Here is a 255,445-nt window from a genome sequence, read left to right as displayed (position 1 = left end):
TTTTAGCAAAACATAAAACTCATATTTTGAAATAGTCAAAAACTCTGACTTAGCCTACTTTTTAAAAATCAAAGTTAGCCTACCATTTCATTTCTCCTTTTTGTGAGCTAGAAAATATAAAACATCGTGTATGTTTTCTTTTTGAAAACAAAAAACATCTTGTATGTTCAAGTTATTTTCTTTTACATTTTTAATTTAATTCTCTATATTTATCTTTGGATTTTATTTAGAATTTGATAAAACATGAAAGCTACTAATGTACTCACAAGCTTTTGTGAATTATCTAGTCTTTAAAAGATTTTCGAGATTTTTAATTTAATTTTTTAAAATAACTGTGAAAATTTTATAGAAATAAAATTATGAAAATAGTATTACAAAATTATACCAGTGAATAGTTTTTAAATGACTCTTTTTTTTTGTTAAAAACTATTTAAAGATTTTAAAAATCCAATCTTAACAAAAATATTTTAAGCTATAGGAAAATACTTTTTTTAAAACTTATTTTAACCATTTATGAATAACTATATATCCTTTTTTATCGGCAATTTTTTTATCCGTATCTTTTTAATATATATATGTTAATTACTGACCCCGGTACAAAAACATTCCGGCTCTGCCACTGGATACATAAGCTGTGCATTTGGTATTTCATGCCCTTTTGAAATGATATTCGAGGAGTTCCTACGTCCTAATATATGCATTGTTATTATCTACGTGATTTTTTTTCCTTGAAAAAAAACATATGTTCATTTGTTAGGAATGCATCCCCAAAATACCGTAAACTGTCAACAATGTATCAATTGCCATTTAACATTTTACCCAAAAAAAATGTATCAATTGCCAACTTCTCATAGTCATGGTTTTTGTTAGCCAGAGAGGTACCATTTTCTTAATTCAGTATACATTACATGGATAGTCTTATATATAGTCTGAATCTACTCCTATATTTTCCTAAACCAAATTAGTTATGAACCTTTGGACGGCCGTAACGTTAATTCCTGGTGCATAAGTATAATATATACAAATAGACGACAACGTTTTCGGTTCCCCTGGCTACTAATTTTGCTGCCTGGAAGCACATTCTTGCCTACATTCATAGGTGGATTCATACAAAATACAATTCATACAGTTTATGAGGGATGAATCTAATATCCAAAACTTATATAAGCAGCAAAATTAGTAGCCAGGGGAACTGAAAACGTTGTCGTCTATTTGATCGGTGATGGGTAGTGATTCGACCAACATGGCTGACCATTAAGACCATCGCGACTCGTGAAAACGTTGTCGTCTATTTGAAACAAGGTTCGTATTCGAATCAAACAGTCTTAAACATCATGTTTCTAACTGACTGATTTGATATAAGTTCAAACGATCTTATATATTGGAGAGTGTGTGGACTATCAATCTGAATAGTACATAAACTTTGAGTTTAATGCCCCCAAAATAGAGAAACGAGCTAATTAAGTGACAATATAAAAAGTAGTATAAATCATGTGATCATGTCATGTGGGAGCTCTAAGGACCACCATACATAAAACGTTTGACAAAGGTACAATTAATATACGAGACCGAAGGGTGTCGATGACGACGAGCATGTGCGTTCATAAATTCGATTTGTTATTTGATGAAAAGCCACCAATTCTACGATCTACGCATGTTTTCTTGGGACTTTGTTTACTTACGGTGTTATTTTTCTTTTATTCTCATTTTGATGAAAGACGGATGTAACCATATGGGGCAATGAAAACAAAAGTAAATTTCGGCTACATTGAATACATTTACAGAATTCAGATTGCATTCAATTATACTTTTATCTGTGTTATATACGTCGGTGATACAAAAATATACTCCCTCCGTTTCATATTAAGTGTCGTTTTAGAGAATTTTTTTCGTTGCAAAATAAGTGTCGTTTTAGAGTTTCAATGCAAAATTTATTAACTTTATTCTCCATTCTATTTTTCTATTGGTTGAATTGTATCGGTAATGATGTTTTTATATTGAAAATATGCAAAATTAAATGATTTCTTAATCCGTGTGCAAAAGTCTAAAATGACACTTATAATGAAACAGAGGGAGTATAAACATTGTATGTAATTGCTAATTTCTTAATCTTCATTTAGTTTTGATTGTTTCGTACTCAATCGTCACGCTAGAAGATTCAACGATTCATGCAGTTTCAAAATAACACCATAATTTTTTTTTTGACAACAAATAACACCATAATTTACATACAGATTATTGGGGGAAAAATTCAAAACCCATACCTCCGGTTAACACTTAACGTTCAACACTCGTCATTAATATTATCAAACAAAACTAAATTAATTAGATAGAGATTTACGAAAAAGATTAAGATAGAAATTGCATTGTATAACCATCAAAAAAAAACTATAGTTCATCCTATAAGCATATCAAAACTATAGCTAGACTAAGCTATATATGTTATGTAATATTACAATATATAATCCTAATCAATCACAACCATTCATCTACTATCTACTATTATCTTTCATTTTTCTTTAATTCTTTTGTTATTCATTTGTTCTTCCTCTTCTTATTTGTTTTGATTTATATTATTTTACAAATATGATTCAATCAAGTTATTATATCATAAAACATACATATTATTCTGCATATGCTATACTTTAAATCTTTTTAAGCGGATATATATTTCTCTTAAAGTATATAAACTATTTTAATAAGGATGTTCATGTCTATTATATATTAATTTTAAAAAGAATTAACATTATGTTTATTAATACCTCATATATAGTTGAAACATCATGCCAAATATTATTGTGTTGATTACATCATGCAATATGTCATTTTATTATTTCATTAGTGAGCTTATACGTTTGTGTTGTAAATTCTTTAAATTATAATATTTACAACTCATTTAGGCAGTGTATGAAACTTTGATAGAATTGTATGTCAATTGTTTCTTTAGTTGGAAAATTAATTGTATTATTGTCTATATATCATTATATAACCTTTTAAAATACATCAATACAATTAAAACCACATTTTATATATATTTAGTTTTTCAAAGTATTTACAGGAATGTAATTGTTATTTAATTTTAATTAACAAACTATAGATATTAGTTATAGCAACCAAATAACAACTGATATATAATAGGAAAATTACCAGCCCCACCACATTTACCATCGCAAAAATATGATAAGTCAAACTTATCGAATTCTTCGTGTTGTTATGTCAAATTCTTTTTTTTTCTTGGAAAATATGTGAAATTCTTGTGTTTAATATATTACATTATATCAAATATTCTAAGATAATTACATGAATACTGAGTATAGATTTCTATGAAATATATAATATCAATCGTATATTTATTTGATATAATATTTACGAAATATTTACAATATATATTTGATTTATTATTATGTTTTTAGTAAAAATATATTTCCGAGAACACAAAACCAAACAAAAGAAAATCAACACTGAAATGTTGGAGAATGCCAAAGCCTACTCAAAACTTAATTTTGAATATAAAAGTATAATCCCAATTCAATCAAATGCAAAATAACTTAATTACAAACAATTTTCTTATGACCAAACAAAAAATATGTATTGACTTTTACTATTATAACTCTTCCCGTAAAAATTTTTACAAATAAGTCTTCTTAGAAAATACTTCTTTGTAAGTCTTCTAGTTCATAAGATCTTTAAAATAATTTAAAAAATTTCTAAAAAATATTTTGATGGAAATTTTGAAATCACCTAATAATGAACATTTCTAAATGATTTAAATTTAGTTCTACTAAAATTGAATTATTTTAAACATAGATGAGTGAATGTCGATTGAGTCATGGTAGTTATTTTTTTAGAGTTTGTAACATATGTTATAGTATTGTTGTTATTTTTAGGGTTAGATTTTGAAATCTTATCTTATTTTTTTTTATAATTTGACATACATGTGCTTAGTGACTATTTAATAACTTGATTTAAGTACTTTTAAATATCTTTTAAGTTTAAAGAAGTGTTTTCTGCTTAGTTATTATAGGGTCTAGAAAACTCTCAGAAGAATTCTTGGGAAGTATTCTGACATATCTCGTCTAAATTTTAGTAGAATTTAGCGTTTCCGCCTAAATTCTAGAAGAATTTAGGTTTTCTACCTAAATCAAATTCTTCCAGAAGTCTTCCAAAAAATTTCTCACGTATTATATTTTAAAAATAATTAATAGTTCTTATAAAAAATATTTTGAAAGGAAAATCAAAATAATGTATTAATAAATATTTCTAAATGATGAAAATTTAGTTTTAACATATATGAGTGAATAAAGATTAAGTCATAATATCTTTTGGTTTAAGGTTGGTAACATATGTTATAGTACTGTTGGTATTTTTAATGTTAGATTTTGAAATCTTATCTTTTTAATATTTTTTTTTAATTTAACCTATATATATATATATATATATATATGTTTTTAACCTATATATGTTTAGATGACCTACAAAAGACATATCACAACCATCTTTTTTGCTTGAACTTTTTTGATGTTATTTACTTATTCATATCTTTTATGTGAATATTCTATACTATTTTTGATAGATCCTCATTATTCTATATAATATAAAATCTGTAGAATAAAAGAGAAGGTTAATTTGGACAATATCTTTACTGAACAGTAAAAAAAAACTGGTATTTGCTGTTATCTAATTCATATGGCTGTAGGCTGTATTCTTTATTTTTGTTTCTATTATGGTTATCAAGCAAATTAACCACCCATATTGTTATCACTACTACTTTTTTTTTTGATCATCTTGTTATCACCACTAATAATAACGACAATTAATGCTCAAAAAACTAGTTGGACCTATAAACGCGTTGAAATATGATCTTTTTGAGGAAACGATTGTTTTGTCAATGTCAGAAGGTCAACTCCGTTGGGACATCAAAACACCATGTAATTTTATTTTTCAATGGAACACCAAAATGATATCATCCCACTAAATTTGGTGCAGAATGAATAGTGTAATAGTACTATTCATCACACCAAATATTTATATACATTTGTTTTTATGTTTCATTGAAGAGTATAATTCAATTGTTATTATTAATCAGTTCAAATTTGTTTCAATTACTATAATTAATCGGTTCAAATTTGTAACTAAACATAAATATACTGTATCATTTATATTTTAATTATTTTTACATAATTAAAATATTTTATTTTATTTTCAAGTAAGAAATCACTAAATTATTATTATCATTTTTATATTTTATTTTATTTTGAAATAAGAAATCACTAAATAATTACTATCACTTATTTTATTTTAAAATACTGATTATAATTTTTATTTAAGTTATATTTAGTATTATTAAATTCACCGAACTTTAAAACAAGTTTTTATTTTTTATTTTATAGTATAGTTAAACTTTTATTACTAACTAATAAAAATTTATTAAGTAATACAAATTGTATTAAAACAAATATATTTTTGTTATGTGTTTTTCATAATTAGTGTTTTGTAATTTTTAATATATTATTTTATATAAAATAAATACATGTATAATATTGTTAAACCAAAAATATAAATGTAAATAAATTTTATAAACATATAATTAAAAAAATTAATAAACATAATATCAAAGTGTGATAAAATAATTATTTATCATTTTCAAATAATAAAATATAAAACATAAAACATCAAATAATATATAATATATAATATTATTTTTGATGTAATATTTGGTGTCATGGTTAGAGATACTAAAAAAATTTAAACTTAAAATATCAAATTTGCTGTAATTTCAATGCCAAATTTGGTGTCACCGTCGAAGATGCTTTTATATTTTTACAAAAATGGCAGACAGAAAAATCAAGAATTGCTATTCTCCACCACTCCTTTCTCTTAAACAGCTTCGGAACTCAAAAAGTACGCAAAATCAGTTTATCAATCTGAATCACTCACCATCTGAAATACTGCATCAGTACTATATGAAATTTGAGACGAAATGCTTACGAGAGAACATTCAAGAGAGAAGTTAGAGAGGAGAGAGAAATAGATCGGGTTTTCCTTTTTCTGGCCGACGACGGTGGCTCCGTTAATCACGTCGTCGGTCGGGATCTTTGTTGTTTGTTTCCCCTTTGTTCTCTCGGATTATCTTCCTTTGTTTCCGTCGGCGCATCGTTTTCCTGATGGCCGGTCGGCTCGAGCGACCGATGTGGCTTCTGTTCAGACAAAGGAGTACGGTTGGCTAAAGTCTCCGCGTCGCCATACTCTTCGGTCGACGGCAGCCTTAGTTTTCCTTGCGGCTCTTAATTTTAAGTTTTTTTTTTCCTCTTATCTCGTTTTCGTTTTTTTGCGGTTCGTTCTGGTTGTTTGGTTAAGCTCACGTCGTGGACGGTGGAGGTTTTCCGGTGTAAGGCTTGTCGAGAGTGGTGAAGTTTCATCTTGGGTCTGTAGTAATGGATTGAGGGTGAGATCTCGCTAGGGCGATTGATTTTCGCCGGTATTTGAGCCCCCGGTATCGTAAAATGATTGTGGTGGAGTTAGATGGAGATTTGGAACTCCGGTGTGGTCCGGCGATCCGTAGATCTGGTCGTCGGAGAAGACTAAAAGCGTTTGGTTGTGGTGCGTCGGCCTGACGACACGTGTTTCCTCGACGTCGAGGATGGCAACACGTGTTCGTGCTTCCTTTGTGTTGATCGACGAGGCGGCGGCGTCTCTATACGCGTAGTGATTAGGGTTTTTAAAGTGGGCCGGTTTAATTAAAGGCCTATTTGAGTTCCGAGGTTGGCCCGGGTGTATTTTTGGGCTTGTATGTTTATGTTGTTGTAATGGGCTCATTCCTTTTTTTAGTATCAAAACCATTGACGGAAAAGAAAAAAAGAATCACTCACCATCTACCTTCTCATGGTGGAGTATTGTGGCACCTGAAATAGAGAACAGTGTCGGGCCTGAGAATAATAAGTCCAGAAACAACTAAAAATATGTAAGGCCTATTAGTCAACATTTTTTTTTTTCTAAAAATGTGTGTTGAACGAAATGATGACCATATGATTACCACTTATACTAAGGTAATAATCTACTTCCTGTGTGGATGCTATATTTTTAAAAAAAACTTAGGTTTTTGTGCTAAACTCGAATTATTTGTCCAATACATTCTTTTGTGGTCAAAATTAAAATAATAATTCTTTGGTATAGTGCATTCGGTTCTCGGTTTCTGTTTGGTTATTTTGATTCTTTTGATTTTTCGGTTTTAGAGGTTTAGAATCCGTTCCAATATATAGAAAATTTGGTTCGGTTATTTTGGTTTACATTCAGTTCAGGTAACAAAGTTGAGAATCGGTTAATATCCTAAGTAATTTCGGATCACACTTAGTTTCGGTTTGGTTCCATTTTTTTGTTAATATCCGAAGTAATACTTTTTCAATGTAAATTTTGAAATTAATATATTTATATATTTTATGTGGAAATAGTTTAATTTAAACAATATATATATATACATATATATATATATATATATGAATATCTATTAAATGATACTTCATATTCATATGATTTTATGATAATTTTTATCTTTTTAACAAAAAAAATAAACCAATTGTTCACAAATTTTTTATTGTGAACCTTTTAACAGTTTTAGTATTTTATAGTCGTTTTACAAAATTCAAAATATAACATATAAGAAAATTTCTAAATTTTTATTATATAGTTAATATGATTGTGTAAAGTTTTTAACAATATAAATTAGAAAAAAATGCTGGAGGATACAAAAGTTAATACAAATATTTATTATTCAAAATCATTAATTGTTATATATATGTTAATCATATTAAGTAATTCCGTAACTTTTATTTAAGAAAAATGGAGAATATTTTTTTATGTATTATTATTCAATTTGATAGTTAATTTAATAAAAATGTAGTATATATGTAGATGGATCAACCTATTTTCTAAAGATTTTGAAAATCAACCTTGTGATAACGCTTGGTTACACTCAAAAGTTGAAATACTTCTCAGTTAATATAGAGAAGATTCTTTAAGGTGCAGAGGTACATTTACCACTAGACTATTTGCTGATTATGATATTTAGCAGCCGAAATACTTCTTACAGAAAATAAGGCCAGAAGTTCTGGTTTCTTTCACTTCTGCCCATGATCGCCTCTACAGAGATAAAACTTCGTATTTGAAGAGCACTAGTGAATCAGCTTTGCTCTCTTTTCCATGGGGAGAAACTCTCTCTTGCTCGAGATCCATGACAATGGCGGCGCTGGAAAGCACGCGAATCACAACAACGCAACACAACGTCTCCGTCCGAGATCAAGACTCGGCGGATGAACGCTAATGTTCATTGTGAGAAAGTACACTTTAGTAGATGTTTATATTTTTAAATATCTCGAGGTTGGAGGTCTAAACTCGTAATGCTCAAACCCGAAACATCATCATATTATTTGTTGCCATGTGTCGTTATAAAACCTTTCTTATCGTTTTTCATGTCCATATTTTAAGATGATATTTCTTTGCGGATGATTATCGGTTACTTTATTGAATATATTTTGTTTTCCACAGTTTACTCTGCCGTTATAATTCATGTCTGCAATAAGCTTGTGTTACCACTTCAGTTGTGCCAAAGTCTCTCTGCTTTGTATTTTGCCTAAGATCATACTATATGTTCAGATGTTGCATAGCGTTCTTGATGATGGGAACTTCGTTGTGATTCCGGAATCAGTAGTCGATGTTTGGGCTGCTGAAAGCTACAGTGAAACCCACACAAAGCAAACACTGAGGGAGAGTAGCGGTTTTGGCGAGGATGACCTGATCATCATGGTGCTTGGGAGCTCCTTCTTTTATGATGATTTTTCTTGGGATAATGCCGTGGCAATGCACATGTTGGGACCAGTGGTTCCTTTAAGTTTGTATTCCTATATGGCAATTCTACCGAAGGACAGAGCGATGCTGTACAGGTGAGATTTTTTTGGTAGGGTAGGCTTTATAATATCTTCTCCAACCTAGAAGATTAGGAACTATTAACAGAGGCTCGTTGGTCTTGTAATAAGACTTTTAAGTGGTACATACGTTAAAACTTCTTGTAAATGCCTCTTAATTCAAGTTCACATTGCTACTCAGTTAAACAGTAGTTTTGCATGAAAAGTGTGAATACTATATGATTCAGGTCTTGCTATCAAACACACATTATATTCTGCTGGAGAAAGTATATCCCCTGACAATCTGATTCGGCTGTGTGCGATTAGTGTTGGTTGATATTGTATACTGTAACATAATTGTGTGTTAATACATGGATGAAGGAGGTTGCATCGAGGTTTGGGATGACACAACACATTGTTCGGCATTTTGGTCTGAATGAGGATGTGAACAGAGTTCTACTGATGGCTGATTTCGGATGATGTTCTGGCCAATTTGTTAATAGAAAATTATATTTTGTACCTCCAGAACATGACAAACTCGAGGAAAGACGGAGGTGGCATCCCCCAGTTGTGGAAGAACTCTGTTCACATCCTCATTTATTGGATTGGGTTTCAGTCTTGGCGTGCTGCTGGTAGGAAGGTAGTTCTTTCGCACATACCCACATACTCGTCTTGCATCCGTTGTCTAACTTTGACACCGTTTAATGACGCTTTTTTTTTTCCGGAGACAGGTCTCGTTATCATCTAAAGCTGAAGGATCCCTGGAAAACATTATACAACAGGATACCAAGGGAGGGGCTGTTTACTTCTGGACAAGATTAGACATTGATGGTGACGCACTTGGAAGTAAAAATGCACTTCCGTTCTGGTCTATGTGTGATATCCTTAACAGAGGAAACTGCAGGTACTCCTCCAAAGGGTTACATATTTAAATGTTGATAATGGCGAGGAAATTATACAATTGCGTAGTATAGATTTTTTAAAAAAAAAATTAATAATATTTTGACATAAAATATGTCTTAGCCATATTAAATTGATGCAGGACTACTTTCAAAGAGGCATTCAGGCATATGTATGGGTTACCAGAACACATTGAAGAGCTTTCTCACACGCCTGAAGATGGTCAGCATTGGTCTTCTCTCCACAACTGGGTGATGCCAACTTCATCTTTCCTCGAGTTTGTCATGTTCTCGAGGTACAAAACTGAAAGTTGCTAGTGGTAGTTCACTGGCTTCATCGCAGCTCGAGGTAATTAAAAATTTTCTTTGACTTTGCTCTCCCATCCTCATAAATTAATGATATTGTTTTCAACAATAAGTAGAGAAAGCACTGTTACTGCCGGGTTCTGGAACTGTTGGTTAACGTGTGGGCCTATCACAGCGGGAGAAAGATGGTTTACATAAACCCAAAAAACGGTTCACTTGAGGAACAACATCCATTACCGCAACGAAAAGGTTTCATGTGGGCTAATTACTTTGACTTCACTTTACTGAAAAGCATGGACGAAGACTTGGCAGAAGCAGCAGATGATAACGACCATCCAAGGGAAAGGTGGTTATGGCCACTAACAGGAGAAGTGCATTGGAAAGGCGTTTACGAGAGAGAACGTGAAGAAAGATACGGATTGAAAATGGACAAGAAACGTAAAACTAAGGAGAAACTTTACGATAGGATCAAAAATGGTTACAAGCAGAAATCACTTGGAGGATGAAACAGACAGAGAGAATTCTACTTGGAACGGATTAACAACAACTCGGGCTTAGTTTCAAGAGGAAAAGGTAACACGTGAGATTCACATGGAGATGCCATCCAAAGCAAGAAATCACTTTTTTAAGCCACTGATTTAGATTTATATTTTCTTACATATCTTTCATGGTTTTTGTAAATACGTTACACAATTCATTGGTTCCAGAATGAAGCAATTTTGATATTGATAACTGCATCATTTCGTTCATCTTATTGACTATGATTACAATTGGACCAGCCTTGGTCACTCTAGTGGACCAAAGAACCTTGAGATCATACTCTAAATGAAATTTTCACCATAATTGATGATAATAAGGACTTTGAAAAGGGAAGTCCCCCGTACATATGTTGAAGATGACATGACTCAAGACCAACAATGCCAACAACCTCGTGTTTGATTTTCATAGTGGAACCCTCGACATAAGAAAAAGGAGGAAGAAGAAGAAGAAGAAAAATCATTACTAAAGCTTAGCTATCTCTAGAGTCTAGTACCCAATTTATGATTTATCTATATATATCAGTACCTTTAGACAAAAGCATTTGAAGACAGACCGATTCACATGCGAGTTTGGACTCAATCAACCCTTTAACAAACCCTTTTTCATCCATCTACTAAACAAAGAGGGACCATAAATAATTAAATCCTACACAAACTTTTGGAAAGCTAAACCGTGCAAAGCTTCCTTTTCTTCATGTCTGCATCAAAAACTGATCAAATGAGTTAATGCACTTATTTAAGTTATGAACTAGATATCAATCACAACAGTGAAGCAACGACTTCTCAAAATTAATTGGTATGGGACAATCGGAAAGAATCAAGAAAAGTTGATGGGGTTTGGTGTATATTTTATATGTATCTAAATGGTCCCAATACTTTCTAACTTTCCTCCAAACTAATTTTAGCTATATGGCGTATGGTTATATCTCGTCAAGCATAATTCTTTGTAAGAAAATCAGTTATTAAGTTTAACAAAAACTATATATCAGTATTCTGGTGCAATTTTTTGTCACATTTTATAAATGTAGATTTTTAATTACACTGACTTTATATAAATATTTTTTTTTGTTTTTTTCAACACTAGTAAGTACTGTTTTATTATTATTTTGCGTATATATATATATATATAGGTTTTGGTAGTTGATAATACATTTAGAAGAAGAAAAATACAATTGGATATGATTCATATGAAACATAACATCCAAGAGAGCACCATCGTGATCATTCTCCACTAAGTGAATAATAGTATTTGAATTAAAATTTTGGAAACTAGTTTGATAGTATTATACGAGGATAAATAAATTATTTGTGGACGCATGCACGTTACATTTTACTTGCTTCGCTTGTCTCCATACTTTACAACAAATAAAATGTTTTAAAAATGAATTCCTACTAACTTAACCACGTATGAATTGTATTCATATATGTCAAACTGTCAACCAAGTAAAAATAATATAGTATCATGTTGAGGATTTTATGCAGCGATTATCTTTACATCGAGTGGTTCTACCTAGCTAGCTTGGTTTCTGTTATTGGAGCTGCTCATTTCTCAGTTTATCAGTTACATGAATGTGTTTCTGTTGGTTAAATTTCTTAGACATCATTATATATAAGAATCATAAGATCATTAATTAATCTATTGATTTTAGATATGAGCTAGGTTAGTGATACAAAAATCCTCAACAACAAAAAGGGAATTAAAAGGCACGAACGTTCGAGTACCAACACAAGTTGTTTTTGTTGTCAACAACTAAAGTGGTTCAGAAAGAAAAGTAGTGGTACAAAAATTAACTCACAAAAAAAAGGAAAAAGAAAAGCGTCCAATGTGCATGAATGTCCACGACGTAAAAGTTAAAAGATAACTATTTTTATGTTAAAAATCAAAGTAGAAAATGGAAAGAACGAGAAAACAGTGAGGTTCAGGTATTTGGGAAATATGAGAGAGATCGTTTCTTCTTATGTACCTTTTTTGTTGGGCTTCGTCGTCTGATATTGCCAGTCACTTACACAGATCTACCCTACAGGCTATATCACACCACATGCCTCCTCTAAAGTAAACACATGGCATATATTTAGGTGTTAGATTCTCTGCACAATAATATGTAATTACCTTCTGTAACCAAGTATGTATACATTACCTTCTGTAAACTACGAAGATCCCGAGTTGCATATGTGTTTTTCTCTTCTACCTAGCTTTCTTGCTTTGGCTCTTAGGCTACTTCTTTTTCATCTGATATGTATTTCGAAACAATGTCCCTTTTGAAGGGAGAAGATGAATAAAATATAATTAAAAAAAGAAGATCTCGAGTTCAAGAGCTAATTTGGTGAAATCAAATATCAACATAAATCATAGCAGAGAACTAATTTTCGTTTCAGTAAGTATATAGTAATTTAAATTGAAACCATGATTAAATGTTTAAAACGAACATGTGGATCAAAAGTAATTACCTTAAGCAACAAGAATCATTAAAAGATACCAATGGAATCTTATTTAGTATATGAATAAGGCCAATGGATCATAATTGATCAGAACAAATAAAATAAAACCGATCGCAGTTGTATCCCATATCGTGATATAAATATTTCACCTAGTAAATATTTTTTGTAATCAGACGAAAATATAAGTTAAATAAAATATGCATGTGAATTATACATGATGCATGCACAAAAAGTCTTAAAGTCTATACACATGTGACATGTCTCAAGTTTCTTTAGCGGTACACGACATAAATTCTAACCAACCTCTACGTTTAGATCTGGATTATAAAATTTGATCTAAATTTTCAATCCTTGTTATATATAACCTAAATACCTAATATATATATTACAGAGTTTCTATAAATTAATTATTATAAAGTAATCAAAACTTGTACTAGTATGCATGTTACTGCTTGATTATTTTCCAAACGTTACTACTTTAACAAATATGCAGGTTAATCTATATTCGCATATTAGTAGAACTTCGATTTCTTTTTGTATTTTTTATATTTCCAAAAGTAAAATGATATGCATGTTTAATTAGTCTACATTGCATTGATAGAAGTTGATTTTTTTCTTTCGAAAAACTATTCTTTGTTAAAGTAAAGATTCTTATTATCAAATAGCTAGGCTCCATATTCTTGATTAGATTCTTCTTTTTAGTGGATGCAACTCTCAATCTAACAGTACGAATATATGCCCAATTTTTACGTTATAACTATTATCTTCCTTAACTTTGCAATTAGGACTTTTGTTATCTCGCTCTGTAAAGAGCTGCATGTATATACTGTGTAGCTGCTTTCTATTCCGTATAAACAATTGATATTTAGTTATTTACTGATAAAAATAGTTATCAAAATTTAGAGAGTTGAAAGATTGTGTATACTTTTACCAAGTTCAAAAAAAAAATTGACGAAGTTATATACTCCCAAAGTCTTGTAAATCTGTTTCTTTTCACGAATTTTATTTTAAAAAAAAAATTAATGTAAATCTGTTTCTTTTCACGAATTTTATTTAAAAAAAAAATTAACCCCATTTTGTTAGACCATTTTAGTCAAAAAGAATACTTATCTTAACGATCAGCCTTAAGTATAAAGTACAAATTTATTGCTTAATTAGGTATCAGAATTTTGTACTTGATTAGTAATATACTTAACTTGGAATGTGGTATAGTTTTACCTGTCAAAAGCTGTAAATAGAAGTAGTGTGGTCTCTTTTTCATCTCTTATTATCTTCTAATATTAAAATACTAAACATATACAAAAGAAAAGCATGTATGTAAAGACAAAAGCACATATATAAGAATCCCCACAAGTCCACTTCTCTAAGAAGATTTGTTCAGAGAACACACGCTAAACACACAAAAACAAAACCTTCAAGAACATATCATTTTATTATATATTAGTAGAAAATGGATCTTGATTTATTGCAAGATCTGTCCATGTTGAAATTCCCATCACCCATCAAGATCCGATCCAACAACAGAGATGAGGACGGCGGCGGTGGCTGCACCACTCCCACTTCCTCCGACCACAAGATTCCTCCCTCCACCGCCACTACTCCTCCTCCTCCACCTCAAAAACGACGTGCACCTCCGTCGTCTCTTGTCTACAGATCTTGCAAGAGGAAGCTTTTGACGTCATCAAAGTTTGAGATCATCGTCAACAAAGATGAGATAGATCGCTTCTTCTCCTCTGTTTACAACCAGACGATGACGTCATCTCCCACCACCACCACAACGACGTCCGTTCTCGCGGTGGCTAGGCGACGGAGAAGTTTCCGTTCTTGTTCCCGGAGATGATCAATAATTGGAATTAACCACAATCATGTTAAAAGGTTCCTTCATCTTGGTAGCTTTTTTTTTTTTTTGGTAGCTTTTTATTTTATTTATTTTATCATTTTATGTGATGATTCTCAACTTTATAAATATACATGTGCCTTTCCACCGATGAAATCTTTTTATTTTTCTCTTACTATTTTTTAATTTTTTTTTTTGTAATTTTTTTTTTTCTCTTACTAAGTTCATTAGAATTATGAAAATTTCAGTAACATAATTTTTCCTAGCTGTTTTGTAAACGAAAGATCACTCACTGACTCACATATCTAGAACTGAGTATGTTATCGACACATAATATTTTAGTAGAAAAAAACTATATCTCTCAATCATATATCGATCGAGAGATATATCGATTAAAAAAAACAATTCAGAAGAAAAAACCGAATATCTCGACTGAGGAAATGAACAGTGAAACCCCATTAGGTTTACTATTTGTTCAGTGGCCAAACAATACTTTCTCACAACAGCTGTTTGATGCACTTTCGTGAAATGGATATGAAATTCATAAATGAATGATAAAAATTATTTCAACTAATGTGACATATGTTATGATGGTAACTAATATATGAAAAGGAGTTGCCTTAGCAAGCAATTGCTTTTGTCGGCCACGATAGATTTATATAATGTATTACCATGGTGATGACTCCCGATGATCCGATCTAATAAACACCACATTTTAAATGGTAGTAAGATAAAAAGATTTAGATAACATCATCGTCAATATTATTTGAAATTCTAAAGGTAATATTTAAAAGTGAATACATAGTAGATAAAAGTAATTAATCGAATCAGAGTATTGATAATTAATCGAATCAGAGTATTGCAAATGATAAAGAATAATACAAAGTTTAGAGTTCTTTTATAATGCCGCTTTAGGTGTTGATTTGGTAGGGATGAGATCTGTAATGGTTGAGCATCTTGCGTGCTTGTGAAAGACGCCATGGAAAAAAGATAATGTTGCCTTGATCCAACTATCTTTAAATTAATATTTTGTAATACAGTATAAAAATAGATGGTTAATTGTTTTGCAAGGTAATTATGTAAACATTGTAATCGAGTAAAGTTGATCAGAAATTCATGTTGATCCTGACTGTTTTGAGGCGACAGGTAGACCGATCAAGACAGCTTTGGGATCTGTAAAAGTGTAAATTAATGTATTTAAGTGTTCTTTGATGTTGTTGTGGATGACGTCTCATAGATCATTAATCTAAAAATCATTAGGGGTGCTCATCCCCCCCCCCCCCCCCTCCCAATTACTCGGAACTTCGGATGTCAATATTTCTTACTAAATGCTTTACTTCATTAATCCAGTGTGATTAGAGTACTTACAGTGCAAATCTGGATTTAGCGAACATTTTATTTGATAATTTAGCGTCAGTCTGAACAAAATGATCAAAATTACTAGTACTAAGTTACACATATTGCTTTGAAATATATGCATAAGTATAATTCGATACTTTATTTGAAAAAGTATACCTCACATACTTAAATATTACAAACTCATACATTATGGAAGGTGTAATCAATTTAAAATTTAAAGTGATTTGTATTAAAATGATAAATTCAACATTACTAAAATATGAATTTTAAAAACTATTTCAAAATTTCAGTTGTTAAATTTGTCATAATTTGAAATCTACTGTTATTTAAAAAAAATAAGTTATATAGTTAAAATGTTTCTAATGTTTTTAAAGTGTCTGTATAAAATATCTTAGTTAAAATATATATAAATCCAAATCTTATTATTTTAGATGAGATTTCAGAATTATTTAATAAAAATCATATTAAAATGCAATTCACCTGAAATCTTATAAAAACACACTAAAAATCCAATCTTTCAAAATCACTTTAAACTCCTGTGTATATACTTAAAAGTTATAAACATTGAGGTTCTTATTAGTTTAGAGCACTTCCAATAGAGATTTTATTCATTGGAATTCTAAACTTATATATGTATATATTGTATACGCGTAAGTAATCTATTTATTAGAGTTCTAAACTTGTATATATGTATATATATATATATTAGACATTTAAGAATTTTTGGATGGGGTCTCTCCACAAAATAATGGACCCCATAATTATTTATGCATATACAATATATATATGCATATATACAAGTTTAGAATTCCAATGAATAGAATTTCATTGGAGATGTTTTTGGTTATAGATTTTCGTTGTCAATAAATAATACAGTTTACAATGTAGATTTACTTTTCACGGATATCTTGTAAATGCGATGTATATAAAGGTGGATAATCACGATAATGAAAGACAATATTGTATTAATTTCTTTGATCGCTGTTGATTGTGCTTGATCCGGTTTATTTTATTAGATCGTGCAAAAACACCTAGAATATAAAGTAATATTTTTATACACGCCGTAAAAATCAACACAATGATTAATCCAGCACATTGGATCAGTATTATTCAATATTAGTTTACAAACAACCAGTGTTTTGAAAACCGGATCGGACCGGCCGGTCGAATCGGTCCGACCGTGACTCGCTCAAGAAGCCGAGTTCGGTTCGGTTTAAAACCAGGCTTTGATAAAAAACCAGTAAAACCGGCTGAAACGGTAAAACCGGTGATCCGGTTAAATTTTAAAACCCGGTTTTTAAAAATAACATATAATTAAGTGTTTTTAATTATTACTAGCTAAAATTTAATATTTTATAATTAGAGTTCAACTATCACTATTTAATTGATTTTTTATTTTTCTATGAAAAATTGTGAAAAATACATGTTTGACTCTCATATACTATTTTTATTTTACCATATTCTTAAAATTTGAAATGTTAGTTGTAAAAATAAATAAATATGATTGTTGTAGCTGTAAATCATTTGTTTTTTTCTTTAATTTTTAGTTTACATAGTAATCAGATTTTTTTTCCGCCAATTGATTATATTAAATAAACGGGCCAAACCCAACAAACGGCTGAAGCCCAATTACACTAATATCCAATACTAAGCCCAAAAGCCAACGGGCTACACTAAGAAAAGGCCTACAAGCCCACAACCCTAGCAGCTCAAAGAGAAACTAAAACGGACCCACGGCCCAAACTTAAATAAACGGGCCAATCAGATTTATGTTTGTTGTTTATTTTGAGTTAATAAAAAAGAATAGAAAAAATATTATATGTAGAAGTAAAATTTATTTAGTATAAATATATAATTATATACATTTTTATATAAACAAAAAACACGGTCCAACTGGTTGAACCGGTCTAATCAGTCAACCAGTAGCTTCACCGAATCGGTGTCCGGTCCGATTTTCAAAACATTGCATACAACATGTTGGGGTACAATATAGCCGGGTCTGTAAACCGTCGTTTATTCTGAATAGGGGTGGGCGTTCGGGTACCTGTTCGGGTACGGATCTGGTATTTCGGATTTTCGGGTATTTCGGTATAGGAGTGTAATACCCGTTCGGGTATTTCTTTACTTCGGATCGGGTTCGGGTATTTTTAGTTCGGGTTCGGATATTTTGGGTCGGATTTTCGGATATTTAGATTTTGGAAAAAACTATTAAATTTTTCATTTCTCAAGTTTTTTGTATTTAAAAAATATAAATTTCACTTAACTAATTTTTTATTTTCTAATAATCGAATGATTAATAAATTTGAAGATAACATTTTACAAACAAAAGATAATAAATTGATTATTATTTTTAAATTTTGGATGTAATTTTTGTTAATGCATGAAATAAAAATCTTGACATGCATTTTAAGTGAGTAAAAGTTTACCTTTTTCCAATTATATGAAAATTATCTAATTTTGAACTATGTGCATAATAAAAATAAACATTTTGAATAAAATTAAAAAGTAAACTAGGAATATAGACCTAAGTATACATATGTTCGGTTATCTTCGGATATCCATTCGGATTCGGGTATTATCCGTTCGGGTTCGGATATCCAATCTCTCCTAATTCAACACCCGTTCGGGTATTTTGCTACTTCGGTTCGGTTTCGGTTCGGGTTTTTTCGGTCGGGTTCGGGTACGGGTTCGGGTATCGGGTAAAATGCCCACCCCTAATTCTGAATCTGTTTATCCAACAATAATCTTGGAAAAATATATAGATGGGGAGTGGAGTCTTTTGTATTAAAAAGGCTTTGTGAATATATACACAATAAATATGTAATTAAATAGCTTATAAAGTTAGGTTACATGTGATTACCAAAAAAAAAGGTTACATGGGTAGAGGTGGATTAAATGCTATGTTGCATGGAAACCGAAGCGGATTCGCGGAAGCGGAAATCGTATGGAAGCGTACAAGCGAGATTTTTCAAAAAGTTAGGAAGCGGAAACGTCTCAGAAGCATATATTTATAAATATATATATATATATTAAAATATAAAATACTACAAATATGACTAAAAATTATATAATTTAAATTTAAAATAACACATTTATTCATTTATAATAATTTTAAATGATTTTATGTTAGAACCGTGACAATATATATAAATCAAGTTCATAAGATATTATTATACTAATTACTTTAATATTTTGTAAATAATTAACACAGTATATTTGAATATATACAATATATTTTTACTAAACTTCCAATGCATAAATATAATTTATAGTATTAGTTTTAATATTTGTATATTTATATTTTACATTTCACTATTATATAAAAACAAAAACAAGATTTCTTATATTTTTATTTACGTATGACATTGTATCATTTTAAAACGGGAACGTGATTCCAAAATAGAATCGTAAGTTTCCAAGGTGTTTTTAAAGAACTATTTTTGGAAGCATAGTGGAAGCGAGATTCCGAAAGCTTCCACGAGCTTTCGATTCCGAAGTGGGAAGCGGATGTCCGACGAAGCTTCCATGCAACCTAGATTAAATGAATTAGATCAAACATGTAAATGGCATTGAAATAGAAAGGTATAGATGTACCAAAGAGAAGCCATGTCTAGACATTTAAATGAAACAATATTATTTTGTTGTTTTTAGTATACAAACAACAAACATTTTGTTTCCAACATCATCACGCTTGACTGAATTTGTTGGAAAAAAAAGAAACCGAAACATCAAACCGGTTAAGCCGGAAATTCAGATAGGTTGCTATGTTTTTTCTTGAATCAGCCCATGACGGACCCCATATATAGTTTGGGCTAAGTAAAATGCAGCCCATGTAAATATGATTTTAGACATTAAATTGTACGAGGGATGATGAATCAATGAAAGCCCAAGTTTCTTCCTTTTTACGTAATACAAAATTTTCTTGAGAATTTGCATCACATATACAAGAATTATGTCTAAATTTGCAATGTAGGTTTTCGTAGGGTCTAGGCATTGTTCACTTTTCTATAATACCGAAATACCCCTACTAGAAAAGCCCCTACGATATAGCATGCAGACCATGCTTCGGTCATTGAATTTCAATACAAGAGTGCAAATATTAGAAAAAAATCATATCTTTTGGGCCTCTGCATTACGAAACCCGAAGAATATATGATAGTATCGATTCCTCTCTCTTCCCGGTTACCGTGTATATCGTTTTCTCCGTCGTTTCAGAGTAGACCATTTTCAACTCAAACCCTACTTTGACAATTTGAAGAATAGTTATTCTCTCACTGCGATTTCTAATCTGATCCTTCTCCTCGCCAAACAATTGAATAATCAGGTATGATTAGTGACGAGTGTTACCAAATCTAAGAGATTAATTTTGTTGGGGCAGTTTGTTAGTTTTATAATCGATATCTTATCTTCGGTGTAGTGTCCATGGAATCAGACGAAGCAACAGAGGTAATGGACCTACCGAACAGAATGTTCGCTGCCGGTGAAGAGCCCGTCGGGATCAGGGTAAATCCTTATCACAAAGCCGGTGGGATCAGCATTATCCTTGATGCGTTGGAAGAAGATGAAATTGAGGTTATTAGGAAGTCATCATTCGGGAGGTTTATCGAGCTCGCGGATAAACCAAGTTACTCTGGTCGCCTAGGACGGTTTCTTATATCGAAGCAGCTTAAAGTGAAGAAGAAGTACGAAGCATGGTTCCTCTTTGCTGATGATCCAATCAGGTTTTCATTACGGGAGTTTGCGATAGTCACTGGTCTGCCCTGTGGGAAGTACCCAAAACCGTCAAAAAAGATAATGAAGGATCTTATATCGGAGAAGCCATATTGGCATTCACTGTTTGGGATGTTGAAAGAGGTCAGTGTATCTTCTGTCATTAAAATGTTGAAGAGTAAGACAGTCACTGACAAAGAGATACGGGTTAAATATGCGTGTCTTGCTCTACTCTCGTCGGTGATACTTCCTACAACTCACTACCCGAAAATCTCGCCCGTTCATGCGGAGAGGATAAAAGATCTTGATGAGTTTTTCGCATATCCTTGGGGTCGCCTATCATTTGAGATGCTTATAAGTAGCATAAAGGAGAAGGACGAGGTAGCGCTCTCACAGAACACAATTGCATTCCCTGGATTCGTTCAAGCATTGCAGTTAGTCATGATGGAAGCTATACCTGCTCTGACTGAAGTTGTTCACGAAGATTGCTCTCTCGACTCTGAAATTGATTTCGGTGAAGATGGCGAAGAGAACCGAAGTACTGGTATCAACACGGGACATGCCAGGAACCTTGACGCCTCCACAAATGTAAGTTTAGTTATAAGAATTAGATAGATATATAACTAACAACTTGTAAGGATATTTTCTAAGATAGTCGGCTTACTAACAACTTGTATGGATACTTTCGAAGATAGTCGGCTAACTAACAACTTGTATATATACTTTTTAGGATGGTCGGCTAACATTCTCTAGCATATTTTTAACCTAGGACATCCTTAATAACATGCTGATAAAATGTCTGATGGTGTACATGGATATGCAGGTCTGTATCACCAATATAATCCAGACCCCCGAGTGGTTTGAAAATGATGAACCTGAGGTGTGTTGGTCCGACGACGAAGGGGACACCAAAGTTGAAGGAATGATAAAGAATATTGGAGAAAGGAAACAATTCCGCAGAACGATGTTTCTTGGTGGTGCCACAAAGACAGACGTTGCTCTTATGCGGGAAAAGGCTGAGGCTGAGGCGCTAGCTCGCAAGAGGAAGAAGAGAAAAGCAAATACACAACAGGGTGGCATAGAAAGCGGAGAAGCAGAATTGGTACAATCATTTGTTTGGGAGAAGTTCACTTCCGAACTGAGCCGGGTTGAGAACAAGGTTGACGAGATCAAACGTACACTATCTGATTTTCAAGAAACCATGATGAGTCACATCACAAGTAACACTAAGGAGATTTTAGACTACGTCGCTAAGATCACTGCTCAGTCGTCCGGTCCTTCTCTGCATCATGCCGATGACAACTCTCCAGCGTTCAAAAGTCCGCATGTACCGGTTGTGGATACAAATGAAGCATTCAACAGGCCACCCATACCGGAACGATCAGATGACGCATCCAAAACCATCAACGATGTGATTGCCAGCGTTTCTCTGCTTAGTAACCAAAACAACAATGTAAGTATGTTTTAGGCTACCAGCTTCTACGGTTAAATTTAAATTTATCCCCCGTTTTGTGGCAACAGCTCAACAAAGACAATGGAGACCATTCGGTCGACCCTCTTTCCAATGCACCGAGTCTTCCCACCATTACAGTAGAGTCAACGGTTCCTACCTCGAACGATTGCATTACGGGTAACAGTGCCAATATGGACGTTGAGACGGAAGACACCGCAGACACATCAGATGTAAGTTTAAGTGTTGTTGTATAGTAAGGGTGAAATAATTTTCATATTCCATAATATCTGTTGCATCATTTCAGAATCTTGAGCCTTGGTTAGTATTCCCACTACCTTCCTTTTCACTTGGGCTTTCGCAGGAGGAAATGGTAACAGACCAGGAAACTGAAAAAGTTCAAGAACCAGATTCTATGGTTGTACTTGGTCCCCCGCCATCCCCTGTTAACGAACCTCTCCGGCCCGCAAGGAAAAGCAAGCGGCATGCTGTAGTATCTAGGACACTGGTTGGCGATTATCAGTGCGATAAGGGTATGCTCAACCGTGTCAGACAGCAGCAATTGTCATCCTGCAGTGGTGGAGGAGTCACAGACTTTGAAGCGAAGTTTGCAAGACTGGTCGAGAAGCTGAAGCCGCATAGGTATGTCAATATACATCTAATATTATATTTAGATTGTTTACAACATACGTAGAGTGTAAGAGATTTGTTAGCCCGTCTAACTTCCCTTTCGATATACTGCTTTCCTGCATCAGCATGGTCTGCCTAGGGAGTGTCAACGTTTCCGGCAAAGAACTCATTGATGTGTCTTCGAGACTTAAACCTCTTTCAACAAAGGTAAATTGGCGAAACACATTTAGACTCCTCTTCCAGAATGCATATACTATCATTCTTTGTTAGTACTCATGTGTTCATAATACTCACATGCAGATGTGTGACGCTCTTATGCACCACTCCTGGTTTGTGTATCAGTCCCAACAATTGGTAAAAACAACGAAGAGCTGTCTTTTCCTGGACACCAAGTTTGTGTCACAAATGTCGAAGACCTATCCCAAGTTCTCTAATTCTTCATCTCCTGAGGAGTACGTATTTTCCAAACAACTGATGGAGTTCCTTTCGAATCTTCAGACGTCCTTATCTGGAGTGGACCGCTTCTATTTCCCATTTAACCTCGATAAGAATCACTGGGTTGGAGTGTGCGTTGACTGCAGCGCATACACAATGCTAGTGTTAGATTGCAATGCATCTCTTCGAACCGACGCCGTGATGTCAAAGGAACTTGCTCCAATGTCTAAGATGTTTCCTTACCTCCTAAAGCAGGCGGGTAGGCTTTTGAGTGCTAGGGATTTGAAGCCTTTGCCAGTTGAACGATGTAAATCTATCCCACAGAATGGATGCCATCTTGACTCAGGAGTAACCTCCGTACTAATGATGCAGGCTCATGCTTTCGCAGGCATCGAGGTTTGCAAATGCATTACGCCGGATGCGCTTGCTTATGAAACCAAACGTCTTGCTGTAATGGTTTATGAAGAGCACTTGGGAGAGATATGAGGGAATTTGTGAGGGAAGGGATGTTCTGATGTTCGGGTGTTTATGTTTGTACGTGTTTGTCTATTAAGATTGCTTGTTAAAGACATTTGATCTCTATGTTATGTTTTTAGAGATTTGAACTTGTGTTAAACAGATATTCCATTCCGTTATAGTTAGTGTTTGAGTCAAACTTTGTTAGAATCGAGTAGAAACATTTCTGGGATAACATTCTTTTTAGACTGCTACGCCAACATTGACATTCTCAAAAGAATGAAAATACTTTACATAGAGATGGCCCATTGGGCCTCTGCCTTTATTTATGAGTCATTTATTGAGATTAGAGTCGATCATTTCTGTATTTTTCCAGATATAGAAAGATGGCTTCAAGTTCGAGTTCTTCACGGGGTAAGGGGATGGCGGTTGCGCCAAGGTGTTTATGTGGCCTGCCTGCGAAGATCGACCAAGCCTGGACGGACAAAAACCCTGGTAGACGATTTTACGGGTGTGTTCGCTTCAAGGTTCGTTGCTCGACTTAATATATTTGGTTTAGTTTGATAGAATTTTGAGACTCTAGAATTTTATATGAGGTTACTATAATAGGAGGGAAACGGATGCAACTTCTTTCGTTGGTTAGATGAAAGAGAAGTAGTTGGTTGGGCCAGGGAAGCCCTTATCGATGCCCGGGACGAGATCCGTCGGCAGAAGAAATTGATCGATGAGTTAACTCAGGAATTGGCTCAGTGTCGGTCAACTGCCCATGACAATCAGCTCGATGAATCAAGAAGTAATCCGACGGGAGAATCAAGCGAAATAGATGGTATAAGTGACAATGGCAATGGCATTGCTCGACTGTTATGGAATATGCATCGTTTAAGCGTGCTTGAAAATCGCAAGGGCAAATGACTTTTCTTTGTAGATCCAGAGACAGGACTGTTTAATATTGTAAGAAAATTTGGTTTATGTGTCTGCTTATTGCAAGTATTTCTATGTGTGGTCGCTTTTGTTCATGTCCAGAGGACATTGGATATGTTATATATTAACTCATTAATCAAGAACTTAGCGGCTATTTCTCGTTTTTCATATCCAAGTGACTTGTATTATACAATAACAAACAATTATTTCTGTTATGTATATGTATCAAATCCTAACCTATAAACCATCCAAAAGATTAATTAAAAACCATATCTTATATACTAAGCCCAAGGCTAATTGCATAAGCAATTTCGTTATGGGTTAATCAATAACTGGATAACATTTCATTTATTCTTGTTAAAGAATTTATTAACCGTCTATTAGGGATCACTGTTTATAATTAGTGATTTCTTTTATGATTAATGATTTCGGTTTGGGTATAGGGTTTAGAATTAATAATTTCGGTTTGGGTTTAGAATTTAAAATTAATGATTTTGGTTTGGGTTTAGGGTTTATGATTAATGATTTCGATTTGTCAAAAACTAACATATAAACCACCACAAAAGATAAATTAATCATTAATTCTAAACTCTAAACCCAAACAGAATTCATTAATTCTAAACCCTAAACCCAAACCGAAATCATTAATTCTCAACCCTAAATCCAAACCGAAATTACTAATCTTTAACCCAAAATTTCTAGCCCAAACACATGTCTTATAAACTAAAACCAAGTCTAACTGGATAACATTTTATCTAACCGGATAATTCTGTATTTATCCTATTTGAGGTATTCATTAACCGTCTAATTGTAGTCTGCAGAATATAAAATGTTATCGGTTAGACTTGGTTTTAGTATATAAGACATGTGTTTGGGTTTAGGGATTTTGGGTTTAGGATTAATGAATGATTCTAAACCCTAAATCCAAACCAAAATCACTAACTCTAAACCCTAAACCCAAACATTAATTATAAACCCTAAACCCAAACATTAACCCTAAACCCAAACCGAAATCATTAATTCTAAACCCTAAACCCAAACCAAAATCCCAAATTCTAAACCCTAAACCCAAACCGAAATCATTAATTCTAAACCCTAAACCCAAACCGAAATCACAAACCCTAAACCCTAAACCCAAACCAAATCATTAATTCTAAACCCTAAACCCAAACCGAAATCACTAATTCTAAACCATAAACCCAAACCGAAATCATTAATTCTAAACCCTAAACCCAAACCGAAATCACTAATCCTAAACCCAAAATCCCTAAACCCAAACACATGTCTTATATACTAAAACCAAGTCTAACGGGATAACATTTTTTCTAACCGGATAACTCTGTATATATCCTATTTGAAGTATTCATTAACCGCCTAATTGTAGTCTGCAGAATATAAAATGTTATCCGGTTAGACTTGGTTTTAGTATATAAGGCATGTGTTTGGGTTTAGGGATTTTGGGTTTAGGGTTAGTAATTTCGATTTGGGTTTAGGGTTCAGAATTAATGATTTCGGTTTGGGTTTAGGGTTTAGAATTTGTGATTTCGGTTTGGGTTTAGAATTAATGATTTTGGTTTGACTTTAGGATTTATAATTAACGTTTGGGTTTAGGATTCAGAATTAATAATTTCGGTTTGGGTTTAGGGTTTAGAATTAATAATTAATGATTTCGGTTTGGGTTTAGGGTTTAGAATTAATGATTTCGGTTTGGGATTAGGGTTTAGAATCATTCATTAATCCTAAACCCAAAATCTCTAAACCCAAACACATGTCTTATATACTAAAACCAAGTCTAACCAGATAACATTTTATATTCTGCAGACTACAATTAGACGGTTAATGAATACTTCAAATAGGATAAACACAGAGTTATCCGGTTAGATAAAATGTTATCCCGTTAGACTTGGTTTTAGTATATAAGACATGTGTTTGGGTTTAGGGATTTTGGGTTTAGGATTAGTGATCTCGGTTTGGGTTTATGGTTTAGAATTAATGATTTCGGTTTGGGTTTATGGTTTAGAATTAGTGATTTCGGTTTGGGTTTAGGGTTTAGAATTAATGATTTGGTTTGGGTTTAGGGTTTAGGGTTTGTTATTTCGGTTTGGGTTTAGGGTTTAGAATTAATGATTTGGTTTGGGTTTAGGGTTTAGGGTTTGTTATTTCGGTTTGGGTTTAGGGTTTAGAATTAATGATTTCGGTTTGGGTTTAGGGTTTATAATTAATGTTTGGGTTTAGGGTTTAGAATTAATGATGTGGGTTTGGGTTTAGGGTTTAGGAATAATGTTTGGGTTTAGGGTTTAGAGTCAGTGATTTTGGTTTGGGTTTAGGGTTTAAAATTAATGATTTCGGTTTGGGTTTAGGGTTTAGAGTTTAGGGTTTAGGGTTTAGGGTTTATGGTTAATGATTCATTTATATTTTGTGGTTGTTTATATGTTAGCATTTGACAAACCGAATTCACTAATTCTAAACCCTAAACCCAAACCGAAATCATTAATCATATCAACCCAAAATACCTAAACCCAAACACATGTCTTATATACTAAACCAAGTCTAACTGGATAACATTTTATCTAACCGGATAACTATACATTTATCCTATTTGAGGTATTCATTAACCGTATAATTGTTGTAATATATTAGTGAGTTGTTAAATATCTAGCTAACATGTCTGTAAAACTAAACACTTGTTAAATGTTCAACAAGTAGTGGTTTGGTTAGTTAAAATGATTCCTTACCTATTATAGCCGTCTAACGGGATCATATTACAGCTTTATATGAAATTAACCATATAACATATGGTTCTTGACCCTGCCAAAACCATGCAAGCAACCAACCATATAACATATAACATATGGTTCTTGTACACAATGGAAATTCTCTAAGAGTCAACATACATAAAAAAGAGGGGGAAGCTTTATTTAAGATAATAATACGGAGCACAACCAAATCCCCATACCCAAGCCTAGAACATGCATCACTTATATATTACATCTATTACACAAGTCAACATTTATTCGCATGCCATTAAACCACCTTCTTTGCGTACACCTCCGTTTGCTTTCAATCCCCTCTGTAGCTGCATTCATATCATATTGGTTGCTTGCATGTAGCACGGTTGTGACCTATCCCCTTGCACCGGCTACACACTGTCTTCCTTCGAGTTATCTTCATCTACAAAACAAGTGCATTTTCAAGCAAATCAGGTGCATGCATCAACAAAATTAAAAATATACACTGTTTTTATTCTTTAACTTACACGCACTTCACCGCGGGACAGGAATCTCTGCTTACGAGGCCTTCCTGGTGGGCGCCTAGTTGAAGGAGGTTGTAGGTAGAGAGCTTCCATTGCCGAAGAGAGTTCCGAGTGAATCTCGTATTCTTTTGGAGGCAATATATGTCCCTTGTACGCAGACTTCATGAATGCTACGCTGTACACGTCTGCAACCATTGATTCTACATTAACCCCTGCTTGTATTGCTGAAGCAATTGCATGTGAACATGGTATGCGAAGCATCTGGAACTGGTAGCAAGTGCAACTCTTTTCAGGCAGGTTTACGAGGAATGAGACACCACTCGTGTCGCGCACCTCGTACTCTCCGGTGTCCACCTTCTTGACCTCAAATGCACCTGTCAACTCAAAGCTGGCAGCAAGCAGTTCCAATACCTTAGGAGCCAAGGCAGCATTATTACCTTCGAGAGACTGACGTCTCTTTGAGAACCATGACATTAGCTTAGAACGTATGAACTCTATTAACGGAACCACAGGATACTCTCTGGCTTCACGCAATACTGCGTTCCATGACTCTGCCAGGTTACTAGTCATGATGTTGTAGCGTGCACCTGGGAAATGAGATCTTGCCCAATGACCTAATCCAAGATCAATTAAGTAGTCGGCACATCTCGGGTTGACTTTCTTGATCTCGTTGAAAGTGGAGTAGAACTCAGACATCCTAAATGCTCGTGCGGCCTTTGCAACCAAGTAACCAAGGTGTCTTTCTTTAAAGTTCGTTCTTATGTTTCTCTTCAAGTGGACAATACAAGCACAATGACCGGCACTTGGATACACCTACATTTGTTGGACAAAGATAACACAGATATTAGACGGTTAACTATTTTATTACAATATATTTGAAATGTTATACCTTCCTGAGTCCCTGGTATATTGATGCATGACGATCTGAAACAAACACCAAACCTTCCTCGTCTGGGACTATCGATGTTAGCCTCTGGAAGAACCATTCCCAAGACTTGTCGTTTTCTCCATCAACTATAGCAAACGCAAGCGGATATATCTGGTAGTTTCCATCTTGTGCTGAGGCTGTTAGCAGACACCCTGCATACTTCCCTTTCAGATGAGTTCCATCGACAACAACCACCTTACGCATGTAAGGATAACCCTTGATCGAAGCTCCCATGGCGAGAAACATATATTTGAAGCGGTGGCCAACTCCCTCCTGGTATTCTGTTGCTAAATCAGCAACTGTTCCTGGGTTGGCCTCTACAAGCTTATGCAAGTATGTGGGGAGTGCTTTGTAAGAAGCCACACACGAGCCTTTTGCTTGGTCGATTGCTGCTTCACGTGAACGCCAAGCCTTCCAGTAGGAAATATTAACTGCATGATCCCCTCGCATCATGTTTCTTATTTCCATTGGCCTTGGTCCGGAACCAGAACCAACAAACTTTGGCTTCATCATCTCACCGATGACAGTAGATGTTGCCTGTCTCTGATATCCAGCTCTCTCGTCAACTGAACAACTGTGCGAGCTCACTAACTTCCTAACCTCGTAAGCATTTGTGCCCTCGATGAGGACTGCATAGACTCGCCATTTACATGTGTTTCCGCAGCATGACAAGACCGTGACATACGGACCAGATTTTTCACACCGGAACTTGAACTTTTTGCTTATTGCGTAGCATGCCATATGTTGCCTGAAGGCATCTCTGCTCTTGAAGTACATACCAACGTATAGGTCAGTTGGAGAGTGATCTCCGTCCCCTACAAACGTATTCATAGTAAAAAAGTTTATTAGATTAATGAGAGTTGATAAAAAGGAAAGATAAGAGTCAAGCCATAAACACACATCATTATATTAAAAAGATAACATTCATTGGTATTTTACATAGACGTCAATATTTTACAAAGACGGTTTCCATTACAACATAGAGAACAACATATCCAAAAACACACACAAACAAAGTAGTTAGCCGCCGAGATAATAAAGCCGATCTTAGAGGGGAAAAAGAGACGATTACGGCTATAATGCCTTCCGATCTTAGCAAACAAAAAATTTTAGTTATTTTTGATTATATCTTGAAGACTTAGAACGAACCCCCACTGCCGCTGTCCTCCGGCGAAGAATCCTCCGGTGCACGGTCCTTCTTCGGTGGGCCTGCTTGGTTGGGACGGCCCAAGGTTAACTTAAGTGTTGGAGATCCAACACTCTTTGAGCCTGAAGCAAACGATGCAGAAGCTGCGGAAGCTGGAAGCCCAGGCCCAACAGGAGAGAGCATCGCCATTGTCGATCTTGCCTCTGTTGCAAATGAGTGGAGAAGTTAGTAATTGGGCCAAATTATTTAGGCCCAATAGAATTAAAAACTTGAGATTTTAGGACGAAGACCATACCAATGTACTTGTCAAACTCCGCAAGTAAAGCATTGCCACTGCTCATTAGTCCGACCGGCTGAGTTCCGACGCTAGAGATTGAACCGCAAGTGGTCCCAGTAACTGGGGTGAGGACGGTTTCAGGCACAAGTGATGTCACACCGACGGACGATCCAGTAGAAGAGTTTCCACCATCATGGGCTTCAGGCCCATTAAGCACACGGAGAACAGACTTGGGAGACTCCTGGTTGGGCTCGTTGGGCTCGTTGGGCTGTGCGGTGATATTACCTTGAACAGTTTGAAGCAATCCTTCTTCCAAGAGTCTTTCCCACATGAAGTTGTCATGGAACCCTTCACAGTCAATCTCGGGGTTTCCGTTTTGGGATGTAACCATGAGATCAAGACCGACGTCGCCAAAGGCTGTGGGTGGCTGGCTGAGAGGGAGTTCCAGCTGTTGTTCCGTAACAGGAACAATAGTCATTTCACCTAGAGATATAAAACATCACATGTTAGCAAGCTAATTAAACACATAACGGTTAACTCTAAAAATATCCTTTTTACTACTTATGAAACAAGATCTTTAATACAAGATGAACTACTAAAAAAAAACTAGAGAAACTAAACCCTTACCCGAGTTTGCAACGATTAGTCCACTGTGGCCTCCATTACTCACTTGTGTAGTAGCCATCACCTCGTCGTCATCATCCAGCAGTACAAGTTCCATTCGAGTAGAACCGCCGTTGGTAGTCGGAGATGGGGGAGGGGCACGACGACCACGAGTGTAACTGGGAGAGTTCAGCTCTAGAGCAACACGGTGCAAGATGACCATGTCCTCTTCGCTAAAGATCTCTTCCAAAACACTCACACTACAAACGATAATCCTTTCATTCATGAGACCTGAAACACAACAAAACACTTGACATAAGCATCCAATATACAGATCAAATAAACATGAAATGCAAACAAAAATATAGTAGGTTTGTAATGATTGAATAGCTTACCTTCGAACGCATTTCTCCCCTCTTCGTTAGAGCTTCCATCAACGACAAAGGTCCTGCCGCGGACAACAAAGTTGTCACGACGATGAAAATGATACATAGCGACGTTTTGTGGTCCGATGGTGACATTCACAGTTTGCTCCGCGTACCAATCACGGACAGTCAACATGACGCCAACGTCTGCGGTGGTAGATAGAGTTATCGGTGGCGACCTCCTCCCCGCTTGGACCAGCATATGGTCAGGAAGCTGGTAGCTTAAGACAACAGGGGTTGTGTTCGCCAGTTGGTATCGCATACGAACGATAGTCATCAGTGACTCAAAAGTTTCACCCTCGCCGATCAATGCACCGAAACCGAAGTCAGATGGGTCCTCAAAGAAAATCCAGTCTCCGTTGGGCTGCTTCTTCCAATCCCCACGCCATAGACGCACAAGCTGACTCATCTGCGGAAAAATAAAAATCAAAGATTAGTTAGGGCTAGACAAATCTATCACATGCAACCATAAAAGGAAATATATTCTCTTGAGCCAATCATTTATAAACGACAAAATAAATGTTGTACTAAGAAAACCCTAATAAATGTAACTGAAGACTCATAAATGGCCGTCTATCAAGACAAATATTCGGTGGTTGAGGACAGAGAAACGGCTAAATATGTACAAATCTAGGCTTTTGGACATACCTTTGTTTCTGCCTCGAATGGAAGTTTTCTCTCTCTTGATTTTTCTCTCTGTTAAAAGGTGGAAGACGATGATGTTTGTGAGCTCAGCAGCCGGTTAAGTGCTTCGGTTTTATAAACGGAGATAAGTACAAAAGACGACGATGTAGAGGTGTATGTATATGCCAAAATCTCTACAAGATCTTGCATTTAATGCTCGCCGAATTGGGCCGGATATGTTTCGTTTCTCGACGATATCAAGCACACAAAAACCTGCTATATCGATGTTTATATCTATCCCTAATCACATCAACTCTTGCGTTTCCCTACTCTACGATATAAACTTTTCTATAGGTTATCATTAGACTGAAAGGGCAGCTTCGTAATTCAGTTGGCCAGACCCAAGCAAGCCCGTTTCGCGTCCTAGGCTTCTCCTTCCTTGCAAATTTCCATATAGTTTTAGAATATACACCTAATTGACTCAATTTTCTTTACTTCAGAAACTACACATCAGATTCTGGATTTACAGAAAGAACAACTACATACAGAATCTGAAGAACGCACCACATTTCTTTTTAAGAATGAACTGTAACGACTTAATAACAAAAATGAGATAATGTTAGGTTATCTTAACTATCAATTGGAAGTTCTTTTGATCCAGTGGTTTAACCAAAAATTCGTTAATATTTTTATACTAGGAAGTCTGAGGTTGAATTCCGATAAAAGACGAAATTATGTGAATTAAGAGAAAATAAGGCGTAACAGGATGGTGAAAGGAGTACCGTCAAACGTGGATTGCATAGGGCGTCTCAAGTGATACAGTCAGACGTGAATCCTTATACGGTAGGTAGAATTGTCTGCTGTAAAATCGTTTGTAATATTTCTCATTGTTGCAATAGTATAATTATCCGGTGTTTAAAAAAACTATCGAAGTAAAAAAAAAAGTATCAAAAGTGTTCTAAAGAGCATTTCCAACTATTTTCTATATTTTCTATTTTTAAGATAAGGTAAAATTATTTTAATTTATATCTTTATAATATAATTATTTTAATTTAGAAGAAAATATAGATAAATTCTACTTTTAAATAGCATTTCGTATATATTTTTTAAAAATATATAATTATATTATAAATTATTTTATTTTTTCAAATAATATTAGTCAAATATGTGTAATTAATAACAACTTAAATACATTTCAATCATTTTCTTAATCTATGTGAAAAAATCAAATTGATACTTACTAATAAATGGAGAAAATATAGCTATATATTTTTATGAAAATATAAAACTGCATTATAAAGATTTACATTAAATCAAAATCCTTTTTACAATAGAGTTCTTTTATTAAGATAATTAGTCTACCAAAATAGGAAAAAAAACAATAATAATAGAATAGAATAAGCAAATCCTTCCTAGTGGATAGATAGAGCAGAGCCCCACCTTCATTCACTTCACAAATCCAACCAGAATCTCAAATCACACTGCGGCGGCGGACGACGGAAGGAAAGAGGAGGAAGATTCAAATCCCGGTAACTTCCGAATTCATCTCTCTCTATCTCTCGCCTTAGTTTGTAGTCGTAATGTTGATTCGATCCTTAAATCTCTGTCTCTAGCGAGCAATGGAGTCCACCGAGTCATACGCCCCCTCGGAAGAGCTGACCAACAACAGATCCCCAGAGCCTTCGGAATCTGGTATCTCCACGATCCGATCCACTCCTTAACTTCAAAATGTTTAGCTCTAACATCGTGAATCGGATTTGATTTGATTTAATTGCTATCTTCTTTTGACTTTGTTTTTTTTAAAGACTCTGCGGAGAAGCCAACGCACATTCGGTTTCTGGTATCGAATGCGGCGGCTGGCTCCGTCATCGGTAAAGGAGGCTCCACCATCACTGAGTTCCAGGCCAAGTCCGGGGCGAGGATCCAGCTCTCACGTAACCAGGAGTTTTTCCCTGGGACGACTGATAGGATTATTATGGTATCTGGCTCCGTCAAAGAAGTTGTCACTGGACTTGAACTTATCCTTGATAAATTGCACAGTGAGGTAGATAGATAGATAGTCGCATTTGTATTCCATGTATATATATTGTGAGAGCTGTTTTTGACTTTTTTTCTATTTGTTTGGTTTAGCTTCATGCTGAAGATGGTAGTGATGTTGAGCCTAGGAGAAGGCTAAGACTTGTGGTTCCTAACAGTTCTTGTGGAGGCATTATTGGTAAAGGAGGGGCCACCATCAAGTAAGATTGTATCTTTTTACTTTTAGTGCATGCATAAACAAGTCAAGACCTAATAACATGTGCAAAGAGTTTTTTCTTTTTTTGGATATTAGAGATGACTCAGTTTGAAGTATAAGAGTTGTTGTAGAATTTGACGTTGCATTTTTTGTTTTGTTTTTGGCGTTAGGAATATTACTTCAGTAGTACTGCTTTCACCAAATGACTTTTTTTAATTTTGGACACAGGTCATTTATTGAGGAATCTAAAGCTGGTATTAAGATATCCCCTCTGGATAATACTTACTACGGGTTGAGTGATAGGCTAGTCACATTATCTGGGACCTTCGAGGAGCAGATGCGGGCTATTGATTTGATTTTGACTAAGCTTAGCGAGGACGATCATTACTCCCAGAATGTGCATTCCCCATATTCATACGCAGGTATATAGAGTCGACTCAGTACTAGCTTACTTAGGTTTGTTAGAGTCATTTGGACAATCTAAGTGTGTGTTTGATTAGAGTAGGATTTTCTACAGAATTTAGATTGCCAGGTGTCAACTAAGGTAGTAATGGGTTTAATATCTTTCATCCACATGGAAAAATCTTTCTGTTTTGAGGACTTTGTATGATACTTGCCTGTTGTTGAGCCATTTTGTCTTGTAAGTTCTTTTTAACTCGGCATTTTAGGTCTTTTCCACTCTGGTTTTCATGGTCATCCATATGCGTATGTGGTTCCTTCTGTAGCAACAGCGGGATACAATTCAGTTAACTACGCACCCAACGGTCCTGGAGGCAAGTATCAAAACCACAAGGTCAGTCTCTTTGCACCATCTTCCACTCTTTTATGCCTATATATATATGAAAGATTCTCACTGTTACTGCTGTGGATAGTATGGTGATTCAATTTGCAGATATATGAATGAATAGTGTGGTGTATTAATTTTTACTTGCATGCATATATATGTATATTTATATCTTCCACCCTATTTATGTATATGTATATATAAGAAAATGCTCTATATTGATATTTCTTGCCATTCATTCGAACACCTAGTTTTAATCTCCAGTCAACCCGAGAATACAAGACATTGTTATAGCATATAAGATGGCCTTTTGGTGTTAAAACACTCAGAGATGGTTATTTCGGTTTTTACCACTTCTTAGGTTGTGTGTGTTTGGTATTATATTCCAGGAAGAAGCTAGTACCACGGTGACAATTGGTGTGTCGGATGAGCATATAGGATTGGTCCTTGGCCGTGGAGGAAGAAACATAATGGAAATCACTCAGATGACCGGTGCTCGAATAAAAATATCAGACCGAGGCGATTTCATTTCTGGAACCACTGATAGGTAAAAAAAGCTACCATTATTGGAGGAGTTATAAGCGAACCACTCATCTAAACCTTGTTGAATGGCAAAAAAAATTGACAGGAAAGTGAGTATCACAGGGTCACAGAGAGCAATCCAACAAGCTGAGACAATGATAAAACAGAAAGTCGATTCAGCATCAGAGAGAGCCACTGAATAGAGCCTATTCTTGGTTTCTATCTCTGGTTCTGTTTTATTTATTTTTGAGACTTGAGAGGCTTTAAGCTTTCGGATGAAGATCACAAATCATCTTTTGAGTGAGGCAGTGAGTGCTCTCTAGGAGCTTTGTTTTTTCTTTCGTTTTCTTATTTTGGGTCTTGTTGACATTATACAATGTTTGGAGTTAGAAATACTATTTTCATTTGTATTTTTTGATAACTTTATATCAATTTGTTGAAGTTTTGTCTCCAAGTTCTTTCTGTTGGTAACAACCATAACATTGCATTTGCTTCTTTCATATAGTTTTTGAGTTCTTTTGGATTCAAGTTTTGACGCTCAAGCTAGAGACTGTGAAGAGAGTTTAAACTATTGGGCAGCAAAGAACTGCCAGAGTGAAGTCTACATAATTAGAGAGGTACAAACACCTAGAAATGTTTTTTTCTCCATACGAACGAACTTTTGATGCTCTCACCGAGCAGAGACTATGGTTCCTATTTTGAAGCTAACAGAGAGTAAGAGAACCCAAAAACACATGAAGATCAATACAGCTCTTGTCGCTGTGATTCCTCCAGTCTTGCCTCTAGTTGAACTCATTGCATCATCCCGTTGGACCAAGCCGAAAGACAAGACCACTTTGAGGTTACCGTTCTTGTCATATGACCAGCCCATACTGCTATCCGCTGTCATGTTTGGTATTCTGATCATACCTGCAGTAACATGAACCGAACCTGATGATTGCGCTGCGTGTAGCCTGATTGCAGCGTCCTTTGTTTGGAACTGGGAAGTAAATGAAGGTGGAGCAGATATGACTCCACACATGTTTTTGAGGAAAGGGTACTTTGAAGCTGCATGGTTTAGTTTCAGAAATGAGTTAGAATCGGTCATAAAATGATTGTGTTTGAAGAAGGAATTGTAAGAACATCTGAGTGGTTACCTGAATCGAAGTCCGTCACATCTGCATCTTGTTTTGAGGAAGATCCTTCGCCACTTTCCTTTTTCTCCACCACCTCCTTCTCCAATTCTTCAGGTGAAGGCTGTTAATGTAAGAGCAAGTTAGAAAGGAGTCAACATATAGAAAAAAACAAGGAAGCAAGACTCTTACTTTCTGGTGGAGTCCTTGGTCAGGAAGAGTATCTTCAGATCCCAACAATTGAGAAACATCAAGAGACAAATCCTGAGCATCCTCATCCTCCAAGAAGTTAAGATAATCTTCAAAGTTAAAATCATCTTGTAGACCATCATCACTGATTGGAAGATTGTTGCTGTGACCGATGAATGGCTCGTCAGGGATATAGTTGGCATCATCAACACTGTAGCAAGTATCAGCCACAAACACATTATCATTGGAAGTTTCCAGATTCACCGCGTCCTCATCTTCCACACCACAGCCACTCTGTTCACCGGGAAACAGAGAACAAGGCTGAATGCTACCGTCCCGGATAATAGGCTTCTGATCCTCCTCAAAAGCCTCAAACGGTTGTTCAGAGTAACCACCAGAGTCAACAACACAGTTCCCTGGTTGAATGTAGTCTCCAGAGTTTTCACAGTTTCCTGATTCAACGTTATTGCTTGATTCTCCGTGACAATAATTAGTCTGAACAGGAATGGCATCATAGACCACCAGATTTTCAGGCTTCTGCAACGCAAAAAGAAATGCCATGAATGAATTTTAACCATAAGATAAATGTGTTATTAATCATCATCAATAAGCCAAAACCTATTCTGTTCCATATCTGTAACCACATCCTAATCTATAAGCTACAGCTTCATACTACAAACCTCGTCAATGTCGAGATAAACATCATCATCATCAGCACCCAAACCTTCACTGAGAAGAGCATCTTGTTGTGGTACAAACGTCATTGTATCCTCTTCCCACTCCTCCTCAAGATACGGAGCACCGTACTGCTCCCCATTCTTAGGCCCCGTACCACTCTTCTGGAATATCCTACACAGCACAAACGCATCCTACAACACAACAAAGTCAATAACTTTGATCCCATTTGGTCATTAAAAAGAAAAAAGAATAAAGAATAAAGACAAGATGTATCTTTTATACTTGTGGGGCGCCAGTTTTCTTCAACTCATCATCAGTGAGACGATACTCATGCATAACCCAATTACTCCTTTCACCACGAGGAGCCCGACCCTTGTGATAAACAAGAGTCTTCTTCATCCCCACACCTCTCGAGCCGTTACGAATCTCCCTGTCCTTCCCCGTAGTCTTCCAGTACCCTTTCTCAGTAGCACGATTCGTCTTGGAACCGTTGCTGTACTTCTTGTCGAGCATACTGAAGAAGTACCACTCCAAGTCTCTACTCTTCAGCTTCGACTTGTCTACACAAAACAAAAAGTCAACAAAACCAAAATCGAATTGAAGCTTAAATATTAAGAGAGGAGGAGAAGAAGTAAGAACCTGGTAGATCCCAAGGCTCGGACTTGTAGACATCGGTGACGGAGATGGCGTCGAAGTTGAAGGGTCTGTTGCAGACCTTGCGCTTGAGGTAGTAGCGGACGAGTTCTTCGTCTGTCGGGTGGAAACGGAACCCAGGAGCGAGTGACGTCACTGAGCCGCGACCCATTTTGATCGGTGAGCGAGAAAGGGCGAAGCTTTATGAAATCAAGGGAGGTGGGGGGGAGAGGGCCGATTTGGATAATTTAGATTGCCAAAATTAGGGTTTTCAGAAGGAAGGAAAATGAGAAAGAAAGAGAGAGAGAGATGGTCATTGGTATCATCAAGCAACCATGCTCTGTTATATGACGACATATTATTTTATATATTCACTTTTAGTTATTGGTTTCTATTATAGTTCGGCGATGGAATTTCCCTCCTATTATTAGCTCTTTTTATACAGTTCATATTATTTGAAAAGATTAATACGTTATTAGACAGAACATTATTAATTACCATACGAATTTTATACGAGAGCTACATAATGTATCAAATAGCTGATGAATTCAACAAATATACCCTTTTTTTTTAAAATACTCCAAAATATACAACTATACTTTCTATGTTTTGAAATGTATGATGTTTATAAGTATGTAAAATATTTGTATGTAAGTTTTATTTCATCAAAACTGTGTAATCGATAATATTTTATAAGTTTTTGTAATTTCTTTTTTATTTCTAAAGGATACATTTTAGAGTTAATTTGCTGAAAATACATAAAAAACTAAGAAATTAGTTATCTATCCTAAACAGTGAAACTAGGTAAATATATGTAGGTAAAATAACAATTATATCCTTTTGACAATTAATTTTGATATGCTCGGTGTGGAAGAGGAGCTCGGGACGGGAAACAACGTCGTGGTGGAGCTGGGCGTCGAGCCGGAGGCGGTGGAGGCGGAGGATCCGGAGCTGAGTCCGGCGGAAGAGAACAAGGTGGAGGAAAAGGAGCGGAGGCGTCGTGGTGGAGCTGGGCGTCGAGTCGGAGGCGGGGGATCCAGAGACGAGTACGGCGATGGAAGCAGAGATCCGGTGACGACTGCGGTGGTGGAGGCGGATTCATCCGAAGGTAAGTGCGGCGGAAGAGGAAACGGCGGAAAAAGAAGGGGAAGAGAAGGAAGAGAAGAGGGTGGGGCTGTGCGTTGAGGAGGCATAGAAGGTGGGGCTGTGCATCGAGGAGGAGAGGGTGGGACTGTAAGGTAGCCGGTATCTGAGAATAGGGAGGGATCGGAGGCGGAGTTCCGGCGGTGAAAGGCTGTGGAGAGGAGGAGCGGATAAGAGGAGGAGGTGTGGTGATTAGGTATTATCAAAGATAAAGGGCACAATAGTCTTTAAAATAAATGCACAGTTGCTAACAGCGTAAATTGGTATATAACTAAATACGAGATATGTTGTGTGTACCCACTGCAATTTCTCTACATTCTAGATATAACTAATTTTAATAGTTATATATTAACTTGAAACATTATACATTGTGGAAAAAAATGAAGTATTATTCAAAAGACTACATAATTGTTTATGTTTGAAAATAGGGAAATTGCTTGAATTTTTTTTTTTTTTTTGCGAGCACATAAATAAGCAATACAAGAACTTCAGTAAACAAATCATCCATTTTATCATCAATTCCAACTGGCTAAACATTAGACAACTTATTTATATCCAAGGATACATAAACTCAGGAGTCCTATGATTCCAGATCTGGTAGAGACCTCTTTCCACAGCTAACCATTGCACGTTTGCCTTGTTCCCGTTCCTCCATTTTGAACTATAAGGTACAAATTTTTGGTAATTCTTGAATTCATATCAATGCATTAACTCACATCTAAAGATTGTCGCATGTAAAAACGCATCGCTGAATCTCCAATGTTGTTCTTGACCATTCATTAAGTATTGAACCCCTAATTCGTCGTTTCCTGAAGAGCAATGGACACGGAGCTTGGTCCTCTTTTGGAACTTGTTTACGATCTCAAACAAGTTTTTCCCAAACGTGGTTTCAACACAAGCCCCTAAAATAATGAGAGCGATTATGCAATGTTTCATCTCAAACAATGTTTCATCTTTATTGTGATTCACGAATATCAAAACCACGAGCAAAGAAGTCTGCCATATAAATTCTTACTGTTTCAACTTAACATTCGTAAGTTTTCTATCGTTCAGTGAAAACTCAAAAGTATTGAAATTTCACGAATATCAAATTAACTATTATAAATAGAAAAGAGAACTTTTGGTACAACTGCAAAAACAAAGGAAGAAATAAAACAACAAGACTCGACCGACGCCATGCCCTTTTCATGAACTTTAGTTTTTTTTTAAGAATTTTTGATCCAAGTATAAATGAACGTTGATTGCAATTTTTATACAATCGAAACTAACAAGGTGAGATATTTTGTTTGAAAAAAGTGATTAAATTTTAGTATTCCTCTTAAAAAGACCAAACAAATTAAAAAGAATCTCACAAGTCTTTAACAAGCAAAGAATCGGTTATACAAACAAAAAACGTTTGATATACAGAAACCAATTTTTTTTTTTGAGATTATGGTTTATAATAGTAATAATAAATCAGTGATGGCAGTCCACCAAAGTAGGAGGAGACAAGACGAGACACTTTGGTTCATCTCTTTGCTTCGTTTGTTGATGTTCTTGTTCATGTTTTTGCTTCAAACTTAAGCTGAATCCGTTGATCCGATTCTCATCTTCCGGTGCGGGTAGATTCAGATCCAAATCCAGTGACACGACCGTCTTCTTAGCTATCTTTGTCGATTTTTGATCGAAGGACATCGAAGACAATGATAACTCCGTGTTGGCTACAGCTAAGGCCACCGTCACAGTGGGAGCAACAACAACCGCGCCTCTATGCCGTCTCATGTGGCCACCTAAGGCTTGTCCGGACGTAAACTCCGCTCCACAGATTCCACATTCATGAACCTTGTTGTTACCTGCCTTACCGTACACGACAAGCGATCTATTGTCTTTGTTGTTATTCTTGTTATTATTGTAAATAGTTGTGGTTGTAACGAGTGAATCATTTTCGTAAATGTTTTTCTTGATGTGGTCAAGGTTGGAGTTATGGGATGTGGCCTTAGGTTTCTTGTGGCTAGCTCTATGGCCACCTAAAGCCTGAAAAGAAGAGAAGGTCCGTTCACATGTTTTGCACTGATATACGTAGTAACCGGCTTTACCAGCACCGTTAGCTGAAGAAGTCTCTAGAAACCTCTTGCTGCTAATTCTATACGTATTGTTGTTGTTTGTTTCTTGGTTAGGTATCTTGAGCTGTGGAAGAGAGTGGCCTTGGGAAAGGAGGATCAAACAACTAGCTATGTCTAGATCTTCCTCGTCTTCTTCGGCCTTTAATGCTTGGTTGTTGTTAGAGGACCAAGAGGCTGAAGATGATGAAGACGTGACAACACCATCCTTCTTTTGGTTCTCCACATTATTTCCTAAGGCGTTTTCCTTGGAATCAAGATCAGTGTATTCCTCTTCAACGTCGCGTGTGTGGCAAGAAACTATAGGAGGAGAGATAGAGAAAGGAACAGGAGATTGTGGACGTTGTCGCTTTGTCCGCTTTCCTTTGAGGATCAGTGATTGCTCCTTTGAGGCTGCTATCTCCTCTTCGAACGCTTCCATCAAGATCAAGACATAAAGATTAACACAGAAGAGGATTTTTGTTAGTGTTGTTCATGAAGAGAAATATATAGTAACGTGTTAAGACTTAAGAAGAAGATGTGTGTGAGATGGAGAGAGATGTGTGGAGAGATGGATACATAAATAGTGAGTGATATAGGAAGAGAGGAGTCAAAGAGAGTCACCACACATATATAACAAATATATATGAGAAAAAAAAAACTTTTTAAGTGTGTGAATATGTTTGGACCTGTCTTTTTGTAGCCTCTTAAATTTTAGTACTTCTGTTATTGTCTCTTTCCACCATTTGCCCAACTTGGCTAACTGATCACAATACAATTAGATAGAGAGAGAAAGAGTGTATAACCATTTGAAACAACAAATGTGCAATTTTAGACAATTTGTATAGTAATATAAGTTTGTTCCACTTCATTATCCGTTTTCTTACTCCGTAGTCTGTATAACGGTTTATTTTTGGTGTGATCACATATCAAATAGCTTGGTTAGTTTTTCTTTTGTTTAAATTAGTTTTCACTTTGATGAGAGCATTTTACAAAATTTAGGCATCACTTCAAAATTAAATAGACATTGCAAGATAGATTATCACAAAGTTTCTAATGACTTAACTTATTATATATATATGTAGAATATTATAAATATCAAAACAGAAGAGAAAAATATAAACGTATATCATAAATAAACACATGTTGCCGTGTGTATGTGCAGATCGAAGGTATATACGGATTCCTTTAATGCATGGAGCACCTACTCCACGTCAAGAATATTACCAAATAAAAGCAATCAGCAAGTGCAGCTCATATCTTCAGTATTTTGTTTTTTTGGCAAAGGGCTTATCATATCTTCAGTAGTTATTATATTTATATTGTAAACTTTCTCAAAAGTTATTATATTTGTTTATAATACTACCCCTTAATCAAAATCTATAATTGTCCTCTCCGTGCTTGATATTTTTGCATATCATAAATTTTCCATGATTTTTTTCTTAATTGTGTAACAAACAAATAAAATTGAATAACTTCGTTGAAAATGTTATGTGATTTTTTTTGTCAAGATTCAAGAACAAGCTTCGTTGATTATATACAAAATATAATAATTAAATACATTAAATTGATATGGCATTGCAATGTCATCAAAAATAAATATATTGCATGTATGATTTCAAATTAAAAAAATCATTGTAAACCCCATAAATAATCATTATAGCAATAAATAAATCCAGAATATTATTTTTAGTTGATAAATTTGAATAATATTACATAATGCAGAGTCAGAACAACTAAAATCAACAATAAACTTGTATTTATTAAAAACAACATATATGGTTTTTTCAAATATACAACTTAATTAGATTATGAAACATATATACAATCATATATGCGAGGACATCTTTTTGGGTCTCGAATATTATATACACATCTTGTGAGTGCTGAAACTTATCAAGAATTTCCAACACAAAATGAACCAATCATCACTTGCAACAAGCTAAATATTAGACAATTGGTTTATAACCAATGATACATAAATTCAGGAGACCTATGTTCCCATATTTTGTAGAGACCTTTCTCTGCGGCTAACCATGTCGCGTTTGATCTATTCTTGAGGGAGCCATTCCATTTTGACGTATAAGCTTTGAACTTTTGGAAATGCATGAAGTGATACCCATGCTTTAACTCACATGTAAAGAGTGTCTCGTGAAAAAACGCATCGTCGAATCTCCAATGTTTTTCTTGCCCATTCATTAAGATTAGAGGCTCGAACTTGTCGTTTCCTGACCAGCATCTGACGCTGAGCTTTGTAGGCTTTCGAAACTTGTTTACGATCCCAAATGAGTTTTTCCCAAACGTATCTTCAACATAAACCCCTAAAATGATAAGAGCAATTATGAAAACTTTCATTTTTTTTTTTGTGAAAATGTTAAACTCTTCTTGTTTTTTCTTGTTCTTTAAGACATTGATGTATTTATACAAGTTTTAGTATATATTTTCTTGGAGGTTATGCGTTAAAATCTGTCTTCTCTTCTTTTATATGGATTTATGCTAAATGTAGAAAGCCAAATTTTTAAAAAGATTAAAATTAGAAAAGCTCGAGAATCTGAGATGGTCGTTGTCTATATGCAAAGCTTCCTTTGCCACCAAATGAATAGCCACTGTCTCTGCCATCCCTAGAGCCGTGACATTTCCCCATCATCTCGCCCCATTTTTGGTTCAGCTCTGTTCACTGAGATGACTCGGAGCACCAAAGTCCCTTCCATGCATCTCTCTGATGGACTCATCCATAGCCCGTCGATCAGCTAAGGTGATAAACCCAAACCCACGTGAACGACCTGTGTCTCTTTCCATCATGTCTATACACAACACACCACAAAAGCTGATTTCCCAAAGATATATGCTAGAAACTGAGCAGAAAGGGCAGTAGTAAAATCAATGGAACATATGCAAAATCTGAAAGATCATATCAAAGTCCATGTGACATCAAGAAACACCCATCTTTTTAAGGTTCACTGCATAAAACTGGCCCTCTCTTGTGTAGTAAATCTCGACTTCAGAAGCAAAACACACTAGAGATCACCAGAAACTGAAGCAGCACACACACTGCTAACAGCAGGGGCAGACCCACTTGAAAGGTTGTGGGGTCAACTGACACCACAAAAATACTATAACTTCAGTTTGTAAGCTGATGTTTATTAAGAAACTGTGGCTCAGTGGTTGGAATTGGCACTTTTGAACCCACAGATATTGGGTTCTAGTACACCAAATGAAACTTTAATAATTTTTTTTATATTATGAACCCACAAAAAAATTCTGCTGGGAGCTCCAACTGACTAACAGGATGGTAAAACAAGAAAGACCAACAGGAACTCTGTGATAACAAAAAGGAGAGGTGGTCCCAAATGATAGAAACCTTGAGATCTCTGCTTCAACTGAGTGTCATCTTCTGTTCTACAGTTCTTGCGATGGCACTGAGGCTCGAGGTGTGTCGGGAAGAGAAAAATAAATCTTGCAACAGGACAACTGGAGATGCGGACTGGGCTTTATCCAGAAATATGAGTATATGACTTCACAAACGTCATAACTGAAGCATAATCAGACAGTTTAGTCTGTCGAGTAACTGCAAGAGCAAACAAAATATCTTCATCCACCTGAAGGGCAACGGTGACACTGGGTAGAATCTTCAGTTCACCACTCAAAATCAAGCCAGACATCCGAGTCCAGCATACAAACACTAAAAGACACAATCTCAACTCAGACTATAAGGAACCGGTAACTCAGTACTTTTGCATACTTAGACAAGTCACTAGACGAACAAACTGAAGTGACTTGTCAGATGAGTGTTGGATATTATAAATTTATGTGTGAGTTTTGAGTTGAATTTTCTCAAGTCGGATGAGTTTAGTTCTGATATATAAGAATTTAAAATAATCTAAATAACCAATGGATCTGAAATGAGTTTAAATATAATTAATTATATACTGACACATCTAAAAAATATAGCACTAACCATAAAAAATAAATATCAATAAATTAAAATGTAAAAACTAATATCCACGTGGGTACAAAGATCAAACTTTAATATTTACTTATTAAATCTTTCAAAAGTGTGGGAGATTTCTCTGCGAATCTCTCCCACATTCTTGAAACATTTCAAATTAAATACATTTGATTGGATGGTTTTGATAGATGATTATTTCTTGTTACAAGAAAAAAAGGATAGACGATTGTTTCATCCACGCAAAGACGAATTGTTATTTTCTCAAACAAAAAGAAATTCAAAGTCTTAATTTTTGAACTTTAAATAAATATATATATATATATATATATATGTAATCAATTTGTACATTGTACTTAGCTGAGGTTTTTACTTTATCGTGATTAGACCATAATAAAATACGTGCGAATATTTTTAGTTGAGAAAATAAATAAAACAAAAGACAGGAAGCTATTTCAAGTGCGATCCAAGTCAGAACGTTTAGATGACCTGATCACGCATTAATTAATAGCTTTAACCAGCCCACAGTTTTGGAGCAAAACAAGTTAGAGGAACTGTATTCATTTCTTCATACTCTCTTAATATACTAGTACATACTACATATCCATATTATATTAATATAAATGTTTTTCTAGATTCGGCTAAAATTCTTAAGCTACCAAAAATGTTACAGTCTTCCTAGATCAATCGTAAGAAGGCTTTTGGTAAAGTTTTTAAAACTTCTAGTTAAAAATATTTTCGAAGAGTTCAATATTTAAGCTAGGGGTGGGCGTTCGGGTGACTTAGGTCTATATAGGTTTTAGGATCAAAACTTTCTCATTCAGATATTAGGAACCATTAGGCAGTTCGGATCTGGATATTCATTTAAATTTTGTAAAAGAATAAAAATTTTAAAATTCAAAACAAAATAATACATAACATACAAAAATTGAATAATATATGATCAGATACCAAAAATTAACATGAAATTGGGTTTATTTGAACAGAGAACAGTAGATATTTTGGCTTTTTATGTTTTAAGAACTTTTAGCTATTTGGGGATATTTACTTTAAGGTATTTTAGATAATTAGGAGTATTTTGGATATTTGGGTATTTTGTGGATAATAAATCTTAAACAACTAATATATTTAAGTATTATTATAGTTGTGATTCGGATTTTTTGGGTGTCCAAACTATCACAGTTAAGATAGAGTACAATTATGGTTCTTAGATATTTTTTTTTTGGATTTGTTTAAATATTCTACAAAATTTAGTTTGGATATGGTACTATTTATTTGAATCAGTTTGGTACGGTCTTTTGAATTTTTACTTTTTTGTCCAGACTAATATACGCATGAATGGAATTTTTGTATTCTAAGTTTTTCTTTGAAATGCCTAAAATACAAAGTTTGTTGTGCTTGTAAAAATATGTCAGGTAAATTTTTTATTGAATTAATTGAATGCTTAGATTAATATACACCTGATATATAACTTCACAAATGTTCTTTGTCAAAAAAGAAAGAATACTTCTCAAATGTGCAGAGGAGTGTAGGTGTAAAGCGTTCAATGGTATGATGGGAAGAAAGTGTTAAATATTCATCTTTTACATATTTTTTGACTAAACTTTACATAGTTTTTTTTATATTCAGTGAATCGGAACTCCAGATTTTATGGAGAAGTTTAGAAATACCATGAGTCCATGACGTATACGGTAAACAACATGATAAAATAAACATGACTTTGCTGGAAAAACGTATTACAAATTTAAGGTCTTGCATGAGTAGTAACAAATATATAAGGATGCCCTTTCGGAAAGAAAAAACGAAGTTAAAACAGTAATTAATCATGTGGACTAGCTATATACATCAATGTTACCATGTGAATACGTTTACTTACGAACATAATTAAATTAAGCAAAATGGGAAAAGAAACAAGGCGTGGTGGTACACAGAAATCTAATAAGAACTTAAATATTCGGATATAATCATCTAAATTAATACGAAAACGAATTTGAAATTGTTTATAAGAAGAGGTCGCTTTAGAACTTAAAAGTTCAGAGAATAGAACTGAAAAGAAATTGGAAAAATAATTATTATCCGACGATCTGCTGTGGCTATGTAGATATGATCGTTCGTAAATTTACTTTTTAGAATTGCTAAAATGGGCTGTCAAGAATCAAGAAAAGCTTTATAGAACATAAGTATAAAAGAGTCACGATAATTGTAAAGTAATACCTCAATACCACTTGGATTATTTTTTTTGCTAAACAATACCACTTGGATTATTATATTGAATGTTATTCCAATCGGTGGTGCTTAAATGTTTGTTTAACCTAACCCAAAAATATTTGTACATTCCGAGAGATTCCAACAAACTGAAACGATGGTATATCCGTATATGTAATACGACGTTCACACTGTGATTCCACTTGATCAGTCATGAGTCAAAATACTTGACCTAATAATATCTTAATGTAAAAAGTTATATCTAAAAATAAAATACTATTAAATCCGAGCTAAGCAAAATATTAAGGAAATAAAATACGGAGTCATGGAATATAAAACCAAATATGAGCTAAAGCTTCTCTCTCTTCCTTGTTCTCTCTCCCGTATCTTTCACAAGGAAGAGATATGACGAAGCTCTGTTTCCCGTCGCCGATTTCTTCTCGGTGACTTTTGGTCTCCGGTATACTGCGATCTGTTTTGACGAGTATAGCCGGCTTCAGTTTCCGGTGGCTTGCGTTTATCTTCGACGAAGCTACTCGGCTTTGACTCCGCGCCGGACTTCTATTCGAAGGAGGCGGCGGCTCTTCACCGGTTCTTTTCCCCACCGACGGTTCGGTAATATTCCGATGATCTGTTCGTTTCAGGGAGAGACATCGAAGGTTTTGATGGTTACTCTCCGATGAAGGAAGCGTAGGGGTGGTTGCGGATGTGGGTGAAGCTTCTTCTCTTTCGTTTGTTGAATTTTAGGGTGTCGGATGAGCTCCTGATTAGTCGATCGATGCTCTCTTATGCCCGGAAAAAGATGATGCAAGCGTTTGCCTTCAAGATGGAGGAATTGGGGTTTCCAGCGGTGTTTGCCGGCGGTTTTTCACCGACGGACTCACCGGAAAAGGTAGTGGAAGAGGTGGAGCGGCGTAGTCCCCTCGTCTGGCTGAAGGAGTTACACGTGTTCTCGTACGTGTCTAAACCGACGGTGTCGGTCGGTGGTTTGTTTTCGGGCTCGGGTTAGGTTTATGGGCTTTGATGTATTGGACAATGGATGCTTGTGTCTTTGTTGTTGTTGGGTTTCGTTGTAGGCTTTGTAACAAGTTGGACTTTTGTCCTGTTTGGATTTTTAATAAAATCAGATGGAAAAAAAAAAAAAAAAAAAACCAAATATGAGCTATGACAACGTGGACCGATGAAAGTACCAGGTTGTCTGCCATGATATGGGTAGCGATTAAGCGAACCCTTTTTCTCAAACAAAATAGCTGTCTGCAAAGTTTTTTCTATCGAAAACTATTTTTAATTCTTTTTAAAAAGAAAAAAAAAAAGAATTCCAAACAATTTTGAATATCTACGTAAGTGTTAAGAGTCTGAAAATGGATCCATGGTGCTGACTCAGCATTTACGATCAATATTGAAACACATCACCAAATCCATAAAAATTATTTCCCTTACTTATATATCAGATTTTGGAGAAAAGACATCACTTTCGTGGCAAAAAGAGAGCAACGAAATAGTGGGATTCATTTAATTTTTTTTTTCATAGTAACATCTAGTAAGAGTAATTCTTGGGTTCACTCCTTAGGGTGAACCTCTAGGTTCACCAACCAATAGAATTTAGTTATTTCAAATTTGACATCTTTTAAAAAAGAAAACAAAATATTGCCAAATTATATTACGTTTTAAAAATAAAAAATAAAGTAAAAATAAATAAAATAATACTAAATGCAAAAAAATAAGTATTTTTTTCAAAAAAAAAATAATACCACAAAAAAACACTAATCTCTAAATGTTAAACCCTAAATCCTTTAGTAAACCTTTGGATAAATTATAAATCTTTGATTTAAAAAAAACTATTTATAACACAATCAACAAAAAACTATACCCTAAATCATAATCCTAAACCTTAAACCTTTGGATAAATCCTAAACCCTTGGGTAAATCCGAAATTCTTGGATAAATCTTAAAATTTAAAATTTATCCAAAAGTCTAAGATTTAGTGTTTGTTGGGAGCGTTAAAAATATTTTTTGAAAATATTTGTTTTAGATTAAAAAGTTTTGTTTTTGTGATTAGTATAATTTTTATTTAATTTTTATTTTAAAAGTATAATATAATTCGATAATATTTTGTTTCCTTTTTTAAAAGATATTGAATCTTAAATGACACAATCCTATTGGTTGGTGAACCTAAGAGTTCACCCTAGGGGGTGAACCCAAGAATAAGTCATCTAGTAATGTTTACTAATATAAAAAAGGAAAGCCGGTTACAAAAAAGGTATATACATATAGTGGTTTTGGTTTCTAGGCTTGTGGCTTTTTGATTATCTTCAGGTGAAAGTGTGGGAGACAAAGAATCTCTCTTTGTTGATCTGCAGTGTACTATGTTCATGACCAACTTGCCCTGAGCACTTTACGTGTTTACACACCCGCTTCGAAGTCAATGGGTTTATTAATTAATATATCTAAACATTTTTTTCCTCTTTCTAATGCTTATGTTATCTAAGAACACCTTTATCATCGTGACAAAAAAAAAAGAACATCTTTATCAATGAGTATGTAAAATAGAGGTTCTATACAAATAATATTGATATTTAAATGTATCTGAATTGCTAAATTTTATTTTGATAATTGTTTAAAAATTAAGCCATTTACAAACAAACACATGACATAACAAATTGTTGTGAGGTTCTAAAACTATGTTGTTTTAGATACTATTGTGTTTATTGTTCAAAAAACAAGATACTATTATGTTTAAAACTGTCGCTTTCATAATTTTTTTATATTTTTTATTTTCTTCTATAGTTTAGATATCATATAAGAACATCTCCATAGAGGTTTTTAAGGAGATGTTCTTTAAAAAAAACCCAAAAATATATTAAAAAAATAAAAACGAAGATCATCATTAATCTCAGTCTCTTAACTGAAGTTCTTAACTTCGGATAAGAGACGGTTCTTAGTTTTTCTTAGATTTTAACTAAGAAAAATTAAAAACTATCTCTTAAATAAAAGATATAAAAGTGTTTTTAGCCGAAAAGTGTAAAAATACAAAAAAATGTCAAATCATGTGTTAAGAATCCCGGTTAAGAGACCGGAGTTAATAATTCTCGAACCAGGTTCTCAAAATAGAGTTTTTAGAATTGGTAAGAACCTCTAAGGTGTCTTTTTTATTAGCTATTTTGTGTATGTTTCTCTCTCTCTCTCTTCCTTGTGTTTTTCTTTTTGTTGTTTCTTTTTCTCTTAGGAATTTTAAAGAGTATTTGCACTCCCAACACAAACATTATAGCATATTTAGCTATATACACATTTTGATCTTTCCCCAGATATATTATAATTTACAAAGATCCTACTACCCTTATTATCTACATTATGTCCAAACACTCTATTATTTACTCTTTTTTATTTGATTTTTTTTAATCAACACTTTTTTGTTTGCTATCTTTCTCCTCTCTCCTCTCGTCTCCCAGGCTTGCTTTTATTTTTATAATCTTCATTTTTCTGCAAATCTGAAATCTTTACTATTTTCACCATCGGTTCATCATCTACATTCCTCTGTCCCACCTACTATCTCCATTTTCCTTCCCAACTGATTCAATTAATTTTTTATTCTTACAAGATTTTCTTTGGTGGCACCGGAGGACATACCTCCTTTCCCAAATGAATTATGCTTTCAATTTATTTTCATTTTTTTCATAACTTATGTCTTAATTCACAGATTCTTCATAGATGGTAATAAATTTCGGCGCAGATGTAACTTCACCTCTCCCCGTTTATGTTCGCTTGTCCAATGAACATAAATGTTCAGCGTTGAATTTTCTTATTCGAATACTCAAACTCTTTGTTCGAGCCCTTACGTAATGAAAACTAATCGTTGAACAGAGCCATTAAAACGTAGTTGCATAATTCAATGAAGTTCATATATTATATTAATGATTACAAGAGAGTTTGACGAGCCAAAATAATTCGACACCTCGCTAAACTCACTTGTAATCGTTTTATAAAAACATATTACATCTTTGAAATTGTTTATATATGGTTACAAGAAAGTTTAGCCACAAAACCTCCCAAAAATAAGCTAAACATTTATGTAACCGGCAAATTTGAAAAGTGATTACATAATTCATTGAAGGTTGTATACTGCATTAACAGTTACAAGAAAGTTTGACAAACCAAAATATTCGACACCTTGTTAAACTTTTCTATAACCATTTTCAGAAAACATCATACATCTTTGAAGGTGTTCATATACGGTTACAAGAAAGTTTAGCCACAAACTTCTCTACACAAGTTAACCGTTTTTGTAGCCGTCCCGTGTCTTCACCAAGGACAAAATGGTAATCATGTCTGTCCAACATAAATATATATACTCATGCTTTTACTGTTTTGAGTATTCTCCTAATTTTCATATTGTTCTTGGTTTTTCACCTAATTCACTCAATTTTAAAAGGGTTCTACTATTAGACATGACAAATTATAAGGGTTTTAAATTTCACAAATTACAAAATTTATAATTAAATTAATTATTAAAACTCATGATGGGTTATAATCATTGTAGATGGTCTAAGTATCTTATGTTGGAGTTACTCTAACTGATCGATGTAGTTAATTGTCTATACACTAATGCTCTAGATTAACTGAGAGTCTACGATAAGTTAAACCATGGATTATAGAACTTGTACTTTTACCCAAAAATGTTACAAATCGTCAAAAGTTGTCCTAAATTTATTCGTACATCCATATTAATAGAAAATAGACATAGCAGGTGATTATTCCTTTCAGTGAACGTATTGATATATGATCATTTCATCATTCAACAAGACCAGTACTTTTGCAGTGCTGGCACCACTCACGATGTTCTAACATGAATCTTTATGATCATTTAGCTGAATTTACTATCACTACAACAAATATAGGTATTGATAGCAGATTAAGATAGCACAATTTTCCTAACTGCTATGGAAAAGTATTTGTAAGTCTGGCTAGCAAAGTTATAGCATTTTACTAATGCTATGCCGAGAAAACAGTTAAAATAAAATAAAAAAACACTAATCACCCAAGTTTTTAGGATTAGCGCCAACATTTAGTGAAAAAAATGGATTTAGGCGGTATGTTTTAAGAACATAACCTTTTCATAGCATTAAAAAAAAAATAATAGAAAGGGATCAGATTTACCTCGTTCTCTCCGTCTTCCCTTTCTTCTCCACCTCCATCGAGCTCCACCATCTCCGACTCCTTTCACCGTCTTCCCTTCCTCTCCACATCCTCTCTCCACCATCTCCGACTACATCAGTCACCAACCCTTCCTCTCCACATCATCTCTCCACCATCTCCGCCGCGTTTTCTCCATCTTCCCTTCCTCTCCACATCCTCTCTCCTCCATCTACGACTCCATCGCTCACCAAACCTTCCTCTCCACAACCTCTCTCCACCATCTCCGCCTCGATATCTCATCGCTCACCAACCCTCCCTCTGCACAACATCTCTTCACCATCTCCGACTTGATTTCTCATCGCTCACCATCCGTAATCTCGTCGATCAAGAGGACATAGTCTACAATTGGATTCAGCCATCATCATCTCCAATTTCAAATCCGAGATTCTAATCTAAGAGTGAGGTCTTAACTTGGATTGATCGAAGTTGTGAAAGTATATAGGTCTTAGATTTTATTGAATGAAGTTGTGAAAGTAGATAGGTGTTAGATTGGATTGATTCAAGTTGTGATTAGTTAGATTCTCGGTTCATATTTGTTTCCATTAATCGATCAGTTCTTTTTTTTTTGTTTTGCAGGTGCGGGTTCGTGACTTCACAAGCTTGCGTCTTCTATATTCTGTCGAGGTTAGACACATCGATCACTTATTCACATTTTCTAATCGTTTGTATACTTTTGTAGACATTTGTCTTGTCGTTTGCGGTTTACACGTTGAAGCAAAATTTATATTCTCATTGTTGCTTGAACCATGTACACTTGTTTGAACTGTGGCAAGGGTCTTACTAATGTTGGACAAGTCGTGGGTGTATTTAAGTAGGTATGTACATTTGTTTAAGTGTTCAGCTTATAGATTTCACAAATTCTCGTTATAACTTTTTTTTTTCAAGAACTTAAGAGTTGATTCTGCATACGAGAGAGCTGCCCGAGCTTTTGTCAATGGTGTTACTGATAAGTTAGGAGTTAATGGGAAGATAGTATGTCCATGCGCCCGATGTCGTAATCTGTATCGCCATACAAGTGAGGAGGTTGTCTCTCATTTGGTTATAAATGGAATGGATGATGCTTACAAGGTACGGTCGGATTGGTTTCACCATGGAGATGGTAGCTCTGTTGATTTAGGGGATGTTAAAGATAGATGCTGGAATGCTGAGATTCTTAGTTTATATGAAGCTGCAAACTGTCTAGATGAGGATTTAGCTAACCGGGGGTCACAGTTACGTGAGTCAGTTGAGGGTGAGGACAGGAAAGAAGATGAGTTTTTAGCAAAACTTGCAGAGGCTGAAACCCCCTTGTATCCGACGTGTTCGAGTCATAGCAAGCTATCAGCTGTAGTTTCATTGTTTAGGATTAAGTCTCAGAATGGGTGGTCAGACAAGAGCTTTGATGACTTGCTGCAAACATTGCCAAATATGTTACCTGAAGACAATGTGCTGCACACATCAACTTATGATGTCAAGAAGTTCTTGAAAACTTTTGATATGGGATATCAAAAGATTCATGCTTGTGTTAACGACTGCTGCTTATTTAGAAAGAAGCTGAAGACGGCTGAGAGTTGTCCAACATGTAAAGCGTCTAGATGGAAGACGAACATGCATACTGGTGAAATCAAGAAGGGTGTTCCACAGAAGGTTTTGAGATATTTTCCAGTGATACCTCGTCTGAAAAGGATGTTCAGATCGGAGAAACTTGCAATGGATTTACGATGGCATTTCAATAACAAGAGCATAGATGGGAAGCTGCGCCATCCAGTAGACTCTGTTACTTGGCAGTCAATGAATGACAAGTATCCGTCGTTTGCAGCGGAGGAGAGGAATTTGCGACTTGGGCTTTCAACAGATGGGTTTAATCCCTTTAGTATGAAGAGCAGCCGATACAGTTGCTGGCCTGTGTTACTGGTGAATTACAACATGGCTCCTGACCTATGTATGAAGGAGGAGAACATAATGCTCAGTCTGCTGATTCCAGGACCATATCAACCGGGTAATAGTATAGATGTTTACTTAGAGCCCTTGATTGAAGATTTAAAACATTTGTGGTCAATAGGCGAGCCAACATACGATGCAGTTAGTAAGGCTACCTTTACCCTTAAGGCAATGCTACTTTGGACTATCAGTGATTTCCCGGCTTATGGGAATCTTGCTGGTTGTAAAGTGAAGGGTAAGATGGGTTGTCCTATATGCGGGAAGCACACAGATAGTTTGTGGCTGAAGAATAGTAGGAAGTTTGTATTTATGGGCCACCGCAAAAGTTTGCCTCCCTTGCATAGTTTTAGAGGAAAGAAGGCTTGGTTTGATGGGAAAACAGAACATGGGACGAAGGGAAGGCTACTCACAGGCAGGAATGTCTCATTTGTGTTGAGAAATTACAAGAATGTTTTTGGTAATAGAAAACAGGCTGGGAAAAAGAGGGCTACTCGAGTTGACATACCATCTGATAACGAGGAGGAACTAAGTGGATCTGATGAGGATGAAGATGTCGGAGATAAAGACGAAGAGGAATTGTCTAGATGGAAAAAACGTTCCATTTTTTTTTCATTGCCTTATTGGGAGGTATGTTTAAAATTATGATTTACTTAATGTTTAAGTCTGTAAGAGTTGTTCTGATATTTTTCTCTATTTACTTTGTCATGAGAATGAGCTCCCTGTTCGGCATAACCTAGACGTTATGCATGTGGAGAGGAATGTGGCTGCAAGCTTGATTGCGACATTGTTACATTGTGGCAATTCAAAGGATTGTCTAAAGGCTAGAAAGGATCTTGAAAGTCTTGGTATCAGGAAGGATTTGCATCCAAAAGCTCAGGGTAAAAGGACATTACTTCCACCAGCTCCCTGGTCTTTATCAAAGTCAGAGAAACACATCTTCTGTAAGCGGTTCTATGATTTTAAAGGTCCTGATGGCTACTGTGCTAATATATCTAGTTGTGTATCATTAGAGGAGTGTAAGGTGATGGGACTCAAATCTCATGATTACCACGTCCTAATGCAACAACAGCTGCCAGTAGCAATCAGGGGCTTACTACCTAAGGGTCCTAGGGTAGCCATTCTCCGCTTATGCGATTTCTTCAACCTTCTATGCCACCGAGTAATCGATATGGAACAACTCCAGCAAATGGAATCCGAAATCGTGGAGACTCTCTGCATTTTTGAAAGATTTTGGCCACCCAGTTTCTTCGACATCATGGTTCACTTGTGTGTGCATCTAGGCAGAGAAGCTCGACTTGGTGGTCCGGTCAATTTCCGATGGATGTACCCATTTGAAAGGTATGTTCTCCACTGAAAAGAAAAAAATTAATCGTCAAAATGGACTTACTAATTAAATTCTATGTTCTTTTAAATCAGGTATATGAAAGTCTTGAAAGACTATGTCAGAAACACAGCAAGACCAGAGGGGTGTATAGCTGAGTCTTATCTTGCAGATGAGTGCATGAAGTTCTGCTCGGCTTTCTTGACTACTTCAACAAATGTACAAGAAAAAGAGGACAGAAACACTGAGTATGAGAGTCAGTCCATCCTCGAAGGTCGTCCTATATCAGCCGCCCGCTCATTCCAGTTTTCGGATGCCGAGTTAAAAATAGCTCATCTTGCTGTAATACAGAACACGGCCATGGTGGATCCATATGTTGAGTAAGTTTCTCTTAGTACTTATAATAGGTTTGATTGTGACTTTTATAAGATTCCAGTTTTGAGGTTTGATTTTTCCATATGCAAGTGCTCATTTACAACATCTACAAGACTCAAATGGTAGATGTCAAAGGGATGCAACTTATTTATGGCGTATGCACACTGAAAAATTTGCAGTGTGGCTAAAGCAACAGGTCTGCTAGTACTATATATGTTTTTATTTGATTTTATACCATGTTGTGTAGCTGACATTTTTTTTATGGAATAAATTTTAGATATCTATTGATTCACCTGATGAGGAAGACACTCTGAAGTGGCTGGCTTATGGTCCTCGTAGTATAGCCAGATCTTACACAGGATACATTGTGAATGGGTTACGATTTCACACAAATGTGGTGCATAGGCTAAGTCAGAATAGTGGTGTTTACTATGAGGCAACAGCAATGTGTAGATCTAGTGCAAGGGACACAGCTCAGGTGGTCGACGTTGTATCCTACTATGGGAGAGTAGTTGATATTATATTACTAGACTACAATGCCTTCTACGTCCCAATATTCAAGTGTGAGTGGGCAGTTAAAGGTAACGGTGTGAAAGTGGAGGATGGCTTTACGCTGGTTAATTTTAATCACAGCCACATATCCTTTGCAAAGGATCCATTCATTTTAGCATCTCAAGCGAGACAAATATTTTACTCAAGGGACACAGATGAATCGAGTTGGTATGTAGTTATGAAGGGTCCATGTAGAAGATACAGTGATGAGAAACCTGAAGATGGACATGCAGATGTAGGACCACTGCCTTCGGATATAGATATGTGTCTTGAAGACATATCAGATGAGGCTGAGAATGTCAGAGATGATTGTGAAGGAATATACGTTTGATTTCATTGATTTTTTTTTGGGTTTTGCATTACATTTTAGTTGGTTACTTTCCAATGCATTACATTTTTTTTTGGGTTTTGCATTACATTTTATGTTTGTTTTCACTGATTACCTACTTTTTATTTGTGTTTGCATATAGTGTTGAGTTGGTTTTGAGTTTCCCTTGAGTTTGATTGTAGGAAAGCCATGGGTAAAGGAAAAAGGGGATCAAAGAAAAGGAAGATGATTGTACCAGATGAAGTGCCTGAATTTATCGGCACCATATACACTAAGGAAACGCAGCATGAGAAGCAGATGTCAGAATCACAGCCGGAAGACACACAGCAGGAAGTGCAGCCTCAGGACACACAGCAGGAAATGCAGAGTCGAGACACACATGAGGAATCAGATCCTCATGAAACACAGCAGGAATCGCAGCCTGAAGACACACAGATAGATGGTGGAGAAGCAGAACCAGAGAAAGAATCTGAAACTGCAAAGGCTCATGACGAGGGTGGTAAGTCTACTGATGAGGGTACTGATACTGTTCAGCCAAAGACAAAAAAACGACGAGGACCAACGAAGATGAAAGATATTGCGAGAGATTCTAATGCACGGATCATGGTGGATTTCACAGAATTTGGAGAACCCTGTGGAGAAGGATCAGTTAAGCTCTCTTCGTACTTAGGTCCCTTGGTTAGGGAACATGTTCCTGTGGTGATAGATGATTGGAGAAAAATAGGCGAGGACCGGAAAACCGTTCTATGGAAGTCTGTTCAGGTAATTTGATTCTGTTGACACTATAACTAATTTTTTGAAAACTGCCTTACAACTTTTATTGTTCTTGTAGTTACGTTTTGAACTGGATGGAGAGTACGAGAAAGCTGCTGTTATGAAACAGATGGGATGCATATGGAGGGCCTCTAAATCACGCTTGGTTAATCAGATTCTGAATGCTGAAAATCACACAGAGCGTTTGAAGTTGAGGCCAGATAATATTCAGCTTGCAGAGTGGAGGAAGTTTGTGAAAGAGAAGACTAGTAAAGAGTTCAAGGTATGACATTTTAATTAGTTATATTATCTTACATCTGTTTCTAACACTTTTATATAGGCTGTTAGGGAGTCGTACAAGGAAAGAAGGCGTAAGCAGATTCCTCACACATGTAGCCGTAAAGGAATGGTTAGATTGGCAGAAGATTTAGTAAGTATATATATTGTAACTATGGTCGAGCCTGATTTGTGTATTTGTTGCAATTTTTTTTGAAATTGTTTTTGTTCCTGAATCATTATGCAGAAAAAAGAGAGCTCTGTTCCTGCTGAAGTGACGAGACTGAATGTGTGGGTGAAGTCACGAACTAAAAAGGATGGCACTGCAGTGAACACAGATGCTGCTGATAAAATAGTAATTATTATGTTGTTCTCTTATTCGTTTGTCATGTTTAAAATTAGAGTTAAAAATCTCACTAAAAATTTTGAACATGTGACAGGAAAAGGCTAATGAGTTTATTCGGTCTGAGCATCATGGATCATCATCATCAAACCCAAAACAAGATACTCTTACTCAGATCTTGGGACCTGACAATCCTGGACGATTGAGGGCTATGGGTAGAGGAATGAGTGTGAGCAAACTGGCTTTTTCGAAGTGAAGAACAAGTATGTGACTGAAATGCAATAGACACAAAATCAGTTGAAGCAGCAGGTCCAAGAATTGCAAGAGGCTCTTGGTAAAATGAATAGTCGAGTAAGTGTTTCAGAGCAACTCTCATGTGATTCTTTTTTTCTTTAAAAATGGTAATCTTATTTTTTCCCTAATTACAGAGGCCAGACTCGGAAGAGGATGAGAATTCAGCACCAAGAGTAAGTACTAGTGCAAATATTATTCATGCTCAACTAGCTTGAACGGAATGTAACTGTTGTCTTGATTAATCTTTGTAGAGTGTGACGACTAATAGGACACCGCAGCCTAAGTGTATCCTATATGATTGGTGTGACAAGGAATGCAAAGTAGCCGAGGGTCGTTTTCTGTCTTCTGATGAAATGGAGTTTGTTAACAATGTGCCATTGGGCCCTAATTCAGTTAAGGTGGTAGTTGAGACGGCTATTGAAGTAGATGCATTTCTTTGGAGACCGGCGCCAAAAATTTACACTATTGGTCACGCTGTAGGAGAAACAGTTGCGTGGCCTCAAGATTCTCTTCTTGTTCTTGAGGAGGAGATCGATCCAGATGACATATCAGATAAAGTAAGGTTTTCAGTCCTCATCTCAGTTTGGTGTCTAATTAAGTTTCTGTTTTCTAAAATCTAGTAATGTATTTCCAATGTTGAATTTATTGGTTTGACAGAGCCCTGAGACAGTAGAGAACAACAAGTGCAAACTTCTACATTGGTTAACACAGGATGAAGAAGCAGTTGCTGAAGGTCGTTGGGAGAGTCGTGATCCCAAAGCCTTGGTGGATGGCTTTCCTCTTGGACCAAATGCTGTGAAAGTATATGTAGATGCGGTGACGTTACCTCAGACTTTTCTTTGGAGGCCAACAGAAAAACACTCAAACCTTGGTCATTGTTTGAAGTCGTATGTAGCCTGGCCTGTCAGCATAGTTTTATTCGACAATTTAAACACTGAGTCACCAGCTACAGCATCTCCTCTTAGGCACTCAGAACTACACACTCCTCCGGCTCCTGCTAAGATTTCAAAACCAGTGGCACAAATTCCTTCAAGCTCTCGGAAGGTAAGTAGTAGTCTCATTTGTGTTGATATATCTAATAAAGTTGGTAATGATTTCCTATGTCTTATACTAATGGACATTATTCTCATACACAGATTGTGAAAGAAGGTCAGAAGTGCAAACTCCTCGACATTACCGGTCAGAAAGTTGTTGTTGCAGAAGGACGCTGGTCCTCGAACAACCCAGAACAGTTAGTGCATTCTGTTCCTTTGGGAAAAAATGCTGTTCGTGTGTGGGTTGATGTAGTCAAGGTGGACGATGCCATGATTTGGAGGCCTACCTCTGCAATCGAGTGTATGGAGGATGCTATTGGTACCACTATAGCATGGCCTGAAGACAAGGTTGTCATCGTGTGAGGATGAATAAGAACGTATGGTCTTGTACTTTCATTGCTTTAAAACTTATGAACTTATGGTAGTTAGTGCAATGACACTTGTGTTCTTACTTTTGAACTTAATTATGACATGGTATTTCTATTATGGAGAATTTAAATTTCAGACTTTGTTTATTTCTTTTTGAGCATTTTGTGTATTTATAGTGAACCATTTATTGTATATGTAGATGCTATTTTATTGGGCGAAATAGCATATAAAATAAGTCATGATACATTCACTTGATATCACAAAAAAAAAGCTATAAATCATATATACGTAACTCAATACCACTGCTGCAACACATCATCAAGTAGCACCAATGTAAAGCTACTACAACGTAATTGATGGCTAAAAAATATAGCTATTTTTCAAAAATATATAGCAACATAAGAAAGTTATTACAAAATTTACAACAACACGAAATTATAGCTATTAATAGTTTTAATAAAGCACAAAAATACAGCTGTTATATAATTTCCTATAGCACAAATAGCGTGAAATAAATAACCGTAACACAGCGAGAGCTAAATGCTATTATAGGCTTGTCTACGATAGCGTCCTCCTAAAACGCTATCGTATATAGAGACTCTATTATAGCGGTCGTTTTTATAGCATTTATAAAACCGCTATGGATACCATATAATAGCGCTATCTGTATGCTATAAAAAGCCATATTTGTTGTAGTGTATATATATGTATTCAAAGATATTTTTGTTAGATTAGTTGATATATCATTCACTTACTCGGATCAAATGTGAACAAGGAAGTGTGAAAACTACGTACGTGACAATATGATGTTTTCCACTGTATGTAAAACATACAAATCACGGATTACAAAATTACCAACTGTACTAAATTATTATACCAGGGATAAACAATAGAAATTACTAACGTGGTACTTTTTCAAAAAAAAAAAAATTACAAACGTGGTGTTACTAATTTTTATTAAGAAAATGTATCTTCAAACTACTAATGTATATACACAAATTATGTATACAATGTGTATATATATTTTTTCAACTTTTTATTTTATTTTTATTTTTATATTTTTTCAACTTTTATTTTTATATTTTTTTTACATTTTTTAATATATTTTTTCAACTTGCTTATAGTTTGATATTTGGTAGTATCAAGGATCGGTAGGGCTCGGTTTAGAGACAATGAACCATACCAACAAAATACCATACAATGTAGTTCGGTTTGATTGATCTAGCTATTCTGTCTCTTTAAATACCTCACTACAAGCCTCTACTTTACTTGCCCCTCTCACTCCCTCTCTTTCTCATCTTAATTATGCTTATAGATTAGTTTACAAAAAAAAAAAATTATGCTTATAGACGCACCTGTGAATATATGTATATACGTACTCTTGTCTCATAAATAAATAATGTTAAAATTAGATAAGCATTTATGGTTAAAATTTACAAGATTAGTTCGTTGTGTCTGAGAGTTTGGATCCACAGATCAGAAAACTAACTAACCAGTCAGTATTGGTTACTAGTAGTTATTGTATCTTCGATCTAAATATGCTTTTTCTTTCTGGATCATCGCTTTTTTCACGCAATTACTTTTTTTTTTTTTTTTAACTCAACAACTACTTTCATTAACCAAATCATTAACCAAATCATGATACAAGAACATACTTGACCACAATAGACTTTCACCACAAATGCATTGACTTTTCACGCAATTACTTTTAGCTCCGTTGTTTCCCTATTTCTGTTTGGTTTGGCATCAAAAATTATTTTTAAAAATGTTTTACGGTCGAAAAACAGAATATTCCATATACTTTCTTATGATGAAACGAACCAATTACGCGTAGACACGTCAGCCCTTGGATGTATCCTCTCGCTGTATATCTATATCTATATCTATATTCCTCATCTCCGGCTGCTTTTCTTCATTTTTTAATTCTTTCTCGAATTGAAGAGATATCGAAAAATTAGTAGATCATTTTCAACTAGTTTGCGATTATTATTTTTGATTAGTCAATCAAATTCCTTTCGGTTCCATTAATTTAGACAATAATATATACTCGACCGATTTCTTTGAGTGTGTTTTGTGTGTGTGTGTGTGTGTAAATCTGATATAAGTTCTTGGCGGATCCGTTGAAGAAAGCTCATCAGCCGTCTTTTGTAGGCGCAGCACCATCAAGATTCACATGGAATTAAAAAGTCTCCTAGTTTTCAATTAGGGTTTTGATATGTATATGAGAATCTTGATGATGCTGCATCAACAACCGACGGCTACACAATACCTAAAGCTATAGAATGAAGTCTGGATCTTCGGTAAGAAACTCAAGAAACTAAATTTCTCTCTTGGTTTACTTATAAGAACTTTTGTTCTGTGTTTGAACATGTTTTACAGTTAAAAAGGTTTCAAAAAAAAAACATGTTTTACAGCTTTATTAATATTATGTGTGTGTGTTACCTATACATATATCACATTCATTTTGTGTGTTATCCATATTTTCTTTGACGGATTAGGGCCTTTTATAGTGAATTGATAACTATTTTATTTTTTGATCTTAGCTTGTGTATTGATGAATGGATGTATAGAGCTATGCAATATCTGAGCTGTATTTAACAGGATCATGTGGTTTTTTTTTTAGAATTAGGATCATGTGGTATTCTTTAGTCCCCATTCAAATCGGGTCCTTATAGGTAATGCGATGATCAAGAACAACAAGATATTGAACGCAAATCAAACACTTCGTGATTTTAAATGTTTTTACCATCAGTTATAAATAAGTTAGTCATACTCTTAGTTCAACGGTTATCTTTCTGGTCTATCTCACTTGTTCTTAATTCTGTTATTGTTCTATTTTTGTAATATTAGAAATATAGTTTTTATGCCAAATCAAATCAAACATTATGGTGTGTTGTACATTGTACCAGATCTTTGTTTTCAAGTGGCTCAACTTGAGAAAGATTTGTCTCTTTGCTTTTAGTTTATTTATTTTTTTCTAAGAATAGAACACGTGAATTCATTTTCTGTGGAAGAAGGTTAGGACCAAAAGAACTCGAGTGGTAAGTACATCAAAATTGGTAAAGTCATCAACACGAGAGGTAGTAAGAGGAAAAACATCTCTGCACCAGGAATTATATATATAATCTCTAATCTTTACTACCTACCTATACAAGGCGATCTTCAAGATTTGTTAACATTTATTTACACAACTAGATCTTAATCCGCGCTTTGGAAGCGCGGAATATTTTACGATGAAAAATTCACTAATAATTTAACAAATATTTTGATAACTTTTAAAGAGTATGTATTTAAAATATTTTTGCAATTAAATCAGTATTTTTAAATTCAACCCGATTGTGATTATACCGGTTAATCCAGAGATCCAACAATTCAATTTAAGTTTTTAAAATATTCATATTAAAAATCACTAAAATCCGAGACTAACCGATTGAACTGATGGATGACCGATATGTAATCTAATTTGATTTAAATTGTAATAGTTTCATAATTTGTAATCTTATAATCAAAATTTTAAAGTTCATTATTTTGTAATTTATGAAATTATGAGGTTTCTACAAAATTTTAAAGAGAAAATGATGGATATAAAATAACTAAGATTAATAATTGTATTGTTTGGAAACATTGATAATAGTATATAAAATATATTGTTTGAAAACATTGATAGTAGTATAAAAAATAAGTATATTGTTTGGAAATATGGATAGTAGTATAAAGAAAGAAATATTAGTGATTTAGTGTAGGTTTAACTATAAAGTATAAAGATGTATTTAATTTAAAAATTTACAAAATAAATGTTAGGTCCAACACAATGTTTCTGTTTTAATAAGATAGATAGATGATCAGAAACTCAAAACAAAATATAGTATTTTGCTAAGAACTCCTTTTATTCTTACACCTAACGATTTCATCTAGTTTCACTTGCGATTTCACAATACATACACACTTACTTGCATAGTCACTAGATGATAAGCCGCGCAGAATATTTATTTATATTAATGTTTATCCATTGAATGGTTTTAACATTTTGCAACATTACAATTTTTATCGATTGTAAAATGATAAATACAAATGTTGGTCTCTTAAATATATCATTGTTGTTGTTGAAGATTGGGAAATTTGGATGCATATACATAGTAGGATTTAAACCAAGTCTTTAACCATAAGAGCAATTAGGCTATGATATTTATGCATTATTTACCATATTACCCTTTCTCATTTTCACCTCTCTTTTTTAATTCACTTTACAAGTTTAAAATTTTATAATTTGAGTTTGTTATATACTTATTAAAAATATATTTTTTTTTGTATATGACATGTTTTAAATGTTGTAAAACTGACATATATTTGTAAACTGGTCTAATTTTCTTCATAATCCCTATCTCCAGATCATACGTCATATGTTCCATACTATTTTAAATTACAGTATAGTGTGATGAATTTCTTTTTCTCTTTTTTTGTAATTTATATCTCATTCTCTGCCTCTTGATTCTTCTTACTCACTAATTGACCAGTTACACTGTTTTATTCTCTAACACTGTTGCCATTCATCATCTCTCTCTCTAAAGAAATTTTTTTAAAAATTTATATATACAAATTTTGTGGGTGTTAGAGTATTCCATACTATAATATGTATAGTATAGTCACGTAATGGATAAAAATTTGGGTTTAGAGTTTATGATTAGGGTTTGGGTTTAGAGTATATGGTTTGGGTATATGGTTTGGGTTTAGGATTTGGGTTTAGGGTATATGGTTTGGGTTTATAGTTCATTGTTTGGGTTTAGGGTTTATGGTTTTAGGGTTTGGGTTTAGGGTATATGATTTGGGTTTAGGGTTTGGGTTTAGAGTTTATGATTAGGGTTTGGGTTTAGAGTATATGGTTTGGGTATATGGTTTGGGTTTAGGGTTTCGGTTTAGGGTATATGGTTTGGGTTTATGGTTCATAGTTTGGGTTTAAGGTTTATGGTTTAGGTTTGGGTTTAGGGTATATGATTTGGGTTTAGGGTTTGGGTTTAGAATTTTAGATTTGGGTTTAGGGTATATGGATTTGTGTTTGTTTATTTTTCTTTACCTATATTATATGATTTGAGTTTAGGGTTTCTCTCTCTCTCTTTCTCTCGAGCTCTCTCAATTTATCATACTATACTGTATTTTAAATTATAGTATAGTATGATACATTTCTTTTTCTTTTTTTTTTGCACTTTGTATCTCCATCTCTGCTTCCTAATTCTTCTTATTCACTACTTGATCAGTTACATTGTTTTGTTCTCCAACACCGTCGCCACTCATCAGCTATCTCTCTAAAGAAATTTTAGAGAATTTCCTATATACAAAGTTTGTGGGTGTGTCGAATTTTCCATACGATGATATGTATAACATAGTCACGTAATGGATAATGGTTTGGGTTTAGGGTTTATGATTAGGGTTTGGGTTTAGGGTATATGGTTTGAGTATATAGTTTGGATTTAGGGCTTGGGTTTAGAGTATATAATTTGGGTTTATGGTTCAGAATTTGGGTTTCGGGTTTATGGTTTAGGGTAAATGGTTTGGGTTTGGGTTTAAGGTATATGGTTTGGGATTAGGGTTTAAGTTTAGGTTTAGGGTTAAGGATTTGGATTTAAGGTTTACGGTTTGGGGTTTAGGGTTTACATTTATGGTTGGAATAATCTATTCTATATCTTTGTTATATATAGAATAGTATATAGTTTGGCGTTTGAAATACACACACTCACTCTTAGGCTCTCTCTCCATAAAGGATCATAATGTCTTATTATGGTACAAATTGACACATTTTTTCTTGCATGACTATATTCTTAATTGTCAGAGCCCATATGAATATTGAGCATATTGACCCTTGAAGATTTAACATATTACATCTAATTTTAATTATTTTAAAAAATTTATATGCACAAAACAAAATTATGTTTTGCGGCCGATACACTAAAATCAGATATGCAACACCGGTAGAATGACGAAAGGGAATTAGGTTTTCCGTTCTCGATTTGTTTAATTGACATTTCAAAAGTGATTTTATTTTCTTCCTCATATTGTCATATTCGTTTTCTGTTTCGCTATGAGTTTTTTTTTTAATTATTATGTGAATTCGGTGAGTTACATAAGTGTCAATTTAAAAAGATAGACATCTATAAAAATTAATTTCAATCCAGATACATATCTAAAAATCAATTTTTTTTGAAGAAAATCACTGGCAAATTGTATTCACATTTTAGTGTTCAAATCTAATATATAATATGTTATAGAATATAAGTACATACTCAAAATATAAATATATGTCTAGTATATATTCACCAGTTCGGTCTAAAAATCATCTAATTTTAGAACAACAAAACAAGTTACTTATTTTATTAACATAACTTTTGAGGTTTAGTTACTTAAGTTGTATAAACTAAGAATGTAACATTGACAATATATATATTGACATAACCACCTAAGTATGATTTTTATTAACATTTGTATATCTGCTGTAACAAAAAATTAAGTTGTTAATCAAAAAAAATTAATGTGAAATTTTCCAATACAAATTTCAAAATTAGAATATTAAGATCTCAATAGTTTTCAATGAAATTTTTGAAATTAACACACACACACATATATATTGTGGTTTTTTTTGGTATTTTGATTTATAACAATTATCTACCATATTATTTCCATATCTACTTTGATTTGGTTATATACTATTAGATAATTAATATGGATAGCTATTATTAATGAGACTTCATATTCATATGAGTTATGTTCATTTGTATCTTGCTTGAACAAAAAAAACATCCATCACAAAATTTTCAATGTGAGACTTTTTACTTTTTAGTAATTTATAGTTGTTTAAAAAATTCAAAATATAACATATAAAAAAATATAATTTTTATTATATCCTTAATGTTATTGTTTAATTCTTTTTAATAATATAAAATTAAACAAAAAGAGAGAATACAATTTTTTATCAAATATGTATGATTTAAAATCATCAATTGTCACATATATTAATACAAAGTATAATATATATTTATACGGATCAGCTTATTTTTCTAAGAATTCTAAAAATTATTTTAATGATAACATGTGGTTACGAAAACATGTTGTAATAATATTAATATATAGGAGATTATTATATTTTACATCAACTCAAGAAGTGATGTCTAGGTTTTTTTCTTTATTTTTTTATTACAAATGATAAAAATGCAAAATATATATGCTATTGCATACAGACTGATCATAGATAAGTGAAATATTAGCATATGGCTCCCAAAATTTAAGAAATAATTTACATAGGTATAGGTTTTCAAATTTGTAAAAAAAAAAAACAATTCTTATAAAACTTACTAAACTATCTATTAGTATAAACTAGGAAATAAATTTATAGAAATCTGTTGTTGATCCAAAAAAGAAAATTTATAGAAATCTGTAGTCGACTGATCGGTTAACTTGTTTCGGATGGATTTTTCTATTATAAATAGTCGGTTTATTATAAAATTTAACCATGCCAAAATGATGACCGTGAAGAATAAAACACGTAGAATCATATTGTACCGATAAACGCAAAGGACACAATCACATGGTGGAAAATAAACTTATGGTAGCCATCTAATCATAGTACAATCTTCATCAAGTTATTGTACTGTATGTCATAGTGTGATATATACAATGGCCCGATGGCGGATCTTTTTTTTTCTTTTTTATTTGACTTGGCTATAAAAAATTCGACAGAGTCCTCTTATCGAAGTTGTCGGCTGTAGTATTGTCATTGCGAGAGATATGCGAAAAATAAAGGTGGAAAATGACAAGTTATGGATATCCTGAAGAATTCCAAAAAAAATCTTTGAGTTGGTCTCGTCCATTGATAGCCCGGATTAGAACCCGAGCGTCTGATCTGAGTTCAATGTTGTTGTAGCTTTGTGCTGCTGCTTTAGAGAGGGCCTTCCTCTAGCTCACGCTTTTCTCCTTGGCCCGCACTTCGAGGCGCCGTCTCAAAGCGATGTTCTTTGATGTCGGCGGCGGCATAGCTCTCCGGTGTCACCGCTTCTCCTTCTCACGCGCGGCTCTTCTCATTTCCTGGCTCTTCGTTATGTTCGATTCTGGTGGCTCATCCCTGCTCCGTAGCTTCCTCCGCCGCGTCACTCAAGCTCAAGCTTTCCGTGCCGCTTCCTCTGCTCACCCTTTCTTGCCAAAACCTCTGTCTGCAACCACTTCCCACCGTCGTCACTCGCTAAGCATCACTAGATGTCTCACCGGTCTTCCTGCTTCCAATTTCCCATCCAACATTGAGACAGTCTTATCTTTTTGAGGTTTCAACGGAGTTAAGCTTCATAGACCAGATCCGTATCCTCCTCTAACGACTGAAATGGTCTCACCACCACAAGTCTCTCTCCTTCCTTACCTAGGAAGAGTTTCGGTCATTTGTGTGCTAACTCCTCCGCTGGTCTGTATCATCGCATCACCAAACCGGAAGAAGCTTTCGAGTACACATCTAGAACGAAGTCCCGACATAGTGTTTAAACCTCCACCACCTAATTCTCTCTGCCCTTCACCCATCATTGGCTCATGCTCTCTCAATTTGGTTGATTTTGTTGATTGGTTGCTCAGATGTTGTTCGGAAGTGCAGGACTAATTTAATGTCTGCTCTGTCGCCAAACTTCATTATTCTCAGAGTCTCCATGGAAGTGAAGCTGTCCCCTTCTTCAGATTGTTCACAATCTCGTCTGCATCCATCAGCTCCTTCCTCCGATGAGCTCATCCATATCAAGCCTGTCAGCGTCAAATTCATATATGGAACTGGAGCCAGCATCAAGTTCATTTTTTTAAAGTGTTCGTGTCAAATCCAGGCAATTAAGGCCTTTTGATACTACTGATACATATGCTTCACTGTCTGCCTCACCGTCTTTTGAGATTCACCTAGTCACTTCAGTGAGATTTGTTGAAGTTACTGCTGATATTGCGGTTGAGAGAGACTCTTCCGTACTTTCCCTCTCTGTGAGAGGTGAATCATTTTCCAGTGTTTAAGCTGGTGTTGAACTCCTCCAAATCCCTTTCACTAGGGTATTTCAACGTCGTTTTAAACTATTTAAAGCTTTTTCTAACTGTGGTTTCTAGGATTCAAGTGAAAATTATATGTTGTTCTCTTTACTTTGAACAAGTTTCTCCTTTTAACACTTCTATCCCAACATTGAGACAGTCTTACCTTTTTGAGGTTTCAACGGAGTTAAGCTTCATCGACCAGATCCGTATCCTCCTCTAACGACTGAAATGGTCTCACCACCGCAAGTCTCTCTCCTTCCTTACCTAGGAAGAGTTTTGGTCATTTGTGTGCTAACTCCTCCGCTGGTATGTATCATCGCATCACCAAACCGAAAGAACCTTTCGAGTACACATCTAGAACGAAGTCCCGACGTAGTGTTCAAACCTCCACCACCTAATTCTCTCTGCCCTTCACCCATCATTGGCTCATGCTCTCTCAATTTGGTTGATTTTGTTGATTGGTTGCTCAGATGTTGTTCGGAAGTGCATGACTAATTTAATGTCTTCTCTGTCGCCAAACTTCATTGTTCTCAGAGTCTCCATGGAAGTGAAGCTGTCCGCTTCGTCAGATTGTTCAAACAATCTCGTCTGCATCCATCAGCTCCTTCCTCCGATGAGCTCATCCATATCAAGTCAGCGTCAAATTCATATATGGAACTGGAGCCAGCATCAAGTTCATTTTTTAAAAGTGTTCGTGTCAAATCCAGGCAATTAAGGCCTTTTGATACTATTGATACCTATGCTTCACTGTCTGTCTCACCGTCGTTTGAGATTCACCTAGTCACTTCAGTGAGATTTGTTGAAGTTACTGCTGATATTGCGGTTGAGAGAGACTCTTCCGTACTTTCCCTCTCTGTGAGAGGTGAATCATTTTCCAGTGTTTAAGCTGGTGTTGAACTCCTCCAAATCCCTTTCACTAGGATATTTCAACGTCGTTTTAAACTATTTAAAACTCTTTCTAACTGTGGTTTCTAGGATTCAAGTGAAAATTATATGTTGTTCTCTTTACTTTGAACAAGTTTCTCCTTTTAACACTTCTATCCCATGTTTTATTGTACTACTGTTATTGTTGTTCATCATACCGTCGAGTATATCTCCGGTTGTAATCGTTGAAACATTTTAGATCTGAATTAATGATTTTTTTTTACAAAAAAAAGAGAGAGAGTCTTCCTATAGCTATCCCCTCTGCAGTAAGTGGTGAACTCACCCAATCCTCTATAGTGCTCCCTTGTCGAAGTTGCTTCTCGGTGTTGTCATAGAAGATCCATGTTAACCGTGCAGTTTTTGTATCCTAGCTGCATCTGTGTTGATGAAGATAGTTGCCGTACATTGCTGCTTTGGTGTCGTCTATAGTGTTGTTGGTACTGTGGTTGTGTCTCTTGCCATTCCTTATTCAATGGTGAATCCTGAAATTAGTTTTACATGTGTCAAATTATCAAATTTAAGAGGTTAAAAAGTTTTGGGGAATTTGAAACTGGATTTAGATATGTCACATGGATAACTTTACCAACAAAACTAGTGATGATTAATTGTTTTTTCATACAAATATATATGTATTTATTCAGTTTTAAAGGGTGTCATGTGACACCCAATCTTTCCACATAGATCTGAGATTGGTCCAGACGATGTTGTCTTCAATGGAAGGATTAACCGAAAATACCAACATATCAATTTTATCAATTCAAGAAACGGTGTTATTCGCATTGAGATCCGATGGACGACTAGTCAACATAACTGATAACAAATCTTATGTGTAAATGAATGGTAAAATTGTTATGATCTTAGAGTTCTTTATATAAATTAATATATAATTAACCAAGACTTTTAGTTCTGGTGGTAAATAACTCATACATATGAGTACCGCCATCTTGGTTCGAGTCCGACCATTTGAAACGTTTTAAATGGTAAAAAAACGTAGATTCTGCAGTTTTCGTGATAATTAGTCATGGGGTCTAAAAAATCTTTGGAATCATACCCCGATTATCAAAATTAATAATAGAATTACATGTTTTAAAAAAACTATCTACTGTCAGATAATTCTATGTTTTCACCTTTAAGATCTAGTTTTATGTCTTTAGAAAATATTATGTTTTAAATTCGTAGCAATTTATTCTTCCTTTTAATTATGGAACACACACACCTTTGAAAGAGTGAAAATACACATCAAACACGACAACACAAATAAAAGAAACACAACGACAACGCTTTTATTCATTAAATATAATCGAATCAAGGTTGAGACAGAAACGTTGCGTCCGCGTTCTGGTCGCTGCAGTAAAGACAAGGGTGTTGCTGAAACCCTAGTCTCTCAAGCACTTCTCTTGCCATTATCACTAGTTCCTTGTTCTTCAAGGCACCTCTGTTTTCCTTCAGCACCGTCTGAATCGCGTTGCTAAACGCTCCATACGCCTTCCCACCGCCACTTACAACGTCAGCAGACGTTTCATCGGCCTGACACCCACTCAACAGTATCCCTGAGTCAACGTGTCTTTCACGCGCCTTCATGTTCTCCAAAAGATCCATCAAATCCATAGCCGGTAGCCGGAACTTTAGACCAGCGTCGCCACCAAAGAGCTCGAGTAGGTGTGTACCAATGTCTGAAGTTGAGATTCCGGTACGAGAACTCAAGTGGTCGAGAACTTCCTTGTAGGGTAAGGCACGTGATGTTATTGTCGACGTTGTCTCCATGGCCGGAGATCTAACTCCAGAGAAGGGACCAATTTGTTCTTTCTCCTTGTCAATGAGGCCACCACTGTGGCAAGAATCTGAGATCATGGTAAAGCTCGTCCCCTTGGGAAGTTGATTAACAAGTTCTCTGAAATCAACATCTGTGATGAGATTGAAATCACAAGGGACTATAGCTTCGTCTTGTTTAAAAGGACGAGCAGGTTTAACCGAAGGAATCCGAGTTCCATGGCCACTATAGTGGAAGAACAAGACGTTTTCAGATCCGGTTTGAGCTTTATCCACCATCCTACGTAAAGCAGCCTTGATGTTGGCTCCAGTAGGCTTTAGCTTTGACTCAGGCTCGTCCGTTAGAACCTCCATGTTTTCTTGTTTGAATCCGAAACGGGTTAAAAGAGTTTCTTTCATGGCTAAAACATCGTTGACGCAGCCGTGAAGCTCGTTCTTTGTGTTAGGGTAGTTGCAGCCGACGAGAACGGCTAGTCTTCTCTTGACAACTTCTTGGTTATCCATTGAATCTCTAGCTAGATGTGATTCGTTAGGGTTTAGAGTGGAATTTAAACAACTTTATAGGCCACAAAATATGTTTTTTTTTTGTTTATTAGCTTTTCGGTTGAAGTGCTGCTCCGTTTGAGCTAATATGTGTGTATTTATGATTTGAGGTTTCTTGTAGTGTTGGTCAAGTTCGTATATTAATTTGTTGTTTGCTTTAAGGTGTGGAACACTTCATTTTAAAGGAGTATTGGGTGTATTATTAATGCTTTAAAGCAAGAATCTATACCATAAACCAAACTTTTGAGATGGTAAGTAATCTACTAGTGGTAGGAGTTTAAACATTGATTTTGTTAGTTAACTTGGAATTATATAGAACTTGTAAAAACAGAGGTCATTTTCTCAAAGATTTATACCTAAGCCATTTAGTTATCCAAGACAAGAAATATAAATTGACAATTGACCCACCTAACTTGGCTTAATCTTAAAGGATACCACATAATTGCGTCGTGCACGCAACGGCAAAGTCTTCTTGAGTCGAACACACTTATATATGACCAAACTCACTTGTCATATTTACGCATTGATTTTGTTTACTTCAAAAACATGAATACACATGTTTTAAATAAATCAGAGCAATTACACGAGAAGCAGCACACAAACAAAGATAATGGAGTCAAACCATTTCTAAATCATAAACGAAGATTTATTCAACGTTGCACGACTCGTCAAGCTTAGTTTAGAACTGTCATTGTTGCACAATACCTTTTGCTCGACATCATCCTTGAACCTAACGCTCTTAAGCGGCTGCAAACGCTGACCACCACTAACCATAACCACTATCTCACAATGACAGCCTAGTAAGCACGTCGTTCTTGCTGTGAACAAACGCTAATTAACTTAAAAGAAAGCAAAAGAGCAAAACAAATTAAGGCAAATACCTATTTAGAGTTTTTTTATTATTGTGTAAATGAATAGTCTTACAAATTCTTACACCCTGTATTTATAGTAGCCTCAAAACCTAATTTCCTTTTCCCTATAAGAATACATATTTATATGGAAAAGATACTTTTTCTAAACCGAAAAGGCATACCGTACAAAGATTTAAGACACACAGATGCAACATCTCTTATCGCAAATGCTAAAGGCCAGCGCCGACTGTGACAAACTGATTCTTGAGAAGTTAGTAGCCATTGTTGAGGCTGGCTCGGCGGTTGTCGCACTCCAAGTAACACTTGCTTCGCTCGGCTCGTAACCATACTCAGTGATGGTATCGTCTATCGAGTTCCTGACTAGATCAGCTGCGTGTGGGGGCAGACAGACGAGCCGCGTGTTGAGTAGAGAAGCTCTCTATCTCGAAGAGGTCGGAGCTAGCATCGCTCGCTGCTTCTTCTTCTTAACAGGATGCAGAGTCGGTTCGATTCGGTTAAGAACCGGACTCTTGTGTTTCCTATGGTTTGTGCTGGTTCGTTCAAAGTTGGGAAACTAAAACTGCTGAGTGAAGGGATCGACGAAGATATAGATTATGATGAGAGATTCGGTTAGACAAGGTTCGGTCAGAACGGGTTCTTGGTTCTGCGATTCTAGGTTTGGTTTCTTGGACCTGAACCGACTTGGAACTTGAACAGGGACAAGTCTTGTGTCTGAAGACCATCTTGATCCTTTCTTGCAGCTTCCACGTCCATCTCGGTCCGATCCTTGCCGGTTATTGTTGGAGAGCAAACCGGTTTGGCTGTTCCAGCTAGCTTCAGAGGATGCCGTGTGTCTTACGGTAAAAGAAGACACTTTTGCAGATGAAACTGAAGAGAACCTTGGATCACTATCGTTGCCTTTGCTTTCCCTAAAGTACCTTCGAGCTTCGAATATGCTTAGCTCAGTATCTTCTGGCTCCATTGGCAGTAGCTCTTTTTTTCTTCAGAGTTAGTTAAGTGCGCGCTCTGTTTAAGGTCGCTCTCGAACTCTCTACGTGTGGACTTGAGTGAAGTGTCGCGAGGTAGTTTCTTCTGTCCGATAAAGTTCTATCTTTCTCTTTTTAATTATTTCATAATGACACGACATTCTCACAGTTAGAATTTCTAGTCCTATACGAGTTTGTTTTCTTAATCCAACTAATAATTAAGATTTTATAGTCATAAACAGCAATAAAACAACGAGTGGATTTGACCTAGTGTTAAAAGGTTCACAACTGTGAATACCATTTTGGATTCGATTCCCTTTAACTTCCCAGAACACATCTTAAATAGTAAGAAAATACGGATCTTACAGATTTCGTGGTGATTAGTCTCTGAACTTAAAAAGCATTTGGAATCACATCATTGTTATAAAAAACTTCAATAAAACATTGTTTTTTTTAAAGAACATATTTTGAAATTTGAAACATGAAACATAAAGAAATATTAAAATGGTTTACGGTTAAATTTTCTAATTAAAAAGGTTTAGTTAATCCATCTAGTTATAAAGTTTGATCTTTCTCATTTTTTATAAACGAGCAAATAATAATATATTTTTGACTAATATGATTTAAGGCTTAAATTTCTTGTAGTAAGGAAAAGAAAATGTAACTAAACCATCTAGTTTTTTAGTTTGATGTTTGTCATTTTGTATAAAATAAGTCCGCACTGAATATAATACCTTACATCTATTAACTTTGTCTTTAATTTTTCTTCTACACACATGTCCTTTTGTGAATGGTTTATTTTATTTTATTAAAGTAAATTTTAATTATATAATTATTTTATTAATAAAATGTATTTAAGAGAACCTATTGTGGGTATACATCATTGAATATGCTTTTATATATGTTCTTTGTATATCATGCTTTTAAGGAACAAGACAAAGACAAAGATAAATCCTAAAGAAGGTGACAAGTCTCAAAAGTGAGAAAATGGTTAAATTCAGATCTATTAAAAACACATATCTAATTTTCGAGTAGAGATACAACCTAAAGATAAACTTCATCCTGGGCATTTAAATGAATCGAAAGTAATAGCCCATAACTGTGTGGCCGGTGGGGTTTGAATCTGAATTCGTCGTATTGAGTTTTTAATTACTTCAAGCGCCAGTAGGCCACCACCACCGATTAAATCTAGTTGATAGGACTTTAGCTTTATTGCGAGCCCAGAAGTCTCAAAAGTGATTACTTTCTGTATTCGTACCATGTGGCTTCTCCATTAATACGTTACTAGATTTTGACCCGCACGCCCGTGCGGGTATATTTTTTTTATATAATATGTTGTTATTTGTTTTTAATGTCAATATCAAAGTTGGTATTTAGAGAACTTAAACCGAATCCGATCCGAACCGAAAATATTTCGGATACCCTAATGTATTTGAAATAGATTTACATACTTATATATATTATTATTTTAGATTTAATGTATATAAAAACATCCAGAATATATATGTACTTTTAAATTGGTTTAAATAATTGAAAATATATATAAATAGTCAAATGTAAATATCTAAAATAGTTAAAGTATACTCAAAAGACTAAAAATACTTAAAATAATTATTTATTCTCTATCCAAATATTTAAATCAAGCCAATTTATATGTTAAGTTTAAGTATTCTTACATACGTTATTCAAATTTATATGTAATATATTATTTTATTTATCGATTTTTAAAAATTTAAAGTATATAATAAATTAAGAAAATAATTTAAATGGGTTATCCGAACCCGAACGAACCCGCAAAGATCCGAATCAAATCTGAACCAAAATTTAGAAATATCGTAATGAGACTAAAATCTTTGACTCTGAAAACCCAAAACCAAAACAGACACGAATCGAACCCGAATGGGTACCCGAACGCCCACCTCCAATTCACAATCTATTTTTTCCTTTAAAAACAGAGAAAACATATAACTAATAGTATTTTATACGTACTATCACATAAATAATCTCATATATTATACTTTTAAAATTTAATGTGAAATATAAAAATCATAATTTAAGTTGGTATATGAAATTGACTTTGTATTGTATGTTTCTTATATATATTGAAAACAATTTTTAATAATGGGTATTGGAAAATATTATAGTAAAAATAAAATTTTGAATATATGTATATTTTGAATCAATTTTTGATATATTAAATTATTATTTTGAATTTTTATGATTATTTTATACAAATGATATTTTTAGATAATTAGATTAGCTCATTTTGTATATTTTAAGTTGGTATAAATAGATAGTTTTTCATAACATAATATATTTCTAATTTTTCTTAACAACATAAATTCATTTTTTTCTTTATATATTGATATTTATGTCTCCAAACAACATTATATTTTTTTATATTATATTCATGTTTCCAAACAAACCTTTTTAAACTGTTATTCATATTTCCAAACAAATCTATTTTTTTAAATGCTATCCAAGCTTCCAAACAAACATCTTTTTCAAATTGTTATTTATATTTTCAAACAAACCTAATTAATTTGTATTTCAATCTTAATAATATAGATCTAAGAATACCCATAAAATACAATTTGGCAACCGCTAAATTTATTATTTTTTGGAAAAGTCCAATTTGCATTATTCACATCGTTTCTAACTATTTTTTAAACTTCAAAATCAACAAAACTTGAAAAAGATATTAAATATATTGATGTGAATAATATAAATAGAGAATAAATAAAATTATATATACAAAATAATAATTATTAATAAGAAAAAAATGGATCGAAATGAAATAAATATTAATTAGGCCAAGATTGGGTGTATATGATGGGCTAAAATGGTAACTCAAATTTTGATTTGTTATTGAAAATTTCGAAGAAAGAAATATCTAGTTATGATCTCTTGTGTAATAGCGATTGCTTGGATTTAGGAGTCTGTTGATTTGTTATTGAAGAAACAAAATATTAAGTTATGATCTTGGGCGTTTAATAACGATTGTGTGGTTTTAGGAATTTTTTTAAATGGTAGTGAATTGTGGAAGGAAAATAGGATTTTTAAGTTAGATTTTGTACACAAAAGATGGGAAATATGCCAAACAATTAATTTGTTAAATAGTAGAATAGCTAAACCATAATTTGCCAAATTAGCATATTTAGTATCGATTGTGTATAAATATTAAACCATAAATTGAATATTGATTAGATTATGGTTAAGAATTCGTTATGAATCATTTGGTTTAGTTTATGATGGGTTAGCTAAAAGAAAAACTATTACAAACCATAGGTTTCATGGAGTATTGGATTGGAATAATATAAAGTATGTGCTGGTCGGTCAACTATTAAATCTGGGTATTGGTTTTGAATAGTTTAGGTTTCGTGGTGGTCTAATTTAGTAGTTTAGATATGATTGTGTACCAGCGTATTGAATTCGGTTATGATTTAATAATTGACCAATATAGAAAAAAATGGCTGGTATAATTTAATTTAACGTGTTATAAGAAAGTGTTTAGGGGGTTAAGAAAGTGCAAAACTACTGTTCAAGAGCAGTGGCATTCAGTTGTAATTTTTTAGGAAAATTAAGGGTATTATATTTTTGTACTTCAGTTTTAATAGATTAGATTTATTTGCCAATTTAAACCATCTAGAAGAGGACTATCACATATTAAAATAGAACCTGAGCTCGATGACAATTCTCAACCTTTGAATTATTCAGTTTTTAGAGGACCTCCATCATTTGCCGAAATAAATTTCTATATAAGAGATGTAAGAAGGAAGAATATTAATAAAACAAAAGATCTGTCACAAAAAAAAAACAAAAAACCAAAAAAAAAAAACAAAAAAACAAAAAAAACAAAAAAAAACAAAAAAAAAAAAAAAACAAAAAAAAATGATGAACAACATTATCCTTTTTGTGACATGTCTTGCTCTTGCTTCTTCAGCTCTAGCAGCTGGTAAATCGCAATATGCTTATCGCCTTCAACGTCATATAATTGTGTTACCATTTTGGATTTCAACTAATTGATATGAAATTTTAGCGATGATGTTAAACCGTATAATAAGTTGACAATCTAATGGTTGTGTTAATCTTTGGAGCATTTTGTATGAAATATTTCATTAATGCAAGACTTTGTGAATCATGTTGACTCTTGTTTCCGCCTCATCTTTTTTTGCAGATGAGACAGAGACTGAGTTTCATTACGTAACAGGCGCCTACGCTGATCCATCTAAATGGAGCAGTGTCAAAAAAGAATGGAAAATTTGTGGGGTGGGGAAGAGGCAATCACCAGTCAATCTTTCTCCAAAAGTAGCTCGACTAGTTCACAATTCTACAGCGCTTATTCAGACATATTACAAACCAGTAGAAGCCACTCTTAAGAACCGTGGATACGACATCATGGTAATTATTATTCAACCGTAAAAGAAACCCTAGAGTACATTTTTCTTTTATTTTAATAATTAGTGCTCATGCAAGACCGATATGTTGTGGGTATCAGGTGTCATGGCAAGAAGACGCAGGGAAGCTCGTGATCAATAATACCGACTATAAGTTGGTTCAAAGCCATTGGCACGCACCTTCAGAGCATTTCCTCAATGGACAAAGGTAAAAGAAAGAAAAAAGAAAAGGTTGACATCATTCCTAACATTTACTTACATATACTCAACTAATAAAATCAAGCCTGGATTTGTTTTAAGGTTGGCTATGGAACTTCACATGGTACATAAAAGTGCAGACGGACACTTAGCAGTTATTGGAGTCCTCTTAAGAGAAGGTGAACCGAATGCTTTCATTTCACGGGTAAATTATTTATTTACTACGAATCTACCACGATAACCCTTGTTTTCTTTTTACTCGAAACTCTCAAGCTTATTATTGGTTTTTGTGCTGGTTAAACACAATACGACAGATAATGGACAAGATCAATTCCATAGCTGACATCCTACATGGAGAGGCAAGCATAGGAAAGATAGATCCAAGAGAGTTCGGATGGGATCTTACAAAATTCTATGAATATAGAGGATCGCTTACCACTCCTCCTTGCACAGAAGATGTCATCTGGACCATCGTCAACAAGGTAGTACTAACCTCTATAGTAGTTAAAATCAAGAATCCAAGAATCTATAATATCAACTGACTCAAACTTTGAGTTGCTATCTAAATATGCAGGTGGGGACTGTTTCACGTCAGCAAATTGATATATTAGTCGATGCTCGTCGCGCTGTAAGAATATAAAACACTCTCACATAAACATTTACTACGAATTTGAACTGTCTTTTTTTTTCATATATACATAACTAATTAAACATGTTTTGTTGATCATCAGGGCTATGAGGCAAACGCAAGACCGGCTCAACCGCTGTACAAACGTATGGTTTATCTAAATGATCAGTCCACTCCATCAGCTAGCGCATTAAATTAGTCTAACAGGCCAAGGCAACTCCGAGTCTTGATTTCCAAAGAAGGAATTTCAGAACGTGAAGTTGAGCTCCGTTACTAATTTTATATTTACAATATAAATATACTTTTGATTATATATGCATAATACTATTTTATTTTTCTTTTGCTGCATGTATTACAAAGAAACGAGATGTAATACTCAACTATAATATGAGTTTTTTGTTCTTTTTATACCTCAATATCTTTACATTTTACATCTTGTTTCAAAACTATGGAATTCAACTAAACCCGAAAAGCACATTGTTACAAAAGATCACAGGGAAGGGAGTCTGATAAAAATCTTTTGTTGTTGTTGTTCTTCTCTTTTTTTCCTTAAATTAAATATATTAATAAACCCCAAACTAACATAAGAATCTGATTAGAAACCCACTTACACAAAATTACACAATTTTACTATTTTCGATCTAGAGCAAGCTCGATCATGTTCGTGGATCAATTATTGTTTCTACCTTTGAAAATAGTAAAATTGGATTTTTTTTTTGTTGTTGTTTAAATCTACTAACTTTTCTTTGGTACAAGTACAACAGCCATTTAATGTCATTTTACAGAACAACATAAAATCTCACTTTCACAATGTTAAATAAACTCCTACAAAGTTATTCAATAATGTTATTTATGTTATGCATAAAGTAATACCCAAAATGGTACATACATAGAAAAATACATGTTTTACGAATTATAGTAGACCTTTATCCAAGATACGTGTATAAGATAACATGATCTGCACATGCATACAAGTTGACACACTAAAGATTTGATAATATGTACCACGTGAAGCGGAGCTTCTAGTTCAGGTGGTAAAGGGCTCAAGGTTGTGAGTTCCGTCATCTAGGTTCGGAACTCGGTCATTGGTGGATTTACATGCGGTCCTCCAGCGTCCGAGACCGAAAACTGTTCACGATAAGCCACATGGTGATGTCCTGGCAGCGTCTTTATTTGCTTCGGTCTCTAGTCTGGACCACTACAGTAGGATCATGATACTTGGTTATCAAAAATATGTACCACGTGAGTTTTGCTTGCTTTGCAATATTACCCAGATATCTATGGTTTTCTTGCGGTCACTAATTTAGCAAAAAAATATTAAAAATCTTACGGCCCAGTATCACAAATCCGTTGATCTGTATATGGGCTTTAAAATAAAGCCCACATGTTTAAGCCAGATCAAGTCTCTGAATCTCGGCGGCAAAATTTACTTTTTTCACGTAACTAAAATATTACTATTTTACTTAATATTTGTAATCTATTCTATTAATTTTTCAGCATGACCAATTGATATCAGGTTGTGTCCAATTATGCATTTTTTGTATTTAGGAGTTATTTATTATTTCTTTTACGTAGCATGTCTAATTTTATCTATAACTTCCATTTGATTCCCCTAATTTTAGGACCCACTTTGTGTCAAAGTCCACGGCTTCTTTCATACAGCAATAACCAGTCCTCTTTTTGGTATCATTCTTTTCTTTTTGATGATCATATTAAACTGTTCATTAAAACAGTCATAATAATAATACTAAATTTAAATTATGATTAGTCTATTTAAATTCTATACTTTTTTTTGAACAATCGTATACTAAATTTAAATTATGATTAAATATTTTACATTGCATATTAGATTATTAATAGGTTTAGATAGATACAAACAGATCAGTATAAATGTAACAAGTCTAAGTGGGTCCTATTAGATTTTAATATTAAATAGGTTGATTTATTTTATTTGCAATTATATTTGCTATATATAATCTGAAAGATTAAACAGATTAATTTAGATACTTAATCATTTTAAGAATATTTTAATATATTAGGACTGTTTTAATACTAATAATTAAAAAATGTTATACACAAACATATAAATTAAAAAAAGAATTAACATATGAGAAAAAATTACAGAAAAATGTTACATATTTTTTAAAGAAAAACAAAAAAAATTACGAAGCAACATTATACCCGCAGGTCAATATCTAAAATCTAGACAAATATGATTATCAAGAAACGGGTATACGAGCATATTTAAATTGCTATTTTGCCGGATCAATTTTTAAATTGCTATTATTTATAAAATCGATTATGTTTAAGATTTATACATAAATATGATTACAAAGAAAAAATAAATATGGTTACAAAAAACAAATAGATTAAAACTAAATTTTTAAAAGTGAAATAAAAAATTATACCCGCCTTTAAGGGCGGGTCAGAATCTAGTCAATACTATTAATTCTTCAACATGTCCAATTGATATGGGGTTATGTCCAACTTAAAATTTCAACAATAAATTAAAATATATATTAATATTATGGATGTAACCACCTTTTAACTTCCCCGCTTCTTCACTTTATGTAACTGCTACTTTATTTTATTTAATCAAACAAAAGCTAAAATTAAATAAACATGCAAATAGTGCAAGATACAAACATTACAAGAATCAAATTTTTGCTCTTCTATTCGTTACCTAACAACAACGGCCATATCTAATTTTTGAAATTTTGAAGACTTTTTTCTTAGTAATAATTTTAAAAAAAAGTTTACACAAATATAATTAAAGAAAACACAAATATGAAATATGATTATAAATAAAGACACAAATATAAAAAATAAATTAAATTCTTATAAAATATATAAACTAAAAATATATTCGTCCTCTGAAAGGACGGATCAAAATTTATTCAATATTATTAAAACAAAAACATAATCTATTGATATAGGTGTACTCTAATTATTTTAATATAATTACTAGATTCTGATCCGTCCTTAAAAAATCGGGTATATTTTTTTGTTTTACATTTTTTTTTAAAAAATTTTTATATTTGTGTTTTTATTTGTATAATATTTTTCTTAAATGATTAATAAAAGGTTTTAATAATTACATTCAAATAGTTGGACAACAACTATAGTGAAACCTCTATAAATTAATAATGTTGGGACTACACAAAAACTATAATTTTTTATTAATTTATAGAAATTATTAATTTACTGATATACTAACTAAACCAAAAACTCAATTTGATACTATAAAATTATATTAATTTATAGAGATATTTAATGTATATTAATTTATCGAATATTAATTTAAAGAGATTATACTGTATATCAATAGATCATGTTCTTATTTTTAGTATTGATTAAAACATCTTATTAGTCATTTAAGAAAAATATTATACAAATAAAAATACAAATATAATTAAAAATACAAATATAAAAATTAAAATTTTTAACAAATGTAAAACAAAAAGTATACCCGACTTTTTAAAGGCGGGTCAAAATCTAGTTATTTATTTAAATTTCAGACAGGAACATACTTCTAGGGTTCTTATCTTTTTACAGAGTGAGCGAGAGCGAGAGCGTGAAAAAGACAAGAAAGAAAAAAAAACGCAAAGGCGAAACATAAAACCTCTGAGTTACACACACACACTTGATGGGGCTTCTTCTTCGTCAGAGAGCTCCTTATCTTCGTCTCTATTCAGGACTCATGGCTTCTCGTCCTCGTCTCTTCTCTTACCCACTCTCTCCACCTCTTCACCGTCGCAGCTCATCTCTCTCCTCCTCGCCTCTGTTTTCCTCCCTTAGTCCTAGGCAGGTCCCTTTGCTTCTCCGTGTAGTTACTTGTTCAATACTTTGTTCTCAGTGCTGATAAAAAAAATACGAACTTTAATTGAAACTGCCCAAATGCTCTCGTGATGGTAACTTCATGTTAAGCTTTTGAGTGATTATTGTCTTTACTTGTACTGTCATGTGTTCTTATGGCTTTAAGGGATTCTAGTAATGCCTTGTTATTCAATTGGTTGTTTTAATTGAGTTCTTCTTTCCTAGAATTTTCAGGGTAAATGTTCAATTAACCAAGGTTTTGAGTCAAGGGTTAATCCAAAGAAATGCAATTTCATCGAGGTCCTTTATGTCATCAACCATATCCACCGAGTCTTTCCAAGAGAGCGCCACATCTAAGGGTTACAGCTCCGAGCAAATCCAAGTAAAAATCCTATTTTAAATCAGTTTAGCTGAATACTTTGGAACAACATTTTTGTTGCTTTAGCTGTTCAAAGTCAATTCTTTTTAACTTCAATATTTTGTTATACATTAGGTGCTGGAAGGTTTAGACCCTGTGAGAAAACGACCAGGGATGTATATAGGAAGCACTGGAACTCGTGGTCTGCACCATCTGGTAAAGTGTTCTCTCCCTTTTAGTCCCCTGTACCCTATTGGCTGTTGGTGTGATCTGTTTAAATGTTATCTCTTTCTTTTTTTTTACTAGGTTTATGAGATACTGGACAATGCAATTGATGAGGCTCAAGCTGGTTATGCTTCAAAGGTTGATGTTGTTCTGCATGCTGATGGTTCAGTTAGTATTATGGACGATGGGCGTGGGGTATGTGATGATATGTTACACTTTCTAATACTATCAGCTTTTAACCTTGTAAATAAAGATCAGCCTTTGATTTCTTACAGAGCAAACTCGTAATGTGAATCCTCGTTTTGTCATTGTGCAGATACCCACGGATTTGCATCCCGTTACTAAAAAATCTTCCCTGGAGACTGTGCTTACGGTATTGCTACTGATTCAGAGATTTTTTTTTTTTTTTGTATATTCATGATTGTATTTTACTTGATGTTTTGCATTTTATTTGGGGGCTTCATTACCATACTATTATTAACATCTCTTGAATTGTCTCACTTTGTTCATTCCTTACTTGATCACGCCATTTATATAATTGCCATGTTTGTTGCATGTGCAGGTATTACATGCAGGAGGCAAGTTTGGTGGCACAAGTAGTGGTTACAGCGTGTCTGGTGGATTACATGGTGTGGGTTTATCAGTTGTAAATGCGTTGTCTGAGGTGTGTTCTAATCTTTACTCACATTGCTTCTTCTTTCCTTTTCTAAATAATTTTTTTTCTTCTTTATATCCCTCAGTGATTTGTGAGTCCTAAGCTACTTTGGATTATTACAAAAAAGTTAGAATAATGTATCTGTTTGATTTGTAGGCCCTAGAGGTTACGGTATGGAGGGACGAGATGGAGCATAAGCAAAGTTATTCTCGTGGAAAGCCCATAACCATACTCACACGCAGTGAGCTGCCACTAGAGTCAAAGGGGACCAAAGGGACAAGCATCAGATTTTGGCCTGACAAAGAAGGTTTTCCACTCTTCACTACTATTCCCTCCCCAAATTTTGATCTGATGATTAGTCTTTCCTCTATGGAATGCACTGTTTTTTTTCAGTATTCACAACTGCTATTGAATTTGACCATAACACCATTGCTGGACGAATCAGGGAGCTTGCCTTTCTGAATCCAAAGGTGAACTTACTTTAACTAATACAAATTTTCATCAAGACATGATAATACATTGTTGATTACTTCACGAAGAATTCGTTTGCTAATGTTGTATAATTTCTTATCTTAGCAAATCACTCTTTATCTTTGTGTGTGCAGGTTACCATAACTCTTAAAAAGGAGGATGAAGATCCTGAGAAGAACCAAACTACTGAATATTTTTACGCTGGTGGATTAAAGGAATATGTTAGTTGGCTAAATGCTGATAAGGTGAGAGAATCTACACATCGAAATCACATTTTTTAGGTGTACGAAGCATATTCATTATTAAAAGTAAGGTTAACATGACTTTGAATTTTGTAAAGGTTATCTGATAGATGATGTAGTGGTTGGTATATAAATGTCTTTCTCTGCTACTAAAGCTAGCGAGATATGCTAACTAGTAACCACTATTCTCGGATTTGTTGTTTGCTCAAGTTATACAGAAGTGAACTCTTATGCATTGATGTTTCCGTTATCATAGTTATTTTATTACTTTCTTATTAGCTGACAATTGTTTCTTGTTTAGAATCCGATTCATGACGTGCTGGGCTTCAGGAAAGAGATTAATGGTGCCTCCATTGACGTTGCCCTTCAATGGTATGTTTTTTGTTTTAAATAAGAAAGCACATAGTACATACTATATGGTTATTGTAAAGTGATTCGATCTTATGTATTTGCCACATTTTTTTTCTGTACCAGGTGCTCAGATGCATATTCAGACACAATGCTGGGATACGCCAATAGCATACGCACTATTGATGGTGGAACACACATCGAAGGTGTGAAAGCTTCATTAACAAGGACCCTTAATGCCCTTGCAAAAAGGTCAAAAACTGTTAAGGTATGAAATCAGTAACTAGTTTAACTTATTTCTATTTTTCTTGATCATAACTTGCTTGAAACTAGAAAGAGTTCTCTGAGATGATGTAAGTAAGGAACTCTATTCTCTTCTTTGGTGAAGTTGACTGAATATAAAAACCTGTATATATACAGTATAGTAGGCTCTTGTTTACTGCATCACGTTTCTGTCAGTGAACAATGTACTTAAACGTGGTAGAACTGTAGGAACGTCAGAACGTGTACGTTATAGATCCTGCTTTTGGCACTAATTTAATAATTGAATGTTGGCGGTTTAGGGAGCAATTCCTAAAGGTTCATTTTTATTTTTAGCACGTATTATAATCAAATCTTTTTGGCTGTCCTTTCAGGAGAAGGATATTAACTTAAGTGGAGAACATGTTAGAGAGGGATTGACCTGTATTGTGTCAGTCAAGATTCCTAATCCTGAGTTTGAAGGTCAAACAAAGGTATTCAATCGCATAATGATTGTCTTTAGCAATGATCTCTGGTCACTAGTATAATTTGTCTCTCATAACGCTCCCTTCCTCTTGCAGACAAGACTAGGAAATCCAGAGGTGAGAAAGATTGTAGACCAATCAGTTCAGGAGTATCTCACAGAGTATTTGGAACTGCATCCAGATGTACTTGAGAGCATTATCTCCAAATCCCTTAACGCTTACAAGGTTACGCTTCTGCTGTAAAGGCTCGTGTGTTGGTTGCTAACTTTCATCTAAATTATCATGAAAGTTTACCTCATTCTCACTATCTGTTCTTTATCTAGGCTGCCTTGGCTGCCAAGAGGGCAAGGGAGTTGGTCAGATCAAAAAGCGTTTTGAAGTCATCATCACTTCCTGGGAAACTGGCTGATTGCTCATCAACGAACCCTGAAGAATCTGGTATGATATTCTTACCTTCAAAGTGAGAAGTTAAAAAAGGAACCGTATACTTTACAGCTTTAACTATGTTAACTTTGTAAGCCATGCTACTTCGGTTTAGTGACATATCTTTACAATGTATCCAGAGATTTTCATCGTGGAAGGAGATTCTGCTGGTGGCAGTGCAAAACAGGGCCGTGACAGACGTTTTCAGGTAATCACACTTGTACCTCCTCTATTTCAAGGTGTAATTCCGCAAAAAAGGTGTGTGATCGAGATATCAGCCATTTTTTAATCATATTGGCCAAGTTAAATTTACATGAACTTTGGAAACAGTGTGTTGTGTTTTTGTTTTACGATGTGTAACACATGTTATGGATGGATTATATGCAGGCAATACTTCCACTGAGAGGTAAAATTCTGAACATTGAAAGAAAGGATGAAGCAGCCATGTATAAGAACGAAGAAATTCAAAATCTAATTCTTGGCCTTGGACTTGGAGTTAAGGTGTGATATAATAATCCCTTTTCCATCTCTTGTTTTTTTTGTTCACTTTCCTGTCTTTTGGTGGTTTGTGGAAAACTCAATAACTGTTTTGGTTTACAGGGAGAAGATTTTAAGATGGAGAATCTGCGGTACCATAAGATTATCATCTTAACAGATGCAGATGTTGATGGTGCTCATATCCGCACACTTTTGTTGACATTTTTCTTCAGATATCAGGTAAAAACCAGTTTATAGGATTAAGCCAAAAAAAGTCCCTTAGACAATTGTCAACTTAACTGAATGTTTCTTTGGACAGAGAGCCCTGTTTGACGCTGGTTGCATCTATGTTGGAGTTCCACCTCTTTTCAAGGTAATATATACTTTATGATCTTCAACATATTTTGTGATTTAGATTTAGGAACTTGTAACCGAAGAAAAAAATGTTTTGTCCTTGAAAAATGGTCAGGTTGAGAGGGGAAAACAAGCACATTATTGCTATGATGAAGCAGAACTCAAAAAAGTTACCGCTAGCTTCCCTGCAAACGCATCCTACACCATTCAAAGGTTCAAAGGTAAAAAAAAATGTTTTAAACAAATAGAAGTTCATACTTTGTTTGGTTTACACATAATATGAGTAAGAAGAGAGAACCTATAGAACTCGTTGGGTGATATTATTCACCTTTTTTTTTTCTTTTTGCAGGTTTGGGAGAGATGATGCCTGAGCAGCTTTGGGAAACAACGATGAATCCTGAAACAAGGATTCTAAAGCAACTAGTCGTTGATGACATAGCAGAAGCTAACATGACTTTCTCCTCTCTTATGGGTGCTCGGGTAAGTCCCAAACTTGGTTTGATTCTTTTGTGTAAAAATAAACAAAACTGATGACATATTCACAAACTTCGATCTGTTTTTGATGTCAGGTCGATGCCAGGAAAGAACTCATAAAAAATGCAGCAACTAGGATCAATCTGCAGCATCTCGACATATGAACATGAACAACTGGAGGCTGTTCAAGGGACATTAGAAGATGTCGGATACATCATATTTTGATTTTAGATTATTTTAGTTAAGAGACATCATATTAGTTCTTCCTCTGGCCAAGCAAAAGTAACCACCACCAGGACATTTTTATTATTATTGCATTTTAACTCGGTCGTTAGTTTCTTCAAGTTCTATGCCCCCAATAAAATGCAAGTATAGATTCGTCATGTGTGACTTCTAGTTTCATTTATAAAGATGCAAGACTCAGCAAAAACGCAGATTTATTTTGAAATTGTCTAAGTTTTCGTCTTCCATTTGTTTAACAACTTTAAGTCATCTTCAGATAGTAAAATAGCTAAGAATTGCTTACTGGATAACCAATTGTAAGCACAACACAAAATTGTTTATATTTTCTTCAGGTCACAGCAGAGATGCACATAATTTACATAAGATATAAGATGTTTCAGATCAGGAAATAAAGAGCTAGGTCGTATAAATCTACAGTTTGCAGTTTAAGATAAGCTTCTTAAGAGTTTCTTTCTTCTGCGGCGGAGGCTGCATCTGCTTGGTGCGTTTTGGGGCTAGGTTCTTCAGGGATATTTATGTATGCTTGATCAGGAAAACAGACTGCTCCTCTATCTATTAGCAATGCAGGCCATTCGGGGCTTTCTGGATTGTAAATGTCCAGAGTGGGAGTGACTAAGAGGAGACCGTAACGCATGTCATTCAAAGTTTTAAGCATCTTGGTGTAGTAGGGGGAACATTTGAACTGATCTGCGAATATGACCAAACTAGCTTCATAACTTGAGGTAAAGTAAGGAGAGTCCCTTTTCCATAAATAAATGTCATTCAACATTCTGATACGTCGCGAGGCTTTATCCCCTGGAAAAAGAAACAAAATATACATTATAAATATATATTGTCAAATGGAAGTGAGAGTACAATATAAAGGAAAAAGAGAGAGAGAGGAAATGGTCACCTGCGGGAAGAAAGTAGATTCTGGAAGCCCACGGTTTGCCACCACCCAGTAAGGCATCCCTCCAAGTCCCTTTCTTGTCATCATCAAGATAAGCCCAGATCGTGATCTCATCACTAGAACCAATTCCCTCAAGAGCTGATGATATGGAGTGGTAGATCGCATCAGGAGTGGAAGAAGGAGGGAACGGGAAATCTTCGGCGTCCCAGAAGACGGCTGTCCTAGGCCCTTCGACGGTTGGGATGCGCTCTGAGCCATAAAATGCAATAGAGAGAGAGAGAGAGACAGAGGTTAAATAAATACCAATTATTTATAATAATAAATGACAGAGAGAAAATCTTAAAACAAACAAACAAAACAATTGGGGAATGGGGGGGATCTTACCGGAGAAATCTACAATCTTGGAGAGATCTTCTTCAACCGTTACATACTTTTCATGCTCCATATCATACTCACATCCATAAAAAGCATATAACTCTTTGAATCTAGGCTTTCCTCCACCTAAAAAACGTGTATTCTCAAGTAGAGAGTCTAGACTAAAGAGAAATTCTTCATCAGGAGGAGGCGGCTTAACTATAAGAACATTGTGACGCCTCGATTGCAAACACTGCAGAACCCTATGCAACTCCCTTTTTGGTTTTGCTATTACCAAATAATTTACCGGTCCTGGTCCAATACTTGATGCGTGACGAATCATATAGAAAGTTATATCCGGCACTTTGTAAGCAAACGCCGAATAAGACTTGCCTACAAACAACACAGAGAAACAACTCCGATTACATACATATAATTAAAATATAAACGACGAGCGAGAGTGTTGTTGTGAGGAATTTAACCTTGGGGTAAGTAGTCAATTACTGCGGCCTCGCAGTTGATTTGCTCAGAATACAGATACACGTCGATATACCCATGGCGAAAGCCCATTACATCAAGAGCTTGTAAGAAATCACCATAAATAGCATCAAGTTCATCGGTACTATCTACAGGGATTGGGTAGTCATCTATGTTCCAGTACACCAGTGTCTGCTTCACTACGCACAAAGGCATAAACCAAAAAATTAGAAAAAAAAACTATAATCGATCAGATGAAATCTAACAAACAATTTCGGATAAGAGATGGGAGAGAGAGAGAGAGAGATCTTACAGGCCTCAAAGCCGATGGTATCGTCGTCTTCGCCCATGGTGTTCTACGGAGAGAATTGGAGATCTTCTAGCTAGGGTTTAGATCTTGCTTAGAATGTTTTTCTTCACGGACGGATGAGAGAGGTTGCGGCTAGCTGAGAGATCTATCTATCTGTAATGTTTTTATAGGCTCTTTGGATCTCAAAAAAGGAAAATTTCAGAGGGTTTCAACCGACGGATCTGTTCATTCTTTCCTTTTTTCTTTTTTTGCGGGGAACCTTCTTTTTTTGCGGGAAACCCTAAAAAGTTTTAAAATCGCTGTCCAAACATGCATTCGATTCTATACAAAAGATACATTCTCCATAAGGCGGCTCTAGCACGAGAACATTGTTTCCTCGATTTCAAACACTCCCTATTTCTATTTGGTATTGCGATTACAGCTACATTTACACGTCCTAGTCCAGAATTTGTTTTTGTTAGTCCGCAAATTTTGCCTGTAGTTCTCTAATTTCCTACTATCATTATAATATTTTTTTCAATAAACCTAATTACGTAAATAAATAAATAAATAACCCAAAAAAGTTGTCTTGTAGTAAGGAGAAATGGTATATAGCCATCATTAAAATCATTCTTCCATATAAACGGTTCTAAGCTTTACTATCAATAACATCCTTTTCAATCATGATAAAACTCATTCATCCCATATAAACCCAAACTAAAACAAGAGTTTTTAAGATAAATATCTGGCTGCAACAATAGATCTTGTGAAGCAAGATCGGAACATAAGCTAGCTAGTCCAACATCGTAACCAGTATCATCACCCTTTGGCAGGTGTTTCTTAGGCCGCATCCTGTTTATGCTTTTAGGGACGAGGTCCTTACTCTTGTTCCGACCCACTCTCTCATTCTCTAGAGAATCAAATCAGTGAACTATTCGAAAGTAGCTCTCAAGCTAGTGAAGAGCCTATAGACTAAATGAGAAAAGAGTGAAAGGATGGAAGAAAGTGCTTGATTATGCTTTGCAATATAAGTCATTTCAATATGAGCACTTTGTCGTTAAAGAAGAGACTCTTTTTCTTGCACAAGCTTTAAACAGTGCAGCCGATGGATGAGATGGAAGACAAAGAGAGAAACAAAGTAAAAGAGTTTATCACAGCAGAGTTTGCAGTTTAAAATAAACAAAAGCGTAAACCCAAACAAAACAAAGAGTTTTTGACATAAATATCTGGCTAAACAAAAGGTCTTGTGAAGCAAACAAGATCGTTAACATAAGCAAGCAAGATCCAACATCAAAATAACCAGTATCATCAGCCCTGGGCAGGTCTCTACTTAGGTAGCATCCAGTTTAGGCTTTTCGGGAAGAGGTTCTTCTGATGTTTCGGGAGGACTATCAAGCAGATAACGTGGCCATTCATCAGGGCTTTCTGATATGTTGCTGATCTCACTCGGAACTAGCAAGACAAGATAGTATTTTCTCCACTGCATTAATCGAAACCACTCCATGTAGTAAGGGTCACCTGCGAAATGATCTGAGACTAGGATCAAACTTCCTCGACAACAGCGCAGAGGAGAGTCCCTTGAAAGTAGATACATGTCACTTAACATTCTGATACGTCTCGAGGCTCCATCCCCTGGAAATTAAAATAAAAAAAAAAACAAAAGGAAGTGAGATATGTATATATATATATATAGGTTACATTACAAATACAAAAGAAAAAGGGTGGAATTCACCTCCGGGAAGAAAGTAGATTCTTGAAGCCCAAGTCTTGTCACCCAGACACATATCCGGAGACCATTTCCTGTGATCATAATAAGCCCAGATTGTAATATAATCACCATAACCTCTTTCCCAAAGAGCTGTTTTGATCTTGTCGAAGATTTGATCAGGAGAGAGCGAAGGAGGGAATGGGCAATCCACAGTGTCCCAGAAGATAACTGTCCTGTTGATCCCTTTGAGGTGTCTGATACGCTCTGCGCAACGCGAGAGAGAGAGAGAGAGAGGTTAAATACCATTGATAATTTTTAAAATGACAGATAAAATCTTAAACAAACATACAAACAATTAGGGACGGTCTTACCGGAGAAATCTAACATCTTCTTGTTGGAGAAATTGCTATCATCGAACTCATCATCCTCGTCTCTTAATTCCCAGCTATACACAGGCCGCAGATCATCATCAGTTAACTCTTTTTTGTGTCTAGGCTTTCCTCCACCCAAAAGTCGGGAATATTTAACTAGAGAGTCAACACTAAGGAGACACTCTTCATCAGGTGGCAGCTCTACTAGGAGAACATTGTGACCCCTCGATTTCAAACAGTTGAGAACCCTTTGTAACTCACTATCTGGATCACTATTTGGTTTGACGAATAGTGCAATATTTCTATGTTGTGCTGGAGTAGATCCTGTTGAGAGAATCAAATAAAAACTCGTATCCACATCATGCACATCAGCCAGTTTATCGCGGTAAACATCTGTGCCTACATAATAAATCAAACATTTAGCGTTTAGTTAAATAATTTATTTCGGCATATAATCTAATCTATTAATTTAGGATTCTATTTTTATCTACTATTAACAAGTCATAGTAGGACCACTTAAAGAATTAGTCAATATGACATATTTGATTATTTGTATTAACAATAAACCAACTATAAATATATTAACAATAAACCAACTATAAATTTGATTTTTTTAATTATAATAAAATCTGTTGAGAAAGAATCTAACAAAATCTTAGTTTAAAATTTAAATATTTTTTTATAAATAACACATTAATATATTTCGAAATTAGTAATATAATATTATTATAAGTAAATTTAACTAAAACTTATTTTAAAAAAGAAAATAAAAAATTCTTTATACTAACTTTTTTATAGATTCTATGATATATTCCGTATTATATAAAAATAGAAGTGCTATATGAATTAAATATTAAAAATATATTAAATAGGTAAATTAACAAAAAAAAATTATTTTATGTTTTAACTTAAATAAATTATTGATCATCATTATAATGGATTAAACTTCGAAAACTATATAATACTTTTATATTAAAATAAATGTATTAACATAAGTTAAAATTTTATATTTACAGCCATACATTATCTTTTTATTTATTTTGATACTATTAGCAATATATTGCTTAAAAATGTTTATATACAAAAATATAATAGTATATAATAACCTTTAGTTCATATACTATTTACAAATATGTTATTAGTAAAATATGAAATTTCAGTAATTCATTTAAAATATTAGTGACAAAAATCAAATTTTAATTATAAATTTTATTTTATTTTAACTGTAACAAAATTTGTTGATAAAAGAATTAAAAATATCACCAAAAATTCAAATATTTTATAAAATAATACAGTAATGTAGTACCAAAACAAATTCAAAATTCATGTATTATTCCAAACTCAAATAGTTGTGTAATTTTCCAAAGTTGTCTCGAAAAAATATATTATTTTGAAAATAAATATTCAAACTCAAAATGATAATATTTCAAATTTTACAAAAGACAAAATCATGGATAATAAAGATTAACTTTTTGAAATGTACCTGAAAAAAACTAACTATATATGTTGTAAAAATTTAAAGTAACCTAATGTTTTGACGTCTTAATTTAAAAAAAAATAGAACTTAATATCATAACATCCAAAACAAATATCCTATATAATAAATTTAATAAAATAGTATGATAGATACTACTATGAATAAAGTTTACTAAAACAATATGATTATATTATTTAAAATAAATAAATCCCGTAAAATACTAAAATGAGATATGTTAAAATATATTTTCTTAAACACAACATGTAAATATAATTATTTTAGTCATATTTATTTTCTATAATATAAATAAATAAAATTTAAAAATGTATTATATGCAAAAATTTTAAATTAAAGAAAACAACATAATTTGAATGGGGTTCTCTATTTGAGTATTTCATATTTTTATTTTATTTTACCTAACTCGAAAATATATTAGTAAGTAATAAAAATCAATAACAACGTAAATTTTTTTTAAAAAACCATTATATATTAATAATACTGAATAAGAAATATAAACAATAATATGATATAGTAATACAATATATAACACTAAAATAGAAATTATATATTTAAAACATTTTTAATAATATAAAATATATTTAAAAAATATAAATATATCCGCACGAACGTGCGGGTTAAAATCTAGTAATAATTAAATAGAAGCTTTGAACAACTCTACTTCAAAGATAGAGGAATTTACCATCGGGTATGTAGAGAATATTTGCGGCTTTGAACAACTCTACTTCGTTGGAAGTGAGTTGCTTAGAATTCACATAGAAGAACATATTCCCCCAGAAGCCCATTTGATTAAGAGCATCTACGATATTACTACGAACAGTTTTAACATCTGTATCCACAGGGACTGGGTAGTCATCCACGTTCCAGAAGAAGTATGTCAGGTGATCTGGACAAGGCATATACGTACACGAACTTACTACGGATCGAAATCTAACAAACAAATTTCGGTTAAGAAGAGATGGAGAGAGAGAGATCTTACCGTTGTAAAATTCGATGGTCTCGCCTTCTTCGCCCATGGTTCCGCCGATGAGGATTGGAGACTTTCTCTCGCTCCCTAAAATTAGGGTTTAGATGAGAGCCTTTGAATGCGTGTCTATGGATGAGAGATGGGGTTTTCTTTGACTTTTTCTTGGGTTCATCCCCTTGGTGAACCCACCAACCAATAGAAATCAATTATTTTAGATTGAGTATCTTTTGAAAAAAGGAAACAAAATAATTGTCAAGTTATATTATGTTTTAAAATAAAAAAGTAAAAATAAATAAAAGTAATAGTAATTGTATAAATATATTTAAAAAACTATATATAAATCTTAAGGTTTAGAATTTATCTAAAGGTTTAAGATTTAGAATTAAAAAATTCAGTGTTTTTATGATTTAGAGTTTGATATTTATGAATTAGAGTTTATGATTTATCCAAGGGTTTAGGGGTTACCCAAGGGTTTAGGGTTAGGATTAGGGTTTAGGGTATAGTTTTTTGCTGGCGGATTTAAAATTATTTTTCCAAAATTTGTTTTTTGTTAATTACTATTTTTATTTATTTTCCATTTATTTTTAAAATATATGCAATTTGACAATTATTTTATTTCCTTTTTTAAAAGATACTCAATCTGTGATAACAAGTTTTTATTGGTTGGTGAACCTAAAGGTTCACCCTAGGGAGTGAACCCAAGAATAACTCGTTTTCTTTCTTCTTCTTACGACTGCGGCTCCCTTGTATCTCAAACAAAAATTAAAAAAAACAAGCCTGTTGGCATATTCTCAACCGTCAGATCTGCAGCATATTTTGTGATTGAGATTTTAGGAACTTGTAACCAACGAAAATAATATTTTGTCCTTGAATATGACTAGGTTGAGAGGGGAAAACAAGTACGTTATTGCTACGATGATGCATATCTCAAAAAGCTTACCGCTAAACGCATCCTAATATGTTTAAACAATAAAAGTCCATACTTTGTTTGGTTCTCACATAATACAAGAGTATATGACGAGGGAACTTGTAGAACTCGTTGGGATCCAATTGTAGGTTCGAGTCTTTACATAACCAATTCTAGAGTTCACTTGATGAAATCATTCACCTCTAAGATATGGTTTTGCTTTTGCAGGTTTGGGAGAGATATGCCTGAGCAGCTTTGGGAAATAAACGATGAATCCAGAAACAAGGATACTCATTTCTCAAGCAACTAGTTTTCGATGACATTGCAGAAGCTAATATGACTTTCTCGTCTCTCATGGGTGCTCGGTAAGGCTACAAAATCCCAAACTTGGTTGATTAGAAAAACTGATGACTTATTCACAAACTTAACTGCATTTTATCTGTTTTTGATCTCAGGTTGATGCCCGGAAAGAACTCATGAAAAATGCAGCGACTAGGATCGATCTGCAGCATCTCGATATATAATCAGATATACTCATCTGATAAATGGCATTATAAGTTATCAGAGACAACAATATTTTTGTAGTAATTTGATCTTTAGAAGACTCTTAAATAAAGAGCTTCTTATTAATCGCTTAATGCAAAATACAAGATAGAAAACCGTTTCACAAGAGCATCGATCTCGCAAATGGAAACACTTCTTATCTTAAAACACACACACAGAAGGAAACATCAAATAAGTACACATAATATTATTTATGAAGGAGATCCACAGAATGGGTAATTATTCTCTAGGGCTTGGCATCTCCATCAAAGCCACGTTGGAGGAATCCAACGGATGAGAGATGCGATACATCGCTCCATGAATCAATGATCCATTTCTCGTCACTGAAGCGAACAACATTCACCGAAGCATTGAGGAGTTTCCCAGCAGAGGAAGCTTGTGTGATGCTCATGTAAATTGCCCTCAAAACTCCCCCATGAGTCACTACTATCACTCTCTCTCCTTCATTTCCACACAATGCACATATATTTACACGTAAGAAGTTGCAACTTTGTGATTATGTAAACATATTTTATAGTATTGGTACCTTTGTGCTTCTTTGCAATTTGCACAAGGGCATTCATGGATCTCTCACAAAGTTGGTCAAAGCTCTCTCCTCCTCCCTTTAGATTTATATAATACACATGCGTTAAAAATTAGACCACATATTAAATATAAGATGTAGTTAAGCATCTGAATATATGAGAAAAGAGTGATAGAAAATTAGTGTGGATGAAGCTTATAGGAATCTTGAGGTCATTTTGGGAAGAAAAGAAAGCAGAGTAAGCTTCAGGTTCTTTCTCTGCTCCTTCTTTCCAATATAGCCCTTGAAGACTACCCACATGCCTCTCTTTTAATTCAGGTACTTCAGTCACCTACAAATAAATATATTTAATTAAAAAAAAATATTTTTTGGTTTAATACACCACTAGATTTTGACCCGCGTTTTGAAAGCGCAGAATATTTTACGATAAAAAATTTCACTAATAACTTAACAAATATTTTGGTAATTTTTAAAGAGTGTGTATTTAAAATATTTTTGCATTTAAATCAGTGTTTTTAAATTCAACCCGATTGTGATTATACCCGTTAAAAAATCACTAAACCTCGAGACTAACCGATTGAACTGATGGATGACCGATATGTAATCTAATTGGATTTAAATTGTAATAGTTTCATAATTTGTAATCTTATAATCCAAATTTTAAAGTTCATTATTTTGCAATTTATGAAACTATGATGTTTCTACAAAATTCTAAAGAGAAAATGATATATATAAAATAACTAAGATTAATTATTGTATTGTCTGGAAACATTGATAGTAGTATAAAAAATATATTGTTTGGAAACATTGATAGTAGTACAAAGAAATAAGTATATTGTTTGGAAACATGGATAGTAGTATAAAGAAAGTAACATTAGTGATTTAATGTAGGTTTAACTATAAAGTATAAACGTGTATTTAATTTAAAACTTATAAAATAAATGTTAGGTCTAACAGAATGTTTTTGTTTTAATAAGATAGATGTTTGGAAACATGGATAGTAGTTTAAAGAAAGTAACATTAGTGATTTAATGTAGGTTTAACTATAAAGTATAAAGGTGTATTTAATTTAAAAACTTATAAAATAAATGTTAGGTCTAACAGAATGTTTCTGTTTTAATAAGATAGATACATCTTTTAAAGATATAATTACAACTCCTATAACTTTGGAAACCTTTACCAAAAATATTTTGTATTTTGTTTTTATAAAGACAAACATCTAGAACTCTATTGAATTTCTCTATTTTCTATTGTTAATAATTTAGCACTCATGTCATATATATGGTTTTTCTTAAATAGGGTAGAATGTAGATCGAGATAATCTTACAGACCTTGGAACAAAAACATGTTTCCGCGATCTTGAGAGCAGTGTCTTTGGCTCGCTTGAGGTCTGATGAATATATAGCTATGGGTCTCTCCTCTTTTCCCAGTCTCTCAGCGATCTAATGTTTATTTATACAAAAGAGAAATGATCATGCATGTGTTATTATGTATATATAGAAGGAGAAAAAGAACTTGAAAGGGCTTAGATCTTAACTGCAACAGCCTGCTTTTGTCCAATTTCGTTAAGATCCGATTCAATTTGTCCCTGCATTCAGTTTTTTATATAGAAATGTGTTTATGTAAATGCAGTATGTATCATTATATCAAATAATAGTCACAATATATATTACATATAATGTATAAAATTCCATGCATAGATACCTGGATTCTTCCAGCAGCATTCCATGTGGTTTCTCCATGACGAACAAGAACAATCTCAGTCACTTCACTTTTAACGTTGACGTCCTCACCCCACTTGAACTCCTTTGATGCATCGATACTACATTTTTATAAGTTCTCTATTAGTCACAATATGTTATCTATAAATGACATATAATGCATAGAATTAACATCTATGCAAGTATTCGACCGAGCTCCCACATGAAACATTCCTGATCAATGCTCTGAAATGTGTTGTTTACTTATAGACTTTTCATCTTAATTAGTGGAACGTTTAAAATATATAGCTAGTACAATTAACCAATATTTTTTTTATAATGAAGATATAAAGCTGACTTTATTTTATAAATTATTTTCAAAACGCTGAAATTTTTTATATTGAATTAGCGGAAATTCGTAATATAAACGTTAGTGCATGTTATGAATAATGAGTAAGTGGTGAAATAATGATCTGAAATTAAATATATAAATAAAAACATACCATTCATGACCCATGATATCACAAAGGGCAGGTATGGGCTTTTACCAGGAAGAAGAATAGAGTAGAGAGAAGAGTACTGAGAGGAAGATGTGTTTGTACTTATGATAAGTCGATGTGTGATCTCTGCTTTTATAACCTCATTTCCCTGAGGAAAGAAAAAACAAGTCTTTTGGTTTCTAATTTTTAATTATACCTAGAGGGATCAAATAATTAAAATAATAAACATGTGGCAGCTCATCGATTGATAATGTTGGTCATATTTTTGTTAATTACTAAAATACTTATTTATATCGTTATGTAGTGAAATCATTTGGTGGGTGTAGGCATTGTAACCACGTGTGATGTCGATATTTCAACTCTTTTTTTTCAGATCGTATCCTTAACAGTATCAGGGAAAATACGTAGAGAATGAATCTCTTAGAAACTAGAATATAGCATCTTTAGTATATGATATTTTCATTGATAGATCAAAACAGTAGATCTACAGTAATTTTTTAATTTATAATTTGCAGGAGGCAATAAAAAGCTAATTATGGAGATTGATTTCTTAGAAAATATTTTATTGGATAAATAAATATTCGTTTACAAAGAATAGTGCTGAGAAAAAGAAACACCAACTACAATACTACGGATGTAGCTTAACGGATACGGGTCACGTGCCCCCAACTAATTTTTTATTTTGTTTAAATATTCAGTTCAAATTTTGAGTTTTTTTGAAGCAATTAACTCAAATCTTATGAGAATGCCCTCTTCTAGTTTAAAAGTTTGTAATTGTGTCCGCGATTAACCGTTATCTAGATCCGCCACTCCTAGCAATGAACTTGGACACCAATGTGTATGGAGATTTCTGTATGCGGAATATAAAAATGTATGAAGAAATTCACGTGTTTTTTTTTAATTATGTATGTACAATAAACTACTCCATTATACCTTTGTAGTATTTAAAGCAATAAAAATAACCTAGGCACCTAGCAAGAACCAATAATGGTAGTAAAAAACAGGTAATGTGGAACCGTGACAGAGAAATAATAATTAGGTTAACTTCCTCAAGATGAGGATCGGTGGTCGTATATCTTGCCTCATGGAGGAAATAATCTCGTTTTGTTTAATTACACCTATATCGCCATCCTTTCGGTAATCTATGATTATTGACCATGTTTATTCTTTTGTGACTTTATGATATGATCCTAAATTGGATTACTTCCAAGTTGTATTAGGAACTATGCTACGCTTAGTCGGAGTAAAATTGGAGACTAATCAGAGATTCCTTTTTATTTATATATTTGTAATTGTAAATATATAAACAAAAATATGCACACAAACACTAAATACATATATAAACAGCACATGATGCGGTGGTGTAGTGGAGTGCGACGATGTTATTGCAGATTTCCATGGTTCAATCTTTCGGTAGTGCATATTAAATTTTGCGTTTAAGACGATTTGTTCTTAGTCCGGTGTATGCTTAGCTTATTAATATGGAGTCAAGAAACGGTAACTAACCCCCAAAAAATGTTGAGTTCACCGACAGGAGAACGATTGGTCATCGTGATCAAAACTAATAATTTCCCGATCTAGCAAAACAACTGAATTAATTTGATTACAGGTCATGTGGAATCAGAATAAAATAGAAATAATTTGCCAGAGATTCCAACAAATGTGGCGATGTCAGAAACTAAACACATGGAGAAAAAGACAAATTTCCAGCGTTGCTTACACTATTTGATTCCAATCTTTAAGGATTCCAATCACTTTCTAAACAATCCAAACTCACTTTTAGCTCAGGTTTTGAAGGGGAAATATTTCAGTGAGTGCTCCTTCATGGAGAGCAGTGAAAAGTCGGACTCCTCACATGGCTGGACTAGCATCCAAGTTGGAAAAGAGGTACTTAAGAAAGGTCTAGGCTTCTTGGTGGGAAACGGGGAAGATATCAGGGTCTGGTCAGAGCATTGGCTGTCTCCATTTACTCCTTCAGCGCCAATAGGTCCACCTACCTTAGCCAATCAGAACTTGATGGTAGCGGACCTTCTAGACCAGCAGACTAACGAGTGGAACCTGGACATGATTAGATGTCATTTACCTCATTATGAGGAGATTATCAGACTTATTATCCCAAGCTCCTCAAGGCCAAAGGATAAACAAGTCTGGCTGCCTGATCCTTCAAGAATTTACTCTGCAAAATCAGGATACAAAAGGATCTTTCAAGAGAAACCTATGCCCATCCCTGATGAGTTCGACTGGAAAAAACTAGTCTGGCAGCTGCATATATCGCCAAAGCTCCATCACTTCCTATGGAGAGCTCTTAATAATGCACTACCAGTGGGAACCCTCCTTGCTACAAGAGGAATTCACTCAGAACTAAACTGCAAAAGATGTGGAGAGCCAGAATCTATAGCCCACCTCTTCATCTCCTGTCCTTTTGCAATTGAGTTCTGGGCTCAAGTACCTCTGTTTTCCCCTGTTCCAGCAAATGCAACAATTATCTCCCTCAAAAGTTGGTTGTCTTCCACTGTTAAAAACATTTCACTGCCGCCGGTTGGACTAGTGGAATCCCCCCTCATCCCATGGCTGCTCTGGAATCTGTGGACTGCAAGAAATAAGATGATTTTCGAAGGCACAATATATCGAGTGGAAGAAATCATCACAAAAGCTATTACTGACGCTCGAGCCTGGGAGGATGCAAATGTGAAGAAACCTCATCAACAAAATAAGAAAGTACCGGTAAGGGAAACTTCTCTTAAGATACCTACTTGTTGGTGTGATGGGGCTTGGCAGGAAAGCTCAAAAACAGGAGGAATGGGTTGGATTATAAAGAACGAAGATGGAGAAGTTCTCTGTCGGGGCTCTTCCAATCGCTTGTATGTCGGCTCAGCTCTGATGTCGGAAGCTCTAGCTATGCGGGAAGCACTCAAAAAGGCAAAGGAATTAAATCTCCAGAGCCTTCACCTATTGTCGGACTCTCAAGTCCTAGTTTCAGCCCTGCGGGAAGGGCGGGATGTGAATGAGATCGCGGGTATCCTCCAGGATATTACAAACCTTGCTACTCTCTTCTGTCCATTGTTCTACTCTTTTGTACCTCGCTTAGAAAACTCTCAGGCAGATGCCTTAGCAAGCTCTGGCCTTAATCGTCTAAATGTAGCTGAAGACTAAACTCTTTGGTTGTTTTTATTAATGCAAGTAGATGTTTGACAAAAAAAAAAAAAAAAAAAAAAAAGGATTCCAATCACTTTCCTCCCCTTTTATATGGATTTTGTGTTAGTTAATCTAAATAATATCTTGATTCCCAATCATGCATACATTTTATAACAGAAGCCAAAATGATGTTTATAAAAATACGAACATTTAGTTGAACTGAAGGGGCACAATAATATTCAACTTGGAAATTAACCCGTGTTTTCAAAACTTATAAAATTATTTTCATTAATTTTTAAAAGAGTCTAATACAAATTAATCTCGTTAATACTTACAATTCTATAATAAATGTATAATATCCCGAGTTGTGACATGTAAAAAAATTTAAAATAATTGATTTGACTATCTATGTTACTTTAAGTGTACTTACTCTTTTTGGCACACAACTATTTAGAATTCCAAGTTAAACGGTTTTGGGCTAGAGTAGTAAAAGAATTGATGATTTATTGGGAAGTAATTCGCGATAGCGTACTAGTGAAAACTAAAGCCCGAAAAAGATCATATGGTGTTGCAGGGTCAGTAAACATGACTTTCAAACCTTCAGAAAATTAAGGACCGACCGTGAGATGAGATAGACCACAGACCGAGAGAGCGGATGTGGATGATCCATTAGTCGTGGACGATTGGACGTTACATAATATTTTTACACCTAAACATATATATATACTAGGGTGAGATCCGCGCCCTGCGCGGAGTGAGATAAGCCCTTTAAAATTTTATTTTCCAACTTTATTTATTTTATAAAACCAAAAGAATACATTGTAGAAGTATTAAAGTCTAATAAATATAATATAAACGGGCAGTATATAAGATATTTGATTTTTTTTTTGAAATACTAAATGTTATTTTCCTGTTCTGAATATATTATAGAGAATTATCTAGAATGTAGAAATACATATTTTTAGAAAAAAATATAATCTACATACATGATATATTGGGCCTTATTGCCATTATTATCATTATTGTATTTATTGCTTTATATTTAGAAGAATATACACTATATAATAATTATGTTTTGTTGTGAATTAATTCACAATTGTCTAAAATTATGAATAAATATTTTTTTGCAGTGTAAAAAAATCATGTTACACTTAATTGGATAATGACCTCTAATATAGCACTGTATACTTCCACTATTTTTATGTTTAACATTATACTTGTTCGGTCAATTACAAATGTTATTGAAATATATATATATAATTTCAGGTTTATTTGATTTAAGAAGTAATTATGGGGAAAAAGATATTATAAATAAAAGCTTAAAATTAAAAGATAACCGAATGAAAAAACACCAAAATAAAAAAGTGTGAACTCATAATGGGAAACAACAAAACAGATTTAATGAGAAAGAAAAAAATTCAAGATCGTAAGCAGAGCATCCTTGCCAAATTCCTTAGTAGTTATAGAAGGGAATTCTATTAAAACAATATAATTTAAGTTAGTATATTATGTAATGTATATCTTGGTATCAAATGGTGTTACCTCTTTCTGAAAGACTGGATCTCTGGCACATCGTCAGGCTCGAATAAAATCCTCGAAAATCCATCAATTGTTCTCACTTGGTTGAGTCCACCTGATCATGATAAAAAAAGTGAACATAATAATAAACGTTTAATATATTAAACAAATTCAGGTTTGAAAAGATTAGAATATAAGTTACCAACACTCCATACAATTTGCCAGAACTGTAACACACATAGGACAACATGAGCATTGGTTGAGTTCCAGTAAAAATGTAAAAACTGAGCAACATCTCTGTGTGCTACACAGTGCATGTGTTCATACATGTTAGTTGAAAGAACGTAATACCATTCATATATTTGGATCATATCGGTGTTTAATATAATTATGAAAATAAATAATAATTAAAAAATACTCCATATTGACTAATGAGAAGTGGATGTTCTGGTTATCTATCTCAGCTCCGTCAATATCTCCTACTGCTACCATTGCTCCATATAAATCTGTAGAAAGCAATATGCATTGATTATAAATGTAAAACGGACAGATTGCTTATTACTCGAAAATACTTAAATCTCAGAGGATTCACGTATAAAGTAATTATAAATTTATAAACATACCAATAGAGAACTTCATATTTAATACCCGCCCTCTCATATTTAATATGAGTCATAATTCGATTTCCATATGAGTAATAATTCGTTTTTCATTGCCAAAAAAATAAGCACTTTCCACTCTCTATTTAATATGAGTAATAATTGGGTTTCCATATACAAAAGAACATTATAAATCTCATTAAAAATCAGGACAAATATAGAAGGTGAGAATGAATGCAAAAATCGGTTAATCAAAATTCGATTTCGAAAAAAATATCTTAATTAACTTTCATATTTAATATGAGTCATAATTCGATTTCCATATGAGTAATAATTCGATTTTCATTGCAAAAAAAAACACTTTCCACTCTCTATTTAATATGAGTAATAATTGGGTTTCCATATACAAAAGAACATTATAAATCTCATTAAAAATCAGGACAAATATAGAAGGTGAGAATGAATGCAAAAATTGATTAATCAAAATTCGATTCCGAAAAAAATATCTTAATTAACTCTCATATTTAATATGAGTCATCATTCGATTTCCATATGAGTAATAATTCGATTTTCATTGCAAAAAAAAACACTTTCCACTCTCTATTTAATATGAGTAATAATTGGGTTTCCATATACAAAAGAACATTATAAATCTCATTAAAAATCAGGACAAATATAGAAGGTGAGAATAAATGCAAAAATCACGTAGACAAAAATTCTCGAATCACGAAACTGATTTATTTCCTTATATACATATGCGGACATGAAACTATGTATCATTATCATACGAATATGCATGTTTGTCCAATGGCAATAACCGTAATATCCTAAGGTGAGTAAGTCTTCTTTCAAAAAGGGTCTGAGAAGGAACCTCGTGCCGACACGTCGTCAAAATGGCAATTTCGAAAATATATTACTCTTTCAAGGTTATTCTCTTTTTTTGCTTCCATTTTAATACTAAGGGGATATATATAATTGAAAAAATCAGTTTTGGTGACCACAGCCCTTTAACCAAAAAATATGTGAACAAAATTCAACTATTGAACAACAAAAAAACAATTTCTTATAGATTTTCGTTGCTTAATAAATAACTCAGTCATCACCAAGAAATCACATTTGTTATAGACTTGAGCGGCCATGAGGTAAAGTCCAAGTGTGAATAGTTTGTAGAAAACGTAGGAATGCAGTAAAAATAAAGGAACCTGACGCTTTTACTGTTTTACACACGCTGAAGAATGCACTTTCAGAACCGGACCTGAGACTACGATGCATGCATGTACTCTTTTTATTCGCCTAAGTCCAGGAGTCAACTCCGTAAACAGAAATCTCAGAGTTTAGCCAACTTGGTTATGGTCATGCATTTACTTTTAGCATAGCGATGTTAATTAGGGCTTGAAATTAGCGGGTTCAAAAACTAAACGGACCTTAACAAGCTTGAAGAAGATAACCGGAAAAGTTTCAAGGCATATTATCTGAGACTCATGGTCAAGCAACATATAGTCTAATATAACAAGCTGCACTTAAAATGTTCTATTGGTTGGATACGACATTGAAGTAATGAGTTGGGTATATAGTTTTTTTTTTTGAACAAATGGTATATAGTTTAACATTGCAATTGAGTTATTTCCAGTTTGATGTCAAGGTGAGCTTGTTAACTGTATGATACTTTTTAAAAAACTTGTGTGTAAAACTTGTTAAGCCGGTTGTATAGAGCGAGTACCAATCTAGTTTGTTTGAATTTTGACCAATCGTGTAACAACTCAGAAAATATGACCACCTTTACATTATTAGTATAATAATCATCTTTCAATACATACAAACACCACACACAGTACAGGAAGTTTCAGATTAAGCTACTATAGAGTCCTGCAATCTTACAACAATACATACAAACGCCACACACATAGTATAGGAAGTTTCAGATTGGTCTACTATATAGTCCTGCAATCTCTCACACTAATAGATACACAAGGTAGCTCGACACACTGTAGTGTTCTTCTTTACCTTAGAAACACATTTCACAAATCCAGCAGCAGCATAGTGCAGCGAGACTGCATAGGAAGAAACAAACAAAGGAAAAAAAACATACACAAGAGTCACTGCTAGAAAAACAGAAACAGAGTCTTTTTTTTTTTGCTGGGTCTGAGACAGAAACAGAGTACTTAATGTGTTTTCTAGTTGAGCTCTTGAACTTTTCCATGCAGTTATGAATAATATGTGCTTATTAGCTACAAGTAACCCTTTAAACTTATATTTTCTAGTTTTTGTTCCTTTACAAAAAAAAAATGATAGTTTGCTACTTATAACTTTTAGCTTTTTATTACCATCCTTCAATGAAGCCTCTGTCTCCTTTCTGCTCTGTCTCGAAAAACCTTGGCTTCTTCTTCTCGTCTTGTCCTGGTTGTTCAGAGACTTTTTCTGCAGCTGGATATCCTGTCTAGAGAAGTAAGTATACTACAAATCTTTTACTTTTCTTCAAAAAGACATGTTTGATTCGTTACCATCCCTAAAACAAACAGGATAGACCACTTAGATTAATCCTGACCTTGCGGAAGATGTTGATCCTCTGCGGTTCCCATGTCTTTCTGCATCTTTTCTTACAGAAGAAGCTCTTCTCTTTGTGTTGGCTCTTTCAATTCGCAAGTGGAAACAGACAAAAGGAGATTGTGACTGTGTGATTCGGGAATATGATTCTTGGTTTGGATACAAGATAAAACAGTGTTGTTAGGATGCTTCTCATTATATAAGCTATGATTAATTGTGGCAGTGGCAGATGAAATATTCTTGTTTAGTTTTTTATTTCTCTCGAATTTCGGCTTTATTCGTTTATACCTTCCTTCACGAAGGGGCTACTGCCGAAACTAAGTTTTTAAAATGTGAAAAGCAAGATTTTTACTTGTCTTTTTGAGGTTCTTTACAATGCGTTCACACATGTTTGTTTTTCCTGGCTTGTTTTTTTTTTCTGAATGAACGTTAATTTTGTTCATGCAAAAACATATTTACAGTCCCTTGGGGGACATCCGATAAAATTGGAACGATACAAAGAAGATTAGCACGGCTTCTGCGCAATGATACGCACAAATCGAGAAATGGTCCAATTTTTTTTAAATTACAAAAAAAAAACATATTTACATCAAATGCAGCTGTTTGATGAATCAAAAAATCAATCTAAGAGACAAAAGAACAAAATTTCTAAGCTTAAGGTTCCACTCTGGTTCCAAACCACAAGCCATCCGTTAAGTTTACCCCTTCCTTGGAGTGAAAGCAACCAAAGCTGAACAGTCTTATCTACAAACTTTGTCTTTCTCCCATTCTTGTTGGAGATTATTCTAAGCACAATCTTAAAGTGTATTGGGCCATATTGGGTCATTATATCTTGTATATGTATATGTAAGTGGGTGTGTATATGGGTTTATGGCATACATGTATATATGGGGCTTATTGGATTGATGATTTGGACTTTGGAGAGACTTCATTTTTTCTTCAAATCTCACCTTATTGGATCTAGAATTTAGAAAAACTTGGATCAATGATTTGAGCAAATCCTTTCAAATTTCCCCTTATTGGAAAATAAGGATTTCATCTAATAGAATATATTCAGAATTATTATGGTTTATTTGTTAAATATTTGTAGTTGAAAATCAATAGATAGAAATTGAAAATAATGAGTAGTTTCATAAAAGTGAACTTTAATGCCGACAAAAAAATCTGCTTGTATCCATTGTTGATCTGATCCTGGAGAAGAACAATTACTATTTTCTCAGACTTTTCTTAAGCATTATATGCTACATATTTATAATAATTACGATTAATCCAGTTCTATGTTTATTTAACCCTATTTCACTCACAACTATTTGATGAGAAGAGAAATATTTTCTTCTCCACGAAACTACATTCATTAACCTTTGAAGAAACAAAACCTTTATTTGATCTGAGGTTTTGTCTTGTCTTTGTGAACTGTACGTCTCCGTTGAGAACATCAGCACGGAAAATTCTTGGCACTTTTCTCAAGTCAGCTGATGAGCTTGTGATGAAGGGCAAGGAACAATTTCTGCAACGAGGTCTTGCACATCTCGTGAAGTTCCTTGCATAAGACTCTAACATGTGTAGATACAGTATGAACCATTGCGGTTTTGTGTCAGAGTTTGCATTCAAGATCGTGATAACGATAAAGTATCTATCGTTATGATGAATCGCTTCCACGTTCGTAACAAACACGAAAAACGTAGCTTAGTTGCAAAAGATCCCGGAAGAAGAACGATCCTTTCCAATATAAGCTTGTAAAGAGTTACAGAGATGAACCAAGTTCTTTAAGAAAGTGAATCAAGATATTTTTCTGAATGAATTACAAGTTTAACATCGAACTCTATTTATACTCTGTTTCTCTTAACCGCCTAACGAACTTGTAACAAACTTCTCCCTCCAATCTCGTATTGCCACGCGTCCTCACTCGTTTAACTGTATCAGATCGTAGAAATCGGAACACATACACACGATTACAACAACTTGCAATCGTATTGAGAATCAAGGATTTGACTGGAGAATCATATCTTGGACCCAGCCTTCAAACTCAGCCACTCTGTATTGAGAATCAAGGATTTGACTTTGACTTGTACAACAACTTGCAGACCTTATCTACAGTGGATATCTTGCAAATAGTGGCAGCAACTGTGATGGATGACATGTCCAGAGAGATACCAGTTGGATGATTCTACGTTTTTTTGTGATCACATTTTAAAAAGAGCAGAGATTGATGTTTCAAAGAGGAGACAACTTAAGAAACTTCTTATATATGTTTTGTCTCAGTAGGAGTGCGGAGAGCACGTTCAGGCTTCTTGGCAAGGTGGTGTTTCACGTTGCACTTGAGTTGTTGAGCTACAAAGAGGATAAATGTTCGAACTATGAGACTATATTGCACCAAATTGCAGTACACAGATCGAGAGAACTGTTTATATCTTCCCATGCTTAACAATAATGTTTGATGATAAAGAGTATGTTCATCAAGGCTTTGCTTTGGAAGCTCTGTGGCACAACTTTGTTGCGTAAAAAAACTGTTAATTTAAAAAGGATTCTATTCCACAAATTAATAATTGAATTTTCAAATAATAAATATTGCAAACATACATACATACACAACATGCACATTATGGCTTATACTACAATTTACAAAGCACTATGAAAACATCCAAACTCTTGTTGAACAAGAGTCTCACTCCAATCAATCAGACTAAGCATCTATAACACTACCAGTCATCGGTTCTTGTAAACCTGAATATTCTCAAGAAACCGTAACAGGATCCGAGCAGTTATGTTCTTCCTCTTCTTCATCATCATCACCTTCTTGGTCTACTTCATGTTCTGATGCAGAGCTACTATCCATCTCCTTGTCAGGTATATCGAGCTGTAGACTCTCTGGCAGCTCTGTGTTCTGATTCCCAATAGACATTCCCAAGTTCTCTCTTCTAACAACGTTCAACACAAAACCGTTACTCGTTCTCTCAGTCTGTAGAAGATCACCTTCAGTAACTATTATGCTTGAAGTATTTGCTCCAAGCATGTTGTTATTGCTGTCCATGGATCTTGAGTCTGGGCTAAAGCTTGGACTAAATGGGCCAGGAACCGCTGGAGAAGTCGGGCTGCTACTAAATCCTCTGGTCAATGCAATGTCAACATCAAGACTGTGAACGAAGTCAATGAACTTATTAGCAGAAGCTGTTCTCATCAAAGGTCCACCAGTTCTAGTCCAAGAACTCAGCTCCACGCTCTCTGTTTCACTCTCGCTCAAAGCCTTGCCTGAAGACGCGTGGAGATTACTGTCAGCGACTAGTTCATCGAGTGAACCAGTCGAGTTCTCTCTGGCAATGACGTTCCAAGATGGGATTCTTCTAGAACCATTGAACCTTGTGGTTGAAGCCAAACCGTGATGAGACGAGGACGTGCCAGCAGCAGCAGCAGCGGCTCTCTCGGCGCTTCTCTTGAGCCTACGCATATGGTTAAGAATAGCTACACTGTCATCAAGCGCAAGCTCGATGCCACAGTTTGCTTTTATGGCTGATAGCTTCTCCCAAGTGCATCTCCTTCCTTGGTTAGCCGCTTTCTGAAGCTCCACATGAGTAGGGTTTTGTATAATCTTCGAGTACTGCACAAGACAACACAACACAATAAGAATCTAACAAGTCCAATCTCTCTAACAAGACTCAACAACATAGATCAGAACCTGAGCAAGAGTAGCAGGCATTACAACTGTTACATCACCTTCCCACTCCTGAGCAAAAAGCTTTGCAAGTCCACCGAGAGGAAAGCCAAGCTCTAGTACCTGGTTGCATCTATGTTTTACCTCCATCTCCACTAGATGCGCAAGCTAAAAGGGCAAAAAGACAAGTAAAGCGGTTATAACAAAAGGGACCGGAACAAAACTGAGTTGAGTATGAGACATAAGCCTATGGCGTATGGTTTTCGGTTCAGTTTTTGATCCGGATATTTCAGTTTTTGGGTTTTTGGTTCTATATCGGGAACTGTTCGGTTATTTACAAAACTCGGGTCAGTTTTTGATTTGTAGCAAAGTTAGGAACCAGCTAATATCCGAAAATATGGGTCCAATTCGGTTCCGATTTTTCTGGTAATTTTGCATGGATAAAAACATCGGATAATTCAAGTTTTTCATATTAAATATTAGGTAATTTAAGTTATTTGCATAAAATATTGGAAAATTCAGATAATTTAAAATATTTAGGGTGAAAAATTCGTAGTTTTGAGTATTTCGGTTTATAAATAGTAATTTAAAAATATTTGGTTTTGGATTACTATTTGATTTTAGAAGTTCGGTTTACTATTCGGTTTCGTTTTTCCGATTCTAGAATATAGAATTCGTTCGATTTGGTTCGGATTCGGTTAACTCGGTTCAGTATGTTTTGTTTTTTTGGTTCTGGATAAATGTGTCATACCTAATAAAACATACTAGATTTTGACCCGCGCTTTTGAAGCGCGGGATATCTTACGATGAAAAATTTCACTAATAACTTAACAAATATTTTGGTAATTTTAAAGAGTGTGTATTTAAAATATTTTTGCTTCAAATCAGTGTTTTTAAATTCAACCCGATTGTGACAATACCGGTTAATCCGGAGATCTGACAATTCAATTTATGTTTTCAAAATATTCATATTAAAAATCACTAAAACCCGAGACTAACCGATTGAACTGATGGATGACCGATATGTAATCTAATTGGATTTAAATTGTAATAGTTTCATAATTTGTAATCTTATAATCCAAATTTTAAAGTTCATTATTTGGCAATTTATGAAATTATGACGTTTCTACAAAATGATAGATATAAAATAACTAAGATTACTTATTGTATTGTTTGGAAACATTGATAGTAGTATAAAAATATATTGTTTAGAAACATTGATAGTAGTATAAAGAAATAAGTATATTGTTTGGAAACAGGGATAGTAGTATAAAGAAAGAAACATTAGTGATTTAATGTATCTTTAACTATAAAGTATAAAAGTGTATTTAATTTAAAAACTTACAAAATAAATGTTAGGTCCATCAGAATGTTTCTGTTTTAATAAGATAGATAAACATACCTTTGCTGCGAATCTACCACCATAAGCTCGAACTATATCCTTTAGACGCAGTAAAGGAACAATGTGAGGATTAGCTTGGCTCACGATAAAATGATTGACATTGAACAGCTCCTTAAGCTGCATCATCGGTAAGTCAACCTCCAAGCTACCATCTCTCCACCGGCGTGTAGATGATTCAGTACCTTCTTCAGGATCTAAATTGAAAGGTGGATGATACGGCACAATCTCTCCACTTCTATCTTTAGCCATTAGTTCTTGAGCTTCAAAGAGACCAGGAAACGCACAAGAAGCAGTCACTGCGCTCCATATAACCACATGAGGCGAAGTCAGATAGTTAAGACACCGAGGCGGTTCATGCTTTCTTGGAGAGCAAACCGTTATCGCTAGAATCCTCCCTGTTATATCATAAGCTTCTTGGAACGTGAGATTGCATGTGAGGTTTCTAAGCATGCATTGCAGCTGTCTGATGTCGTGTAAAGCGCCTTGCGTCATGACTCTTTTAACGATTGTGAAAACGCTTCCTAGCTGATCAAAGAACTGTAGAGAATGCAAAGAGTTCTCAAAGAAACTCTGTAGCTCCGGCCAAGACCTTGTGGCTACGATCGAACAGATTATGGAGCCAACGCTAGAACCAGCTATTATCCGAGGCAAGAGCTTATGCTCCACCAAAGTCCTGACCACACCGACATGAAACGCACCGAGAGAAGCCCCACCGCTAAGAAGCAAAGCCGTTCTACCAAAGGCGTGACGTGTTTCATGCATGAAGGAAAGCTTCTCTTCTAAAGAAAGCTCTTCTAATGAGTCAGAGTTACATACCATTCTCAACTGAGTAGAGACCTCGTTGATGTACTCTTTTATAAGTGTAGGAACCCGAAGCCTACCTTGATGCAGCTCCGAGTTGCACATGTTACCGAGGTTCCTCACGAGATCAGCTCTCATACAGAACATGATGTCTCTAAGACATCCTTCTTGGCGACGATGACGAAGCTCCTGAAGCTTGTTCTTAACCAACTCTTCGTCGTAAAGATCAGATTCATTCATCTTTGGCGACTCCTTCTCTAGCATCTTAGCGGCATGAGCCCATTCCTCGTAAGTCAAAGCCGCGCGCATCATGTTCCTCCAGAAGTTCCTCCAGTAAACCATCTCCGCCTTCTTTTTCACGTTGGTGTAACGTTTCAACAGGAAGGCGATGATCGTGACGACTGCTAAGATCCCTTGTGGGTTCCGGGGATGAAACCAGGATACAAAGGGTGAGATGGATAGCTTAAAAGTAAGGAACCAATGCAGCAAGAAGCGAAAGAGATCGCGTCTGAGCTGTATCATTGATTTACAGAACAGGACTCTGAAGGCGATGGTTCGACCAACGATGGATGTTGGTCCGATTGAAAAGGTATCAACTTTGGCTTCATTACTTATATGATCCATCGGAGATGATTAATGTTATCAACTGCAAGGACAAAAAAAAAACTTTTTTTTGAGTATTATGATAGAGTTATATAGAAACAGAGTTCTGCAAAAAAACAGAGTTGTGCATAGAAACAGAGTTATGCATAGAAACAGAGTTGTGTAGAGAAACAGAGTTTTTTATAGAAACAGAGTTGTGCAGAGAAACAGAGTTTTGATCTAATTAGGCAAATAAAACTGAAGCAATTATGATCCTTTTTGCGTGTAAAACCTGAAATAAGAGCTTTTAATCGCGACAGGGTGGATGAAAACAGGGGATTCCGACGAGATCATAAACTCAGAATATTCTCAGAGAATAATCAAAATTCTCAAAAAGCTCAGAAATTTGAATCGAGAGAGAAAACCCAGAGATCAATCACAAACACCGTTACCAAAACCCCAGAAAATAACGAAATTACCTGAGCGTGTGTGCACTTGGGTAGGTCCAGAATCAGAGAAGCAAGAAGAAACGTGTTTACTTGGGGGACAGAGAAAAAATCAGAGAGGCATGTAAATTTTTGAAAAATAATAATAAATGGAGGATGTTTTTTTTCTTAATTGTTTTTTTGATTGATTGATTGCAATGTGAATCGCGACGAGATAAGAGAGGGTGATAACGGTGACGCGGACGAAGACTCGGCCGATCACGACGGCTTCTTTTCACCCCCCCTCTCTTTTTCAAATTGTTTTTGGATAAACGTGTGAGAAAAAACAACAAACGAAATGTCGTTGGATAAGATCTCCGTAATTCCCGCGTGGAGTTTGGAAACATCATGTTGTCGTTGTTTCAATGTGCTAAACAGCGTGTAGTTTCAAGGTAAAAATTGGCCGGTGAGTTATCTTCTGAATTCAGTTTTTATTTTTAAATTTCCTTTCCTAAACGCTGCGTTTCTTAACAAAATATTGGTCGCATGCAAATGCTGATTGGTAATTAAAAACATCAGGATTTTTTTTCTTTTTGAAACTTAAAAAACATCAGGATTTTGTCATTGGAATTGGTTAAACAATGCATGATATTATATATTTTGAAACCTTATAGATTTCAGTTTCATCTATTTAAATTAGATTTTTTGGTATATTCTAGAGAGAATTGCATACAAATACACAAATGATTTGGAAATTTGCAGAAATAGAAAATGACCAAAACGATCCTTATGGACCAGATTATAAAGTAGGGAACGTATGATTTTAATAGATTCTGACAGTTGTGTATTCATTACGCTAATATATACTTATACTACTTTTTTTTTGAAACAATATACTTATACTACCTATACCTATGTTCCAGTAAGATTTTCTAGAGTTTTCATGTTTATTAAGAATATAATAAATATTTAAAATTTAGTTTACTATTTATTTTCTATACATTTTCCAATAATTATCCACTAATAAATTTTTAATCAATTCAAACATTCTTAATTAATGTTTCTCAAATGTATAAAAATACCTTAAAAATATAGAAAACTAGAGTCGGTCCGCCCTACGGGCGGAAAATTATAATAAAAATTAATTTATATTAATTTATGAAATATTAAAAATTCTATAGATTAAAAAATATTTTAAATAAAAAATAATAAAATAATTATGAGATCATCATAATAAATATTTTTGTTATAGCATTATATTTGATAAATAGCATTATACTTTTAATATTTATTTTAGTTTCATTAAACTAACTTATTAAAGGTTATTTTGCAAATATGACTTAAATTTCAAATTATCCCTAAAGTAATTCATGTCTTTATATGGATTTCCTTTGTGTTTTACAGGTTATGTAATTGTATTATTTTCGTTGTGTGTGTGTTTTGTAAACTTTTGATAAGCGAAGTATATAATAATGTTTATGGTTTTTGAGAATGTTAGGATGTCGAAGGATTATATATGTTAAAATTAATTATAGTTGAATCCGATGTTTGTGTCTATATTAATTGATTACGACATATATCATATTATATTGAGTGAATGAGGTGTATGTGGTGCTCTCCTTGTATGGTTTTTTGATAAATTTGAATCTAAAATTGGTTGCTTAATTGTGGTTTACTATATTTTAAGTTCTTAAGAATAAGTTTTTGGCTCTCATAATTATCATTTATATGAATAGATTGGGGTCAACATGATTGCATTTCGTTATGGTATATGTTAGGCTAGAAATAATATTTCCTTAGTAAAATAGTGAAAGTATAAATCTAACTGTTTATATTCTAAATTAACACTTAAATATCAAACTATAAAATTATGTTTCAAATATTTTAATTCGTTTAAAGTCGTTGTATAGGTGTAAAGCAGCTATCTTTGATACATATGTAATCTACGTCTTTTTTTACTATTACGTTGTTTACTATTACGTAAATATTTTATTTAGTTTTAAATTTTCTATTAGTTTCTGAATTTTAATAGTTTAAATTGAATATTTTGTAGTTCTTTGTAAATGAATAAAATTACTTTAGTTTCTTTGTGCTAAGTTTAAGTGATTTAGTTTAGTAAATTTTTAGATATATATATATATATATATATATATATATATATATATATATATAACATAAGTTTTTTGAAGAGTTTCAATATTTATAATATTTTAATAATTTATATATATAGATGAGGAAGAAAGATTCTAATTTTCTATTGTAGCATGAAATTTATGATATTGTAACATGGGTTTTGTAAACAAAAAATGGGTAACTAAAGGTTAATTTTCAAAACAACCTTGAGGCAAATCTAGTAAATCTATTCCATATACTTAATGGTCAAAAGCTCTCATGACTGAATTCATTTAAAGCTCATGAAAATAACCATGACCTTTATCTTTACATTGATACAACAAATAATGGCGAGAAAAGGGATTAGAGATTTTCTTGCAAGTGAGCCTGATGGACAAATATATAATTAGTGCGAGAAGTTCAAACCGTGTAACAATAAACTGATTGTATCATTCTTCAAAAATCTGAGACAGTATCTTCTGAAGTTAAATACTATTATTATACATGCACCATTGAGAATCTAAAGACACAATTTTGCTGCTTTTCATGATCGTAATAGATGGTGAAGCTCACACAAATATATCAATAGAGCCGAAGCATAAAACAACAACATCATGACGATATGTATCTTTCTTTTAAGAATGGGAAATTCTAGGCCGAAGCCCCGTACATTCCTTATAACGAAGCACAAACCATGTTAAATTAACTCTACTTAGTTAGGAGAATATATCTTTCCCACCATAATTGAACTTGCGATCCTTCAGACGTTATGTGTAAGGTTGCTTGATCTCTAATTTGTTCAAGCAATCAAATCAAGTCAAGCTTCCAAAAACATTTCCGAAGTAGTTCTCTTTTCCCTTTGAGCAATGAACAAAACTCAACACTTCTGGTCTAAAGACAATTTCGAGTATACCATCATCCCAAAGCATCTCTCATGATGAGTGTTTAAGACAAATATCCCCTCCAATATTGCTTGGAGCCTAAGCAATTCTTCCATCACAGTCAAAGCAATGTCGTTCATAAGAGGCTTGTCCATGTCTGATATAGTAGCCAGGTTATTAGGCTGAGAATGCATAGAACTCCGTGGAAGAAGATCAAAATCCAGTGAAGGACCAGTCATGGACAGATCCAACAGTGAAGGACCAGTCATGGACATTGGTCTTCCCATGTACTTTGATGCAACGTTGACATTCTTTCAAGCTGTGCAATAAAGATCGGATTTAGAAAAGAGGAGGGGGATTGAATGATTAAACCATAATCAATAAACAAACCTTGTCTCTAAGATGTGCATTCTCGATCCGGAGCTTATGCTCATTGAAGTAAGGATCTTCAGTAACGGGAGGACATCCACAGTTAGGGCATATAGCGTGCTTGAGTGCTTCTCTAATGGCTATGTTCTCACATCGAATCTTGTAGTTCTCTGCCTTTAGTGCATTGTTATCTGCTCTCTCATGTTGCGTCTACAGAAACAATACAGAAACAGTATCAACAAATCTTATTCAGACAAAATTTTAAACACAAAGCGAGAGAGATTAAGACACAACCTTAAGCTGAGTTATTCTGTTCTGGAACCAGAACTTGATTCGTCTTGGAGCCAAACCCAATTCTCTGCTAAGTTGGTTCCTCTGCTTATCATCTGGATGAGGACACTCTTTGAAACTCCTGCAATAGATTCAACCCATTATAAGAGTGTCTGAATCCAAAAAAAAAGAGAGAGAGAGAGAGAGAGGGAGTAGAAAATACGATTCAAGTCGTTGAATTTGTTGAGAGGTGTGACGATGGTAACGTTTCTTCTTCCTATCAGTTTCAGTGCCGTCATGCTGTTGGCTACCACCACCACCGTCTCCTCCACTAACCTTTTTCAAACATATATATACTCCAAGAGAACATTTAAACATATCTCTTAAACCACAATTGAACTGAAAACTTTAGAAAAAAGAATATCTTAAGTTGAATTGAACAACTGAACTTTCAAAAAAAAATTTGGTTTGTGAAAGACTCTGTTTATGAAGATCAGGGATGATGGAATCAAGACTTTAAGAAGATGAATGCGTAACTGGTAAAAACAAGGGTCGGGGGGAAGAAGATGAATCGAAACCCTCGTGTTGGAGACTACATCGCCGGAGAAAACAATGTCGAACCATTGAAAAAAGAAACGACGCGTTTTGAGTGATTTAACCTATTATCAAGTTGGGCTTTTCATAGCTCCATTTTAAAATCCGTGTAACCCAAAACCCAAACGAAATATCAAAAGGAATAAATGAAACGCAGAACTTTGGTTATCTAGACACGTGTTGCTGTCTCCTACCTCGAGTTTATGACGTGGAGGGCTCTGGAGAGGGTAAAGTGAACTTTATATAAATAGATATATCTTTGTGGAACAAGAATAAAATCTAGAAAACCTTATTTTCGGAAACGAAAATAGTATAATGTAATATAAATATGTACATATATATATATATGTAAGTAGCCATCTTCTCTACGAAAATATAAAAATTACCTTGATAATTTGTTCCTATCTCTCTCCTTCTTAATCATTTTTTTCCTCCATTTTTCCTATGATTCTTTTTCATCTACAAATCTACACACAGAGCATGAAAAAACCCCACATCTGACCATTCACTACTACAAACTTCAACAAGATCATGTGATGGTTAACGGCAAAGGATCATCAACATCGATGGTATTGATGTCTAAATTGATCTCTTTCACTCATAAACAGTTTTGCTAGGCTAGCTACTTGAATTTGATTTGAGTTAAAATTTTCGCATGCTCGGCTAAACATATTAGCTTCAAATTAGTTTGCATTAACATATGATTTAAAATACCGTTAGCTGGATAAATTTTTTAAGTAGATCTAATTATTTTATTAGTTGTCATTAGAAGATGGTACAAATTTGAAAAACATTTTTATAACTTACTAGATATGTTAACATGTTAACAATTTCACATATTCGGTTAAACATAATATTAGTTGTCTAATAATTCATAACAACATATGATTTAAAGTGTTGTTAGCCTGATAAAACTTTCTAAGTACAACTAATTATTTTGTTATTTGTCGTTTGGATATTGTATATCAAAGTTAAAAGCTATATCAAAGTTAACTAGTAAAGCATCATCATTGCCTGAAGAAACAACAACATAAGAAATCTGATTCTGATAATCTTGTAACCAAACTGTATTGCCACAATCCAAACATCAATCCTAAAAAGATAAGCATAAACTTCTTTTTTTTGTTCAAAATAAGCAAATGTGACAAGAATTGAAATCTGTCTTTGGTAAGATTGGCGGATATATAGCATGTAGTCAAACGGCACTACCACTGGCCTAGCAAAAGAAGCTAGCTAGACCACATTACCTACCACAAACAATGAATAAGATTATCAGAATATATAGTTAAATTAAAAATGTAAAGACAAGATTATCAGAAATTAGTAATATTGAAAAGGTAAATTTTTTTCCCTATCTCCTTATTTACTTATACATAGGTATCGGTATCATGGAAGGAGATATGTCTTTCAACAACATGTATCCTCTTAAAACCCCTTCCTCAAGTTTCACTTTCAACCATTCATCACCTGAAAAACCATTCATCACCTGAAAGACCAAGGCTGTAACTGGATGAAAGAACTTTGGAATATGAATGTATGGAATGAACCATTCCATTCAATTCTTTGAAAAATACACCAGTTACAAAAAAGTTCATTCATAAAGCATTCCTAAAACTTTTTTAGAATCAATGGAAAGCAAATAATTTCTTTGTAAAATCATTCAGCAACGTAAAAGGTACGGAACAAATAGAATGAATGGAATGCATAATTTTATTTTTAGTTTAATTAATAAATGTATTTTATTTCTATTCCATTCCTCTTCATTCCATTTAATTTCATTCCATTAATTCATAATATTCCTGTAAATGATTTCTAGTTACACCCCAAATAAGAATCGGAGACCGAATGCATGTTTCCAGAAGGAAAAAAAAGGAAAAAGGAAAGAATGCACCAGATCGGACGGTTTGAAAATATTTCAAAACTATTTTTTTTTTTTTTCATTTGAGATCCAAGGGCTATATATAAACAGGCCCTCTCTCATCCGTAAAGGATTATAGATATCTCTCCTCTCGAGCGAGCGAGCGAGTCGCCACAGCTTCTCTCAGCATCCTTCCGTAGTATGTTAATGTTAGTTAGTTTACGTACTACAATATAGGTATGTATGTATGTCCACCGTCTGATTGGTTAAAGTGTAACTTTGACTATAGCTCTAATTCTGCAACTGAGTCGGGAGGACTTGGATGGATTTTACGAAATGATAGAGGAGAGTGTGTGGGTGCAGGCAGTGTGAAGATATCAAGAAAGAGCACATCGTTAGAAGGTGAAGCTTTAAGCTTCCTTTATGCACTTCAACAAATCTGGATTCGTGGCTGGAGGAAAGTTTGGTTTGAGAGTGATAATCAGGAATTAGTTTTAATAATCAATCAAGTGAAGGATCATGTGGTTCTGGGGAATCTTCTCTGTGATATAAGACATTGGATGCAACTTTTACCGGAAAGCTCACTGGAATATGTGAATCGGGAACGGAACCAAGCGGCTGATGCTTTGGCGAAGTATGGTGTTACAATGGATTGTTCTTCTTTATATTTTCCTATTCCTCCTTGTTGGTTGATTGATTTCTTGTATTTTCCTTTTACGATATAAGTTAATAAAATGTGGTTACAAAAAAAAAAAAAAAGGTATGTATGTTTTTTTGGTCGTACAACGCTTTTGTTTGTCATGCTCATATTTGATGTTATATATTAGGTATCGTTGTTAATATGGTTTGAGGAAGCCAACCAAAAAAAAAAATCAAAAAAGTTGTTACAAATTAATATTTTTGGAACTGATAAAGCGATTAATATCCGAAATCGAAGCTATTTTGGATGATTTTGGAAATGTAACTAAACCTGAACAGAAGCAGGCACGAATTTTTATAATATTTAAATGGATTTAAAATTCATGAATTCGAACCCGTAAAAAATTCTTGAGAATCCGATTGACCAGTAATAATAATTTGAGGCCCACTTAATTGGGCTAATAATTTCGAAACTTGTAAGAAAGGGTTTTAGGAGGCCCTTTACATGGTCCATTTAGGCCACAAAAGTCCTGTTTGTTTCTCCATCTGGATGAGCCATTTGGATGAAGATGAGAGTTTTGTTTGTTTAGACACTAAAAATACAATTCATTCAGATAGATCATTCGGATGACTTTTGAAAATCTAAGTTTAATTTTAAAGTCCATTCAAATGAACCAATTTGGATCATTTGAATGGAGATGGTTCATTCAAAATAGTATAATGTCTATTATGCCCCTAATATAATTCACAAATTATTAACCTAAATATAATATCATTTTGTCCCACGTAAAAATTGACAAAATCACAAAAATATTTTTTCCGTCAAAACCGAAAAATTCATTTTTCCGTCAAAACTGAAAAATCTCGTTTTCTCGCAAAAACATGTTTTCCGCCAAAAAATCATTTTCCCGCCAAAAATGTATTTTCCCGCCAGAACCGAAAAATCTCGTTTCCCGCCAAAAACACAAAAACGCATTTTCCCACCAAAACCACAAAATCTTGGTTTCCCGCCAAAACCGAAAAATCTCGTTTTCCCGCCAAAATTGCAAAAACGCAATTTCTCGCCAAAACCGCAAAACACGTTTTTCTGCCAAAACCACAAAATGTGGTTTTCCGCCAAAACCGTAAAATACGTTTTCCCGCCAAAACCGCAAAAACATGTTTTCCGCCAAAACCGCAAAAACATGTTTTCCGCCAAAACCGCAAAACACGATTTCCCGCCAAAACCGCAAAAATGTGGTTTTCCGCAAAAACGCGTTTTCCCGCCAAAACTGCAAATGTTGTTTTCCGCAAAATCGCAAAAATGTGGTTTTCCGCAAAAACGCGATTTCCCGCCAAAACCGCAAAAATGCATTTTCCCGCCAAAATCGTGAAAAACGCATTTTCCGCTAAAACCGCAAAACGCGATTTCCCGCCAAAACCGCATAAACGCGGTTTCCCGCCAAAACAGCAAAAAAACACGGTTTCCCGCCAAAACCGCAAATACACGGTTTCCCGCCAAAACCGCAAAAACGTTTTTTCCCGCCAAAACCGCAAAACACACATTTTCCCACCAAAACCGCAAAATGCGGTTTTCCGCCAAAACCACAAAATTACGGTTTTTCGTAAAAAACGTGATTTTCCGCCAAAACAACAAAAAATGTGGTTTCCCACCAAAACAACAAAAACGCGGTTTCTAGTCAAAACCCAAAACCGCAAATCACGGTTTCCCACCAAAATGCTAATTTTAAAATAATTCTGTTCTAAATATAATAGATTAAATAATGAAAATTAATATAGTTGAAATTAATATCAAATTATAGGGTTAAATCAAAAAAGGTATTTTAGTAATTTGTTTAGATAATTCATCTAAATGAATCATTTGGATGGACAAACAAACGTAAGATCCATTTAAATGATTCATTTAGATGAATCACTTGGATGAACAAACAAACATCTAATAAAATCTGAATGGATCATGTGAATAGACTCTACAAATGGATCATTTGAATGGAGATAAATAGATGGAGAAACAAAGAGCCCCTAAGCTTGATAAATTCTCTCAAGAGTTATGGTTGGGCGGGGGATTTCAAAACTTTTCGCCAAAAAAAAAAAAGGAAAAAGGAAAAGAATGCTTAGATATTTTTGTTTCTCCATTTTTTGATAAATAGATCGGACGGATGAAAATAAACCCTTTAATATTTTTCCATTTTTTTTATTTGAGATCCAAAGGATAAAAACATGCCCGCGCGTAAAGGCATTATTAGATTAGATAGGTTTCTCTCATCGAGCCGCATCCTCTCTCTCATCTCCGTGAAGACACATTCAACCCTAGAAGGTCTTCAATTCTCATCGCCAGCCATCTCCGTAGAACACCATGGGCTCTGAAGACGATACTATCGGTTTTGAGTCATGTAAGATCTCTTCTCCCATCTCTTATCAGAAATTGTTTGTTAGATTTCATCTGATCGATTATAGCTAAATTAATGGTTCTTATTTTTTTTTATTTTTTTGTTTCCCCGTAGTGAAGGAGACACTGGTGTTCTGGAACATAGATGACTACCCAATCCCCTTAGATGCTACCAATAATCTTGATCCTATTTTTGGTGATATCTCAAAAGCTCTTGATGTAATGGGCTTTCTTGGTGGGTTTATGAGTGTGTGGCTGTATTCTAAGCAAATCAACTACGACAAAAGAGAGTTGTGCGAGGCCCAAGTAATCAACGAATACTTAACCCCCAACGGTGAATTCCTCACAACAACAACACTCTCTTTAATTTGCTCTGTTTTCTTTTTTTTTTTTTTTTATTATATATATATTTTAATCTGAGAGTTGTTTCTCTGTTTGATAGGTACATCTTATTCAGTTTACAAAGTGCCGGCCATGACTTTGTATATGATTACTTTGGCTTCACAAACTGGTCCAGGACCGGTCAACTTTTTGGTTATCGCAAAACCAGAAAGGGAGTTAGATAGAGTTGTGCAGTGTCTCAAGTCTAGGCGACACAATGTTCTTGTAGTTAAGAAGCCTGAAGAATTTCGCTTTAGTGTTGACTCTCTAGTTGAGAATGCCCGGCTTTTAGGTGGAGGAAAGCCTAGATTCGAACCTTTATATACTCATTATGTGGAGGAGTATGATGTGTCGGAAGAAAGGTATGTAAGGATCAAAGAAGATGTCTCCAAGAAGGTAGATTTCTCTGGTAAGTCCCATTCCCTTATTGTTTTGTTTGTTTTTTTAGATTAATATTTATTATTATTATAAAATGTTATTTAACCTCTCTGTCTCTATATTTATTGCATGGCTCAGAGCGTATCCCAACCGTCAAAGGGTTTAGGACAGTCGTCTTCTGGGATGCCGTGGATTGCCCATTCCCTCCTTCTTTCACCCCTGATGAGATCTACCGCTCTATCAAGTCAGCTCTTGTGGCAAAGCAGTTTAGTAAAAAGAATATTGCAATCTGGGCCTATCTTGATGATGCTGATGACAAGATAGTGTCTTCGAGGGATTCCTTACTGCGTGGTGACAAGACGTGGGCCTCCAGAATCTACTTTCTTCCCGCAGGTAGATCACTCTTTTTCTTTCTTTATATAAGCATACTTTGTAATCTTTACCATTGTTAATATTTTTTTATTTTTTTTTTACCTTTTCCAGGGGATAAAGCCTCGAGACGTATCAGAATGTTAAATGACATTTATCTATGGGTAAGGGACTCTCAAAGGTTCACCAGTTCTTATGAAGCAAGTTTGTTCGTGTTCGGAGATCAGTTCAAAGATGACGCCTACTACATCCACATGCTTCAAAAGTTGAATGAACTGCGTTACGATGTTTTCTTAGTCACTCCCACTCCGGACATCAACAATCCAGAAACTCCAGAATGGCCGCGATTGCTACTAAATAAAGGAGCATCCTGGTTGACTGATGATACTGGCGACGAACCCACCCCCCAAATGCATCATCATGAAGCCCAAGTTTTTGGTGATCAAACCAGCGAAAGCTCTCAAGATTCAGAGCCCGAAGAGATGCAGACCGAGGACGAGGACATGTCCCATCGCCCACTAAGATTGCTAATAGAGGAAGGCCCTGCCTGGGAAAACGATGCCGTCGAAGAAGATTCACCTGACGACCTTCCCCTGTATCGCTGGGATCCTTTTACTCGCATGTACAAACTTAAAAGCCTATTCCCCAAAAAGAAGCATCAACCCCAGGCGGCACCAGAAGAAGAACCAAGTTAAAGATTGTGCCTTTTTGTAATAACCAAGTTTTAGCGTTTGCGTTTTTGATCTGCATTCCGTGATTCACTCAGGTTGTAGATAGATAGTGATTCATGAATCATGATGAATTGCATATAGAACAGAGGCTTGACCTAACAAATCCAAAGTAAATTTGACTCTGTAGCTGATTCAAATGATTTGCATTATTAGTCCAAACTTCGCGGATAATAGTATAGATTAGAATAAATGTATATCGAGTTTAACAAGTACAAATTCATATTTTGGAACCGATGGTCCAAACTGAATTCAGAAATGTAACTAAACCCGAACGGTCGAACTTTTACGATATTTGAAAGAGGCTAAAATTCATGAGTCTGAAAACCCGAACGAATCCAAACTGAAACACATGAAACTTTTCCAGTAATAATAATAATTCGAGGCCCACTTTAATGGGCTGCTAAGTTTGATAAAAATCTGAGACCGAAAGCAAATGTTTTCCGGGCAGGGACTTCGAGAGGGTTTTAGGAGGCCCTTTTCAGGGCCCATTATTAGGCTGGATTTCAAAACTTTTTGCCAAAACAGGAAATAGGAAAAGAATGTACCAGATCGGACGGTTGAAAATATGCCCAAAACCCTTTTGATATTTTCCATTTTTATCTGAGATCCAAGGGCTATAAAAACATGCCCGCGTAAGGAAGGACATATTATAGATTAGATAGAGGTCTCGCCTCTCTAATCGAGCCGCATCCTCTCTCTCTCGCTCTCTCATCTCCGTCAAGACATATTCAAATCGAGATCTAAACCCTAGAAGGTCTCCAGTTCTCATCGCATCTCTCCTTAGAACACCATGGGCGGCGAAGACAATACCATCGGTTTTATGAGCTGTAAGATCTCTCTCTCTCTCCCATCTCTTTATCAGTAGATTTCATCTGATCGATTATAGCTAAATAAATGTTTTTTTATTTTTTTTTATATTCTGTAGTTAAGCTGACACTGGTGTTCTGGAACATAGATGACTACCCAATCCCTGTAGATAAATTTGATGCTATTATGGGTGATATTCCAAAAGCTCTTAGTATAATGGGCTTTCGTGATGGGTTTATGAGTGTGTGGCTGTATTCTGAGCAACTCAACTACGACAAAAGAGAGTTATGCGAGGCCGAAGTAATCTCCACCTACTCATCCCCCAATGGTGAATAATTCCTCACAACAACAACAACACTCTCTTTAATTTTCTGTTTTTTTTTTTTTTTAATTATATATTTTAATCTGAGAGTTGTTTCTCTGTTTGATAGGTGGGTCTGAATCAGCGATACATTGCAAAGTGCCGTCCATGACTTTCTATATGATTCGTTACGCATCAATGACCGGACCAGGACCTGTAAATCTTTTTGTTATCGCAAAACCAGAAAGGGAGCTAAATAGGGTTCTGCAGTGTCTGAAATCGAGGCGTCACAATGTTCTTATAGTAAAGCCACCGCCGCCTGGTGAAGAGTTTATCTTTAGTCTAGACTCTCTACTTGAGAATTCACGTTTTTTAGGTGGAGGAAAGCCTAGACGCAAAGAATTATATAGTCATTTTGCGGAGGAGTATGATGACTACCAAGAAAGGTTTGTAAAGATCAAACAAGATGTCTCCAAGACTGTAGATTTCTCTGGTAAGTCCCCCCCCCACATTCCATTATTGTTTTTTTTTTTTAGATTAATAATATTATTATAAATAAATAAAATGGTATTTAACCTCTCTCTCTCTTTATTGCATGGCTCAGAGCGTATCCCAACCGTCAGAGGGGGTAGGACAGCCGTCTTTTGGGATGCCGTGGATTGCCCATTCCCTCCTTCTTTCACCCCTGATGAGATCTACCGCTCTATCAAGTCAGCTCTTGTGGCAAAGCAGTTTAGTAAAAAGAATATTACAATCTGGGCCTATCTTGATGATGATGATGACGACAAGAAAGGGTCTTCGAGGGATGCCTTACTGCGTGGTGACAAGACGTGGGCTTCAAGAATCTACTTTCTTCCCGCAGGTAGATCATTCTTGTTCTTTTTTTTTTAAATATATCATATATACTTTGTAATCTTTTTACCATCACGTCCATTTGTTAATATTTACTCTCTTTTTTTTCTTTTCCAGGGGATAAAGCCGCGAGACGTATCAGAATGTTGAATGACATGTATTTATGGGAAAGGGACACTCGTTGTACTGGAACGAGTTTGGTCCTTTTCGCAGATCATTTCAAAGATGACGCCTACTACACCCACATGCTTGAACTATTGCATGACATGCGTTACGATGTTATCTTTGTCACTCCCACTCCGGACATCAGCAATCCAGACACTCCCGAATGGCCGCTATTGCTACTAGATAAAGGAGCAGCCTGGTTTGCTGATGATGATGAAACAAGCCAAATGCATCATGAAGCCGAACAAGAAACACCTGAGAAGCTTCCAATTACGAGTGACATCAGGGTTGATGATCTAACAAGCGAAAGCTCTCAAGATTCTGAGCCCGAAGAGATGCAGACTGACGAATTTAACTTTGACACATCAGGGTTGCTTATAGAGGAAGGACCTGCCTGGGAAAACGATGCCGTCGAAGAAGATTCACCTGACGACCTTCCCGTGTATCGCTGGGATCCTGCTATTCGGATGTACAGACTTAAAAGCATGTTCCCCAAAAAGAAGCATCAACCCCAGGCGGCGCCAGATGAAGAAACGCCTCAGAAACTTGCCACGCATGGCCATTAAACTACGGTTTAGCCAATTAAAGATTAATTGTGCCTTTTTGTAATAACCAAGTTTTAGCGTTTGCGTTTTTGATCTGCATTCGGTGATTCACTCAGGTTGTAGAAAGATAGTGATTCATGATGAATTGCATATAGAACAGAGGCTTGACCTAACAAATCCAAAGTAAATTTGACTCTGTAGCTGATTCAAATGATTTGCATTATTGGTCACTCACTAGTCACTAGAGATAATATTATAAGTTGGATTAATGGTCAGTGGATGATGATGACTAGGCTGTGGAGAATGTCCACATTCTTTGAAACGTAATGGTGTGCGTTTTCTAATCTGAAAAAGAATAAAGTTCATAAACGTCATGTAGTAATCGAAGAACAGATCATGTAATCTTAGGTACAGATAATCCTTTATGATCTCATTATTGGTTCATTGATTTTTCTTTCTGTTTATTGCCTGCAAGTTGCAACCTTTCTCCTGCTTTTATTTGGAAAAGAAATCAAAGCTTAGCTTTGATGATACTGAATCTTCTCTCGTTATTCCTTTTAAAGAATGATAAAATATCATGTTGAGGAAAACCATCTTCTGAAAAATATTTATTTATAAAGATTATTGATTTGTATAATATAGGTAACTTCAAGGAAATTTACATTTTGAAATTATATGATCATTAATTAATTAATAAATACTAGTATATAGTAGGTCTCCGACGGATCCGGATATCCGGAATATTTTGGGTACCGGATCCGTATCCGTCGGATCGTGATTTTGGTATCCTGATTCGGATATGTGCTTTTCGGATATCCGTCCAGAAATTATGATAAAAAAATAAAAGTATTTTTAAAAAATCTAAAATATCACATAAATTAAATATTTTTACAAAATTTGTGAATATATTTATGCATATATTATTATAAAAATAAAATACAAAAACATATGACTAATTTTATTTATGAATATTAATATATCAAATTTAATTTATAAATTTAAAAATTTAATATATTTTTAAAACACGGATCCGAGTTGGATACTGAACCCAAAAATTAAGATATTTGGATCTAGATTTAGTTTTGACGGATCCGAGATTTTATTTTCAGATTCAGATCGAGACACCCCGGATATTTTATTTTCGGATTGAATCTCGGATCGCATCTGAATCCCGGATAATAAGTCCATGATTTCATTGTGGTAAAAAAAGTACATCAATTTTGTAAGAGTTTGAAGAGTTTTTTTATATCTTTCCATGATATGATAATTTATCTTAACAAACATGAATATTTTATTAACTTTTTCATTAGAAATAAATGTAGGAAAATAGATAGTTAGGAATTTGATTCATAAAAGTAGTGTTAAAAGAGTGGTGGGACTGTATAACAACTCAAAAGGATCCTTTTGTGTGTTGAGGAACTCAAAATGCATTATTAAGCTAAAATGAAACCTAGAGGCTATTTTGCTCGCCCTACGTTCATATCAAATGTGACTCACATCACATGGCTCATCATTGTTTCAATGACACGATAACTAAAGTTGTAATGATCTACTCAACAACGAATTTTAGTCTAAATGGACCACCATCAGCTAAATTAAATTGATTTTTTCTTCGTCAGATAACAAGATTTTTGTTCAGTTGAGCTAATTATAACGGAATTTTGTGAAGCACTATTCATACATGATCTATATTTTCGGAATTTTTGGATGTTAGCTACTTAGAAATACATTTTAAATTATAAAGAAAGAATTTTTTTTCATTGAGATATAACCTTAGAAGACAAATTGAAGTTAAACTGTATTTATATAACCATATAAATATTGATTGAAAATATATACAACAACTACGGATTCAACAATTACCCTCAAGTACAATAAAACCACACCCAAATTAGTTATTGATTTAAGAGAAAACCTTCAAAGCTCGATTTTTCCCAATGATTAAAATGTACTATCACTCATTGTTGTCATTATTTTTCTTTTCTCTTCAAGCAATTATTTCACGAGTCCATTGCATATAATATGTATCACACAATATCATAACAATTACATTATAATATGGTATAATCAACTTTACATCTTCGCATAATTCCTTAAGCTTTTTTTTTGTAAGCATAGATACGTTGACAAGCCACATGTTCTTTTATCACAAGCCAAAAGTGGCAATAAAGAAAAAACGAAAAATAATTCATTAATTGGATTTATTTTGTAGTGTATTAGTTTATCAATGTAAGGATGATAAAATGAAGTTGGGACCAATATCAAGTGATTGGTTTAGAAGCAAAAGAAAACGGAGAGTTTGAACAAGTCAGTAATCATAGATAGTAAAAGTGACAGTTGGAAAAGGAGACAAGAGAGGATCCTATATTTAGACATCACTCGAACTCATCTCTTCACAAGTGTCTGAATCTCCAACATTACCACTTCATTTCTATATCATTTGGTTTGTGTTCACAGGTAATGTCTTTTTGAGTTCCTCTGCCATATCTATTAGATAACGCATTGTTACATCATTGTTTACTATGTTGTTGTCTAAATTTTTCATTTAAATGATCATTGACCAACTAAAAAAGAGGCTTTATCATCTGTATCCAGAGATTTTCAACGTAATGGCAATGAGGAGGTCATGGTTCGGTTGGATAAAACGACTATTCATCTGCGAGGCCAAAGCAAAAGCAGAGAAGGTTTTGTTTGTTTTCTCTCTTGTGATAGTATACCATGAGTTGTCCATGTTTCAGAATCTAAAAGGGTTCCTTGTTGTAGAAGTCAAGGAGATTGAGATGGGTGTTTAGAAGACTGAAACTGAGACATCAGATTTCAACTAAGGTGCAAGAGACTAGGACTTTGAACCAAGCAACAGAGGATCAGAGAAAACATGCCATGAATGTAGCCATTGCCACAGCCGCAGCAGCTGAGGCAGCGGTTGCAGCCGCCAAAGCCGCTGCTGAGGTTGTCCGGATGGCAGGAAACGCCTTCACTTCTCAACATTTTGTCAAGAAGCATGATCTCAGTGTATCAGCTATCAAGATTCAGAGTGCCTTCAGAGCTTATCTGGTCAGACACTCTCTTAGTCTCTGCTTGAAGCATATTCTCTTGCAGTGTTTGATCTTGTGTATTGGTTACAAAACAGGCGAGGAAAGCGTTGCGGGCACTGAAATCTCTTGTAAGGCTTCAAGCAATCGTCCGTGGCCGAGCTGTTAGGCGAAAGGTTTCTTCTCTGTTGAAGTCTACACCCTCCAGAAAAGCTTCATCAATCACTAGAGACGACATAGAGGGAAAACATTGGTCCAAGATCAAAGAAGTACTCAAAGTAGAGTGCAATGGTCAGAATGGTTGGGACAGTAGCGCTCTCACTAAGGAAGACATCAAATCTATATGGTTGAGGAAGCAAGAAGGTGTGGTCAAGCGTGAGCGTATGTTGAAATACTCCCGGTCACATCGGGTAAGCTCCCTCTCTTGTCTTAAGCTCCCTCTCTTGTCCCATTTCCTTCCCAAAATAAATACTCTCGGTCGAGAATTAAAGAAAGAGATATCATATTTCGACTCCTTAGGAAAACGTTTTTATACTATCTTTCATTTCGTCTATTTCCTTATTATTGCTTTATATTTAATCGTTTTTTCAATTCGGTTTTCCGGCTCCAACATATATAACCGGTTATCTTTGGTTTGAAGTCTCATAAAGTAGTTTTGCAGGAGAGAAGAAGTCCTCACATGCTTCTTGAGTCATTACACACAAAGGACAATAGGATGAGAAGCTGTAGACTTGAACATTGGGGTGAATCCAAGTCTCTCATTCCAGGCGAAATCCAAGTCCCGACAAAACTGAAGCTAGTCAGAACTTTGCAAAGACAAGACTCTGGTGATGTACAAGAGTCTCCATTTTCATTCCCAAGGAGATCTTTTAGCCGTCTTGAGCAGAGTCTATTAGAGGACGAGAGCTGTTATCAAAGCTCCAGAGGTTTCCAGCCTTACATGAGCGTGACAGAGTCTGCAAAGGAAAAGTTTAGATCACTGAGCACACCAAGGCAACGCGTAGGGGTGATGGATTCTTGGTTGGATAAGAAGGATGGGGAAAAAGTATCTCTCTGGTCTTCCTTTGTCAGCGAAACTAGTAAGATGAGCAGCTCTAAGAAGTCGTCTCTGGCACATTCATGACACTTTCTGTTTCTTTGTTCTGGTTCTCTTATATCATTGTTCTTTATATAGTAGATATATGCTTCTAAAGAGTGCTTTTTTTTTTTGGGAGGTTGGTGTGTGCTTTGTGTTCATTTATGTTCTTGAGGATTTTGAAGTTATCTTTAATCAATGTGATTCTTTTGTTCAACTCAGGAGAAAAAAACTGTTGGTTGCGAAATGAGACATATACCTGAACGATAAGGCCTCTCTGCTCCATGTTTTGCCTCGCATGTTTTTGAACGATAAAGGCCCTTCAACATAACATGCACCAAAGCGTCAAAACGATGCGCCTATTTTTAAACAAACACACTTAAAACGACGGCGTATTTACAAAGAGAACACATCGAACGGTTAATAAACAGACACGTCATTAAAACGGATAGAGCCTCTGTTTCCCCTTTGCAACAAAGAAGGATAACATTAAGAGACAAGAGTCTCTCAAGACAAAGCGTTTTCGAGCTTTCGATCACTCACTCCCACTAGTTATGGAGGGGGCTCTTCAATTTTCCAGCCGTTTCTCGGTGAATAATAGAGTTCAGTGTACTCAGAATAGGACGAGGAGTGGAGCAAGCAGGGCTACTACGCTTCGTTCTGCGTTCGCCGGAACCACCAATTCAGCTTCTCTCTCTTCTAAGGATACCTCCACGGTTTGGCTTCAAATCTTCTTCCTTTTTTTCTCTGTCTTTTCTCATTTTGGTTACTTAGTTATGTCTGTGTTGCGCTAGAGGGAGATATGGAGTTGGGTGAAATCGAAGACAGTTGGGCATGGAAGATACAGGAGGAGTCAAGTGAGGGCGGAGATGTTTGGTCAATTGACGAGTGGGCTCGAGGCTGCTTGGACCAAACTCAAAGGAGAAGGTTCGTGTTTCTCTTGTAAATGTCTAAAGCTATTAGCTTTTGGTAAACAGAAACTTAAAATCTTAGACTAAGAAGTGAGAAATTGAGTGAAAATTAGCATTTTGTTCGTGTATGGATTGTATAGGAGATATTTTAGATTTCTTGAATATTTTTTTTTAAATGAAATTGATCAATTTAGTTTAAGTCCAAGGCAGTGTAATAGTGGCACTAACAGATGCAGAGAGGATGAGTAAGGTTTGAAGTTAGTTACGTTTGTTTGAACTTGCAGATGTCATGACGAAGGAGAATATTGCTGAGCCAATGAAGGATATCAGAAGAGCTCTCCTTGAAGCAGATGTGAGTTTTGTTTTTGTTCTGTTTTTTTTTCCTCAGCAATATAAAAGTTAATTTTACTCAGCTTGGCGATTTTGTAAAAAAAGGTGAGCCTTCCTGTTGTTAGAAGGTTTGTTCAATCTGTAAGTGACCAAGCCGTTGGAATGGGTGTCATTCGAGGAGTCAAACCAGATCAGCAGTTGGTCAAGGTAACTAGCATTGAACCGGTTCTTAATCTTGCCCCGGATCTGTGATCATTTGAGTTTTTTTCAATACAACTTTGCAGATTGTACATGATGAGCTAGTGAAGGTGATGGGTGGAGAAGTATCTGAGATACAATTTGCTAAGTCAGGTCCTACAGTTATATTGCTTGCTGGGCTCCAAGGAGTTGGGAAGACAACAGTTTGCGCTAAACTCGCTTATTACCTAAAGAAACAGGTATGCTTTTTTGAAGATCTTGAAGGGATTGTTACTCTCTGTCATTTATTATAATTGGATCATTTTGTATTAGGGAAAATCTTGCATGCTTATTGCTGGAGATGTGTACAGACCTGCTGCCATTGACCAACTCGTCATCTTAGGTGAAAAGGTATTATAATTTGGACTTTTGAATCATCATGTCAATGATATTCTATTCCGTTAAAAAAAGTTTGTCCGATGCTCTCTTTCTTGTCACAGATTGGTGTGCCGGTTTATACAGCAGGGACTGAAGTAAAACCTGCAGATATAGCTAAGCAAGGTCTAAAAGAAGCTAAAATGAATAACGTCGATGTAGTTATCATGGATACCGCAGGGAGGCTTCAGGTAATCTTGTTATCTGTATCACAAATCTGTTATGCAGCTTTTAGTCATGACATTGCATCTTTGTGACAGGTAGACAAAGGGATGATGGATGAGTTAAAAGACGTGAAGAGATTTCTGAACCCCACAGAAACGTTGCTAGTTGTTGATGCCATGACTGGACAAGAAGCTGCATGTAATCTTGTGCATGTATTATTAGTTTCTTGATGATAAAACCTCTTGACTTTGTTTCTTCTTTTTTTCTTTTCCCCTACAGCATTGGTGACGGCATTCAGTGTTGAGATAGGAATCACAGGAGCCATTTTGACAAAGCTAGACGGTGATTCAAGAGGTGGTGCTGCTTTGAGTGTCAAGGAGGTTCATTCTTCTCCTTCTATACCTTTTTGACTGGTATGTATATATATTGAGTACACATCACTTGATAGAGTTGCTTTACTAGGTATCTGGAAAACCGATAAAACTGGTAGGACGTGGAGAGAGAATGGAGGATCTTGAGCCCTTTTATCCCAATAGAATGGCTGGACGAATTCTAGGAATGGGAGATGTGCTTTCGTTTGTAGAGAAGGCGCAAGAAGTTGTAAGTTTTCAGTTAAAAAAATTACTAGAGAACTTTTTGTTTCTGTCTCTCTTGCTGATGTCTCTTTCATATATAGATGCGTCAAGAAGATGCAGAGGATCTACAGAAGAAGATAATGAGTGAGAAGTTCGACTTCAACGATTTGCTAAAGCAGACGCGTGCTGTTGCCAAGATAGGTTCGGTGTCACGTGTTCTTGGAATGATACCTGGGATGGGGAAAGTGAGTCCTGCGCAAATCAGAGAAGCTGAGAAGAGTCTTGTAATAATGGAAGCTATGATCGAAGCCATGACTCCTGGTTTGATTCTTTCTTCCCATTCCATTAGTGAAGAAAACATTGTCTTATTCTCGTTTGGCTGCATTGGGCAGAGGAAAAGGAGAAGCCAGAGTTACTAGCAGAGTCTCCAGAGAGAAGAAAAAGAATAGCTAAAGATTCAGGAAAGACAGAACAACAGGTACTCTACTCTCTCACTTAGAAGCTAGTTCAGATCTCAGACAAGAAAAGAATATTCAGTTTGGTTGTTGTTGTGGTTGTTCAGGTGAGCCAACTTGTAGCACAAATATTCCAAATGAGAGTGAAGATGAAGAACTTGATGGGAGCAATGGAAGGAGGAGCGAATCCTGCATTCACCGATCTCGCTGACGCAATGAAAGCAGAACAGAAGGTTTCCTTCTTTCTTTCTTCCTTCATGATCTTTTACTTGTGACAGAGTTTAACTTAATGTTGTGAGTGGGGATCTTATTAGGGTCTACCTGGAACCGCAAGGAGGAAGAAAAAGGCGGAATCAAGGAAGAAATTTGTGGAGTCTGCATCAAGCAAGCCAGGTCCTCGTGGCTTTGGCTCTGGCAACTAAAACAGCTGTTTCAGTCTTTGGGACACTTGCAACTCAAGAATCCTAACTTGATCAATCTCAATGATGGATTCATTTTTTGTATTGTTATGTTTAATGAATATGGTATTCATCAACTGAAAAAAAAAAGACCTTTTAAACTATCATAAGGTTTCATTATCAACATCAGAAAGATATAGGGAGTCTGATCAAGAACAGGTAGAGATCAAGTGATGTGTATATAAAAGAGAAGATACATCATTCCTCTTTGTGTAAACCATTCCATTATTGTTTAAAAATAGGATGGACAATTGATTGTGTTGAGCTAGAAAGCCTACAAAGTTTCCCTAGTTATGCCCATTTTGAATGATGATGATACATAGCAAAAACTTATGAGACATTGTACAAGTAAATAACAAAAGATCAAATATGGTAATAGAAGAATTGGTTAAAAAGAATCAAAGCTTCACCATGAAGGAGCTTTTACAACTGCATCCACCCACTGCTGCCGGGTTTTCAGCTACCTGGAGAGACACAGCAAGCATTAAAAAAAAAAATCAAAATGAACGTTTCGAAAAGGGTTATGAACATATGTATAAAACATGCTGCTTAAATATTCTATCTTGTCTGCATTTCGAAAAACGCAGGCAGCATGTAAGAAATCATCTTACACATGATGGTTAAGAAAGTGGCTAATGGACTACATTCAGCTTAGGCCAAAAAGACAAGAAACGTTCCAGTGACATTAACTGAGCAATGATGGAAAAGAAAGTGTCGCAGTATGGTAACTAATAAGCCTCAGAAGATGGGAAAAAAAGAGAGAGGGGGCATATGATTTACCACGAAGGCAGAACGGATGAGTTCGTCGACGTAATCAATGGTAGCGCCTTTGACAAAGTCATAGGAGACATTATCTACAACCAATTTCACACCGTTGGTCTCGAAAACCCTGACGACAAAATGTTTTAAAATAACTGAGACGAGAAATAAACGAGTAACGGAAAATGAGGGAGGGAGAGGAAAAGCAGAGAGGGACCTGTCATCAGGGTTGGTTTTATGATCAAGCTCAAACTTATACTGAAAACCAGAACATCCTCCAGTTTCTACCCCCAAACGAAGCAGCTTCTTCTCCGGCTCACTAGATTGTAACTCTTTCATCCTCTGTCAATTAATAAAAAAAAAAGGGATATAACTCATACAATTAATAAGAATCATGTAAATCATACAAAGAACAACAATTTCAAAAGCGTTGGGAACCAGAGACTATGCGCCATTGATTAATGAAGGGCTTTTCATATCACTATAATTATGTGTTCGATTCAAAGCAATTAAAGATTCCATTTTCGAACAGAATCTCCCTCAACTTGCAAGTTCCAACTCACAAAAATGAGATATCACATACCTGGATACAATTGTGGCTAAGATGAACGGATTCGAGAGACGAAGATTCAGATTGGGATGACGAAGACATGGAAGCTTCTTTGAGAGCGGAAGAAGAAGCGGAAGAATAACGGTTAAGCAACCGATGATTTTCTCTGATGCGAGCAGACATATACGAAACAAAGCGTTTCACAATAGACATAGACATGGCTTTTCTTAATCAGAATCTCTCTCCCTTTCTGTACAGATACACACGATTTGGAGCTTCTTTATCACGGAAAGACGAATCCTTCAAAAGCTTTGTTGGAAGAAAGTTTCTTCTTCAATTAAGAAAAAAGTTTGTTCTTGTTTTTTTTTCTAAGAATTTTCTTACAGAACAGGGGAGAGAAATGATTTGGTCGTGTTTATACCACACGCTTCTATTTTCTTCCACTAAATTATTTATTTCTACCCCCTCCACTTTTACTCTTTTCCAAATTGGCCCATTAATTCATTTTAAAACTATTTGATCCTTGATACGCATTTTCTTTATGAAACCAAGAGATCATTTAAATTTTAAACTGCCGATACAGATACAGATACAGATTAGACAAGACATTAAAATACAAAGAGAGTATATCATGAACAATAAATGGACTTTTGTATCCACAAAATCACTCTACATAATAACCTATTGTTGGAAACTCTCTGCAACAAGCAATTTACTCTTTGATTATTATAAAACAAGACCAAGCTTGCAGGTATGGTTTTGTTACTTGTGTTAGAGAGAGAGCTCTGAAGCATCACGATATGGTCTTCACCCTATGAAAACCTATTTGATTTTCTTTCCCAAAGAGACTTAGAATGTCTATATAGGTTATGTACCCCATGCCTTGTGTCCCATCCGCAGGAACTTGATGATTGCTTAAGTAAAGCTATAGGAGAGACAGTTCTGTGCTTGCGGATGAAGTCTGAGTTGCTGTCACAAGTCCCCTGGAATCAAATGCAAAATCTGAGATTGTTATTAAAAGATTAGAAAATGTGAAACTGTCTTCTCATTAACTTACCAGATTTTTTTTTTTTTACATTTGTCAATCTGATTTATCCACTTCTCGGAATCTTCTGTCCCATTCCTCTGCCTCATAGTCTTGTTCAATCATATCTCTCTCTGTACTGTACACTATCCTCTCCTTCCCTATTACTGTATTCTGAGCCATATCCCTTGCGCTCAGTAACTGCATTTGCGTTTAATTTCAAAGGCGTGTTAGTACAGAACAGCAACCAAATATAAACATCTCCCTACAGTTATATATAACCCCCTACCTTACGCCGTAGTGAGATATCTGGAGACTCAAGTGCTCGTGCAAATTGTAGCCGCGCTTTGTTTCGATTCTCTATCTGATCATTCTTCCTCTTCACTGACAACCACCGAACCAAAGGGATGACAAAGAATGAACCTGCGTATACCTGCATAGGCACAATGATCATATGCTTATAACAACCTTAAAGCAAATAGGAGGAAACAAGAACATAAAACTAAAGTCACACCTGAAGAAGTGGATATATGTTTTTAACAAATGTAATAAATCCACTTGGTCTGAACGCCATCTCCCTGTTAAAGAACGTTGTCGCGTTACAAGGGTTGTAGTATAGACACAAAAGGGAATATTAGGTGGGAGTGTGTCTTACTTTAGCAGGGTGTTTAGAACAATGACACCAAAGAGATTAACCGCGCCTAGGCCAATGACCATTGCTCTCTCGGTCGAACTAGTTTTACTGTGAAGAAACAAGATTCTATCATCACCAACTGAACCACAAAAAGCAATAAAGACTTTTTCATAAGTATGGGATATTAACAATGATTCCATTACCTGAACTGCCACTTTTTCTCCTTGAAGAACTTCTCCATATCTGCAACAAAGTCAAACCATCTTCCCACGTATTCTTTTCGTCTACTAGACCCAGAAGCTGTGCGTTGCAGCGACGGAAAGCGATACAGAATGTTTCCCTGAGTAACAGAAACATACTTTAATGAACAATGATCAGAAAAAAACACTGCAACCAGAAAGCATATACCTCTTCATCCAACTCAGGTTGACCATCAAACCGAAGAAGAACAGGAAGAATGTAAGATTCATCGTTCTGTGAACACAAAAAAAAAGGAAACATAAAGAAGCTGAAATATATTGTCTTTTTCATTTTTTTTTCTAAGCAAAACATACCGTAGCACTCTTGGAAGATGGCAGATCAAGGTATGGAGCAAGTTCGTCAGCTGCAACAACACCTCCTCTAGATGTTATATACCTCCCAATCTGCAAACATGTGTCAAAAGCGTTATACAAATGGAACCTACCTCCCATTTTGCATACTAAGCATAAAAACATCATCTAAGATGTATGCACAGATTGGAACTAAACTAACGACCTGAATAGGAACAAAAAACATGAATGAAAAACTTGATAAGATTGAAGTTTTGACACATTACCATCTGCCACCTCTCTTCTTCGATTCCTTCATTTGGGTCTCCATCTCCAAATACAAAGGAGAAAACCTAGAGAACAACACCCATTAATTACTTTAAAACGTCATATTATCAATCAGCAGGAAGAAACATATAGCAAAGCATGAAAGCTTTTCAGGTTCAGTTTCCTCTTACAGATTCAACGAAATTCATTCCCTTTTCCTCATCTTCTCGGGCTCGTCGCCTTCTGTAATAATAGGGATCCCAGTACCTTACATACAAAACCACTAGAATTATGACTAGGAGCCTCCATTATATATCAAATTATTTCTCTCTGTTGGTAAGGAGTAGAAGAACCTTTTTAAATCAAGAAACTCAAATTACCAAAATAGATCAACAGGGTTGAAATAGAAGTTGAATCCAGAATCATATCCACGCCCGCGTCTCCTTTGACGATTATCATCCTCACTTTTAACAAAATCCAAAAGGTTAGTGCACAAGACAAACCAATAACATTGTCCATAATGATACACAAGTCACTTAACTACCTTCTGCTTGAAAGTAAGAGTATAATTGAAGTGTAGACAATAACAATAGACGCAATAAGCGCCGTCCCAAACGAAACACGAGTCAGGTAATCTAAAGCACCCTGCCAGCAACACATAAACAGAGACCACCTCAGATGATGATAAATAAGTAACATTCAACTTCAAATAAATGATAAGGAAAGACAATAATAATACCTTAGCCTTATCAAGAAACGGTTCAATCTGTATCCTTAACGACTTGGTAGCTAACTTAGATCGATAGTCCCTTGGGAATACATAAAGCACATCACCTTCATCCGACACCTAAACAAATAAAGATCAAATACTTTATTAAGGCTACTCAAGTTTCAGCATAAAACCCTTAAAGATCAATACTTTATAAGATCTCAGTGTCAACTTGAATCAATGGGGATGAGACTGAACCAGCCAATTACCTCGAGAAACCCATCAGTATCAGCCGCGAGAGCTTGAAGCGCTTTCTGAGCTTCGGTAACTTTCAATCCAGCTCTGCTAGCCACGTCACCGACAGTAACTCTCAGACCACACTCGTCCACAGCTTCCATCGCTCGTTTCCGAACATCTGTTGGTAACTTGTCGCTCTCCACAAGTCCTCCTGGTTTGATTGCGCCGCCGCTAACTTTATCTATGCTCGCCGCCTTAACCACCGCGATTCCGTGGCTGGTGAGCTTCCGGTGAGAGCTCGGAAACCTATTCGTTGAGATTCTGGGGAAGGAGTGATGATCAACGGGAGATCTGAGGCGAGTCAAAGTCAAAGACTTTTTAGAAAAGAAGACGGATGGAGTTAGCCTAGGGGAGACGATTAAGCATGTCGACACAGAAGCCATTCTCTTAGTTACAGCTTAAAGTCTGTCTTCTTCTTCTTTGTATGGCTCAAAATCGAAGCTTTATATGGCTCAAAATCGAGTTTCCGCCATGGGAGACGTTTTATATGGCTCAAAATCGAAGCTTTCGGATTTTTCCGAATGAATGAATAGCCTGGAACACGAAGCAGAGCATCAATCCATAACCGGATCAAACCGATCGGTACACTTCCTAAATTTCTCCCGGTTATTATTTCATAGACCAATTTTTCGCATTTTCAGTGTACACACAAAAAATGTTTTAGCTGATTTTTTATTTATTTTTCTTTGAAACATCATGTGTTACCTGATTTTACTTGTTGTATTCTTGCTATAAAATCTATGAAACACACATCAAATGCTAATCGACTATATATTTTCTTAATTTATTCCATTTCCAAAAAAAAAATATGTTTTGGAATTTTCACGTATATTAAATTAAATTAAATATAAATATTATTTTTTATAGTTAACTATTGTATAACTTTTATCCAATATAAACTTAATAAAGATTGTTATTATTTTTGAAATTTACAATTTATCATTAATAATATATCAAAATGTGAAATTAAATCTAAAAAAAACATTTTTTCTAAAACATTGAATATTTTTTTTTTTGTAACTGAACATTGAATATTTGAAGCGGAGAGTATCTAGTATATAGCTGTTCTTGTTCATGTTGAGTTCTTCCCATTCCGTTGCAAAACATTGATGAAATTATCCTAATCACTTGATCACTGCACCTGTATTTTGTAGTGGAAAAACAAAATGATGCTTGGCTTATAACTTGAAATCAGTCATTATCAATATCATAGTACTCCTTTTTAAACAAGTTTATAACACAGCTTCTAGGCATAGATTCAAAACCTATAACAACAAAACTCAAAAACAATTTTCACTTAACAGAGTCAAGAATGTTTTGTTATGTTTTATAATCTATCTCCTATATTATCTGGGACTTTACAGATTCAGGTAAGCTATCTAACACGAGTCTCGAACCTTTACTACATTCACGATTATCATCATCTACCGACCGACAGACCCTCTTTGGAGCAGCATCTCCATGCGTAGTTCAACTACTTTATGTTTCAACAATAAACTCAACTCCGTTATGTGTATCTGTAGAATTCAGTTATCAAGAAATGTACTTTATATAAATGTACCAAATACTTGTGACATAATTCTTTAAGGTTTAATCTTCTTCATTCCTGTTGTCTTTTTTCTTTTTCTTTTGTGAACATATATTTTAATAAAAATAATTGAAAAGAATAATCATGCAATGGAAGGAAATAGATTAAAAGAGGCGTTGACCAAAAAAAAAAAGATTAAAAGAGGCAGATGATGAAGAAGTGGTCCGAGTCCGAGCATATGATTACAAGGTCCACCGCGTACATTTGTGGTCCGTTTCTTTAAATTGTTAATCTGGATGGTCTTTTGTTTCTTTTCAGTGGCCCTTTGTGTATAGATTTTGACAAAATTAGTTATCTATGAATTGAAAACTCCGAAATTCAAATCTCAAGTTTCAAAATGTTTTCCCTAGTTATGTGTTTAGTTGTTAGTGGTTATTTTGTCGGCTTTTGCACTTTATTACATGTTATGGACGGGTAATGTTAGTTAATTGATTATCATGATTACATTTTTTATACATAGTGCATGTTAAGACAATCAAATTACATATAAATGGAGGGAAACGTAGTTTTGCAGCATTTGGTAGGGTCAAAGAACTAGCAGGTATCAAAAAATATATGATCAACTTTATATGTAAATTCATTATAGTGCGACCCATTCTTTTGTTGAACCGTGCACTCAATAAAGTGTTTTTCAGTAGAGTTTGTGAGTAATGTATATGAAAATCGAAAAGCATAAACTGAAAAAGGCTAAGCACGATCCTTTCTGCATGGTGGCATTATGATATAGATATATGCAAACGATTTATATATCTATATCATTACAGATTTCAATCTTTTAATTTAAAGTGTAATCTATCTAGTGTCAGGGTATGTGTAGATTTTAAATCTTTTTACTTTTTTTTATTCGAAAACAGAACGCCCTCCTTTGTAGTTAATATATTTATATATTGTCCCTCTCTAATATGTATACGTATTGTTCCATATAATTTTTTTTGTTCCATATAATTTGTTTATTTGCATCTTTACATTTAAGAAGTTTATTGATATTTTCAACAACATGAAATAAGGTTTTAAGACAAAAGTGTTTAAGCTTTCAACAACTTTAAACAAGTAAGCCCTTTGTCAAAAAAAGAAAAAAATTAAACAAGTTTTTGTGTATACATATAATAGTTCCCAACTATTGATGCACAAAAGAATAGTCAACTACTTTATTGTAGAATAAATTCATATATTTTTTAACTCTGAGAATGGATTAATCAACTTAGCAACATAGTGTCCAGAATCCAACAGTAGCAATAAAGAGGTGTAAGGCATCTTGTGGACCTTCTCTCTCTAAACTCTCCACCTTCTCTCTACGACAAGTAAACAAAACACAAAGCAAGCGGCCTTCGCTCCGGCGTTCGGAGACACCGGCGGAAGAGCGGGTGTGCGTTAGCTCCGACGCCGGAGGCATCTTCTCCCTCGATCTCCTTTTCCCTTTGCTTCCTCAACTACATCTCCCTCGCCGTCAACATGTCTGCTTCTGTGGTAGGACTCTCGCTACCGGAAACCTAGATCTTCCCGGGGAGTGATAGATCTGGTGGTCGGGTTGCCGTCTGGAGAATCAACGAGGCGGTGGGGACTGTGGTGTGAACGGAGTCGGCTTTTAAGGTACGAGCACCCGCGGATCTCGTTTTCCATTTGTAGATCCCGTCGTTGTACGTGGTGATATCGGCGCGTGAGGTCGAGTGAGACTCTCTTCTCTGTTCTTCATCTTGTTATGCGACAGCGGTCGTGTGAAGAGGTGTTGTTGGCTTTCTGTGAACCGAGGCTTGGTGTCTCGTCTCGGGTTTCGGTTTTGCCTCCGCCCAACAGAGGCTTCGTTGGTTATGAAGGTGCGTACCTAGTGATTCTTGCGGCTGTGTGGTCATGGTTTCTCTGGGATCCCTGCGTGTGAAGCTCGAGTGGGTATTGAGACTCTGTCGTCTATGGCAGTCTATCCAGCCTTCAACAGCTTCTCTCTGTTTGTCTTATCTCATCACGAGTCAGGTTCAAGTTTGCTCGGGTCAGGTGGATCTGAGAAGCTAAGGTTTCGCTGTATTGATACTTGTTGCCTCTCCAGCGATGTGTGTTCTTGCAGCGTGTAGGAGACTGGGTTTGGGTTCTCCAGCTCGGGCCAAGGCGTCGGTTCTGAAGCACGATTGAGTCAGTCGGACTTCTCTCGGCGAGGAGACTTGGTTGAAGATTGGTTATCCCGATGCTTTGGAGGCTGTTTGGCTTCCTAGCAGACTAATCTTTATTTCTTATGCAGGAACTAAAGCTCTTGAACTGTTGATTTTGCCTTCATTACAGCCTGTTGTTAGTGGGGATGCACTTTGCTTGTTGTCTGCTGATCGCAGCTTTGTTGCATCCGTGGTCTTTTGGTTCTTGAGGCTTCGGGTTTCTTTGTAAGTCCATTGTCCTTATACCATTCGATCTTAGAGCTTAATGTCAGTCGAGAATGCAAGTTTGAAGAGATCATCAGAGTCTAGCTACTTCAACGATGACACAAGAAGAACCGGCATCCAAGGCAACAAGGTAAACCTCACCCTTCAAGTGGTCATCATCGGTGAAGAGAACGGTCAATGATATTCTAAGGATTACGGAGCACTCTAGCAGAACGTGTCGGTATGGTGGGCGCACTAAACTAGTGTTGTTATGTATGATCTAGGAAATTTTGTTCAAATCAAACTTGTATTCGAGACTTGAAACCCGTTTTTCGGGATGTTATTTAATAGTAAATATTTAAAAAAAAAAAAAAAAAAAAAAAAAAAAAAAAAAAAAAAAAAAACAGTAGCAATAAGCAAAGGACCAAAGAAAACAGAGACATTTTTTTTTGTTCACTAGAAAACAGAGACATAAACAGAGCCAAATAGGTAAAAACAGGAAAGCGTTAACGTTCGCTTAACGTACAATAATAGAACGTTGCAGTCTGCTGCAATTGAAGGAATCTAGGCAAAGAAAATTAAATAAAACCTTTCGAGGTAAAAACTGAATAAAAAATATAATCCAGGGAACAAAACAAAATAAATTAGGAGTTTTTTTAGGGGAAAATTGACTTTTAATTCCTCAACTTTCAAAAATAAGCCATTTAAACCATGAACTCCAGAATACGCCATTTAAAACACACACTCTTAGTCAAACACAAATTAATCGTGAACTTTCTTTGACCAAGTTGTTTTAATATTAATACTTATCCTCCGTTAATTCTCGTTTAACAGACGTTTAGTCTCTAAACGATGCGTTTAGACAACAGAAAAAAAAACCTAATCTAAACCCGAAAATCCCCAAATCAACTCTCAAATCCCTAATTTCTCTCTCAAACCCCTCTCTGAAACACTCATCTCCTCCACCAATTCCGATGGGACCAAAGACGAAGAGACCAAAGACGAAGGGTCCAAAGACGATGGGTCCAAAGACGATGGGTCCGAAAACGATGGGTCCGAAGACGATGGGTCCAATACGTCGCAGTCGCCGTTTAGAGGAAGGGTCAAGTAGAGTCGAAGGTGAGAGAGACAACAATGTCGGAGGCGAAGATAACGAGATTCCATCTTTGATTCCAGCTCCTGAAGACGAAGCTCCTGAATCCGTCAGAGAGAAAGATACATCTTTGATTCCAGCTGAAGAGACTGTAGTTGAAGCTATCACAGAAGGGAACGATGGAGGCAACGATGGAGGCAACGATGGAGGCAACGATGGAGGCAATGATGGAGGACACGGAGAAGGAGAAACGGGTGAAGAAGATGACTGTGAGGCTATTGTCGATGATGATGATGATCAATTAGAAGAGGAAGACGAGGCCAATGGAATCAGAGTTGATGAAGAAGATTGTACAGATTTAATAGTTCACTTTGGAGATGTTGCTAGAGAAGAAGAGGAAGCAAGTGATGCAGACAGCGGCGACGAGATTTGGGATGAAGATATCATTCCTGATCCGTTATCATCTGATGACGACGAAGAAGCTGTGGTTCGTAAGGAGACGCGTGCTAACACAATCGACAGTGAAGAGCTCTTATTCCTTGGAAAGACCTTCAACTGTGCTGCTGATTTCAAGGTTGCCTTGCTAAGGTATTCTCTAAAGACTAGGTACGACATTAAGATGTACAAGTCTTCAGCAAAACAGCTTGGTGCAAAATGTTCAGACAAGGAGACTGAGTGTCCATGGAGAGTGTATTGTTCTTATGAGAGAAGGAAGCACAAAATGCAGATTAAAGTCTACGTCAATAAGCATATATGTTTGAGATCGGGCTACTCAAAGATGCTAAAAAGGTCTTCAATTGCTTCAATCTTTGAAGAGAGATTAAGGATAAACCCGAAGTTCACCAAGAAAGAAATGGCTGATGAGATAAAGAGAGAGTTCAATTTGATTGTCACCGAAGAACAGTGTGCAAAAGCCAAGTCAAAGCTGTACCGAGAAAGAAAAGCGAGCCATGAAATACATTTCTCTCGCATATGGGATTATCAGGCAGAGGTTGTGAGAACAAACCCATATTCTACGGTGGTGATTGAGACTATTCCAGGGGCAACTCCAACAAGCAAGCAAAGGTTTGATCGTATGTATGTTTGTTTTACATCGCAAAGAGAAACTTGGATAGAGAGTTGTAGGCCTATCATTGGGTTAGATGGTGCCTTTTTGAAGTGGGATATAAAAGGTCATCTTTTAGCTGCTGTGGGTAGAGATGGGGACAATAGGATTGTGCCAATTGCATGGGCTGTGGTCGAGATTGAGAATAATATCAATTGGGAATGGTTTGTGAAGCTTCTCAAAGCTGATTTGGGACTGGAAAATGGGGGCAGGATCACCATAATCTCGGACAAGCAAAAGGTAAGAACTAAATGAGTTATATATATTGCTTGGTCTTCAATAAACTAAGAAATATTGTGTATTTGTTTCTACAGGGACTGGTGAATGCTGTAAAAGAAGAGCTTCCAGAGGCTGAACATCGAATGTGTGCAAGACATATTTTGGCAAACTGGAAGAGAGACAGCAAAGATCCTCAACTAGAGATTATGTTTTGGAAAATAGCACGCAGCTACACCGAAGGAGACTACAAAGAGAATCTGAAAGAGCTTCAGCTTTATTTTTCAGGTGCGCATGACTCTCTGCTTAAGACAAACCCTGTAGCATGGTCTAGGGCTTACTTTAGGATAGGCTCATGTTGTAATGACAACCTCAACAACCTTAGTGAATCCTTCAATAAAACCATTAAGGAAGCTAGGAAGAAACCTTTGCTTGAGTTGTTAGAAGATATAAGGAGACATTGCATGGTCCGTAATGCGAAAAGAGCTATTGTGGCTTCACGGTTGAGAACAAGATTCACTAAGAGAGCACATAAGGAAATAGAAGCTACTAAAGAGAAGTCTAAGTATTGCATAAGGTATATTGCTTGTGGAGATTATAATGAGATAGATGATGGTGGTACTAACTATTCAGTTGATATGGCCACTAGAACTTGCGGTTGTATAAAGTGGCAATTGACAGGCATACCGTGTATCCATGCCTCATGTGTTATCATGGCGAAGAAGCTGAGTTTTGGTGATTTTGTTTCCAACTACTACACTGCCAACATGTGGCGTTTGACATACTCTCGTGGTATTAGACCTGTACAAGGCATGAAGTTGTGGCCTCAGCTTAATAGATTACCAGTCTTACCACCACCCTATAGATTAGGAAACCGTGGTCGACCAAGCAACTATGAGAGAAAGAAAGGTCAGAATGAGTCTTCTTCATCAACAAAGTTGTCTCGCGAGCATCGTGTGATGACATGTTCTAATTGTCTTGAAGAAGGCCACAACAAAACTACATGTCCAAATGCAACTGTTCAGCCACCACCTAAAAGGCCTAGAGGACGCCCAAGACTTTATCCTCAGGTACAATTACATCTCAAGCTATGTTCTTTTGTTGAGAATGACCAAGACTAATTGTTCTTTTGTTCAGATACAACCATCGCAAGGGATGTCTCAAGAACAATCACAGCAGATGCCTCAAGGATCACAAGTATGATGACCATTGCAAGGGATGTCTCAAGTCTCGTTTTATGTTTTATGTTTCAGATGTTGTGTTTGTGTTTGAATGACTACTCTCTACTCTATATGCTTTCAATGACTCTTGTAGTGACTCTTTAAATGCTTTCAATGACTCTTGTAATGACTCTTTCAATGCTTGTCTTTTGGATGCTTTGTCTTTTGAATGATTTATTTATCTTTTGGATGTTTATGTTTCAGATGTTGTCTTTGTGTCTGTCGATTAAATAGGTTTCAAACTCAATCTTTGTCTTTATCTTGGTCTTGGTCATGTCTTGATAGTCTCATACAAAGACAACTGCATAAACGACACAAACATGACAACACAGTCTCATACATTCCATAAAAAGACACAACCTCATACATTCCATCAAGGTTTTAAAAGACAATACATAACCATAAGGAAACTAAATCAAAAGACACATTAGTAGAGAACATATGCACCAAATGCAACACTAACGATGCAAGCATACACCACAAGACATTTCGTAACAGCTTTGTTCTTCTGGATTTCGATTTTGTTGTTCAAACAAATTTCCATCAACTCTTCAATCTCGGCTTTCATTTTTGCTATCTCAGTTCCATGAACTTCGACTTTAGGCAGTACATCTTCAACCTCTTCAAGCATCGCTTCTTCCACCCATTTGAACAAGTGATCCTTTCAAATGATGAAAATCAAGGTCACATTACACATAATGATATCAATTTACACATAATGCTATCAATACAGACGAAATTCACTTACCTCTCCTCTGGTTTCACAGCGAAAGAAAGGACGTCCAGGATTCTCTTGAGTGCCTGATGTGAATGTCGTAATCCCTGCTCCACACCCACAGTTTGAAGGAAATCCACGGTTCATCTTGCTAGAGAGATGAATGAGGAGATGAGTTAGAGAGATGTTGGTTTCAGAGATGAGAGAGGTGAGAAACTAGGGATTTGAGAGAGGTGAATTGGGGGTTTTTCGTGTTTATATTAGGGTTATTTCGTTTTGTCTAAACGATGACGTTTAGTGACAAAACGTCTGTTAAGTGAAAATTAACGGCTGATTAAGACTGATATTAAAATAGCTTGGTCAACGAAAGTTCAGAATTAATTCGTGTTTGACCGAAAGTTCATGTTTTAAATGGCCTGTTTTAGAGTTCAAGGTTATTTTGGCTTATTTTTGAAAGTTGAGGAATTAAAAGTCAATTTTCCCGTTTTTTTAGTGTGGTAACAGGAAACTTAACGAGGGCTAGCTTGTAATTTTAAATGGTTCACGGTAAAAACAAGACAAAACATAAAGATAAGGGTTTTCCGACAGAAGTCTCATCGATCCACTTCCATGTCCGTTCGAAAAAAATATGACCGTTGAAAGTAATTAAATTCAATAAAAATAAAAAATAAATAACTCCCCCTTCCTCTTCTTCAATCTCTGTTCTTCCCCAAAAAGAAAACTTCCACAGTCAAAATCGAGAGAGAGAGAGAGAGAGAGAGAGCGAGAAAGATGGGTTGTGTTTCTTCGAAGCCAGCGAAGAAGAAACTGGTAAGAGAGATTCGAGTCAACAACGGCGGCGACCACATCGTCTCTCTCACTTCCACTACTTACGGTCATCTCGATATCAACCAACGAGAAGAGACTTCTCCTAAGTCACAGGAACTCACTAAAGGCGATGTCTTTGAGTCCGAAACCATCAAACCAAGGAGATCTAGTGATAATCCAGAGATAATCAACACATGGGAGCTTATGGAAGATCTCGAAGATGCAACGAAGATTAGCCCCAAATCTCGTGGAATGTTCGGGAGATCGTGGAAGACTCCTGTGAAATCGATTGCGGAGTCTCCGAAGAGGAACGGTAGTAGTAGCAAGAGATTCAGGGGAAAAGAAAACAGAGGAGTGAGTCCGAACCAGAAGAAGAACGTTCTCGAGGAGACTCCGAAGAGAGGCGTGATGCGTTTGAGTTTCCCTCTCAAATCAGAAGAGCCTTTGAGGAGGAAGAGTTTCAGTCCGATGTTCGATCCAGACCTCGTGGCTTCTTACGAGAGAGAGTTGTCTCAGGAGAAAGAACAGATCAAGATGGTGATCTCTCCACCCTCCTCCAACGAGAGAATCCTCGAGAGTTTCCCGGAGAAATGTCCACCGGGAGGAGAGAACTCGGTGGTCGTTTACATAACGACGCTGAGAGGGATAAGGAAGACGTTCGAGGATTGCAATGCGGTGAGGTCGATACTGGATTCGCACGAAGTTCGGTACTTGGAGCGAGATGTGTCGATGCACTCTGTTTTCAAGGAGGAGATCAGGGGGATCATGGGGACGAAGCAGGTGAGAGTGCCGGCGGTTTTCGTGAAGGGGAGGATGATAGGAAGCGTTGAGGAAGTGGTGAGGTTAGAGGAGGAGGGCAAATTGGGTATTTTGCTTGAATGTATGCCTAAGGCGAGGCTAAGCGGTTGCTGCTGCGGAGGATGCGGCGGGATGAGGTTTGTGATGTGTGGTGTTTGTAATGGAAGCTGCAAGGTTATGGATGCTGAGATGAAGGATACAGTTAAGTGTTTGGAGTGTAATGAGAACGGTTTGGTTCTCTGTCCAGTTTGCTCTTGAAATAGATTTCATCTTTTTCAGTTTTCTTGTCCTAATTTTATTCTCAAAATTGGGTGACTTTGGAGGCTAACTTTGCATTTGAATCTTGATGGGTAGAAATCTAATGATTTGTGAGAGAGTTTCTAAAAGTTGGGTTTATGTGTTCTCTTGGTGTTTACTAGTAACTGAATCTGTGTTTTAATGTTTGTAAAACGTTTTATAATAAAGATTCAATTCATCTTGTATAACCGTTGTAAATGATTTTGTCTGATTCTTTCTTCAATTGTCCAATATGATAAAATAAAACGTTTGTTTGCAATTTTTTGTTAACAAACTTAGGCTTATATTGATGATAATCAATATTAATAATATAATAACTAAACAAGATAACAATAATAAATAAATAGAGAAATATTTTAAAAATCAAAGATAGATAATCTTGCAAAATACAAAATTTTCAGATAAGCCTAACCGATATGATGACGAAAATCATACATAACTTGGCACACATCCCCAAATGATCCCTGAATCTCAGGCACACATGTCAATGCATATCTCCTATCCATTTCCACCTTTATAATTCATAAGTTGCTACGATCATTTTTATTCACATAACAAAAGTAACAAAGGCCAAAAAAATGGAGCTCGAGACCTCAGTTTATCGACCAAACGCCGCCGTGTATGATTCCCCCGATGGTGTGGAGGTTCGTGGACGTTACGACCAAGTCTTCGCTAAGATTCTGACAAGAGAAGCTCTTGGTTTTGTAGCTGAGCTACAGAGAGAGTTTCGTGGGCATGTGAGGTACGCCATGGAGTGCCGTAGAGAGGCAAAACGGCGTTACAACTCTGGTGCTGTCCCTGGGTTTGACCCTTCCACTAAGTTCATCAGAGACGGTGAATGGGTTTGTGCCTCTGTCCCTCCCGCTGTTGCTGACCGGAGAGTTGAGATAACCGGTCCGGTCGAGAGGAAGATGATCATCAATGCTCTTAACTCTGGAGCTAAAGTCTTCATGGTCCATTTTTCTCTCTATATGTTTATGTCTTTGTTTATTACTGGACCGAGTTTTTTTATTTAATACGGTTTGTTCATATCTTTTGTTGTGTGTTTGACAGGCAGATTTTGAGGATGCACTGTCTCCAAGCTGGGAGAATCTGATGAAAGGGCAAGTGAACTTGAAAGATGCAGTGGATGGAACCATTACGTTTCACGACAAGGCAAGGAACAAAGTTTACAAGCTCAACGACCAAGTTGCTAAGCTCTTTGTCAGGCCACGTGGTTGGCATCTTCCGGAGGCTCACATCCTCATCGACGGTGAACCAGCCATTGGTTGTCTCGTCGACTTCGGTCTTTACTTCTTCCACAACTACTCCAAGTTTAGACAGACTCAAGGTTCCGGTTATGGACCCTTCTTCTATCTTCCCAAAATGGAACATTCTAGGTAACTCCCTGGACCAGACCGACCGGTTAGGTCATGACCTTCTTGACAGGGAAGCAAACATTAAATTCATGTTTTTGTTTAGAATTATTACGTCAATTACTTTCTTGACAGGGAAGCAAACATTAAATTCATGTTTTCTGTAATTAGGATTAATTATTAGGTCAATTACTTTCTTGGCAGGGAAGCAAAGATCTGGAACAGTGTGTTTGAGCGAGCTGAGAAGATGGCTGGTATAGAGCGAGGAAGCATTAGAGCCACCGTGCTGATCGAGACCCTCCCGGCTGTTTTCCAGATGAATGAGATTTTATACGAGCTGCGTGATCATTCGGTGGGTCTGAACTGTGGAAGATGGGATTATATCTTTAGCTATGTCAAGACCTTCCAGGCTCACCCTGACCGCCTCTTACCAGACCGCGTCCTTGTCGGTATGGGCCAGCATTTCATGAGGAGTTACTCTGATCTTCTCATTCGTACTTGTCACAAGCGTGGTGTCCACGCCATGGGCGGCATGGTTAGTCCCCTCTTAACTCACACTAGTTTACTAGGAGTACTATAACATATACATATAATGTCTGAATGCACCAGTTGATATATGTTGAGTTTGTTTGTTGATATGATGCTCAGGCTGCTCAGATTCCGATAAGAGATGACCCGAAAGCGAATGAGATGGCATTGGACCTAGTGAAGAAAGACAAGCTAAGGGAAGTAAGAGCAGGACATGATGGGACATGGGCTGCTCATCCAGGACTTATCCCAATCTGCATGGATGCATTCAGCCACATGGGGAAAAATCCAAACCAAATCAAATCAATGAAGCGAGAGGACGCAACTGCTATAACAGAGGAAGATCTGCTTCAGATACCTAGAGGAGTACGAACACTGGACGGTCTAAGGCTGAACACACGTGTGGGGATCCAATACTTAGCCGCGTGGCTAACAGGATCAGGATCTGTCCCACTCTATAACCTGATGGAAGATGCAGCTACGGCCGAGATAAGCCGTGTCCAAAACTGGCAGTGGATTAGGTATGGAGTGGAGTTGAACGGAGACGGGCTTGGAGTTAGGGTGAGCAAAGAGTTGTTTGGGAGAGTTGTGGAAGAAGAGATGGAAAGAATCGAGAAAGAAGTTGGGAAAGAGAAGTTTAAGAAAGGAATGTATAAGGAAGCTTGCAAGATGTTTACAAAGCAGTGTACTGCCGCTGAGCTTGATGATTTTCTTACACTTGCTGTTTATGATCATATTGTAGCTCATTACCCAATCAATGTGTCAAGGCTCTGAAAGAAGAAAGATGAAGAAAAGAAGATGCAATGGAGAGAGAGTTTGAGATATGAGTTTGTGCTTTTCTGTTCTGTGTTTGTTTCTCATTTGCTTTTTGTGTTTCTAAGTTTCTATATGTTGGTATATTGTAATAAGCAGAACTTGATGTTTTATTTCCAATATGAAATAAATGTTATATAGCATCGTTATGTGTATGTCTAGAGCATGTTAAACAATCTATAGAGTTCAAAATATAAAAAACGTAGGTTTTTGTGATATATGTGAAAAATATATGAATGATAAAATGTAAAAACTCTATGTCCAAGTTAATTGCCTTGATTGTTGAAGTGCTTTCCTGACTTTTTGGTCTATAAAATTCTGGCCTGAAACTTTTAATGTCATCAAGTGTGCCCAAAATGATAACCTTGCAAGACATTAAGAATTTTCTCTATATTCTACATCTGATTTAAACTAAAGGTCCTAAACCAAAAAAAAACACTTGTTCAAACCAATCACTAGTTTTGCCATCAACCAATATCGTCGGATCTCACTATCCTCAGAGAAGAATGATTGTTATAGGTGTGCCTGCTCCATTCATATGAAGCAGTGCTTAACATTTGTATCAACCCTCCAAAATGTCAGTCAAAACACAACAACACAGCTTTTAACACATTAACCTGGAAACACAACAGGAAGCTATGATAATAAGCCTTAGATGCAAGGTAAGATACTAAAAAATATGTCCCACAAGTTATCTTCTTCACAGTTGCAGTAAAAAACAAAGTTAAAATCGCATTAAAAACTTTGAAAATTGCACTACTGACACTTTAGACCTTGAAATTTTTTAACTAACATTTTTAACTTTTAAAGTGACATTTTTATCATAAAAACCTCCAAACTAAAAAATTGACATGTTTATCAGGTAAAAAATAAAATAAATAAATAAAAATTCAAAAAAAATTGAAGTTTTTTTTTAAAAAACATAAAATCCATAAAATCAAGTAAAGTTCAGAAAATTAAATAGAAATCCAGAAAATTAGATAAAAATAAATAATTAAATAATTAAATAAACTTCATAAAATTAAATAAGTTTCAGAAAATTAAATACAATAAAATTCACAAAAATTTAGAAAGTTCAAAAATTCAAAAAGTTTTAATAACTAAAAAAATTCAGTTTAAAAAAAGGCCAATTTGGCTGGAAAAACATGAAACGAAACATATTTGCGGATCTAGACAAAAAAGATTAATTAGGTGTCCGGGATGAACAGATGCGGGTAGAAGAGGTGTAATTTACTTCGGAGCCCCCATGCATACTCGAACAAAGTCTCTCTCTCTCCACTGACCAAAGCAAGATACAAAAATAGGAGATACATGGATTTAACATTAACGTCACCGGAAAGAAGAAAACCAGCGAAATAAAAATTTCCTAGAAATTACAGCCCCACCACAGGGAATCAAAAACTAACAAAGAACAAGATGAACAGCAAGATAAATCCAGATTAAAGTATAAAACTCAAAATTAAAACCAACAGAAATAGAGATACCAAACACCTTGGAACTAATATTTTAAGTGCATCTTGCTGTTTCTTGGATCCGTGTGTACGCTTTGAGATATGAACGTAAAAACAAGTAGCCACCCTTGTCATATCTGAAGAAAATATACATTCGTAAGAATGAAAACACAAGGCCATAAACAACGTGAGAGTATGAGGTTCTCAATTTGGAGCCAAAGAAGAAAAAATTAATCAGAACATACCCTTCCATCTCTTTGGTGGTACTAACATCAGGTCGAAACTCGGGTATAAAGTACCCTGATTGGGTCAAGGGAAGTTGCACATAAGCTGTTTTTATTAATAGTTCTACCAGACGGCTTCCAAGCTGAAAATCAATGATAAAGATGACATTTTTTCAAATAAGAATGCAAGTATTATCAATTTTCCATTCAAAAAGCCACAGACCTTAGCTTGTGTAGCTCGCCCCCACGGTTTGATACCTTCACTTTTCACCACTTTTAATGCATCAATAATCTTCTTCCTACGAATCAAACTATTGATTGGAGGATACAGGTCCCGGAGAACCGCCATCAACAAATTAAGATCTCGCATCAATCGGGACAAACCCTAATCCGATGGATAGCGGAGTCTCCAATGACGTCACCGTCACCCTCTAACACTGACAACCACTACTGTAACCAGAGCGTCGGAGCTTTCATATGGAACCACCCAGATCGAGAGAAACATTACCAACAATATTGAGCCGCATCTGTTCCATCACGGCGCTCAGATTCCGAAGGAAAGGGTTTGGTCGGAGACCGACGACGATAACAAAGCATGGGATGAGAGAGAAAATATGGAAGAAGAAAAAAAGAAAAGCGGAGTGATTTCTGACAGTGGGGGACCTGAGGGTACCATAGGTATATTTGAAAGAGAAACAGTAGATATACCATATACCTAATTATACTTTATTCTTTGTATATGTGATGCAATTGCCCTTAAAAAAATTACAAGAATATTTTTTTTAAAACAGACATATCATCATTGACAATTATAATTTCACATATCATTCATATGATGATGGTTTCTCACATACCATTAACAATGACGGTTTTGATATATCTTCAACAATAGTTTATGTCGTCAAAAATGACAGTAGATATGTAAATAACAACATTTTGAAAATTGTCGTTGTCAATGATGAAATGCATGTATTCAAAGATTAAAATGTCAAATTGATGGTTTCTAAAAACATTGTTATTTGTGAAATTCATGAATTTTTATTTAATTTTATGAATTTTTATTTAATTTATGTATTTCAATTTGATCTTATTTATTTATTTGAATTTTATTTAACTTCTGATTTTTAGTTAGTTTTCTGATTTTATTTAATTTTCTGAAACTTTATTTAGTTTCTGATTTTTAACTAATTTTGTATATTTATCTAATTTATGAATATTTATTTAATTTTTCTTTATTGCTTTTAATTTTTATGAATTTATTTAATTTTCAGTTTTTTATTTAATTTATAAATTTTTATTTAACTTTAATTTATTTTATGAATTAAATAAATATTTTTGAATAAAAAAATGACACGTCACCATTTTTACCTTTAACCAAGTCAAATTTTTAGTTTGAATGTTTTTATGATACAAATGCGACTTTCAAGGTTAATAATGTTAGTGGAAAAAATTCAAAGTTTAAAGTGCTAGTAAGTAACACTTTCGTGATATTTATGTGATTTTTCCTAATACGAGGTATTCAACTATTTTGGTTTAATATTTTATTTACATTAAGGTGATATTAAAATGATGGTTTATATTTATGCATTTGTCTTGTAAATTTATTTTCTATAATATTATATTAATATAAGGTATTGTTTCATAAAATCAACTGCATAAGAGTATAGTTGTATCATATTTAAAAAATCTCATAAACCAATTAGTGGTGATTCTCATGTATCTGATATTTTGTTGACAAAAATCATATTTTTAAACATATCTCATTCGATCATATTTTTAATTACGTCTAATGCCACTCTATTTTAACTATTAACCATAATTTATGTTAATAAATAAATTTACAAAAGACATAATAAATACCAGTTTCCATAAAATTAGTAAGTGTGTATGAAATTACCTAATATTTAGCTCCTAAATAAACTTAAAAGACTGCAATATTTCATTTCTTTAAAAAAAAACTAAAATCCAAAAGCAAAAGTCTGAAAATTCCTATACTAATACCAAAACATGATCATGTAACATATTAATCTTTTTAATTAGATTCAGAGTTCTTTATGAACCATATATCATTTATATTTAATTATGTAATTTATATTGATAGTAGAAACTGAAAAATATGGAATATATTTGTGGTAAATGCCGACATAAGTTATTATTTTATTAGTTAATTTTATTTTATTTTGTCATAAATTGCAAAACAAAGATTTCTATAATAATGTTGAAAACCTCTATCTAAACCAGTGAAATAATGGCATCAAACATTTTTACATCATTGCGTGTGATGAAGCGTTACTTGCTATATAAAAACAATCAAGAGCTAGATACCTTTCCATAATGTTTTTTCTAGAGATTGTCTCAAATATTCATATTTTTCAAATTAATTATTATGCATGATATACACTTAAAGATCCATAACAGTCATAGGAAAGCATTACAACGTTTTGGTAATATTTACTAAATATTACAAAATATTCAATAATGTATTCCTTATAAAGTTTACAATATAGTGTATATAATTGAATGAAAACTATTCAACTTATGGTTTTGAAAATATTCATTTATTTGATTATTTCAAATAGTCAATGTGCTAACAATATATACTAGAATCATATAAAACAAATATTGATCCATGTTTTCTTCATTTGCAGTATATGCTAGATATAGATATTTACAAATGAAACAACATTTTACTCACATGCAATGAGAAATCATAGCATATAAGTCATATATTTGTTTTATTAGTATACAAGATTAAATCAAAAACCACTCAGTATTGAATCCTATGGTATCAAATTCCACAACACCATGAGAGAAAATGTTAGGTGCCAAGGTGTTCCGAAATCACGTCGATGTTGTGAATTTGTCGAGAATGATGACAGTAGCAATGAAGGCAGAAATTTTCATTTTTGTAGTTTTTAAGTTGTTTTTTTAGTTTCTCAATTGTGTTGACGTTCTCTTTTTTTTAAGAAAAATTTATGAGAAATACAGATGTCGTGGACGTCCAAATTCACATCAAGGTATTCTAGCAAATCCTCATGGAAAAGGAAAATGTTTTTTCTTATTTCCGGGGACGTGAATTTTATGTGTCTCATGAAACAATATCAATGCACAAAATTTGTACTAGCCGTGAATGATAGGTTTGACATACGACTATTAATCCACCACTAGCAGTTTGGCGATGGACTACTAACAACCCCACTACCCAGACTATGATAGAAGGAGGACCTCCTATACACTTAATTTATATGAAGTATTTCTTAAATAAATGACACTTGATTATAGGAAGTATTTATGACATAAACGAATGATGTCTTCTTCAAACCTGCAAAACTTGTGGAGTACATGAAGCGTTTAGCTTGCTTTCTGAGGTATGATGAGAGTGATAAGCTGTTGTTTGTTGCGTTCAGCACCAAGAGCAACACGAGCACGCCATTCAATTATGGTTAAGAGCTTTTATGTCTTTTTCATTCAATCATCAGATAAATAGCTTGGTCCTTTGGTGTTATTCATTTTTTCCATTGAAACTCTAGGAGATGTCATGAGAGAAGTACTAGTTGAGCCTTATGACAGTGGAGACCACAGTGGTAGTGGTAGTTGCACGTTTGTTAAACCGGATAGTACTAGCTCCAGTTCTAAAAAGATTTTTAAAGATGAAGATGGATGGTCTCAACAACGAAGACAGAGAGGTGCTACCGTAACCCAAGCTACCGATCATGATGGCAAGATGCAGTTAAAAGAGGGAGATGTAGACTCCTTCCTCGATTTGGAGTCTACTACAATACACATTGCCAGTGCACCTAATAATACAATTGAAAAACGTTTTCTTTTTCCATGAGGATTTTCTGGAGTACCTCGATGTGTATTTGGACGTGCGCTATATATGTATTTCTTATTTTTTTTCTGAAAAAAAGAGAAAGTTAACACAACTGAAAAATAAAAAGACGACTTAAAAAGTACTAAAATGAAAATTTCTACCTTCATTGCTAGTGTCATCATTCTCGACAAATTCATAACATCGACTTGCTTTCGAAACACCTTGGCACCTAACATTTTTTCTCATGGTGTTGTGGAATTTGATACCATAGGATTCAATACCGGGTTGTTTTTTTGGATCATAAGCAATAAACTCATCCACTTCATATATTGGGTTGAATGCTTCATTGCCAAGTCAATACATTCTCTAAGCTTCCCAACATTGTAGCCGAGAGGGAGTTTTGACATTCTCATAATCCCAAACTGTTGTGAATCCAATTGGACTTTGGTCAGAGGTAGAACCCTTCGAATAAGCCGCTTTTTTTTACCTTGTTGCTTTGAATATATTATATTTTGAGCTCTTGGATATAATTTGGGCAATATTACCTTATAATCAAATTAGTGGTGTTGCTTTGTCTCATAATGAAAGCATAGAAAAAATGATCTTTTTTCGTTATAAGAAATTATTGTTGATGATACGAATAGTTTGTGTAGTGTTGAAAATATGAATACTTAATAGTTATAGCAAAGGTGACTGATGAGTTTAAATTTATTGTTTTAAGTTGTCATTTTGTGTTTTGTCTCATAAACATAGTTTCCAGTATACTCTTGTATACCAATGAAACAACATCTAAAATTTATGTGGTATGATTTCTCATTCTTTATGTGAGTAAAATGTTGTTTAATTTGTAAATATCTATATCAAACATATATTAACAAATGAAAAAAAATGGATCAATATTTGTTTTATATGATTGTAATATATTGTTAGCACATTAACTATTTGAAATAATCAAATAAATGAATATTTTCAAAAACATAAGTTAAATAATTTTCATTCAGTTATATATATTGTAAAATTTATAAGAAATACATTATTAAATATTTTGTAGTATTTAATAAATATTACCAAAAGGTTGTAATGCTTTCCTATGACAGTGATGAATCTTTAAATATATACCATGCAAAATAATTAATTTAACAAATATGAATAATGTATTTGAGGCAATCTCTAGAAAATCATAATGGAAAGGTATCTAGCTCTTGATTTTTCTTTATAGCAAGTAACGCTTCATCACACGCGATGATGTACAAATGTTTGATGCCATTATTTTCACTGGTTTAGACAGAGATTTTCAACGTTTTTTTTTTTTTTTGGTGCAAAGAGATTTTCAACGTTATTAGAGTATGCATTTCTTTTGCCATTTATGATAAAATAAAATAAAACTGGCTAATAAAATAATAAATTATGTCGGCATTTACCACAAATATATTCCGTATTTTATGATATATGGTTCGTAAAGAACTCTTAATCTAATTAAAAAGATTGATATGTTACAGGTTCATGTAGTATTAGTATATGAATTTTCAGAATTTTGCCATCAACCAATATCGTCGGATCTCACTATCCTCAGAGAAAAATGATTGTTATACGTGTGCCTTACTCCATTCATATGAAGCAGTGTTTAACTTTTGTATCAACCCTCCAAACTGTCAGTCAAAACACAACAACACAACTCTTCACGCATTAACCTGGAAACACAACAGGAAGCTATTGATACTACTTTCTTTTCAAAAAAAAAAAAGCTATTGATACTAAACAAATATGTCCTACAAGTTATCTTCTTCACAGTAGCAGTAGAAAACAAATATAAAGTTTTTACGGGTTCGATGGGCTTAGATTTTCCCATGGGTTGGGCCCATATGGACATACGTAGAAAATTAGCTTAGCTCAGTGAACCGGCTGTGATTAATGAACCGAACGGGCTGGGAAAAATGAACCGATTCGGTTATTGAGAACCGAGTCGAGACTTGTTACCAGGTTTTTAAGCACCCCTATAAAAAGGCTAAAGAGAACACCTCTCTCTCATCTCTGGAAACTAGGGTTCTTGCTTCTTCGCTTGCCGCCGCTAAGCTCTTCACCTTCGTCTACAGGTTTCATTTCTCTCGAATCCTACTCTGCTTTGTTAGATAATGGAACCTAACTTCGCGTTTGATAAGTGATTAGAAACAAATATTCGTAGTTTGCTCTGTCTCGATCCGTAATCAGAAATCACTAATCTCGTTGCTAAGGGTTTACGATAGATTATCTGTTAGATTTAGGTTTTGAATCAATGTCCTGTAAGATTACTGCTGTTTTGTAAGCATTTGAGTTCTCATGTATTTTTTTTTTTGTATTGTGAATCAGAATGGATTCTCAGATTAAGCATGCCGTGGTGGTGAAAGTGATGGGACGTACGGGGTCAAGGGGTCAGGTGACTCAGGTTCGAGTGAAGTTCACAGACTCTGATCGTTTCATTATGCGCAATGTTAAAGGACCTGTGAGGGAGGGAGACATCCTCACCTTGCTCGAGTCCGAGAGAGAAGCCAGGAGACTTCGTTGATCCCCTTCCTCCTCCACTGGTGGAAGCAAGAACACAGAACCAAATGTCCGCTTAGTTCTCTTTTTTTTTTTTTTTTTGTTCTTGTTATTGGATTAGTGATTATGCACTCAGTTGTGTTTGGTTGTTGCTATAAGACAATTCTTGGATTGATATTTGTTCCGTCTTTTTATCATCTTCCTATCAAGAATTCATAACTCGAATAAGCAAATGGTCAGTGTTACGACGTCAACCCAGATTTTTGAATTCAGACAAAAACGGTTATATGCTTACTGGTCTTTTCAATTGAACCAGGCCTGCATAACCGAGTCTTAACCCTGCAAAATCTCTAGGATATTTGATAAGCCTTGTATTGTTTTATAATCTAAAACAGAAATGTTCTCTAATGTTTCAAGTTCAACTCTCTGCTTCAGAGTAGCTTTAGCTTTGATGCAAAACATATCCTGCTTAACACTCGCTATCTTTTTACCTTCATCCCCTTTAAGCCTGACCATGGTTAGCCTTTGTGTGGACTTGTCTATAAAAGCCCATCTCCGGTTTAAAAGGAAAAGAAAAAAACTACTTCTCATCCAAGTGCCCCCACGCTATGTATTTAATTTTGTGGCATCTTGACATCAGATGCGCGAAAGGCAGATGCAATAGCAGAAAAATCTCTTGCCGGGGTTTATGGCAAGAGCCTGGAGATTAAGAAGATTCGGTTGTTAGTTTCGGGGTCATGACTCATTCTGTGTAGCTTTTCTACATCTTCTGGTATAAGCTGGAGACTAAGAAGATTCGGTTGTTAGTTTCGGGGTCATGACTCATTCTGTGTAGCTTTTCTACATCTTTTGGTATAAGCTTACGTTGGCCACTTGTCTAATTGATGCTTCTTTAGAAATATTTGATTTACTTTCTCTCATGGGATGATTTAAGCAAAGCTTATATTATATAAGTCATCCATTCTGCTTTCTACATCAATTACAAATCTAAGTAAATTTTCAATCAATATTTGCTATCTATAAGAATATATATCGCTTACAATCTCCACTAAAAGAGTCGTCCGTAATATTACATAATGCCTTTTGTTTTTTATATACTATTCTACAACTTTTTTTTGGTTCTAAATCTACAACTTTTGTTGATTCCATAAGACGGTATTCCATTGTATGATATGATTTATATCTACATATATGCCTTTGAAATATTTTTGTGTGTGTGTGTAACTTTATTTGGTTTTAGAATTACACCATACATGTGCCCATCATACAATACAATCTCCAACTTAAGAATCGTTTCTTCACGTGAACTGTTGGTTTTACTGATTTTGATAAATAAGGCGTTCATTGGTTGTGTTTCTTCTGAAGAATCAATGCGTTGTCGTTGCATAAGTAAGGAGTCCCAAACTCCGATCAGTACTTTACTTTAACCTAAAAATCTTTCGTTTATCACTTTGTAATATTCTTTTGTCATATTTTAATGCTTATTAATGAAATATGCCTTTATACGAACTATGCCTGATGGTGTTTAAACTCATAGTAGTTGAACATTAATTTTTGTTTGTTTCTAACTAGGTGCATTCTTAACGCAAAGAGCCAAATGATCCCATGTTACGACATTGAAATGACCTTTGGGCAATAGTTTTATCCGTAGATGTAATAGAATCAAGTACGATAAGAATGTTATAACAATTTCTTAATCTTGGCCAATCAGATTTTTAGTGATATATTGTTTTAGAAATCATGGACGAGCAAAAGAGCTCTCGAGTTAATTTATTCAGCGAGACATCTAGCCCTTTATTGATAATCTTGGCCACTCAAATGTTTTAGTGATATATAACTTCTTGATGTCACTAAAGATTGTAGGATTCTATAAACTATTGGACTCAATTATTGTCGCTATTGTGTTGATATATAAAGTCTTGCCATAGGGGTTGACTTGAAATCATGTACATCGTACATTCACATGAAAAAATATATGCTGAAAAACATAAGAATCAAATCTAAAAATAAACTACATGCAATCTCCATGTACACAACTCGTGAAAAGGAAAGAAAAGGACAATTATTGGAAAAAGGATCAAATACATAATTGAAACCAATTTTACTATATATTTATGTTATATACATATATTCACGCACTGGATATTTTAGGTGTCTAAACGTTATACAACCCATTTTATATTATTTTATTAGCATGATAATTAAGATTAAGACGGTGGTAAAATAAGTCACATTAATTAGTTTATCGATAGTATTCGCGTCGCGTAATTGTAAATTAGATAATTTGGTCAATCCAATCATTAATTTTATAAAGTACATTATATTTTGGTAAACCACTTTGGGATCGTAAAGCTAAGACATGGAATCCTAAATTTATATTTTGAAAACAAATATGGGGTATTGGATCTCGATTATTAAAAATAGTGTGGATTTCATATTGTTATGGCTTTGTCTAACTTGATAAATTCTTAATTACCAAATTTATATTTGATGATCTTAGTACTTTGTTTTTTTTTTGTTATTTTTATTTTAAATTAATAATAGCGAGTTCTATGTTTTAAGTAGTTAAGATGGAACTAATAAAATTTCTTATAAAAACCGTATGGTAATCTGTTTTACTTTTTATTTTTAATTAAATATGATTTGCTAAATGGAAGAAGTGATGAGAATATGGCCCCTGAATAAGGTAACCGAGAATATAATTTGGTTAGTAAAATTATAGTAAAACAAGAAAAGAGTAAAATTATAGTAAAACAGTAAAAAAACTATAATCATAAATCAAAAGTGGTTTACTATAACTTTGTCAATACTCATATCAATATCTCACATACTACAAATTAGAACCCTGTCTCAGTTTGAATATTACTTGGTCAATACTCAGCTGAATTTATCAATATCAATTATAGTAAAACAGGGACAATAATGAGGAAGATTGATTACTTGCACAATAATGTTTTACTATAAAACTCAGGATATGTAATTAATTGGTTAGATGTCGATCATTGTATTTAGAAAGTAAAAATATTTACATATTCGATCCTTATTACTTTCCTTTTTCTACAAATTTGCCGGCTGGTCTATTTTTGCCTTGCTCTTCGCATTGAAATTAATGACGAAATTCATGAAAGTTAACTTAATAGAATATTTTATGCTATTAAACGATTACTTGACCACTACTCATGTCCGTATTCTTAGCAAGTTGAATATTTTGTTGCTCTAACAAGTGTATATAGTGTTTCCTTTCCACTCAATCACACGTATATTTCAGGGTACCTAGGTTACTCATATGTTCTTATAAATACTTGTACTATACTCGCAGTCATTCCATATCCATTAAGTCACGAAAGAGGTTACAATCTCCACTCTATATCTTCTATATTATGAAGATTGTGTTTAGGTTATAACAATCGATTAAGTGGTGATTTTTTCTCTTTGTCAATACACAGTATTTTATAAGCAATGGCAAGCATGAAGAAAACAATTTCTGAAATGCAAGAAGCAAAATCGGTAAATATTTACAAGAAGCAACGTATTGCCGACCATTTATTTTTTGGGTGTGCGCTAATTTAAGTTAGATATCGATACTTAATTATTGTTATTATTGGAATAACTCAATGTAGGCTGGACAATGCGTGGTTGTTGCGACGATTGAGGCTGTTGATGTGGAAAAATCATGGTACTACACTGCGTGCAATATTTGCAATAGAAGAGTCGTAAGAAAAGTAAATGATTTTGATGCTATTGAGAACCATGTTCAGTTGAACCCTCGATACAATTGCATTGCATGCAAGAAAGATGTTGAACATGTCATTCACTGGTATGGCCGTTTTATATTCATCGATCTTGCTACCTTTATAATCTCATATTATTATATGTTCTGTTAGTAATTGCAATTTTGTATTTTTTAGTTATTATTTGGTTTTACGTGTAACTGATAAATCAAAAGCAAAAGCCAAGTTTTTGCTTTTCAACAATGCTGCTCATAAACTCATTAGAAGATCTGCTTTTGAGTTAGTCGTAGAGGCTGCTGAGGTATTTCCTTCTTTCAAAATATTTTATGGACTAAGTTATATATCAAACAATTATATTGATTATGAATATTTCCATTAATTTTTCAGGGAAATCCATGGATTTTACCTCAATCTCTAACAGATGTAATTGGGAGAAAAGTTTTATTTTGGATCACCATAAAATCTTATGGTCTGAAAGAACAAAATTCAACATATGTTGTTGATCAACTGGTTGACGATGCAGAAATAATTCAACAGTTTGATCCACATGTACTTTTGAAATTACGTTTTTACTCAATATTGCCAATACGCAATATATTATCTAACCAGGTGCAACGTTTTGTGCAGCCACATGTTGTGATTTTTAATGATTATGACTCGGATGAGGAAGAGATATGAGTTGCATAAAAATCCCAAAGTAACCGAAGAAGTTGAATTCGATGATGCACGGTCCAGTGGATGAGCTTAAGATATTATTTGTTTATGTTTTCTTAAATTTGTTTTATTTTCCCAGTTTCCTTTTTTTGGTTTTACATTTATCAGAGACCCGATAATTCCTCTTATTTGTTTCTAAATTTTTTTAAAGCTCCTTTAATCTATTATTGTTTACCCATTATATAAAAATAGTTGGGGAAGAGTTTGAAAATCCTTTAAACCGATTGCTACAATTGGAGTTTAACTCATTTTTTAATCTTTGGCGTATAATATATATTGAATAATATTAGTGATCCTGTATTTACCCCTCTATTATATATTGTAAAAAAATGACCAATAGCATATCAAATAAAAATATTACAATAGGCGTAGCGAGATTGTTTATTTATCTAACGTGATAAAATAAACATTACATTATAAAACAATCTCATATTTATCATATTCACTAAAGAAATTTTGTAGAATAAGATAGTAAGATTTTTATTGCCATAAAGTGTTTCCAATACTCGCATATAGTTACTTGCGCAAGTAATAGATTGTAGAATAAGTATGAGACTTTGATAAGGAAATATTATTAATACTCATAATTGTTACATATATTGCGTAAGTGGATATCAAGTAATGCTCTTTTAAACAATGTAAAAGAAGATAATAATAGTTATATTGTCTTAAAATGTTTTCCAATATATATCATCTCTTGCGCAAGTAATAGAATGACCAATAAGGCAACACTTTGATAAGGAAATAGTATCAATCTTTAAAGATTTTTAATATATTTTAACTGGCTGTCATGTAATTAAGTAGGTGTTTTCTCTATTATAAATTTTGTTAAGACCTTCAATCCTTATTCTCTATCCTATATGCTCAAAACAGAGGTCGGCGTCTGCACTTGATTTCTTCGGTTTTTTATAAACTATTCTTACTTTATTCTAATCGTGTTTCTAACTACATAGAAGCTAAATATACAGAAAGTGTTTTGTTCACGAGGGATAACACAACCTTTTACCTGGATTTGGAAGCATGAAGAGAAGCAATACAGTGTCCACAGACACAGGGAATAAATCACATAAGAAAGCCAAACAAGGTATGTTATACTGAAGAAAAAAACGAATTTTGTTTTAAAGGGTCCTTTCTACTTAAAAGGGGGGGAATTATCATATTAGTTAGAATCATATCGGCTAATGTCTTCTTTAATATGTAAATGCAGGTAGTAATGACAAAGAGAATACAGTTGTGGGAAACACAACACAAAAATCATCTGTCACAGATGTTTCACCTACACCAAGTATCCAAAATCCTTTTAGGGTGCCTTTACAGAATGTAACCAATCAAGTACTTCAACCCATTAATCCACGCCCATCACGCTCTAATGGGACAAACTTTGTTGAAAATTCTCCGACGCCTACTGTCCCATTAAGTTGTGTTTTTCAAAGTCTTAAACATGCGACACAGAGGGCAAGAGTTGTAAGAAAGGAAATACTGGATAACAAAAGAACCATAGGCCTTACTACCTCAAATAGAGGTAATTCTTCTAAGAGCTTTCATTTTACCCGTGCTCATTCTTATTAATCTGTTGACAATAAGATCTTAACTGACCAATTTATTTATATTTTATTCAACAGTTACAAGGATTTTCAAGCCAACAAAGCCACCACTTGTACCAACTTCGAGTAAAAGTTACATTACAATCAATATATTAAGTAATTTAGGAAGAATGATTGGAAGCACCACGATTCACAATTAGCTTCCTTATTTGTAATGATAATATTATTTTTGAATGCAGGCCCCTATATTGAAACACAAAGTTCACCTAGCAGTGCAAATTTCAGTGTTTCTGGAAACGTCTCACACCCTGCGAGTAATGGCATAAGTAAGTAATAACTGCACATTATATAAGTATCGCTTTGTATATTTATTCTTATCGAAATACTTAAGACTGAAAATTAGGCTTTCGCACAATCTAGAGTAAAATAGTATGAATAATCAGAGTGTCATTTTTTAGGTAGAACTGGGAACCAAGAAGGTATTCAACGGAGTAGCAACATTTCAGCCAGGATACGAAAGACTCTTGGATCACCTCCATCGGTGAATTCAAAGACCAGACAAACGAAAGGTATCAACAGTTCTTAAATAATAAATCCGTATATCTATAAATTAGTTATATTCCATAAAGTGCGTCTAAACTTATCCAAAAATTAACAGGAAGACAAGGTTCAAATATGATAGGACAATCAAATCCGACTTTTCCAAATACTGAAGGTATTTTTAGACCCAATTTTAATTGTAGTAATATATTGACGACAGTTAACTTAAATACTTATATCATACCAGTTATTAGCAATTTCTAGCTGTAAATGTATATCGATTTAGTGTTCAGCCTGTCTGTGCTACCCTTTTTATATATTTTAAACATTATTTTCAGATAATCAAAATCGTAGACAGCAAACGAATACAAATGAATTCGTACCTCCACCAAGGTTCATTGTCGAGGACCATCCTGAAGGTATAATTTATTCATCATCTATATACCAGAGATTCAAAATTTTATTATCATTTTGAACCTATGTTTTGACTAGATCATACTATTTTTCACGCAGCTTACAATAATCGATATGAAATGGACAGTGAGTCTGAAAGTGAACATGAAGATGACGAGAATCAAACTTACACTAACTATCAAGCTGGAGAGTCTTTGATAAACCCATCGCCACAACATATCCCACAAGAAACGAATCAAACAGTTACACCGCCTATTATCATCGGGATACAAGAAAACGGTAATCACCTTTTTTCAATTTAATATATGACTTTCATTTTGTGACAATATATTTAAGGATATTGATAAGCCTGATAGAGTATATGATGGTGGAGGCTTGAGAGACATTTAATATTACCCTTACAGAAATTTGTTCAATGAAAATATCAAAATATAAGTATGTATCAATGTATGATGTATAGTTGAATTTAAATAATATATATATACATATATATATATATATATATATATTAACATTAAAACCTATTTAAATAAAAGTTTTTTTTCATTCTGGTTCGTAATCATTATTATCTTAATATAGAAACAAATTTAAACCTTGATCATAAAGGTTTTATTTAGTAAAAACTAAATGTTATAATTTTATAAATTTTTTATAAAAATGTATAGGGGATTCTTTGTAACAGTAATAGGTGTATGTGTTTCTTAAGTGATTCCATATATTTTTAATCTTTCCTTGAGCCGAAAGTCTTAAAGTGTATGATTTATTTGAAATTTTCCTCCGTTTGATAAGGCAATATCAATAATTTTATAAAGATTTTTTCTTACGCAGGTTATTACGACGATGGAGATCCGGTTTGGAATTGTAAGTATTGTCAAGCATATATGTGGTTTGGTGAAAGAATTGGAAAACGCCGTCGTAGTTCCAATCCTGTCTTCACAATGTGTTGTAAAAGTGGTAAAGTTGTGCTTCCTCGGCTCGCGAATCCCCCAATGGAGTTAATGTATTTGTTATGCAAAGGAGACGAGTTAAGCAAACATTTTCGAGAGTTCATACGAGCTTACAATATGATGTTCTCTTTCACATCTCTTGGGGGCAAGATTGATCATTCTATTAACAATGGTCGTGGACCATTTGTGTTCCGAATGTCCGGTGAGAACTATCATCGTATTGGTGATATAGTCCCCGGGCCTGGAGAATCTCCCAAATTTTCCCAGCTGTATATCATTGATACTTTGAATGAGATCAGAAATAGACTTGACGCTTATGCCGGGTATTTTTCTGTTCGTTTTCAACTTAATACTATCATATATATTAGTCCGATTGCATTATGGTCAACATTTTGTTTTCTTATATTTTGTACATACATATGTTGCAGGTCAGACAGAGCGGGTGCTAAGAATTTAAGAGAATCGGTTGTTCTTCTCCTGAAGAATATGTTAGATCAGTGTAACCCTCATGTTCAGGCTTTTAGGTCTGCAAGAGACAGATTCGACGTGGAGGGATCTACAGGTTATAGGATGAGGTTGATTGAGAGTCGACAATCTGATGGACGGACCCATAATCTTCCGACTGCAAATGAAGTAGCTGCTTTGATACCTGGCGATTTTGTTTTGAATATGGAACCTCGAGATATTGTTCTTGAGAGTACAAGTGGAAAGTTGCAAAGGATAAGTGAACTACATCCGGCGTATTTGCCTCTGCAATATCCACTGTTGTTTCCATATGGAGAGGATGGCTTTCGATTAAATATTCCTATTGGTTTTGAGGAGAGCACTGCGAGAAAACGCAAAAATGTAACTATGCGTGAGTATTTTGCCTTTCGGATTTTAGAGAGGAGGTGGGAAGCACCAACAATTACAAGATCAGGCAGATTGTTTCATCAGTTCCTTGTGGACGCCTACACAATGATAGAATCGAGTAGACTGCGGTACTTGTGGTTGAATCAGAAAAAGCTACGGTCTAGCAGTTACGATGCAATCCAGAAAGCAGCTGCTAAAGGTGGAGCTAAGATGGCTGAGCAAGGGAGCCGGATTTTTATTCCAGCAACTTTCACCGGAGGAAAAAGGTATATGAAGCAGCACTACTATGATGCCATGGCTATGTGCAAGTACCATGGATTTCCAGATATTTTCATCACTTTTACTTGCAATCCAAAATGGCCTGAAGTTACAAGGTATCTGAAAAAATATAACCTGACCAGTGAAGACAGACCAGAAATATTGTGTAGAGTTTTCAAGATAAAACTGGATAATCTTATCGGTGAGTTGACAAAAAAGAACGGATCCTTATTTGGCCCTACTGCTGCAGGTAAATCTCAATACACATGATATCTTTGCTAAACCCCGTTATGATTGATTAAAAATTGTCTGACACTTTTTTTCATTTTGTTAGTAATGTACACGATTGAGTTTCAGAAAAGAGGAATGCCACACGCTCATATTCTTGTCTTCATGGAAAAAGGATCTAAATTTCCAACAGCCGATGATATAGATAAGATTATTTCTGCGGAAATACCCGACAAGACCGTAGATCCAGACCTCTACGAAATCGTTGGGGAATGTATGATGCATGGTCCTTGCGGTCCAGCAAAGAAGGATAATGTATGTATGGTCAACGGAAAATGTTCTAAGATGTTTCCGAAACGTCTCAACCCAACAACAACGATTGACCCAAATGGATTTCCAGCGTACATGCGTCGGATTGATGGTAGGTTCATTGAGAAAAATGGAATCAGACTAGACAATGGATATGTTGTACCATACAACAGAGACCTCATGCTCCGATATCGCGCGCATATGAATGTCGAGTGGTGCGTCCAAACACGAGCTGTTAAGTATCTTTTCAAATATATTCATAAGGGACCTGATTATGCCTCAGCTGCAATGGATATGGAAGATGAAGATGGTGTCATTGACGAAATTAAAACATATTATGACTGCAGGTATTTTTATTTCTTACATTAATTAGTTTTATGTCATACAATTTACTAAATTCTACAAACTATTTACCAATATATATAAAATTCAGCAGACACACTATAATAAATCCATGTTAATATGTTCTCCAATATATATTTGAAAAATGGTCATGTAAAAGGGTTTTAAAACGGATTTTTATAATTAAAAGAAATAGAATAGTGTATACCTACAAATATTCTAAAATGTGTTATAATATTGACCCTGAAATATACATAACTAAATTTTTTAAAACTTAATTATTTATTTATTATATATAACAATTGTTTCAATTTAATAACTTAATAAATGAATAAATACATTTATTAATACACCAATTTTAACTGTTTTGACATTTTAAGGAATTACTTAAAATTTACTAATTAGTGTTTCTGTATCTTAAAAATTAGATATATTACGGCATGCGAGTCTTCATGGCGAATTCTTGCTTTTCCTACACATTTCCGTACTACTGCTGTAGAGAAACTTGGATTTCATCTTCCCGATCAGGAGCTGGTGTTTTTTGATGAAGATGAACCTATTGAGAGTATTCTCAACAAAAAGACGGTCAACCAATCCATGTTTTTGGCCTGGTTTATAGCAAACAGAAAATATCCAGAGGCTAGAGAGTTGACATATGCTGAATTTCCAACTAAATTTGTGTGGAAATCATCTACGAAAGAATGGGTACCACGGAAACGAAGCTTTGCGATAGGGAGGATTGCGCATATTGATCCATCAGGTAATGAGCTATAATTTATTAATACGGAAATTGCCATATAAGAAATGAATATTACAAATACGTATTTATGGAAAATAATTATCGGAATTATGGAAAGATTAATAATGTAAGATTTATTACTTATAATAGAGAACAAACTATAATATATAATAAGTATTCGAATATAATTATATAATAAGTATTGTAAATATTACAAAATTAAGACATGATTATATAACATTACCTAAATATTATTTATCGTTGTTTAGAGCATAAACTATTTCTTTTGTATACTAATTATTTAAACTATTTATATTGCCTTATCATATGTTTTCATTTATTATAATAAAATTTAAGTCATTTAAATACCTACTTAAATTTTGTTATTGCCTTATATATTTATTTTTAAAATATATAAGAACTATGTAAAATATTATATGAGATATCGTTTAATATTAAAGTTTTTTCTTAGGTGTCTTTGGTTTTTATAATAACTATTATAATGGGATTCCGTAATAAAAATATTAATTTATTTATTTTATGTCCTTTAACATCACTTTCCATATTTTCTTAGGTGATGAGCTATATTTTTTAAGAGTATTGCTAAATTGGGTAAGAGGTCCGACATCGTACGAAGATATAAAAACAGTTGATGGGGTTTTATATCCTACATACGAAGATGCTTGCTTTGCGTTAGGATTGATGGATGATGACAAGGAATTCATTGAAGCTATCAAAGAGGCTACTGACAATAGTTCTGCCACATATGCCAGAAAGCTATTTGCGAGAATGTTGGTATCCAAAACGATATCTCAGCCTCATGTTGTCTGGGAAGCTACTTGGGAGTATCTCACCGAAGATATCCTTTACAAGAAGCGCCGAGAAACTGGACGACCTGGTCAGTTTTGTCTTTTTAAACTCTCATATTTGATACCTCTCTCTGTTATTTAATAAAATAAATAAATTGCAGATATAAACTTGAGCATAGAGCAGATAAAAAATATTGCTCTTACTGAGATCGAAAATCATTTGCTCAGCAATGGTCGTAGCCTCAAAAAATGGCCTCTTATGCCAAAGCCAGAAGATTTTGCCTGTTACAATGGAAATCGCCTTATAGATGATGAGCTTAATTATGTTGTGGAAGATCAGCTAAAAGAAAATGAAAGGCTTATGGCGTTGATAACAGATGAGCAAAGAGCGGTATACAACCAGATTCTAGATGCAGTTTTAAATGATACGGGTGGAGTGTTCTTTCTTTATGGTTATGGAGGCACAGGAAAAACTTTCGTATACAGAGCACTCTCATCAGCTATCCGATCTAGAGGTATGATTGTTTTAAATACTGCATCCAGTGGAATTGCTGCACTGTTGTTGGAAGGAGGTAGAACCGCACATTCGAGATTTGGTATTCCGATAGATGCAGACGATTTCAGTACCTGCAAGAAAATGGAACCAGGATCAGATCGTGCAGAATTAGTTAAAGCGGCAAAGTTAATTGTATGGGATGAGGCGCCTATGATGAGCAGACACTGTTTCGAGACGTTGGATCGTAGTATGCGTGATATTATAAGATCTTCGGAAGACAAACCGTTTGGAGGTAAAGTTGTTGTTTTTGGTGGAGATTTCAGACAGATTTTACCGGTTATCGTCGGAGGTGGTAGAGCAGAGACGGTTTTGGCGGCTCTGAATTCGTCTTATCTTTGGGACCACTGCAAAGTTTTGAAGTTAACAAAAAACATGAGATTGCTCGCTGGTCTTACTGATGATGCAGCAAACGAGCTTCAGTCGTTTTCAAACTGGATTTTGGATATTGGAGATGGAAAAATAAATTTGCCCAACGACGGTCAAGTTGAGATTGATATCCCTTCTGATTTGCTGATAGAAAATGTTGGAGGAGATCCTATTGATACTATGGCAAAAGAGGTTTATGGACAAGCTTTTCAAACCTCAACAGATAAGGATTTGTATAGACATCGAGCGATTCTTACTCCCACAAATGATGAAGTTGATAAAATTAATGATTACATGCTTTCGCAGTTGCCAGGTAACATGTTGAACCATTTACTCTTATGCTCCACTAGCAATAAGAGATCACTAATAAAACGTCCACATAAACTTTCAGGTGAAGAAAAGGTTTATCTTAGCTCGGACAGTATTATCCCATCCGATGTTGACATACAAGAAAATGTAGTATATCCTGCAGAATTTTTGAACAGTGTTAAAGTGGCTGGACTGCCTAGACATTGTTTGAAGCTCAAGGTGGGTGCTCCTATTATGTGTCTCCGTAATATTGATGTTGCAGATGGCTTATGTAATGGTACTAGGCTAATTGTTACTCAGTTACTGCCCCATGTGATTGAAGCTAGAGTTATAACGGGAAATAATATTTCTGGAGACAAGGTTTGGATCTCTAGAATGTTTGTCACGCCACCTGACGCAAAGTTTCCCTTCAGAATGCGTCGAAGACAGTTTCCGGTTACATTGGCTTTTGCGATGACCATCAACAAAAGTCAAGGTCAAACACTGGAAAGAGTTGGTTTGTTCTTACCTAGGCCAGTATTCTCTCATGGTCAGCTCTATGTTGCACTTTCAAGAGTTAAGTCAAGATCGGGATTAAAAATCCTAATAACTGGTAAAGATTCAAAGCCGCAGACGAAAACATTGAATGTTGTCTACAAACAAGTTTTTCAAAATATTCCGTAATCAGGGTACGTAATTATAATATATTTTTTCAAATATTATAGTTTTAATGTCTAACTGTTAGAATAATTATTTTCTTACAAGGATGTGCAAGATGGGTAAGTATTCTGAGTCATCAGACCTAATTTATTTGATTATCATCCAGCTTTCAGCCTATTTCTTCGATGGTATGCCATTAATCGAATTTTATGTTCAATAAAATTATCATATATTTTCTTATATCTATCAAATAATTTTATCTGGTCCAATAGCTTACCAAACATAATATATTTTTTTCAGGTGTCTAATGGATTTGGTTTTCTTTATCGAGAATGGGTATTTCATAATTTTTTGTCGTTTATTGATTATGTAATTAAATGAAATCTATGTTTAATATTTATGGATAATATTCATTATTAATTATTCTTTCTTTTATTATGTGCACATTAATAATTAAATTACTGAGTAATATAATACTATTATATTATATTATAACCCGATATTACAACACATATACAATACAATCTCTAATTACAAAGGATAATTACACTATTTAGAACTCGGAGTTTTAATGAAAATATATATTCTTAAACACACTAATTATTTTGAGACTTTGCAATTATACATACAAACAATAACAACCTCTTCAATCTCGAGTTAACATCTTCAATCTCGAGTTAACATATTTCCAAATGTTGGTACCCTCTCATCTATATCAGATCTTGCGTAAATATTTTTCCTTTTCGCTAAAGCTTTCTCCAAATCACGTGACTTGATGATCCAAAGTCAATCCGTTACTTCTAAAGCTATACACTATATAATCCAAATTTTGAAGTTACTCATGCCCGCACAGGGTGCGGGCCGGTCACCTAGTATTACATTATTTGATTAGTTTGGACTATATTAGATCAATCATGCTGTCCAAACTAAAAACCACAAAGCGCTAAACGATAACTGGGGGCCGTATTCAAATCCTAACACCTAAAACGACTAAGAAGACATCTATTAATTAGGAAATTTAAGCCATTATAAATTATAACAATATACTAAATATATGTTAAATTTTATATTAAATATCATTATTTAAAAATGATAAAATTTATATTATTTTATTTTTATAAGATTCTATACTATAATATATTAATTATTATAATTTATGAAAAAATATTATTTATGATAATAATATTATAATTGTAAATAGTTTATAAAGTAATCACCATGATTTTATAATATCTAATGCCTAAGCTTTGTGTAGACAGTCACCTAGAATGCTTTCTTGAACACTGCTAAAAACATAGTCAGCAAATACGATGACTATATTTGAAACTATTTTAAAATATATTAAATTTTATAAATAATAATCACTCTAATCAATTAAACATAGTCTTAAAAATCATCTAAAATAAATTACTCATTACTTCTCCCTAATTTAAGTCCTACTATGAAAGATGGTATATTAGTATATAATTGAGAGTAGATGTCTATTCATTCTTTTAGATTTGTCCGAATCTTACAACCACAACCCCTAACACATCCCTCTTGCTCTCTCTCCAACTTGGAAACCCCTATAAATAGATATCTTAGTCGTTTTGGTATCCCACACCACTACAAATATCTTTATTTCCCTAAGCTCACTTTTAAACCCACAGTTGATTAGAAAGAGAAAGTAACTTTAACAAAAAAAATGGAGAATATGGGAAGTAGAGTGATAGAGCCATTGATAGTGGGAAGAGTGGTAGGAGATGTTCTTGATTTTTTCACTCAAACAATTGAAATGAATGTGAGTTACAGCAAGAAGCAAGTTTGCAATGGCCATGAGCTTTTTCCTTCCTCTGTCTCCTCCAAGCCTAGGGTTGAGATCTATGGCGGTGATCTCAGATCTTTCTTCACCTTGGTATAGATAACATATATTACAACTATTTTACAGCATTGAACAATGTTGAGAGTGCTGCTTTTAGTCCTGTTATATAACATTTTAAGTCTCACTTCCTTCTCATCTCAGAAGTTTTCTACTTCTTTACTCCATGGAGAAAAAGAGAGAGGGACAGATCAATGATCTTATAAATTGTAGTATTTGTAAATATTATGATGCTGGTATTAACTTTTTATCGTTTTATTTTATTTGTTCTTGATGGTATATTCAACTGGAATGCAAAACAGGTGATGATAGACCCTGATGTTCCAGGTCCTAGTGACCCCTTTCTAAAAGAACACCTGCATTGGTACGTTCATTTTTTCGTTTCATTTTGGGACCATATCTCATATGCATTCATTTAAATTATTATAAATAATAAAGAAACGAAATTGTTATTTAATATTTCGTCGCTTCAAAAATTTGAGTTGAGCTGGACAAAATCTATTTCATCACAAAACCAGGATGTTCCTGAACTTTTTAATAGAACAATAAGGATAATGATTGCGTTTAAATGTTACAACAGGATTGTGACAAACATCCCCGGTACAACTGATGCTACATTTGGTACGTGCTCGTCCTGAATTATAATTTTAAATACAACTTATAATAAAATTTGTTTTCACATGTTAACTAAATTTAGTTGAAATTACAATATAGGGAAAGAGGTGGTGAGCTATGAGCTCCCAAGGCCAAATATAGGGATACACAGATTCGTGTTTGTTCTCTTCAAGCAGAAGCAAAGGCATGTTAGCGATATCTCCCCAAACATTCCTTCGAGAGATAAGTTCAACACTCGAAAATTTGCGATTGAGCATGATCTTGGTCTCCCAGTCGCGGCTGTCTTCTTCAACGCACAGAGAGAAACCGCAGCTCGCAGACGTTAATTATGTTTGTGTCTATCATATGCAAAATAAAATAAAAACATGAGGAAAAGGATTTAAGAGAATGTAACCATGTTTATTTAGGTTCTATGTTTCCGCACTTTGAATAAAGACTGACAAAAATGAGTAATTTAATTTTTTTTGTATCGGATACTATACTAAACCCTTGATAACATGATAAGACATCAAGTTAATTAATCTTAATGTTAAAGAGAGAGTTAACTAATCTTAATATATGGCATGAATAATTGATAAACGAACAAAAAGAAACGTTTAGTTCGGGTCAAACTGACGAGGCCTTGATGCCCCACCTAATATAAATTCACTATATATATACTTTTTCTCACTTGGCGATCAGAATATCATCATGATGTTTAATTTCGCATATTTCCAGTGTTTGGTATCGTGCAAGAAATTTCATAATGCTACTACACGAAACTTTATTATGTTTTAAGTATATATATAGTGAATGAATCCAGTGTTCTAGCTGCTACAATGTCTTTCCAGTGTCATTATATTAAATTTTATTGGAAGTATAACTGTATCAGTATAACCCTAACCAACGTGCATGGTTTTCAATTGAGTTTAGAAAAACATATTTCATATTAACTGATCACATCATATGATGGGTGAAAATAACTATTAGAAAAAAGTTACAATAAAATCTTATACGTTATTTATTCCACCTAAAGAAAGGGTGGGGGTAATGAAGTTGAGATGATTTTTTTGTTTTTTTTTTAATATTTCAAAGAATAGTTAAATCAAGATCGCTCTAATGTTTATTGGTTCTGGTGCAATGTGCGTACAAACTCAGATTTAATCATATATATGTTTATTTTGTTTTAACATATAAATTTGTTGTTTGCAAAAAAAAAAACATATAAATTTGTTCTCAAATTTTTATCCAAATTGAAAACAAATCGCTTTTAAAACTATTTTCAGTCTGCTTTAGCTACAATGAGTACCTTTACAAATGAAACACATGTTCTTAATAATAAATTTATGAGATCTTCGTTTCTTAAGATATTAATTTTCATAAGTATATAGTTTAAGATCTGGAAAGGATAAGGGTTCCCTACACACGTGTCATAAAAATCTCATGCAATTATTGCTTCCAAAGACTTAAGAATCTAAGATCTCAGGCTAAAATGTGTTCTTTGAGAAGAAACAAATCAAAACTGAAAGTAGAAAACAAAAGATGTATACAGACCCCTACGTCATGGATTCACTACCAAATCAAGGGCATACAAAGACTTTAGTATTTTGCCTGAAAAAGAGCCTGAACTATATGTTGTCTTACTTTTATAGCTAAATATTTTCCACAAAAAATAGTATATCCATTTGATATAAAAACTGGCCCTCTTTCGTTGTTGTTTTAACATCAACACGTGCTCTGTTCCACTTGTTGTACTGAACATTTCGTACATCCAAATAAATCTATTGTCATTGCTAAATATGTGTCTAGTTTTAAACTTCGCTAATTACTCATAATCAAAAATGTTAGTTCAAATGATTTCGTAAACCAGAAGTACGTGTTCAAGCAGAATCATTCACCCGCATGATCTCACTTGCGGGTATATGTTTTCTGTAGATACGCACATAATCACATTGCACAAATGATATTAGCCCATCACTAATTTACATGAATCGTTAAATTTTTTTTTTCTCAGCAGCCGTCGTTCAATACATGTACATATTATATATATATATATAAACAGGGTTATCTTGTTAAAATCTCTTAATATTAAACATTATTAAGAGATTGGAAGTACACACCATTCAAATCACACATTAATTTTAAAATTTACATTTACCAGTACGTAAATACATCTACATCACTAGATGAATAATGTAGCTCTAATCAACTGGTCCAAGATACGATGACTAGAAATCAATTTTATTGGTGTATTCTTGACCACGCATTCTATTCTCTGCTCATATGACTAGATTACCTGATCTTTTTGTAAAAATATTTATTTATTTTGTATTGTGTGTGACACGGTCACACGAAAAGGCAGCTTAGCAAATTATAATTTTTGTTTTCTCGGTCTAGTAAAAAAATTGCTGATAAAGGAACCGAAATTACCTAGGAGACTCAGGAAAAAAAGGTTTGCTAAGAATATCATGTGACCAAATTTTAGCAAAAAAAAAAGAATATCATGTGATCTCTTTGTGACTGCATGAAAAATGTGAGAGGTGACAGATGCAGTTTATCCCATGTGGATGCACTTCGTTTCAAACATTCCCCCCCCCCCCCCCCCCCCCCCCCCATAAAGCTGCACGGCCCAATCTGAATTCTGTTACGTTTCATTAAAAATTCACTAAGACCAATTAAACACGTATATATTTATTGTATTTTAGTAGTTAGAGGTAGTTTATGGAAATCTCTAATTTATGATGACTAGTTAATCACTCATAGTGGTTCGTCTCTGAAGTATTTCTTTTGTACAGTTAAAGCCGTGAATGGAGTAAAAAGGGTATATGCATGCATGAATACCCTGATTGATATGTGTATGTACTTAATTACTAAAATAAATATAAAACCAATATCTTCTAGTTTAAATTTCTCGGCATTTAGCCGTTTGATGAAAATAAACAACTTTCTCGGCATTTTCTACGTAGGCATCATTGGGAAAACTCGCCACCCACTTTACAGGTTCGAGCAAACCTAACTATTCACATTCATGTTACCATTTTCAATGTATTTTTGTTATCTAAGGTTCTACTGGTAATCATATAATGGTTCAACTTGATTCAAAGATGCCACAATGTATACGAGTTGCATAATTTTGTAAAATTTATTTGTTATTTCAGGTTTTAATTTATTTTACGATTCAACCATTCTCTTATTTTTATTAATTCTTTCTTTTTACAATTTCGTATTCTGTAATATATTAATTTGGATTCATAATGTCTTCAATTTTTCTTGTATTTCTGTTTGTTGATCACTGTTGAGCAGTTGAGAGTCTAGGGTTCACTTCTTACCCAGTGGCGTACCTTAGCACAGATGCAAATGGGACAAACTTGTTAACCGGAGCAAATTTTGCATCTGGTGCTTCCGGTTTTGACGACGAAACTTCCTTACTATATGTACTTAGTTCTTAAGCCTAAACCCGGTTATTAAATAGTTAACCGGAATGCTTTAACATTTTTTGGTTGATCTTATGTTATGTTGTAGAACGCAATCACTTTGAACCAGCAGCTGAAAAACTACAAAGAGTACAAAAGCAATGGCGAACATGGTAGGGAGGGACAGGGCGAACGAGATATTCTCAGGCGCCATTTATCTTCTTAGCACCGGTTCAAGCGACTTTCTTCAAAGCTATTACATAAATCCCGTCCTAAACCGGATTTTCACACCTGACCGATACTCAGATCGTCTCATGACCTTTTATTCCACCTTTATCCAAGTAACTAACTAATAACAGTCCCACAACGTACCAATTTAACATCCTACCGGATTTTCCAATTTTTCTTAACCAATGGTTTAAGTTTTTGTGCAGAATCTATATAATTTAGGAGCTAGAAGGATTGGAGTGACGACGTTACCACCGTCACCGTTAGGTTGTTTGCCGGCGGCGATAACGATGTTTGGTGGAGCTGGGAACAATACATGTGTCGGAAGACTAAATGGAGGTGCAGTTTCATTCAATACTAAACTCAACAACACGTCTATGTACCTAGCCAACAAGCTTCCCAGTCTGAAACTGGCCGTCCTTGACATCTGTAATCCTTTATTGAGCATGATCATGAACCCTATTGAGAATGGTATGAAATTTTGACATTCATTTATGTAAGTCTGAGTTAAATTTTGACATGCATACCATACGTAATGGAATGTATAGGGGGTTTTAATCAAGAAGAGCTTGTTGTGGAACTGGAATAATGGAAACTTCGTTCCTATGCAATGAAAGATCGGTGGGTACAAAATGTAGAAGATTATTGCTCTCGTTGAGTAGTAATCTTCTACCAAAAAAAAAAAGATCGGTGGGTACATGTTTGAATGCTACCAACTATGTGTGTTTGGGATGGTTTTCATCCATCCGAAGCAGCCAATCGTGTCCTTGCATCCAATCTTCTTGTCCAAGGAATATCTCTCATTTCCTAACCCAAATTAAATGATGCAATGAAAAAAAAATATTCTAGACTGGTTAGCTTAAACTATGCTTGTTAGCTAATTTATTGTTATATCATTGTTATATCTAATGTGAAAAAATTACAAAATATGGTCTTGGTTTTCCATTATCTACGCTATATATCAGTGTTCTAAACTTTAGTAGCGTTCTTAGCCTAAACGGCAAATCAGATTTAAGCTAGGAAATTTTTTAACGATTTTTTAAAAAATTAGTTAAGCACTCAAAAAGTCGATCTGGCGCATGTACAATCTCCCCTATTTAGTTACCACCTATTTATTTCTTGAACATTGCTATATATGCTTTCACCCCCCCATTAATCACTGAAAAATGTTTGTTTCACAAGTAAAGGGAACTTCTTGTAAACTTACGAACAGTATAGGGACCTGAAATAAAATTATCCATTAATAATAATATCGGAATACAAGTTTGGTCTTGTCGTGAAGGTTTATCCATGGCCACCGTTAATCCTCACTGCCTCCTCAATCTTCCTCACATCCCGCCGCCGATTAACCGGCCGAAACCTCTTCTAACTCCGTCGTCCCTTCCCTCTCTCTCGCTCCATGGAAAACCCGAGCGTCTATCTCCCCTCTCCGCGTCTCTCTCTCTCTCACCAGCAACCGTCTCATCCTCGTCTTCTTCGTCATTCGAAAGGGACGAAGCGGAGGAGATGGAGTCCGCCGTTGATGGGTTCTTCTATCTGCTCCGACTGTCGTCTCAGTACCACGACGTAGAGGTAACGAAAGCCGTACACGCCTCGTTTCTCAAGCTCAGAGAAGAAAAAACGAAGCTTGGTAACGCCCTAATCTCGACGTATCTCAAGCTAGGTTACCCTCGCGAGGCATTTCTCGTATTCGCCTCTCTGTCTTCGCCGACGGTGGTGTCTTACACAGCGCTCATCTCGGGTTTCGCGAGGTTAGACCTCGAGACCAAGGCGCTCAAGGTTTTCTTCAGGATGAGAAGCGAAGGCGTGGTCGAGCCTAACGAGTACACTTTCGTCGCGGTGTTGAATGCTTGCGTGAGGAGCTGTAGATTCTCTCTGGGTGTTCAGATTCACGGGTTGGTTGTGAAGTCCGGGTTTTTGGATTCTGTTTTTGTTTGTAACTCTGTGATGAGTTTGTATTCGAGTGAGGATGCGGTGAAGGTGTTCGACGGAATGCCTGTGAGAGATGTTGCTTCTTGGAACACTGTGATTTCGTGTTTGGTGAAGGAAGGTTTGTTTGATGAAGCTTTTGGTTTGTTTTGTGAGATGAATAGAGTGGGAGGAGTTGAAGCTGATAGCTTTACGGTGTCGACGCTTTTGAGTGGTAGTGACTCGATGAGAGGGAGAGAGCTTCATGGCCGTGTGGTTAGAGTTGGGTTGAGGCAGGAGTTGAGTGTTAGTAATGCTTTAATTGGGTTTTATGCTAAATATGGGGATGTTAGAAAGGTTGAGAGTTTGTACGAGATGATGAATGTGAGAGATGGGTTTACTTTGACTGAGATGATCACAGCTTACATGGCGTTTGGAATGGTGGATTCCGCTGTTGAGATGTTTGAGAAGATACCTGAGAAGAACACTATTAGTTATAACGCTCTTATGGCTGGATTCTGTAGAAACGGTTATGGCTTGAAGGCGTTGAAGTTATTCACTGAAATGCTGCAGAGAGGTGTTGAGTTGACGGATTTCAGTTTAACGAGCGCTGTGGATGCTTGTGGTTTAGTTTCAGAGAAGAAAGTAAGCGAACAGATTCACGGGTTTTGCATAAAGTTTGGATGTGCTTCAAACCCTTGTATCCAGACGGCATTGCTTGATATGTGCACAAGGTGTAAACGAATGACGGATGCTGAGGAGATGTTTGAGCAGTGGCCTTCTAATCTGGATAGCTCCAAGGCAACAACGTCAATGCTCCGTGGTTACTCTCGGAATGGCTTACCTGAAAAGACTTTGTCGCTATTCCACCGAACTCTTAGGGAAGAGAAACTGGTTTTAGATGAAGTTTCGTTGACTTTGATCATTGCCGTCTGCGGGACGTTAGGGTTTGGGGAAATGGGTGATCAGATCCATGGCTATGCTCTTAAAGGTGGGTACTCTTCTGATATAGGCTTGGGGAACTCTTTGATTAGCATGTACTCGAAATGCTGCCACTTCAATGATGCCATAAAGGTTTTCAACACTATGCGAGAACACGATGTTGTATCTTGGAACAGCTTGATTTCTTGCTACATTCTTCAAAGAAACGGTGACGAGGCACTAACTCTATGGTTGAGGATGAATAAGGAAGGTATCAAGCCTGATACGATCACCCTCGCTCTTGTTATTTCAGCATATAGGTATACAGAGTCGAATAAGCTTAGTACCTGCCGTGATCTGTTCCTCTCCATGGAGACTAGTTATGGCATTTTACCAACAACAGAACATTACACTGCATTTGTCCGTGTTCTTGGTCACTGGGGCCTTCTCGAAGAAGCGGAAGAAACAGTAAACTCGATGCCGTTTCAGCCAGAGGTCTCTGTTTTGAGAGCGCTGCTCGATAGCTGCAGAGTCCACTCAAACACAAGCATTGCAAAACGCGTAGCAAAGCTTATACTATCCACAAAACCGGACAACCCGTCTGAATACATCCTCAAATCCAACATCTACTCAGCTTCAGGGCTCTGGCATCGCTCTGAGATGATAAGAGAGGAGATGCGTGAAAGAGGCTATCGAAAACATCCTTCTAGAAGCTGGGTAATACATGGGAACAATGTACACTCCTTCCACGCGCGTGACACGTCCCACCCGCAAGAGAAAGACATATACAGCGGGTTGGAGATACTGATCATGGAATGTCTGAAATCTGGGTACGAGCCAGACACGGAGTTTGTTCTTCAGGAGGTTGATGAGCTTATGAAGAAGAGTTTCTTGTTTCACCACAGCGCGAAACTGGCGGTGACTTATGGCATTCTCACGACCAAGGATCGGGGAAAGCCGATAAGGGTTGTGAAGAACGTGATGGTTTGTGGTGATTGTCACGAGTTCTACAAATACGTATCTGTTGTGGTGAAGAGAGAGATAGTTTTGAGAGACTCTTCAGGGTTTCATCGTTTTGTCAATGGAAAGTGTTCTTGTAAAGATCTCTGGTGAATCATAACAAGAGCTTCAAGTTTTTGTCTCAATTTGGTTTTGTAATGTTTCGCATTTGTAAGTTGTTAATATACAAGAGTTCTTTCCGTTGGGATTTGTTGAGGGCAGGTGGATATTGATAGGATTGTAAAGTTTGGGAGTAAAATAAGAGAAGTTAGCATGTGAGAGGTTAATTAGGTTAAATTTTGGTGTTTTGTTTATTCTGTTAATTAATTATTAAATAATTTGGAGTTGTAATCAACTTTGGGCTCGGCTAAACTGGCCTTTAAATGGGCCAAAGTCAGTAAGGATATGTCATGAAAAAAACATTAGTGGCAGCTTCGTTATATCTGTGTTTACCTGAGGGCTTTTACGTCTTTCTTGCATGCATGTTCTCTGTTCATGATTTGTTCGGTTCTTGATTTCGGGAATATCTCATAGTTGGGAAATATTAGTTATGATTAATCTGTTAATTGTTATTGCGATTCACGTCTTTGGTCTGATGTTTTAGTCAGACTGAGATAGTTTATTGGATTATGTTTTGAGATCGGAATAGAAGTAGTTTGATTTCTTACGCAAACACATGCATGGATCGATGGCTTCTTCTGAATTTCATTTACTACAATAATTGAACTTGATTCAGAAGAAGACAGTTTTTTTTCTTGAAGAAAGGAACATAGTTATTGGCCTCACTCGTTTAATTGTTTAAGACTAATCATGCCTCAAAAGTTAGCTCATGATGGATATAGTAATTAGATGATGATTATGTTCCGGGTCGAAACAGTCTTAAATCTTGATTCATCTCGACATGAAAATCATGGCCACGGTTTTATTTGGGAATTGAAAAGTAGTCTCTGATTCCACAAGTTTATAGTTTATTAATATATAGAGGGTGATTTTGAGTACATAAACTTTTTAAAATAATTCTTAAACATTTATAAATAATTTCTGATGATTAGTTTTTGATTTTTTCATGATAAATTTTAAATATTTATAAAAATGGTTATAGGTAAATTTGGAAAGTGTTATCGAATTTAAAGTAATTTAAGATAGAGTTAGAACTTTTCTTATATTTATAGACATAAAATCATTAGCAGTGAGTTTTTCAATGGATTTCTTCCCAGCAATAATAACAGTGAAAAACAAGAAAGAAAACATAATCAGTTAAGAAAATTTCACCAAAAAGTTGAGAAACTCTCGACCAACTTTAAGATATTAATCAAATAATATTTAGAGATTTTAGACCCATGGATGAGGCCATGAGGGTGTTCTAAGAGCACAAGGCCAAGATACTGAAAATGAGTTTTTAATCATTCTAAAGATTATTTTAACTTACTTTTACTAAATAATTTTTTTTTTTAAGATTGTTCGAGTGTACTAAGAGCATGATTATTGGTTGTCCTACCACTTAGGTCCTTAATACACATATATGTTTATGTATATTATCAACTAAGAAAGCCGGAGTCGCGTGGAACATCGCCTGGGAAGGATCGGGTCAGACCTTCAATGGAGCTCTCATCTTCGAAAATGTCGATTCACCTCTTGTGGGTGAAGCTCTAGCTCTTTGCATGGAGATCCGGAAAGCAATCGATCTCGGCCTCCCCTCGGTTACTCTCCTCTTCGATTGCGCAACGCTCATCAGAGCTATCAACAACAAAAGTCAGATCAAAGAGATTTTTGGAATCCTACAAGATATCCTCAAGCTCTCTTCTCACTTTGTCTCTATCGCCTTCCAGTTCGTCCCTCGTTCCCAGAACAGGGAAACTAATCTTTTAGCTAAAAAGGCCCTTAAGGCCCATCTCCCTTCTTCTTCTCGTTTTGTATCGGGCTAAGCCTATGGGCTTGAAACCTTGGATCTTCCTTATTTGCTTACTTTAATATAATTCTGGTTGTTCAAAAAAAAGTATATATTGTATAAACGTATATAATATATACATACACATATATGTGTATTAAGGATCCAACTGCTAGGACAACCAATAATCATGCCCTAAGGCTACGTTTGGGACGTTAGGGTTCTATACACTTTCAGACTACCAACCAACCCGACAATTTTGCATATCCAGAAGAGTGTGTTAGGTTCCGGTTTTAGGACACAAAATGTTCCATTTATGTCAAGATCGTACAATGCGCAAAAGCATACCTTAGTCTAACATTATTCAAAACTAAAACTCCAAAAGCTAAAGTTCGATGTGAGTCTCTCTCTCTTAGATGCGAATTACACCTACCATGGATAACGCTGTTGCGATATCGGGGGCAAGTACGTAGAAGCAACAAACATCTGAGTACTGTATTGGTCAGTACCGTAACTTTGACTTCCTCCCTCGATCTGATTGTTGTTTAGAGTTGATTGCATCTTCATCAGATGGTCTTTTAGTATTATACCTCTCAGTTTCATCACCTGCATCAAAAATCAACTTGTGATGAGTGGGGTCTCTCTGACAGAATCAAAAACTAAGGAATAATACAAGAAAGGAAGGATAATAATAAAGAAGAATCCCATGGCCCAAATTTAAGCAAAAAGAAAAACGAAAAAAGAATCCCATGGTTTTTAAAATAAGGCATACCTCATCGTGTAGCATTTGATTCGCTCTTGAAACCACGTCGTACTCTTGCTTTAGCGAGTCGTACGACTCCTCCAGATCCTTCACCTTCCACCGTGCACGGCGGTTCTGGAACCAAACAGCTATCTGACGTGGCTGCAGACGAAGCTCCTTCGACAGCTTCAGCTTCCTGTCTGAATCTAGTTTTATATCTTCTTGAAAACTCTGTTCAAGTGAAGCCAACTGTTCTTTCGTTAGTTTCTTCTTCTTCCTCTTCATCGTTTCGTCATTGTTACTTGGACAGCCGTACTCATTGGTGACAATTTCTGATTCCGGTACACAGATAACCGGTGTGGCTTGCGTAAGGGCAGGAGTATACGAATTTCCTGCTACAACTTAACAATAAGACAAACTAAACGGCAATTCAACAATCATAATTTAACACTACAAACTGAGTTTGATACCCAAGAAAATTATAAGGCATCTATGATCTACAGTATCATACTTCTCATCAGATAAAGTGAGATCATCCCCAAGATTTTTAGAATGGCATCTAGAAATGTTCTCTTCGGAAAAAGAGAGTCAATTTACTAGTACTAGTATCTAGGGGAGTTTTTTTTTTATTTTTATTTGGGAGTTTCTTGGATAAAAATTTGCTTGATTACAGCTTTAGATTCAGGTGTACTTGTATCTCAAACTATTTCAATATGAAATGAATTCACATTTTTTAGTCAAAAAATAAAAATGTACTAGTACTACTATAAATAAAAGTATATAATCATATGTTACATCAGTTTCATGATATCATCAAAGAAAATATAAATTGAACACATATTTTACACAGCAAGAAGAATATTAGGAAGGCTTTTTTTAACACTGAATTAACATTCAAAAGAAATAGAAGTAACAAAGATTACAACCCTCTCGGAGAACAAAGATCCTCAAAGAACCTATGTAACAAAAATTTCTAGAATATTTTTTTTTAAACTCCTACCTTAAAGTAGCGTTTTAGAAGATATTGGAAGGCTTTAGGCAACAAAAAAAGATTTTGGAATGCCGCCTTGGAATGTTTCCTCAGATAACTTATATACAAAAAGTAGACGTAGGTTTTGTCTAAATTTGTGATTCTTTTCATCATTCCAGTAGAACTTTAAAACACTTTTCTGATAAACAACCTCAAACACTAGAAAGTGGGAAATATGGTTCATGGATTTGGTTAAAACAAAGTTCATGGACTTTCGTAGGTGAGAGATCAAACCAAGACACAAAGTTCACGAACATATGTGTGTGCATATACCTGCAGAAGGATCGTAGTTGAAGAAGCTACGGAGCGAGTTGGAGGAGTTAGACTCCTGGCAGGGCACTGGGAGAAAAGCATCTCTCTATTCTCAACGTTGCTTGTCATTGACCATTCCATGTCCTTTCCCTTAATTTTGCTATTCTTGTGAATCATATTAGAAGACATGAGAAATGGTTACAAACAAAGAAAAATTAGGGTTTACTTTTCCGAATACTTCAATAATACAAAATTAGGGTTTGGTTGACCATACGAGCGCCGGAGAGGCTTGATGAGAAGTCTCTTCTTCTGATACACTTTTCCGGAGGTGCAACACAGTCTCAGAGCATGCATTGAGCAAGTAATAGATAAATTTATAGGGAAACATATTGGGATAGAGGCAGGGTGGGGATAGAGAATGTGAAGCGTGATTTTTTGGTCGAACTTGCACGTCATCATACGTCATCTCTCAAGCTCTCAAAATTATTTTTATTTTCAAGACTGAAATTTCATGAGATACTGAACATGAAAAAAATAGAATATATTGATGAGATACTAAACGAGCAGGTTCCAAATTTTTGGAGACAAAGCTCCAAGAAACTGAGACAAAATTTTATGTATATTGGTTTTAAAATCTGAATTAAAGGACCACTTTGTTTAAACATATACTGGATGTGTGAGATTTACGGTTCTAAACATTTGCCAAACAATTTTGACTAGTGGACAACGAATATATATATATATATATATATATATATATATAATATATATATATATATATATATATATATGTATATCATATATATATATATAATTTTCTTCAAATAAAATCAGCATTAAAAATACAAAAAGAAATATATATATATAGATATATTTGAATTTTTAATGCTGATTTTATTTGAAGAAAATTAACATATTATTGTGAAAATGAATTCTTCAAATGACTAAGAAAAAAAAATCAATCTCTTCTATACGAATTTCTTGCTACAACTTTAATAAGACGACAAACAAAAAGACAAACGCTCAACCATCATAATTTTAAAATACAAACAAAAATAAAAACTTCTAGTTCTCAAAATAAACCCTCTTCTATACATTGGAACGAGTTGCGATAGCAAGCATCTATTGCTAACCATGCAAAATATGTTAATCCAAGGGTGTGAAGTGTGACCACACAAACTTAGTGGGTCTACATGGTGGCATTAGTTTGGTGAACGTGTGATTTTGGATGAAATTAGCTGAAAATTAACTGTAGGAAAATATCATTTGGATTGGAAGAATTTTTTTAAATATAATCTTATTACCATATTTTCGTTTGTATATATTCATTGACCATTGTTTCTAAATAATGGTACGAAATGGAGTCTTACTTATATATAATAATTCAGATTTAAAATAGTACTCCAATACATAATAATATCAAATCAAAATCATATGTACATATAAACATTACACCAAGTATTTTTTTTAAGTACTAAAATACATATTTTTTACACATCATCAGTTCCGTGGCACAGCTCAGTTTAGTTTAAGCAAGGATCCCGAAACACGCCTTCTTCTCTTTGTTTTTGAAACACGCCTTCGTATGTTCTGTTTATTTTGAGAGGTCGCCTACCACTACCGATAGGTTGATCAGAAATCGGGTCTAAATGTAAAAGCCGAGTGTCTCTTATGTGGCAACTTCTCAGAAACAAACCACATTTGTTTTTTGGATGTACCTAATCTACTGATATAACTCACACCATACCTTGCCCGCCTATGTTTTATGAAGATATTGTAGCATGGCCAGTACATGTATCTTCCTCAAATGCTGAATTCAAAAGAATTTGCCACCTCATCCTTCAAGCCATCTCTTGTCCTGGTTAAGGATATTCAGTTGTTGCATAGAACAAAACTTTCGAGTTAGGATCGTGTAGCAACAACAACTCAATGTCAGCTACCCATCCACATTTTTTTTTATCTTAGCTCTCAAGAATGATATGTGTATACATGGTGGCAAGTATAAATACTTGTGAGTTCTTAAATTTCTGTTAGGGCTCTTAAAGTGTTGCCTCACTTGTGTTAAAAAAAAAAAATATTTTCTATCTGTAAGAAACGTTATATTCATTTTATCCGCCTATCCGGTGTCGATTGATTGTAATTCAAAATGATACCTCATTTGGGAAAAGATGAATTAAAGAATCATTAAAAATAAAGAAGATGATCAACGTGGATTTAAATTAAGCTCTTCTACACTTGAAAGCCTTTAGCATTTACATAAATCTACTTCTGGGCCTCAACATTTCAATCACCAATTCCTATAATTGTCTGATTTTGTAGACATGGAGGCGTAAATGTTGTTGACGAGAAAATTGACGGAACACTGATCACTTTAGATGTGGTTTTGTAATTTCACGTATTTAATATAGGTGGGGGTATCAATGGTCAAAGTCAAGGTTAAAATAAGTGAAATGGCCCCCTCACAAAACTCCATATAGAAACTGACAAAGTGGTTCTCCTCCACACTCTTAGTATATAAACATGACTCCATTTTTAGCCCTAATTTTTATTTTTGTTTTGTCTTTATATACACGCACTATCTAAAAAAAACACAACCATTCATATAGTGCAAAAATTGTCACTATGGGTAACTCCATAAGTATATAAATGTGCAGTGACCTGAAAGGCCAATAGCTACAGTAAACGTATACATGTGCAGTGATATGAAAGGCCAATAGCTACAGTAAACTGATACATGTGCAGTAACCTGAAAGGCCAGAAGCAAATTTTGAAAGCAACTTCTGGAAGCTAAGAATCAACACAAATAGCGAAGTAGATCATCTATATAAAGTGTAACCCATAAAGCAACAAAGAAGAATTGTAAATTACCTTTAAGATATAGAATCAAATTAAATTAAATTACAAAAAACAAAGAAGTCCGAAAACCAAGTATTTCAAATTCAAAACATCGGCAAATGATCATATATATAAAAAAGAAAGATTGTACGTTGCCAGTTTTGTATAAGAAAACGTTGCATTTGTATAAAGAGAGAACTTAAATCTTTCGCAGTTCGTAACAACTTTTTTTATAAGAATATGCTTTTTAGCTAAGACCTTTAACACACACTTTGATTTGAACATGTTTATATATAAGAACATGCTTTTAGCTAAGACCTTTAACACACACTTTTTTAAAAACATTTAATTAGACCCAAAAAAAATGTTTACGATTTGTTACTTTTACTATTAATGGTAAAAGACTATTAACAGTTAAAAACAATTACAAATAAACATTAAACATTAAACACGTGACAGTTAAGGTTTTCAAAGCATTGTTTGAGTTCTTTCTTTTTCGATCTCTCCTTTTTTAATTTACGGAAAAACTCTTTTAAAACACTTCTTGTGTTGATGGCTTTATAATATTTACTTTGTACACGATTTAGTTATTTAATTATTTTTTAAAAATTTAAAAGGTAACATGATGCCACATTTATTGACGGTCTTTGAGAAAAGTTGAGAGTTTCTTTTCCACATATACCGTGAGAGCATCTGCAGCGTTAAGTTTCTTTAACCCAATCTCTGAACATAAATCTATTACTAAATTGATAAATGTATTAACTTTAATGACTCAAAATTTGTTATGTGATCTATAAAGTGACACCTGTAGAAAAATTTAGTGAAAGTGTCTATAAAGAAGCGTTCTTCCTCTTTTCTAGTTTTTCAATCTTGTTTTCTGTTTTTGTTATGGTTTTTAATTGAGAGATGTTTCTTTAATTGACCTGCTGCGGGTGCCCCCTCATCCTCTCTCTTTTTTTTTTCTTTTTTTCAAAACTTTTAATATTTTTAAAAGTAATTGCACGCTATATACAGATTTCAAACATTATTTAGCTAAATGGTATATCGCAAAAACATATTGTACAACTTCTGTTTTAAACCAAAATTGCCCTTGTATTATAGATGCAACGCCACGCGTGTCTCCTTCTTCTCTCCTCGTTTATCTAGCTTCTGTTTGGAAAGGATCTTTCTGACGGCGTCATGACAATCCGGTAGATCGATCCTTCCCCCGGCCCCTTGAGAATCAGAACACATCACCAACGGGAGTTAGCGATCCGGTGGTCGTTTGGAGACACTGCTCTCTCTCCTCCGATGCGGTGATATCTCTGAAGCGTTAGATCTCCAAGGTGTCGCTGATGCTCTGGTGGCTCGTCGGACAACGGCTTGCTCTTTCTGCTAGAGGACGGTGCAGAGGCTCGCTCGGCTTCGCAAATCAGTGATCGGGGTGCGGAGGCGTGCACCGAGGTTGTGAGGTTGGCTGTTGGCGACTGAGCTTTTTGAGGAGATGGCGGTTCTCCTCGCTGTGCATCTTGTCAAAGCGGTCCCTTCTTGACCGGTGGATTTAGGGTCTTATGTGCGTGGATTTAGGGTTTGAGAGTCCGGTTATACGGAAATGGGCGTCGGGGCCGCGGGACTACCTCCGAAGGTGTGTAGTTTTTTAATTCTTTGTATTTTCGATGACTTTTGCTAATAACATGATTTGACTTCAAAAGATAATGTTGGACAGGAAGTACCAATTTCGTGATACTTGCTGTCTTGACTCTGGTTCTCAAAGGCACTTGGCGTTTCGTCAGGTTCTTAAAACAAGCTCTTTGTCTGAGCTACTCTTTCTTCTAAACTATCGCTGATTCATTGATTTATTTTTCTTGAACTGTATTATTGATTCATTCTTTTTTTATTTCCCAGGTAGTCTTGACTTTACTAGTAGTCGTATGGGGACTCCGTCTTGGAATGCTCCTCCTTATGAGGTTTGTAAGTTGTACACCTTAATTGATGATGATAACCACTCATTTGTTCATCATATCTGCACCTGCACCACATAAGAATATTGTGTGAGAGAAACAGAGAGATATACGTAAACAGTTAAACTAAGTTTTCTAGTCATATTTGATGACATCCTAACTGTGAATAGGATCCTGAAGTGGGGTGAAGATCCAGGCTTTGATGAAAAGCATGAAAATATGGGGAAACTAGTTATCTTTTGGACTTTTCAGGTTAGTTTCCAACCTTTGCTTTCTCTTCATCTTTAAAAAATGAGTGAAAAACTAGTAGTTCAGCTTAAGTTGGATGCCTGTGATCTAACAATATGTGGGTTTTCTTCTATCTTTTTTTTTTTATCTTCCCAGACCGTGTGGGTTTAGACAGTTAGTTTACCTGTTTCTTTTGTGAATGCAAGCAACGGTGGAAGATTAGAAGATTATTTCAGCCTGCAGATGTTATTGGTTGGACTATGTGGGTTGCAGGTTTCTTGGTTGAAGCTATAGCTGATCAACAGAAGCTTTTATTTAAAAATTCTCAAGAAAATAAAGGAAAGTGGTGCAATGTTGGACTGTGGAAGTATTCACGCCATCCAAACTACTTTGGAGAGGTTAGCATTGCTGATACAAAACTTTGATCACAATTCACTTATTATGACTGAAGAAGAAACTCCAAGAAAAATAGACATTGTGGTAGGAAGGCCAATTATTTGTCTACTGATCGGTGTCGGACACACCGGAATGCTCTCCTCCACCTGTGTCTTGTCGGAGATGGAAGCTTTGCGTTTCATCTATCTTCTTTCCCTCGCTCCGATTCTCTTGTTTTAGATTTAGTTTTTATTTCTGAGTTTGATGTCGTTGTATTTTCAGATACTCGTTGTTTTTCCGGTGTCCCGGAACTTGTAATCTTTCGAGAATCTCGTAGGGTTGAATTATATATATTTTTTTTCTAAAAAATAAAATAAAAATTCACACGCCTAACGAGACTCGCGCAAATACATGCCCAAAGACAGAAGGGTAACTTTGTTTGGATGCGTTCATCCAAATACCTAATTAACTTTTCTTTGCAAGATTTCCTAAATATCTTTCCATCTATGGTTATTTACCCAATTGTCTCTATTTTTAATTTACTAAAAAAAATTGTGAGTGTCTTCTCCTGTGTGTATCCTAAACGCCAGTTTCAACGGTGATATTATAGTTAGTATCTAGGATTATTTTTAAAAAATAAATTAAGGTGCAAGAGTCGTATCTTTCGCAGAGATATTTTCCTCTTAATATTGAAATCCCTTATTATTAACATATTTATTTATGGTTTATTTATTTATTTATTATCCTAAATAATTTCTTTTTACTTTAAGATATTCAATGCATGATATAACCTTTATGGTTGCCCTTAGAAAATCCACAATGGTCATTTTTAATAGAGTACCTCAGTATAAAAATTAATATCTAAATTATTAAAACTGAAATACATTTAGTATTTAATACTGACTTTTTCTAAATAACAACTAAATGCCACTGACCTAAAACACTGCGTTTAATAAACTAATCTGTATATGGATTTGGATAAACATTAAAGTGTAAGCATAAAACAAGAAGCAGACACCTCTTTGTTTTTGTTTTTTTTTTTGAGAAAAAACGAGCCGTGACATTTTCACCTTTATTTTCTTATCATCCGATTTTGTCTTAGACACCTCATTGTTGCTCCTTTCGCAAATCGTATATAGGTTTGGATTCAAGCCAATGTTCAAAAACGTGTCCATTTTGGGTTTCAATGGTTTAAATCGCATGTTTTTGTTATGAATCTACAAAATTAAGACAAAAATAAACAAGAAAAATGAGAAAATCGATGAACTGTATAAGTCTGGCGGCCACAGAAAAGTTGCAGAAAACCCTTGAAGAAGATGACTGAAATTACAGAAATGCCGATCACTTGAAAAAAAGGAAACAAAACTAACATGTAGTGGCTGAACACGTGTTATTGCAGTTAATGCGAGACTATAGTTTAACCACATACCAACAACATTTTGTCTCTTTAATTAAACATTTACTATACAACTATATGTACTGAAAATAAAAAAATCACTTAAACAAATGTGTATATTATATTTTTGAATTTTAAATAATAATTTTAAAAAATATTTCTAGTTAATCCCAGATTATTTAGTTAAGCACTAGGTCCAGATCAGTTGTGCGTGATATGTCTAATGTAATTTCGAAAATAGAATTCAAGTATAAAGATTCATTGTAATACAGTTTACTATATTATTGTAAATTATGATGTACCAAATTTTTAATCATAATAAAATGGTCCAACTCAATAACTTAAATTAGGTTTACTAAATATTTTTTTAAAAAATCTACTTATTTTATTTTTGAATTTACTTTTAAATTTGCTTTCCTTACTTTTAAATTTACTTTCAGCTAAAAATTAATTGCAAGCTGCATTAATTTTATAAATAATTTTATTTATCTCAAATATTATTGGTCAGAAAGATGTAATTAATAAAAATTTACATATATTTTCTTTATTTTCTTAATCAGTGTAAAAAATGTCAAAGTGACACTTATTAAAAATGGAGGTAATAATTGAAAACATTATAGGGTGATATAAAATAAACGAACTCTGAATCAAATCACTGACTTTTCTTACTCATTTTAGGATTTATATAGTTTAATATTTTAGATCCTACAAATTGATTGTGTTATAGATTTCGTTTATAAATATGTTTCTCATTTTTTTTAAAAGATCTAGAGACCAAAATGTCCAACTTCGAATATTGTAGATCACCGGTTCTGAATTTGATTCTTAATTTCCTTGGTTGACCCAAACTTACTAACAAATATACATTACAAACGACGATTTCTTTATATAATATCTTTAATTATACAAATACATTATAAACGATGATTTCTATATATAATATCTTTAATTATACATGCTAAACGTTTTGTTGTAAATATAATATATAAGGCATTTGCAAATTAATATATACAAATAATATATACATAATTCTCACTTTGTTGTAATCACAATAAATATGTTATATATATATATTTTTCATGTTTTCATAAATTTCTGGTAGAACAATTAATTCGAGAAAAAGACATTTGCAAATTAATATTTATTTTCAAACCATAATAAATCTGATTCGAGAAAAGTGTATATTATTTTTCCTTTGACAACCATATACTTAGAAGATTTAAAAACAACTATAATATCATGATGATCCAAATAGAATAAAAATTTTATGTGTAGACATGTTATATAAAATGTTGCACAAAAAAACATGTTATACAAAACATATATGTAATATGTTAAATGTTATATATCTATGATATTAAATATATGTAAATTATTTTGAAAATTACCTCCGCACGGGCGTGCGGATCAAAAATTAGTATATAAATTAAAACAAGAAAAAGAAAGCAAAATATGTGAGAGTCTGAGAGATTTCCATTTGTTTTAACTTTTAAGACAGGCGTCAACAGAATATAATTCAACACATTAATTTAACTATATAAACATTTTATACTAATATACTAATATTCCTGCTAATATATCAAGAGAAGCTGCTAAAGAAATCTATTACTAATAATGCTCTTATATCTCTGAGAAAGACTGTAATACATGTGAAGTAATATTACGAGTATATCAACAAAGAAATCCAATCGATTCACATATGTATTTAAAAACTAAATTCTTATGGTTGATTCATATGTCAGTAATTCATCTTTGAACTGATCTTGATTTATCGAATCCATATAGCTCATTAGTTTGTTTTTTTGGTCTACAATCTAGCTCATTATTATCAATTGGTCGCTGTTCAATTGTTCGTTCCAACTTTGATGCATTCATTATTCACGTACGAAATAAATAATGAAACATCTGTTCCACATACATAAAATTTTTGTATTTGCTATTTGTACCTTGCGGCTCTTAGTTTATGAATTACAATGTTTTATATAGAAATAATTAATTAGAACCAGAAGGTAACATATTGCCTGAATCATGATTAACGATTTCACAAATCTATTTAGAGCCTTCGAAACAACAATTTTTTTTTTTGATAAAATAAATAAATTAAATTCCAAAAAGAAAACGTTTCCTCTTAAGAACTTTTAACAAATTCTGATGCATTCATTACACAAAAAAGGAGGACAAAACTAAAAACTCAGAAGGATCAGGACAAACCATCCTTTTGTCATTATTTTGAAACTTTTTCAGAAATAATTTCCTTGTTTAGAATATTTTCATTTAGAACTATGGTTTTTGCCAAAACGATTTATTAAATAATATCAGTTAACTTTTTTTTTGTGACAGAAATAATATCAGTTAACATATTGCCAAGATTAGTTTCAAAAAAAGAAAATATATATTGCCAAGGTTGGACTGCTAAGGTTCACTGACACTAGTTCCAAACTAGTAATGATGGCGGCGTTGTAATATTTATGATCGCTTGCGGGCTTCTACGTCATAGTATATTCGTGGAAGACGTTTATTAGCTATACCGGTTTTATGTGCTGCCTCCGAGTCTTGACGACGACAGAGCAGCAGCAAGTAAAGTAACATTATTCATCTGTTCAAATTGTTTGCGTCTGATCTGATGTTTTTGTTTATTGGGATAAAGTTTCGATACCTACAAAAAAAAAGTTTTTGATAATTGATACTAAAAATTTAAATTCTGTTTTTTGCGCAAAACATCGGGGTCAACGTTTATTGCTCAACGATATTCATTGCTTTAATCGGTAGCTGCTACGGCAACTTGGAGTTATTATGGACTTTTCTTATTGGGCTTATTTTTCTTGTTTCAAACCAGGCTTCCGTTTGGGCTTAGTAAAATATGTTTCTATTTTGATAATAATCTGTTAAGACTGTTTCTATGCGGGTCCCGTTTTATGCCTCTATGGTATGGGGCTGCTAGCCTGCTACTTTGTCCTTTCATGAGAGATGATGATCTCCACGTTCTTCCACGTTCTTCTGGTTCTTGACTTCAAGTATAACATTAACATCACTTTTATCCTTTCAGTTTCTAACCTTTGGATTTTCTAAATTGATCGTTTTAGGTTTTCAAGTTTTAGAATTTAAAACGAAAGCATTCTTCAAAGCTCATATGAACAGTCTTGTACGAGAAGTAGCATATGAAGGTAGTTTTTTCCCCTTTTCAGGACAATCTACTATAGAAATTAAGTGTTTTTTTCATTTAGCTGTTCATAAGATGAGCATTTGCATGTCTATTAATTCCACAATATCGTTATTTGGTATACAGTTTAATTGAGGAAGTGGTCAAGAAGTCGAAGGAAAATAGGAAAGCAAAAAAGCTAGAAGTTGTAGCCACGCAACAGAAAGGCAAAGGCAACTTTCAAATAAGGAAGGAAAATAGCGTTGTGTCTGGGACACTGTTTTCATTTATGTTTTAAGACGGTACGATGAACAAAAGCTTGTCTTAATCTAAACACACTTAAAGTCCCTGCCTAGTCTTAAGCTATGTTAGAGACATTCTCTCTCTCTGTCTCTATGATCAGCAACATGCTATCACGGGCAAGGCGGCCAGCAAGAGGAAGCAACGACCATCGAATTGTTGTATTGATCAATACCGTAAATCTTATTTCCTCCACTGATTTGATTACTGTTTAGATTTTCCATTCTTTGTTGAGCTATCACCACCGAGGGAATCTCAGTCGTGTCTTCCCCACCGGAGATCTGCTTCTTGATCAGTGTTTGGTCTCTTAGTACAGCTCTCAGCTCCTTTACCTGCGTCACAATTCAATTTGTTGGAGGGGTACGTTCTCTACAATAATAAAAATAAAATCAAGAAGTTAAGGGACAAAACAAACGAGAGCCCGTAATATTTAAAACAATGCAATATGGTACACAGACCTCCTCATGTAGCATCTGCTTCTCTCTAGAAACGATGTCGTACTCTTGCCTAAGCGAATCGTACAGCTGCTCGAGCTGCTTCGCCTTCCACCTTGCACGGCGGTTTTGGAACCAAACAGCTATCTGACGTGGATGCAAGCCAAGCTCTCTAGACAGCTTCAGCTTCCTGTCTGAGTCTAGTTTGATCTCTCCTTGAAAACTCTGTTCAAGTGAAGCTAATTGTCCACTCGTTAGTCTCTTCTTCTTTATCATCTCCTTCTTGTTGCTCGGGAATCGGTACGCATTGATGATCCTTTCTGATTCCGGCACAGATATAACCGGTCCGGTCTGCGTGTCGGTAGGCGTGTATGAATTTCCTGCTACAACAGTTTGTTTTTCTCATCCAAAAAGTTGAAAAATTGAAAACTTAGAAAAATACACAAAAATAGTAACAAATATCCATGAGTTATGAAAAAAGAATCCTCATTCTTTTATAGAGTGAACATAAACGAATCTCCTTTTTTTTCAACACAAACGAATCTCAAACTTTCAACACTAACGTTTTAACTTGTTACACTTTTGATCCCAAGAAGAGACAAAGTACTTTGAATCCCAATAAGAAGAAGAAACTTATATATTAATTTTTTTTCTCGACTGAAGAAAAGAACATCTGAACTTTTCATCTCAGAAGGTTTTTAGGTAACATATTCCAAGGTATGTGGAATGATGCCTCGGAACACTTTCGCAATATAGATCGCGTACAACCAATCGAAAACAAAAATGGAACAACTGAAAGTGGGGAAAGAAGTTTTTTTTTTTAGTTCATGGATTTGTTGTGGCGAAAACGAAGTCCATGAACTTGTCAAACGTGAAATTATATTGGCATTTACAACATACACTAACATTTAGGTGAATATATATATGGATTGAAAACCTTACCCCAATACAACAAAGCCATAAAAGAGATAGGACCATGTATACAACTAAATCAAAGAAACAAAAGCAACTATATATATGCAATTAAATATAGGGTCTATATATATAATAATAATTGTGTGCATATACCTGCATAAGGATCACAGTTGAAGCTATGAAGCGAGTTAAACGAGCTCGACTCCGGCCATGACGACGGCATAAAAGCAACTCTCACGTTTTCCACGTTGCTTGTCATTGACCATTCCATTTCTTTTGTTTTCTTTTCGGTTCTTGTGAATCTTGGTATATATATAAAGATATGAGAGATGGCTAAAAAGCATGAACGTTATAGGATCTTATAAATGGAGAATTAAAAGAAAAAACTAGGGTTTTGATGGACCACAGGAAAGAAGTAAGAGAGGCGTGAGAAGAAGGTTCTCTTGAATACACTTTGTCTTTTGGATACTGAAACAAAGTGTGAAAGCATGCCGTGTTCAGAGCAAGATATATATAATTAGGATATGCATTTTAGAGGGAGAAGATATAAAAGTAGTGATGGAAAGGGAGTGATACGTTGTATTCTGTGAGTTTTTTTCACCTAATAAGGAGCAACCTAACAGTGCTTTTTGTTTCGGAATCTAAAGATCGAAAAGGAAAGTGTGACATAGTTTTGCATACTTGCACATCATCAATCATTATACATCATCTCGCTAACGTTGATATATGTTGACATATTTTGTTGTATCCAAGGGGTCAAACTTGGAATTCACGAATATTTCGTATTTTTCTTTACATTTTTTGTGCACAAATCTAATTTTCTTTACATAAAAATAAATGATAAACATTAGGAAAACCCGTCGTTTATATATATACATACATATGTGCGTTTCTTAGATATTATATATAAAAAATTTATGAGGTTTTAATTATACAATTTATTCACTAAAAAGTATAATAGAGAAAAATTTAGGATTATATTAGAGAAAAAATTGTTAGAATAATTTTAGAAAATCACTAGCCGTGTGTGAATGGACCAAACATTTGCTTTAAAAGATAGTTAGCTGATAAACGGTAAATGACATTCTGTCTGGATTAATTAATGGAGTATTTAAAGGATCTTCTAAACTTGGAACTTTTTAACATTTACATAGATCTACTTGTGGGCGATAACATTAAAACCACCGTCTTAATTGACTGACTTTTATAGACGTGGAAATATAAATGTAGCTGAAAGGAAAAATGAAGGAATATTTATGAGATTTAATAAATATATGTAATTTAATGTATTAATATATGGGGGTACTTATTTTGAGAAAACAACCATTAAAACTATGAACTTTCAAATTAAATCTAAAAAATCTCCAATTTATGTTTAAGATAAAAAATCTTCAACTTTCAAATATTAGTCATTTTAACTATCATATTTATTGACTCGACCATTTAAAAAATCTGAATAATCAACTGTTAAATTTGATTGAAAAAATACATGTCTTTTAACTTTTTAAACAAAATTATTTTAAAAGATGATTAAACATTAATCAATAACCTCGTTTTGCTTTTGTAAACACTCAAAGCATCTTTTCTTTTTTTTTTGCCAAATGAACCGTAAATCGACTTCATCTTCCTCATTTTTGAGTGAAGAATATGTAGTCAATTTGGGGCTTTAGTTTACGAAAAATATATTTTAAGTGTTTAAAGAAGCAAAACAACTAATTTTTTTAACATCGTTTAGAGAGTAACGACATCTATTTTTATAATCGAGTTTAACCGTTGAAAATTCAGGTTTCTTAAATGGCTGAATCAATAAAATATGATAGTTAAAATTGCCAATATTTGTTGTCCAAAAAAAAAATTGCCAATATTTGAAAATTGAAGATTTTTTTTAGCTCAAACATAAGTTGGAGGTTTTTTGCTTTAATTTGAAAGTTCAGGATTTTAATGGTTGTTTTCCGCTTATTTTTGACAAAGTTAAGCTTAAAATATGTGAAAGAGAAAAGATTGAAAGAAGCTAATGGTCCCCAAAAACTCAATAAAACAGACAGTGTGGTTCCCTTCTCCTTTGGTTGTATCTCCATTCTTGGTCCTAAGATTTTCAGTTATTGTTTTGTCTTATATACACCATCTAAATTTACTTTATACATATATGTGTGTGTAAATTGATATGCAAAATAGTTGTCACTAGTGGCAAGTCCATAACCATGTAAATGTGCAGTAGTTAACCTGTATATATATATATATATATATAGAGTATAGGGTGAGGCCAAAAGCTACATTTGAAAGCTAAGAATCACCACAGAGAGCTAAGTAGATCATCTATATATAAAGAGTCTGATATGACCAATAAAAGCCAAAACAAAGAACAAGTTTGAAAACTAAGTCTCATTGTCCTCATCTACTGTGTACTCGTCTTTCTTTCTTTAGCCCCACATTCTTTTATTAACTTGCAGTTCTACACAAAATCTGTCTCTCTCATATTCAATTGCTCAACAAATGGTTGATGTGTAACAGTGTCAGAGAGAGAGCTAGAGGGGGAGAGAAAATGAATCTTTTTGTATGTTAAAAGTAGATAGGGTTTGAACAGAGTTTGATGATAAGGAATGAGTTGTAAACTAACGACAGTGTATAAGAAATAGAGAAGCTTTTGAGCCTAAACTCTTGAAAGATGAGACATCACAATTTTCCTAGTGTTATTTTTAATAGAAATTTCAATGAATTTGGATGATTGCATTCATTGTAAAGGGTTCGTTGGATAACAACTTATCATACTCTCTTTTCTCTTAATGAAATTTTACTATGTCTGCAAAAGACTCTTCATTTTTTTTTTGTCACAGCAAAAGACTCTTCATAAAAGTTTTGATATGGGCGAAAAGTAAGCTACGTTCTATAACCCAAAATTATATTGTTCTCTTTTGTAACTGCAAAAATTATATTGTTCTGTGTGTTTATAACTCATATACGGTGTCTTTTAATGTTATGAATGGGTTGTGAGAAGTAAAATCCACTTTATGAGAAGTGAAAGTTTTGTAAATCAATATTTTCACCTATGAAACTGAAAACATAGACTGAAAATGAAGCCGGTTTAAAAAAAACATAGACTGAAATATTCTTTATTCAGATAAAGAAAAACTATTCGAGCAGACTAACGGTTCTTAGTTTTCCATTTAGTAATAAAAGATGTTAAGAACCACAAGGTAATCAACTGGGTTCATGATAAATGATTTTACAGAAATAATTACAGCCTTTGAAGAACAAAAAACATAATTTAATATGTTAATACGGTCGACGAAGTTAAATAGTATCCGCAAAAACCTTTTTAACAGTCTCGTGCATGCCAAAAACAGACAGAACTAGAAACTCAGATATTGAGGAGAACCAAGTACAGAGAACAACGAATTCCCGTTGTTAACCACGTGATGGTGGGCTAATGGTTTTGAGGAAGTTACAACGCTAATAAAAATCCGGGTTCGAATATTACTGTGGTCACAGAATGCTTTACGTCTTCTCCAAGATGAGTTAAGCGTGGCATAGGTGCCATCATGTCCCTTGGATAGTGGGTTTTAGTGTCGGCTGATTCCGGACCAGGAAAATTAGTCGGTTGAGTTAAACGCGGCGTAGTGCCATCGCATCCGTTTTCGAACCCCTTGTTAAAAAAAAAATCCTGTTGTTGTTGTTCTTTGGGACTTCTTATAAAATTATATATTAATACTTAGAAGATTTTATTTTTTTCTTTTCTTAAACTTAAAAAATATATTTTATTTTTATTTTTATCCGTTAGTTACTAAGATCGGTAATCAAGAGAAAGGTCCCCCATCTTCTTGGTGGATCTAAACTTTACTGGTCACTTTATTATCACTTGAGAAGTACTACTGTATATCGATGCTTTTAGGGTAAGATCTTACAGAATTCTGAGATCGCGGGACTGAATCTAATTAATTACCCTTTAACAGCTTAGACCACTCAAGAACATATGGAAAAGGAAGAAAACGAGAAACTAAGTAAATTCATAATAAAATAACAATATATAAATAAAATTGCTCATAGAATATAATAATTTCAAGTTACTAGATTAAAATAATATCATAAGAAGGGAATGAGATGATTTTTCCCTATATCTTATTTGTCATATTCCATTGATCTTCATTTCATCATTTTCTTTTTGTGCTTACCATTCACAACCATTTTTTACTACATGTACATGACTAGGACTGAACATTTTATCCGTTAAATTTGATTCGATTCGTTATTCATATCGATTCGATCCAAAAATTCCGGATATCCGTAAACTTCTGAAGTAAATCAAACTAAAAATCAATATCTGTTAAAATCGAAGCAAATCACAAATATTAAAAATTTTGGAAGTGGATATCCGATCCGACAATATATAAATACATGTATATCTTGATAATATTTAAAGTTTTAAATGTATAAAATTATGTAATTATTATTCTAACATATGATTTGACAAACTCTATTCACATTATTATTTATATAAAGTATTACATAAAAAGAAGAACTTTTTTATGGCAATTATAATTTTTTAAAAGTTTTGTGTTATTTTAATTGTTAACTAAGTTTAAACTTTTTACAAAATATGTAGATTCATTACTTTTTTATTTTTTATCTTATATACCATGCAAAAAATATTTTACAAAACAAACTTGTATAGATTTTTTAAGATTATCTGTATTAATCAAAACATATGGGATATCCTTAAATATTCGTAAATATCCGCAAATATCTATTTATTTTCTGGATATTCGTTTTTTTAAATATCCATATTTTTACGAATCAAAGCAAATCAAAAAATTAAATATCCGTAACATACGAAGCAAATCACAAATATCTTCAAAAACCCGGATACTCAATATTTGCCCAGGTCTATGCACAACTTAATTGTTCCTATATAATAACAATGTGCACAACTCAATTGTTCTGTGCAAATTTAGTGTGTAGGAATTTTACTAGACATATATAGTAAAAAGGGGGAACAGGTTCCATAAGCCTAACCCACTTATACATTGCAAAGTAACTTACAAAAGTCACAAATAAATTAAAATTAATTACGAAAAAACATTTTTTTCCAATTTATCGATGGAAATCTGTGGACCTAAATACTAGTACTGATGAATAATTTAATATGCTGACAGAGTTTGGTGGATCTAAATAGTAATGATTATAGTTTTTGATATATTTTAGAATTGTTTGGCTGTGAAAAATATAACATTATAGAATAACTTAAATATTTACAGAAGAGTTACTTGCAGAACAGTTAATTTTTAATGGGATAGTTAGAAAACTTACAAATGGATATTTCAGTCAATGGAAGAAGCAGAGTAATAAATTTCAATGGGTTTGCAAATTAGAAACTTCAAAACCCATAATAGGGGGACTTAAATGGTAAATCGGAGGGAACATCATATATCCCTCCAAATATAGAAACGATAGGAGGAACTTTAAAATAACATTACACGACCGGTGGTATTTGAACCAAAATCCTTTGAGTAGAAGTCTAACGCCTTATTCATTGGGCCAAGGGCAGTTTGCTTTATTTTTAGAGAAACTTAATACTAAATATCTTATTATATAAAGCTTAGTTTTCAAAGTTACTAATTAACACGATCACGACGGTTATATTTTTTAGATTGCAACATGTGTTAAAATATGAAACCAAATTAATTAAAAAGAGTTTTTGTAATTAATAATTATCCATTTTTACAAAACCTATATACCAAAATAAATTTGTGAAATATTTAACATTAATTTTTCTATTTTTTTACTTTCATAATAAAGAAAATTTCGTAAAGAGTTTTTTAAAATAGTAACTTTTGTTTTGTACAAATCTTATATACTAAATTAAATTTATACAATATTTAACACTAATTTTCCTATTTTCCTACTCTCAATAAAGAAAATATAATCTTATTAAAAAATTGTAATCATCCGTTTAAAAATATAAACCAGGAAAAATGTCAAAGACTATTTAATGTTAATTTTCTTTTATAAACCTAAAAATTCACATGATAAAACGATTTATTAAAAAGTTAATAGTAATTTTATTTTTAACAAAAACCTATACCAAAACTAATTTGTAAAACTATTTATTGAACTAATTTACTTAAAATTAATTTTCCTAAAACCTATACCAAAACAAATTTGTAAAACTAATTTATTTTTGTAAAACTAATTTATTTAAAACTAATTTTCTTTTCCTAAAATCGTGAAAAGATAACTTTTGAAATAAAAAGGCAACTTAAACAAAAAAATGTCAAAGATTGTTTAATGTTAATTTTCCTTTTTTTAAGTCCTAATTCTTTTAAAAAAACATAGCCCAAGAGGAACTATGATTATTCACACACATATATATATAAAAGTAAAATCTCTCATATTTGATCACCAAACATAAATATTGATTCAAGAAAAATATAAGGTGATGTTCTATATCTTCTTTGCCGCATCTTCTTTTCTTCATAGAATTGATTTTGAATTGTTGTGTTCATATTATCATGCTTCCTATATTAATTACATAGATGATGATTTCAGCAAGTTATTTAATACTAGATTAGTTAAACAAAAAACGTGATTATCGTCATACCGTAGTTCGTCTCACTAGAAAGTGGGAATGAATTTTCTCTTACTCGATGAAAAGGTAAATAATTTTAAAATTTTTATAAAAATATCTAAAATAGTTTTTTTATTAAATATATAGTTTGTTGATGTAGTAGAAAAATAATATTCAAGGTTGTGTGCTTCATTCTCTTATTGAAAAGTTTGGAGATGGATTACGCGAATGAGCCGTTATTGAAATCAGCAATTTTAATATGCAAGATTGCAATAAAATCTACAAAGTCTCAGATCATAAATTTCAGATAAGATTTACTGAGAGAACATCAGTTGCATGTTTAATAATTTGTAACTTTCATTTATATACTTTATCAGAAGATTTATGTATAAGCAAAAGTCTAAGATATTATAATTACAATTTTATAAATAGTAAACTTAAATGTTAAATTTTTTAAATTTGAAAATATTTTTTTCCTAAAATCATAAATAAAAGAGATTTATAAAAAAAAATCTTTTTTAAACTTTACCAAATAAGATTTTTTTTTTAAATCCTGACCAGAGAGAATTGTAAATTTTTACTCAATAATAATTTTTACTTTGAAAAATTAATGTTAAATATGATACTAAAGATTTTTAATTAACAAGAAAATTTGTAAAAATAATACTGATATTGAAAAAGCCTAATCTTAAAAATGTGAACTTTTAAAAATAGTTAATATTAACTGAAAATAATTATTTGATAGTAATTTTATTTATTTGTTTTCATCCTAGACAAAATAGAATTGTAAAAGACTATGTAATACTAATTTCTTTTTCAAAAATCTTAAAAACTGTAAAAGAATATCTGATAGTTGTTTTGCTTTCTAAAAATATTAATCAAAAGAGATTTGTATTATATTTTTATGTCATAACCAAAAGAGAATTGTAAAACATTATTTTGATAATATTTTAAGATAGAATTTGATGATGAATATGATAGTAAAAATTATATAGTTAATGAAAGAAGTGTAAAATTAGTATTGATACAAATTGTAAAAAAAAGTAATTTTAAATTTATTTATTAGTAATTAGAAATAATTATTTGATAGCAATGTTTTTTCGACATTTCAAAGAGAAGACAAATTTCAAAAGTTTATATAACAGTAGTTTTCTTATGAGAAATTGCCAAAAATACTATTTTCATAGTACTATTTTTCATGTTTACACTAACCACTTTTACCACTATTTCTAATGAAGGGTTTAGATTTGAATGTTTAGGATTTAGGATTTAGATTTGATGTTTTAGGGTTTATGGTATATAGTTTAGGGTTTAGAGTTGAGGATTTAGGGTTTATAGTTGAGGTTTTAGGGTTTAGGGTTTATGGTATTGAATTTAGGGTATATAATTTAGGGTTTAGGGTTTAGAGTTGAGGATTTAGGATTTAAGATTTAGAATTGGGGGTTTAGGATTTAAAGTTTGTGGTTAGAATTTTGAAAAGTATATAAAATAAAGATATAAGAGTCTTTAATTTTGTAATAAATAAGGTATTTTTGAAAATGTGTTTTTAATGATGGTAAAGATGAATAATGGTACATACAAAATGGTATTTTTGAAAATTTTCTTTTCTTATTCTACAACCTAAACAAAAAGGTAAAAGAGTATTTAATAGTATTTTTATTTCAAAATTGCAAAAATAAAAAGAATATTTATAAAATAGAATGTCTTCATTTTAAAACAAATCCTAACATAAATTTTTTTTTAAAAATTATTCGATAAAACATTAAATTATTACATAAGAAAGTGTTTGATGATGTCATTGACTCGATTGGCTTTATTTGGCAATTAGTTTTTTCTCTAATCTAAGTACAAATTTTATAGCAATTCATCTATGAACCGTGATTATAAAATACATATATTAACTTATATTTATGTGTAACAATTGTTTTTAAGCTATAAAATAAATCTCACACAACATATGCAAAAAACAATCACAAAACTATAATAAAATATTTTATTATTATATGTTTTTTATTAGATTAAAACATCAAACAAAACCCGTTGCAACGCAACGGGCTCATATCTAGTTTATTAATAAAGTTCTGATCTGATTTATTCATAATCAGTTTCTTCGCATTCGTTTATTATCTCAACGTTTATAATCAAAGTCTGAAAGTAAAAGTACACAATATATTCAAACTTTGATTTTATACTTGAAATATATATTTGATGAGAGCTTCAATTGCTATAATGTCCAATTATTTTATTTTGTCCATTAGCCACGCTAATAAAATATTTGTTTCTGAAAATATGAAGATTGAGATATTCCAAATGATAGAGATTCATATGCCTCTTTTTTTTCCTTTGTTTTTGCTAAGAATGTTAATTTTCATTAAATGAAAAGAGTGTCAAGCTACAAAGTAGTTAACCAAAACATAGAGATACCCCGGCAAAAAAAATGTTAAAAACAGGGCAGCAATAACACAATCCTAGCAATAAGCCAAAACTATAGTAGAGGATGAAGATAAACCGTGCATCATATGAGCCAGAGAAGCATAAGGGACTTGAATTTCTTCTTATTCCTCAGTGGATTCATATGCCTCTTTAGAAGCTCTTTGTGTGTCTTCAAGATCTTATGACTACTCAGAAGCAATTCCATCACTTCTTTGAGCTCTAGTTTAGTTGATACATTTGCTAGCGATAAGGGATTCTCTTGCTGCATAATGCAACCAACATGATAACCAATATCAAAACATAACATAAATGTTGAGATAAAGGAGAGAGAGTGAATTATACTATATACGAGGACTGGAGCCAGAGCCAGCGCCACCGGATGCGGAGGTGAATCAATGGCAATACGCCGTAGGTTTACACTCTCTATAATATGTGTGCGCACAAGACTCCAAGTTCCATCACGCCTCCGCCACCACCCGCCGACGCCAGCTCTGCTCTACTCAACGTAGACTACTTCTGTGACGTCCCCGTATTCTGATGAGGCCGCATGAGCCCACTTTATTAGTAAATTATTTGTAAGCCTAATAATGGCCCAAGAATAACTGCTTCTAACGCATAATGGCGACTAATGTTCACAGTTATGAAACAATATCACACCTAATAATTTTTTTTTTTGAGATATCATACGTTGTAAGCTTTTAATAAAATATATAATAAAATACAATTGCGAACCAAACAATAATTGGGAAAACGTTTCATCTGGAACAAAACTTAGCTTAACCCTCTAAAGTGAATCTTTACATTCACCCACCAATAGAAATTAGTTAATTAAGAGTTGATATCTCTTTACAAAAGGAAACCAAGTAATAAAAATTTAATGAAATAAATTATAAATAAATAAAAAATAGTAGCAGTTATAAAAAAAAAAAAATTTAGTATTGATAAATCCTAAACCCTAAATTCTAAATACTAAACCCTAAACCCTTGGAAAAAACCTGAACCCTTTGGCAAATCCTATACCTAAATCGTTAATCTTAAACCCTAAACCCTTAATCATAAACCATAATATTAAATCCTAAATTCTAAACACGAAACCCTAAATCCTAAACTCTTTGACAAATATTAAATCATAAACTTTTACTCCTAAACCATAAACTATTTTAGAATTTAGGATTTAAGATTTAGTATAGAGGTTATGATTTAGAGTTTAGGGATTAGGATTTAGTTTATGATTTAAGGTTTGGTTTAAATTTAAGGGTTTAGTGTATAGGATTTGCTCAAGGGTTCAGGCTTTTTCCAAGGGTTTAGGATTTAGTATTTAGAATGTAAGATTTAAGGTTTAGAATTTAAAATTTAGGATTTAGTATTTTCTGACGGATTTATCAATATTAAAAATAATATATTTTTTTGATAATTGCTACTATTTTTTATTTATCTGAAAACATAATTTTATTTAATTAAATTCTTATTACTTAGTTTCTTTTTTTTAAGAGATATCAAATCTCAACTAACTAATTCCTATTGGTGGGTGAATGTAGAGATTCACCTTAGCGGTGAAACTAAGTTTTGTTCATATGCTGCTGAAGTCAAAAATACATAGCACCGACAATAAAGTTCACTGGCGGATGTACACTATGTACGAAGGGGGCAGCTGTCCCCACTAAACTCTCCAGTTTAGGTTTGTGTTAAGGGAAAACCAAATGTTCAGTAGCTTAGTTAGTTCAATTATTACTTATGCTCCCACTCAACCCCAGCTCGATGCACCACCAGCCCCCTTTTGCATCCTTTTTTCTTGTTATATTGTTTGTTCATTTCCTTTTATTTACCTTTTTGTTTACCTTTCAAATTTCTTTTTTTTTCCCTTCATGTTGTTTTTTTCTTATATTTTGTTGCATTCCTTTTCTGATTCCACTTTTCTTCTATATTTCATATTGTTTTTCATTTTAACTTCTTTAATATTTTAACTCTTTAGTTCTTTTCCATTCAATTATTTTTTTCCAACAGTTTGATACAATAAACATTTCGAATATTTTCAATTTTATGTTAGTTGGATTTATCTCGTATTTTCAAGTTACATAAATATATTATTTACGTAATTTTATTTTATTTTTTCTGAATGTTATTTAAAAGAAAAAATTATTGTTATTCAAATTAATAAAATTTTTAGTTTTACATATTAAGAAAAAGATGTTCTATTGAATGCATTATTTTTTGAATAATAATTTGGAGCCAGTAAAAATTAAATAATATCTAAAAATGAAAGATTATAATTTGTTTTTATTAACTGAAAAAGATAAAAAAAATTTCTTTTGAGATTTCAATATTTAGAAAAAATGAACATATAAACAATACTAATATTTAAATAAATTAATTATATTAGTTATATTAAAATATTTTCTGGATCCGTAATACACATATCAAAAACAAAAATTGTTCATTACAAAATGTTAACCTTGGTAGCAAGTTTATACACAAAAAAAAGTTTAGTTTCTTCCCACGTGCCATGTTGCTTGCTATTGAGCCTTTCGTATGTCTTTTTTTTTGATCAAGAGCCTTTCGTATGTCTATTGTTTTATATTAAAAATATAGGAAAACTCTAAAATGGCATACGCGTTTTTATTTTACAGTATTTTTTAAAAGCGTTTGTAATTATTTATAGTAATAATTATATCTAACATATTGCCATGGAAATGATGAAAGGCAAGGGATATAACACGATGCACTTTGAAACTGATTGCCTGCAACTTCTTAAACTGATACAAAGAAAAGAAGAATGACTTTCCGTGGAGGCAGAATTAGAAGAAATCTGGATTCTCTCTAAAGTGTTTGATGGTTTTTCTATATCGTTTCTACCGCGTGGCATGAACCACCGTACGAATTTGCTTGCGAAAGCAGCCCGTACTCGGTCTGATACTGTTGTTTCTGTTTACGTTGATACTCCTGTTTGGCTCGTTAATATAGCTAGCCCCTTGGAGAGTTAGACTAATAAAGTTTGTTTTCTGGTGCCAAAAAAAAAAAAAATTATATATATATATATATATATAAACCTTTTTAATGACATAGGAGCTTTCCATTACATAAGTAATGAAACTGGAAGTTGGTGAGAAACAGAGTGATGAACACTTTTTTTTTGATAATCCAGTATCCGACCACTAAGAACTAGCCCACCGGGCTTATGTCCATAAAATTACAGGATTTTTAAGCCTCCACTTAAGAATTCCTGATTACGCGAAATGTTCTGGAGGGTGAGAGAAGCCCATGTAAATTCTCTCGTAGCTAATGCGGATCGAACTTAGGACGGGCACTCTAGCCGGAGTGCCTTTACCACTAGGTCAACACGCATTGGTTAGTGATGAACACTTGGTCTCGAAGACTAAGGTGTGGTATCTCCTTCGCCATATTGGAGCCCAATTGTACACATCAACTAAGTGGTTCATAGACCTTGACCGTTTCTAGCTTCTCGAAGTATTATGTAATGCAACCACACAATTTTAAGAAGAAAAAACTTTCTTAATATATGTACGGTGATTTGAGCTTCTTGGGTGAATACCTTATTTAGATATCTAGGTTATTTATAATGTGAGTTCAATACGAACGGCAACAATCTTTCACCCTTTTGCACGTAAAGCAGCCAATCAATTTTACTGTTTCTCATTGATCGGGGAAGCAAATAACAATATCTTTTATAAGAAAATGCTTCATTGTTCTTAAAAGTAAGTCCAATTTAGGGGAGATTATAAATAGTTTGATTACTAACAATAGTTTGATTAAAGTAAGTCCAATTTAGGGGAAAATGCTTCATTATAAGAAAATGCTTCATGTATATATATATATATATATATATATATATATATATATATATATATATATATATATATATATATGTTTCAATTAGTGGCAGATTATAAATAGTTTGACTAATACATATGCTTTTTAATTACTGTTAGTATCAATACAGCACGGTGGTCATGTGGTCCAGCAAATCTTTTCAGGAAAATGGGATTCGAAATAATGACCAACAAGGTTTTAGACTAAGTCTTTCTCCTTTCAAACTAAACATATCGAGCCCAAAATTGAAACCTTTATATAGTTTTGTAATCTTGTTTGGTCTCTCTACTTATTTTTCCTTTTTTTTCTTCTTGGCAGAACGTGACTTTATGGAAGAAAGTTCATGTGATATTGCTTCTTTGTGGTCAGAAAGCTCGTCACACATATTGTTACCTTCATCTTCTATTGTGTGGTCTTACCGGCTTCGGTTCTTGTACCGGAACTTTCCGTACCGAAATGGGGAGCGGTTTACATCCCTTCATTACTTTGCTAAACGCCGTCGGTACACCTAGGTAGAAAATGTTCCAGGAGTTTCTTGCAGCTCAAGTGACGTCTCATTTGACCACACATTAAGTTACATGCATGTTTCTTGTAGGTCACTGCATCTTATGGTATTTTGGATTCTATTCGAGAATGTGATGCCTCTTCAGAACAAAAGCTACCTTCATCGCCTCATCGGTTGAGTGGATTGTTACTGAGAAGCTTTAAGATCTTAAAGCTAAATCCGCAACAAAAAAATCCAAAGAAGCTTCGTTCTAGATTCGTAGATAGTCCCTTTTACAATGCAAACAAAATACCAAAAGCTATTGCAGTTTGGTTTCATCCTAATACTGTTTACTTGGTGTGTTCTGGCAGAATTCATGTGCTGGAACTCGGCGTAGGAATGTATCTGTTCTCTCTGGGATGTTATGACGTGTTATTTGGGGAGAATCATTATTATCTATATCTTTTTGCGCAAGCAATCGCATTCTTCAACGCGGGATTAAGACAAATTGGGACGTTTTTGCCTAACTCTTGAAGGGGAAAAGGAGTTCTCGAGTAACGAAATGCTCGAGGATAGAAATTTTTTTTTTTTTGGCTTCTGTTTTTAAAATTCTTGTTGGTGTGAATAGAGAGATTTGACTTTACGATTGTTACAGAAGCTGTGTGTGTGCTTGTGGAAGATACGAATCCTTATACCAAAGATATAGCAAAGAAGAACATTGTCTTTTGAAAGGATTTTTTTCCAGATTCCTCAAAGGCAAATAGATTATTGATTACTTCTCACAAAAAAAAGCTTTTGTTTCCAATTTATATGAAACTAGTATACCTCCCGTGCTAAAGCACGGATCAATATTTTTTGCCATAAGTTTCAATGAAAATAATTATAATTTTAAAAAATATTATATGAACATTGTCACATAATATTAGACTGTTTACATTAAAACAAAGCGGTTAAAAATATAAAGCAATAATGATGATATTATTATATTATATATATTTTTAGTATTTTTCAAAAAGTACATAAGAAATTATACACCTAAATATATTTAAAATAATTTATTTGATCCACTAACTTTAGTCAATGATTTAATTGCATAATTAAAAATACTTGATTTAACTAAATATAAAGTTGGATGTATTGAATCTATAAATTTACTAATTTTATTTTATTTATAGTTTAAAATAACAATGTTATTAATATTTCATGGTTAATTACCTTTTTTGAAAACACACACAATTAAATAAAATAACCCTAAGTTACTTTTTTGATAGTTTGCTGAAATTTAAGATTTAAATTACGAATTTAGTTTAGTTTAAACCACAAAATTTTGGTTTGAGGTCTCCATGTAGTTGATTAGACTTACAAATTAATTCAAGCAAACATAAAAATGCTCCAAACTTTCCCACTATTAGTTTTGCGTAGGTACGTGTACACTTTATATTATTGACACATGTATCTCCTTAGCAAGTTACAGCATATAACCTTTTTATACAGAGTTGTAATTACCTGGTAGCTCGGTAAAGAGGATGATACCATAAGGCTTAAGCCCCCATGGACATAGAGTAGGACCTGATTGCACCAGAATCAGATGAATGAACATGATCAGTGAAAATAATAAAATTGAATCTGATCATTCAGGTAGAAACAATAACTTTCTTCTTTGATCCAAGATACCTTTACTACCACTATATTCCAGAAGAGACATGCTATTAACCATGTATAGTTCAATAGTTTACTCTGTTAATATTTGACTGGCTCTTCACAGATCCAGTATTTATTGCAGAGGTCTATAAACTTAAAGTACTTCTTTCTCATATATGTCTACAGAAAACTGAAATAATTTGAAAACTTAACAATACAAATATATATGGTATTTTTTACTCCGTTTTTGCCAAAAAGTTCATAAGAACTCATTACACACACCACCCTTAATACCTGCAAATTCTGCATACCTTGCAGCAAAATCTTTAAGGGTCTCGCTTCTCTTAATATCTCCAACATCACCGTGCCAGTTTCGATCTCTTCCCGACGTGACTTTAAACTCAAACGCCACAATCCACCGTATCAATCTGAAAAACTTGTTCATGATGAACTTTTAAGTATTAATCAGAAAAATATAAAATTTTCGAATTGGTGTAGAAAAAAAATAGATATGAAAGAAATTGTGGAGATCAAATTGAAACTTAAAGGGATGAAAGGGTACGTTGTTTTGGTTATTTGATAATAGAAAAGATAAAGACAAACTGCAAAGTTCATGGAGATCATGGTTAGTTTTTTTTTTCCGACTAAAACATGCTTTATTAATTATTGTCAAGACAAATGTAATTATACAAAAAGATGGACAAGATCGGAACAAACTCCAATCCGTCGGAGAAGTAATTGCTTTTTTTGCTAAAAAATCTGCAGGAGCATTGTTCTTGCGATTGACATGAATAAAAAGAACAGACTCGAATCTTGTCTTCCAATCAAGGACCGTATTGACCAAGTGATAACAACGATGACTTATCGCTTCTTGTCTGACATATTTGAGTATATTCAGATTATCACCCTCAAATATAACTTTCCTGTATCCTAAAGAGGAACAGGCTTGCATCGACCAAATTAGTGCCGATAATTCGGATTCCATTACACTAGATCGTCCTTCAAATTTCCCCATACCTGCTTCCAAAAGTAATCCTTGATTATTACGAATAATCCATCCCATTGCCGACGGTTGAGGACCTTCACGATGAGCTGAATCATAATTGCACTTAACCCATCCCCGAGGTGGAGGAACCCATTGATTCATCCTTATTGTATTACTAGTACCTCTATTAGGCGTAGGTACAAGAGGCCCTTGTGTGTAATCCAACCATTCTTTCAAATCCTCTCGAGCTTTTGTAACAATCTCCTCAACTGTGTATTCAATACCATTGAATATTAACTCATTGCGAGACTTCCATAGTCGCCATATTACCCAAAAAGGCAAGTATTTTAGTTCAGTGGGAAGATCTGTACGTGAGGCATAAGAGAAAATAGTATCCAATTTTTGACGGAGGGATACAGTTTCGTCTGTAAGAGAGATAGGCAAACCTGAAAGTCGCCATATTTGTTGAGCATTTGGACAAAGGAAAAAGGCATGTAGACTAGTTTCAGTATCAGAGCAACATCGAGGACATATAGGATCCACAGGAATGTGACAATGGATGAGATTATCTTTCACAGCAATAATACCAGAAGCTATTTTCCAAAAAAGTGTTTAAATTTTGGAGGAATTGATGCAGACCAAATCTTCTTTGTCAAAATTGGATTATCCGCCAATTGAGGGGATACCATCCCAAACTCTCTTGTAGTATTGATATAATGATAACCAGACTTTACTGTATAATTACCATCAGATGTATATGGCCAAATAATTCCATCTGACACCGGAGTAAGAGGAAGATAAGACTTCTGAATAATCGGTATATCAGAATGCTCAATAAGATCTCGAATAACTTCTACATCCCATTGGTTTGATGTTTGATTAATGAGGGTTTTTACCTGCAAGTTTGGGTGCGTATAGGGTAGAAGTTTTGGGGCACGAGGGGGGTTTAAAGGTAACCATTTGTCGGAAATTTTTATTGTATCTCCATTACCGACGCGGTGTTGCATGCCTTGCTCCAAAAGATCCCGGCCATATATTAGAGACTGCCATCCATATGAACTCTGAGAACCTCGTTTTGCCTTCCAGATTGTTGTATTTTTGAAATAACGATGTTTCAGAACACGATAAACTAGACTAGATGGGCGTTGGGAGATTTTCCAAACTTGATTCTCAAGTAAAGCCTGATTAAAATCTTGTAAATTACGAAAACCAAGACCTCCCCTCTGTTTTGAAACTGCTAATCTTTGCCAAGAAAGCCACGACATTTTCCTATTGTGAGGAGTAGAACCCCAGAAAAAACGTGATAGAATCCCATCTATCTCATCAGAGAGAGCCACTGGTAGTTTAAAACAATTCATTGAATACATTGGCATTGCAAGTGCAACTGATTTAATCAAAGTCTCCTTTCCAGCTTGATTAAGATAGCGGTTTTGCCATCCAGTAACAGTTTCGTTTACTCTATCTCTCACATATGTAAACATCTCTTTCTTGTTTCTTCCAAACTGCTCAGGGAGACCTAAGTACTTTCCACCTCCTCCAATATTTGGAATACCCAAAGTCTGTTGAATCAAGTCACGGGTCTGCTGATATACTTTTGTTCCAAAAGTTATAGATGATTTATCTAAGTTTATCATCTGACCGGAGACTGTCTCATAATCTTTAAAAATCTGAAGAAGACACTGACTATTGTTTTGATCAGCCTTGAGGAAAAACAAAGAATCGTCAGCGAATAACAAATGCGATATAGGAGGACCTCCAATGCTCAGTCTAATTGGCTGAATTAGATGGTCTCGCTCCGCTTGTTGAATTAGAGAACTCAAAACATCTGCACAGAGTATGAATAGACTTGGTGACAAAGGATCACCCTGTCGTAAACCTCGTGATCCAGTCATATATCCATAGGGACTACCATTAATGAGAACCGAGAAGGAGACAGACGTAACACACTTCATGATGAGCATTATCCATTTTTCACTAAACCTTTCTTTCTCATTACCTCTTCTAAAAATTTCCACTCGATGCGATCGTAAGCTTTACTTACATCAGTCTTGACAGCCATGTAGTTTTCTGATATCCGTTTACGCACCTTAAGAGAGTGGAAAACCTCATGTGCCAAGAAAATGTTATCAGTAATCTGGCGTCCCGGTATAAACCCTGATTGATTTTCCGATATCACAGCATGTAGAACCGATTTTAGGCGTAAGGATAAGATTTTAGATATAATCTTGTACATTATGTTACAGAGTGCTATCGGTCTAAAGTCTTTCATTGTAGCAGGATGAGAAATCTTTGGTATCAAACAAAGATTTGTGTGATTCAAATCAGGATAGAAAGCGCCGGTATTAAAAAAATGTTGGACTTCCTCGACAACTGCTGGACCAACTATATCCCAATATTGTTGATTGAAACTGGCTGTTAACCCATCTGGTCCGGGAGCTCTCGTAGCACCAATTGAGAAAACACTCTTTCTCACTTCATCTGCTGTGACTTCTCTTATTAAATAAGCATTGCTTTCATCAGACACCACTCGTTGAATATTACTTAGACTTTCTATGATATTCCCTTGTGAGCCACTGCTGAAAATATCTGAGAAATATCGTAATGCTTCCTTTGATATTTTTTGACTTCCAAAAACTTCTATGCCAAGTTGATTCTGAATACTTAAAATCTTGTTTTGTGCCCTTCAATTCTTAGTAGATGCATGGAAAAAACGGGTATTACGATCACCATAATTTAACCATTGAATACGACTCTTATTTCTCCAAAAAGCTTCTTCATCTTTATAAGCTTGTAGTAAATCCTTCCGTAGTTTGTGAATTTCTTGTAAAGAAACTGAAGGGTCCGAATGTGCTTCATCCAGTAATGTAATCAAAGCCTTAATTCTCTTTGCAGAATTTGTATTATTTGCTTTCTTCCATTGTGAAATAGTATGTCGACACTTGCGTATACGATCTGAAACAGAGACTCTGTTTCCTAAGGTGGAAGAGTTCCATCCCTCTTTGACTACTTCCAAAAAACCTTCCCGTTCAATGAGACGATTATCAAAACAAAAAGACTTCTTTCCAAACTCTGTTGTTTTCCTTATTTGAATTATAGCAGGACGATGATCCGACTCAACCATCTCCAAATAAATAATACGTGAAGCCGGATACAGAGCACGCAATTCATCATTACCAAATCCTCTATCAAGCCAACTTTGAATCTTGTGACCCTTTCGATTACCAGACCAAGTCATATTGTTCCCCATATAAGATAGATCTTGCAAACGACAAACTTGAGTCATAAGATTAAAATCAACTAAGCTCCATGGTTCCCGTGTTGGACCCCCAATTTTCTCTTCTGGTTTTAAGATTTCATTGAAATCACCACATAATAACCAAGGACCCGTACGAGTTGTTGACATTCTTTGTAATTTTTCCCAAAAGTGATGACGCAAACCTTGAATAGGATGACCATAGACACAAGTGAAATACATAAGACCATTCTTATTATTAATAACACAATCAAACATACGTTCGTCCATAGCGTTAATAGTAAGATCAACATCCTTATTCCAAAGCAAAGCTAAACCTCCTCATATACCCCAAGGAGAGACACACCTTACATAATCATAACCCAACTGAGCACAAACATCTCGAACAGTATCATCCGAGTTCTTCGTCTCAATCAAAAAGAGTACGTCCGGGGAGAAAGTTGCCTTAATCCCTTTGAGGCGTCGAATTGTCAAGGACCCTTTTAAGCCTCGACAGTTCCAAAATGCTGTATTCATCCTGCCGCCGGTGGCTTCTGGTCCACCGTACCATCTCGATCATTTGTTGGTTCTTGGCGCTTAGGGGAAACTCGAGAAGAGCTTGCCTCCTGATCGTTCGCCATTTGGAACCATTGCCTTCCTTCACACGTTTCAGCCTGTCGTCTCATCTTCTTCGAAACTTGTTCAGAGAATTCCTCAAACATGACACCCTGGCGCGCCTCATAACAAACAGGGTATAGGACAACTTCCGGAGCAGGGCCCGCCTCTGTTTTGCGCTTCTTTGAGGGAGTAGACTCATCTGGAGGAGTGTCTGGTTTGTTGTCAGTCGGTGGAATAGCAGGTTCCACAGATTCCACTGGACGGGGATGCTCTGGGGTAGAGAACCCAGGAGGGGGTCCGTCATCGTCATCATCATCATCATTGTTGTCATCACGGGGATCGTCGTCATTAGGATTGTTGTTGTGGGGACAATCGGTTGCATCATGAGACATCATGCCACAGAGGTTACAGAAACCACGCAACTTCTCGTAACAAATTTTGAGAACCGCAGTGTGGTCGCCAAACCTAAACATTCTTTGAAAATGTAAAGGATTATTAACGTTCTAGAGAATATGAATCCTTACATAGTCAACGTTGTGTGATCCTTCGACTGAGAAATCTGTCTCGATGAATTGGCCTAAGACATGACCGATACGAGTGACCACACGTTGCGTCAGATATTGAGGAGGGATGCCACAAACTTGGATCCAGAAAGTCATGTACTCCAAGCCATCATCAACATGATTAGGAAACCAACGCTGAAGCGACACCATCCATTCATTGAAAGACCAAGGTCCTCGACGAAGAACCGAAAGAAGAGATTCTTCAGAAGGAAACAGGAATTGAACACGGTGGTGTTCGATGACACGTCCAGCAACTTCGTCAGCCACACCCCATAGTCTTGGCAACGCTGACAACATTTCTCGCAAGTTCTGTTTCCTTGGATTCAGGGGCTTACCGACCAAAGCATATCGGTTCTCTTCAATTGCTGCTGCACATATGTCATGTGGGAGATCAACAACATCATCTTCAATTCCTAAAGTGATTTCTTGTAACTGTTTTCTTATTCGATCAGACATGATTAGAATGAACAAAGGAAAAGTCCCTTTACTCTGAATTTTAAACAGAGACACAAACCACTTATATAGAAAAACTAAGTTGACGGTTATGGAACCAGTAACCGTCAAACCGTTAATCCACTGTGGACATAACCGTCGATCATCAACGCCGACGACACAAACTCTCCGGGAAGAGACTGAAACCGTTACAAATGTAACGTTGTAACTTTTGGCGAGATCGCCTTTTTTTGCACTCGCTCTTGCTCTCAAACATTTTTTGGAGATTATGGTTAGTTAACGTGGATGAATTGCCTGAAAAAAAAGAAGTTAACGTGAATTGAAATTTTGGGATAAAATTTTTTTAAAAAGAATTTCCATTTGTCAAGATTTTAGTGGAGAACCGCATATTAGTGTAACTGTGTAAGTCTTTTCTGGGATCTATTACAAATAGAAAACAAAAAATATGCAGGCTGTGGGGTTCGAACCCACGCGCACTTATGTGCAGAAGAACTTAAGTCTTCCCCCTTAACCACTCGGGCAAACCTGCTAATTGATATAATGTTTTAAACTTTTATCTTATATTAAAATCATTACATCATATCTATTATGATGTATTCTGTACTAGACTGGGCCTAAGTGTTATCCACTTTCTCTACTCAACACTTTCTCTGGACCCATTGGACTCCATATTTGATCGAGAAAAGGCCCCAAAATACTTAATATTAAATCCACCATATTAGAACTAACCACAAAAGGTTTAGCAAAGTTTGTCTACCATGACAGTTAGGAAAAAACGACAACAATTAAACTGGTCCACTCGCAAATTATAGTTCATACTTAGCTTATTTTAAACTGCAGACTGTAGTGTTAATTTTATTTCTCTTTTAGACTGTAGTGTTAATTCTTCATCAAATTAAAATTAAGTTGATTGTTTTTGGTGCTATTATATTCTAAGTCTTTGAAAATAATCTTGGTTGCTTGTAGGTTTGAAATATACCTTGGCTATGTGAAGTTAGGTTCTGCCTCTTGGCATTTTTGTATCTTCTGCTTTTCTCGACTATTGATAACTTTGATTTCTCTAATTTTTGTTTCTTTTCCTGCTTTTAGATTCTTATAACCTTGTTAAGTTTTTCAATCGTGTGTTGAGTGTGTACACTGCAATGACCATACCTTTGAGGCTTCTATTCATTCATTGCTTTCTAATGAAAGGACTTATAGAGCTTTAGCACATTTTTGCTGCAAGATAGATAAATATCATCATTCATCCATGTTCTGTCTCCAGAGACAAATGTATGGGGCCCATTAATTTATTGAAGTCTTGTGAGCTACTTTTATTGTTGTTAATTTGTTTTGTTTTGTTTTTTTTTTTGAACGGATAACCAAATTAATTTGAATTCTTTGGAACATGAGAAATGTAAAAGGTTCTGGGAGGCATTTTAAGGAAATAACAAAATTAAATTTTATATACTTTTCTCTTTATTTTAATATGAGAGTGAATACTAAATAATAATAATTAATTAAATCCTATTAAACTGCACAGCTTTAAATAGTTTTATAAACAAAAATATATTTCACTCTACTTAAAAGTTACATAGTAAATAAAAAATTAAGAGATTTGTTTCCAATTTTTTTTGTTATTCAGTTTTTATGTTTGTTTGTTTAACATCAATTTTCATAAAGTATACTTACAATCAAATATATCACATGTATGGTTTGGCGGATGATTTAATACAAAAAATATAAGATCTACTTCCTTAAGTTGATATAGTTTTTTTTTTGCCATCTATGATATTTCATTTCACCAAAAAATTGTTACAAAGCTTCCAACATAACCCCAAAAACACTAGGTATTTCCAATCAAACTGATCTAGAATAAGATCCCTTTCAGAAAACATTTGCGCACCATCTAGGTTGCCCTCTAGCGACATAAGATTGATACCTAAGATCCATCACCGCACTAGTAGCTATTAGCCGTGCTCCTTTGTTTGCATCATACGTCTCCAGTAGCACCCACCACTCCTAAAAGTTCCTTAGCAGATGTCTAATTTCCAACACTTAAAAAAATTCCATAGATACTAATCTTTGGGGATCTACAAGACATAGAGATTGATCTTCAATCATGGACCATGTTTCTGATGACGGCACGCAAACATTTCTGTTCTTTCATCGGTAAGCTAATGCATACACAGAACATCATCTATAAGCTGCTTCTCAGTTAAGTTAATGGCTAGTGATCGTCGACCAACTAATACTGATATATTTAAGAATCGGTAAAGCATCACTACTGAAAGGACCTTTATTCAGTAAAACAAAAACAAACTTTTAGGAAAAATAAGCGACAAGAAATTCGTCAGCATTGTCACCATTTGCTCGGATGTGAATTGATCATTTGTTTTTGAGAAAATCATCTTGATCCTAGCAAACTGAGAGAGAGAAAATTTGAAATCATCAGACACATCCAAAATAACATATCACCAACCGCCATAGAGCAAAAAAGTCCCAGTTCATGAATGAGACAGCTTCATAACTGAGGCTTACCTCTCAGATAGTGATCTAGACAAGGGTTAGAATTCTAACACCAAAACAGTAACAAACCAATCTCCATCTCTTAATTTTCCTAACAATCGAGAATTAGGACGAAATAATTGAGGATTACACTATGATTTGATGATTACACTATGTTTTTTAGAAACCTCACGACGAACAATTGATTTCTTGGGATGATGGATTTTTATTATGAAGGTTAAAAATCACTGAGGAAGCTCAATAGAAAAAAATAGTTAGCTTATGTGTACAAAAAAATGAACACATTGGTTCCTGCATTTTTTCTTATTTATTGACATGTCACCTTTTTGTCGTCTATCTCAGAGCTCTTTCAGAGCAGAACCTTAATCTGGCGACATTAGATAAACTCGGCCATATGGACATTTTTGATGGCCCGTAAGACATGTACATAAATAAAAATAAATACGACCTAGTGTAAAATGAAAGAACTTAATCACAGTAGTATGTATTGAATTATGTGGAAACTAACCCGAAACTTTTCATGAGCTTGGTTGTCGTAACTATTCACAATTGTTTCTCTCTTGGATGGTTGCAAGGAAATCATAGTAACATTGTCATTTCAATATTTGAGAACTGAATAAAACAAAATATGGTGCTTTCATGGTGGTGAATTTGTAGGCTTATAGACTTGGAAACTTAGCATATGATCATGCAATGTCAAAATGTCTGTTGATTTCATGGTTATATTCACAAAGCTTCAAAGGTTTGACATTAAAAATGTTAGACTATGACTCTTAAGTTTTGGAATGTTCAAATAAGACTCAGTCGTTTTTTGTCATCAAGTAGGCATGGGCATTTTAACCTGGACCCGAAGACTCAACCCAGAACCCACCCGAAAATACCCAAACTGGAACCGATCCGAACGTTTAGAAGTACCTGTTGGGTCCAAAATTTTCCTACTCAAATAGACCCGGATCCGAAAAGAACCGACCTGAATAACCTGTTAAGTTAAATCAATTGATTTCAATCGTTTAAATCAGTTGTTTTAATTGTTTAAAATCAATTGATTTCAATCGTTTAAACAATTGATTTAATTGTTTAAAATCTATTGATTTTAGTCGTTTAAAGAATTTTTTTAAATCAATTGATTTCAATCGTTTGATTTCAATCTTTTAAATCAATTGTTTAAATCAATTGATTTCAATCGTTTAAATCAATTGATTTCAATCGTTTAAATCAATTGTTTTAATTGTTTAAAATCAATTGATTTCAATCTTTTAAATCAATTGATTTTAAACAATTAAAACAATTTATTTAAACGATTGAAATCAATTGACTTTAAACAATTAAGACAATTGATTTAAACGATTGAAATCAAATGATTGAAATCAACTGATTTAAACAATTGATTTAAACGATTGAAATCAGTTGATTTTAAACAATTAAAACAATTGATTTAAACTATTGAAATCAATTGCTTTAAACAATTAAAACAATTGATTTAAACAATTGAAATCAAATGATTTAACAGATTGATATCGATTGATTGAAATCAATTGGCTGAAATCAATTGGTTTAAACGATTGAAATCAATTGATGTTAATATAAACGATTGAAATCAATTGTTTTAATTGATGTTAATATTAACATCACTTTAAAAACTTGATGTAAATGTTAGTGTCATTTTATACAGTTGATATATATTAGTATCATGTAAATATTTGATATTTTAAAATAAAATGATCTAAAGTTAGTGATGTATTTATTTTGCATCACTTTTGACTAATACAAAACTAAAAAATAAATGATGTTAAATTACCTTTTTGTAGTGGGATTAGAAATCTTGAATGAGACAATAGAAATTAATAGAAAGCAATACTTTTCAAATATATTACATACTTAATTTAATATTTTCTCCTGAAAACAAAGCCAACAAGATTATATACAAACCGAAGCAAAAAGATCGTTTAAAGTGCTCCCTAAACCACTAGAATTAAATACTTAAGTTAGTGCAATCAAGCTATGATCATTTACAAAGAGACACTAACTGTTTATTTATTTCTAAACATTGAATGTTCAAAGAAGAACATCTAAGAGACACGAAAGAAGACATAAACCAAACGAATTTAAGAAAAACATGAACAACAAACAAAAGATCAATTAATGTATTTTATAAATTTCGAAGCATGTTTATTACAGAAATCAAAAGGGAGAAGAAGATATATTTGACTAACTTACTCAGAGATGGATGAATGTCTTGAACAAATAGCAAAGAAGAACAAATATACTTATCAAGGGAAGTTGCAAAAATTCAACTCAAAGGACATGTAATAATTCAACCAACCCACCGCATTCGTGTTCTTCAACCCACCCACATCCACTCATGTAATAACTCATTAGTTAAAAATTTATTATTTATTTTCTTTTTACTTTTTTTAAAAATAAAAACAACTCTAACTGAATATGTGATATGTATTCTTTTGTTTGTAATTGTTCGACTATTTTGAATCTATATATAACAGTACAATTTTTGTTCAAAAAAAATAAAATATATAGTACAATACCTTTCTACACATGTAAGCTGTTCTGTAATCTCATCTTTTGTTTGTAATTCAACTCATTTGCATGTCTTATTGATTATGTGTTCATTTTTGTTTTCGGAAATACTGGAATGACAAAGAACAAAGAAAAAACTACATAGGTAAAGTTGAGAATCTGCTCTGTGGTTGTTAGAGAACAAAACTGTAAATAGTCTTTTTGTCATCTATGAAAATATTGCATTTAACCAAAGATGAGGCACAATTGTTACAAACCTTGATAAAAAAGTCGCGTGATATTTACGAGGCGGAGAGTAAATGCATAAGAGGTAAAAGTGTAAATACCAAAAAGCCATACTATCCACTTTCAAACTAAACTTTCTTAACCCCCTCCTGCCTGCTTAGAACATAAACATGAGAGTCTTTTGAAATCCGACCTTGATCTGCAGTTGAACCGGTAAACCCGATGATCTAAGATAAATTCGGTTTAGATTTTGTGAAAAAAACAATATTTAAATATCTAATAAAACTCGTAAAACCCCAGTAAAACTCAGAATCCGGTAACCGGTTGAACCAATATAATTTTTACTTATTATTTTTATAGTTTTTACTTGAAAAAAAATGAAGAGAAAATGGTAGAGATGACCAAATTAGTTGATTTTATTTAGTGTTAATTTATTTTTGTTATCGAAAATTTATTAATGATATTTTATTTTTGGTTTCTTTTAGATTTGAAGTTTAATTTTATCATTCAGGTTAAAAATTTAAATATTTATAAAATTTTAACTTTTGATATTTTTGTTAGATGTTACAATTCATAACTTATTACAAAAAAATATTTAAATAGTCTAAACTATTTTTTGATATTTTGTGTGTCAAATGAAAATAAAATATAAAAACTAAAATTAAGTATTTTTAAATATCCAAACTATTATTTTATGTTTTATAAAATATTTAGTAAATACTTAAATTTAGTTTCTAGATATTTATTTATTAACCCACGGTTCACCCGATGATCCAGTGACCCGAAACGTCATCCGATTCAGTGTTAGGGTTAGATTTAAAAACATTGCCTCAGACAAGAACCTTAACCACCAAGAAAGAACGCTTCCAAACATATAATCTCTCAGATAGAGTCCTAGCCGCCGTGAAAGAACGAAAGATATGGATAAGGGCGGAAAAAACAGAAAGGAAGTGTACCCACCATCGAATATCTTGTTCAAACTTCAACTTCCCCGCAGTAGAATCTGCTTTGTTTGGTTGTGTGGGAGAATACAAATGTCGTAGTAACAGTCGAGTCAAGAGATAAAGCGTCCTAGTCTCTTGATAGTTTATAGTATTATTAAGCATCTCCAACTCCACTCTATTTTCTACACTAAAGTCTATTATACAATATCTTTTTTCCAATTCCACTTTAAAATAGTGTAATTACTCAATATTTGGAATAACTCTATTTCTTATTCTATTATAGAGTGGAACTTTTTATTTATACTTTAGTTCTTTTATTTTCAATCTTTTTATTTTGTAACTATTTATTTAATTTAATTATTTTAACAACAGATAATTATGTTTAAAACAATATATATATATATATATATATATATATGTTTAAAATTTATTATTATTAGGCAAAGAAAACAAGCACTAAAATTTAAAATAATTTTATAAGATAATAAAAAAATCATTTCACAATCTGAAATTCGTTAATGATCATTTGTGGAAAAGATATACTAATGGGAATGTTTAAGTTTAAATGTATTATGTTATTAGTATAATGTAATGTAATTTTTAATATAATAAATGTTTGATATTGATATAATTTATAAAAAAAATTGTGAAAAAAAATAAAGGGGATCAATTTGTAAGTTTTGTAATAAAAGGTATTAGTCATAAAATTAAAAAATATATATATTTAAAAACATTCTTTTTAGAGTCAGATATAGAATAAACCATTGGAGATACACTTTACTTTATTTTAGAGTGAAAACTATTGTAAAATAGAGTAAACCATTAAACGTGTAGATACAGCTTCATGTCTACAATTTCGTATGGTTTAATAATGGTTCGGTTTGGTAAATTGATGCTTGGCTAGTTGGGCCGATTCGAAACTTGTCTGTTTCTGTAAATAAAATCATGCAAAAGCCCATAACTTTCAATACCTAGGCTATAGTTAACTTTCATGAGCAAGAAAATTTTTTTAATGACAAACGAAAATAAAATGGTGAAATAAAATCTTCAGATGACATGTTAATCAGAGCTGAAGCCCACAGTCCAAGACCGTCTGGCCTTAAAAATTATCGGGCTTAAGTTTAGTTTTATAACTCCAAAAAAATTGGATGTTTCGGGTTAAGTCCTTTTGGAATATTATCATTTTTCCAATGAATATTAATGTATTATATTAATATTTTTGATCCAAACTCTAACAAAACAAATATGAAAGTCGTTAATGCACCTTATTGTTTGATCATTACAAATGTTACATTTTAAATTTTGCAAATGTATTTTCTTCTTTTATAACTTGGTTTTTTCAACATACAAAGTCTGAAACATTTGATCCTATTTATCATAATTGCTTTTACTTATATGTTTAATTTAAATTTATATTTGATTATTTAAATCTTATTAAATTTGGTTAGTTTATAATATGTTTTTAAAGCATAGGAAAAAATAAAACATTTTGATAAAGAAGAAAAGTATGAAGTCACTTTATATTTTTTTTTAAAAAAATTGAAACTGGTTTTTTATGAAAATTCACATGCATTAAAACAATAGAAGAGATGCTGACAAATTATTTTTCGAAAATTCCAAAAAGCTCGAAAAATCCTATAGCTCCTATAAGAGCCGAACCGGATTTTGAATTATATGCCCAAATTTTTTTCGGGCCGGACCGGACCGAACTCAAATATTTATGGTTTTAGTGGGTGTGGACCGGGCGGAGTCGGACCTGCCCAAATTGACAACCCTAGATGAATGTGTGACTTATTTTGGAGAAACTAAATCCAAACGTTGGTTGTCAAAAACGGTGATCCAGACTTGGACGTTATAGTGCAAACATGCCTTATCGCTCACTCTAGCTGTAGTATGTGTCTGTGATTCCATATTTCAAGCTCCATAGCATTAACATTGCAATCTGGTTCATTCCCTGCTGCTGAACAGAGCAAATTTAGAGCATAAAATTCTTGTTCTCTTTCCACAATCACAACAAAACCACAACCAGGCTGTGATAGCAACAAATTCACTACCCATATATATATGTGAATGTGAGTCTGTCAGCTTGCGCACCAATGCTACCACAGAAGACAAAACCAAGGCAATTGATAGGAAAGAATCTCTGAAATGACCATTGTACGCTAGTTTAATCAAACTGATCCAGGATGCTAAGCATGAACAATTTTCCACTGCATTTTTGGGAGGTTATAACGAGCGTTAGTTGATTGTCATATTTTTGCTCCATGAATGGGTTAAGCCCCATATATCTGTCAGAACCAAGTTTCAAATGCAACCAACTTTCATGGTTCTCCTTTCTCATCTTTATCGCTTGTTTTCCAAAATTAAGCAGCTCCTTGGGATGCACACAGTGAACTACCCATTAGAAGTGAGTCTGATCGAACTTCTTCATGTTTGTATTTAAACATCCAAGACTTTGAAATCTTCAGCTGCGTATTCTCATGAACATAATGAATGTATGGTTTCTCGTCTTGATAAGCAACCAACACAATCCTGCTTTAATCCGACGGCAACACATCTAAAAGAAAACTTGAATGTGAATGAATATAAATGGTTCCTTGTTTTAGTGGGACAATGTATTTAAACATTGCTTTCCACTGTTTCGAAATACAACTCTACTTCATTCTGAATCGGTTTGTCCTCTTCTGTATTGGATTGTAACTCCTCCCACGAGTTTTTGTACTGTATTGGACAGTTTATCCTTCTCCATCTTCAGGTGCATCGACTCTGTTTTGAAAGTCAATATATCACGCACTTTGTAGTCAGAAGGAGTAGACTGAACACAAGGTGTTTGTTCATCACTCACATCCATCTCCGAATGTAATGCAAGAAATATGGGAGGGACACAGAGCTTCTGTTACATAATTATCACTCCCCACCGTTGCGCCAAAATTTTCCAACATTGTCGTTAGGGCCAGATTCAAGAATATAGATATTGGAATCTGTTTCTTGACAAAATACAAGGCTAACAATTTCTAGTTTTCTGGTGATCTTTCAGGCCGAACCGGTGGTTTTCGTCGCCGGATTAATATCTTGTTGTAAAGCTTGCAATGAGTATCTGGTATATTCATATGTCAAAAACAAATAAAAATCTATTCTATTAAATTTGCAGTGTGACCTATTGATACATGTTAAATCCAATTATTTACAATCTACTTTTTGAAATAATTAACTACCAATATTTAACATATGTAATATAACGTGGCTATGATATTTTATAACTTCTCCTCCCATTTACTTCCTACAATTTAGGGATATACTATTTTGAATAGAAAAAAAAAATAACGTACACATCTATTATATGCTTTGATTTCCACATATCTGATACCATCTTTTATATATATTATCAATAACAATTAATAACATTTATATTCATAGTATCAAGAACTGTGCTTACAAATAAATACATAACTATGCCAACTTTAAATATCGGATTGTTTGAATAAAAATATAGAACAATTCAAATAATTTTAAATTTATGGATAAAAATTGTTTCTGGGTCATTTTGTTTATAAATAATATTTTTAGTACGTAATTTAGTTATTTAGAAATTAAATATAATTAATGTATGTGGGTATATAATTTTATTTTAAAATTTTGGATATCAAGTTTCATAACTATACATTTTTGCTATATGCATTTCAGAAATTATTTTTAAACTTTGTTCATAGATATTACAATATATTATATTTTCTTATTAGTTACCTAATATAATTAGTCAAGAATATTTGTATTCAAAAAATCCGATTTGGAATCGACCCGAAAATCGAAATTTCATACTCTATTAAACATGTTTATATATTCGAAACAGAAAACCAATTATACTCAATCCGCACCAAAAACCGAACAAATGTTTTCAAAAATATTTGAAAATTTTGTTTTTAATATTCTGTTAATCATATATATATATATATATATATATATATATATATATATTAAGAAAATCATATTTAAAAATAATTTTTAATCAAAATAAAAAAATATCAATACTATTAAATTTGGAACATGTCCACTTAATGTTAGTTGAGTCCAACTAAAAAAGATATATATAACTGCTTATATGCCCATATAAATATAACTACTTAACCTTTAACCTTATTTAGAAAAGAAAATACGCCAACTCGAAAAGACTACTATTTTTAAGAATACGCAGATAATAAATGGCTGGTCAAATAAACAGTTATACAACCTTTTTCAAAAGAGTCCGAACTGACATGTGGCAGTTTGTTGAATGGACGATATTTTGTTGTTTGTCGCTGGTTACAGTTTGAATTTTATAAAAATCATATTTCTTAAAAATACTAAACAAAAAATATATCCGTCCTTTTAAATACTTTTTAAAAAATACAGGAATTTAAAAATAATAATTTAAAATTTAAATCATTTATAAGTTTTTATTATAAATATATTTTTATAATAATTAAATTAAATTATGATTTTTAAAATATATATAACCCGCAGATAACTATTAAAATTAAGCGGAGCGGGTACCAAATTATTTGTTTGCGGATTGTGCGGGTCATATTTTTAACCAAAATAAAACTGAAAATCCGCGGGTTGGGGGTCAGCGGGCGAATTCAACCCGTAATCCAGCCTTAGCCTTGCGTATACCGGATCAATTTTAAATTGCTATTATTTAATAAATATATTTTGATTAAAATTTATACACAAATATGATAACAAAAACAGATACAAATATAATCAGAAAGAAAAAACAAATATCAAAAATTAAATTTCAAACAAAAAATATACCCACCTTTTTAAGGGCGGGTCAAAATCTAGTTGATTGATAAATGAAGAGATGAAGTTGGTAACTCAGTGTTATAAATAACACTGTAACTCAGCAAAAGACAAAAATGTCAAACTCCCACATCAGGTAACTTAGGCAACTCTTAGCAGTATAAATGTGATGATATTATCATATCAGAGAAAGTAGAACGGAGGAATTCCGTTCGGCTTGATCTTGAAAGGATGCGGCCACTATAAAATATTCTTTTAGGCCAACATTAATTTCGAATTTATTGGCAAATTGGACAATTTGCTAACAAAGACAAAATGCATTTTGTTTTCGAAATGACAAATAGTTGTCTAACAAAAAAATGTCACACAGTTTATCTTCTTCTCAAAATATTTAAACGAGAAAAGAAAGAAACTTGGGAATAAGTTTTCGTAATTCACATTTCCGTGATTTCCGCGAAATATCTGCCAACATATACACGTTCTACAACCGTTATGAAAGCCACTCTTTATCTCCTCTTTATATTCAAATCATTTTTCTTTTCATTTTCAAAGCCGTTATGTAAGTTTTTATAGAGTGTTTTGTAGATTATTAGTTTGTACGGGTTTATTCACGAGTGACGCGTGACGGCTTATCGTGGTTTTATCCTGCGATTTTAATTCATATAAGATCTGTTGCACTTATAGGTCAAAATACATGTAATTTTGGGGTCTATAGCATATTCAGGTTGGTTTGGGTATTTACGTCACAAAAGACTCTAATTCCATTAAAATTTAGTTAAATCCTCACATTTATCTCAAATTTTACAAAATAACCAAAATAAATAAGTATTAATTGCAATTAAACGTTTTTAAATTTTAAATTTGACATTTAAATGTTTACATTACTTGAAAATGTTATACAAATAATAATAACATTGCTAACGAAAAACATTTCAATTAAATCATAAACTAAAATATAGAAAATAGAACACATGAAATCATACTTTTAAATATTTATATTTTTAGGTTGGATATAAATCAGTTTTTATTGGATCAGATCTATTCGGATCTGTATTTTTTTTTGGTCTGGATCTATTCAAGTCGATTTCTTTCTGTTAAGCTTCTTTTGGGTACAGAAATTTTAGATCCAACTATATACTTATAAATTTTCAGTTCGGTTTCAGGTCGGTTTCCAGTTTGAATTTTTTAGATCAGGATAAAATGCCTAAATCTAAATCTAGAACTTAGAACTGTGTAGAAAGGCCATATTATAACGAATCGGAGGACCATATTTTAATGAGTTACAAATTAACAATGGCCCTGGAATGTTAGGCCCATCTGACTATTGGTTGACTACCTTATATTTATGGTTTTATCCTCTTGCTATTCTATTTTTGCTTTATTTACCTTTAGATTGTTTGTTACTCATTGTTCTACACTCCAGCTTAAATATTTTTTGGTACCTCCTTTTACCTTTTGTTTTTCCTTTCTCCTTTCTGGTTATAAAGGAAAAAAAAGAATGAAGGTGTGATGACAGGAATGTTAAAAGAAAAAATTCATATAATGAGGTGATGATGTGCTAGCCATAGAGTGGACACTGGACTGAATAGAGCGACAATGGCGGTGACTGAACGTTTAACAGGGTTGTAATGAAAACAGTTTTAATTGTTTAATGCTGGGTAATGTTACTACTCTGAAAACAATTATTTTCTTATAGATTCTTTACTTTAAGAAAGGAAAGAAGAAAAGAAAAATTGGGTTTTCTCTAGGGTGAACCCCCGATCTCTTCCTCCCTCACACCGGCGTTGGCCCTGGTCTCCGACGTCGGCGAGTAACCCATGGCCAAGAAAAAGCGAACCCCTCTCCACAAATCCCCTCCCCCCAAACACGCCCCTCCTCCCAAAACCCTCCCATCTAAGCCCGCTGGTCCTTCAACCACTCGAAAAGTCCCGCCTGACTCTAGCTTCTCCAGATCTGGTCAATCGATTCCTAGATCCATTGCAGATCCTGAAGAACAGACCTCTGTCCCTTCCGGTGGGTCTGATTCTGGCCCCTCTCTCGCGGCGGAGGAGTTCCCCCTCTCCAAAGCGATGGTGGTCTTAGTCCAAGGTCCAACCCTGCCTCCCCTGCCTCCCCAGCTGGTGCTTCCGGAGTAGCCCATGGTTCCCCTGCTGTCGTTGCTGCTTCTGGCTCCGCCTCCCCTGTCGTTACTACCGGAGTATGCTCTGGTGGAAGCCCGGCTACCCCTGCCCTAGGTCACGGAGTGGCTGTCCAAAATGCGTGGATGAACAGAGTCCATTGCTCCTCTAAGAAAATGGAGAAGAAAGGAGAGTCCTTTGTGCTCGAATCTGGGGAACTGTGTGTTGAGATCCCAAACTCAGTGATTGAGAAGAACCAGCGACGCTGGGAAAGCTTTATCATTGCTCAGTTCCACGGGAAGGCTCCTACTCCTGGAGCTCTCCACGCTATAACAAATAGCATCTGGAGCAATAAGCTTCGGAATATCACGGTATCCAAGCTAAAGGAGAAATCTTTTCTCATCAAAATCCCATGTCCGCTTACGCGCCAGAAGGTTCTTGAGCAAGGAATGTGGCACATTGAGAACCAAGCTATGTTTGTCGCAAAGTGGGAGCCGGGCCTTACCCCTGCGATCCCAGAACTCACGGCTGCTCCTGTCTGGATTGATTTCCACAATGTTCCTCCCCACTTCTACTCTGAAGAAGGGCTGGAGCATATTGCGGGTTTGGTGGGTCACCCTATTGTTCTCCACCCAAACACGGCGAGCATGTCAAATCTAGAGGTGGCTAGGGTCTATACGATCATTGACCCTACAAAGCCTCTCCCAGAAGCAGTAAATGTTCGATTCCAGTCTGGTGAGACCCAGCGTGTTCTGGTGACTAGTCCATGGCTGCCCCCTACATGTGAACACTGTAACCAGGTTGGACATTCCATTAAGAGATGCCCTTCTGCGCCAATAACGTGTTCTAAGTGCAACTCCACTGCGCATCATGCAGATGACTGTCCTAGATCTAAGGCCCCTCCCAAGGAGGCTGAGGCTGATGCGGCAAAAAAGAAAAAGAAGCAGAAAAGGAAGAAGTCTTCCTCACGGAAGCTCCCCAGTCTACCAGGAGCTCTGGAAGTCGATATTGGTCTGGATTCTCTGGGTTCAGGCTCTCCTCCTGTAGGGAAAGAGAAAGAGCAAGACAAGGGCAATACTTCCCCACGAAGCGCGTCTCCTTCTAAGTCACCTCCACCTAAAGCGAAAAGTTCTTTGCCTGTGAGAGCATCTCCCACGAGGTCCTCGTCCTCTTCTTCAGAAGACTCATCTTCAACAGAGGCAGAAACTTCTGAATATTACTCCGAGGAGGACTCTGCTACCTCTAAGGAGGAGGAGGAGAAGGAATACACCACAGTCTACTCCAAAAAGAAACAGAAGTTGCTGCGCAGTAATCAGAAGAAAGCTAGTGCCGGTAAGGCAAACTCTTCCCGGGGCAAACGCTCCAATCCTCAATAATCTTTTTAATGATAGACACCTTCTGCTGGAACATCAGAGGTTTTAATAAATCAGTTCGGCGAAGAAGTTTTAGGAAATGGTTTCGTCATAATAATATTCTTTTTGGTAGCTTGATTGAGACAAGAGTGAAAGCTTTCAGAAGTCAGAAATTCATTCAGTCGACTTTCCCGGGTTGGAATGCTGTTGCAAACTAAGAGCATGCGGAACTTGGCAGAATATGGGTTGTGTGGGATCCGTCGGTTGTTGTGTCTGTTCTTCACAAGTCAGCGCAAATGATTTCCTGCCTGGTTAAATCACCTCAGTTGGAAGATGAGATTGTGGTATCTTTTGTTTATGCACTTAACTGCCGTAATGGTAGAAGGGAGCTTTGGAACGATATTGGTACTCTTGCAGCCAATTCCATTACGATTGACAAGCCCTGGATGGTGTTAGGAGATTTCAACCAGACACTGAACCCTGAGGACTCGTCGACGGGTAGTTCCAGAATTCCTGGTGGCATGGAGGAATTCAGGGGATGTCTTATGTCAGCTCATCTGTCAGATCTTTCTTACCGTGGGCATCATTTCACCTGGTGGAACAAACAGGATCTGAATCCCATAGCAAAGAAGATTGACCGAGTTCTTGTCAACGACAACTGGCTCCAAAAGTTCCCTCTCTCCTATGGAGAGTTCCTGGACCTAGAGTTTTCTGACCACTGCTCGAGCTGTGTTCATTTTGGAGTGCCAATTCAGAAGAAGAAACGGCCTTTCAGATTCTCAAACTTCCTCATTGACAATCGAAGCTTCCTGCCTGTCGTCTCTGAGGCCTGGAGGGGGTTTCATACTCAGGGTACCAGAATGTTTGTGGTGAGTAAGAAGCTGAAAATGCTAAAGGGCCCGCTCCGAACTCTAAACAGAGAAAATTACTCTGATATTGAGAAACGAGTGTCTGAAGCAGCCTCTACCTTGTCCAAGCGCCAAGAAGACTTCCTTTCGGCCCCTTCACCAGAACTTGCTGATTTGGAAAAAATAGCACACCGGAATTGGATGGAACTAGCAGTTGCTGAGGAGAAATTCTTCGAGCAACGATCTCGAGTACAGTGGTCAGGCAAAAGCGACAGCAATACTGCCTTCTACCACCGTACAGTTGCCTCAAGAACCTCCATGAACCAGATTCATTATCTGATGGACAATGATGGGAGGCGTATAGAGAGTCAGGAGGACGTTGCTGCACACTGTGTTCAGTTCTTCCAGGGTCTTCTGGGTAGGGAAGCAGAACCGCTATCGCCTCAGGACCGCAATCTCATTGACTCCCTGACTAGCTTTCAGTGTCCTACCGAGATGCACGATATGCTCTCTGCTCAGGTCACTGATGATGAAATCAGGCGAACTGTCTTCTCTCTCCCAGGAAACAAATCTCCGGGTCCAGACGGCTACAATGCAGAGTTCCTAAGAGCTACATGGTCAGTGATAGGTCCAGAGGTTACTGGAGCCATCAAAGAATTCTTCTCTTCTGGGCAAATTCTTAAGCAATGGAACTGCACTGCGATTACCCTGATCCCGAAGATCACCAACGCTAGCAAGATCACTGAATTCAGGCCAATCTCTCTTTGCAATGTCTTATACAAGGTTATTGCAAAGATCATTGCCAAGAGACTTGAGACTGTTCTTCCTGAAATCATCTCTCCTTCTCAATCTGCTTTTGTCAAAGGAAGGCTTCTGATTGAAAATGTCTTGCTTGCCACTGAATTGGTCCAGAACTTTAATCAAGCGAATGTTTCTCCGCGTGGGGTGCTCAAAGTAGATCTGCGCAAAGCTTTCGACTCGATTAAATGGGACTTCATTTTGCAGGTGCTCAGAGCTGCGCACTTCCCTGAGGTGTTTGTTAATTGGATCACACAATGCATCACTACCCCCAGCTTTTCCATTAATGTAAATGGAGATCTCTGTGGATATTTTGCTGGGAAGCAGGGGGTTAGACAAGGTGACCCAATATCTCCGTACTTATTTGTCATAGCCATGGAAGTATTTGCGAGACTGTTGCAGGCGGGTTTTGATAGTGGCAGTATAAAATATCATCCTAAAGCGCAGAACCCCATGATCTCTCACTTAGCCTTTGCTGACGATGTTATGGTCTTCTTCGACGGGTCCCTATCGTCTCTGGAACATCTCACCTCCACGCTCGAAGTGTTCCATCGCTTATCTGGTCTTGAGATGAATAGGGAGAAGTCAGCTCTGTATACTGCGGGTTTGAACAAGGATCAGACAGCCGCCTTTGCGACCTTTGGCTTCACTGCGGGTACGTTCCCTTTCCGATATCTGGGGCTTCCTCTTACTCACCGTAAATTGAGGAAATCGGAGTACACTCCTTTGTTTGATTCCATCTCCAAGAGGTTCAATCACTGGACGACTAAGGTTCTATCTTTTGCTGGGAGACTTCAATTGGTTTCTTCAGTGATTTATAGTACTGTCAACTTCTGGATATCAGCTTTTTTGCTTCCCAAGTCATGCCTTAAGATCATTGAGTCGATGTGCAATCACTTTCTGTGGGCTGGAGACATCTCGAAGAAGCATGGAGTTAAAGTAGCCTGGCATCAGATCTGCTTGCCAAAGGAGGAGGGGGGCCTTGGCCTGCGTAATTTCAGTTTGTGGAACAAGTCCCTTAATCTAAAACTGATCTGGCTACTCTTCTCAGCCTCCGACTCTCTGTGGGTAGCATGGATGCGGAACCACTATCTAAGGCAAGTTAGTTTTTGGAATGTACCTGTGAGACCCACTTCCTCCTGGATTTGGAACTCAATGCTTTCGCTTAGACCCTTGGCTAAAAGATTTGTCCGCTGTGAAGTGCTAAATGGTCAGAACTCCAGCTTCTGGTTTGATCACTGGTTAGAGTTGGGTCCTTTGATTGATCTGGTAGGTCCTGATGGGCCTCAACTGATGGGTATTCCTATTGACAGTCGAGTTGCGGACGGCTGTGACTCTCGAGGGTGGCGCCTCCCTCCGCTCCGAACCCGTACCCAGAGTCTGGCTGCTATTCGGGCATGTCTCCTCCATACTCCGGTGCCCAGTCAGAATGAACCTCCAGATCGCTTTGAATGGGTCATCCCTGGGTCCACTCTAACTAGCTTCTCTGCCTCTTTGACATGGGATCACCTCCGACCTCGCTCTCCTAAACCTGCTTGGTCAGCAGTGGTTTGGTTTAAGGGTTGCATACCTAAGCATGCATTTCATTTTTGGGTTGCTCTATTGGACAGGCTTCCGGTCAACGATAGGCTTGCTCGCTGGGGATTGGAAGTGGTCAATAAGTGCGGTCTCTGTTCTCAGCACCCTGAAACTAGAGATCATCTTCTCCTCTCATGTGACTACAGCAAAGAAGTGTGGAGTGGCGTTGTCAAACGTTTAGATGCTAGTCTGTTCACAGGACATTGGGATCCTTTTATGCGCTGGATCAGCAGTAGTGGCTCCTCTACTGGCTCTCTGCTCCGATATCTGGTATCTCAAGCAACCATATACCTTCTTTGGCGTGAAAGGAACTCTCGACTGCATGGCGGTTCTCCTCTTCCTGCTACTGTTCTGTTCAAGCAACTGGACAGATGTGTAAAGGATGCTATTCTGGCCCGTATTCATCGCAACAGATTCAGGGATCTTCTAGCTCTCTGGTTCACTTATGAGTGACTGACTCTGATAATCAAGCTTTCTTCTTAGTTTCTTATGGCTTTTTCCTCTTCTTTTTTTGGGCCCTTTGAAACTGTATAGCTTTGTCGAGCTGATGTTTTCTAAACTGTTCCTTTTTGGTAATAAATTCACATTTTATCCAAAAAAAAAAAAAAAAAAAAAAACAACGTACTTCTGGAAATTATTTCGTGACGTGTTCTCTAAATTTCAACAAGATATATAACACCTGCAGCATTAATGAATTAAAATATCATCTATATCAAAATCATTTAAGTTTGACAAGAAGAAACATCAAACTCAAAGACTGGTCTTGTGTGTGGAACCCAATTTGATGAACAAGCACTTAAATGAGAATCGAGACAATTCAGAATTAATCAACGTTATCAATAATGTGTACGTACGAAAAGATTGTATTGACTCGTGCTCGTGTCTCACTGTCTCTATAAGGAATAGGGACAAAACGAGAAGAGTGAGATAAATGCAAATGGTTACTTTCTCTCTGACCATCAACACACTGAATCGACCAGAGCTTACTTCACTACTCTTCCTCTCTGTCTCTATCTTCGTGACTCTTATCTCTCTCTCTAGGATCACCCAATTTTGTATCTCTATCTTTTCTTGTATCTCCATTTATGTACACATATTAATTAGGTTTAATCCTCTGGACCACAGTTCAACCACGATTTACAAAACAATAAATACCCGAATTACCAAACACAAGTTTGATTTAGATTTTTCTTTAAATAATGTCGTAGCTAGTCTTGAAGATACCATAACCAAGCGAAATGAAAACAGGCATCACAAATCCTTACCCTAGTATTAAGTTTTGTTTAAAAAAAAATATATGTTTCTATCGAAATACACTGTAGCAAATTATTGTCGGTCTCAACTACTCTCGATCGACATTAACATGTGATATTGTGAAACCAGTGGACAAGAACCGTTTGGTTCGTATATATGTTATTGTTCTCGACTGTATTCTTTTTTTTTGAAAATGGGTTCTCGACTGTATTCTTCCATAGAAAATCATTGATGTTGGCTCTAACAATTCCTTCATATAAGATATAACTCATCAAAATATTTGTTAATTCAGTCCCCCGGAAATTTGTTTTAGTTTGTGGGAGATATTTTGTTGATATATGTATTACGAACTATTTAAGACAAGTTTCCAACTTCAAATGTTCTCAGTGACTAAATACAAAAAGCTTTAGATCATGTTTTGTCGTCCCTTTCTCAAATTCCAGAGCACCATTTCAACACTATATATAACCCTTCATTTATTCTTGGGCGCTCTGTACAAACAAAGGCTCAGACACAGCACGAGTATAAGAATATGGATACTTATTATGGAATATAATTTTAATGGTCAGGAAGAATTACGCTTAAATGTCGAGTAGTTTTGACGACATGCATGATTTGTTTTTTCTAGGTACCTATTCCTATGATATGTCTTGTCTGCTTTTGCGTGTATATATGCCTTTATATATAAAAGATAAATGTTGACCAAAAGAAAATATGAAAGATAAATTTATCTTTTTGAAGTTCTTTTTTATGAGATGCGATCTTTGTATTAGCATATATCAGGTATATATATGGATCTGTATGCTACTAGAATCAAAGGAAAATAGATAAAGATGTCTTACAAAATTACTACATGAAAACATAATAAGCATTGGTTGATTATAGTCTACTTTAATTTGAGTTTCATCATATATATTATATGCTGATATAACATTCGATATGCCCCAACCAAATCTATCCCTCCTTTCTAAGCATCGTGTGACATATATATAATAAGTTAAGTCAAGGTTTATATCTCATAACTAACTCAAATTAATTAGTTAACCTCATGATTACCTTCATCGTTGGAAAGTAATTACTCACTGATGATTCTCTCCTTTATTTAGCCTTAAACCATAACTCTCCCACAGATTCTGGTCTCCATCTCCCATGAAGAACGGGAAGCAGTTTGTACTAGCGGCCATTGCGCCACTCGGATTTCCAGCGGCTGCGTTTGCAGTTGATGTTGAAGAACCCACATTGGCTCTTTCATTCATCTGATGATGCTGATCATTAGCATTATATCCACTTGCTTGATTGTTATAGATCGTATTTTCTTCTGTTTTTGGATAGTAAACGCCGCAGCTCGACGATTTCTCCTTCCTTTTCTTGGTGATTTTCTTCTTTCCATTGCTTATCCACTCCCACTTTTCCTTGCATAACAAGGCACTTTTCTGATCAAACCCTAACTGAGACATTTTCTCTGAGACTTCCTCCCATAAAAAAGCATCCGAGCATCCTCCCAATATCTCTTGAAACGCTGACTCCATACTAGTTCTTATCTCCATAAGCTTTATGATCTCTTGCTCATTCCAGCAGCTACCACTTCGTTCAACAGAAACATTGTTAGTCATTGTTTGGTCGCTTTCATTCTCATTCTGATCCTCACTCTTGTTTTGGATCTCATTAGTACCATTAATCCTCTCCTCCGGGGATGAACATAACGGCTTTACCAACGTCTTTCCGGTCAAAAACTGCAAAGCCTCAATCACCGCCACATCCCTAGCTTCCATCCTCTCCCTCTCTTGAGACCAAAACAAATGCTCTTTATCGATCCTAGCGGCTTCACTCTTTCTCCATTCCTCTTCTTTCATCATTCTTTGTTCCTCTTTGTCTTCAATAACCTTTGTCAACTTCTCAAGCCAAACATCTTGCCTTTCTATCAACCTTTTCATGTTCATATCAATGAACTCCTTTATCTTATTTTTCCAACTCCTCTTTTTCCTTCTGCTACTAGAATCATTCCCCTCAGAAGACGAAGTCATCAGCTCCAGCTCGGAGGAGTTGTAGTTGTTAGAAAGGCTTAGGCTTTGACGATGAAAACCATGCACGCTATCAACGTTATGAATGTTAGACGTTGTTGTAGTAACGTTCATGACGTTTTGAGTGTGGAAGCCAAGAAGAGCATTGCTCATGAACTGTGTGTTATGACTGGGACAAGGAACCAAGTTGTTGGAATCACCGTAGAGCGCTTCTAGCTGCCGGAAAAATCTATAGTGTTTACCATCTTGTCTTCCGGCTTTGCCTTCTTTAGTCTTCTTATAGTATTTGTAAAGATTCTCAAACTTCTCTCTGCATTTCTTCCCACTCCTTTGGTATCCATGTTCCTCAGACATAATCCTAAATGTTAAAGCGAAATAAGACTACATGTACAATAGTTCATGTTTCGGTAGAAATTTGAAGTAGTACCCTTATCTTGAAACTAGGTTTCATTGACTGTTCATAAGATATTCATATATTCATTGTTTTCATGCATAAATGTAAACACAATAACATTGTATGGTGTATTTGCTTAAGTTTAGATAATGACTTAAAATTTTGTTTTTTCTAAACATAACCAAGATTGCTTTGGAGACTTACTAGTGGACTAATAGTTTAACAGAAGAACATGTTTCTATGCATAGTTACACAAAAGAATAGAGTACATATCTCCAGAAGCTAAGAAAGATGAATCAGAAGTTATCAGTAAAAAGGGAGAAAACTAAAATCAAAGTCAAAGATGGTAATAGAACTCTTTATTTACTATTTTCTATGTTTTACCCTTTTGGGGTTTTAAGGACCTGCTAATGTCTTAACTGAAACTGCCAAGGTCTGGTCATTCTCTTGACCAAACCAAAACGACTCCTAGAGTAATTGTTTTTAACTGACCACTCTGCAGATACACATCAATGTGTGTGTGTATATTTATAAATACACGTGGGAATGTTATATTTATATGTCTCCCTATATTGATCAGCTGAAAAAAGTATGTTGAAATTGAGGAGCCCAAGGGAAGTGTTGAGATCACATTCTTTCTAGTCATTAATGCAGAAAAAGGTTTAGATTGTCTTCGGGATTTTCACTTGAAAGGTCTAATTTTTAGGAAGAAAGCGTATGAAAGGTCAAATCTTTTCAAATCTGAAAGAAAACCCAGAAAACAAAATGCTTAATTTTTTTAAATATTTTCTGAAAATGCACCTGTTTAGTGCTTATAAAAGAATGTTTACTTCAATTGGAAATTAATTATTTTTCTCCTCTAATTGACTAATTTCTTTTTGAGTAGGAGACAGTGTCGATGAATCAAAAGACTTATGGTATGAATCGGTTTGAGACATGTGAAAAAGGTTTTTAATATGTTTTTATTAAAAAAAAATAACGGAAAATAAGAAGAGAGAGAGATTAGGGTTAAGTGAATCGAACCTAGAAACTTCATCCCATAGAGGTCCCTTTTGATTAGCTTCTTTGAATTTATGATCAAGACGAGATCTAATCTCCAGCAGAGTTAGGGTTTCTTGTCTCGGCCATCTCCCCGTTCCTCCGGCATCTCCTCTCCCGCCGCCGCCGAAACCTCCTCCTTCGAGAAACCCGCTAAACCCAACTGCTCCACCGCTGCTGTTCGCGTTTAAGTTACTGTTATTTCCAGCCGTCGAAGAACCCCCACCGAGTCCATGTATGCCACGTGGTAAGATGGCCATCTCCTGATCTGTAGTGAACTGATGTAGTCGGTGGTGTTGCGGCGCAGCCGGAGCTAGGTTGAAGCCAAAGAAGTCAGAGGGAAAATGAGAAGATGTCGACGGTGATTCCGTCGTAGTCGTCCTCCCTCCGCCTTGCATGAGCTGCCGGAGCTCAGGTACACCGTACTGAGGATGATGATCGTCCATTTTAGATTCAGCTGAAAGAGAAGAAAAAAGGTAGAGGTTCAACCTTTTAATTTCAAATAAAGAGAGAAAAGATTGAAGCTTTTTTTTAGAGAGAGAGATTGAATTAGAGAGAGAGAGACAGATCGTGTAGTCCTCGAAAAGGGTCGAATGTAAGCTACAGAGACGATATTGTCCCATGTAGTCGTGGACATATTATCCGAAAACCCGAGACCAAAATCGGACCAAAAATTACAAAAATCCGAACGGTTTCTATATTTCTAAATCCGAAAAATCGAAACTTAACCGGAACGCAACCGAAAATCGAATGGGTAACCAAATATATTGAATATATTAAAAATATTAACTATTTTTAATTTTAATATATATAAAATATAATTTAGAAATAAAAAAAAATTCAAAAAAACGAACTACATGAATTACTAGAATATTGTTTTGGTGTTTTTGGGTTTAACTCGGATTTTCAAAAAAAATCTGGTTTTCTTTTTGCTTTAAACCCAAACCAAACCTAAATTATTGACCTGACATTATCTGAACCAAACCAAGCCGAAAAATGTCCGGTTTCTAAACGATTCTTAAACATCCCAACCGGAATAACCCGAAAACCGAATAAACTGAACCGACCCGAAAACTCGATTGCCTGCACTAGTCCATGACTTAATAACATTTTTTTGTTTTTATTCTTGAATGAGAGTGTGGGCGAGAGAGAGGTAAGAGAGCGATATATGGTATGGTATGGATACTATAGATACAGATCTTTTTGTATTTTATTTTCTATGTAGTAAAATGTTTTTTATGTGTATCATATATGTGTCTCCGTTTTCAATATCTCTATCAAATCATTTGAATACATATGTGCGTTGATGTGTATATATTTATTTCATTGTGAAGTTTTGTCTCACTTAGAGACAATAATAGTTCGAGCTATCGAGGCATTTCTTCTTTAAATCTTGGCTGTAGAATATTTTTTGGTTTTTAAATAATTATCTGGAGAACTTGTTCTTTTCCTCTGAAGAGCTTTTATTACCGAGTTTCATTAATATTTTGGATTTTGTATGAGGATAGTTCTGAGGCAATTTGCACACGCGACTCCGTAATTGACACAACCTTTTTTGGAAAACAAAAGGGTTGCCTATAAAATTATTCCCTTGAATTATTAGGTAACATCATTATTTTGGCTTCAGTCTAGGATATTTTTCCCATTTATTAAAGTATGATTTACTTTGCGAGACTAAGTGCACATTTCAAAATCCCTACTTCTACGAGCAAGAAATGACTGTAAAATCATTAACAGTTATGGATATATTTTTTAGATTATACAGAGGTATTCGGATCCCCACTGATGTCAAAATGTTAATTTCTCAGTGGCTAACGAATCCGAATCCGTATTAAGACCGAAATTCCCTCCAAACCACTAGGCCGTCCTCGTTTGGTTTAGTTATGGATATATACATATGTAGTAGGCTAGTATCACATAAACAAAAAATATAATAAATGAGTAATCTATAAATTATATATCCTAAAAATCAAATAGTTTTTTATATCGTCATGTTAAATAAATTTTTGTACTTTTTGTTTTACTTATAAAATCTGGATTCAGCTTTTAAAGCTTCGTATTTGATAAAAAGGTTCAACTGCACTGAGAACTTTATAAGAAAATTTTCGAGAGACATGTTTGTGAATTTCTTAGAAAATTCAAATTAATTGGCCGCAATAAGAGGGGGGTCCTCTGCAAAATTACCAAATTATTGGCTTTTATGCTCCCCAATATTTCAAACCTGTCTAATCCCTAACCACCAAATTATTGGCTTTTATGCTCCCCAATATTTCAAACCTGTCTAATCCCTAACCATTTGGCTTTATTGTTCCCTTTTCACACTTTTATTGCTTCAATCATAATCTATTACTCCCTCTGTATTATTTTAGGTGCATTTTAAGCTTTTCCCAGCAAAAATTAAGAAAATACAAAATTTTATATAATTTATTTTGGAGATACAAAAATAATATTAAATAAAATTAGTTTAACTAGTAAAAAATATATTATTTTGTAATTGGTTAAAAGTTTTAAGTGACAGTAAATTTTGTCTAAAAAAATGAGAACATCACTTATTTTAGAACAAAATCAAAATCCTTAAAAACCATTTAAAGTGATACAGAAAGAGTATATTAAAAAAGAAGTCTTCACACTTTTAACGTGTGATATTTTAAAATAGACCATCTACTAGAAGTTATTAATTTTTATCATTATCTGAGAAACAACTTATCTATTTTACAAAATAATATTCATTTCCACTAAGCTCTATTTAAATATCATTAACCATTACGTAAAAAATCACCAAATCTGTTACTGGAACGATTTTTTGTATTTTTAAATAATAAAACAAATATAAACATATTTAAAATATTGTTAATGTTAAAAATATTTGCAGCTAATGATGTAAAACAAGATATTTATGTCTATAAAATTGAAATCAAACATCCGCGCGGTTGCGCAGATCAAGATCTAGTGTTCACTTAGTTTTTAATCTTTATTGCGATATTTATTTCACGAAATTAAAACATTCGAATTCATATTTAGTATGTGCTATCATTACTAGATTTATCCTGATTTTACCGTCTTAATTTGAAAATTAAACATATATCAGAATTGAACTATCTATCTAATTAACCTTAAAATTCACTTCCGCAGCTCCGCTGCTCATCGTATAAGTTTTATTCACCTTAAAATTATGCTGTCGGAATACTTAATTTGCGAAATTCCACCGTAATTGTTTTCGCATGTCATGAACCAATGAATCAGAAATATTCATTTGTAAAAAAAAAATTAGTGGACTAATGAAGATCGTCAGAAAAAAATATATTATTTGACTATGTTTCACGTTTTTGACCGTCTATTATAGGACCACTATAAAGTTTACTAGGTGATTTTTCCGTACATGAGCACGGATATAAATATTTATAAACAAATATATTATAATGATCGATTGTATTTACGTTTAATTCTAAATTAATTTATAGTTTATATGCATAATTTACACTAGTAATATTATATTATTTAATTAGACATATAATTTTTGATATGTTATATCTAATCAGTTACGTTGCATTTATTTCTAGTAATTCAACTATAATATTTTTATTCTAAATGTAATAATTTTTTAGCTAAATTATTATTTGTACTTAGGTTGGTTTTTTTCTTAGATATGTAAATATACTTTAGACATATTATTTATAGCTTAAGATATATTGTGCTTAGAATGAAATAAAAATAAAGTATATGATTCCAAATTGTATAAATTAATATAACGATAATATTCTGAAATCGCATGCATGTATAAATCTTTCAAAAGAACTAAATTTGTAACAGTGGGTAAATATTTTGTTTTCATTTGTTAGTATGTTTTGAGTCATCCTAAAATTTATATTTATAAATAGATTATTATTATTATTGTTATTATTATAAAATTATATATTTTTATTGTAGCTAAATCCATGATTTTAGATATAATTTGGATTAGTCAAGTCACTCATGATGTGAGTATATTGAGTTACATACATTCTTTCAAATTCATACTAAGTATAATTATTTTTATTATAATTAGTCAGACCAAACTAATTTTTACTCATCATTTAAATGTGCACGTATTTTCATATTTTTTATGAAATTATATGTTGATTTTCTTTTAAAATATTAGAAAATAAATATATGATCAATAAGAAATTACATACATAAGTAACTAATACATTTTTGAATTACAACAATTAAAATATTTAATATATTTTAAATAATTATTTACAACAATTAAGATATTTTATAAATTTTAAATAATTTTATGCTTTAGATTTATAGGTTGGCAAACTATAATTTATTTTAAATAATCTTCAAAATGAAAATTTAGATTTGCTTTGGTATTTTGATTATTGATATATTAAGTTCAACAAACATAAAAACATAAAATTTCAAGCAAATTTAATATTAAGAAAACAAATAATTTTAATAATGATAAAATATAATATATATACTATATAGTGTCATGTTATTTAAACATATTTTATAATTATTTGATCAAAAGATGTTTATTGTTAATTCGTTTTAGTTCTTAATATATCATAAAAATACACAGCAAGAAAATTTTGTGATTGTATTTGAGAAATTATATTATATAAGTAAAATATAATTTATAGATAGTTTTTCAGGCTGTAATTGAAAGATATTATAGTCAACTAAATATAAGAAAAGACAAATAAAACATTTCAATAATACTAATTATAAACTATTTTTAGTCAATTAAACATATATCAGTTTATGTTACTTAATTATTTTATGTAATCATCTAAGAAAATAAATAGATATATAAATAATAATTCTATTACTTTGATAATATGCTTTGTATTTTTAAAATTATGTTTTAAGAGAAATAATATTTCTTTTTTTTATATCAAGATTATTTGTGTGAATGTTTTTAATGAAATCACATTTTTTAAAAATCTATATTTTTCATCTAAGAAAATATAGATATAAAGAAAGTATTTATTACTTCAAAATTATATTTTATGATATCTAAAATATTTTTTAAATGGAATATTACTATTTTGTGAACTTTATTTTTAATGAACTTGTAATATGTACATATATTTTTGTTTTAAATTCATTTTCTAGACTTTATAAATGTTTCATTTTTATTATATACGTTATTTGGAAAAAAAAATTAAAAAGTAAATAAAAAATCAATAAATAATATTTAAATATAATATTTTTAATTCATTAAATGTATCACTGAATTCTCAAATAATATTATAGACATCTCTTAATTATTTATGACGAGGGGAGACATCCACGATACCCTCATAAGACACAGCCAAGACGATGCCGTGTATTTTCTATTGCTTGCTTTAGTTTTTTTTTCTTCCGAGCTTTCTTTGGTTTTTTTTTATTAAATGTTAAATTAATTATTTTTTTGTAACTTATCAAATTAATTCAAAGACAAAAAAACTGGTTTACATCGGAGCGTGACTTCTGTTTGATTTGCTTTACATCGGAATAGCATCGCTCATGATCTTCCACAAGAAGTGGTTACCTTTTTTTAATTGGTTATCTCTATATTATTAAAAAATAAGTACTCATATAGAATAACCCTTAGTCTTCACTGTTTTTTGCACTTTCATGCAATTGATATTAAATATTATTTCTTATTTTCTTTTAATACTGTCTTTTTCATTTTGATTAATGTGTTTTTTAAAATTAAATTTGAATTAAATACACAATTAAATAATACTCCCTCCGTTTTGAATTACTTGTCGGTTTAGAGTAGAATTTTCGTTTCAAATTAAGTGTCGTTTTCGGTTTTTAGTGCAAAATTTATTGACAATATTCTCTACTTTATTTTTTTGTTGGTTTGGATGTATTGGTAATAGTGTTTTTGTTTTGAAAATATGTAAAATTAAATGTTTTCTTAATCTGTATGCATAAACCTGGAACGACAAGTAATATGAAACGGAGGGAGTACTTCCTATTTTAATGTTTTGTCTTTTCCACTTACATTAATGTGTTTTCTAAAATTAAATTTGAATTAAATATACTTCATTAATTTCTCAATTATATCAGTGTCAAGTTCAAAAAATATATTTTTATTGGACAAACAATTCATGGAAATTATAATATCAACTCTTCATTAAACAAATCTAAACGAAAAAAGTATTACCAAATTTGAACCGAAACTAGATAATATCCAAATGGATTTACCATTTTGGTATCTAGAGAACCATAACTAAACCTTATCCGAACGAAATATTTCGGATATTCGAATGTATTTAAATCATATTTATATACTTCAATATGTTAGCTATTTTTCGAGTTAATATCCTAGATATAAGCTATTTTAAGTTGTTTAAAATATTTGAAATATAAAAATAGTCAAAAGTAAACATCTAAAGTAGATAAAAAATAATCAAAACACCAAAAATACTTAAAATATATATTTATTCTTCATCCAAATATTCAAGTTAAACATATTTTAATTTTTAATTTAGGTACTTTAGCTTACATTACTTAAATTTACATGTTATATTTTTTTATATTTAAGGATATTTAAAGATATATAAATTTTAAAAAATTTAAAATAGTTTAAACGTGTTATCAAACCCGCAAAGATCCAAATCAGACCGGAACCAAAGTTTATAAATACCCAAATAGAGCTAGAGTCTTTAAACTCAAAAATCTCAAACCCGAATAGATTTTAACCGAATTCGAGTGGATACCCAAATACTCATCCCTATCTTAGTCAATATAAAACGATCAAATATTATAAATATACTATTTAGTATAAATAAATAAAAACTAAAACTGAAAATTAATATCCGTGCGGTTGCACGGATCAAGATCTAATTTCAATTAAAGGATATCTTATCAGCTTCTTCTTTTCCATCTCCTTTGATTTTATCAATATTGTAATTAAGGAGGTTAATTCTTTGAATTATACTTCACTCACCTCGATTTTCTTATAACAAAACTAATTTCAATACTTTGAACAATAAATTTCAAAAGTCAGTTTAGACTATAGTATAGAAAATATAAAAAATATACAAAAGAAAAAATTTTCTACTAAATTTTTATTTTCTTCTTATTTCCCAATAGATCACAATATAGTCACATTCAAATCATATTTGATTTAGATACTGACACAACTATAGTTATATTTAGTTGACATAATTCTAATTAGGAAATTGAAGAAAATCTAACAATTTATCTATATAAACAACGACTAAAATTAAATAATATATTTGTTAGCAGTTAGGTTGCACGGAAACTTCATTGGACGTATATTTCTCATTTCGAAATAGGAATCGAAATCGGAATCTTGTGGAAATTTACGGAATCTTACTTTCAAAATGTTTATATAATATTCTCTTTAAAACAAGTTGTAAGATGTTTCCGTTTAGGAATCACGCTTTTGTTTTTTTTATACACATAGTCATAAGTCAATAAAAATATAAATTTATCATTTTTAATTTATATAAAATCCTAAATTAAATAGTAATGAAATAGAAATAATAAAAAATATGAATATTAAAACTAATACTATAAACTATTTTTATGTATTGAAGTTTTTATTAAAGATATTGTATAATTCAAATATATTATGTTAATAAATTTATGAAGTATTAAATATAATTAATATAATATATTTTTTTAAACATAATTTATGTGTATTTTCACAGTTTTAATATGAAATAATTTTAAAATTATTATAAATGAATAAATGCTTTATTTGAAATTTAATCATATAATTTTAGTCCTAATTTTTTTAAAAAAGTCTTGTATTTTAATATATATATATATATATATATGTTTTAGCACATATCCACTTCCTAAAGTTTTCAAAAATCTCGGTTTTGTGTTTTCATATATATCCTCTTCCGTTTCAATGTAATAACTTAATAGATGTCTTAAAGGTGGCCTTCGAAGGAGCATGCATTTGCGCGAAAGTGAAATTGAAAGATTAAAATATGAACTATACTACTACTAATCAATGATGAATAAAATCTTAAAATCTTTCAAAAAGAAAAAAAACTATACAACTGCTAAGATGGGTCGATATTTTTTTTTCTTTTCTTTTGATTACGAAGATGGGTCGATTTTCCACATGCAAAAAACAATTCCCGAAATATATATATATATATATATATATGCGGTAGGGCCTTTATTCATTTGTACATCACCATTGTATTCTTACATTGGTTAAAAATTCGTACTTTATGGTTAATAAGACGTGTATAATTCATATGAGGGTACACTTTTTCTAGGAAATCACTTTGAACGAGTTTCACTAGGGAGATGAAACATCCAAAAATATATGGCTTACTTAAGATAAACTTCAATTCACATACACTGAGTTACTATTTCCTAAATTTACAACATTAGCCATCGGTTTTCATTATATTCTATGATCTCTTTTATATGAAAATGTCATGATTCTCGTTAAAGCAAACTTTGGTTTTTATTGAAAAAAGGGAAAGTTGCCTCAACCATGATCTGTTTTTGTATAATATATTTTTGTTTTATCATTGAAGATCTCTCTCTTTAATTTGCAAACAAGATCTATCTTTCCGTTGTTGTGTATGAATCAGAAAATATAGTTCTCTCAAACCGATGATGGTGGCCTAGTAGTGCTTGAAAGAAGTAAAACCCAATATGACAAATCCGGGTTCAAACCCCACCGACCACACGGATATAAGCTATTAATTTTCGGCTCATTTGAATGCCTAGAAGAGAATCTATCCGTGGGTTGTACTTCCACTCGGAGATTAGGTATGTGTTTTTAATAGATCCGGATTTAATCCTTTTATTTAAAAAAAAAATATATAATTCTCAGCAATCATATCGTTCAGAAAATAAAAATGAAAGACATTCTTGATCACAAAGTTGTGGACCACGGTACCAAAAAATCACGAATATAAGTTTACTTCAGAATATTTGACATAATAGCTATATGCCGACAAATTCATAATGATAACTTTGGATTTATTTTAAGAGAAATTAATAAGTGAATAAGTAATTATTTCCTAGAATGGAGTCAATGACAAACAAAAGCAACATATACATAACTAATGTTATACTATTATATCATCTTATGCCGTTCGAAAAAAAATACTATTATATATAACGAGGTGTTAACTGCTGGAGAGAGAGATGCACAATCAATTCATAATATTGCAGAGACTCGGTTTTAAATATAAAAATCGAAGTACGTAGACAGTGATGGAATCGTGAACAGTGTATAGTAACTGTAAGGCTGTAAGAAGAATAGAGAAGAGAGTTCGTAATAAGGGAAACATGCTGAACAGAAGAATCTCAGCCTTGCTCACTCAGTCTTTGTATTAAGGCCGAGAAATAAAACAATTACATTACAAATTATTAAATAGATCAAATAATGATTTCTTAAAAATGTATTATAATTCTTGAGAAGCCAATGAAATATATTATAAAGAGGAAAATATTAATGAGAGTCTGAATCTCAGAGTGGTCAGACCTGATGACTTGCTTTTCACGTAGGTAGACGTTCGATCCATGCAATGTACATACATGTACAGACACAGTGTTCTGTAAAATATCCACCATTATTGCTCCACATCAGTTATTTTCTTTATTTTAGATTGTTTTCTAGTATATGAAGAACTATTTAAGTATATGAAGTAGTCTCTATGAAGTAAAACAGTTTCCTTTTCCTTTGTAAATAAGAACCAATTCGTAAAACATATAAGAAATGCTCCTATGGGCAAACCAACTGGAGTTTTCAGAAAAACACATAAGAAAAATCGACAATCTCTTGAGATAGAGAAAAAGCTGGTATTTGGTTGAATAGTCGAACCTAACCAAACTGGAAACCAAATTGATCGTGAATAATGTATTCATAAACTAAGAGAGAAGGGAAAACTAAAACATAACTGATCATAAAATAGTTGTGAAAGCTGCAAAATTATAAGCAAAAGTAATAATTGATGTAGGATTTATATTTCTAATCCAAAATTCTTATTCTCGTGAAATATATCTCTCTACATACCGCAATCATCTTATGCGAAGCGGAAGCGGCGAGAACATAAATTTTGGAAGAAAAAATAAAGAAAGAAAGGTGTAAGTTACAAAAAAGAAAAGAAAGGTGTATTGGATTTCAGCTAAAAAAAATGTGTATTGGCTTATAGTCGATGTTTGATAAGAGGGGTACATTGATGGATGTCGACAAGAATGTGGGGTCCCTTTTCTTAGTTCATTTCTGCTTTTCTTTTCATAACTCTTGTAAGAAGTAGGCCTGGGCACGGATCGGATATTCGGGTTTTTGAAGGTATTTGTGATTTGCTTCGAATGTTACGGATATCTGATTTTTCGATTTGCTTTGCTTCGGAAAAATACGGATATTCGGAAAAACGGATATCCGGAAAATAAATAGATATTTGCGGATATTCGCGGATACTTACGGATCTCTCATTTGTTTTGATTAATACAAATAATCTTAAAAATTTGATACAAATTTGTTTTGTAAAATATATTTTTTGCATGATATAAAAGATAAAAATTAAAAAAAGCAATGAATCTTCATATTTTGTAAATTTTTAAACTTAGTTAAAATTATAATAACACAAAACTTAAAAAAAAATTATAATTATCGTAAATATTTTCTCTTCCTTTTATGTAATACTTTTATATAAGTAATAATATGGATAGAATCTATCAAATAATATATTAGAATAATAATTATATAATTTTATACATTTAAAACTTTAAATATAATCAAAATATACATGTATTTATATATTGACGGATCGGATCGGATATTCGCTTCCCAAAATTTTAATATTTGTGATTTGCTTCGATTTTGACGGATATTGAATTTTAGTATTTGCTTTGCTTCGAAAGCTTACGAATATTCGGAATTTTCGAATCGAATAGCAACGGATAACGAATCGAATCAAATTTAACGGATAAAATGCCCAGCCCTAGTAAGAAGACAAGAAGGTTTGATAATCTAATAGATGACAAAAAAAAGAAGGAATCGAAAAGAAACGTAAAGAGGTTATAGTGCGAAGGCCCATGTTGATGGAAGGTCTGAAACGATGGATGCATGCTTTTGGGAACCCTGAAAGTATATATTATATACACAAACTGGTATTCCAAGCTATATGATATATTCAGTGAAATACATGTATAATTTCGGTACTATTATTAAAATGTTTATTGAAAATAAAATTATCAATGCTAATTAGTGTGATTTTAATTTTTGTAGTGTGATTTATTTTTTTACAAGTATTTTTTAAGTGGTGAGTTTGGAATGAAAATCTAGTATATATGGTATGAATACACTACTGATATTTTGCTTAAAAATAAAAAATGATTGAATTTCTACAATTCTGTTTTTTTTATCAAGAGGTACATGGTTAAAACATGTTACTCCATATGTTTCAAAATAAGTGCAATTTTAGGTTTTTTTATTTTGTTTTAAAATAAGTTCATTCTACATTTCAATTTTGTACCTTAAATCTACTTCTTACTCATTTGAATAACTAATAGGTTTTCATTTAATTAAACATACATTAAATAACGATTTATTAGTCTATTATACAATTTTTTAATTTTCATGAAAAATGTCAAAATGACACTAAAACATAATGAGTATCTTTCAGAACTGGATTCACAACATTTAATATTAATTTCAATAGTCATTTTGAATCAGGAATATCTGAGTGGCTAGAATTCTTTCTAGCAGATTAATCTATTACAATTGAGTTATTAAAGGATAATTCAGTCCAAAATTTGTTTTGATTGCATTTAGATTATGCTGGTTCACAGTTTCAGTCATTTCATTTTCTTGTCGACTCACCTCTTTTTTCTTTTTGGAGTACCCACATATTGTGTATTCAGTATTGTTAAATCCTATATGTGAATTTTCGTGTAATTAAAAAAGTTTCTAATGTATATATGACAAAAGATTAAACAGGGTCTGCCATTAACATCGAACAACAGAATTAGGTGGAGAAGCTCTATATGACAAGAAACCTGATTCAATAAGAAAGGGACTTTGGCCGATTCAAAAGAAACGTTGAAATAATATAAGAGTTGTCAAAAGAAAAAGATGTCTTTTAAATTTAATTTAACAGTATGTATAATTTTGTGAAAAACATACCCCTCTTTTTCATCGCCTTTTAAAAATATTTTCCTTTTATAGATCTTGTGAAGATTTGTCCATAGAATATATATATACACTATATAATCTTCTTATAAGAGAATTACTCTTTGTAACTAGTTTCTTTTATAATTCAAAACTTTCACAGACATTATCTGATGACTAATGATAAAAAAAAATAGATGATTGATGTCTGAACTTTACCATTTTGTTGGCACCAGTTTTATAGCGGATGCATTACATAAACGAGAAAGAGATGACGTAAGGAAACTGCACAAAAAAAAACATCATATACTATATACGTGTATATAGCATATGATGTTTAAAAATTGATTGGTTTTATAAGGAAACAAAACCTACTTCTATATTTCAAATAATCTCCATGGATTAGTACTGTTTTACTACAATTTTCATATTCAAACCGCTATGATATCACTATTTGTCGTGTTGCTACGACACTACATCTTATTAGCTCCACAGTTTGTCCATTTTGTTAAGCAGCTTTCATATTGTGATAAAAAATGGTTTAATTGTTCTTTCACGTCATACCTCACATATGGTAGCTTGACAACCATGAAA

At 34.2% G+C, this 255,445-nt stretch overlaps 34 protein-coding genes, 1 long non-coding RNA gene, 2 other non-coding genes and 5 pseudogenes across 45 annotated transcripts; 21 read left to right on the top strand and 21 right to left on the bottom strand.

Moving 5' to 3' along the window:
- Positions 1-8,649: 8,649 nt before the first annotated feature.
- LOC108838767 (uncharacterized) lies at positions 8,650-11,366 on the top strand (annotated as a pseudogene).
- Positions 11,367-14,426: 3,060 nt separating this feature from the next.
- LOC108840009 (cyclin-dependent protein kinase inhibitor SIM) lies at positions 14,427-15,085 on the top strand. Its single transcript, XM_018612818.2, has one exon. The coding sequence runs from the start codon at positions 14,531-14,533 to the stop codon at positions 14,918-14,920; it is 390 nt and encodes a 129-aa protein (XP_018468320.1). The 5' UTR covers positions 14,427-14,530; the 3' UTR covers positions 14,921-15,085.
- A 5,613-nt stretch (positions 15,086-20,698) lies between these two features.
- LOC130508651 (uncharacterized) lies at positions 20,699-23,987 on the top strand. The gene is made up of 6 exons (XM_057004259.1): positions 20,699-21,574; positions 21,810-22,439; positions 22,508-22,669; positions 22,744-23,078; positions 23,192-23,273; positions 23,367-23,987. The coding sequence occupies exons 1-6, from the start codon at positions 20,699-20,701 to the stop codon at positions 23,985-23,987; spliced, it is 2,706 nt and encodes a 901-aa protein (XP_056860239.1).
- A 3,472-nt stretch (positions 23,988-27,459) lies between these two features.
- Positions 27,460-29,921, bottom strand: LOC130507926 (uncharacterized). Its single transcript, XM_057002758.1, has 3 exons — positions 29,021-29,921; positions 28,135-28,944; positions 27,460-28,049 (listed from the first exon to the last, which is right to left on the bottom strand). Exons 1-3 carry the CDS (start codon positions 29,888-29,890, stop codon positions 27,966-27,968), a joined length of 1,764 nt encoding a protein of 587 aa, XP_056858738.1. The 5' UTR covers positions 29,891-29,921; the 3' UTR covers positions 27,460-27,965.
- A 34-nt stretch (positions 29,922-29,955) lies between these two features.
- LOC130507927 (uncharacterized) lies at positions 29,956-32,588 on the bottom strand. The gene is made up of 5 exons (XM_057002759.1): positions 32,160-32,588; positions 31,482-31,920; positions 31,111-31,377; positions 30,502-30,966; positions 29,956-30,409 (listed from the first exon to the last, which is right to left on the bottom strand). Exons 2-5 carry the CDS (start codon positions 31,918-31,920, stop codon positions 30,198-30,200), a joined length of 1,383 nt encoding a protein of 460 aa, XP_056858739.1. The 5' UTR covers positions 32,160-32,588; the 3' UTR covers positions 29,956-30,197.
- A 926-nt stretch (positions 32,589-33,514) lies between these two features.
- Positions 33,515-36,128, top strand: LOC108842760 (protein BTR1). 3 transcript variants are annotated; one of them, XM_057002746.1, is made up of 8 exons: positions 33,515-33,664; positions 33,749-33,827; positions 33,941-34,179; positions 34,266-34,372; positions 34,597-34,790; positions 35,100-35,161; positions 35,542-35,699; positions 35,781-36,128. In XM_057002746.1, exons 2-8 carry the CDS (start codon positions 33,755-33,757, stop codon positions 35,875-35,877), a joined length of 930 nt encoding a protein of 309 aa, XP_056858726.1. In that variant the 5' UTR covers positions 33,515-33,664; positions 33,749-33,754; the 3' UTR covers positions 35,878-36,128. The 3 variants fall into 3 exon arrangements, with proteins under 3 accessions (XP_056858726.1, XP_018471281.2, XP_018471280.2); XM_018615779.2 differs by having other exon boundaries at positions 35,094-35,161; XM_018615778.2 differs by having other exon boundaries at positions 35,037-35,161.
- A 92-nt stretch (positions 36,129-36,220) lies between these two features.
- Positions 36,221-38,623, bottom strand: LOC108842759 (NAC domain-containing protein 78). The gene is made up of 6 exons (XM_018615777.2): positions 38,293-38,623; positions 37,936-38,213; positions 37,656-37,844; positions 36,979-37,512; positions 36,811-36,910; positions 36,221-36,721 (listed from the first exon to the last, which is right to left on the bottom strand). Exons 1-6 carry the CDS (start codon positions 38,456-38,458, stop codon positions 36,345-36,347), a joined length of 1,644 nt encoding a protein of 547 aa, XP_018471279.1. The 5' UTR covers positions 38,459-38,623; the 3' UTR covers positions 36,221-36,344.
- Positions 38,624-40,834: 2,211 nt separating this feature from the next.
- On the bottom strand, positions 40,835-42,113 carry LOC108841346 (zinc finger protein ZAT5-like). Its single transcript, XM_018614114.2, has one exon. The coding sequence runs from the start codon at positions 41,947-41,949 to the stop codon at positions 40,885-40,887; it is 1,065 nt and encodes a 354-aa protein (XP_018469616.1). The 5' UTR covers positions 41,950-42,113; the 3' UTR covers positions 40,835-40,884.
- A 6,347-nt stretch (positions 42,114-48,460) lies between these two features.
- LOC108837643 (uncharacterized) lies at positions 48,461-57,350 on the top strand. The gene is made up of 9 exons (XM_057004258.1): positions 48,461-48,644; positions 48,735-48,739; positions 53,428-53,475; positions 53,531-53,599; positions 53,737-55,398; positions 55,481-56,109; positions 56,188-56,472; positions 56,558-56,663; positions 56,745-57,350. The coding sequence occupies exons 1-9, from the start codon at positions 48,461-48,463 to the stop codon at positions 57,348-57,350; spliced, it is 3,594 nt and encodes a 1,197-aa protein (XP_056860238.1).
- Positions 57,351-71,533: 14,183 nt separating this feature from the next.
- On the bottom strand, positions 71,534-72,804 carry LOC108825858 (metacaspase-9). Its single transcript, XM_018599216.2, has one exon. It carries the CDS (start codon positions 72,645-72,647, stop codon positions 71,679-71,681), a length of 969 nt encoding a protein of 322 aa, XP_018454718.1. The 5' UTR covers positions 72,648-72,804; the 3' UTR covers positions 71,534-71,678.
- A 140-nt stretch (positions 72,805-72,944) lies between these two features.
- On the bottom strand, positions 72,945-74,614 carry LOC108841240 (protein PHYTOCHROME KINASE SUBSTRATE 4-like; annotated as a pseudogene).
- Positions 74,615-78,338: 3,724 nt separating this feature from the next.
- LOC108822756 (alpha carbonic anhydrase 3-like) lies at positions 78,339-80,153 on the top strand. Its single transcript, XM_018595915.2, has 7 exons — positions 78,339-78,478; positions 78,701-78,924; positions 79,022-79,128; positions 79,221-79,323; positions 79,433-79,600; positions 79,693-79,746; positions 79,850-80,153. Exons 1-7 carry the CDS (start codon positions 78,415-78,417, stop codon positions 79,943-79,945), a joined length of 816 nt encoding a protein of 271 aa, XP_018451417.1. The 5' UTR covers positions 78,339-78,414; the 3' UTR covers positions 79,946-80,153.
- Positions 80,154-83,297: 3,144 nt separating this feature from the next.
- Positions 83,298-88,697, top strand: LOC108843313 (DNA gyrase subunit B, mitochondrial). Of its 2 annotated transcripts, none has more exons than XM_018616485.2 (21): positions 83,298-83,550; positions 83,797-83,944; positions 84,056-84,136; positions 84,227-84,340; positions 84,462-84,518; positions 84,708-84,809; positions 84,957-85,107; positions 85,194-85,270; positions 85,406-85,516; positions 85,815-85,885; positions 85,988-86,129; positions 86,497-86,595; positions 86,683-86,811; positions 86,910-87,024; positions 87,150-87,217; positions 87,397-87,510; positions 87,610-87,726; positions 87,806-87,859; positions 87,956-88,061; positions 88,190-88,320; positions 88,410-88,697. In XM_018616485.2, the coding sequence occupies exons 1-21, from the start codon at positions 83,393-83,395 to the stop codon at positions 88,476-88,478; spliced, it is 2,214 nt and encodes a 737-aa protein (XP_018471987.2). In that variant the 5' UTR covers positions 83,298-83,392; the 3' UTR covers positions 88,479-88,697. The 2 variants fall into 2 exon arrangements, with proteins under 2 accessions (XP_018471987.2, XP_018471986.2); XM_018616484.2 differs by having other exon boundaries at positions 83,788-83,944.
- A 154-nt stretch (positions 88,698-88,851) lies between these two features.
- Positions 88,852-90,851, bottom strand: LOC108840477 (uncharacterized). The gene is made up of 5 exons (XM_018613307.2): positions 90,591-90,851; positions 90,283-90,477; positions 89,831-90,193; positions 89,450-89,695; positions 88,852-89,352 (listed from the first exon to the last, which is right to left on the bottom strand). Exons 1-5 carry the CDS (start codon positions 90,625-90,627, stop codon positions 88,997-88,999), a joined length of 1,197 nt encoding a protein of 398 aa, XP_018468809.2. The 5' UTR covers positions 90,628-90,851; the 3' UTR covers positions 88,852-88,996.
- Positions 90,852-91,681: 830 nt separating this feature from the next.
- On the bottom strand, positions 91,682-95,278 carry LOC108840578 (uncharacterized). Its single transcript, XM_018613417.2, has 5 exons — positions 95,120-95,278; positions 94,823-95,026; positions 92,646-93,044; positions 92,299-92,538; positions 91,682-92,198 (listed from the first exon to the last, which is right to left on the bottom strand). The coding sequence occupies exons 1-5, from the start codon at positions 95,154-95,156 to the stop codon at positions 91,897-91,899; spliced, it is 1,182 nt and encodes a 393-aa protein (XP_018468919.1). The 5' UTR covers positions 95,157-95,278; the 3' UTR covers positions 91,682-91,896.
- Positions 95,279-96,737: 1,459 nt separating this feature from the next.
- On the bottom strand, positions 96,738-99,318 carry LOC108818892 (metal-independent phosphoserine phosphatase). The gene is made up of 7 exons (XM_057004256.1): positions 99,305-99,318; positions 98,806-98,923; positions 98,639-98,689; positions 98,433-98,543; positions 97,302-97,432; positions 97,105-97,181; positions 96,738-97,019 (listed from the first exon to the last, which is right to left on the bottom strand). The coding sequence occupies exons 1-7, from the start codon at positions 99,316-99,318 to the stop codon at positions 96,805-96,807; spliced, it is 717 nt and encodes a 238-aa protein (XP_056860236.1). The 3' UTR covers positions 96,738-96,804.
- A 6,993-nt stretch (positions 99,319-106,311) lies between these two features.
- On the bottom strand, positions 106,312-107,272 carry LOC130494746 (uncharacterized). Of its 2 annotated transcripts, none has more exons than XR_008937469.1 (3): positions 107,055-107,272; positions 106,878-106,986; positions 106,312-106,604 (listed from the first exon to the last, which is right to left on the bottom strand). It is a non-coding gene; the product is annotated as an uncharacterized LOC130494746 (long non-coding RNA). The 2 variants fall into 2 exon arrangements; XR_008937468.1 differs by having other exon boundaries at positions 107,099-107,271.
- Positions 107,273-107,557: 285 nt separating this feature from the next.
- Positions 107,558-107,657, top strand: LOC130508923 (U6 spliceosomal RNA). The gene has a single exon (XR_008943107.1). It is a non-coding gene; the product is annotated as a U6 spliceosomal RNA (small nuclear RNA).
- Positions 107,658-109,622: 1,965 nt separating this feature from the next.
- LOC108818875 (triacylglycerol lipase SDP1) lies at positions 109,623-114,265 on the bottom strand. Of its 2 annotated transcripts, none has more exons than XM_018591827.2 (4): positions 114,011-114,265; positions 112,149-113,595; positions 110,771-110,914; positions 109,623-110,692 (listed from the first exon to the last, which is right to left on the bottom strand). In XM_018591827.2, exons 2-4 carry the CDS (start codon positions 113,571-113,573, stop codon positions 109,832-109,834), a joined length of 2,430 nt encoding a protein of 809 aa, XP_018447329.1. In that variant the 5' UTR covers positions 113,574-113,595; positions 114,011-114,265; the 3' UTR covers positions 109,623-109,831. The 2 variants fall into 2 exon arrangements, with proteins under 2 accessions (XP_018447329.1, XP_056858722.1); XM_057002742.1 differs by lacking the exon at positions 114,011-114,265 and adding an exon at positions 113,824-113,960.
- A 2,266-nt stretch (positions 114,266-116,531) lies between these two features.
- On the bottom strand, positions 116,532-118,234 carry LOC130508755 (homeobox-leucine zipper protein HDG11-like). The gene is made up of 4 exons (XM_057004421.1): positions 117,812-118,234; positions 117,613-117,730; positions 117,340-117,528; positions 116,532-117,268 (listed from the first exon to the last, which is right to left on the bottom strand). Exons 1-4 carry the CDS (start codon positions 117,964-117,966, stop codon positions 117,215-117,217), a joined length of 516 nt encoding a protein of 171 aa, XP_056860401.1. The 5' UTR covers positions 117,967-118,234; the 3' UTR covers positions 116,532-117,214.
- A 4,679-nt stretch (positions 118,235-122,913) lies between these two features.
- LOC108842982 (uncharacterized) lies at positions 122,914-125,076 on the top strand. Its single transcript, XM_018616052.2, has 5 exons — positions 122,914-123,072; positions 123,184-123,402; positions 123,511-123,858; positions 123,966-124,220; positions 124,311-125,076. The coding sequence occupies exons 1-5, from the start codon at positions 123,036-123,038 to the stop codon at positions 124,889-124,891; spliced, it is 1,440 nt and encodes a 479-aa protein (XP_018471554.2). The 5' UTR covers positions 122,914-123,035; the 3' UTR covers positions 124,892-125,076.
- Positions 125,077-125,565: 489 nt separating this feature from the next.
- LOC108842981 (uncharacterized) lies at positions 125,566-127,820 on the top strand. Its single transcript, XM_018616051.2, has 5 exons — positions 125,566-125,754; positions 125,853-126,062; positions 126,166-126,528; positions 126,640-126,897; positions 127,005-127,820. Exons 1-5 carry the CDS (start codon positions 125,718-125,720, stop codon positions 127,616-127,618), a joined length of 1,482 nt encoding a protein of 493 aa, XP_018471553.1. The 5' UTR covers positions 125,566-125,717; the 3' UTR covers positions 127,619-127,820.
- Positions 127,821-130,014: 2,194 nt separating this feature from the next.
- LOC108841206 (protein IQ-DOMAIN 12-like) lies at positions 130,015-131,921 on the top strand. 2 transcript variants are annotated; one of them, XM_056995082.1, is made up of 5 exons: positions 130,015-130,054; positions 130,193-130,281; positions 130,364-130,651; positions 130,728-131,039; positions 131,291-131,921. In XM_056995082.1, the coding sequence occupies exons 2-5, from the start codon at positions 130,207-130,209 to the stop codon at positions 131,750-131,752; spliced, it is 1,137 nt and encodes a 378-aa protein (XP_056851062.1). In that variant the 5' UTR covers positions 130,015-130,054; positions 130,193-130,206; the 3' UTR covers positions 131,753-131,921. The 2 variants fall into 2 exon arrangements, with proteins under 2 accessions (XP_056851062.1, XP_018469490.1); XM_018613988.2 differs by having other exon boundaries at positions 130,361-130,651.
- Positions 131,922-132,184: 263 nt separating this feature from the next.
- LOC108843405 (signal recognition particle subunit SRP54, chloroplastic) lies at positions 132,185-135,314 on the top strand. Its single transcript, XM_018616598.2, has 14 exons — positions 132,185-132,420; positions 132,499-132,631; positions 132,900-132,967; positions 133,051-133,152; positions 133,230-133,382; positions 133,456-133,533; positions 133,623-133,748; positions 133,818-133,920; positions 134,002-134,102; positions 134,185-134,322; positions 134,399-134,618; positions 134,690-134,775; positions 134,860-134,985; positions 135,067-135,314. The coding sequence occupies exons 1-14, from the start codon at positions 132,259-132,261 to the stop codon at positions 135,172-135,174; spliced, it is 1,704 nt and encodes a 567-aa protein (XP_018472100.1). The 5' UTR covers positions 132,185-132,258; the 3' UTR covers positions 135,175-135,314.
- A 58-nt stretch (positions 135,315-135,372) lies between these two features.
- LOC108843406 (iron-sulfur assembly protein IscA-like 2, mitochondrial) lies at positions 135,373-136,918 on the bottom strand. Its single transcript, XM_018616599.2, has 4 exons — positions 136,553-136,918; positions 136,187-136,311; positions 135,991-136,099; positions 135,373-135,674 (listed from the first exon to the last, which is right to left on the bottom strand). The coding sequence occupies exons 1-4, from the start codon at positions 136,736-136,738 to the stop codon at positions 135,609-135,611; spliced, it is 486 nt and encodes a 161-aa protein (XP_018472101.2). The 5' UTR covers positions 136,739-136,918; the 3' UTR covers positions 135,373-135,608.
- Positions 136,919-137,133: 215 nt separating this feature from the next.
- LOC108827294 (uncharacterized protein At5g03900, chloroplastic) lies at positions 137,134-140,513 on the bottom strand. The gene is made up of 14 exons (XM_057002741.1): positions 139,953-140,513; positions 139,714-139,821; positions 139,519-139,619; positions 139,355-139,438; positions 139,166-139,241; positions 138,995-139,060; positions 138,732-138,821; positions 138,586-138,651; positions 138,381-138,517; positions 138,199-138,285; positions 138,058-138,121; positions 137,833-137,976; positions 137,577-137,744; positions 137,134-137,502 (listed from the first exon to the last, which is right to left on the bottom strand). The coding sequence occupies exons 1-13, from the start codon at positions 140,361-140,363 to the stop codon at positions 137,601-137,603; spliced, it is 1,578 nt and encodes a 525-aa protein (XP_056858721.1). The 5' UTR covers positions 140,364-140,513; the 3' UTR covers positions 137,134-137,502; positions 137,577-137,600.
- A 4,374-nt stretch (positions 140,514-144,887) lies between these two features.
- On the top strand, positions 144,888-147,652 carry LOC130508650 (uncharacterized). The gene is made up of 4 exons (XM_057004255.1): positions 144,888-146,351; positions 146,426-147,397; positions 147,465-147,524; positions 147,581-147,652. The coding sequence occupies exons 1-4, from the start codon at positions 144,888-144,890 to the stop codon at positions 147,650-147,652; spliced, it is 2,568 nt and encodes an 855-aa protein (XP_056860235.1).
- A 322-nt stretch (positions 147,653-147,974) lies between these two features.
- Positions 147,975-148,409, bottom strand: LOC108839227 (uncharacterized protein At1g43920, Chloroplastic-like). Its single transcript, XM_018612034.1, has 2 exons — positions 148,296-148,409; positions 147,975-148,208 (listed from the first exon to the last, which is right to left on the bottom strand). The coding sequence occupies exons 1-2, from the start codon at positions 148,407-148,409 to the stop codon at positions 147,975-147,977; spliced, it is 348 nt and encodes a 115-aa protein (XP_018467536.1).
- Positions 148,410-148,805: 396 nt separating this feature from the next.
- LOC108827451 (uncharacterized protein At3g28850) lies at positions 148,806-150,423 on the top strand. The gene has a single exon (XM_018600855.2). It carries the CDS (start codon positions 149,034-149,036, stop codon positions 150,123-150,125), a length of 1,092 nt encoding a protein of 363 aa, XP_018456357.2. The 5' UTR covers positions 148,806-149,033; the 3' UTR covers positions 150,126-150,423.
- Positions 150,424-150,600: 177 nt separating this feature from the next.
- Positions 150,601-153,015, top strand: LOC108840348 (malate synthase, glyoxysomal). Its single transcript, XM_018613180.2, has 4 exons — positions 150,601-151,117; positions 151,218-151,543; positions 151,724-152,054; positions 152,168-153,015. Exons 1-4 carry the CDS (start codon positions 150,743-150,745, stop codon positions 152,819-152,821), a joined length of 1,686 nt encoding a protein of 561 aa, XP_018468682.2. The 5' UTR covers positions 150,601-150,742; the 3' UTR covers positions 152,822-153,015.
- A 988-nt stretch (positions 153,016-154,003) lies between these two features.
- Positions 154,004-155,144, bottom strand: LOC130504755 (DNA-directed RNA polymerase 3, chloroplastic-like). Its single transcript, XM_056999385.1, has 3 exons — positions 154,759-155,144; positions 154,557-154,678; positions 154,004-154,448 (listed from the first exon to the last, which is right to left on the bottom strand). Exons 1-3 carry the CDS (start codon positions 154,903-154,905, stop codon positions 154,367-154,369), a joined length of 351 nt encoding a protein of 116 aa, XP_056855365.1. The 5' UTR covers positions 154,906-155,144; the 3' UTR covers positions 154,004-154,366.
- A 5,139-nt stretch (positions 155,145-160,283) lies between these two features.
- Positions 160,284-161,043, top strand: LOC108840171 (40S ribosomal protein S28-2). Its single transcript, XM_018612998.2, has 2 exons — positions 160,284-160,442; positions 160,696-161,043. Exon 2 carries the CDS (start codon positions 160,697-160,699, stop codon positions 160,889-160,891), a length of 195 nt encoding a protein of 64 aa, XP_018468500.1. The 5' UTR covers positions 160,284-160,442; position 160,696; the 3' UTR covers positions 160,892-161,043.
- Positions 161,044-166,331: 5,288 nt separating this feature from the next.
- LOC108836260 (uncharacterized) lies at positions 166,332-174,187 on the top strand. The gene is made up of 16 exons (XM_057004254.1): positions 166,332-166,395; positions 166,519-166,643; positions 166,764-166,833; positions 167,095-167,181; positions 167,314-167,424; positions 167,514-167,570; positions 167,734-167,814; positions 167,909-168,088; positions 168,638-169,079; positions 169,185-170,116; positions 170,201-170,750; positions 171,174-171,505; positions 172,164-172,382; positions 172,455-173,407; positions 173,522-173,528; positions 173,607-174,187. The coding sequence occupies exons 1-16, from the start codon at positions 166,332-166,334 to the stop codon at positions 174,185-174,187; spliced, it is 4,791 nt and encodes a 1,596-aa protein (XP_056860234.1).
- A 1,597-nt stretch (positions 174,188-175,784) lies between these two features.
- Positions 175,785-177,081, top strand: LOC130499393 (protein TERMINAL FLOWER 1-like). The gene is made up of 4 exons (XM_056993391.1): positions 175,785-176,057; positions 176,324-176,385; positions 176,602-176,642; positions 176,736-177,081. The coding sequence occupies exons 1-4, from the start codon at positions 175,848-175,850 to the stop codon at positions 176,960-176,962; spliced, it is 540 nt and encodes a 179-aa protein (XP_056849371.1). The 5' UTR covers positions 175,785-175,847; the 3' UTR covers positions 176,963-177,081.
- A 2,617-nt stretch (positions 177,082-179,698) lies between these two features.
- Positions 179,699-180,845, top strand: LOC108830389 (GDSL esterase/lipase At5g03820-like; annotated as a pseudogene).
- Positions 180,846-181,525: 680 nt separating this feature from the next.
- Positions 181,526-184,358, top strand: LOC108830392 (pentatricopeptide repeat-containing protein At5g03800). Its single transcript, XM_018603992.2, has one exon. The coding sequence runs from the start codon at positions 181,547-181,549 to the stop codon at positions 184,196-184,198; it is 2,652 nt and encodes an 883-aa protein (XP_018459494.2). The 5' UTR covers positions 181,526-181,546; the 3' UTR covers positions 184,199-184,358.
- Positions 184,359-186,292: 1,934 nt separating this feature from the next.
- Positions 186,293-188,137, bottom strand: LOC108829246 (putative homeobox-leucine zipper protein ATHB-51; annotated as a pseudogene).
- A 4,177-nt stretch (positions 188,138-192,314) lies between these two features.
- On the top strand, positions 192,315-193,671 carry LOC108829245 (uncharacterized; annotated as a pseudogene).
- Positions 193,672-198,160: 4,489 nt separating this feature from the next.
- Positions 198,161-199,990, bottom strand: LOC108829247 (putative homeobox-leucine zipper protein ATHB-51). Of its 2 annotated transcripts, none has more exons than XM_018602911.2 (3): positions 199,712-199,990; positions 198,668-199,023; positions 198,161-198,541 (listed from the first exon to the last, which is right to left on the bottom strand). In XM_018602911.2, exons 1-3 carry the CDS (start codon positions 199,827-199,829, stop codon positions 198,323-198,325), a joined length of 693 nt encoding a protein of 230 aa, XP_018458413.1. In that variant the 5' UTR covers positions 199,830-199,990; the 3' UTR covers positions 198,161-198,322. The 2 variants fall into 2 exon arrangements, with proteins under 2 accessions (XP_018458413.1, XP_018458412.1); XM_018602910.2 differs by having other exon boundaries at positions 198,668-199,026; positions 199,712-199,989.
- A 19,854-nt stretch (positions 199,991-219,844) lies between these two features.
- Positions 219,845-220,360, bottom strand: LOC108829243 (uncharacterized). Its single transcript, XM_018602906.1, has one exon. The coding sequence runs from the start codon at positions 220,358-220,360 to the stop codon at positions 219,845-219,847; it is 516 nt and encodes a 171-aa protein (XP_018458408.1).
- A 443-nt stretch (positions 220,361-220,803) lies between these two features.
- TRNAL-UAA (transfer RNA leucine (anticodon UAA)) lies at positions 220,804-220,886 on the bottom strand. The gene has a single exon. It is a non-coding gene; the product is annotated as a tRNA-Leu (tRNA).
- Positions 220,887-239,364: 18,478 nt separating this feature from the next.
- Positions 239,365-243,838, bottom strand: LOC108816825 (trihelix transcription factor PTL-like). 2 transcript variants are annotated; one of them, XM_018589397.2, is made up of 3 exons: positions 242,734-243,838; positions 240,352-241,674; positions 239,365-239,786 (listed from the first exon to the last, which is right to left on the bottom strand). In XM_018589397.2, the coding sequence occupies exons 1-2, from the start codon at positions 243,369-243,371 to the stop codon at positions 240,375-240,377; spliced, it is 1,938 nt and encodes a 645-aa protein (XP_018444899.2). In that variant the 5' UTR covers positions 243,372-243,838; the 3' UTR covers positions 239,365-239,786; positions 240,352-240,374. The 2 variants fall into 2 exon arrangements, with proteins under 2 accessions (XP_018444899.2, XP_018444892.2); XM_018589390.2 differs by lacking the exon at positions 239,365-239,786 and having other exon boundaries at positions 240,080-241,674; positions 242,734-243,836.
- Between the last annotated feature and the right edge of the window lie 11,607 nt (positions 243,839-255,445).

The sequence above is a fragment of the Raphanus sativus genome, chromosome 2, assembly GCF_000801105.2.
Source record: "Raphanus sativus cultivar WK10039 chromosome 2, ASM80110v3, whole genome shotgun sequence".
NCBI lineage: Eukaryota > Viridiplantae > Streptophyta > Magnoliopsida > Brassicales > Brassicaceae > Raphanus > Raphanus sativus.
Note: the sequence above shows the minus strand (reverse complement) of the source record. Positions and strands in the feature narration are given on the sequence as shown.

What these genes read in the sequence shown, in the direction of transcription:
- LOC108842982 (XM_018616052.2), top strand. Translation starts at nt 123,036, where the DNA reads ATGGGCTCTGAAGACGATACTATCGGTTTTGAGTCAT. An exon ending in CAAGAAGGTAGATTTCTCTG is followed by an intron (nt 123,859 to 123,965) that starts GTAAGTCCCATT and finishes TGCATGGCTCAG; the next exon opens with AGCGTATCCCAACCGTCAAA. An exon ending in AATCTACTTTCTTCCCGCAG is followed by an intron (nt 124,221 to 124,310) that starts GTAGATCACTCT and finishes TACCTTTTCCAG; the next exon opens with GGGATAAAGCCTCGAGACGT.
- LOC130499393 (XM_056993391.1), top strand. Translation starts at nt 175,848, where the DNA reads ATGGAGAATATGGGAAGTAGAGTGATAGAGCCATTGATAGTGGGAAGA. An exon ending in CTAAAAGAACACCTGCATTG is followed by an intron (nt 176,386 to 176,601) that starts GTACGTTCATTT and finishes ATGTTACAACAG; the next exon opens with GATTGTGACAAACATCCCCG. An exon ending in TACAACTGATGCTACATTTG is followed by an intron (nt 176,643 to 176,735) that starts GTACGTGCTCGT and finishes ATTACAATATAG; the next exon opens with GGAAAGAGGTGGTGAGCTAT.
- LOC108840009 (XM_018612818.2), top strand. Translation starts at nt 14,531, where the DNA reads ATGGATCTTGATTTATTGCAAGATCTGTCCATGTTGAAATTCCCATCA.
- LOC108842759 (XM_018615777.2), bottom strand. Translation starts at nt 38,458, where the DNA reads ATGGGTCGCGGCTCAGTGACGTCACTCGCTCCTGGGTTCCGTTTCCAC. An exon ending in TTTATCTCGACATTGACGAG is followed by an intron (nt 37,513 to 37,655) that starts GTTTGTAGTATG and finishes TTTGCGTTGCAG; the next exon opens with AAGCCTGAAAATCTGGTGGT. An exon ending in TGTGACGGACTTCGATTCAG is followed by an intron (nt 36,722 to 36,810) that starts GTAACCACTCAG and finishes TAAACCATGCAG; the next exon opens with CTTCAAAGTACCCTTTCCTC.
- LOC130507926 (XM_057002758.1), bottom strand. Translation starts at nt 29,890, where the DNA reads ATGAATACGTTTGTAGGGGACGGAGATCACTCTCCAACTGACCTATAC. An exon ending in TATACCAGGGACTCAGGAAG is followed by an intron (nt 28,945 to 29,020) that starts GTATAACATTTC and finishes CAACAAATGTAG; the next exon opens with GTGTATCCAAGTGCCGGTCA. An exon ending in TGTCCCGCGGTGAAGTGCGT is followed by an intron (nt 28,050 to 28,134) that starts GTAAGTTAAAGA and finishes CTTGTTTTGTAG; the next exon opens with ATGAAGATAACTCGAAGGAA.
- LOC108842760 (XM_018615778.2), top strand. Translation starts at nt 33,755, where the DNA reads ATGGAGTCCACCGAGTCATACGCCCCCTCGGAAGAGCTGACCAACAAC. An exon ending in TTGATAAATTGCACAGTGAG is followed by an intron (nt 34,180 to 34,265) that starts GTAGATAGATAG and finishes TGTTTGGTTTAG; the next exon opens with CTTCATGCTGAAGATGGTAG. An exon ending in AAAGGAGGGGCCACCATCAA is followed by an intron (nt 34,373 to 34,596) that starts GTAAGATTGTAT and finishes TTTTGGACACAG; the next exon opens with GTCATTTATTGAGGAATCTA.
- LOC108829243 (XM_018602906.1), bottom strand. Translation starts at nt 220,360, where the DNA reads ATGTCTGATCGAATAAGAAAACAGTTACAAGAAATCACTTTAGGAATT.
- LOC108837643 (XM_057004258.1), top strand. Translation starts at nt 48,461, where the DNA reads ATGATGCAAGCGTTTGCCTTCAAGATGGAGGAATTGGGGTTTCCAGCG. An exon ending in CTCATTGTTGCTTGAACCAT is followed by an intron (nt 53,600 to 53,736) that starts GTACACTTGTTT and finishes TTTTTTTTCAAG; the next exon opens with AACTTAAGAGTTGATTCTGC. An exon ending in TGGATGTACCCATTTGAAAG is followed by an intron (nt 56,110 to 56,187) that starts GTATGTTCTCCA and finishes CTTTTAAATCAG; the next exon opens with GTATATGAAAGTCTTGAAAG.
- LOC108818892 (XM_057004256.1), bottom strand. An exon ending in ATGCTGCTGGAAGAATCCAG is followed by an intron (nt 98,690 to 98,805) that starts GTATCTATGCAT and finishes AACTGAATGCAG; the next exon opens with GGACAAATTGAATCGGATCT. An exon ending in AATTGCAAAGAAGCACAAAG is followed by an intron (nt 97,020 to 97,104) that starts GTACCAATACTA and finishes GTGGAAATGAAG; the next exon opens with GAGAGAGAGTGATAGTAGTG.
- LOC108843405 (XM_018616598.2), top strand. Translation starts at nt 132,259, where the DNA reads ATGGAGGGGGCTCTTCAATTTTCCAGCCGTTTCTCGGTGAATAATAGA. An exon ending in CTGCTTTGAGTGTCAAGGAG is followed by an intron (nt 134,103 to 134,184) that starts GTTCATTCTTCT and finishes TTGCTTTACTAG; the next exon opens with GTATCTGGAAAACCGATAAA. An exon ending in TAGAGAAGGCGCAAGAAGTT is followed by an intron (nt 134,323 to 134,398) that starts GTAAGTTTTCAG and finishes TTTCATATATAG; the next exon opens with ATGCGTCAAGAAGATGCAGA.
- LOC130508755 (XM_057004421.1), bottom strand. Translation starts at nt 117,966, where the DNA reads ATGTTTAAATGTTCTCTTGGAGTATATATATGTTTGAAAAAGGTTAGT. An exon ending in CAAATTCAACGACTTGAATC is followed by an intron (nt 117,731 to 117,811) that starts GTATTTTCTACT and finishes AATCTATTGCAG; the next exon opens with GAGTTTCAAAGAGTGTCCTC. An exon ending in ACAGAATAACTCAGCTTAAG is followed by an intron (nt 117,529 to 117,612) that starts GTTGTGTCTTAA and finishes TTGTTTCTGTAG; the next exon opens with ACGCAACATGAGAGAGCAGA.
- LOC108840477 (XM_018613307.2), bottom strand. Translation starts at nt 90,627, where the DNA reads ATGGGCGAAGACGACGATACCATCGGCTTTGAGGCCT. An exon ending in AATTGACTACTTACCCCAAG is followed by an intron (nt 90,194 to 90,282) that starts GTTAAATTCCTC and finishes TGTTGTTTGTAG; the next exon opens with GCAAGTCTTATTCGGCGTTT. An exon ending in AATCTACTTTCTTCCCGCAG is followed by an intron (nt 89,353 to 89,449) that starts GTGACCATTTCC and finishes TTCTTTTTCCAG; the next exon opens with GGGATAAAGCCTCGCGACGT.
- LOC130507927 (XM_057002759.1), bottom strand. Translation starts at nt 31,920, where the DNA reads ATGAGTCAGCTTGTGCGTCTATGGCGTGGGGATTGGAAGAAGCAGCCC. An exon ending in ACTAATCGTTGCAAACTCGG is followed by an intron (nt 30,967 to 31,110) that starts GTAAGGGTTTAG and finishes TTATATCTCTAG; the next exon opens with GTGAAATGACTATTGTTCCT. An exon ending in GGAGTTTGACAAGTACATTG is followed by an intron (nt 30,410 to 30,501) that starts GTATGGTCTTCG and finishes CATTTGCAACAG; the next exon opens with AGGCAAGATCGACAATGGCG.
- LOC108841206 (XM_018613988.2), top strand. Translation starts at nt 130,207, where the DNA reads ATGGCAATGAGGAGGTCATGGTTCGGTTGGATAAAACGACTATTCATC. An exon ending in GTGCCTTCAGAGCTTATCTG is followed by an intron (nt 130,652 to 130,727) that starts GTCAGACACTCT and finishes GTTACAAAACAG; the next exon opens with GCGAGGAAAGCGTTGCGGGC. An exon ending in AATACTCCCGGTCACATCGG is followed by an intron (nt 131,040 to 131,290) that starts GTAAGCTCCCTC and finishes GTAGTTTTGCAG; the next exon opens with GAGAGAAGAAGTCCTCACAT.
- LOC108840348 (XM_018613180.2), top strand. Translation starts at nt 150,743, where the DNA reads ATGGAGCTCGAGACCTCAGTTTATCGACCAAACGCCGCCGTGTATGAT. An exon ending in CTGGAGCTAAAGTCTTCATG is followed by an intron (nt 151,118 to 151,217) that starts GTCCATTTTTCT and finishes TGTGTTTGACAG; the next exon opens with GCAGATTTTGAGGATGCACT. An exon ending in CCCAAAATGGAACATTCTAG is followed by an intron (nt 151,544 to 151,723) that starts GTAACTCCCTGG and finishes CTTTCTTGGCAG; the next exon opens with GGAAGCAAAGATCTGGAACA.
- LOC108825858 (XM_018599216.2), bottom strand. Translation starts at nt 72,647, where the DNA reads ATGGATAACCAAGAAGTTGTCAAGAGAAGACTAGCCGTTCTCGTCGGC.
- LOC108840171 (XM_018612998.2), top strand. Translation starts at nt 160,697, where the DNA reads ATGGATTCTCAGATTAAGCATGCCGTGGTGGTGAAAGTGATGGGACGT.
- LOC108816825 (XM_018589397.2), bottom strand. Translation starts at nt 243,371, where the DNA reads ATGGGACAATATCGTCTCTGTAGCTTACATTCGACCCTTTTCGAGGAC. An exon ending in CTATGGGATGAAGTTTCTAG is followed by an intron (nt 241,675 to 242,733) that starts GTTCGATTCACT and finishes TTTAACATTTAG; the next exon opens with GATTATGTCTGAGGAACATG.
- LOC108843406 (XM_018616599.2), bottom strand. Translation starts at nt 136,738, where the DNA reads ATGTCTATGTCTATTGTGAAACGCTTTGTTTCGTATATGTCTGCTCGC. An exon ending in TTAGCCACAATTGTATCCAG is followed by an intron (nt 136,312 to 136,552) that starts GTATGTGATATC and finishes ATTAATTGACAG; the next exon opens with AGGATGAAAGAGTTACAATC. An exon ending in TCATCCGTTCTGCCTTCGTG is followed by an intron (nt 135,675 to 135,990) that starts GTAAATCATATG and finishes GTGTCTCTCCAG; the next exon opens with GTAGCTGAAAACCCGGCAGC.
- LOC108827451 (XM_018600855.2), top strand. Translation starts at nt 149,034, where the DNA reads ATGGGTTGTGTTTCTTCGAAGCCAGCGAAGAAGAAACTGGTAAGAGAG.
- LOC130508651 (XM_057004259.1), top strand. Translation starts at nt 20,699, where the DNA reads ATGGAATCAGACGAAGCAACAGAGGTAATGGACCTACCGAACAGAATG. An exon ending in ACACCGCAGACACATCAGAT is followed by an intron (nt 22,670 to 22,743) that starts GTAAGTTTAAGT and finishes GCATCATTTCAG; the next exon opens with AATCTTGAGCCTTGGTTAGT. An exon ending in GAGAAGCTGAAGCCGCATAG is followed by an intron (nt 23,079 to 23,191) that starts GTATGTCAATAT and finishes TTCCTGCATCAG; the next exon opens with CATGGTCTGCCTAGGGAGTG.
- LOC108842981 (XM_018616051.2), top strand. Translation starts at nt 125,718, where the DNA reads ATGGGCGGCGAAGACAATACCATCGGTTTTATGAGCT. An exon ending in CAAGACTGTAGATTTCTCTG is followed by an intron (nt 126,529 to 126,639) that starts GTAAGTCCCCCC and finishes TGCATGGCTCAG; the next exon opens with AGCGTATCCCAACCGTCAGA. An exon ending in AATCTACTTTCTTCCCGCAG is followed by an intron (nt 126,898 to 127,004) that starts GTAGATCATTCT and finishes TTTCTTTTCCAG; the next exon opens with GGGATAAAGCCGCGAGACGT.
- LOC108839227 (XM_018612034.1), bottom strand. Translation starts at nt 148,409, where the DNA reads ATGAACCGTGGATTTCCTTCAAACTGTGGGTGTGGAGCAGGGATTACG. An exon ending in GCTGTGAAACCAGAGGAGAG is followed by an intron (nt 148,209 to 148,295) that starts GTAAGTGAATTT and finishes ATCATTTGAAAG; the next exon opens with GATCACTTGTTCAAATGGGT.
- LOC108818875 (XM_018591827.2), bottom strand. Translation starts at nt 113,573, where the DNA reads ATGGATCATATAAGTAATGAAGCCAAAGTTGATACCTTTTCAATCGGA. An exon ending in GTGGTAGATTCGCAGCAAAG is followed by an intron (nt 110,915 to 112,148) that starts GTATGTTTATCT and finishes TTGCCCTTTTAG; the next exon opens with CTTGCGCATCTAGTGGAGAT. An exon ending in TGCCTGCTACTCTTGCTCAG is followed by an intron (nt 110,693 to 110,770) that starts GTTCTGATCTAT and finishes TGTCTTGTGCAG; the next exon opens with TACTCGAAGATTATACAAAA.
- LOC130504755 (XM_056999385.1), bottom strand. Translation starts at nt 154,905, where the DNA reads ATGCGAGATCTTAATTTGTTGATGGCGGTTCTCCGGGACCTGTATCCT. An exon ending in GGCGAGCTACACAAGCTAAG is followed by an intron (nt 154,679 to 154,758) that starts GTCTGTGGCTTT and finishes ATTGATTTTCAG; the next exon opens with CTTGGAAGCCGTCTGGTAGA. An exon ending in ACCACCAAAGAGATGGAAGG is followed by an intron (nt 154,449 to 154,556) that starts GTATGTTCTGAT and finishes TATTTTCTTCAG; the next exon opens with ATATGACAAGGGTGGCTACT.
- LOC108843313 (XM_018616484.2), top strand. Translation starts at nt 83,393, where the DNA reads ATGGGGCTTCTTCTTCGTCAGAGAGCTCCTTATCTTCGTCTCTATTCA. An exon ending in TTTTCCTCCCTTAGTCCTAG is followed by an intron (nt 83,551 to 83,787) that starts GCAGGTCCCTTT and finishes CTTCTTTCCTAG; the next exon opens with AATTTTCAGGGTAAATGTTC. An exon ending in GTTGGCTAAATGCTGATAAG is followed by an intron (nt 85,517 to 85,814) that starts GTGAGAGAATCT and finishes TTTCTTGTTTAG; the next exon opens with AATCCGATTCATGACGTGCT.
- LOC130508650 (XM_057004255.1), top strand. Translation starts at nt 144,888, where the DNA reads ATGGGACCAAAGACGAAGAGACCAAAGACGAAGGGTCCAAAGACGATG. An exon ending in TAATCTCGGACAAGCAAAAG is followed by an intron (nt 146,352 to 146,425) that starts GTAAGAACTAAA and finishes TTGTTTCTACAG; the next exon opens with GGACTGGTGAATGCTGTAAA. An exon ending in GCCCAAGACTTTATCCTCAG is followed by an intron (nt 147,398 to 147,464) that starts GTACAATTACAT and finishes TCTTTTGTTCAG; the next exon opens with ATACAACCATCGCAAGGGAT.
- LOC108822756 (XM_018595915.2), top strand. Translation starts at nt 78,415, where the DNA reads ATGATGAACAACATTATCCTTTTTGTGACATGTCTTGCTCTTGCTTCT. An exon ending in TTCTTCAGCTCTAGCAGCTG is followed by an intron (nt 78,479 to 78,700) that starts GTAAATCGCAAT and finishes CTTTTTTTGCAG; the next exon opens with ATGAGACAGAGACTGAGTTT. An exon ending in CATTTCCTCAATGGACAAAG is followed by an intron (nt 79,129 to 79,220) that starts GTAAAAGAAAGA and finishes ATTTGTTTTAAG; the next exon opens with GTTGGCTATGGAACTTCACA.
- LOC108827294 (XM_057002741.1), bottom strand. Translation starts at nt 140,363, where the DNA reads ATGGCTTCTGTGTCGACATGCTTAATCGTCTCCCCTAGGCTAACTCCA. An exon ending in CGTTTCTTGATAAGGCTAAG is followed by an intron (nt 139,620 to 139,713) that starts GTATTATTATTG and finishes TGTTGCTGGCAG; the next exon opens with GGTGCTTTAGATTACCTGAC. An exon ending in AACCTGAGTTGGATGAAGAG is followed by an intron (nt 138,518 to 138,585) that starts GTATATGCTTTC and finishes TCTGTTACTCAG; the next exon opens with GGAAACATTCTGTATCGCTT.
- LOC108830392 (XM_018603992.2), top strand. Translation starts at nt 181,547, where the DNA reads ATGGCCACCGTTAATCCTCACTGCCTCCTCAATCTTCCTCACATCCCG.
- LOC108841346 (XM_018614114.2), bottom strand. Translation starts at nt 41,949, where the DNA reads ATGGAAGCGTTCGAAGAGGAGATAGCAGCCTCAAAGGAGCAATCACTG.
- LOC108829247 (XM_018602910.2), bottom strand. Translation starts at nt 199,829, where the DNA reads ATGGAATGGTCAATGACAAGCAACGTGGAAAACGTGAGAGTTGCTTTT. An exon ending in CAACTGTGATCCTTATGCAG is followed by an intron (nt 199,027 to 199,711) that starts GTATATGCACAC and finishes AAACTGTTGTAG; the next exon opens with CAGGAAATTCATACACGCCT. An exon ending in AGCAGATGCTACATGAGGAG is followed by an intron (nt 198,542 to 198,667) that starts GTCTGTGTACCA and finishes ATTGTGACGCAG; the next exon opens with GTAAAGGAGCTGAGAGCTGT.
- LOC108836260 (XM_057004254.1), top strand. Translation starts at nt 166,332, where the DNA reads ATGAAGAGAAGCAATACAGTGTCCACAGACACAGGGAATAAATCACAT. An exon ending in ACATAAGAAAGCCAAACAAG is followed by an intron (nt 166,396 to 166,518) that starts GTATGTTATACT and finishes ATGTAAATGCAG; the next exon opens with GTAGTAATGACAAAGAGAAT. An exon ending in TGTCGAGGACCATCCTGAAG is followed by an intron (nt 167,815 to 167,908) that starts GTATAATTTATT and finishes TTTTTCACGCAG; the next exon opens with CTTACAATAATCGATATGAA.
- LOC108840578 (XM_018613417.2), bottom strand. Translation starts at nt 95,156, where the DNA reads ATGGGCGAAGAAGGCGAGACCATCGAATTTTACAACG. An exon ending in TATTCTCTACATACCCGATG is followed by an intron (nt 93,045 to 94,822) that starts GTAAATTCCTCT and finishes TTTATTATGTAG; the next exon opens with GCACAGATGTTTACCGCGAT. An exon ending in GAAGATGTTAGATTTCTCCG is followed by an intron (nt 92,539 to 92,645) that starts GTAAGACCGTCC and finishes CGCGTTGCGCAG; the next exon opens with AGCGTATCAGACACCTCAAA.